Source organism: Hevea brasiliensis, chromosome 8 (genome assembly GCF_030052815.1).
Source record: "Hevea brasiliensis isolate MT/VB/25A 57/8 chromosome 8, ASM3005281v1, whole genome shotgun sequence".
NCBI lineage: Eukaryota > Viridiplantae > Streptophyta > Magnoliopsida > Malpighiales > Euphorbiaceae > Hevea > Hevea brasiliensis.
The window spans coordinates 4,326,559-4,612,848 of NC_079500.1; the positions used below are offsets into that span (position 1 = coordinate 4,326,559).

The 286,290-nt window shown below is 34.1% G+C and overlaps 28 protein-coding genes, 1 long non-coding RNA gene, 2 other non-coding genes and 1 pseudogene across 67 annotated transcripts in view; 12 read left to right on the forward strand and 20 right to left on the reverse strand.

Annotated features, from left to right (window-relative positions):
* Positions 1-566: 566 nt before the first annotated feature.
* On the reverse strand, positions 567-1,943 carry LOC131181981 (F-box protein CPR1-like). The gene has a single exon (XM_058150594.1). The coding sequence runs from the start codon at positions 1,941-1,943 to the stop codon at positions 567-569; it is 1,377 nt and encodes a 458-aa protein (XP_058006577.1).
* A 1,465-nt stretch (positions 1,944-3,408) lies between these two features.
* On the reverse strand, positions 3,409-6,514 carry LOC131182466 (F-box protein CPR1-like). The gene is made up of 2 exons (XM_058152017.1): positions 5,378-6,514; positions 3,409-3,432 (listed from the first exon to the last, which is right to left on the reverse strand). The coding sequence occupies exons 1-2, from the start codon at positions 6,509-6,511 to the stop codon at positions 3,409-3,411; spliced, it is 1,158 nt and encodes a 385-aa protein (XP_058008000.1). The 5' UTR covers positions 6,512-6,514.
* A 16,971-nt stretch (positions 6,515-23,485) lies between these two features.
* LOC131182622 (small nucleolar RNA R71) lies at positions 23,486-23,592 on the forward strand. Its single transcript, XR_009150885.1, has one exon. It is a non-coding gene; the product is annotated as a small nucleolar RNA R71 (small nucleolar RNA).
* Positions 23,593-30,907: 7,315 nt separating this feature from the next.
* On the reverse strand, positions 30,908-32,254 carry LOC131181982 (F-box/kelch-repeat protein At3g23880-like). Its single transcript, XM_058150595.1, has one exon. The coding sequence runs from the start codon at positions 32,252-32,254 to the stop codon at positions 30,908-30,910; it is 1,347 nt and encodes a 448-aa protein (XP_058006578.1).
* Positions 32,255-33,719: 1,465 nt separating this feature from the next.
* Positions 33,720-35,046, reverse strand: LOC131181983 (uncharacterized). Its single transcript, XM_058150596.1, has 4 exons — positions 35,040-35,046; positions 34,244-34,597; positions 34,016-34,102; positions 33,720-33,967 (listed from the first exon to the last, which is right to left on the reverse strand). Exons 1-4 carry the CDS (start codon positions 35,044-35,046, stop codon positions 33,720-33,722), a joined length of 696 nt encoding a protein of 231 aa, XP_058006579.1.
* Positions 35,047-35,618: 572 nt separating this feature from the next.
* LOC131181984 (F-box protein CPR1-like) lies at positions 35,619-36,871 on the reverse strand (annotated as a pseudogene).
* Positions 36,872-38,091: 1,220 nt separating this feature from the next.
* LOC131181985 (F-box protein CPR1-like) lies at positions 38,092-39,303 on the reverse strand. The gene has a single exon (XM_058150597.1). It carries the CDS (start codon positions 39,301-39,303, stop codon positions 38,092-38,094), a length of 1,212 nt encoding a protein of 403 aa, XP_058006580.1.
* A 17,110-nt stretch (positions 39,304-56,413) lies between these two features.
* On the reverse strand, positions 56,414-57,728 carry LOC131181986 (F-box protein At4g22390-like). Its single transcript, XM_058150598.1, has 3 exons — positions 57,206-57,728; positions 56,629-56,742; positions 56,414-56,580 (listed from the first exon to the last, which is right to left on the reverse strand). The coding sequence occupies exons 1-3, from the start codon at positions 57,726-57,728 to the stop codon at positions 56,414-56,416; spliced, it is 804 nt and encodes a 267-aa protein (XP_058006581.1).
* Positions 57,729-58,369: 641 nt separating this feature from the next.
* LOC131181987 (F-box protein CPR1-like) lies at positions 58,370-59,746 on the reverse strand. The gene has a single exon (XM_058150599.1). The coding sequence runs from the start codon at positions 59,744-59,746 to the stop codon at positions 58,370-58,372; it is 1,377 nt and encodes a 458-aa protein (XP_058006582.1).
* A 1,465-nt stretch (positions 59,747-61,211) lies between these two features.
* LOC110673657 (F-box protein CPR1-like) lies at positions 61,212-62,423 on the reverse strand. Its single transcript, XM_021836791.2, has one exon. It carries the CDS (start codon positions 62,418-62,420, stop codon positions 61,212-61,214), a length of 1,209 nt encoding a protein of 402 aa, XP_021692483.2. The 5' UTR covers positions 62,421-62,423.
* Positions 62,424-70,531: 8,108 nt separating this feature from the next.
* On the forward strand, positions 70,532-74,235 carry LOC110639848 (receptor-like protein EIX2). The gene has a single exon (XM_058150962.1). The coding sequence runs from the start codon at positions 70,691-70,693 to the stop codon at positions 73,838-73,840; it is 3,150 nt and encodes a 1,049-aa protein (XP_058006945.1). The 5' UTR covers positions 70,532-70,690; the 3' UTR covers positions 73,841-74,235.
* A 1,634-nt stretch (positions 74,236-75,869) lies between these two features.
* Positions 75,870-78,831, forward strand: LOC110654574 (LRR receptor-like serine/threonine-protein kinase GSO1). 3 transcript variants are annotated; one of them, XM_058150963.1, is made up of 2 exons: positions 75,870-77,966; positions 78,590-78,831. In XM_058150963.1, exons 1-2 carry the CDS (start codon positions 77,513-77,515, stop codon positions 78,724-78,726), a joined length of 591 nt encoding a protein of 196 aa, XP_058006946.1. In that variant the 5' UTR covers positions 75,870-77,512; the 3' UTR covers positions 78,727-78,831. The 3 variants fall into 2 exon arrangements, 1 of the variants encoding a protein (XP_058006946.1); XR_009150477.1 differs by lacking the exon at positions 78,590-78,831 and having other exon boundaries at positions 75,870-77,024; positions 77,112-77,284.
* Positions 78,832-82,235: 3,404 nt separating this feature from the next.
* Positions 82,236-85,114, forward strand: LOC110654593 (uncharacterized). Of its 2 annotated transcripts, XM_058150964.1 has the most exons (5): positions 82,238-82,702; positions 83,493-83,570; positions 83,986-84,085; positions 84,533-84,675; positions 84,834-85,114. In XM_058150964.1, the coding sequence occupies exons 1-5, from the start codon at positions 82,403-82,405 to the stop codon at positions 85,041-85,043; spliced, it is 831 nt and encodes a 276-aa protein (XP_058006947.1). In that variant the 5' UTR covers positions 82,238-82,402; the 3' UTR covers positions 85,044-85,114. The 2 variants fall into 2 exon arrangements, with proteins under 2 accessions (XP_021666322.2, XP_058006947.1); XM_021810630.2 differs by lacking the exon at positions 83,493-83,570 and having other exon boundaries at positions 82,236-82,702.
* Positions 85,115-85,247: 133 nt separating this feature from the next.
* Positions 85,248-85,319, reverse strand: TRNAG-UCC (transfer RNA glycine (anticodon UCC)). The gene has a single exon. It is a non-coding gene; the product is annotated as a tRNA-Gly (tRNA).
* Positions 85,320-89,929: 4,610 nt separating this feature from the next.
* On the forward strand, positions 89,930-104,730 carry LOC110654609 (structural maintenance of chromosomes protein 5). 2 transcript variants are annotated; one of them, XM_021810641.2, is made up of 30 exons: positions 89,930-90,174; positions 91,143-91,320; positions 91,406-91,559; positions 91,804-91,877; positions 92,596-92,745; positions 92,841-92,945; positions 93,020-93,165; positions 93,766-93,877; positions 93,988-94,143; positions 94,516-94,637; positions 94,721-94,865; positions 94,947-95,012; positions 96,976-97,104; positions 97,190-97,288; positions 97,399-97,564; positions 97,652-97,797; positions 97,975-98,038; positions 98,146-98,270; positions 98,414-98,491; positions 99,029-99,101; positions 100,220-100,323; positions 101,356-101,472; positions 101,574-101,651; positions 102,338-102,437; positions 102,712-102,766; positions 103,265-103,313; positions 103,398-103,485; positions 103,570-103,642; positions 104,191-104,294; positions 104,388-104,730. In XM_021810641.2, exons 1-30 carry the CDS (start codon positions 90,113-90,115, stop codon positions 104,441-104,443), a joined length of 3,174 nt encoding a protein of 1,057 aa, XP_021666333.2. In that variant the 5' UTR covers positions 89,930-90,112; the 3' UTR covers positions 104,444-104,730. The 2 variants fall into 2 exon arrangements, with proteins under 2 accessions (XP_021666333.2, XP_021666339.2); XM_021810647.2 differs by having other exon boundaries at positions 89,931-90,174; positions 91,229-91,320.
* A 1,149-nt stretch (positions 104,731-105,879) lies between these two features.
* LOC110654622 (50S ribosomal protein L1, chloroplastic) lies at positions 105,880-110,596 on the reverse strand. Its single transcript, XM_021810650.2, has 7 exons — positions 110,124-110,596; positions 109,596-109,775; positions 109,438-109,492; positions 108,479-108,606; positions 108,143-108,226; positions 106,592-106,717; positions 105,880-106,461 (listed from the first exon to the last, which is right to left on the reverse strand). The coding sequence occupies exons 1-7, from the start codon at positions 110,469-110,471 to the stop codon at positions 106,324-106,326; spliced, it is 1,059 nt and encodes a 352-aa protein (XP_021666342.2). The 5' UTR covers positions 110,472-110,596; the 3' UTR covers positions 105,880-106,323.
* Positions 110,597-122,204: 11,608 nt separating this feature from the next.
* LOC110654739 (protein RETICULATA-RELATED 4, chloroplastic) lies at positions 122,205-125,896 on the forward strand. Of its 2 annotated transcripts, none has more exons than XM_058150971.1 (9): positions 122,205-122,682; positions 122,776-122,955; positions 124,012-124,080; positions 124,187-124,318; positions 124,406-124,459; positions 124,542-124,586; positions 125,200-125,339; positions 125,513-125,638; positions 125,725-125,896. In XM_058150971.1, exons 1-9 carry the CDS (start codon positions 122,350-122,352, stop codon positions 125,771-125,773), a joined length of 1,128 nt encoding a protein of 375 aa, XP_058006954.1. In that variant the 5' UTR covers positions 122,205-122,349; the 3' UTR covers positions 125,774-125,896. The 2 variants fall into 2 exon arrangements, with proteins under 2 accessions (XP_058006954.1, XP_058006953.1); XM_058150970.1 differs by having other exon boundaries at positions 122,212-122,682; positions 122,776-122,991.
* A 170-nt stretch (positions 125,897-126,066) lies between these two features.
* Positions 126,067-131,633, reverse strand: LOC110654711 (putative disease resistance protein At3g14460). 3 transcript variants are annotated; one of them, XM_058150966.1, is made up of 9 exons: positions 129,236-131,633; positions 129,115-129,143; positions 127,636-127,667; positions 127,358-127,458; positions 127,022-127,204; positions 126,835-126,927; positions 126,583-126,722; positions 126,271-126,424; positions 126,067-126,235 (listed from the first exon to the last, which is right to left on the reverse strand). In XM_058150966.1, the coding sequence occupies exons 1-3, from the start codon at positions 131,621-131,623 to the stop codon at positions 127,652-127,654; spliced, it is 2,433 nt and encodes an 810-aa protein (XP_058006949.1). In that variant the 5' UTR covers positions 131,624-131,633; the 3' UTR covers positions 126,067-126,235; positions 126,271-126,424; positions 126,583-126,722; positions 126,835-126,927; positions 127,022-127,204; positions 127,358-127,458; positions 127,636-127,651. The 3 variants fall into 3 exon arrangements, with proteins under 3 accessions (XP_058006949.1, XP_058006950.1, XP_058006951.1); XM_058150967.1 differs by lacking the exon at positions 127,022-127,204; XM_058150968.1 differs by lacking the exons at positions 127,022-127,204; positions 127,358-127,458.
* A 331-nt stretch (positions 131,634-131,964) lies between these two features.
* LOC110654663 (putative disease resistance RPP13-like protein 1) lies at positions 131,965-133,758 on the reverse strand. The gene has a single exon (XM_058150969.1). The coding sequence runs from the start codon at positions 133,739-133,741 to the stop codon at positions 131,975-131,977; it is 1,767 nt and encodes a 588-aa protein (XP_058006952.1). The 5' UTR covers positions 133,742-133,758; the 3' UTR covers positions 131,965-131,974.
* A 925-nt stretch (positions 133,759-134,683) lies between these two features.
* Positions 134,684-140,740, reverse strand: LOC110654645 (putative disease resistance RPP13-like protein 1). 7 transcript variants are annotated; one of them, XR_009150484.1, is made up of 4 exons: positions 136,392-140,740; positions 136,136-136,307; positions 135,951-136,025; positions 134,684-135,316 (listed from the first exon to the last, which is right to left on the reverse strand). XR_009150484.1 is itself a non-coding variant. In XM_058150972.1 (3 exons), the coding sequence occupies exons 1-2, from the start codon at positions 140,533-140,535 to the stop codon at positions 136,183-136,185; spliced, it is 4,269 nt and encodes a 1,422-aa protein (XP_058006955.1). In that variant the 5' UTR covers positions 140,536-140,740; the 3' UTR covers positions 134,684-136,025; positions 136,136-136,182. The 7 variants fall into 7 exon arrangements, 1 of the variants encoding a protein (XP_058006955.1); XR_009150483.1 differs by having other exon boundaries at positions 134,684-135,368; XR_009150479.1 differs by having other exon boundaries at positions 134,684-135,865.
* Positions 140,741-143,643: 2,903 nt separating this feature from the next.
* Positions 143,644-146,826, reverse strand: LOC110655032 (putative disease resistance protein At3g14460). The gene is made up of 5 exons (XM_058150600.1): positions 146,256-146,826; positions 145,714-146,129; positions 145,321-145,614; positions 144,610-145,204; positions 143,644-143,789 (listed from the first exon to the last, which is right to left on the reverse strand). Exons 1-5 carry the CDS (start codon positions 146,824-146,826, stop codon positions 143,644-143,646), a joined length of 2,022 nt encoding a protein of 673 aa, XP_058006583.1.
* A 3,583-nt stretch (positions 146,827-150,409) lies between these two features.
* On the reverse strand, positions 150,410-156,170 carry LOC110654626 (putative disease resistance RPP13-like protein 1). 7 transcript variants are annotated; one of them, XR_009150490.1, is made up of 4 exons: positions 151,923-156,170; positions 151,667-151,838; positions 151,482-151,556; positions 150,410-150,849 (listed from the first exon to the last, which is right to left on the reverse strand). XR_009150490.1 is itself a non-coding variant. In XM_058150974.1 (3 exons), the coding sequence occupies exons 1-2, from the start codon at positions 156,064-156,066 to the stop codon at positions 151,714-151,716; spliced, it is 4,269 nt and encodes a 1,422-aa protein (XP_058006957.1). In that variant the 5' UTR covers positions 156,067-156,169; the 3' UTR covers positions 150,410-151,556; positions 151,667-151,713. The 7 variants fall into 7 exon arrangements, 1 of the variants encoding a protein (XP_058006957.1); XR_009150485.1 differs by having other exon boundaries at positions 150,410-150,901; XR_009150486.1 differs by having other exon boundaries at positions 150,410-151,396.
* A 15,727-nt stretch (positions 156,171-171,897) lies between these two features.
* On the reverse strand, positions 171,898-174,311 carry LOC131181988 (putative disease resistance RPP13-like protein 1). The gene is made up of 3 exons (XM_058150601.1): positions 173,702-174,311; positions 172,961-173,244; positions 171,898-172,554 (listed from the first exon to the last, which is right to left on the reverse strand). The coding sequence occupies exons 1-3, from the start codon at positions 174,309-174,311 to the stop codon at positions 171,898-171,900; spliced, it is 1,551 nt and encodes a 516-aa protein (XP_058006584.1).
* Positions 174,312-185,313: 11,002 nt separating this feature from the next.
* LOC131182213 (uncharacterized) lies at positions 185,314-185,804 on the reverse strand. Its single transcript, XR_009150492.1, has 2 exons — positions 185,630-185,804; positions 185,314-185,506 (listed from the first exon to the last, which is right to left on the reverse strand). It is a non-coding gene; the product is annotated as an uncharacterized LOC131182213 (long non-coding RNA).
* Positions 185,500-189,013, forward strand: LOC110654653 (uncharacterized). 2 transcript variants are annotated; one of them, XM_021810715.2, is made up of 5 exons: positions 185,500-185,707; positions 185,798-186,103; positions 186,446-187,357; positions 187,806-188,039; positions 188,188-189,013. In XM_021810715.2, the coding sequence occupies exons 1-5, from the start codon at positions 185,675-185,677 to the stop codon at positions 188,362-188,364; spliced, it is 1,662 nt and encodes a 553-aa protein (XP_021666407.2). In that variant the 5' UTR covers positions 185,500-185,674; the 3' UTR covers positions 188,365-189,013. The 2 variants fall into 2 exon arrangements, with proteins under 2 accessions (XP_021666407.2, XP_021666409.2); XM_021810717.2 differs by having other exon boundaries at positions 185,500-185,692.
* Positions 189,014-192,076: 3,063 nt separating this feature from the next.
* On the reverse strand, positions 192,077-193,786 carry LOC110654753 (N-terminal acetyltransferase A complex catalytic subunit NAA10). The gene is made up of 2 exons (XM_021810859.2): positions 193,296-193,786; positions 192,077-192,606 (listed from the first exon to the last, which is right to left on the reverse strand). The coding sequence occupies exons 1-2, from the start codon at positions 193,593-193,595 to the stop codon at positions 192,295-192,297; spliced, it is 612 nt and encodes a 203-aa protein (XP_021666551.2). The 5' UTR covers positions 193,596-193,786; the 3' UTR covers positions 192,077-192,294.
* A 754-nt stretch (positions 193,787-194,540) lies between these two features.
* Positions 194,541-199,603, reverse strand: LOC110654688 (F-box/WD-40 repeat-containing protein At3g52030). The gene is made up of 9 exons (XM_021810771.2): positions 199,336-199,603; positions 199,031-199,237; positions 198,671-198,725; positions 198,031-198,129; positions 197,836-197,939; positions 197,584-197,673; positions 197,047-197,186; positions 196,637-196,721; positions 194,541-195,116 (listed from the first exon to the last, which is right to left on the reverse strand). Exons 1-9 carry the CDS (start codon positions 199,491-199,493, stop codon positions 194,753-194,755), a joined length of 1,302 nt encoding a protein of 433 aa, XP_021666463.2. The 5' UTR covers positions 199,494-199,603; the 3' UTR covers positions 194,541-194,752.
* A 1,090-nt stretch (positions 199,604-200,693) lies between these two features.
* LOC110654697 (putative disease resistance RPP13-like protein 1) lies at positions 200,694-206,224 on the forward strand. Of its 2 annotated transcripts, none has more exons than XM_021810788.2 (4): positions 200,694-204,831; positions 205,038-205,142; positions 205,243-205,558; positions 205,706-206,224. In XM_021810788.2, the coding sequence occupies exon 1, from the start codon at positions 200,806-200,808 to the stop codon at positions 204,754-204,756; it is 3,951 nt and encodes a 1,316-aa protein (XP_021666480.2). In that variant the 5' UTR covers positions 200,694-200,805; the 3' UTR covers positions 204,757-204,831; positions 205,038-205,142; positions 205,243-205,558; positions 205,706-206,224. The 2 variants fall into 2 exon arrangements, with proteins under 2 accessions (XP_021666480.2, XP_021666475.2); XM_021810783.2 differs by having other exon boundaries at positions 200,695-204,831; positions 204,979-205,142.
* A 5,461-nt stretch (positions 206,225-211,685) lies between these two features.
* Positions 211,686-217,071, forward strand: LOC110668008 (putative disease resistance RPP13-like protein 1). 5 transcript variants are annotated; one of them, XM_058150978.1, is made up of 3 exons: positions 211,686-215,817; positions 216,340-216,493; positions 216,586-217,071. In XM_058150978.1, exon 1 carries the CDS (start codon positions 211,807-211,809, stop codon positions 215,740-215,742), a length of 3,936 nt encoding a protein of 1,311 aa, XP_058006961.1. In that variant the 5' UTR covers positions 211,686-211,806; the 3' UTR covers positions 215,743-215,817; positions 216,340-216,493; positions 216,586-217,071. The 5 variants fall into 5 exon arrangements, with proteins under 5 accessions (XP_058006961.1, XP_058006960.1, XP_058006959.1 ...); XM_058150977.1 differs by having other exon boundaries at positions 216,646-217,071; XM_058150976.1 differs by lacking the exon at positions 216,340-216,493 and having other exon boundaries at positions 216,646-217,071.
* Positions 217,072-231,663: 14,592 nt separating this feature from the next.
* Positions 231,664-277,525, forward strand: LOC131182215 (putative disease resistance RPP13-like protein 1). 7 transcript variants are annotated; one of them, XM_058150991.1, is made up of 8 exons: positions 231,664-236,154; positions 236,250-236,312; positions 238,393-238,581; positions 239,588-239,891; positions 240,016-240,095; positions 240,265-240,400; positions 240,809-240,840; positions 241,199-241,334. In XM_058150991.1, the coding sequence occupies exon 1, from the start codon at positions 231,775-231,777 to the stop codon at positions 236,077-236,079; it is 4,305 nt and encodes a 1,434-aa protein (XP_058006974.1). In that variant the 5' UTR covers positions 231,664-231,774; the 3' UTR covers positions 236,080-236,154; positions 236,250-236,312; positions 238,393-238,581; positions 239,588-239,891; positions 240,016-240,095; positions 240,265-240,400; positions 240,809-240,840; positions 241,199-241,334. The 7 variants fall into 7 exon arrangements, with proteins under 7 accessions (XP_058006974.1, XP_058006975.1, XP_058006973.1 ...); XM_058150992.1 differs by lacking the exons at positions 240,809-240,840; positions 241,199-241,334 and adding an exon at positions 277,148-277,525; XM_058150990.1 differs by lacking the exon at positions 240,809-240,840.
* On the forward strand, positions 268,010-275,037 carry LOC110670626 (putative disease resistance RPP13-like protein 1). The gene is made up of 3 exons (XM_058150995.1): positions 268,010-272,514; positions 272,610-272,672; positions 274,736-275,037. The coding sequence occupies exon 1, from the start codon at positions 268,134-268,136 to the stop codon at positions 272,436-272,438; it is 4,305 nt and encodes a 1,434-aa protein (XP_058006978.1). The 5' UTR covers positions 268,010-268,133; the 3' UTR covers positions 272,439-272,514; positions 272,610-272,672; positions 274,736-275,037.
* Positions 277,526-283,973: 6,448 nt separating the features above from the next.
* LOC110667981 (putative disease resistance protein At3g14460) overlaps positions 283,974-286,290 on the forward strand; it is a 2,690-nt gene continuing 373 nt past the window's right edge. Inside the window, exons 1-3 of one of the 6 annotated variants that reach the window (XM_058150998.1) lie at positions 283,975-285,407; positions 285,927-286,030; positions 286,178-286,290. The exon at positions 286,178-286,290 is cut by the window's right edge and continues 373 nt beyond it. In XM_058150998.1, coding sequence (XP_058006981.1) covers positions 284,148-285,332 — 1,185 coding nt within the window. In that variant the 5' untranslated portion in view covers positions 283,975-284,147 and the 3' untranslated portion in view covers positions 285,333-285,407; positions 285,927-286,030; positions 286,178-286,290. The other 5 variants (XM_058150999.1, XM_058151000.1, XM_058151003.1 and 2 more) reach the window with 5 other exon arrangements.

Here is a 286,290-nt window from a genome sequence, read left to right on the forward strand (position 1 = left end):
ATAAGAGGTTCTTTGAGAAGTCACAAGCCCATCCTGTTTAACTAATTGGACATTTGAGTCTTATCATTTTAATTTGATTCTATTTTCAAATTTCTTTTGCTGATTTTAAAAATATAATGGAATTTAGTTCTTTACCCTTATGAAAAGAAATTGAATAAGAAAAATAAAGAGAAAAGAAATGAGAGTAAATCTAATCTCTCCCATAAAATATTAAAATACGATAGAAACAATTTTTTTTGAAAAAAAAATTATTATACTCTCATTTATGTTTAAAGATATTTAATAAATATAATATAAGTAATACATTTATTCTCCTATTTTTCTTTTTTCTACTCTATTTAGAATAAAAGAAAATTTAAAAGTTGATATTAAAATCTAATGCTAGAACTAAATTTGCAATCACAAAAACTCGATAAATGCTCCATTAAGCTTATGTACGATAGAGCCACAACCACTACTAGTTCTGGTCCACACTAGCACATGAAGACCATTGATTTGAACATCCAGTTGCTGGAATTTGATACAATGTGTGCAGGAGAATCATGCTCCCCAAGACACCATTTGCTTCATTCTGTAGAAATTGACTCTCCCTGTGCTTCTTCCTTTGATTCTTCATTTGCTTTATCAATTACTATCCGCGAATTAGAACTAGGTGCAACCTCCTCTAAGATTTCATTTGCTTCGTTCAGTATCATAGGATTGTTGGCATTCTTCTTCCCTTCACTAATCTTCTGCAAGTCCTTGTCTACGCCATCAGGAGAAGAAGAAGGCTCCTTTGAAACTCCATTTGTGCCATCATCCTCCGAAGCTTCCTCCTCTGCAAATTCATTTGCTTCATCGAGTAAAACAAGACTCTCCACTAAAGTGTCCAAATAAAAGGAGCCTGTATTGCCCAAAATTTCTGAAGCCGAGATTTCTTCTGTCTTTGGATCATAGAAAACTAGCTCTCCATCCACTTTTGCCAGTAGAACCTTACCATTTTGCCTAAATGCAACTAACCTTCGTATCCATTCCAAATGTGAAATATTGAAAAGTTTGGTCCAAGATCCTGGAACACCATATTTTTTCATCATCCAAACTGAAAAACACCTTTCCGTAGTAAATTTCATAAAAGGAACCAGCAAAAGTGATCCATCAAACACAGCAATATCCATAAAGATATATTTCTTAACCAGACAATCTGGTACCTCCATTTCTCGAAACACCTCTTCTCCCAAAGCAAAGGACACAATCACTTCGCTTAGACCATCCTCCTTAGTGGCAACCCAATGACAAGCTCCATTCAGAAAAGCAGACGTTGAGCCCTCGTGCATGACATATTTCAGATTATTATCAACCTTTCTCCAACCCCTACTTCTCAAACTGTAAATCTCAACCAAAGGCGGAAACTCATTATAGTTAAGAGTACTATCTTTCAAATACACTACTCTCACCAACTTATAATCATCAGTAGTGGAATCAAAACCAAACCCAAGTGAGTGAATAAAGGGTGCTTTTGAGGTATAGTTAACTTTAGGAAAATGAATTTTAACAATCTTTCTAACACTAGGGTTCCACAAAGCAGCTCTGTAAGTATTAATGCCACCAACATTATCAGATAGACAAAAGACCCCATTACAAGAACCCACTATATTAACAAAACGGTTAACGCCTTTAAATGGGCAGTCAAGTTCCTCGACAGGGTTTTCGGGGAAACCCTCATCTGGGTATAGAAAATAACGCTCATTATCTGACTCTGTGTCTAGTTCTGCGGTAGTGCTGTACCTAAAGATAAGTAGGCCACTGTTTCTTGGAGCGGTTTTCTCGAGATGGTGGGCTATGAAAGAAGGGTTGGTGATTAAAGAGTACCAAGATTTGGAAACGCACCTGCATTTGAGGAGTGATTTCACAGGCAATCTTGACAAAATTTCAGTAAGCAACTTTTGAGAAAGACGATCGGACATTTTTTCTTTTTTCTCAAGATGTGACATTTTGCTTCTTGTTCTTCTTGTTGCGTCTGCTTTGTTTTATGGAGCTATGGATCTCCTGGCTTTGAAACAATTGCAGAGCCTTAAGGCAGGCGCATTTAGTTTAACGAATGGAAATAAGGAAAATGAAATTTGGCGGGAACAGTTACCGTTGAGCTGGCAATGGGGTTAGGTACTTTTTGTATGATAAAAAAATGGAAGATCTTTCTTTGTATATTTTTAATACTTTTTGTATGATAAAAAAATATAAGATTATTATTTTGTAATTGTATTTTAGTGAAAGTAATTATTAAAATTAATTATATTTTTAATTTATCAGTTAAATTAAAATAATTAATTTTTTGATAAAATTACTTTAAAACACTTTTAAATGTTTAAGTATTTGATTAAAAGATATTTATATTTTTTATTTGATTAAACAATAGTTTAAAATAAATAGATAACTTATAAATAAGATATCATTACTTATGACTTCTAACTCATTTTAAGTACTTTTTTTTAATTTATAAATTAAATCAAATGTTAATTTACACATAATTTTCTATTTATAAATAGCTTTGACCAACGTATAAGTTAAACTAAACATTCTCTTATTTTTAATTAATTAAAATATTTACAAAAAGTATCAATTTTTTCATTGGTTAATAGATTTTAATTCCAATAAAATTATTATTTAATTTTTTTATTTTAATGAAAATGTTTAGTAAGTTCTTATATTTTAAAAAATACATTAGTTAATCTTATTATTTAGTTCTATTAAAACTTTAGCTCTTCCCTTTTTTTTTATATTTAAAATTTTCAGATTTTCTCTTCTTTTTTCTCTTATCTCTGCTTTATTTTTCTCCCTCCATGCTTATTTCTCTCTGCAACCACACTTTTTTTTTCTCTCATTTTATCTTTATTTTTCATCTTTTGATAAATGCTACAAGCTTTCTGCTTTCTACATAAAAAGATTAATAAGTTGTCTTAGATCTCCAAGGAATAAAGGCAATAATACAGAAAAATTATTTTTCAATAGAAAAAGCATAAAAAAAATGTCCAAAGAATTGAATGAAAATATTTAAATAATTAAAAAAAACACATGTGAATTTAGTCTCCACACAGCTTTTCATTTTCATTTATAAATATATTTTTCATAATATTCTGCTTTTTAAAAGATATAGTCTAACTAATTAATTTTACTAAAATAGAGAGATTATATAGTAATTTAATTGGTATTAAAATTCATTAACTAATAGAAAATTTAAGAAAAGTTTTCCAAAGAGAACGCATTTATTCATATATGCAAGTATCTATGCATGCAATTATTAGGACCTAAATATGTACGATACTGCTACTTCTGGTCGAAACTAGCATAAGAAGACCATTTGCTTCATTGTGTAGAAATGGACTCTCCCTGTGCTTCTTCCTTTGATTCTCCATTTGCTTCATCAATTACAATCTATGAATTAGAACTAGAAGCAACCTCCTCCAAGATTTCACTTGTGCCATTATCCTCAGAAGCTTCCACTTCTGTAAATTCATCTGTTTCATTGAGTAAAACAAGACTCTCCACAAAAGTATCCAAATAAAAGGAGTGTGCATTGCCCCGAATTTTTGTATCAAAGATTTCTTCTGTCTTTGGATCATAGCAAACTAGGTGTCCAAATAATTTTGCCAATAGAACCTTACCACTTTGCCTAAATGCAACTAACTTTCTTATCCATTTGAAAAAAAATACTGGAGCTCAGATAAGAGGTTGCTGGAAAGTCGCAAGCCCATCCAGTTTAACCAATTGGACATTTCAGTGTCATCCTTTTAATTTGATTATATTTTCAAATTTCTTTTATTGATTTTAAAAATATAATGGAATTTAGTTCTTTTCCCTTATGAAAAGAATTTGAATAAGAAAAATAAAATGGGAGAAAAATAATTGATACAACTTGCTTGTCTTTTGGATCACTACTAACCCAAAGGCAACGCTATGATTATATTTGTCCTTAAAGACGCAGTAAGCTACGTTACCTTGGAATTGATTTCCAATGCCAAAATGAGCCATCAATAGCCAAACAAAAGTAACAAGTTCTCCACCTTCGATCATGGGAAGTTGCAGTGCAATGATTTGCAGCATACGACATCATCTCCACCCACACACTGCTCAGTATCTTCCATTTCTGTTCTTTCAATTTTTTCAGCTCTTTGGCTAACATACATGCAGTGAACAACACAGATTTGCTTCCATCTACCTTCACTTCTGTTGCCTTAAACTCTGTATTCACTTCAGGAATCATTTGACATGCTTTCTTTAGTTTATATGATCTTATGCCTTTCTTTCTAAAAAATCTTTCAGCATCAGCACAGGTATCTCTAAACCTTACCTTACAAATTCCTGCCACAGTAGCCATCATTGTCGACTGCATAATTAAAAGATACAGCATGTAATCTGACAAAATTTTACTGAATTCTTTTTCATTACTCTTATTTTCTCTCCTTTTTATCATTGATCAAGAGCTCAGTTGCAATGTGCCACATCAGGATGCTCTCGTCATAAGGGACAGCAAGAACATAAGATATTAACTCGTCACTCCTTTGTTTATCCAAACCATCATTTTGAAGAACCCAGTCACCTCTAGCCGAACATATTTTCCTGACAGTTTCTGCATCATTTATCAACCGAGATCTCTTTTGCAGCTCACCGAAAATATATTCCCAGAGCTCCATTGTCAGTGGCTCGCTGGAAACATATGTCATCTCATCCAGAAAATCCTTGAGGCCCACAAGATCAATGAGTCGATCCTTGAAAGCATTCAGGCACTGGATGGCTTTATCAATGCACGAAAACCGAGTGACCTTTGTAGGTCTAGTCTTTATGCACTGACAGAAATTGTTGGTGATGCCACATTGATGAAAACTTTTATCAATTCCCAAATAGGAATGATTGAGATTATATATTTTTGAGGATTTAACTCAAAGAAAGCGAATCCATTTCTCAATAGAAAATGCATAAAAATAATGTTTAGAGAATTGAATGAAAATACTTGAATTGTTAAAAAAAATTAAATTTAGTATTCATATAGCAAAATTTTCATTTTCATTCCGAAATATGTTTTCATAATATTGTATTTTTAAAAGGATATAGCCCAATAAATTAATTTTATTCAAATAGAGAGATTATATAGTAATTTGACTAGTATTAAAATTCACTAACTAATAAAAAATTTGACAAAAATTTTACAGACTGATACATTTATTCATATATGCAAGTATCCATACATGCAATTATCAGGACTAGAATATGTACGATACTGCTACTTCTGGTCGAAACTAGCACAAGAGACCATTTGCTTCATTGCTTCATCAATTACTAGCTGTGAATTAGAACTAGAAGCAACATCCTCCAAGATTTCATTTGTGCTATTATCCTCAGAAGCTTCCACTTCAGTAAATTCATTTGTTTCATCGAGTAAAACAAGACTCTCCACAAAAGTATCCAAATAAAAGGAGTGTGCATCGCCCCAAATTTTTGTATCAAAGATTTCTTCTGTCTTTGGATCATAGAAAACTAGGTTTCCAAATGATTTTGCCAATAGAACCTTACCACTTTGCCTAAATGCAACTAACTTTCGTATCCATTTCAAATGTGAAATATCGAAAAGTTTGGTCCAAGATCCTGGAATGCCATATTCTTTCATCATCCAAACTGTAAAATAGCCTTCTCCTGTCAATTTAATAGAAGCAACCAGCAAAAGTGATCCATCAAAAACTGCAACATCCATAAAGTGATATTTCATAACCAAACAATCTGGTACCTCCATTTCCCCAAACACCTCTTCTCCCAAAGAAAACGACACAATCACATCCCGTACACCTGGCCCATTGCCTCGCTTGGTGGCAACCCAATGACAAGCTCCATTCAGAAAAGCAGACGATGAGCGCGCAGTGATGAAATATTTCAGATCTTTTTTAACCTTTCTCCAACCCCTACTTCTCAAACTGTATATCTCAACAAAAGGCCGAATCTCATCAAAGATAAAATGCGAATACACTATTCTCACAAGCTTATAATCATCAGTAGTGGAATCAAAGCCAAACCCAAGTGAGGGTATATAGGGTCCATATGAGGTAAACGTAAAATTAGGACAAGGAATGTTAACAATCTTTCTAACACTAGGGTTCCATAAAAAAGCTTTCTCAGCGTATTTGCCATAAACATCATCAGATAGACAAAAAACCCCATTGCAAGAACCCACTATATTAACAAAACGCTTTATGCCTTTAAATGGGCAATCAAGTTCTTCAACAGGGTTTGCAGGGAAAGACTCATCTGGGTACAGCAAATAACGCACATTTTCTTTAAATGGCCAAACAAGTTCTCTGGTGCTGTAACTAAAGAAAAGTAGGCCACTGTTCCTTGCAGCGGTTTTCTTGAGATGTTGGGCTATGAAAGAAGGGTCGGCGATCAAAGAGTACCAGGTCTTGGAAACGCATCTGCATTTGAGGAGTGATTTAACTGGCAATCTTGACAAAACTTCCGCGAGCAATTCTTGAGGAAGATGATCAGACATTTTTCTTTTTGTTCTTCTTGATGCGTCTGCTCTGTTTTATTGAGCTATGGATCTACTGGCTTTGAAAAAAATACTGGGCCTCAGATAAGAGGTTGCTGAGAAGTAGCAAGCTCATTCAGTTTATCGAATTGGCGGGAACAGTTTATTGAGCTAGAGCGTCGAGCTGGCAATGTAGTTAGGCACCAGCTGTCTGTTTCTTTGTATATAAACAATAGACGATCCTGGAATAGAGGCAGTTACTCTTTCGTTCTACACAAAATTTTTCGTCTTCAAATCCAAATCTATTTTCAAATTTCTTTTGCTGATTTTAAAATATTATAGAATTTAGCATCCAGCAAGTCATCAACAACATAAAGAACTTCTTTCAGCTCTATGAGCCAGTCCTTGACCTCATTACTCAAGGCAGACTTCTCCTCTGCATCAAGAAGAACAGCATGGATTGAGGAGACTCCTTTCTTGACTTTCTCGAGTTCATTCTTGACACCCCACAACAGCCAAATCTCTTGGAGAAAGATAGAATCCAGTTTGTTAATGATGTCTCCAGCTCATCATTTTATACACACACACACATATATATATATATATATATCAAGTGATATAAATTTATGTCAAAGTATACGTACTTCTTCTATTACGTATATAATAAATAAAATACATTAATCTTATTTTATGATGTAAATGATTTTTTTTTTAACTCAAAAGTTTTTGTAATTAAATTTATTATTTACAAATATCATATTATTTTTTAATAAAAATAAAAATAATAATATTTTTATTCAATCTTGAAAGAATTTCTGTAATCACATCTTGAGGAAGATGATCTGACATTTTTCTATTTGTTCCTCTTGCTGCGTCTGATATGTTTTCTGGGTGACGTGACACAAAACAAAGCTACGGATAATAATGGGCTCGATCCAGTTTGAGGCCTGTCTTTAAAAGCTCTGTTCAGATGAATTTTATTATTATTAACTATTTATCAATGAAAATTATTCATTTATTATAATATTATCAAAATATATTTAAATTATATTATAATATAATTTAATTTTAAAATTAAATACACAAGTATTTTATATACAAATATTTTATTAAAATTAATAAAAAAATAATTTTTAAATTTATTAAAATTAATGTAAATAATTTATTTAAATTATCAGAGAAAAATAAAATTTTTAAAGTGAATATAATAACAAATACTAATAAAAATTTATAGTGTAATTATAAAATTAAATGAGTTCATACTAACTAATACACTATTTTCAATTGAAATTGCCATCTCCTTTCCACGCTTCCAAATTCTCTAGGTTTTTCAAATGATCCAAAGCTATCTTCCGGGAGCTGGTTTTCATCAATATCGGTGAAGACATTGTTAGAGTTTGATGGGGAATTAGCAACAGAAAGCTTCCATGACATTGAGATCCCATTGGAGCTTCTTGAACATGGTGGATTTGAGACCCCATTGTCGACCTGATTGAAAATGATTCTTATGGTTTGTGCACATCTTGCTGCACTACTTGCAGTTTTTGTCAAATGAATAATTAAAAAAATCAATGTGGAAAAGCATATTTCTATTGTTCCACAGGAGCTAGTTAGTGCATATTAGGTAAAACGCATTTACTTTTTTTCTTAAAATTATTACAAAATTTAACTCTGTTTGGTGATCACTTATAATGTATCGTTTAGTATTTTAATTTAATCAAAACATTACCGACATGTTGAGAATGTGTTTTATGAAATGTTACTCTTATAATTTTTAGAGGTTTAGAGACTATTTTGACTATGGTAGAAAAGATAATACCGCTATTTTTACATTTAACAGCTAATCAAACAGTTATTTTTATTGAATATTTCTGTTTTAAATTATTATATAAATAATTAACCACTAACCATTAATATCTAACAACTTATAGCTATTAAAATAATTAAAAATTACTAAAATAGTTAATATTGGTGAATTCAAAAGATAATGAAACCCAAAATATGCTTAACATAATATGCAAAAAAAGTATCTGGTTGTGCATAAAAAATGCGAATAATTATTTAAAGTTGAATTCAATAACTTGTATAATTCAACTTAAAATTGATTTATTTAAATTAATTAAAATAATGTTATTTTAATTTAAAATTATTTTTTTAAAATTAATGTTTTAATTTAAAAACAAACTCAAAATCACATATTGATTCAAATATTATTTAATTTTTTATTGTGATGATACTTTTTTTTAAAAATTAATTCCTTGCCTTCAAAATTAACAAAATTTGTAGAATATTAGAATAATTAACTCAATAAACAATTATCAATTAAAAAGTAAATTTAGAATAATAAAATAATGATTTTAATATATTGAAATATTATGTACTAAAATATATACAGTGACTATGGAGGGACGGAATGTGAGGCTTCTTTCTCTTTTCAATTGTCATTCAATAACTATGAGACAATGGCAATGGTAAGGGCCAAGATTTATCATTTTAATTAAGTTTAATGGAAGAAAAAATAATAATTTTTTTAGCAATGTTAATTTAATTTCAAAAATTTATTTTATTGATAATTAACTATTAAAATTAATTCACATTATGTTTTTAACGGTTTATCTCTCCAATTTTAACAATTGATTTCTCTAATTTCAAATTGTAGTTATAATTATTATTGCAGTCCATGAAAATTTATTGTGGATATGAACTTGCAAAACAGAAAATAAATGGGTCATAAGTTCACCAGGTATAGACCCGGTAAGGATCATCCGACGCTTAAGTTAGAGTTAATATGAGTGAATAGTATATTGGATTGATTAAGGAGAAAGAACATACTTCTATTAATTAATCGAATTGATTGAATGGCCTGGGTCACATTGAATATTTTCTTATGTAGTTTAATTATAAATTTAAATTGATTTAAAGTTTAATTCACTGATTCATCAATTCGATTAATAGATTTAATTTGTATTTAATAATTATTAAAAAAAAATCAAAAAATTTCAATTTCTTTTACCACTATACCTTTTAAGTATCATAAATTTGTTCCTAATCTATTAATCTAGAATTAGCAAGGCAATTTTTAAATGAGAAAATTATAAAAAAGCGTCATGTGATTTTACCTTATTTTCGCTTCAAGGTCTATGGTTCACTTTGTGATAAAGAGGCACTTTATGGTTTCGCACTATTATCAAAATGTAACTTTTCGTCTCTCTTCCGTTAGTTGCTATTGATGTAGACATTATTAACCGACATGGACATCTTTTAGTGGTTGATATAGATTAAAATAATATTATTTTAATTTTTAAAATTTTAATATCATTTTTTTAATATTTTCATGTTAAAAAAAAAAATACGTGATCTTATTTAGCCTAGCCAAAGAGGAAATTGAGAAAAGTTTATTCTCCTCAAATAACATTCTCATCCAAATTATGAGTGAATAATCTCAATTGTGTGAAATTGATCAAGGGTTAGAGATTGAATTAGTTGTTCAAACAACTTTTAATCTTTTTCTTTTCTTTTCTTAATTTTTATTCATTTATAAATAAAATAAATTTATTAAATAATATTATTTTAATCCACGTCAACCCTTAAAAGCCGTTTACGTCAATCATTATTATCCACGTCAATAGCAACTAATGGAAGAGAGACGGAAAGTTACGTTTTGATATCGGTGCAAAACTATAGAGTACCACTTTGTCATAAAGTGAACCACAAATCTTAATGTAAAAATGAGTGAAACCACACGGTATTTTTTGATAATTTCTCCTAATATAGAAATTAAATATAAAAGAAACGTGTTTAGACTTATATAAGAAACACCATTTGTTAAAACAAAAAGAAAAGAGTCATCCTATGATATTTTTGGAAAACCCCTCTAGTGGTTTGGAATGGATTTCACAATGGCTGACTGATCCACAATCAAAAATAATTAATAAACCATTGAAATAAAATTCTGAGATCAAAAAAAGGGTTATTGTTAATGGGTTAAAGCTTCTATCCTCCCATTAACACGCCACTCTTATCATTACCAAACCTTATAAGGACACGTTCGCCACTTTATCATCAGGAAACTGAACAAACGCACTTTATCCTGATTATTTATTGGGTGTTACTCAATTTGAAGGAATTTTTATCTGTTACAATTGTTATATAAATTAATTATATTTATTTATTGTAATGAAATTCATACGAGACTTATTATTGTTAATGATTATAGTGAAATTGTTATATATATATTTATTTTATTGCATAATTTTTAATTTCAAGAGAGTGTTGATTAAATTATTCATCTTTTTTTTTTCGATATAAGATATTTAATCCTAAAACTCTCCTTTAAATGCAACGACATAATTATTATCTGATAATTAATTGATATTTAACTCAATACGAGTTACTTTATGTATCAAAATAATTAGTCAAGTCAATATTACGACTCTTTCACTTATATTTACTCTTTAAATTTGCTATTTTCTCAATATGTAATATCTAATTCTAATAGATACAATTGTTATACATACAATAAATACACTTTAATCGTTAATCAATGATGATAATATAACTCTTGGACCATTGGACAAAAAACGTTTGTGTTTTAAAATTTTCCAAAGCCACATGGATTTTAACTAGAAGTTCATCAATTATTTTTTTAAATAAATAAATAACAGAATTTATAATATAATTCATATATTAAATTTCAAATATCATAATAAAACTATTTTATAATGATGCCATTAACAATTTTAACTATTGACTCAATTTCAAATTCATGATATTAATTTTTCGTGAAAAAATTTTAATGATATTATTATATTTTTATGTTGATTGAAGTTTATATTCACACTACAACCATTATTAAGAGTTAAAAATTATTTAATACATTTAATCAACTTTAAATCCCTCAATTTGGTTCATGAATATATATTTGGTTCGATAAATTTACAGAGAAAGAAAAGTGGGGTTGGCAGGATTCAAGTCTCCCAGTGAGTGTGAATGTTCAACAGATAATAATTGATTCCAATTTTCCTTTCACATACATCTTTAAAATGATACTTCTATCCATTTCCAGTATTCTAACAAGTAATTTTTGTTTGAAAAAAATCCAAATTCTCTGCAATTAATCTATAGAGATGTTTCCATTTCTTTGGATTGTTCTTCTTCTCAACTGTTTGATAAGAGGAGAATTCTTTTTTTGTGCACAAGCTCAGCTTGTGGACTGCCATACTTCTGACAGAGAAGCTCTTCTTGATTTTATAAATGGTCTTGAAAATTCTGAGAAACAACTCTCTTCATGGAAAGGAAGCAACTGCTGTCAATGGTTTGGAATAGCTTGTGACAATATCACTGGTGCTGTAACCAAAGTTGATCTCCACAGCACGTCAGGTTTGTTGAACTTGAGCGGAGAGATTAGATCTTCACTCACAAAACTCAAGTCCTTGACATATCTGCACTTGAGTTCTAACTCATTCACTGGCGCAATTCCTGATTTCTTACCCTTCCTGGAGAACTTGTAATATCTAAACCTATCATATGCTGGGTTTAGTGGTGCAATTCCTCCAAATCTTGGAAACCTCTCTAGCTTGAAGTTTCTTGATGTCTCTTCTCCCAGTTTAAATGTTGATAATCTTGAATGGATGAGTGGTCTTCTGTCATTAAAATATTTGGCCATGGATGGTGTAGATCTTTCAAAGAAGGGTTGGTGATCAAAGAGTACCAGGTCTTGGAAACGCATCTGCATTTGAGGAGTGATTTAACTGGCAATCTTGACAAAATTTCGGCGAGCAATTCTTGAGGAAGATGATCAGACATTTTTCTTTTTGTTCTTCTTGCTGCGTCTGCTCTGTTTTATTGAGCTATGGATCTACTGGCTTTGAAAAATATACTGGGCCTCAGATAAGAGGTTGCTGAGAAGTAGCAAGCTCATTCGGTTTATCGAATTGGCGGGATCAGTTTATTGAGCTAGAGCGTCGAGCTGGCAATGTAGTTAGGCACCAGCTGTCTGTTTCTTTGTATATAAACAATAGAAGATTCTGGAATAGCGAAACAAATTGTTTGAAGGTAATTTTTATTTAAAAAATAAATCGAATTCAAACTCAATTATTAGGCTCATTTAATAAATAAGTTAAATTTGAATTTAGTAATATTTGACTGAAATCAGCTTATTGATAGAGTTTTAAACAGATTTGTTTGTAAAAATATTTATGTTAATTATTATATTTTATTATATTATAAATATTTATATATTTCTGAGAATTTAATCCAAAATAATTTAGAGTGGAGAAAGTGAATTCATATAGTCGATTCTAAATTTTTGTGATAAAAGCTTAATTGAGTTGAGTTGAGTATTATATTATAAATATTTATTATTTTATTTAAAAATTTTCTAAAAGTATGTATTGTTTAAAATTAATATATAAAATGTGGGTGAAGTTGGAGTTCGAATACCTATTAAGCCTTAAAAAGTCAATAATTTGACTTGAATAGTGTAGTGAATAGTAACCCGAAATACAAAAACTTCGAGAACGTCGAAATTAGTACATTAAAGCTAGTTAAAAATGAAGTGAAATTTATTTTTGGATTTATGCTAAGTTATGGTACTGAAACACTGTGAAACTGTGTGTTTCAGCTGAAAAAGACTTGGAAATTTGAAGAGACTGAGTCAAGGCTTCAAGGCGACTCAAGTCAGGTTTGTGCACAATAATAATTGTTTAAATATTTTAATCTCAAAAACTTGACTTCTTTGATTAATTATGTACTGTGTTGCCATTTTATAATCGTAAATGTGACTTTGGAAATTGATTAGATTTCTCATAAATTGTTTGAATAAATTGATTTGAATTGATTTTATGTTTACACTTAGTATGACAGTATCACATTATTCCTCCTCCATTTATGGGGTTGAGATCGTTTATTTTCCTCCCTCTCTGGCTTGCCAGTTGAGGTTGTAGATCGGATGAGTACTCATTAGCTAGCTAGCCACCTCCCTCATTGATTTCGATTAATGGGGTTGAGATTGCTTTGTCGTGGTGTACAACGCAGCATTGATCAGAAATTTTGTGTCATGGCTTAAGTTGTGTATGACTTTGGCAACACTGTGTTTATGAAATTGTTTGACTAAACTGTGTTTAATAGATTATTTGACAAAATGGTGTTGTTATGAGCTTTGAGATTTGCGAAATATGACTAAGAAATATTTAAATTGTGTTTTGGCAATTAATGATTTATTTATTGCATTTTAAATTTTTATTGTGCACCACTGAGTATTTTTATACTCAGCGATAGCTTATTTTGCTGTCGCAAATAAGAGCAAGGAGAAAGCAGCAGAGTGAGCTGCTGTTAAATCGAGGACTACTCTGACCATTTTGTACGGGTATTATTTTATACCCTTGTAGATAATCTTGATGTAAATATAAAAATGTTGTATGTATCAATGTAGTTGAGCAGTTGTAAATAAATTGTAATAATATTATTTTAGATTTTCTTCTATAAATTTAATATTTGTACATATAAATTTCCTGCTTTATGCTTTGTGAATGGAAATATTAAATATTTTGAGATGAGAAATCTTGAATTGTATTGTGAAATTATTTTGAAGTGTGTTGAACTAAGTTGATTGAGTTATTAAAGGTTGGGAGTTGTGAAATATTTTTGGAAGTGTTTTTTTTAGGTAATTGAAGAATTGTTTTCTCCAGTTTTCAAACGGAACTCTGTCAAAATTTTTATAAAACTTGCGGCAAAATTTAAAATGGACACAATTTTTACTAATATTTAAGCTTTGAATAAATGGTTTTTAATTCTCACTAAAATGCTCACCACTTCCAAAATGTAAGAAAATCGTTTTAAAATCCCTTGTAGGGTACTTAATGGGTTATCGGTAGGCGAAGTTCGGTAGTTCATTAAGTATTCTACGGGATCATGTTATGCCTTACGGAGGGGTAAGGTGTGACATCTTGCAAATACGCTACTTTCACCAACTTATAATCATCAGTAGTGGAATCAAAGCCAAACCCAACTGAGTGTATATAGGGTCCATGTGAGATAAACGTAACATTAGAACCAGGAATGGCAACAACCGTTTCAAGCACTCATGTTATAACAAGCATGAAAATCTAAGGCACACACACAAATTGCATAATCACACAGTATTGAAAAGAGAAGAAGAATAACATAGGATTTAATGTGGTTCAACCGTAAGGTCTAAGTTCACGGGCAAGACAAGAGAAAAAAAGTTTCACTAGATACAATCAATTAGAACTCTCAAACCCTAACCCAGTGTGTTTCTCGAATATCTCACAACTCTACCACAAAGGATAGAATATTATAATATTTATACTGGTCCATACCCTATCAGCCCATGCTCTCTACTACCACCACAGATCTCACTTTTTATCCCAATCGGGTCGCAGCGCGAAAACTTTTGAGTCGGATCACAATTCGGGTCCATGAAAAAATATATCCAAAATTCAAAGCCACAAATATAACAATTCTTCCCCTTGGCTTGAATTTCCTCTATCATCAACAAAATAACCACAAACACTCTATCTTGTCATATGCACTTGCAAGGGCATTACTGAGCACTATAAACACCAACCAAGTCTAGGCAATGCCTAAACTTGCTGACTAGGACTCCCTTGGTCATCATATCTACTGGATTATCATGTGTAGAGACTTTTTGCACAACTACAGTCCCCTAAGATACAATGTCCCAAATGAAGTGATATCTGACATCAATGTGCTTAGTTCGCTCATGGTACATCTGATTCTTTGTGAGATGTATTGTACTCTGACTATCACAAAACACTGTTGCCTTGTTCTGTATCAACCCAAGATCACCCACAAAACCTTGTAACTATAAAACTTCCTTTGCTGCCTCTGCTAAGGCCATATATTCAACCTCTGTGGTAGACAAAGCAACTGTAGCTCGCAATATTGCCTTCCAACTGATAGCACTTCCAGAAAGAGTAAACAAATAACCTGTCAAAGATCTCCTCTTGTCTAAGTCCCCTGCAAAATCTGAATCCACATAGCCAACAACTGAATCACTCATTTTGGCCCTGTCAAATGTCAGACTAACATTTGTAGTACCCTTCAAATACCTCAAAATCCATTTTACTACCTGTCAATACTCTTTCCTAGGACACGCCATGTATCTACTCACAGCACTAACTGCATGTGAAATGTCAGGTTGGGTGCATACCATAGCATACATGATGCTACCAATAGCACTCGAATAGGGAACACTGGACATGTGCTCCATCTACTCATCTGTTTTTGGTGACATGTTTACAGATAACTTGAAATGGGCAGCAAACGGAACAGTCACAGGCTTAGCATTAGTTATGTTGAAACGCTTAAGCACTTTCTCAATATAGGCCTGTTTAGACAAGAAAAGCTTCCCAACACTTCTATCCCTAGTAATTTCCATTCCTAATATCTTCTTTGCAGCACCCAAATCCTTCATCTCAAACTCATCACTCAACTGCTTTTTTAGAATATTAATTTGTGACATGCTTTTAGCAGCAATAAGCATGTCATCCACATACAATAGCAAATAAACAAAGGAGTTATCTGAAAGCTTCTTATGATACACACAACTATCATATGAACTACAATTAAAGCCATTACGAATCATGAATGTATCAAATCTTTTGTACCTGTGACGCCCCTTACCCGTCTATCGTATAGCCGAGCAAGAAGTGCCACATTTGGTGCCGGAGCACCCTATCTTGTTTTATCATATCTATTGTAAACTTTTGATATCATTTAAAACATGTATTCTATGTGTAGAAATTTTTTTTTTTAATATCTTATTTTAGTGGAGACCCGAACAGATCCTCCTCTGTTTTATTAGCATCTGGCGGGTTCCACTATCACCTGTTAACATATTCATAGTCATCTCACATATTTCCATATCATATTCTCTTTTATCATATCATTCACAACTATTTATGAGATCTCAAAATGAAGTGTCATCTATTGCATTCATATGGAAATTCATAGATAATAAATTATAAGTTTTCATTCAATCTCAAAGTTTAATTACAAGTCCAAAATGAAATACATCATAAACTAGTAATTATATCATGACTAAACATAATGAACCAAAAAACTAGTCTATACATGGGCCCTACCAAAATACAAAAGACTAGTGAGGTGACTCTGACGCGATGGTAGATGCAGTGAAGCTCTGTCCAGAACACTCTTGTGGCGATTCTTTGCTATGATGGCTGCTGATCTCCAGTACCAACGCGATGGAAAACCAACGCGCTACGCATAACGCTTAGTGGTGCATAATTTATAATAACAATAATTATACAATTGAATTAATATTTACAAATCATAAATTCTGGGTCTTTTACATTTTTTTATTACACTTTGGAAACAATTAAAATTATTGGGATCTTTCCTGTTTACTTATTGTATATTCAGTATTAATTAATTATTATCAATGCCCAAGAAACCTATAACAAATTATAAAAGCTGGATACACGGGAGTATACGGGTTAGACAGCCATATATCTACCCTGTATACATCTGTCAGACACAAGGCCAGCTGTCGAGCACGAGACCCGCTGTCAAGCTTGTAAAGCCAGAAATAAAGTAGGCATGATGGCCAGTAAGTAGGCATATAGCCTGTAGAACAATCATACTGCCTAGGAGACTATTTCAGACCATATAAAGATTTCTTAAGCAAGCAAACACGGTTTTCCATACCTGGAATGACTAATCCCTTAGGCTGACTCTTATAAATTTGCTCCTCCAACTCACCATGCAAAAATGTTGTTTTCACATCTAGTTGCTCAAGCTCTAGATCATGAAGAGCAACCATAGTAAGTAAGACTCTGATAGAATTGTGATTCACAACTGGAGAAAACACTTCATTAAAGTCAATCCCCTCCCTCTGAGTAAAGCCTTTTGCTATCAACTGTGCCTTATATCGAGGTGCTTTAACCCCTGGAGTGCCTTCCTTTTTCTTGAGCACCCATTTGCAACCTACCACCTTTTGTCCCTTAGGCAATGTTACAAGCTCCCAAGTCTGATTCTTGTGAAGAGATTCAATTTCTTCACTCATAGCACTGACTCGCTGATCTGCATCTGAACAAGAAATAGCTTCTCTATAATTATTGGGTTTATGCACATCAACGATTTCAGTAACTGACAAGGCAAATGCAACTAGATCTGCATATGCATATCTCTACAATGGTCTAATCTGTCTTCTTTCTCTACCAGTCGCAATGCTATATGGTTCCTGTTGCTCTTGCTCAAGTGCATCCTCTTGTTGATCAGGATCTTGCACCTCATTCTCCAAATCACTGGATTGAACTATTGAAGTATCAATATCAATCTCTACTTGTTCTCTGACACCGTGATCTGATTCTGCTATTGACTTCTACCTCTGACTATCCAATGAAGCAAACTCATTAAATGTCACATCCCTACTGACAATTAATCCTGGAGACTTTGGATCATTGCACCACAACCTGTAGCCTTTCACTCTAGATGCATACCCTATAAATATGCATTTTCTTGCCCTCGGCTCAAGCTTACCATCTCTCACATGAGCATAAGCAGGGCAACCAAATACTCTCAACTAAGAGTAATCAGCAGGTGAACCGGACTAGATCTTAAAAGGAGTTTTGCACTCAATAGTTGTAGATGGAGATCTATTAACCAAGAAACAGGCTATATTAATTGCTTCGGCCCAGAAATCCTTTCCCAATCTTGAATGAGAGAGTATGCTTCGTGCTTTGTCATAAAGCGTCCTGTTCATGCATTCTACAATACCATTCTGTTGTGGTGTCCTTGTACAACTGCGATGTCTCACTATAACTTCATTACTACAGAATGCATCGAACTCACGATTGCAAAATTTCAACCCGTTATTAGTTCTAAGATGCTTGACCTTATTTTTTGTCTGCTTCTCAATCATCGTCTTCCACTTTATAAAGGTTGAAAATGCCTCATCTTTTGTTTTCAGAAAATACACCCACACCATTCGAGAGTAATCATCAATCAAAGTCATGAAGTACCTGGCACCACTCTTGGAAGGGATTCTGTTAGGAACCCATAGATCTGAGTAGATATAATCCGCCATTCCTCTGGTCTTGTGCACTTCCTTTTTATCAAACTTCACCCTAGTTTGTTTGCTAAACACACAGTGTTCACAAAAGTCCATAGATTCTATTTTTTGCTCGTCCAACAAATCCCGCTTGCTTAACGCAGATAATCCTCTTTCACTCATATGACCAAGACACATGCCACAATTAAGTCTGATTCTGATTATTACTTCCGGATGCTTGATGGTTGTCGAATCTACCAGAAATTTAATTAACTGAAATTACTAGTTGTGAAATATTTTCTGCAATACATGGTAAGTCCAGGTCGAACCCTAGAGACTGAATTATTAAATTTCGTGCACTTGAAAAAGAAACAAAGGTTGGGAGGGGAGGTAATTCGCAATCAAAAGAAGAAATCAAAAACCAAAAATTAATATCTAAAATTAAATAAGAAACTCTCAAATTAAACAAACTTCAGTCCAAGATAATTCTCATTCTAATGCATTGATTCGATCATAGACAAAAGAAATACAATTATATCTTATTGAATACTTAATGTAGATTTACCAAATAGCGAGGTAAATCACTGACTTCCCTATGCTCATTAATTCGAGCCTAGCACTCTTGTTGACTCTAATTATTAACTGAATTGGTATTAAGCAATCCTCATCAAATTAATAACTGCTTTAACAATAGGAAGTAGTTAAGCTGAACAATAATTTATAAAGCATAAATCATTTAATTCACCCTATTGTTTCCTTAGGTTATTATCGAAAACTTGGATCATAATCAATAAAACCTAATTGCTACTCATGTTCAATCTTACACAACAATTACGGATTATGAAGATGAACTAGCAATTGATCAATCAAATAATTAACTAATAGGCCTTTTTAGCAAATCATTCAACAGATAAAAAATAATTAAATCAGAAAACAATAAATATTCAAAAAGAGATAAATTAAATTAAGAACCTGATCTCATAAATTACACATAAGAACTTAAATCCCTTGAACTGAATTAAAAACTTAGCCACTCATGTTCATGGCTTATAGAAAAATAAAGAAGAAATCTAAAAAAATGGAGAATGAAGGTCTGAATTAGAATGCTCTTAGCCACTGCCCAAAGAAGTATTTATAATAAAAAACCTAATCCCAAAGATAGGAACCAAACTAGGAAAAGTTTTGAAATTCAAAAGATAGATTTTCAGCCTGCATTCATGTCTCTAAAATCAAGGCCGATTTTTAACAACTTCCTTTCCGAATCTGCCTCTGCCCTCTTCAGGAAAGTTGTAGCCCTATTTCTTAGCTTTCCAACGGGTACTCATTTGCCCAAATCCGAGGTCTACAGCCCAAGTTATGACCCAAAAACTGGGACTAGTTTAGACAGACAGTCCAGCCCATAGTGACGACTTCATTGCCATTTTCAACAATTAAAATGGCCTCGTCTCCCGTCTAGCCCTTCATAGAAGTTGTAGAGGTGGCTCTTAAGGTTCAATTGAGCTTGGGCTTGCTTCATTTGGATGTCTGAAACTCTAGATATAAAATAAATACTAAAACTAATCGTGACACATCAAGTCTGGGCTTTTGCAATAGATCCATAGCTCATTTTGTCAACCTTGGAGACTGATTTGGGCTTTGGTCCTTCTTTATCATTTGAAGTGCTCTATCTTAGCTTTTCAATGGATTAAACAGCACTCAAATTGGAGACCCACAACTTTAGAAACACCTGAAAAATACAGCAAATGTCAAATGCTAAAAATTTCTCCATTTAACACAATTATTCCACAACTATCTAAAAATATGCCTAAATGATAAATCTATTTTAACCAACTAAATTAAACATAAAAACACACTAAAGACACTAAATGTGTTGGAAGTAAAATTAATACATTATGCACTTATCAAATTCCCTCACACTTATTCCATGTTTGTCCTCAAGCATGACTTAAACTCTCAATCAACTCCACTTAGAAGTTTCTTAACTTCACCCTATCACAACATTCTCTAACAAAAGATTAAAAATTTGAAAGAAGAAGCAAGTAACGTAATAACCATCACAACAAATTCCATCAACACCATACCAATATATCAACAATTTTCCAACACAAAATAAAAGGCTTGAAATCAATTAAGCTCACACAATTAAAGTTCCATAAAATTTTAAGTCAATACACACCAAAACACAAGGCTAATTTATCAAGGCACAATAATTATAGCTCTTTGCAAATCTTCGGGGAGATAGAAATGCCCCTTTTTTTTTATTTGAAATTAGTACTTCTCTCTTGTCACAGTTATCACTTCTTTTTTTTTTTCTTTTTATTTCAACTGTCACCTTTAGAAAAGTACCTTGCTCATATCCTAGCTAGCTTTTGGCCTGAGAATCGACATGGGGTTCATGAAGACCCCTGGTTAGTTTGCTTAACTAAAATAGCGGAGCTATTTTCAAGTTCAACCTTTTATTTCCCCCAATTTATGCATCTACATATTATAAAGTGCCCTGATAAATTAAACAAAGTTCTAAAATATGCATGACACTAGTTTAAAGCACACATAACTAATCATTTCATCATTAAATCAAGCTTAAATGATTTATGCAAGAAAAAATTGCTCTATGGTATGGAGAAAAGAGAAAATCCATCATTAAAGTTACTATTACCTTGCCTAAAATCTCAAAAATTCAATCTAAAATAGAAAAGTCATTTCAAGGATAAAGCACTTCTTTCCGAGAGTTAATATAGAATCATGAATCAAGCTTTTTTTTTTTCAAAAATTAAAAAAAATTATAGCAACACACTTTCTCCTCCCCCTTACTTAAAACTTACATTGTCAAATGCAAAAGAAAGAAAAGAAAAAATGCTAAAAACTAAAATAAAATAAGGGAAAGAAAACAAATCTGATTGTGGCTAACAAGCCACCCATGGGTTACCTCCCAAGAAGCGCTTTTGTTTATCGTCGTTAGCTCGACATGGCAAAGCTCCTTAATCCACTAAATGCTCCTCAAACCCCTCATAAAATGGCTTGAGTTCGTGACCGTTGACCTTAAACACTTTGTTAGTTCCTAAACTTTGAATTTCAACTGCACCATAAGGAAACACATTAGTAACAACAAAGGGTCCAATCCAACGAGAATGCAACTTACCAAGCATCAGCTTTAATATGGAATTATACAATAAAACTTTTTGCCCAATCATAAACTGCTTCCTTATTTTGTCATGGAATGCCTTTGTCTTTTCTTTACAGATCGTAGAATTTTCATAAGCCTTAAGGCAAATTTCCTCTAATTCATGCAAATGTGATTTTCTTTCTAACTCATCCTCCATGCTTAACTCAAAATTATCCTGCACAAATGTATCAACAACATCAATAGAAAAGACAGAAAAGACAGAATAATCACTAGCAGGATACTTCAAGGAATCAAAGATATTAAATGTGACAGTTTCTCCATCAAACTCCATAGTTAAGCTACCCTCATCCACATCAATTTTTGTCTTGGCAATTTTTAGGAAAGGTCTTCCAAACAAAATCAAAGTTGAATTTGATGAGAGAGCACTATCATTCTCTATATGCAAAATGTAAAAATCTGCAGGAAAAATCAATCCTCCAACCTGCACCAACACATCCTCAACTACTCCCAATGGGTAAGCATTAGAACGATCAGCTAACTGAATAATGACACTGGTTTCTTTCAAAGGACCCAAATTTAAAGTTTGAAAAACTGAATTTGACATAACTTTAATAGATGCTCCTAAATCTGTCATTGCACTTTCAATTCTAGAATCACCTATTTTGCAGGGAATAAAAAACGAACTGGATCCTTACACTTAGGGGGTAATTTTTGCTTAATTAATGCCGATACATTTTCCCCCACACTGATCTTCTCATTATTCCTCAACTTGCGCTTTGTAGTGCATAACTCCTTGAGGAATTTAGCATACCTAGGAACTTGTTTGATCGCATCTAGTAAATGCATATTGACCTCTACCTTCCTGAAAGTCTCTAAAATTTCTTTCTCTTGTTCTTCTTTCTTCGTTTTGGCCAACCTACAGGGGAATGGAGGAAGAACAGAATTATTAAACTTATTCAGTTTAGGTTCAGTATTTACCTCAACTTCAGGAACTTCAGACTCTTTTTCTCCTTACTTCTTCTTTTTTGTTGACTCATGTGGAGTCTGATTATCAACTTCTTTCCCACTCCGCAACAGTATCGCACTCGCATTTTCTCTGGGGTTCATGACTATTTGTGATGGAAGCTTTCCAGAACCTTGACCTTCCAGCTTACTCACAGATGAGGCCAACTGACCAATCTGCCTTTCTATGTTTTGAATGCTATTTCTGATCTCCTGTTGAAACTATTGTGTATTATTAGCCAAAACCTTAACAATTTCATCAAGTGACATACCTTAATTTGAGGGAGGCAAAGGTGGAGGTGGCTGATTCACTTGTGGTCTTTGCTGCTGGTATCGGCTTTGCATCGGTTGATTCCCATAACTCAGATTGGGATGATCTAGCCATCCTGGATTATAAGTATTAGAAAAGGGATCATATCTGCGTTGTGGCTGTCCATAATTTCCTACTGCATTAACATGTTACATTGACTCATCCTCTTGTAATACAGGACACATGTCAGTAGCATGACCCGAACCCGAACAAATCCCACATACCTTAACAGTTTGCATTTTCCCTACAGCCAACTGCCTCACCAAAAAAGTTAAATCAAAAATTTGTTTCTCAAGGTTAGATGTACTTACCTCCTTAACCTTCATAGGTGTGTGATCCATTCTCATTCCAAACTATTGAGAATTTGCTGCCATGTTAGCAATCAGCCTCCTTGCCTCTTCTGGTGTCTTGTCAACCAAAGCTCCTTCACTAGCAGCATCTATCATACTACAGTCCATTGGTAGAAGTCCCTCATAGAAATACTGAATCAAAAGCTGCTCACTTATTTGATGATGGGGACAGCTTGCACACAGCTTCTTAAATCTCTTCCAATACTCATACAAGCTCTCTCCATTGTACTGCCGGATGCCACAAATTTCTTTTCTTATATTGGCAGCATGGGAAATAGGAAAATACTTCTCTAGAAATATCTGTTTCATCCCATTCCATGAGTTGACAGATTCAAAAGGAAGGTAATACAACCAATCCTTAGCTGTGCCCTCCAGTGAGAAAGGGAAAGCTCGAAGCTTGATTTGATCCTCTGAAACTCCTTGAGGTTTCATGCTGGAACATACAACGTGAAATTCTTTTAGATGCTTATGTGGATCCTCACCTGCAAGACCATGAAACTTAGGCAACAAATGGATTAGTCCAGATTTCAACCCAAAAGCAACATTTAAAGCAGGGTATTGGATACACAAAGGCTGTTGGTTTAGATTAGGAGCAGCTAACTCTTTTAAAGTTCTAGCAGCCATGGTCTCGTTTTTGGAACTTGACTCTGAATCCGAATCGGAACTTAGCTCCTTTGGAGATTGGACTCCTTCAGATGTACTTGAAATCTGCCTAGCTTGCTTAGCCAATTTTCTCAACCGTTTAGCTATTTTTTCTACTTCTGGATCAAAGAGCAACTCACCAGATTGAGAAGTTCTGGTCATAAACAAAAAGAAATCAAAGTAAAAATAGAAAAATGCCTCAAAACCTTAGGAAACAATGAAATTTAGCCTCATTGATTGGTCTTGATCAGAATGTCGTTTCCTTCAAAATAGGTATGGGCCGTCCTCCAAATTCAACCAAAATTCTTAATGAATAGTAACATCGTAATTTTTTCCAAAAATCTAAAAATAACAACACTTCACAAACAAAATTAATAACAAAATACCATAATACTAAAAACATGAAATCCAATGAATTTCAGTCCCTGGCAACGGCGCCAAAATTCTTGATGGTTGTCGAATCCACCAGAAATTAATTAACTGAAATTACCAGTTGTGAAATATTTTTTGCAATACGTGGTAAGTCCAGGTCGAACTCTAGAGAATGAATTATTAAATTTCATGCACTTGAAAAAGAAACAAAGGTTGGGGGGGGGGGGTAATTCGCAATCAAAAGAAGAAATCAAAACCTAAAAATTAAGATCTAAAATTAAATAAGAAACTCTCAAATTAAACAAACTTCAGTCCAAGGTAATTTTCATTCCAATGCATTGATTCAATCATAGATAAAAGAAATACAATTATATCTCATTGAATACTTAACGTAGATTTACCAAACAGCGAGGTAAACCCCTGACTTCCCTATACTCATCAATTCGAGACCAGCACTCTTGTTGACTCTAATTATTAACTGAATTGGTATTAAGCAATCCTCATTAAATTAATAATTGCTTTAAAAATAGGAAGCAGTTAAGCTGAACAACAATTTATAAAGCATAAATAATTTAATTTACCATATTGTTTCCTTAGGTTATTATTGAAAACTTGGATCATAATCAATAAAACCTAATTGCTACTCATGTTTAATCTTACACAACAATTACGGATTATGAAGATGAACTAGCAATTGATCAATCAAACAATTAACTAATAGGCTTTTTTAGCAAATCATTCAACAGATCAAAAACAATTAAATCAGAAACCAATAGATATTCAAAAAGACATAAATTAAATTAAGAACCTGGTCTCACAAATCACACATAAGAACTTGAATCCTTTGAACTGAATTAAAAACTTAGCCACTCATGTTCATGGCTTATAGAAAAATAAAGAAATCTAAAAAAATGGAGAACAAAGGTCTGAATTGGGATGCTCTTAGCCGCTTTCCTAAGACGTATTTATAATAAAAAAACCTAATCCCAAAGACAGGAACTAAACTAGGAAAAGTTTTGAAATTCAAAAGACAGATTTTCAGCCTGCATTCATGTCTCTGAAATCAAGGCCGATTTTCAGTGACTTCCTTTCCGAATCTGCCTCTGCCTTCTTCAGGAAAGTTGTAGCCCTATTTCTTATCTTTCCGACGGGTACTCATTTGCCCAAATCTGAGGTCTACATCCCAAGTTATGGCCCAAAAACCAGGACTGGTTCAGACAGACAGTCCAGCCCATAATGACGACTTCATTGCGATTTTTGACAATTAAAATGGCCTCATCTCGCATCCAGCCCTTCATAGAAGTTGTAGAAGTGGCTCTTAAGGTTCAATTGGGCTTAGGCTTGCTTCATTTTGGACATCTGAAACTCTATATACAAAATAAATACTGAAACTGGTCGTGACACATCAAGTCTGGGCCTTTGCAATAGATCCATAGCTCATTTTGTCAACCTTGGAGACTGATTTGGGCTTTGGTCCCTCTTTATCATTTGAAGTGCTCTATCTTAGCTTTTCAATGGATTAAACAACACTCAAATTGGAGACCCACAACTTTAGAAACACCTGAAAAATACAGCAAAGGTCAAATGCTGAAAATTTCTCCATTTAACACAATTATTCCACAATTATCTAAAAATATGCCTAAATGATAAATCTATTTTAACCAACTAAATTAAACATAAAAACATACTAAAACACTAAATGTGATTGGAGTAAAATTAATACATTATGCACTTATCAATGCTACTGCAGCTTCCCCTGAAACTGTACTGCTCTGAAGAAACTATAATCCTGAAACCAAACTACTCTTCATGAGTACCATAGAGCCCTTGCATACTTTGAGAACTCCATTCTCTGCATGGTATCTAAATCCATGAGAGTCAAGTGTCCCAAGAGAAATTAGGTTCCTCTTTAGTCCTGGAACATGCCAACACTCTATAGTTTTGACAACGCTATCAAACATCCTCAATCTGATGTTACCAATTCCTTCAACAGATAATGCATGATCATTGCCCAGAAACACCTTACCACTCATCTGTTTGTAAGTGACAAACTGGTTTTTATGGGGACACATGTTATAAGTAGCACTAGCATCAAGAATCCAGCAATTTTATCCATGATCTGAACTCACGGATAAAATTTCTCCAGCACTGTCATCACCATCAAAATCAATAAAACTATCAACCATATTCGTAGAACTTTATGGTTACTTTCTCTTTTTATTTTTCAACTTGGGACAGTCTCTCCTGTAGTGACCTTGCTCCTCGCACTCAAAATAGTTAGCCTTTTTCATTTTCGACTTAGATCTAGCCTTAGATTTCTTCCTACTAGAAAAACCCTCCCTTGAATGTGTTCTTCCCCTGCTCACCAAACCTTCCCCCTTAAATATTTCTCTATTATCTAGAAATTTCTTTTTCAACTCTTTCAATTTTAGAGAATTACTAACATCATCTAGTGAAATACTGTCTTTCCCATACAACAGAGTATCAACAAAAGTTTCATAGGAGGTTGGCAAAGAATATAACACAATAAGGGCTTGATCCTTACTATCAATCTCAATATTAATATTTTTCAGGTCTATAATGATTGAATTAAATTCATCCAGATATTCTTTAATGGGCGTACCTTCGCTCATTCTCATATTGTAAAGCCTTTTCTTCAGATACAGGCGATTGGTCAGTGATTTGGCAGAGTATAACTCCTTTAATTTCTTCCATGCAGCAGATGCTGAGCTTTCACCAGCAATCTCGCATAGGACATTATCAGTTATGCTCATAAAAATCACACTCAAGGCTCTCTCCTTTAGATCAGCCTTCTATGCCTCTTTTATACCTTTTGGAAAGTGATCCTCGATTGCCTTCCATAGACCTTGTAGGATCAAGGAAGATTTAATTTTAAACTTCCACAGACTGAAACTCGATCTACTATCAAACTTCTCCATCTCATACTTTGTTGAAGACGATGCCATCTATAAACCCTAGGTTTTGAGCACAAAGCTCTGATACCAATTTGTTATAATAAGCACGCAAATCGAAGGCACACACACAAATCGCACAATCACACAGTATTGAAAAGAAAAGAAGAATAACACAAGATTTAACGTGATTCAATCGTAAGGTCTACGTCCATGGGCAAGATAAGAGAAAAAAAGTTCTACTATGATGAAAAGAGTAAGATACAATCAATTAGAACTCTCAAACCCTAACCCCAGTGTGTTTCTCGAATATCTCATAACTCTACCACAAAGGGTAGAATATTACAATATTTATACTGGTCCACACCGCGGGGGCATTGCCCCCACACCCCTAACCCGAGCTCGAAGCCCACCACTGATCTCACTTTTAATCCTAATCGGGTCGCAGCTCGAAAACTTTCGGGTTTGGTCACAATTCGAGTCCATGAAAAAATATATCCAAAATTCAAAGCCCAAAATTTCTGTATCAAAGATTTCTTTTGTCTTTGGATCATAGAAAACTAGCTCTCCACCTCCTTATGCCAATAGAATCGTATCATTTAGCCTATATGCTACTAACTTTTGTATCCCTTCCAAATGTGAAATCTTGCAAATACGCTACTTTCACCAACTTATAATCATCAGTAGTGGAATCAAAGCCAAACCCAAGTGAGCGTATATAGGGTCCATGTGCGATAAATGTAACATTAGGACCAGGAATGGCAACAACATTTCTAACACTAGCGTTCCATAAAGCAGCCCTATCAGTGTATTTGCCATCAACATCATAGATAGACAAAAGACCCCATCACAAGCACTCACTATATTAACAAAACGCTTTAAGCCTTTAAACGCTTTAACCCAATGGACATTTTTCGTTCTATTCTTCTTGCTGTGTCTGCTCTGTTTCATTGAGCCATGGATCTACTGGCTTTGAAAAAATACTGGGCCTCAGATAAGAGGTTGCTGGGAAGTCGCAAGCCCATCCAGTTTAACAAATTGGACATTTGAGTTTCATCTTTCTAATTTGATTCTATTTTCAAATTTCTTTTGCTGATTTTAAAATTATAATGGAATTTAGTTCATTACCCTTATAAAAAGAAATTGAATTTAAAAAAAAAATAAAGAGAGAAGAAATGAAAGTAAATCTAATCTCTATGATAAATTATTAAAATATGATAGAAATACGATTTTTTCTAAAAAAAATAAAAATATAATTATACTCTCTTTTCTATGTTTAAAGACATTTAAATAAATATAATATAAGTTAACACATTTATTATCCAATTTCTCTCTATTTTACTCTATTTGGAAGAAAATATTTTAGGTAAATTAAGAGGATTTGAGAAATGAAAATTTTCTTTTATTCTGTTTTATTTCTCCTCTTTTCTCTTTTCTTTTTATTTTAATATCTAAATAAAAGATAAATATTAGAGAAATTAGATTTCTTTTCTTTTACCTTCCATTCATATTTCTCAATTCAAACAAAGGGTTAGAGTTAAAATTTCACATATTAAGAAACAAGCATAAAATAGAAAAAAAAAATCTAATTTCAAGGATTAAAATCTCAGTATCTAGTCTAAAACACCATGCAGATGTACATTCTAACATTTGAAAATAGAGTATGTTTCATAACATTCAAAAATCAAATGGGAAGACCTAATCATTTGAAAATATGCATATGACATGTTGTATTTGGGACTAGCTGATGAAGATTCAAGACACAGAGCAATGTTTTAAGAGTCGATATTAAAATGTAATGCTAGAACTAAATTTGCAATAACAAAGGCTAGTTAATGCTCCACTGAGCTTATGCACGGTACTACTACTTCTGGTCCATACTAGCACAAGAAGACCATTCGAATATTCAGTTGCCGGAATTTGTACAATGTTTGCAGCAGAATCGTGCTCCCCAAGACACCATTTGCTTTATTCTGTAGAAATGGACTCTCCCTGTGCTTCTTCCTTCGATTCTTCATTTGCTTCATCAATTACTATTTGTGAATTAGAAGTAGATGCAACCTCCTCGAACATTTTATTTGCTTTATTCAGGATAAAAGGACTGTTGGCATTCTTGTTCCCTTTACTGTTGTTCTGCAAGTCCTTGTCCACACCATTAGGAGAAGAAGAATCCTCCTTTGAAACTCCATTTGTGCCATCATCCTCAGAAGGTTCCTCCTCTGCAAATGCATTTGCTTCATCAAGTAAAACAAGACTCTCCACTAAAGCGTCCAAATAAAAGGAGCGTGCATTGCCCAAAATTTCCGTAGCCGAGATTTCTTTTGTAGAACTTTACCATTTTACCTAAATGCAACTAACCTTCGTATCCATTCCAAATGTGAAATGTTGAAAAGTTTGGTCCAAGGAATAAAGACTACAATGTAGGAAAATTATTTCTAAAAAGTTAGAAAATTGAATGAAAATACTTGAACAATTGAAAAAAGAAAAGTGTATTTAAATTTAGTCTTTATACAGTAAAATTTTTATTTTCATACTGGAATATATTTTTCATAATATTATGTTTTTTAAAAGATGGAGACCAACTAAATAGTAGTTTGATTGGTATTAAAATATATTGATTAAAAATTTGATGAAAAAGCTAAATAGTTTAGTGAAATCAAAATATAAAATCTGAATAGTATATTTTTAAAATAGAAAGATTAAATAATTAATTTTATTAAAATAAAAAATTAAATAGTAAATTTTGTCATAAGATAATGATTATGTATTTATCAGAAAAGATCACACATTTATTTTTTAAAATAAAATATTGAATTGAAAATTAGTTTGTCAAAAAAATAATATTATTATTTAGTAAGGTTGCCTTCAGAAACGTTGTTGTTTATGGTTTTTTATATTGTTTTTGAGAGAAAAACATAAAATCTGTTGAGTTAAATTATTATTGTTTTCTCTTTTAAGTATTCTCTCGTAACTGCATTTCATTTTGTGGTGACTTTTTTTAAGTGAGACCCCTTTCTATAGAGTAATTATATGCTATTATCCTAATTTCACGTAGGATATTCTACCTAAAAAAGTAAATCAATAATATAATAATAAATTAGCAGTGGTAGGTCCCATTAAAAAAGTATTTTCTGATGTATTAAAAACAATTTTTTCTTAAAAAAAAATTATAACTATTTTTTTCATCAAGTTGTAATGTTTTAATTAGTTTGTCATTCCATGTGTTAATCCTACATGGAATAACTGAGCTATAATATAATTTTTCCTTTCTATCTCTTATGTACGTATTTATGTGCAGACAGCTAGGAATTTTCTAAGAACTCAGATGTACATCCTGAGAGGAAAATAACATTCAAAAATCGTCAAATGTGAAGATCTAATCATGTGAAAATATGCAAATGATATGTTGTATTAGGGACTAGCTGATCAAGATTCAATACACACAGCTATGTTTAAAAGTTGATATTAAAATGTAATGCTAGAACTAAATTTGCAATAACAAAGACTCGATAAATGCTCCACTAAGCTTAGGTACGATATTGCTACTTCTGGTCCAAACCCGCACAAGAATACCATTGATTAGAACATTCAGTTGCTGGACTTTGTACAATGTGCGCAGCAGAATCATGCTCCCCAAGACATCATTTGCTTCATTCTGTAGAAATGGACTCTCCCTGTGCTTCTTCCTTTGATTCTTCATTTGCTTCATCAATTACTATCTGTGAATTAGAACTAGATGCAGCCTCCTCCAATATTTCATTTGCTTCGTTCAGTATAGTAGGACTGTCCGCAATCTTTTTCCCTTTACTGTTCTTCTGCAAGTCCTTGTCTATGCCACCATGAGAAGCAGAATGCTCATTTGAAACTCCATTTGCTTCATCGAGTAAAACAAGACTCTCCACTAAAGTGTCCAAATAAAAGGAGCGTGCATTGCCCAAAATTTCAGTGGCCGAGATTTCTTCTGTCTTTGGATCATAGAAAACTAGCCCTCCAGCTATGTTTGCCAATAGAACCTCACCACTTTGCCTAAATGCAACTAACCTTCGTATCCCTGCCAAATGTGAAATATTGAAAAGATTGGTCCAAGATCCTGGAACACCATATTCTTTCATCTTCCAAACTGAAAAGCAGCCTTCCTCTGTCAATTTCGTAATAGCAACCAGCAAAAGTGATCCATCAGAAACTGCAACATCAATAAAGTAATATTGCTTAACCAAACAATCTGGTACCTCCATTTCCCCAAACACCTCTTCTCCCAAAGAAAACGACACAATCGCATCGCATGCACCAGGCCCATTAGGTGGCTTAGTGGCAACCCAATGACAAGTTCCATTCAGAAAAGCAGACGTTGAGAAATCAGCGATAACATATTTCAGATCATTATTATCAACCTTTCTCCAACCCCTACTTCTCAAACTGTAAATCTCAACCAAAGGCGGAATCTTATCAAATTTAAAATTACTATCTGGCAAATACACTATTCTCACAAGCTTATAATCATCAGTAGCGGAATCAAAGCCAAACCCAAGTAAGTGTTTATAGAATCCATGTGAGGTAAACGTAATATTAGGACAAGGAATGTTAACAATCTTTCTAACACTAGGGTTCCATAAAGCAGCTCCATTAGTGTATTTGCCATAAACACCATAAGATAGACAAAAGACCCCATTACAAGAACCCACTATATCAACAAAACGCTTTAAGTCTTTAAATGGGTAATCAAGTTCTTCAATAGGGTTTGCAGGGAAAGACTCATCTGGGTATAGCAAATAACGCACATTTTCTTTAAATGGCCAAACAAGTCCTCTGGTGCTGTAACTAAAGAAAAGTATTCCACTGTTTCTTGCAGCGGTTTTCTTGAGATGGTGGGCTATGAAAGAAGGGTTGGTGATTAAAGAGTACCAAGTCTTGGAAACGCACCTGCATATGAGGATTGATTTCACTGGCAATCTTGACAAAATTTCTTCCAGCAATTCTCGAGTCAGATGATCAGACATTTTTCTTTTTGTTCTTCTTGCTGCGTCTGCTCCGTTTTATTGAGCTATGGATCTATTGGCTCTGAAAAAATACTAGGCCTGCTCAGAAGTGGCTTGCCCCGTTATCGAGCTAGAGTGTTGAGCTGGCAATGTATAGTTAGGCAGCAGTTATATGTTTCTTTGTATATAAACAATAGAAGATTCTGGAATAGAGGCCGTTACTCTTTCTTTCTACACATAATTTTTCTTCTTCTAGTAATTTCAAAATAAAAATTATTAAAATATAAAGATTCTCTTAATTATTAAACAAATTTTAAAGGCTTACGATAAAATAATTAAACAAATAAAACCCTCATTTTATTATTTTATATATTTGTTTTTGTTAATTTAATATTTAAGAAATTTTTAAATAAAATGAGGTTTTTTTTTAAGATAGAATAAATTATTATTTAGTTCTGTATTTTAATAAAATTAATTATTTAGTTTTTATATTTTAAAAAATATATTATTTAGTTTTTATATTTTACTTCCGTTAAAATATTTAGTTTCTCTATTAATTTTTCCGTTAGTTAATACTGATTAAATTACTATTTAATCTCTTTATTTTAATAAAATTAATTAATTAGTCTTTATATCTTAGAAAAACATATTAATTGATCTCTATAATTTGACTCTATAAATTATTTACTCTTATAATTATTTTTTATATGTAAATTACCCTAATTCTTTTCTTTCTCATTCTCTTCATAAAAATAGTATAAGCAATCTACATAAAAAAAATTAATTTTCTTAAATTTCTAAATAATCAAGGGAAATTATTTCCCAGCAGAGAAGCACACAAAAAAGATGTCCAAAAAATTAAAAATTAAAAAATATTAAATTCAAATTTAATTTTCACATAATAAAATTTCATTTTTTTTTCAGGAATATATTTTTTGAAATACTATATTTTTCAAAATATATAGACAAATTAATTAGTTTCACTAAAATAGAGAAACTGAATAGTGATTTTTTAAAATACATAATCAATTAAATAATTTTCTTCAAATAAAAGAACTAAATAATAATTTGAATATCAAAAAATTTAATAAAACGACTAAATAATTTAATAAAAAAAGTATAATATATCAACTAAATAAGTGTACGCATTAACTTTATACTAAAGCACAAACTTAGGTGCTAAATATTTTCCTTACCATAATGAAACTTTAACATCGCATCAAAAGGAATTAATTTACAAATAACAGAGACTTGTTAAAATGCTCCATTAAGCTTACATAGGCTGCTGCTGCTATTCTGGTCCATGCTAGCACAAGAAGACCATTGATTTTGAATAATGTTTGCAGTAGAACGATGCTCCTATGCTTCTTCCTTTGATTCCACATTTGATTCATTAATTAACATGTGTGAACTAGAAATAGATGCATCCTCCTCCAAGATTTCATTTGCTTTACTGTTCTTCTTCAAGTCCGACTTGTCTACACCCTCAGAAGAAAGAATAATGATCCTTTGAAACTCCATTCGCGTCATCACCCTCAGAAGCTTCCTCTTCTGTAAATTCATTTGCTTCACTGAGTAAAACAAGACTATCCACAAAAGCATCAAAGCGTACATCGCCCAAAATTTCTGCATCAAAGATTTCTTCTGTCTTTGGAACATAGAAAACTAGCTTTCGACCTCCTTTTGCCAATAGAACCTTACCATTTAGCCTACAAGCTACTAACTTTCGTATTCCTTACAAATGTGAAATATAGAAAAGTTTGGTCCAAGATCCTGCAACACTATATTCTTTCATCATCCAAACTGAAAAATCCTCTTCTTCTCCAATCAATTTCATAAAATGAACCAGCAGAAGTGATCCATCAAACACTGCAACATCCATAAAGAGATATTTGTTAACCAAACAAATCTGGTACCTCCATTTCCCCAAACACCTCTTCTCCCAAAGCAAACGACACAATCACATCGCCTGCAACAGCCCCTTTTGTCGCTTAGGGGCAACCCAATTACAAGCTCCTTTCAGAAAAGCAGACGTTGAGCACTCGGGGATGGCATGTCTCAGATCATTATGAACCATTCTCCAACACCTACTTCTCAAACTGTAAATCTCAACCAAAGGCGGAATCTCATAAAAGTTAAAATCACTATCTTGCAAATACACTACACTCACCAACTTAAAATCATCAGTAGTGGAATCAAAACCAAACCCAAGTGAGTGTATATAGGGTCCATGTGAGGTAAACGTAACATTAGGACCAGGAATGGCAATAAACTTTCTAACACTAGGGTTCCATAAAGCAGCCCTACCAGTGTATTTGCCATAAACATCATCGGATAGACAAAAGACCCCATTACAAGTACTCACTATATTAGCAAAACGCTTTAAGCCTTTAAACGCTTTAATCCGATGGACATTTTTCGTTCTATCCTTTTAAAAATATAATGGAATTTAGTTCTTTACTCTTACGAAAAGAAATTGAATAAGAAAAATAAATAGAAAAGAAATGAAAGTAAATCTAATCTCTCCCATAAATTATTAAAATATGATAGAATTTTTTGAAAAAAAAAATTATACTCTCTTTTATGTTTAAAGATATTTAATAAATATAATATAAGTAATACATTTATTCTCCTATTTCTCTTTTTTTTACTCTATTTAGAAGAAAATACTTTAGGTCAATTAAGAGGATTTGAGAAATGAAAATTTTCTTTTATTCTGTTTATTTCTCCTCTTTTCTCTTCTATTTTTATTTTAATATCTAAATAAAAGATCAATATCGGAGGAATTAAATTTCTTTTCTTTTACCTTCCATTCATATTCATCAATTCAAACAAAGGTTAGAGTTCAAATTACATATATTAAGAAACAAGCATAAAATAGAAAAAAAAATAATAAAACATCTAATTTCATTTATTAAAATCTCAGTATCTAGTCCAAAACACCATGCAAATGTACATTCTAACATTCAAAAATCAGATGGGAAGACCTAATCATATGAAAATATGCATTGTAATGGAGTCTAGCTGATCAAGATTCAAGACTCAGAGCTTTTTTTTTAAAGTTGATATTAAAATCTAATGGTAGAACTAAATTTGCAATCACAAAAACTCGATAGAGGCTCCATTAAGCTTATGTACGATAGAGCTACAACCACTACTAGTTCTGGTCCACACTAGCACATGAAGACCATTGATTTGAACATCCAGTTGCTGGAATTTGATAAAATGTGTGCAGGAGAATCATGCTCCCCAAGACACCATTTGCTTCATTCTGTAGAAATTGACTCTCCCTGTGCTTCTTCCTTTGATTCTTCATTTGCTTTATCAATCGTTGAATTAGAACTAGGTGCAACCTCCTCGAAGATTTCATTTGCTTCGTTCAGTATCATAGGACTGTTGGCATTCTTCTTCCCTTCACTGACTTCTGCAAGTCCTTGTCTACGCCATCAGGAGAAGAAGAAGGCTCCTTTGAAACTCCATTTGTGCCATCATCCTCAGAAGCTTCCTCCTCTGCAAATTCATTTGCTTCATCGAGTAAAACAAGACTCTCCACTAAAGTGTCCAAATAAAAGGAGCGTGTATTGCCCAAAATTTCTGTAGCCGAGATTTCTTCTGTCTTTGGATCATAGAAAACTAGCTCTCCATCCACTTTTGCCAATAGAACCTTACCATTTTGCCTAAATGCAACTAACCTTCGTATCCATTCCGAATGTGAAATATTGAAAAGTTTGGTCCAAGATCCTGGAACACCATATTTTTTCATCATCCAAACTGAAAAACACCTTTCCGTAGTAAATTTCATAAAAGGAACCAGCAAAAGTGATCCATCAAACACAGCAATATCCATAAAGATATATTTCTTAACCAGACAATCTGGTACCTCCATTTCTCCAAACACCTCTTCTCCCAAAGCAAAGGACACAATCACTTCGCTTAGACCATCCTCCTTAGTGGCAACCCAATGACAAGCTCCATTCAGAAAAGCAGACGTTGAGCCCTCGCGCATGGCATATTTCAGATTATTATCAACCTTTCTCCAACCCCTACTTCTCAAACTGTAAATCTCAACCAAAGGCGGAAACTCATTATAGTTAAGAGTACTATCTTTCAAATACACTACTCTCACCAACTTATAATCATCAGTAGTGGAATCAAAACCAAACCCAAGTGAGTGAATAAAGGGTCCTTTTGATGTATAGTTAACTTTAGGAAAATGAATTTTAACAATCTTTCTAACACTAGGGTTCCACAAAGCAGCTCTGTAAGTATTAATGCCACCAACATTATCAGATAGACAAAAGACCCCATTACAAGAACCACTATATTAACAAAACCCTTAACGCCTTTAAATGGGCAATCAAGTTCCTCGACAGGGTTTTCAGGGAAACCCTCATCTGGGTATAGAAAATAACGCTCATTATCTGACTCTGTGTCTAGTTCTGCGGTAGTGCTGTACCTAAAGATAAGTAGGCCACTGTTTCTTGGAGCGGTTTTCTCGAGATGGTGGGCTATGAAAGAAGGGTTGGTGATCAAAGAGTACCAAGATTTGGAAACGCACCTGCATTTGAGGAGTGATTTCACAGGCAATCTTGACAAAATTTCAGTAAGCAACTTTTGAGAAAGACGATCCGACATTTTTTCTTTTTTCTCAAGATGTGACATTTTGCTTCTTGTTGCGTCTGCTCTGTTTTACGGAGCTATGGATCTCCTGGCTTTGAAAAAATTACTGAGCCTTAAGGCAGGCGCATTTAGTTTAACGAATGGAAATAAGAAAAATGAAATTTGGCGGGAACAGTTACCGTTGAGCTGGCAATGGGGTTAGGTACTAGTTGTACGATAAAGAATAGAAGATCTTTCTTTGTATACTTTTAATAATTACAGTACTGACGCTGTTAAAATTAATTATTAAAATTAATTATATTTTTAACTTATGAATTAAATTAAAATAATTAATTTTTTAATAAAATTACATAAAAATAACTTCTAAATATTTAAGTATATGATTAAAAAGTATTTATATTTTTATTTGATTAAATAATAATTTTAAAATAAATAGATAACTTATAAATAAGGTATCGTCACTTATGACTTTTAACTTATTTTAATTACTTTTTTTAATTTATAAATCAAATCAAATATTAATTTGCACGTAACTTTCTATTTATAAGTAGCTTTGATCAACGTATAAATTAAACTAAATATTCTCTTATTTTTAGTCAATTAAACTATTTACGAAAAGTATCAATTTTTTCATTGGTTAATGAATTTTAATTTCAATAAAATTATTATTTAATTTCTTTATTTTGATGAAAATATTTAAGAAGTTCTTGTATTTTAAAAACTTTAGCTCTTCCCCTTTTTTTTATATTCAAATTTTTCAGATTTTCTCTTCTTTTTTTTCTCTCATTTTATTTTTATTTTTCATCTTTTGATAAATGCTACAAGCTTTCTGCTTTCTATGTAAAAAGATTAATAAGTTGTCTTAGATCTCCAAGGAATAAAGGCAATAATACGGAAAAATTATTTCTCAATAGAAAAAACATAAAAAAATGTCTAAAGAATTGAATGAAAATAATAAAATAATTAAATAATAAAAAAAATATGTAAATTTAGTCTCCACACAGCTTTTCATCTTCATTTATAAATATGTTTTTCATAATATTGTGCTTTTTAAAAGACATAGCCTAACTAATTAGTTTTATTAAAATAGAGAAATTATATAGTAATTTAATTGACATTAGAATTTATTAACTAATAGAAACTTTAACAAAAATTATCCAGAGAGACGCATTTATTCATATATGCAAGTATCTATGCATGCAATTATTAGGACCTAAATACGTCCGATAGTGCTACTTCTAGTCGAAACTAGAACTAGAAGCAACCTCCTCCAAGATTTCACTTGTGCCATTATCCTCAGAAGCTTCCACTTCTGTAAATTCATCTGTTTCATTGAGTAAAACAAGACTCTCCACAAAAGTATCCAAATAAAAGGAGTGTGCATTGCCCCAAATTTTTGTATCAAAGATTTCTTCTGTCTTTGGATCATAGAAAACTAGCTGTCCAAATAATTTTGCCAATAGAACCTGACCACTTTGCCTAAATGCAACTAACTTTCTTATCCATTTCAAATGTGATTTAAAATCAGGAATATCGAAAAGTTTGGTCCAAGATCCTGGAACACCATATTCTTTCATCATCCAAACTGTAAAACAGCCTTCCCCAGTCAGTTTAAAAGATGCAACCAGCAGAAGTGATCCATCAAAAACTGCAACATCCACAAATTGGTATTTCTTAACCAAACAATCTGGTACCTCCATTTCTCCAAACGCCTCTTCTCCCAAGGAAAACGACACAATCGCATCGCATACACCAGGCCCATAAAATCGCTTATTGGCAACCCAATGACAAGCTCCATTCAGAAAAGCAGACGTTGAGCGCGCAGTGATGACATATTTCAGATTATTATCAACCTTTCTCCAACCCCTACTTCTCAAACTGTAAATCTCAACAAAAGGCCGAATCTCACCAAAGTTAAAATGCGAGTACACTATTCTCACAAGCTTATAATCATCAGTAGTGGAATCAAAGCCAAACCCAAGTGAGGGTATATAGGGTCCATATGAGGTAAACGTAACATTAGGACAAGGAATGTTAACAATCTTTCTAACGCTAGGGTTCCATAAAGCAGCTCCATCAGTGTGTCTGCCATAAACACCATAAGATAGACAAAAGACCCCATTACAAGAACCCACTATATCAACAAAACGCTTTATGTCTTTAAATGGGCAATCAATTTCTTCAATAGGGTTTGCAGGGAAAGACTCATCTGGGTATAGCAAATAACGCACATTTTCTTTAAATGGCCAAATAAGTTCTCTGGTGCTGTAACTAAAGAAAAGTAGGCCACTATTTCTTGCAGCGGTTTTCTTGAGATGGTGGGCTATGAAAGAAGGGTTTGTGATTAAAGAGTACCAAGTCTTGGAAACGCACCTGCATATGAGGATTGATTTCACTGGCAATCTTGACAAAATTTCTTCCAGCAATTCTCGAGTCAGATGATCAGACATTTTTCTTTTTGTTCTTCTTGCTGCGTCTGTTCCGTTTTATTGAGCTATGGATCTATTGGCTCTGAAAAAAATACTAGGCTTGCTGAGAAGTGGCTTGCCCCATTCAATTTATGGAATTGGCGGGAACAGTAATCGAGCTAGAGTGTTGAGCTGGCAACGTAGTTAGGCAGCAGTTATATCTTTCTTTGTATATAAACAATAGAAGATTCTGGAATAGAGGCCGTTACTCTTTCTTTCTACACATAATTTTTCTTCTTCTAGTTATTTCAAAATATTCTTTCATAATTTTTCTACACAAAATATTAAATTGAATATTAATTTCAAAATAAAAATATTATTTAATATTATTATTAAAATATAAAGATTTTCTGATATGAGTCTCCAATTTCCAATCTGATTTTGTTACAGAATTGTAGTTACTGCACGTGTTCTTAATTATTAAACAAATTTTAAAGGCTTACGATTAAATAATTAAACAAATAAAACCCTTATACCAAATGAGTGTATGCATTAACTTTATACTAAAACTCGGTATTTAGTCTAGAACACCATGCAGATGTGACACGTATGTTACATAACATTCAAAAATCCAATGGGAAGACCTAATCATATTAAGATATGCACATGACATGCTGTATTTAGGCCTAGTTGATCAAGACTCAAGACACAGCTATGCTTCAAAATGCTAGAACTAAAGCACAAACTTAGGTGCTAAATATTTTCCTTACCATAATGAAACTTTAACATCCCGTCAAAAGGAATTAATTTACAAATAACAGAGACTTGTTAAAATGCTCCATTAAGCTTACATAGGCTGCTGCTGCTATTCTGGTCCATATATGCTAGCACAAGAAGACCATTGATTTTGAATAATGTTTGCAGTAGAATGATGCTCCCCAAGATACCGTTTGCTTCATTCTGCAGAAATGAACTCTCTCTATGCTTCTTCCTTTGATTCCCCATTTGATTCATTAATTAACATGTGTGAACTAGAAATTGATGCATCCTCCTCCAAGATTTCATTTGCTTTACTGTTCTTCTTCAAGTCCTACTTGTCTACACCCTCAGGAGAAGAATAATGATCCTTTAAAACTCCATTCGCGTCATCACCCTCAGAAGCTTCCTCTTCTGTCAATTCATTTGCTTCACTGAGTAAAACAAGACTATCCACAAAAGCATACAAAATAAAGGAGCGTACATCGCCCAAAATTTCTGCATCAAAGATTTCTTCTGTCTTTGGATCATAGAAAACTAGCTTTCCACCTCCTTTTGCCAATAGAACCTTACCATTTAGCCTACAAGCTACTAACTTTCGTATTCCTTACAAATGTGAAATATAGAAAAGTTTGGTCCAAGATCCTACAACACTATATTCTTTCATCATCCAAACTGAAATATCCTTTTCTTCTCAAATTATTATAACAAGCACGCAAATCTAAAGCACACACACAAATTACAAAATCACACAATATTGAAAAGAGAAGAAGAATAACACTGTGACGCCCCTTACCCGTCTATTGTATAGCCGAGCAAGAAGTGTCACATTCGGTGCCGGAGCACTCTATCTTGTCTTGTCATGTCTATTGTAAATTTTAATGTCATTTAAATCAGGTAATTTATGTGTAGAAATTTTTTTTTTATATATCTTATTTCTGTGGAGACCCGGACAGATCCTCCTCTGTTTTATTAGCATCTGGCGGGTTCCACTATCACCTGTTAACATATTCATAGTCATCTCACATATTTCCATATCATATTCTCTTTTATCATATCATTCACAACTATTTATGAGATCTCAAAATGAAGTGTCATCTATTGCATTCATATGGAAATTCATAGATAATAAATTATAAGTTTTCATTTCAAGTCCAAAATGAAATACATCATAAACTAGTAATTACATCATGACTAAACATAATGAACCAAAATACTAGTCTATACATGAGCCCTACCAAAATACAAAAGACCGGTGAGGTGACTTTGAACAATGGCAGATCTGATCAGAGCTCTGTCGATTGCACTCAGTGTCTTCTTTGCTTTGGGGTGATCTCCAGTACCTACGCGATGGAAAACCAACGCGCTAAGCATAACGCTTAGTGGTGCATAATTTATAATAACAATAATTTAACATTTGAAATAATATTTGCAACTCATAATTTCTGGGTCTTTTATATTTTTGTTACTCTTTGGAAATAATTAACATTATCAGGATCTTTTATGATTACTTATTGTATTTTAAGTCTTAATTAATTTTTATCAGTGTCCAAGAAACCTATAACAAATTATAAAAGCTGGATGCACGGGTGTATACTGGCTAGACAGCCATATGTCTATCCAATATACGTCTGTCAGGCATGAGGACAGCTGTCGGGCACGAGGCCAGCTGTCAGGCATGAGACCCGCTGTCAGGCTTGTAAAGCCAGAAATAAAGTAGGCACAATGGTAAGTAAGTCGGCATATAGCCTATAGAATAATCATACCAGACATATATTGTCAGTTCATGATTTTCTCGGTAGGCAGTACTGCTAGCTATAGTCCCTAATTGGTATACCAATTTATCCAAACTAAATAAATAAGTCTAGGTATATTATGGGCAATTAAACATTTTTAATTAATTTAGCACTATTCACTATTACTATTTTCTAGTACTGTTCATTGGTACCTTTAATTTCATATTAATAGGACATTAGTCCTAATTTACATATTCATATCATTTTTAATATTTAATTTTCCTTATGAGTATTTTAATTATCCTATATAGCATTCTTTCCATGAACCTTTCTTTAGGTTCATGTTGATGTGTTATCTTTATCTAGGAATTTGACTAGGTTAGGATGTCTATTTAGTCACACTTTCTTCATAACAATTGCTCCTCTATGTTTAAACTTGAATTTCAATTTTCGAATCATTGAATTTGGGGTTATAGAACTCAAGTTATGGTCAAAATACCAAAGAAATAGTATTTTGAGATAATTTTTGGGTTGGCAATTTTAGTGACTAAAATTGTGCTAACAATTTGATTTGGTTAAAGGCAAAACTAGGTCAAGTGGTCTTCATGAAAAGTGTAGCCCTATGTCTAAGCTTTCCATTGATGAAATTTTAGGTCATTTGAACCAGTATAGAGAGAGTTATGACCAAATGAACACATACTGTTCATTTGGTCATTTTCTGGGTTAGCAGTGTTTGGTCATCCGGGTTTGGGTAGAGAATTGGTCATGATTTTGACAGAATTTGGGCAGGGTTTCTTCTTGAAAAATGAAGGTTTGGATGTCCCAAAACACCTCCAATTGGCCTCATACCAATTGGGATCACACATTGTCAGTTAGGGTTCAACAAACACACTAGACTCATTGAGTCCTAACCTGCAGAAAATTTGACACTCCCAAAATTCAATCTCCTCCTTCTCCAAATTCCAAATAAGCATACATGTCACTTCTATTATCATCAATCTCAACACAATTAGGTCAAATTCAAAAATGTCACAAAATCCCCACTTTCAAGTGTACAACCCTAATTTCAAACATCAAATTCACATATATAACCATGAAATCAATTCCCACATATCATACCTTGTTAATTAACTTCCCTAACTAAACTAAAACCAACAAAATTCATCATTTTCATGGTTCCTCTAGGGCTGCCAAATTCAAGGGTTTCTGTCCCAAATTTTTCTTTTTAATTTCATGTAAATCTTCACTTGGTTTAGCATGATTTTCATGCTTAAAGAAGAGATTAAGAGTTTTGAGCACTAACCTTTTTGGGTGTCTTGCCAAACTTCAATTTTTTTTTTGCTTCTTTTTGGTATCTATAGCTTCCTTAGGGTGTAGGGAGTATTTTTTGTAAAGGGAGCTATGAGTTTTGGTGTGTGGAAGCTTGGAAAATCAAGCTTGAAAGCTTGACAAAAATGGTGGAGAGGGAGCACAAAGGTGGACTGCAAGAGAGAGGGAGAGTGGGGAAGAAGATGGAGAGAAAAGTTGGTGGGTTTTGTCTCTTGTGCTTTATATATTTATGTGTACTTAATTTGTTTTAAATTTTCATAAACCTTTTTCTTTTCTTTTCTTTTCTTTTCCTTTCTTTTCGTTTCCTTTCTTTTCTTTTCTTTTCTTCTCATTTCCCTAATTCAAATTCATAATTTTTAATTTGTGTTAATTATTTTATTCTCTAAATTTTTATTTTGACATTTAGGTCAAAATTCACCTTTGGGGGTGAAATGACCAAAATGCCTTTCATAATGCATATCGATTTATTTTTATTATTTTATTTTCTCAAAATTTTTCCTATAATTTCTTAACATTTATTTCATCAATTTATGCCTCCTCACTATAGTCTAAACATAGTTTCAGACATTTTGACTGTCCGAACAGACATTGGTTGTCGGAACAGTCAAATGTACAGACTACTTATGGTGAGGGTGTTGCAATTCTTCCCCTCTAATAAAAATTTCGTCCTCGAAATTTACCTGATGTGAAGAGCTAAGGGAACTGTTGCCTCATCGTCTCCTCGCTCTCCCATGTCGCTTCTTCCGTGTTGTGGTGTCTCCACAAGACTTTCACTAGTGGGATCCTCTTGTTTCTGAGTTCTTTTACTTCCCATGCCAAGATTCTGATTGGTTCTTTTTCATATGTCAAATCAGGTTGCACAATTATCTCCTTTGCTGAAATGACATGTGAAGGATCTGATATGTATCTCCTGAGTATCGACACATAGAATACACTGTGGATCTTATCCAACTCAGGTGGTAAAGCTAGCCTGTAGGCTACTGGACCCACACGCTCAATGACATCGTATAGACCAATAAACCTAGGGCTCAACTTACCCTTCTTACCAAATCTTAGCACTTTCTTCCAAGGTGATGCCTTAAGAAACACCTTATCGCCAACCTCATACTCTATATCCTTTGTCCTCGGGTCGGCATATGACTTTTGTGTAACGCCCTCACCGTAGGTAGTCCGTACATTTTACTGTTTCGACGACTAATGTCTGTTCGGACAGTCAGGATGTCTGGAACTACACTTAAACTATAGTGAGGAGGCATAAATTAATGAAATAAATATTAAAAAAATATAGGAAAAATTTTGAGAAATAAAATAAAATTTAGAGAATTTATTTATTTGGTACAAAAATAATAAAAATAACCCGATATGCACCATGAAAGGCATTTTGGTCATTTCACCCCTAGATGTGAATTTTGACTTAAATGTCAAATTAAAATTTGGAAATAGAATAATTAACATAAATTAATTTTATGAATTTGAAATTGAAAAATGAGAAGAGAAAGAAGAAGAAAAGAAAAGAAATGAAAAGAAAAGAAAAGAAAAGAAAGGAAAGAAAAGAAAAGAAAGGAAATAGATTTATGAAATTTAAAAATAATAAAGTACACATAAATATATATATAAATACCCACAAGAGACAAAACCCACCAACCCTCTTCTTCTTCCTCTTCTCTCTCCCTCCTTGCCGTCTCCCTTAGTGTCTCCCTCCCTCCATTTTTGTTCTTCTTAAAGCTTGATTTTCCAAGCTTTCTCCTCCCCAAAACCCATAGACCCCTTCACAAAAAATTTAGCCCACACCATAAGGAAGCTTTAGATACCCATTAGAAGAAGAAAGATTAAAGTTTGAAGTGGGTCACAAGAGGTTAGTGCACTAATCCCTCTTCTTCTCTTTATTAATCATGAAAAGCATGTTTAGCTAAGCATAAATACCATTAAAACAAAAAGAAAATCTAGAGGAAAGAACCCTTGAATTTTTGGCAGCTATGGAACTTGAAGTTTATTGCTTTTAGGTGATGAAAAATGGTTCCATGAGAATGTGTAATTAGTTGAAATGTTTGGGTGTTTGATTGTGTAAATTTGAAACTTTGAAAATTAGGGTTTGTGTAAATGTTGAGGACTTTGTGTAAAATGTTGAAATTGACCTATTGGGATGAGATTGTTGCTTATAGAAGTGTATTGTATGCAAATTGAAGTAAGGAAGTTGGAGGAGATTGAGTTTTGGAAGTGTTAATTTTCTGCAGGTTGTGTTGTTGAGGGCAGTGTCCATTTTAGGCCATAAATAAAATTGTGTGACCCCAATTGGTATGAGGCCAATTGGAGGTGAAACTAGACCCAAAATAGCCCATTTTCCATGAAGAAACCATGCCCAAATTCTGTCCAAAACTTGAGCTAAATACTGCCCAAATTCGGATTTCCCTGCACCCAACCCAGAAAATGACCAAATGAACAGTACCCTGTTCATTTGGTCATAACTCTCTCTATACTGGTCCAAATGACCTAAAATTTTACCCATGGAAAGTTTAGACATAGGGCTACACTTTTCATGAAGACCACTTAACCCAGTTTTGCCTTTAACAAATTCAAATTGTTAGCACAAGTTGGGTCACTGAAACTACCAACCCAGAAAATGACCAAATGAACAGTACGTGTTCATTTGGTCATAACTCTCTCTATACTGGTCCAAATGACCTAAAATTTTACCCATGGAAAGTTTAGACATAGGGCTACACTTTTCATGAAGACCACTTAACCCAGTTTTGCCTTTAACAAATTCAAATTGTTAGCACAAGTTGGGTCACTGAAACTGCCAACCCAGAAAATGACCAAATGAACAGTACGTGTTCATTTGGTCATAACTCTCTATACTGGTCCAAATGACCTAAAATTTTACCCATGGAAAGTTTAGACATAGGGCTACACTTTTCATGAAGACCACTTAACCCAGTTTTGCCTTTAACCAATTCAAATCGTTAACACAAGTTGGGTCACTGAAACTGCCAACCCAGAAAATGTCCCAAAATACTGTTCCTTTGGTATGCTTGACCAGTTTTGGCAAAAATGCCGTAACTTGGTCTCCAAATCTGCAAATTGAGTGAAACTAGTGCCAAAAGTTTTATAAGACATAGCACAACAATTTTTATGTTTTGACCAAGCTCTAGAAACCACTGCATCCTAGGGAAAATATTAGCTAAAGTTAGGAATTGAAATCTAGAAAATGTTAAGTTGAACCCAGAATGCCATTTGATACCTGTGTGTTCATTTGGCCATAACTCCCATTAGGAAATTCCATTTGAGATTTGCCAATATGATCTAGAAACATGATCCTTAGGGATACAATATTGATTTAGACACCTTTGCCAAATTCTAAGTGTAAAGACCCTAAAAAGAGGGTCAAACATACTGCCATGAAGTTGATTTTTGCCCTTATAGGACTGAGAGTCCAGGTTAATACATTGACCATAACTCACTATACCAAGCTTGAAAAATTATGAAATTGTACCTGGGAGTCCCTAAGACATAGAGGAACATATCTTGTGAAGGAACCTAAGTCTAAAAATGACAATAAAATGATCAAATGACTGGTCAAAGTTTATTGACTAGAAATTGTAAATTCTGGACAGCTTAGAGGCAAAGGGACCAGTTATGGTATTTTGACCATAACTTGAGTTCTATAACTCCAAATTCAGTGATTCAAAAACTGAAATTCAAGTTTAAACATAGAGGAACAATTGTTATGAAGGAAGTGTGACTAAATAGACATCCTAACCTAGTCAAATTCCTAGATAAAGATAACACATCAACATGAACCTAAAGAAAGGTTCATGGGAAAAATGCTATATATAATAATTAAAATACTCATAAGGATAATTAAATATTAAAAATGATATGAATATGTAAATTGGGACTAATGTCCCATTAATATGAAATTAATGGTACCAATGAACAGTACTAGAAAATAGTAACGAACAGTGAATAGTGCTAAAATAATTAAAAATGTTTAATTGCCCATAGTATACCTAGACTTATTTATTTAGTTTGGATAAATTGGTATACCAATTAGGGACCACAGATAGCAGTACTGCTTATAGAGCAAATCATGAACTGACAATATATGTCTGATATGATTGTTCTACAGGCTATATGCCTACTTACTGGCCATTGTGCCTACTTTATTTCTGGCTTTACAAGCCTGACAGCGGGTCCGTGCCCGACAGCTGGCCTCGTGCCTGACAGATGTATACAGGGTAGACATATGGCTGTCTAACCCGTATACTCCCGTGTATCCAGCTTTTATAATTTGTTATAGGTTTCTTGGGCATTGATAATAATTAATTAATACTGAATATACAATAAGTAAACAGGAAAGACCCCAATAATTTTAATTGATTCCAAAGTGTAAAAAAATGTAAAAGACCCAGAATTTATGATTTGTAAATATTATTTCAATTGTTTAATTATTATTATTATTATAAATTATGCACCACTAAGCGTTATGCTTAGCGCGTTGGTTTTCCATCGCGTAGGTACTGAAGATCAGCAGCTGCCACAGTAGTATTCGGACAGAGTTCCAACCAGATCTGCCACCGATAAGAGTCACCTCATCAGTCTTTTGTATTTTGGTAGGGCCCATGTGTAGACTAGTATTTTGGTTCATTATGTCTAGTCATGATGTAATTACTAGTTTATGATGTATTTCATTTTGGACTTGTAATTAAACTTTGAGATTGAAATGAAAACTTGTAATTTATTGTCTATGAATTTCTATATGAATGCAATAGATAATAATTCATTTTTAGATCTCATAAATAATTGTAAATGATATGATACATGATAATATGATATGGAAATGTGTGAAATGAATATGGACATATTAACAGGTGATTAGTGGAACCCGCCAGATGCTAATAAAATAAGGGAGGCTCTGTCCGGGTCTCCACAGAAATAAGATATAAAAAAAAAAATTCTACACATAGAATACATGTTTTAGATGACATCAAAAGTTTACAATAGATATGATAAAACAAGATAGGGTGCTCCGGCACCGAATGTGGCACTTCTTGCTCGGCTATACGGTAGACGGGTAAGGGGCGTCACATTTAGTGGTATCAGAGCAGAGGTTTAGGCGGTCCTAGACCTAGATAGATAGAAAGAAATAGTTGCATCACATGCATGGGCCTTTAGATAGAGTCGAGGTGACACTAATGCAGATCTATTCTTTGTCTGTTTTATAGGATCGATGACATCTGATCCTTCAGAGCACGGACCTCCAAGACCGATAGAGGAGGAAGTAGAGAGTCACGCACCTGCACCTGCGTTTAATCAGGGGCGCAGTAGCAATAGAGCAGAACCATCATTGGGTACTTTAGTAAGGACACAACAGGCCTTCCTAGAGCAAATGACTCAATTGCTCCGTCAGGTCACTGGAGCTATGCCACCACCTCCCCAGCTAGTATATAGGACCCCAGTAGAGAGAGTTAGAAATGATGAGCAGTTTAGGAGAGACAGGCAGTGCAAGAGAGGGTCTGGACCTAGCCAGTCCAGCTTAGCTGCTACAGAGAGCAAGAGACCCAGGGGGTCTCACGGTTAGATTCCGAGTAGAGAACAGAGGCAGAGGTTCCGATTTGCCCTGAGGAGAGGAGGTCAGATGAGTGTATCAATTGACAATTCTGTGGGTCCTATAGCATGGAGATCAATCCCGATGTCAGTTTGTACACATTGTAGGAAGAACCACAGAGAAAAGTGTAGATTACTAACGGGTGGATGTTTCAGATGTGGGTCCATAGAGCATTTTTTTTGAGAGATTGCCCATGGAGGAGTGCTCCCACAGCTCCACCACAGACTCAGAAGTCCGCCTCGACAAGACTGAGAGGGTAGAAGACCGATGAGACCAGAGGTAGCTGGTACATCACAAAGAGCTTCTAAGACTATAGAACACCCCGAGGCTGAAGTAGCATCCCGCGTGTACGCTATGGCTCGAGAAGAGCCAAATCCGGTAGATGTTATCAGAGGTACATTTCCTAATTATAATACCTTTAAGTATGTATTGATAGACCCTAACTATGTTCACCCCTATATATGCATTGTACCTCCTGTTAAAAGAGGATACCGATAGATGGGTCAGAAGATGACATACTTGTCACCAACCTTTTAGGTCACCAGGTGATTGCAGATTATCAACCGAAAAGGATCGTGTTAAAGATAATAGATGGAAATGAGAAGGAGGCTGTATATGAGATGAAAGAAGATGAGTACAGAACTAGTTGAAAAAAAAAAAAAGAGAGTTAGTTTATTGGGATATACCATAGTAACTATGCAATGCTCTTGATGTTTGTGCTGTAAGCTGCAGATTACAGTACCGACATGGGACTATTGTGTAGAGCTACGTATTTTCAATAGTAAATCGAGATAAGGATAATATTGTAGAATAAAGATTAATAAGACAGACTAAAAAAAAAAAAAAAGTAAAGTATTATAACACAAAATGGTGAAAAGACAAGGAAATAGCGGTCGCTCGATTAATTATACTGTGTAAATTTCGAGGACGAAATTTTATTTAGAGGGGAAGAATTGTAACGCCCTCACCGTAGGTAGTCCGTACATTTTACTGTTCCGACGACTAATGTCTGTTCGGACAGTCAGGATGTCTGGAACTACACTTAAACTATAGTGAGGAGGCATAAATTAATGAAATAAATATTAAAAAATATAGGAAAAATTTTGAGAAATAAAATAAAATTTAGAGAATTTATTTATTTGGTACAAAAATAATAAAAATAACCCGATATGCACCATGAAAGGCATTTTGGTCATTTCACCCCTAGATGTGAATTTTGACTTAAATGTCAAATTAAAATTTGGAAATAGAATAATTAACATAAATTAATTTTATGAATTTGAAATTGAAAAATGAGAAGAGAAAGAAGAAGAAAAGAAAAGAAAAGAAAAGGAAAGAAAAGAAAAGAAAGGAAAGAAAAGAAAAGAAAGGAAATAGATTTATGAAATTTAAAAACAATAAAGTACACATAAATATATATATAAATACCCACAAGAGACAAAACCCACCAACCCTCTTCTTCTTCCTCTTCTCTCTCCCTCCTTGCCGTCTCCCTTAGTGTCTCCCTCCCTCCATTTTTGTTCTTCTTAAAGCTTGATTTTCCAAGCTTTCTCCTCCCCAAAACCCATAGACCCCTTCACAAAAAATTTAGCCCACACCATAAGGAAGCTTTAGATACCCATTAGAAGAAGAAAGATTAAAGTTTGAAGTGGGTCACAAGAGGTTAGTGCACTAATCCCTCTTCTTCTCTTTATTAATCATGAAAAGCATGTTTAGCTAAGCATAAATACCATTAAAACAAAAAGAAAATCTAGAGGAAAGAACCCTTGAATTTTTGGCAGCCATGGAACTTGAAGTTTATTGCTTTTAGGTGATGAAAAATGGTTCCATGAGAATGTGTAATTAGTTGAAATGTTTGGGTGTTTGATTGTGTAAATTTGAAACTTTGAAAACTAGGGTTTGTGTAAATGTTGAGGACTTTGTGTAAAATGTTGAAATTGACCTATTGGGATGAGATTGTTGTTTATAGAAGTGTATTGCATGCAAATTGAAGTAAGGAAGTTGGAGGAGATTGAGTTTTGGAAGTGTTAATTTTCTGCAGGTTGTGTTGTTGAGGGCAGTGTCCATTTTAGGCCATAAATAAAATTGTGTGACCCCAATTGGTATGAGGCCAATTGGAGGTGAAACTAGACCCAAAATAGCCCATTTTCCATGAAGAAACCATGCCCAAATTCTGTCCAAAACTTGAGCTAAATACTGCCCAAATTCGGATTTCCCTGCACCCAACCCAGAAAATGACCAAATGAATAGTACCCTGTTCATTTGGTCATAACTCTCTATACTGGTCCAAATGACCTAAAATTTTACCCATGGAAAGTTTAGACATAGGGCTACACTTTTCATGAAGACCACTTAACCCAGTTTTGCCTTTAACAAATTCAAATTGTTAGCACAAGTTGGGTCACTGAAACTGCCAACCCAGAAAATGACCAAATGAACAGTACGTGTTCATTTGGTCATAACTCTCTCTATACTGGTCCAAATGACCTAAAATTTTACCCATGGAAAGTTTAGACATAGGGCTACACTTTTCATGAAGACCACTTAACCCAGTTTTGCCTTTAACAAATTCAAATTGTTAGCACAAGTTGGGTCACTGAAACTGCCAACCCAGAAAATGACCAAATGAACAGTACGTGTTCATTTGGTCATAACTCTCTCTATACTGGTCCAAATGACCTAAAATTTTACCCATGGAAAGTTTAGACATAGGGCTACACTTTTCATGAAGACCACTTAACCCAGTTTTGCCTTTAACCAATTCAAATCGTTAACACAAGTTGGGTCACTGAAACTGCCAACCCAGAAAATGTCCCAAAATACTGTTCCTTTGGTATGCTTGACCAGTTTTGGCAAAAATGCACTAGTGCTCCCAGTGACACACTAGGCGTATGAAGCCCTTGTCTAGTAGCTCCTGTAACTGAACTTTCAACTCTCTCAGTTCAGTAATTTAGTGTTTAACGGCTTATTTCTTTGAAATGTACATATCACTTTATAGTGGAAAAATAGGTCCCACACACCCCTTTCATGTAATTTAGTGTTTAACGGCTTGTTAGGGTTAAATTCTTACTATAAGATAATTTATCTCATGGACCTTTTTTTGGTTTCAGTTTTTGTGTCTTACTTTTACCTATCCATACGATCAGTTTGTAGCCACTGTTTAGCCACACTTCCTTCATGGAAGTTGTTCCTTTATGTCGTATCTTTATTTTCCCTTTTGAATCATGTCAATTTGAATTTTAGAACTCAAGTTATGGTCAAATAACCATAACTGACTCATTTCTAGATTCAGGTTCCATAACTGGGCAGCTTTTGAACTTAGAGTTTACCTAATTAATGGAATATGTTACAGTCACTTTTAGCCATAGTGATCTTCATAGAAATTGTTGTCCTATGTCTTATGATCATTGAGAAATTTGTATCACAATTTTTCAAGTTTTATGAAATTATTTATGGCCAATTAATTGGGCTGGACTCCTATACCCTATGCCAACAGACCTTCAGTTCAGGTCAGTAACTGCGAGTGACTTTTTGAGGTTCTTAAATTCATAATTTGAGAAAGGTTTCTGAAACAAAGTTGTAACCCTATTTCTTAGGTTTCTGTAAAAGTATGTCTCATCTCAATTGGATTTTTCTAGTGGGAGACATGACTAAAAGACTGTTCTAGGGTCAAATGAAGTTTGGTCATATTCCAGGTTTGATGTATTGACTTGTTCTAACAATTTGACCTAGTTCTCTTGATTTTTGGGTTTTGGTCAAAATTTCAATTTTGTAGTCCTATGTCTTGTGGACATTTTGCCTCTAGTTTCATTTCATTTGGGTTCTTGTAGACCAAGTTATGGCCATTTTGCCAAAACTGGTTGGGTAAGTTTGTGTCTAGCAGTTTAAGGCAACACAGTGCGGACAATTTGTGACCCAATTTGGGTGGGCCAGCAATTTGGTTTGGTTTTTGACATTTCTGGGTTCAGTGGTCTTCATGAAAATTGTAGCCCTATATCTAAGCTTTCCAATGGTATTAAATTCAGGTCATTTGGACTTATTTTGAGTGAATTATAGCCAAAAGACTAATTGCTGTTCATATGGTCAAATTCTGGATTCACATTTTAGGCAATCCGGATTTGATCACTTTCTAGGTCACTTTCTAGGTAGAATTTTGGCATGACCTCTGCATAAAAATTAGTCTATTATAGGTCATATTTCACCTCTAATTAGCCTCATACCAATTAGGGTCACACAATTTCATTTATAGCCTAAAATGTATACTGCCCTCAACAAACACAACCTGTACAAAATAGGACTCCCAATAATTCATTTCTCCTCCAACTTCCTTACTTCAATTTGACATTCAAGGCACTTCTAAATATCATCAACACATCTCAACAATCCCAATTGCATGGTACAATACAAAAATACCAAAGTTAGGTCAAACCCTAACTCACAATTTCAATCTCATAAAATGTCAATGTAAATCAACTTCTAATACTTAGAAATGCATCAACCAACATCATTAAATCACTTTATATACATCATAGTCATAAAAAACCCTCACTTACCATGGGTACCGAAATTTACTCCCTTCATAACTCACTAATTTCTTTTAGTTTCTTATAAATTTCACTTCATTTTAACCTTAACTCAAGGATTAATAAAGGGAGAAAAGAAGATTAGGCACTAACCTCTTGGATGACTTATTAAACTTCAACTTTTCTTCTTCTTATTACTATCAATGGCTTCCTTATGGAGTGGGCTAAATTTTTAATGAAGGGGACCATGGGTTTTGGTGACGAGAAAGCTTGGGAAATCAAGCTTTAAGAAAACAAAAATAGAGGGAGAGAGCTCCCATGGTGGCCGGCTCAAAGAGAGAGAGAGAGAAGAGGGAGGAAGAAGATGGAGGCTTGGGGTTGGTAGGATTTTGTCTTTTATCTCATATATATATATATATATATATATATATATATATATATATATATATATATATATTTGTACTTTAAATTTTAAATTGTCATAAGCTCTTTTTTTTCTTTTCTTTTCTTTTCTTTTCTTCTTCTTTTCTTTTCTTCTTATTTTCTCTTCTTCTTCTTTCTAATTAAATTCATAAATTTTAATTTGTGTTAATTATTTTATTCTCTCAATTTTTATTATTTTTGCACTAATTAATTAAATTCTCTAAATTTTATTTTATTTTCTCTAAATTTTCTTTAACATCTTTAATTTTATTTTTTTACCTAAATAAACCTTAAATTTGGTCCCAAATTTATTTCCTATTTTTATTAAATTTTCTTAACATTTATTCCATCAATTTATGCCTCCTCACTATAGTTTAAGTGTAGTTCCAAATATTTTGACTGTCCAAACAGATATTAGTCGTCGGAACAGTAAAATGTACGGACTACCTATGGTGAGGGCGTTACAGCTTCAACCCCTAGAGTGCCTTCCTTTTTCTTGAACACCCATTTGCAACCTACCACTTTTTATCCCTTAGGCAATATTACAAGCTCCCAAGTCTGATTCTTGTGAAGAGATTCAATTCTTCACTCATAGCACCGACCCACTGATCTGCATCTGAACAAGAAATAGCTTCTCTATAATTGCTGGGTTCATGCACATCAACTGTCTCAGCAACTGACAAGGCAAACGCAACTAGATCTGCATATGCACACCTCTACGGTGGTCTAATCTGTCTTCTCTCTCTACCAGTTGCAATGCTATATGGTTCATGTTGCTGTTGCTCAGGTGCATCCTCTTGTTGATCAGGATCTTGCACCTCATCCTCTGAATCACTGGACTGAACTGTTGAAGTATCAATATCAAGCTCCACCTGTTCTCTGACACCGTGATCTGATTCTACTATTGACTTCTCCCTCTGACTATCCAATGAAGTAGACTAATTAAATGTCACATCCCTGCTGATAATTAATCCTAGAGACTTTGGATCATTGCAACAAAACCTGTAGCCATTCACTCTAGATGCATACCCTAGAAATATGCATTTTCTTGCCCTCGGCTCAAGCTTACCATCTCTCACATGAGCATAAGAAGGGCAACAAAATACTCTTAGCTGAGAGTAATCAGCGGGTGAACCGGACCAAATCTTAAAAGGAGTTTTGCACTCAATAGCTGTAGATGGAGATCTATTAACCATGAAACAGGCTGTATTAATTGCTTCAGCCCAGAAATCTTTTCCCAATCCTGAATTTGAGAGCATGCTTCGTGCTTTGTCAGAAAGCATTCTGTTCATGCGTTCTACAATACCATTCTATTGTGGTGTCCTTGTACAATTGCGATGTCTCACTATACCTTCATTGCTGCAGAATGCTTCGAACTCACGATTGCAAAATTCCAACCCGTTATCAGTTCTAAGATGCTTGACCTTCTTTTCTGTCTGCTTCTCAATCATCGTCTTCCACTTTACAAAGGTTGAAAATGTCTCATCTTTTGTTTTTAGAAAATACACCCACACCATCCGAGAATAATCATCAATCAACGTCATGAAGTACCTGGCACTGCTCTTAGAAGGGATTTTGTTAGGACACCATAGATCTGAGTGGATATAATCCATCGTTCCTTTGGTCTTGCGCACTACGTTTTTATCGAACTTCACCCTGGTCAATTTGCCAAACACGCAGTATTCACAAAACTCCATACATTCTGTTTTCTGCCCATCCAACAAATCCCGCTTGCTTAACACAAATAATCCTCTTTCGCTCATATGACCAAGAGGCATATACCACAATTGAGTCTGATTCTGATTATTGCATCCAGATGCTACTGCAGCTTCCCCTGAAACTGTACTGCCCTAAAAAAAATATAATCCTGAAACCAAATTGCTCTTCATGAGTACCATAGTGCCCTTGCACACTTTGAGAACTCCATTCTCTGCATGGTATCTGAATCCATGAGAGCCAAGTGTCCTAAGAGAAATCAGGTTCCTCTTTAGTCCTGGAACATGCCAATACTTTATAGTTTTGACAACACCATCAAACATCCTCAATCCGATGTTACCAATTCCTTCAACAGATAATACACGATCATTGCCCAAAAACACCTTGCCACTCATCTGTTTGTAAGTGACAAACCAGTTTCTGTGTGGACACATGTTATAAGTAACACCAGTATCAAGAATCCAGGAATTTTGTCAATGATCTGAACTCACGAATAAAATTTCTCCAGCACTATCATCACCATCAGAATCAATAAAACTATCAACCACATTCGTAAAACTTTCTGGTCGCTTTCCCTTTTTATTTTTCAACTTGGGACAGTCTCTCCTGTAGTGACCTTTCTCTCTACACTTAAAACAGTTGGCCTTTTTCATTCTTAACTTAGATCTGGCCTTAGATTTCTTCCTGCCAGAAGAACCCTCCCTTGAATGTGTTCTTCCCCTGCTCAGTAAACCTTCCCCCTCAAATCTTTCACTATTATCTAAAAATTTCTTTTTCAACTCCTTCGATTTTAGAGAATTACTAACATCATCTAGTGAAATACTATCTTTCCCATACAACAGAGTATCAACAAAAGTTTCATAGGAGGGTGGCAAAGAACATAACATAATAAGGGCCTGATCCTCACTATCAATTTCAATATTAATATTTTTCAGATCCATAATGATTGAATTGAATTCATCCAGATGCTCTTTAATGGGCGTACCATCGCTCATTCTCAGATTGTAAAGTCTTTTCTTCAGATACAGGCGGTTGGTCAGCGATTTGGCAGAGTATAACTCCTATAATTTCTTCCATGCCGTAGATGCTGAGCTTTCACTGGCAATCTCGCGTAGGATGTTATCAGTTACGCTCATGAAAATCGCACTCAAGGCTCTCTCCTTTAGATCAGCCTTCTCCGCCTCTTTCATACATTTTGGAAAGTTATCCTCGATTGCCTTCCATAGACCTTGTAGGTTCAAGGAAGATTTAATTTTAATCTTCCACAGACTGAAACTTGATCCACCATCAAACTTCTCTATCTCATACTTCGTTGAAGACAACACCATCTGTAAACCCCAAGGTTTTGCGCACAAAGCTCGATACCGTTTGTTATAACAAGCACGCAACTCTAAAGCACACACATAAATTACATACACACAAGATTGAAAAGAGAAGGAGAATAACATAGGATTTAACGTGGTTCAACCATAAGGTCTACGTCCACGGGCAAGAAAAGAGAAAAAAAGTTTCACTATGATGAAAAGAGCAAGATACAATCAATCAGAACTCTCAAACTCTAACCCCAGTGTATTTCTCGAATATCTCACAACTCCACCACAAAGGGTAGAATATTACAATATTTATACTGGTTCATACCCTATCTGCCCGTGCCCTCTGCTACCACCACATATCTCACTTTTTATCCCAATCAGATCGTAGCGCGAAACTTTTGAGCCGGGTCACAATTCGGATCCATGAAAAAATATATCCAAAATTCAAGCCACAAAAATAACACCAATCAATTTCATAAAAAGAACCGGCATAAGTGATCCATCAAACACTGCAACATCCATAAAGAGATATTTGTTAACCAAACAAATCTGGTACCTCCATTTCCCCAAACACCTCTTCTCCCAAAGCAAACGACACGATCACATCGCCTCCAACAGCCCCCTTTTGTCGCTTAGGGGCAACCCAATTACAAGCTCCGTTCAGAAAAGCAGACGTTGAGCACTCGAGGATGGCATATCTCATATCATTATGAACCATTCTCCAACACCTACTTCTCAAACTGTAAATCTCAACCAAAGGCGGAATCTCATAAAAGTTAAAATCACTATCTTGCAAATACACTACACTCACCAACTTAAAATCATCAGTAGTGGAATCAAAACCAAACCCAAGTGAGTGTATATAGGGTCCATGTGAGGCAAACGTAACATTAGGACCAGGAATGGCAATAATCTTTCTAACACTAGGGTTCCATAAAGCAGCCCTATCAGTGTATTTGCCATAAACATCATCGGATAGATAAAAGACCCCATTATAAGTACTCACTATATTAGCAAAACGCTTTAAGCCTTTAAACGCTTTAATCCGATGGACATTTTTCATTCTATCCTTTTGCTGCGTCTGCTCTGTTCCATTGAGCCATGGATCTACTGGCTTTGAAAAAATACTGGGCCTCTGATAAGAGGTTGCTGGGAAGTCGCAAGCCCATCCTGTTTAACTAATTGGACATTTGAGTCTTATCATTTTAATTTGATTCTATTTTCAAATTTCTTTTGCTGATTTTAAAAATATAATGGAATTTAGTTATTTACCCTTATGAAAAGAAATTGAATAAGAAAAATAAAGAGAAAAGAAATGAGAGTAAATCTAATCTCTCCCATAAAATATTAAAATACGATAGAAACAATTTTTTTTGAAATAAAAAATTATTATACTCTCATTTATGTTTAAAGATATTTAATAAATATAATATAAGTAATACATTTATTCTCCTATTTTTCTTTTTTCTACTCTATTTAGAATAAAAGAAAATTTAAAAGTTGATATTAAAATCTAATGCTAGAACTAAATTTGCAATCACAAAAACTCGATAAATGCTCCATTAAGCTTATGTACGATAGAGCCACAACCACTACTAGTTCTGGTCCACACTAGCACATGAAGACCATTGATTTGAACATCCAGTTGCTGGAATTTGATACAATGTGTGCAGGAGAATCATGCTCCTCAAGACACCATTTGCTTCATTCTGTAGAAATTGACTCTCCCTGTGCTTCTTCCTTTGATTCTTCATTTGCTTTATCAATTACTATCCGCGAATTAGAACTAGGTGCAACCTCCTCTAAGATTTCATTTGCTTCGTTCAGTATCATAGGATTGTTGGCATTCTTCTTCCCTTCACTAATCTTCTGCAAGTCCTTGTCTACGCCATCAGGAGAAGAAGAAGGCTCCTTTGAAACTCCATTTGTGCCATCATCCTCCGAAGCTTCCTCCTCTGCAAATTCATTTGCTTCATCGAGTAAAACAAGACTCTCCACTAAAGTGTCCAAATAAAAGGAGCCTGTATTGCCCAAAATTTCTGTAGCCGAGATTTCTTCTGTCTTTGGATCATAGAAAACTAGCTCTCCATCCACTTTTGCCAGTAGAACCTTACCATTTTGCCTAAATGCAACTAACCTTCGTATCCATTCCAAATGTGAAATATTGAAAAGTTTGGTCCAAGATCCTGGAACACCATATTTTTTCATCATCCAAACTGAAAAACACCTTTCCGTAGTAAATTTCATAAAAGGAACCAGCAAAAGTGATCCATCAAACACAGCAATATCCATAAAGATATATTTCTTAACCAGACAATCTGGTACCTCCATTTCTCGAAACACCTCTTCTCCCAAAGCAAAGGACACAATCACTTCGCTTAGACCATCCTCCTTAGTGGCAACCCAATGACAAGCTCCATTCAGAAAAGCAGACGTTGAGCCCTCGTGCATGACATATTTCAGATTATTATCAACCTTTCTCCAACCCCTACTTCTCAAACTGTAAATCTCAACCAAAGGCGGAAACTCATTATAGTTAAGAGTACTATCTTTCAAATACACTACTCTCACCAACTTATAATCATCAGTAGTGGAATCAAAACCAAACCCAAGTGAGTGAATAAAGGGTGCTTTTGAGGTATAGTTAACTTTAGGAAAATGAATTTTAACAATCTTTCTAACACTAGGGTTCCACAAAGCAGCTCTGTAAGTATTAATGCCACCAACATTATCAGATAGACAAAAGACCCCATTACAAGAACCCACTATATTAACAAAACGGTTAACGCCTTTAAATGGGCAGTCAAGTTCCTCGACAGGGTTTTCGGGGAAACCCTCATCTGGGTATAGAAAATAACGCTCATTATCTGACTCTGTGTCTAGTTCTGCGGTAGTGCTGTACCTAAAGATAAGTAGGCCACTGTTTCTTGGAGCGGTTTTCTCGAGATGGTGGGCTATGAAAGAAGGGTTGGTGATTAAAGAGTACCAAGATTTGGAAACGCACCTGCATTTGAGGAGTGATTTCACAGGCAATCTTGACAAAATTTCAGTAAGCAACTTTTGAGAAAGACGATCGGACATTTTTTCTTTTTTCTCAAGATGTGACATTTTGCTTCTTGTTCTTCTTGTTGCGTCTGCTTTGTTTTATGGAGCTATGGATCTCCTGGCTTTGAAACAATTGCAGAGCCTTAAGGCAGGCGCATTTAGTTTAACGAATGGAAATAAGGAAAATGAAATTTGGCGGGAACAGTTACCGTTGAGCTGGCAATGGGGTTAGGTACTTTTTGTATGATAAAAAAATGGAAGATCTTTCTTTGTATATTTTTAATACTTTTTGTATGATAAAAAAATATAAGATTATTATTTTGTAATTGTATTTTAGTGAAAGTAATTATTAAAATTAATTATATTTTTAATTTATCAGTTAAATTAAAATAATTAATTTTTTGATAAAATTACTTTAAAACACTTTTAAATGTTTAAGTATTTGATTAAAAGATATTTATATTTTTTATTTGATTAAACAATAGTTTAAAATAAATAGATAACTTATAAATAAGATATCATTACTTATGACTTCTAACTCATTTTAAGTACTTTTTTTTAATTTATAAATTAAATCAAATGTTAATTTACACATAATTTTCTATTTATAAATAGCTTTGACCAACGTATAAGTTAAACTAAACATTCTCTTATTTTTAATTAATTAAAATATTTACAAAAAGTATCAATTTTTTCATTGGTTAATAGATTTTAATTCCAATAAAATTATTATTTAATTTTTTTATTTTAATGAAAATGTTTAGTAAGTTCTTATATTTTAAAAAATACATTAGTTAATCTTATTATTTAGTTCTATTAAAACTTTAGCTCTTCCCTTTTTTTTTATATTTAAAATTTTCAGATTTTCTCTTCTTTTTTCTCTTATCTCTGCTTTATTTTTCTCCCTCCATGCTTATTTCTCTCTGCAACCACACTTTTTTTTTCTCTCATTTTATCTTTATTTTTCATCTTTTGATAAATGCTACAAGCTTTCTGCTTTCTACATAAAAAGATTAATAAGTTGTCTTAGATCTCCAAGGAATAAAGGCAATAATACAGAAAAATTATTTTTCAATAGAAAAAACATAAAAAAAATGTCCAAAGAATTGAATGAAAATATTTAAATAATTAAAAAAAACACATGTGAATTTAGTCTCCACACAGCTTTTCATTTTCATTTATAAATATATTTTTCATAATATTCTGCTTTTTAAAAGATATAGTCTAACTAATTAATTTTACTAAAATAGAGAGATTATATAGTAATTTAATTGGTATTAAAATTCATTAACTAATAGAAAATTTAAGAAAAATTTTCCAAAGAGAACGCATTTATTCATATATGCAAGTATCTATGCATGCAATTATTAGGACCTAAATATGTACGATACTGCTACTTCTGGTCGAAACTAGCATAAGAAGACCATTTGCTTCATTGTGTAGAAATGGACTCTCCCTGTGCTTCTTCCCTTGATTCTCCATTTGCTTCATCAATTACAATCTATGAATTAGAACTAGAAGCAACCTCCTCCAAGATTTCACTTGTGCCATTATCCTCAGAAGCTTCCACTTCTGTAAATTCATCTGTTTCATTGAGTAAAACAAGACTCTCCACAAAAGTATCCAAATAAAAGGAGTGTGCATTGCCCCGAATTTTTGTATCAAAGATTTCTTCTGTCTTTGGATCATAGCAAACTAGGTGTCCAAATAATTTTGCCAATAGAACCTTACCACTTTGCCTAAATGCAACTAACTTTCTTATCCATTTCAAATGTGATTTAAAATCAGGAATATCGAAAAGTTTGGTCCAAGATCCTGGAACACCATATTCTTTCATCATCCAAACTGTAAAACAGCCTTCCCCAGTCAGTTTAAAAGATGCAACCAGCAGAAGCGATCCATCAAAAACTGCAATATCCACAAACTGGTATTTCTTAACCAAACAATCTGGTACCTCCATTTCTCCAAACGCCTCTTCTCCCAAGGAAAACGACACAATCGCATCGCATACACCAGGCCCATAAAATAGCTTATTGGCAACCCAATGACAAGCTCCGTTCAGAAAAGCAGACGTTGAGCGCGCAGTGATGACATATTTCAGATTATTATCAACCTTTCTCCAACCCCTACTTCTCAAACTGTAAATCTCAACAAAAGGCCGAATCTCACCAAAGTTAAAATGCGAGTACACTATTCTCACAAGCTTATAATCATCAGTAGTGGAATCAAAGCCAAACCCAAGTGAGGGTATATAGGGTCCATATGAGGTAAACGTAAAATTTGGACAAGGAATGTTAACAATCTTTCTAACACTAGGGTTCCATAAAGCAGCTTTGTCAGTGTATTTGCCATAAACATCATCAGATAGACAAAAGACCCCATTATAAGAACCCACTATATTAACTATACGCTTTATGCCTTTAAATGGGCAATCAAGTTCTTCAACAGGGTTTGCAGGGAAAGACTCATCTGGGTATAGCAAATAACGCACATTTTCTTTAAATGGCCAAACAAGTTCTCTGGTGCTGTACCTAAAGAAAAGTAGGCCACTGTTTCTTGCAGCGGTTTTCTTGAGGTGGTCGTCTATGAAAGAAGGGTTGGTGATTAAAGAGTACCAAGTCTTGGAAACGCATCTGCATATGAGGATTGATTTCACCGGCAATCTTGACAAAATTTCTGCGAGCAATTCTTGAGGAAGATGATCAGACATTTTTCTTTTTGTTCTTCTTGCTGCGTTTGCTCTGTTTTATTGAGCTATGGATCTACTGGCTTTGAAAAATATACTGGGCCTCAGATAAGAGGTTGCTGAGAAGTAGCAAGCTCATTCAGTTTATCGAATTGGCAATCTAGTTGGGTACCAGCTGTCTGTTTCTTTATATATAAACAACAGAAGATTCTGGAATAGAGGCAGTTACTCTTTCTTTTTTTGGTCTTCAAATACATATTCTTTCCATTAGCATCCATATTCGACTAAATAAAAATTAGCTTATTTAAAAAAAAAATCAAATTTAAACTTGATTTTTAAGCTCATTTAATAAATAAATTGAGCTTGAACTTAATAATATTTGATTCATTAAAACTTACGAGCAGCTCATTTAACAAATTTATTTGTAAAAATATTTATATTAATTATTATATTTTATTATATTATAAATGTTTATTATTTTATATAAAAATATTTTAAAAATATGTATTATTCAAAATTATGATATTATTATGTATAAAATATATTTATTAAATATAATTATTTATAATTTAAATTTATTTTTTAATGAAAATTAAGGTTTAATTAGTATGAACTTTATAATTATAAACTTAAAATTCATTCTTAAATGAGTCTAACTACTTGAGATTTTTTATTTGACTCAACTACTTGAGTTTTTATTGAGCCGTGGATCTACTGGCTTTGAAAAAAAATACTGGAGCTCAGATAAGAGGTTGCTGGAAAGTCGCAAGCCCATCCAGTTTAACCAATTGGACATTTCAGTGTCATCCTTTTAATTTGATTATATTTTCAAATTTCTTTTATTGATTTTAAAAATATAATGGAATTTAGTTCTTTTCCCTTATGAAAAGAATTTGAATAAGAAAAATAAAATGGGAGAAAAATAATTGATACAACTTGCTTGTCTTTTGGATCACTACTAACCCAAAGGCAACGCTATGATTATATTTGTCCTTAAAGACGCAGTAAGCTACGTTACCTTGGAATTGATTTCCAATGCCAAAATGAGCCATCAATAGCCAAACAAAAGTAACAAGTTCTCCACCTTCGATCATGGGAAGTTGCAGTGCAATGATTTGCAGCATACGACATCATCTCCACCCACACACTGCTCAGTATCTTCCATTTCTGTTCTTTCAATTTTTTCAGCTCTTTGGCTAACATACATGCAGTGAACAAAACAGATTTGCTTCCATCTCCCTTCACTTCTGTTGCCTTAAACTCTGTATTCACTTCAGGAATCATTTGACATGCTTTCTTTAGTTTGTATGATCTTATGCCTTTCTTTCTAAAAAATCTTTCAGCATCAGCACAGGTATCTTTAAACCTTACCTTACAAATTCCTGCCACAGTAGCCATCATTGTCGACTGCATAATTAAAAGATACAGCATGTAATCTGACAAAATTTTACTGAATTCTTTTTCATTACTCTTATTTTCTCTCCTTTTTATCATTGATCAAGAGCTCAGTTGCAATGTGCCACATCAGGATGCTCTCGTCATAAGGGACAGCAAGAACACAAGATATTAACTCGTCACTCCTTTGTTTATCCAAACCATCATTTTGAAGAACCCAGTCACCTCTAGCCGAACATATTTTCCTGACAGTTTCTGCATCATTTATCAACCGAGATCTCTTTTGCAGCTCACCGAAAATATATTCCCAGAGCTACATTGTCAGTGGCTCGCTGGAAACATATGTCATCTCATCCAGAAAATCCTTGAGGCCCACAAGATCAATGAGTCGATCCTTGAAAGCATTCAGGCACTGGATGGCTTTATCAATGCACGAAAACCGAGTGACCTTTGTAGGTCTAGTCTTTATGCACTGACAGAAATTGTTGGTGATGCCACATTGATGAAAACTTTTATCAATTCCCAAATAGGAATGATTGAGATTATATATTTTTGAGGATTTAACTCAAAGAAAGCGAATCCATTTCTCAATAGAAAATGCATAAAAATAATGTTTAGAGAATTGAATGAAAATACTTGAATTGTTAAAAAAAATTAAATTTAGTATTCATATAGCAAAATTTTCATTTTCATTCCGAAATATGTTTTCATAATATTGTATTTTTAAAAGGATATAGCCCAATAAATTAATTTTATTCAAATAGAGAGATTATATAGTAATTTGACTAGTATTAAAATTCACTAACTAATAAAAAATTTGACAAAAATTTTACAGACTGATACATTTATTCATATATGCAAGTATCCATACATGCAATTATCAGGACTAGAATATGTACGATACTGCTACTTCTGGTCGAAACTAGCACAAGAGACCATTTGCTTCATTGCTTCATCAATTACTAGCTGTGAATTAGAACTAGAAGCAACATCCTCCAAGATTTCATTTGTGCTATTATCCTCAGAAGCTTCCACTTCAGTAAATTCATTTGTTTCATCGAGTAAAACAAGACTCTCCACAAAAGTATCCAAATAAAAGGACTGTGCATTGCCCCAAATTTTTGTATCAAAGATTTCTTCTGTCTTTGGATCATAGAAAACTAGGTCTCCAAATGATTTTGCCAATAGAACCTTACCACTTTGCCTAAATGCAACTAACTTTCGTATCCATTTCAAATGTGAAATATTGAAAAGTTTGGTCCAAGATCCTGGAATGCCATATTCTTTCATCATCCAAACTGTAAAACAGCCTTCTCCTGTCAATTTAAAAGAAGCAACCAGCAAAAGTGATCCATCAAAAACTGCAACATCCATAAAGTGATATTTCATAACCAAACAATCTGGTACCTCCATTTCCCCAAACACCTCTTCTCCCAAAGAAAACGACACAATCACATCCCGTACACCTGGCCCATTGCCTCGCTTGGTGGCAACCCAATGACAAGCTCCATTCAGAAAAGCAGACGATGAGCGCGCAGTGATGAAATATTTCAGATCTTTTTTAACCTTTCTCCAACCCCTACTTCTCAAACTGTATATCTCAACAAAAGGCCGAATCTCATCAAAGATAAAATGCGAATACACTATTCTCACAAGCTTATAATCATCAGTAGTGGAATCAAAGCCAAACCCAAGTGAGGGTATATAGGGTCCATATGAGGTAAACGTAAAATTAGGACAAGGAATGTTAACAATCTTTCTAACACTAGGGTTCCATAAAAAAGCTTTCTCAGCGTATTTGCCATAAACATCATCAGATAGACAAAAAACCCCATTGCAAGAACCCACTATATTAACAAAACGCTTTATGCCTTTAAATGGGCAATCAAGTTCTTCAACAGGGTTTGCAGGGAAAGACTCATCTGGGTACAGCAAATAACGCACATTTTCTTTAAATGGCCAAACAAGTTCTCTGGGGCTGTAACTAAAGAAAAGTAGGCCACTGTTCCTTGCAGCGGTTTTCTTGAGATGTTGGGCTATGAAAGAAGGGTCGGCGATCAAAGAGTACCAGGTCTTGGAAACGCATCTGCATTTGAGGAGTGATTTAACTGGCAATCTTGACAAAACTTCCGCGAGCAATTCTTGGGGAAGATGATCAGACATTTTTCTTTTTGTTCTTCTTGCTGCGTCTTCTCTGTTTTATTGAGCTATGGATCTACTGGCTTTGAAAAAAATACTGGGCCTCAGATAAGAGGTTGCTGAGAAGTAGCAAGCTCATTCAGTTTATCGAATTGGCGGGAACAGTTTATTGAGCTAGAGCGTCGAGCTGGCAATGTAGTTAGGCACCAGCTGTCTGTTTCTTTGTATATAAACAATAGACGATCCTGGAATAGAGGCAGTTACTCTTTCGTTCTACACAAAATTTTTCGTCTTCAAATCCAAATCTATTTTCAAATTTCTTTTGCTGATTTTAAAAATATTATAGAATTTAGCATCCAGCGAGCCATCAGCAACATAAAGAACTTCTTTCAGCTCTATGAGCCAGTCCTTGACCTCATTACTCAAGGCAGACTTCTCCTCTGCATCAAGAAGAACAGCATGGATTGAGGAGACTCCTTTCTTGACTTTCTCGAGTTCATTCTTGACACCCCACAACAGCCAAATCTCTTGGAGAAAGATAGAATCCAGTTTGTTAATGATGTCTCCAGCAAAATTGAAGAGAACCATTTCAGTCATTTTTGGAAAAAAGGGTAGACGGATGTGTTTTGTGACTGCAAAAAGAGGCAAATGTTGTCGTGAAGAGATACAGCAAGAAATGGCAAAATATTTATGAGACTTGTGCATTACATCTGAACTCTATGCCTTGCGTCGACAAGTCATCAAATGTTAAGGCTCACCATTTTATATACACACACACACATAATAAAAATAAAAATAATAATATTTTTATTCAATCTTGAAAGAATTTCTGTAATCACATCTTGAGGAAGATGATCTGACATTTTTCTATTTGTTCCTCTTGCTGCGTCTGCTATGTTTTCTGGGTGACGTGACACAAAACAAAGCTACGGATAATAATGGGCTCGATCCAGTTTGAGGCCTGTCTTTAAAAGCTCTGTTCAGATGAATTTTATTATTATTAACTATTTATCAATGAAAATTATTCATTTATTATAATATTATCAAAATATATTTAAATTATATTATAATATAATTTAATTTTAAAATTAAATACACAAGTATTTTATATACAAATATTTTATTAAAATTAATAAAAAAATAATTTTTAAATTTATTAAAATTAATGTAAATAATTTATTTAAATTATCAGAGAAAAATAAAATTTTTAAAGTGAATATAATAACAAATACTAATAAAAATTTATAGTGTAATTATAAAATTAAATGAGTTCATACTAACTAATACACTATTTTCAATTGAAATTGCCATCTCCTTTCCACGCTTCCAAATTCTCTAGGTTTTTCAAATGATCCAAAGCTATCTTCCGGGAGCTGGTTTTCATCAATATCGGTGAAGACATTGTTAGAGTTTGATGGGGAATTAGCAACAGAAAGCTTCCATGACATTGAGATCCCATTGGAGCTTCTTGAAAATGGTGGATTTGAGACCCCATTGTCGACCTGATTGAAAATGATTCTTATGGTTTGTGCACATCCTGCTGCACTACTTGCAGTTTTTGTCAAATGAATAATTAAAAAAATCAATGTGGAAAAGCATATTTCCATTGTTCCACAGGAGCTACTTAGTGCATATTTTAGGTAAGACGCATTTAACTTTTTTCTTAAAATTATTACAAAATTTAACTATGTTTGGTGATCACTTATAATGTACCGTTTAATATTTTAATTTAGTCAAAATATTATCAATATATTGAGAAAATATTTTATGAAATATTACGCTTATAACTTTTAAAGGTTTAGAGACTATTTTGACTGTAGAAAAAAAGACTATTTTGACTATTTTGACTACTTTTAGAGGTAAGGGCCAAGATTTATCATTTTAATTCAGTTTAATGGAAAAAAAATTAATTTTTTTAGCAATGTTAATTTAATTTCAAAAATTTATTGTATTGATAATTAACTATTAAAATTAATTTACATTATGTTTTTAACGGTTTATCTCTCCAATTTTAACAATTGATTTCTCTAATTTCAAATTGTAGTTATAATTATTATTGCAGTCCATGAAAATTTATTGTGGATATGAATTTGCAAAACAGAAAATAAATGGGTCATAAGTTCATCGGGTATGGACCCAGTAAGACCATCCGACTCTTAAGTTAGAGCTGATATGAGTGAATAGTATATTGGATTAATTAAGGAGAAAGAACATACCCCTATAGATGATATGATCTCTTTACATAGGATATAAACAATAGTTGATTATAGTAAGTCAACTATATAATTATATGGATATTATTAGTTAGTATAATTATAGGATTACATTTCTATTTATAGTGTATAATTATAAACATTGCTATATTTGACAATCCTATCAATATTGTTTATCTTTAATCAAGATTCTTTTATTTTATCCAGTGGGTCTTATAGTAATTGAACTAATTGAAGGAATCTCATTATTGAATTATTAAATATCATTAGGCTCATGAGCTATCTAAAAACTCGGGTTATTGAATTAATTATTTTTATTTTGAGGAGTTATATCAATTATGAAAAAATAAGATTATTAAATTCGATATGATAATTGATCCGAGAAAAGAATATGATAATTGATCCGACAAAATAAATTTTTGTGATAAAGCGGTACTTTATCATTTCGCACTATTATGAAAATGTAACTTTCCGTCTCTCTTCCGTTAGTTGCTATTTATGTAGACATTATTGACCGACATGGACGTCTTTTAGGGGTTGATGTAGATTAAAATAATATTATTTAATTTTCAAAATTTTAATATCATTTTTTTTTATATTTTCACGTTAAAAAAAATAATAAGTGATCTTATTTAGCCTAGCCAAAGAAGAAATTGAGAAAAGTTTATTCTCCTCAAATAACATTCTCATCTAAATTATGAGTGAATAATCTCAATTGTGTGAAATTGATCAAGGGTTAGAGATTGGATTAGTTGTTCAAACAACTTTTAATCTTTTTCTTTTCATTTTTTAATTTTTATTCATTTATAAATAAAATAAATTTATTAAATAATATTATTTTAATCCACGTCAACCCTTAAAAGTCGTTTACGTCAATCATTATTGTCCACATCAATAGCAACTAATGGAAAAGAGACGAAAAGTTAAGTTTTGATAATAGTGCAAAACTATAGGATATCACTTTGTTATAAAGCGAACAACAGATCTTAAAGTAAAAATGAGTGAAACCACATTATATTTTTTGATAATTTCTCATAATATAGAAATTAAATATAAAAGATACATGTTTAGACTTATATAAGAAACAACATTTGTTAAAACAAAAAGAAAAAAAGTCATCCTATGATATTTTTGGAAAACCCCTCTAGTGGTTTGGAATGGATTTCATAGTGGCAGACTGATCCACAATCAAAAATAATTAATAAACCATTGAAATAAAATTTTGAGATAAAAAAAAGGGTTATTGTTAATGGGTTAAAGCTTCTATCCTCCCATTAACACGCCACTCTTATCATTACCAAACCTTAGAAGGACACGTTCGCCACTTTATCATCAGGAAACTGAACAAACGCACTTTAACCTGATTATTTATTGGGTGTTACTCAATTTGAAGGAATTTTTATTTGTTACAATTGTTATATAGTACACTAAGGGCCTGTTTGGTTTAACTGTTGGATACAACTGATAGCTGTTAGCTGATAGCTGTTACTGTTAGCTGATAGCTGATAACTGATAGCTGATAGCTATTTTATGTTAAGTGTTTGGTAAAATTATATTTAGCTGTTGCTGTTGATATGTAAAATGACTAATAAGGGTATATATCATATAATTTATTTAATTTTTAAATAAATATAAAATTATAAATTTATTACATTATATTATTTATTTTATTATTAAATTAAATATATAATTATTAAATTAATATATTATATTATTTAAATAAATATATAATTATTAATCTATTATATTATATCATTTATTTTATTATTGAAATAAGAAAATAATTATTTTTTAAGATGATTAAATAATTTTAAAAATATAGATAAAATAATAAAATAATTATTATTATTAATAGAAAAATTTATAATTAATTTTAAGTTTTTAGATATAAATAAATATTTTATATTTTATGTTATTAATAAAAAATATTTTAACAAAGTTAAAATATGTTAATTAAAATATTAAAATTACAAATAAAAAATAAAAACATTAATAATATTAATTTTCAAGTTAAATAAAAAAAGAATAATATGGTCAAAATAAAAAATAAAACCAAATTAGCTATCAGCTGATGAGAAACAGCTCTAAAAATAGAGCTGATACAAACTGCAGCTGATGGTATCATATCAGTTGCCCATCAGCTATCAGCTCTATTTTTTTAATCTTATCAAACACTATAATTTATCTGTTTGAGTGTCCATCAGCTATCAGCTGCACCCAACAGGTAAACCAAACACTCCCTAAAACCATTATAACAACACTACAACCATTATTAAGAGTTAAAAATTATTTAATACATTTAATCAACTTTAAATCCCTCCATTTGGTTCATGAATATATATTTGGTTCGATAAATTTACAGAGAAAGAAAAGTGCGGTTGGCAGGATTCAAGTCTCCCAGTGAGTGGGAATGTTCAACAGATAATAATTGATTCCAATTTTCCTTTCACATACATCTTTAAAATGATACTTCGATCCATTTCCAGTATTCTAACAAGTAATTTTTGTTTGAAAAAAATCCAAATTCTCTGCAATTAATCTATAGAGATGTTTCCATTTCTTTGGATTGTTCTTCTTCTCAACTTTTTGATAAGAGGAGAATTCCTTTTTTGTGCACAAGCTCAGCTTGTGGACTGCCATACTTCTGACAGAGAAGCTCTTCTTGATTTTATAAAGGGTCTTGAAAATTCTGAGAAACAACTCTCTTCATGGAAAGGAAGCAACTGCTGTCAATGGTTTGGAATAGCTTGTGACAATATCACTGGAGCTGTAACCAAAGTTGATCTCCACAGCACGTCAGGTTTGTTGAACTTGAGCGGAGAGATTAGATCTTCACTCACAAAACTCAAGTCCTTGACATATCTGGACTTGAGTTCTAACTCATTCACTGGCACAATTCCTGATTTCTTACCCTTCCTGGAGAACTTGCAATATCTAAACCTATCATATGCTGGGTTTAGTGGTGCAATTCCTCCAAATCTTGGAAACCTCTCTAGCTTGAAGTTTCTTGATGTCTCTTCTCCTAGTTTAAATGTTGATAATCTTGAATGGATGAGTGGTCTTCTCTCATTAAAATATTTGGCCATGGATGGTGTAGATCTTTCAAAGGCAGGAGTAGGATGGGTTGATGCATTAAACAAGCTTCCATTCTTGACTGAGTTGCATTTATCTTCATGTCATTTATCCAGTCTCAACTATTCTCTTCCTTTGGTCAATTTTAGTTCACTTGCTGTCCTAAACCTTAGTAACAACTACATCAAATCCAAGTTTCCAAATTGGCTGGTGAATATCAGTAGCCTTGTTTCAGTTGATATCAGCTATAACAGGCTACGTGGAAGGATTCCACTCGGTTTTAGTGAACTGCCAAATTTGCAATCATTGGATCTTGGTTATAATCAAGATCTCTCTGCAAGTTGCTTCCAACTGTTGAGAAGAAGGTGGGGAAAAATACAAGTTCTTGATCTATCTATGACCAAATTACATGGAAGAATTCCTGCTGCCCTTGGAAATATAACTTCTCTTATTTATCTTGATTTATCAAAAAATGATGTTCGGAGTAGTATTCCAAGCTCCATTGGTAGGCTTTCTAACTTACAATTTATTGATTTGTCCTGTAATAATCTGACAGGAGGTTTACCAGAATTTCTTGAAGAAGAAACAGCAAACTGCCCTTCCAAAAGTCCTTTGCCTAATTTGAAGAACTTCAAATCCAGTTACAGCAATTTAACTGGTAAGTTGCCAAATTGGATAGGCAATCTTAAAAATCTAGTTGTCCTCGATTTGAGTTATAACTTGCTTCAAGGTCCCATCCCCCGTTCTTTCGAAAATTTGCGGCAGTTGTCTGAACTCAGACTTGGATCAAATAAGCTAAATGGTAGTCTCCCAAAAGGCTTGGGAAAGCTCTCTGCATTGACTCATCTTGATGTTTCCATTAATCAACTGGCCGGTGTTATCACAGAAGCACATTTTTCAGGCCTAAGTAAATTGAAGCAATTGATTCTTTTGAGAAACTCCTTCATCTTGAAAGTCAATTCCAGTTGGATCCCTCCATTTCAGCTCTGTACCTTGGTTATGGGTTCATGCAATCTAGGTCCATCCTTCCCTGCTTGGATCAGATCTCAAAAAGAGATTGTCATTCTAGATTTCTCAAATGCTAGTATTTCAGGTTCCATTCCAAACTGGTTTTGGGACATGTCAAGCACTCTAAGTTATTTGAATGTTTCTTTGAATCACTTGAAGGGTCATTTACCAAATCCATTAAATATATCTCCCTCTGCAACCAGTGTTGATTTGAGCTCCAACCTCTTTCAAGGGTCCATTCCTCTTCCTCTTCCTCTTCCAAATGTCTCAATCCAAGTGCTTGATCTTTCCAATAATCAATTCTCTGGTTCTATCCCAAACAAGATTGGTAAAATCCTTTCACATTTGCAATTCCTCTCTCTTTCCAATAACCAGCTGGCTGGTCATGTCCCAGCCTCTATTGGAGAGATATCGACTCTTCAAATCCTTGATCTTTCAAGGAATGGTTTGATAGGAAGCATTCCTTTGAATATCGGGAATTGTTCTAACCTCACTGTTCTAGACCTTCAAAATAATAATTTGTCTGGTGAGATTTCAAAATCCTTGGGTTGGCTTCATTGGCTTCAAATACTTCACCTCAGCAATAACAGATTCTCAGGAGAAATCCCATCATCTCTCCAGGAATTGAAGGAATTAGAAACTCTAGACCTTGGAAACAACAGTTTGACAGGAAATATTCCGTCATGGATAGGAGGAGCTTTTCCACGTCTCAGAATACTTAGCCTGAGGTCAAATTCCTTTTCAGGAGAAATTCCCTCTAGACATTCGAATTTGAGTTCTCTACAAGTTCTGGATCTAGCAGGAAACAAGTTGAATGGCAGAATTCCTTCTAGCTTTGGTGATTTTAAAGCCATGGCTCAACAACATGTAAACCATTATTTGACATATGGAGACCCTGACAGACGCTACTACCAAGAAAACATAGTTGTGAGCATAAATGGGCAAACTCAAAAATATTCCAAGACTCTTTCACTCCTGACTACCATAGATCTTTCTGGAAATAATCTACATGGTGAGCTTCCTGAAGAACTAACAAACCTGGTTGGTCTTCTAGTTTTGAACCTGTCAAGAAACAACATCAGTGGCCAGATTCCACACAGCATTTCAGAAATGCATCAGTTGTTATCTCTTGATCTGTCAGGCAATAATCTTTCAGGTCCAATTCCTTCAAGCCTCTCTTCATTGACTTTTCTGGAATATTTGAACTTGTCCAACAACAACTTATGTGGTGCAATCCCATATACAAATCAGATGTCAACTTTTAATGAATCCTCCTTTGATGGGAACCCATGTCTATGTGGAAATCCCCTTGTTGTGAAGTGCTCGCTTAACAATAATAATTCTGACAATGGAGGGACCAGTAACCATTCAGACTATAATGGGTTGATTGATAACTGGTTTTACTTGAGCATTGGGTTGGGATATGCAGCAGGTTTACTGCTTCCATATTTGTTATTTGCAGTGAGAAGATCTTGGGGTGGTGTATACTTTGCTGTTGTGGATAGGATCGTAAACAGATTGTCAAATGCACCTGCTCTTGTGGATAGGATTGTACACAGATTGTCAAGTGCATCAAGCAGAATAGCAACAAGAACAAGAACTCAGTGCAGTTGCTGAGTTCTCTTTCCTCTTCCAGGTTCTTGTAAAAAATTTTGCCACTGCTGTCAGTTTAAAGTTGTTTGAAGTTAAAAATTCACTTGTTTTCACATAAATGGCTTGTAAAGATATATAAAATGAGACATGGGTTAACTTCTGCATTCCCATCAATCTTTCAGAGTACAGTCTTGACATAAAAAAAGGGTCTCAAAGATTCTGAGAATTAACCTGCTTCCTTCATGGCAAGGAAGCAGGCACCTACAGAGGAGAAAAGTTCAATTTAATATGCATAAGGTTATGAGATGATTGTAGTTCTTGAGTTTGTTCTTTCCAGGTTGATTTCTGAGTAGAAACTGTTTCAAATTGTTGCTCTAACATTACCTCCGATATAAAACTGTTTCAAATTGTTGCTCAAACTGTTTCAAATTGTTTCTCAAACTGTTTCAGCCATTGGCCTTATTATCCAGAATAACAAGACATCAGCCCAAACTAGGAGTCGTTTGGTAAAACTACTTGCCGTTCGTATGAAATGATCGGACAGTTATTGAAATACAGCGATATCATTAGCCTGCCGTCTATCAGTGATTGCTCCTTCCTAGAGAGGGTATGCAAACAATCGGTTCAGTTGAAACGGAACTGATAAAACTGAAAATCAAAAATAAAAATTTTAACAGCCAAACTAAATGGATCACTACAGGATAATTGAACTGAACTAAATTGATAAAATATTTATTTAATTTGATTTTAAACTGATCAAATGAAATTTTGTAAGATTTCATATTTTTAATAATTAAATCTCAATAATAAAACATAAAAAAAATTAGAAATTAGAACTAAAAAAATCTTAGAATTTATATATATATATATAATTCGATTCAGTTTGATTTTTTTATTTATTATGAAAATAATAGAAACAAAATGATTAATCAAAATTATTAAAATTTATAAACTAAATTAAACTAATTAAATTTAAAATCAAATCGATTGAATCAAATTAATTCAATTCGATTCAATTTCTGATTCAAATCAAAATTTGCTCGCCCTAGCTCGACTTAAGTTTCCGTGGAAACTTTATTTTTTACCAAATAATTTTTTATTAAAATAAATTTTATTTTGTTAATAATTGTTTTTTAATGAATTAAAAAGATGTAATTTAATGGTAAAAAAATAAAGTAATTAGAAAATATTACATGGAACACTCCCTAAATTCTTCCTTTGTTGCACTAAACGGTACCGTTTCCTACTTATCATATTCCCAATTAGATCTTAGCTTCCCTAATTGTATATAGCCATAGCCCCCGATTTCAAAATCCCTAATTTAAGACTTAGCGAACGAATTGAACTGGATTGGAACTGACAATTCTGATTTAATATTCAGGAGATTGGAAACGAAATCGCTTGTTTCCGTGAGATATCTAGAGCAGGAGCGATTCTTCTTCTTGGATTCCCTGAACTCGTAGCCAAAAGCAAGAAAATCTCCAACAAAGAAAATGTTCTGCTTTTGCTTGTTCGATATGTCCACCGCGTCAATCATTGAGAGAAGTTTCAAATTGCTTTTATTTGATCAATATCCCCCTTTTATGCTTGATTGCTACTATATCAGTTACATCATAATTGCTTATCTACTACACCAACAGCCTATCAACAGGTCACTCACTGGCCCATTCATTACGCCATCTAACAACAGCGTTGGCCAAGCATGGCAGGACAATTTTCCATGTATATATGTGACATATTTAAATTAAGAAATCAAACGAAAAACTTAAACTTGAATATGGAGAAGTTTCATGATCCAAATGAGTTACCTGCATGGGATTGTGTTACACGGAATAATTATGGAATTCCAGAAAGAATGATTAATTATAAGCATTGGTAAACCACGGAGAGTTCATATTCAAAAGTGCTTTATTTAAACCGCGTCGAATCCACTTTAAGCCTCTGGACGCACCAGTGTTGTTAGTGGGGAAGTAAAGAAACGCACTTATATCACGTGCTTAGAACTGTTTCTAGTCAATTATAGATTTTAAAATTGTGAAATATGGTTCCAATTTTCCCTTTAAAAAGGATTAAACGTTAATCTGCAGTTTTATTAGAAAACTTTCATCTAAATCCTTTGCAGCACAGCAGGGCCTTGACCGTTTGATAATTTTTGGAGACCCTTTCATTTCTTTTGTTTATCTGTCTGTTAACTGGAGAATATGTGTGTTGGAGTTGCTCAGTTGGTGCAATGCAACGCAGCTGATAGAGAAGCTCTTCTTGACTTCAAAATGGGTCTTAATGATTCTTGGAACCAGCTCTCCTCATGGCAAGGAACCAATTGTTGTCAATGGTCGGGAATATCTTGTGATGATACTACTGGTGCTGTTCTTTCAGTTGATATCTCTCTAGATATCCCAAATTCTTCAGGTCTGCAGCCATTGGTTGGGGAGATCAGACCTTCATTGGCAGAACTCAAGTCCTTGAAACATTTGGACTTGAGTGGGAACAACTTCAATGGTAAAATTCCTCATTTCTTTTCCTTTTTGGAGAATTTGCTATATCTAAACCTGTCATTTGCTGGGTTTAGTGGCTCAATCCGTCCAAATCTTGGAAATCTCTCTAGCTTGCAGTTTCTTGATGTCTCTTCTTATAGTTTAAATGTTGATAATGTTGAATGGGTGAGTGGTCTTGTCTCACTAAAACATTTGGCTATGAATTATGTTGACCTTTCAAAGGTTGGAATAGGATGGGTTGTGGCATTAAACAAGCTTCCATTTTTAGCCGAGTTGCATTTAGCTGAGTGTGGCTTATCCAATTTCATCTATTCTCTTCCTTCTGTTAATTTGTCTTCACTTGCAGTCCTAGACCTTCCATCCAATTCCAAGTTACCAAATTGGCTTGTGAATATTAGCAGCCTTGTATCTATTGACATCAGCGACAGTAGCTTGCCTGGAAGGATTCCACTAGGTTTTAGTGAACTTCCAAATTTGAAGTCACTAGAAGTTCACTAAAACTTCATGATAATGAAAATCTCTCAGCAAGTTGCTATCAGTTATTTCTTGGAAGCCGGAAAAAGATAGAAGTTCTAGATCTTTCTGCCAGCAAGTTACATGGGAGACTTCCTGCTTCCCTTGGAAATATGACGTCTCTGTTTTATCTTGATTTATCTTGGAATGGTATCAAAGGTGAGATTCCAAGCTCCATCGGTAGCCTATGTAACATACAGGTAATTGATTTGTCATTTAATTGCCTGACAAGAGGTTTGCCAAACTCGCTGGGCCACCTCAAAAATCTTATTCATCTCTATTTGCAGAATAACTTGCTTCAAGGGTCCCTGCTTTCATTGGAAATTTACAGCATTTAGCTCATCTTGGACTCAGCTCAAATAAGCTAAATGGCACTTTTCCAGATAGCTTAGGACTGCTCTCTGAGTTGTGTCTCCTTGATGTTTCCTTCAATGAATTGACAGGTGTCATTTCAGAAGCACATTTTTTGAGGCTAAGTAAATTGAAGTTCTTGTGGTTGTCTAGAAACTCACTCATTTTCAATGTCAGTTACAATTGGATCCCTCCATTCCAAATCTCTACACTGGATATTGGATCATGCCATGTTGATCCTTCCTTTCCAATTTGGCTTAGATCTCAAAAAGAGATAAAATATTTATGTCTCTCAAACTGCAGTATTTCAGGCTCTATACCAAACTGGCTTTGGGTTATGTCTGGCAACCTGTCTATTTTAGATGTTTCTTCCAATCATTTAAAGGGCCATTTGCCAAATCCGTTGAATGCAAGTCCAAATGCAAACCTCTTCCTACTAGAGCTTTCCAATAACCAATTATCTGGTCCCATACCAAGCAATATTGATCAAATCATGCCTCTATACTTTCTCTCTCTTTCTGGTAACCAGCTGAATGGTCAAATCCCAGCCTTAATTGGAGAGATGAATAATCTTGAAGTATTGGATCTTTCAAGAAATAATTTGACAGGAAGCATTCGTTCAAGCATTGGGAATTGTCTTACCCTCTATGTTCTAGACCTTCAAAACAACAATTTGTTTGGTGGCATTCCAAGATCTATGGGTCAGTTACGTGAGCTTCGAACACTTCACCTGGTCAACAACAGATTATCATTGTTGGAAACTTTGGACCTCTCGAACAATAGGCTGACAGGTAATATACCACCTTGGATTGGAAAAGCTTTCTCATCTCTCAGAATGCTTAGCTTGAGGTCAAATAACTTCTCCGGATAACTTCGTTTAGCACTTTCAAATTTGAGTTCTTTGAAAATTTTGGACCTGGCAGAAAACCAATTGAATGGCTCCTTTTCTTTTGCCTTTCAAAATCTTGAAGCCATGACACATCTGCAAAATGTTAGCCAGCAAGTTTTGTTTTACACAGCGAACAATGGCTTTTACAAAGAAAACACATATGTCATAAAAAATGGCCTTGAATTGCAGTACACCAAAACTCTTTCCCTTTTGACCAGCATAGAACTTTCTGGAAATAATTTATATGGAGAGTTTCCCAAAGAAATAACAAAATTAGTTGGTTTGGAAGTTTTGAACTTGTCAAGAAACCATATCAGTGGCCAGATTCCTGAAAACATTTCAGAATTGCGTCAGTTGTTATCTCTTGATCTCTCAGGCAATAGGCTTTCAGGCCTAATTCCTCAGAGCATGTCTTCAATGACATTTTTGGGAAGTTTGAATCTGTCAAATAATAACTTCTCAGGCAGAATTCCATATAAGGGTCGATGACAACTTTTGATGCATCTTCGTTTGGTGGTAATTCAGGTCTCTGCGGGGATCCCCCCACTTTGAAATGTCTAGATGCTGATTCAAACAATTGGGGAAGCCGTGATGATTCAGATGGTGGAAGGAAAGATGAGGCACTTGCTGAGGTTTCTTTATCTACTTTCTTTTTTTTGTGAATTTTCATTTTCTTGTACAATCTGCAGACAAATCATTGATGTAATTTTGCTAGTCTTCCATGTAGAAGTTTTTCTAATTTTCAGAATAAACTTTCTGTTATGATAGTTGCAAGCTCTCTTTTAAATCTTCTTCTATGACGACAGTAGGAATAAAAGATTACATTGGCATTCTCTTTTAACATTAACATTTTCTTTTATCCTTCAAGCAAGCTACCATCTCTTGTGATCCAGTCACAACAAAGGGTGTTTGGGTTGTGAGAAAGAGAGTGAAAGTGAGAAGGAAACAAACAGAAAGGGATAGAAACAGAGAAGAGTGAAGATGGAGAGGAAATAGAACAGTAGAGGGAAGTTGCAATTCTGCTATTTGATGAATATCCCCTTTACACTTAATTTCTATTTCTATTAGCTACAGCATGATTGCTAATCTACTTCCCTAACAGCTCATTACATCCTCTCGAGTGTTGCAAGGTGCTCGCACTCTACCCAAATCTAGATTTAATTAATATTTTAAAAACTTGAATCAATCTTAAACTCGATTCAAAATTATTATCAATTATCTGAACTTATTCCAAACCTAGTTATTATTACCTATAAAAACTCGAAGCCATTTAATTTTATATATTTTAATTAATAATTTATGTAAAAAATTATTTTGAATAATAATTTTTATGTTAAAATTTAATAATTTCATAAAATATTAAAATTCTATTTTATATAAAATAAAATATATTGGATCTTTCAACAAATATTTTGGCAGGAAGCATTCCTTCAAGCATAAGGAATGGTCTTACCCTCCAAGTTCTAGACCTTCAAAACAACAATTTGTTCGGTGGCATTCCAAGATCTATGGGTCAGTTACGTGGGCTTCAAACACTTCACCTGGGCAAGAACAGATTAGCAGGAGAAATTCCATCATCTCTTCAGAGTTTGTCATTGTTGGAAACTTTGGACCTCGCAAACAATAGGCTGCCAGGTAATATACCACCTTGGATTGGCGAAGCTTTCTCATCTCTCAGAATACTTAGCCTGAGGTCAAATAACTTTTCTGGAGAACTTCCTTCAGAACTTTCAAATTTGAGTTATTTACAAATCTTGGACCTAGCAGAAAACCAATTGAATGGTTCCTTTCCTGCTGCCTTTGGCAATTTTAAAGCCATGACACATCTGCAAAATATTAACAAGCAGATTTTGTTTTATGGAAATTATAGTCCAGGCACTTACCATGATAACATATATGCCATAAAAAATGGCCTTGAACTGCAGTACACCAAGACTCTTTCCTTTTTAACCAGCATAGATCTTTCTGGAAATAATTTATATGGAGAGTTTCCTAGAGAAATAACAAAGTTAGTTGGTTTGGAGGTTTTGAACCTGTCAAGAAACCATATCAGAGGCCAGATTCCTGAAAACATTTGAGAATTGCGTCAGTTGTTGTCTCTTGATCTCTCAGGCAATCGGCTTTAAGGTCCAATTCCTCAGGGGATGACTTCTTTAATTATTTTGGGAAGTTTGAATCTGTCAAACAATAATTTGTCAGGCAGAATTCCTTATAAAGGTCAAATGACAACTTTTATTGCATCTTCATTTGCTGGGAATTCAGGTCTCTGTGGAGATCCCCTCGCTTTGAAATGTCCAGATGATGGTTCAAACAATAGGGGGAGCTATGATGATTCGGATGGTGGAAGGAAATATGAGGCAGATGATGGTAATGGCTTCATTGCTAAGTATTTTTACTTGAGCACTGGGCTGGGATTTGCAGTAGGTTTGCTGCTTCCTTATTTTATATTTGCAACCAAAAGATCTTGGGCGAGGTCTATTTTGCTTTTGTGGATGTGATTGTAGGAAGATTGTCAAGTGCAACTATAGGAAGAAGAATTCAGCACCGGAGCTGAAATTTTCTTTTCTTCTATAGTGAGCGATCAGCTTATTAATATTCTTCAGAAGTAATTTTGTAAACTTTCCACCTTTTGATGCTTTTTTTTCCTGAAATTTCACTGCTTTCAATTTTTTTTTCTCCGGTGAGACTGTGATTTGAATCCTCTCTTCTATATGTTCCACAGTTCCAGCTATGTGCATGGGAGAAAATTTTGTTCTTTGCTAGCAACATTAGTTAGTTTGATCTGTTCAAGCTGCAAAAATTCCTAAAGATATATGTTACTATTTGGATACTTGCATCTACGACTCATTTGTCAAAGGATTATTTTTATGCAATTATCATATGATCATTCTCTTCAATTTGGATGAAATGGAAGCATACAAAATGAGGAAGGATTGCTTGTTAAAAAAAATAGATTCAAGAAGCAGAATATGAATCAAGGACTACTAGAGCAAGAAACAAAATATCCAATTCTGCTCAGTGGGAAAACTTCTACTTTTTCATGATTCTTGTAGAATATATTTCAGTCTATCGCTGTGCAGGGGATGGGCGCTATGATAGGGAGAGACTTCCTTTAATCTTCACTATAAAAAAAATATTTTAATAAATAAAAAGACACATACAAGAGAGTATTTCTTGGTGCATGATGTTTGCGGATGATATTGTTCTGATAGATGAAACAGGAGAAGGAGTCAATAGAAAGCTAGAACTTTGGAGAAGTACTCTAGAGTCAAAGGGTTTTAAGTTAAGTAGAACGAAGACAGAAGGCCAAACTAGTGATAGGAGAGGAGTTAGTTTGAATGGAGTGGTACTGTCCCAAAATAATCACTTTAAATATCTAGACTCAGTCTTTCAAATAAATGGATAAATGGAGGATGTTAGTAATAGGATTAAAGCCAGATGGTTGAAGTAAAGACGTGCCAAGTGAATTTTATGTGATCGTAAGATCCCAATAAGTTGAAAGAAAAATTTTAACGTACAGCTATAAGACTAGGGCACTAAAAGAGTCATATACGTCTAAGATAAGAGTTGTAGAGATTAAAATGTTAATGTAGATGGGTGGCCATACTAGACTAAATAAAATCCGTAACGAGAGTATTAGAGAAAAGATGAGTGGTGCCAATTAAAGATAAGTTGAGAGAAGGTAGATTGAGGTGGTTTGGTCATTTAAAGAGTGACATATGAAGGTTCCAGTTAAACAAGTAGAGCACAGGTCAGAGGATAGAAAGAAAAAAAAGGAGTAAATCTAAATTAATTCATAATCTAGAAGTATTACACATTTTTGAGGATTTAACTCAAAATTATTTAAAGTGGAGAAAACAAATTTATATAGTCGATCCTAAATTTTTGAGATAAATGTTTAGTTGAGTTGAGTCGAGTTTTATCAAGCCAACAGTTTAGTAGTGGATTTTCTGTATTTTTTTGTCTTTTTCCCTAAATTTGCTGCTTTCTCTTAGATAAAGGGTAAAAAGAATGGAAAGAAAATTGAAGCTTATCAACACCCATAATAATTTGGCAATTTGATTTAGCTGATGTGTGAAAATTTTCAACTTTTTACCTTTCTCATGTAGAGGACTCTCGGGCTCTGTACTCCCATGATTTTCTATTTTGTTTGGTCCTTTTAAAGGAAACTCATAAAGGGACAAAACATTTTGGCCACTAGTAGAAAAAAAATTAAAAAATCCAATCTTGTTTTTAATGGTCTATCTCTGCTGAATCCCACTTCATTTCTTGCTCATGTTTCATCTGTGAGAAATCAAATCAAACTTGCTGAGTAGATTCAGCTTTCTGTTGTCTGCTATGGCTTTCTTTGCTTCTATCTCCGCTTCTACGCTCTCTGTACCAACCCCAATTCGCAGGCCGATAATGATTTCGCGCCGTTTGTTGTGTCCCTTAGCTACTCTAAGTTCATCATCTTCCCCTGAATCAGCATCTGCTTCAGCTTCAACTAGAACCATTGATTCCTCCAAGAACCCATCTACACCGTTTGTTGAATCCTCTAGACCCCATGATTCCAGCTTCAACTATGCACGTGCTAACCCAACAGGTAGCAGCCCATTTGTGCGGTTTGTTCTCTCTACTGAATCTAACATTGAGAGGGTACTAATTCCTTCCCTTTCTTGCTTACTGTTACTGAAATTTTATGGGTATTTAATTCTTTATATTTCTTTTATTCTTCTTTTAGTGGAATTGATCTTCCAAAAATTTTGTTTATCCTCTCATATTGTTGGAGGTGAAAAGTTTCTGTTTTGAGTTCTTCAAATACAGAGAGGCCAAAGAAGAAGTAGTAGCTTTATTGATAGGTTAAAAATATGTGATGGAGAAATTTTGCGAATTTTGAACCATTTTAGGCCTAAGGATATGAAAGACCAAAGTACTGGTCTGTTCAAGTTTGGCAGAGAGGCCTACCTTTTGGCCTCAAAGATCTTTATTATTACCATTCGAATCATTACAGTATATATTCTATATTGTTGAAGAAAAATTAACACAAATTTTTCTTGATTCTGCAATAAAATCTATATTTATGGGCAATATACAAGTGGAAAATATCTATGCTTATGGTAAAGAACAAATTATAATCTATATGAACTCTTCAAATTTTAATTTCAGAATAAAATTTACAATATTTGTACTCATTCGTTCTGCTACCAATACCATAAAAAAATCTCATAAAATATTCAATTCGGATTGCATTGCGGGCTTTTCAAGTCAAATCATAATTTGAGTGCATAAAATTATATCCACATACAAGCTACATCATAACATATATTTTTGCATTGATTCTACATATATCATCCCAATTTCTATTCTTTTTTTTTTCTTTCTTTTTAAGTTTTGTATGCATGGTCAAGTGTGATAACGGGGCACTTTTCATGTTCATTGTTGGCAGCTAATCTTTGATTTCCGTTTCTTGGCACTTCTGGCTATTGGAGGCTCATTGGCTGGTTCACTTTTGTGCTTCTTAAATGTACTTTCTTCTACCCAGCATCTATCAACAGCTTGTATGTAGTCATATAGAATTGGAATTTACATTAATTAATAATGATGGTAGAGGTTTATCCAAAGGAGTTTATTGGTTTTCTTCCATTTCTGAAGGTTGGAGGATAGGGTTTTGAAGTTCAATCTGATACCTCCATTAGAATTGGATTTTCCATAGTTATTTATATTGCTTTCTCTACCACAATGAGATGTTTTTTTGAAGCAGGTAGCTGCTGAAATTTGATACAAAGCTTGTGTTGTTTTGGTCTTTTGGGTGGGTTCTGCTTTGAAATATGAACATATATAGCTCTAGCTCAAGTGTAATAATTGCAGTTACATCAATATTAGTATGAAATTATGCACACACAGAGATTAATACTGCCACCGCTTCTGATCTTTTGTAGGGTTGTGTTTACATTTTTGATGCATATAAAGTCTATTGGACAAGCTGTGTTAAAGGAATTCACTCTGGACAGATGGTTCTGCGCTTAGTTGAAGCTATTGGTAAGCTTCTCCTAGAATTTGTTCAATACTTATTTGATATTGTCTAGAGGCATTTATATGAAGTATTCGTGTTAATTTCATAGAGCCCTGCATGGAGAAAATAATTCATAAAGACTCACAATACCTCTGCAAACAATTAGACCATAACTTCTCTTTGAAAAGTACTCCAGAAAACTTACTTCTCTTTTGATAACAAATTTTTATCTTACTAATAAGTTAATGACACCGTCATCATGGATTATATTTGTCATAAATATTATCTTAACAGAAACAAGAAAATTTGAGAATACACGCATATGAATGCTGAGGGCTCACAATCAATTCACATATTTAATATGTCAATCTTCTCTTATAAAGTCAAGTTATGCTGTTTCCTATTTGGAAGGCAAAATGTCAAGTTTCTATTGAAGATGAACATGTATGCTGACATATTTATGCTCAATGTAGATGTTTATCTTGCTGGGACTGTGATGCTAATCTTTGGCATGGGCTTATACGGATTATTTATCAGCAATGTGCCTCCTGATGTTCCTTCCCATGTCGACCGAGCTCTGAAAGGCTCTTCCTTATTTGGAATGTTTGCTTTGAAGGTAAATTTTATTCCATAAGAAACTTGCTCCTTAGCTTTCTTCACTTTACAGGATATTACCATCAGCATATACCATTCAAATCTTACATTTACATTCATAACTCATCAAAAGCTGTCTAAGTCTGGTAATGCAATTGAATGAATTTTTGGGGTTTGCAGGAGAGGCCGAAATGGATGAAGATCAGCTCACTTGATGAACTGAAGACAAAAGTAGGGCATGTTATTGTTATGATTCTTCTGGTGAAGATGTTTGAGAGGAGCAAGATGGTAACAATAGCTACAGGAATGGATTTACTAAGCTATTCTGTTTGCATTTTCTTGTCATCTGCTTCTTTATACATCCTTCATAATCTGCACAAGTCAGACTAGAGATGGATGTCAGATACATAAACTTGCATATAATGTAATTATTAATTTATGACTAGTATTAGTTTTGATCTTGGAAGAGTGTTCATAGCTATACTTGCAGTTTCATGGAAATTAACAGAATCATAGATACTTTTAGGAAAAAAAACATCTATTATGACAGTGTCCCGAGGAGTTATTTTAATGTACAGAAAATCAAAAGTAAGCTGCGTTTGCCGGGAGTCGAACCCGGGTCTATTGCTTGGAAGGCAATTATCCTAACCGTTGGACTACAAACGCTTGGTAGTTTAGTTCAAAAATGCATTATATATACTCGAATTGAAATACACCGGCTCTCTAAGGACATGTAGAAGAGGTAATTTTTATTATTGTAACTTTTAATTTTTCATTTATATTATTTGTATATTTAAAGAGATTAAATTAATTTTTTATCTCATTAATAGTGATGTCTTTTGGAGGAGATAAATGTTAACCTTAGAGACTATGTTAATAATTATCCTTTTTAAAGATTAAAACTTACAAAAGTGATATTTAATCTTTAATTTTTTAACTTTTTATCAAACACATTTTAAAATAATCAAAGAACTGAGATAAAAGTCTTAATTTCATTTATTGTTCTTCAATTATAGAGGTTGTTTTATTACCATCCCACAACCTCAATTTTAATTTAATACCATCTAAAGAGTATTTTAATCAAAAGCTGACTTGGATATGTTTAGGTAAATTTAACCAAAGGAACTTTAAACGCTATTAAATTGAAAGTTAAGTATTTCTGTTATACAATTTTAAGTTATAAGACAATAACAAAACAACCCTCAAAATTAAAAAATGACAAGTGAAATTAAGCCCAAAAAATCTCATAGACCTCTTCTATCGATTTCTAATCTCCCTCTTTGGGTATATGTTTTCAATTTCCATTTTTTATTCAAAACACGCACAATAAGCCAAGTGATAACGGATGGATTATATAGTAGGGGGTAACACACTCTCTTTCTCACAAAAATAAGTAATCTTACAATGGGATACTCAAAAGTTATACTTTCCCACTTGGAGGAAAACCAATCTATACAATGTGTACACATTCAAATAATCCAAAATGCTTCTCTGTTTTTAATTTTGATAATGCAATGCTATTAATCTGCCTGACGCTTCGTTAACCTTCCATTTTCCTATCTTAACTTTGATAATGCTACGCTATTTCATTCATCAACTGATATTATAAATTAAAGTTGAATAAAAATTGTAACGCTCCGGCTCTAACCATTAAAGGAATTGTCTGTTTTGGCCCACCTCATCCTGAGCCTCATGGTTTTGTCTCATAAATGGAATAAAGAACTTTCCAGGAGGTCACCATCCTAGAATTTCTCTAAAGCGAGCACGCTTAACCCCGAAATTCTTCCAACTTTTCAAACCATTCAACTAAAAAACGCCTCTAGTAATTAGTTTTCTCCATTTCAATGTATGTTTCGGTTCATTCTTGCCCCCCATTTGGTCAATGTCTCAAGCGAGGCCCCACCTCCAGCCGCATATTATTTCTCCTTGCTGCACGAGATGTTACATGAAGGAGCGGAAGCATGGTAATTGGTGCATTGGAGCATTGAATTTCAAAATTTTTCTTCTAAGGTTTCATGCATCATGCCACATCTCTTATGTGCCTAATTAATTTCAATGCTCAATTGCATATTAAAACACTTTTAATATATATTAAGATCTTCATTTGCCATTTAAGATTATGAATTAACAAATTAATTCAATTAAACCCTAGTTTAAAAAGAAGTTTGGGCACTAACCTCTTTGATGCACTATGGATGCAATTGGCACATTTAGGAAGCACCTAGGATTTCAAGTGTTATCCCTCTAGTTTGTCCACACTAAGACAGCCCTCAATTTTGCTTCTCAAGCCTTGCTAACCAATTATAATTTAGGGTTTTGCCTTTAGAAATGTTATATGTGTGTATAGGACACTAGAAACAATTTCTAGCAATTTTAATTCAAAGATAATGGAGTGATTCTCTTTGAATTGATAAGAAAGCAAGAAGAGGAGAGAGGGAGAGAGGTGCCGCCACCTTTGAGAGACAAAAGAGTTATTTGTTTCTTTTTTTCTTTTCTCTTTTATAATTAGGTCAAGTAATCACTTAAACCCTTTGTCACATGTCACCACTACACTGCATCTTATTTTTAATTGACTTAATCACGTTAAGCCAAGTGTCAAAACTAGACTTAATCTTGACTTTGATCACCTTACATAATAGGAAGACAAGTGGCAAACTTATATGATGCCATGTGTCACTATCTCATTGTGCCACATGTCACCATGTGAAATGACCAAATTACCCTCATGTTTTAATTTTGAGTTCTCAACCCAAAATCATTATTTATCCTCTTCTAATCAATTTTTATCAAATATAAATTAATTAATTAATCTCTATTAATTAATTTCTCATAATTAAATTCATATTTAAACACTTTAAATATAAATTTAACTTATACTATATATCCTATAACCTATATTTGGTTTCAAGCCATGCTAGGGACTTTGCAATCTTATTACAAACCAAACCTATTTAATTAATCAATAAAATCACATTTTACTTGGTGATTAACCTGTGTATGTGTGTGATTCACTAGGCTCGTCACCAATTGGCAATGAGATATGATATTAACTCTTAATATCATCAAAACTCTTTTCTTACCATAAATGATTTCTCTAAATCATATTAGGCATCTCATAGACCATGGTTGACACCTAGCATAAAGTGTCATGGCCACCCAATTAGTAATAAAGAATACATTAAATGAACCTATAATCATATGTTACCATGCACTAAAATCTCTCTGTTACAAAATTCCAATTCGAGCTGGAGTCATGGTTAATGTCAAACCCCATTTGCTATGAACCTTATGTTCTCTCTTAATTCTAGTTATTGATTAATTAGATTTTCCTGTCACAAACTCTTTTCTGACTAAATCTGTCTGTCCTGGCCAGGAATTTGAAACATCAAGAACAATTAAATGAACATAGGATTTTATCCCTATTTACTTACGGCAAAAGATTCCATCTTGATCAACACCTATCTCCATATATAACTAATAGGAGCCAACGCATGCCCATATACCCATACACAATATAAGTATGAAAGCAGTATCAAACTCAAACCACCTATATACAAGATAATTGTGTTATCTAAAGTCTAAAGATTATATGCACTGATATGATATATGACAATGCATTGACAAGAGTAAACTCCACGTGCTCATCATATGCGTCATTGGTTTGGCCTACTTATCATGTATAAGTGCCTATCATGTTTGTTATGTGGCATGAGACTCACCACTCCATCTTATTTATATCTGATATAAATACCTTGAGAACAAACATAATTACAATAATTCTGGATAAGTCATGTCCTATGTAAAATATCATCGATTGTGAATCAATTTATGATACTTTGTGCTAGAAATACTGTCACCCATATTCTTAACAACTTAAGAATATAATTTCTAATAAAATATCAAAGGATCTTTTCTATTACATATAAATATATTATGTAAATGAAAAAATAAAATTGCCTTTTATTAATAAAGTATGTACAAAATACACACTAAATGATATGCTATAGGGCATACTACTAATATTACAAACCCACCAGCTTCTGTCTGGTTCGTCCCCAAACCATATATCTACTAGAGGGGGTCCGGCTCTGACACTAACTTTCATTGTCTTTGAAGAAAAAAGAGGGTACCTATCAAAGCACTTGCAGGCATTATGTATTGCCGCCCTTGCAAGCCCTGGGCGGAAAGCCACGCTTCGCCACAGTTTACGCATGAGAGTTCTCAGGAATCGTAGGCGTTACGTATTGCCATCTCTACTTTGTTCTGATACCAACTTTGTCAAGACCCAACCTATGGGCCTGACCGGCACTAGGACTTGGGTCAGTATAAGGCTCCCGAAACCCGTAGTAAGCCTAATTAAACTCAAACCTATCGACAAGTCCCTTTACTATTAATTTTATGTTTTGTACTGTTAAACATAAAATTTTGTCCGGTTGATTTCTTGATTGGGCTTAATATGGATTTACTGATGGATTAGAGTTTAGTTGAGCGGGAGCCTTATGCTGACTCAAGTTCTAGTGCTGGTCATACCCATAGGTTGGGTCGTGACAAAAATTATATGAGTAAATGAAATTATAAATTAATTAATTAGCTATAATTCAAAATAATATTTTTATTTTTTTAAGGAAAATGATATTTTTATTTAAAAAAATTGTAATTATTGAATTAAATTATAATTAAATAAAAATAATCAAAATTAAAATTGCCCGTTTACTTTTTAATTAATTGTTTTTTATTTTAAATTGAAGTTAAAAAATAAAAAATTAACAATAATTAGATTTAAAATGTGTTAAAAATAAATATAAAACGATGACTCTATAAGCTCCATTCCTTTAAATAAGGTCTCGAGTTAAAGCCTGGTGAATGGAAAAAATCATTGGCAGCCTATATGAGCCTTACAGTATCTCAACTTCAGAAATAGTCAGATCAAGGAGTTCTCAAATGCCGAAGATCATAGACCAAAAAAAAAAAAAACCAAAAAGATAAGTTAAAAACAATACTCGAATTTAAAAAATAAAATAAAATAAATTTATTTTTTTATAATTTAAATTAAATTCAATTTGATTTATTATAAAATTCAGTTTGTTTAATTTTTTTTTCAGACTGAATCAAATCAATTAATCTTACTCATAATTTTTATAATAATCAATCATGTACATTTATTTGATATATAATCAATTTAAGGAAAAACAGAAAATTTAAAATAAAATCTCACAAAAAATTCTGCCCTCACTCCACTGCCGGCATTTGTCTTTTTTTTTTTACACGGTAAATATAACACCAGCACACTCACTTGCTCCCCCTCTTATTTTGGCGCCATTTTTTTTTTCTCTTATAGACTCTGTGTGTACTCTCTGCGTGAAACCCTAGCTGAGCTGTCGCGGGTCTAGGGTTTTACGCAGAGACATTGACTGGAATCTGAGAATTGCAAAATTCTGGTGAAGAAACAAGCGGAGACAATGAAACGATCTTCAACAGCTGACGACCCTCCATTAACTTCGAAACGTGCTAAAATTGTTCGGTTAGTACACAATCCAGTCTTTATTATTAAGTTCGTGATTCCTCGTAGGGAGAAAGAAGGAGCGATATTGAGAAAGATTGGATTTTTTTTTTGTCTCTGCGTTTAGAACCTCAGGAAGATAGAATTTGAGCTCAATTGAGCTCCATTGAAAATGGGTTTCAATTATATTTTACTTTCCTTTTGAATTTTGGAATTATGCGTAAACTTGCTATGTTTTTCAGTGCTGGAACTCTTGATGGTTGAAATTTGGTTTCAGATTTTGTGATTTTATGTGGTCTGATTGTAGAGGAAATGAAGGGGGGAAAAGGAATGGAATTGAGACGGATTTTGTGATTTTATGAGGTCCGCATTGAAATTCTTTTATTTTTCTGGGTTCTTCTTGAGGGGAAGTATTATAATTGTTTTGTTTAATCTTAGAGGGTAGGGTTGAACAAAGCATATGAGCTTTAGGCTTGAAAAAGGAGGACAAAAAGAATAAAATAATTGAATTTTTAGATTTTTCATTCAGAACATTGTTTGATTATTGGAATTTTAGCTGAATGAATTGATTGCCAGCTACTCACTTAATTGACATGAGCACTTTCAATGTTCTGCAAAGTAGAAAGCATAATTTTTTTTTTTTTCAATTATATACAATTTCACCAAATCAAGTAGAGGATTGATTCAGTGTAGGAGTTCAATCACATTTTTGGTACTTCTATATTTGTTTTTGCAAACACATGAAGGTGTCATTAATATATATATATATATATATATATATATATATATATATATATATATTGGACATTCAAGATGAAAAAATGGTCCACTAATGGCTATATTTTGCTTTGTTGAATTTGTTTTTACATTTTTTTCCAATTAAAAATGGCATAAATCAATTAAGTTTTTATTTCCTGCATTAGAGATGAATTACATGCAATTACAGTGAGGACTACTTTCTTTTTTTTTTTTTTTTTCATTTCTTTCAGAGGGAATGATGACTATCTGCCTGGGAACATAATTGAGATGGAGCTGTGCAACTTCATGACCTATGATTACTTGTTTTGCAAACCAGGACCACGCTTGAACCTTGTAATTGGACCAAATGGGTCGGGTAAGAGCTCCATTGTGTGCGCCATTGCGCTGGGTCTTGGTGGTGACCCTCAGGTTAGTTAAAGTCTAGCAGTATGTTGATCAGCAGAGTTTATTCTTCTTGTAGAATATATGAAGGTGGGAGACTTTATTTCTGCAGCTGCTTGGGAGGGCAACAAGTATTGGAGCATATGTGAAACGTGGAGAGGAGGCTGGGTACATTAAAATATCCTTGAGAGGAACCACTAAAGATGACCGGATCACCATCATGCGCAAAATTGATACACATAACAAGTCGGAATGGTTGTACAATGGTTAGATATTTGACACTTGCCATAGCATTTCATTTCATGGTGCTTTTGGCAATAATACTTTTTTATCGTGGTTTTATAAGATGTAGAGGACTCATTGGAGCTATCTGTTTACGCTCTTGTGCTTGCTTTATTAGCAAATAGAAGAGATGGTCTTAACAGAGTTAGAAAAATTATTTACCCACTTTACATCTTAAAAACAGAAGAGATGTTCATCTATTATTCACCATTGCTCCATTGTATTCAGGAAAAGTGGTACCTAAGAAAGATGTAGTTGAAGTAATTCAGAGGTTCAACATCCAAATCAACAATTTGACTCAAGTAAGTACTAGGACTTGCAGTTGGATGCTTTTGTGGCACTTCGTAGTTCTTTTACAGCTTTATGTATTACCTGTTGTTGAATTATTGGCACGATATTGCCTTGTATCCTTGTAACTTATGTGTTATTGCATACACATCGCAACTTATGTTCTTATAGAAGTTTCATATCGTTATTTGAAGCATTATATCCATTTTGGTTCGCATACAGAGTGTTGAAGCTGTTGGATGTTAAAAATGTGTTCTTTGGCTCGGCAATTTAATTTTCAATCCTGATTTGTTTTTATATAATTATTGTGAAATGTGTGCTGTTAGTGCACATTTGTGACCCTACCTATTATCAGTAGCTATTGAAAAGGAAAAAGGTAAAAAGAAAGAAAGAAATGGGCCCCTTTATACATGCCCAACCAACCATTTAGGAATCACAACATTGATGAAACATCTTGGGTCCAAGTCCTCCTACAAATTTGTATGATATCCTTCTGTTCCTTCAGCAGCCCCCCACACCCCTCCTCTTTGGCCCCCCGCGCCCTTCTTTCTCTTGCCCTCCCCTCCCCTCCCATGCTTTTTCTTTTTCTTTCCAAAGTCTTAGAATTGCTATGGTCTGCAACTTGTAGTTGGTTTATGTGTTTAGATCAGGATCTTAATCTTCAATATTGATATCTTATCTTTTCTATTCATGTCTTTTGTCATCCTCATCTTGTTTCCCTACGTATCACAGTTCTTGCCACAAGACAGAGTATGTGAGTTTGCAAAGTTGACTCCTGTTCAACTTCTAGAAGAGACTGAAAAGGCCGTCGGTGATCCTCAACTTCCTATTCAACACCGTGCTCTTGTTGAAAAAAGCCGTGAACTAAAGAGTATTGAAGTGGTGAGTTTCTAAAATTCATCTTCTGGAAAAATTGGTAATAATCTAGTTCAGTTCCATGCTAATTTTCTCAAACATGTCATGATATTTTGTGTTAGGCTGTTATGAGGAATGGAGAAACCCTGGATCAGGAGAAGGCCCTAAATGCTGAACTTGAAAAGGATGTAGAGCGTGTCCGCCAAAGAGAAGAACTTCTGGCAAAGGTATGCTTTTAGTTTAGTTGATTATTAGTTTTCTTTGTAATGCTTTTCTGATTCCTTTATGCGAGTATCTGCAGGTTGAATTCATGAAAAAGAAATTGCCATGGCTGAAGTATGACATGAAAAAGGCGGAATATATGGAAGCTAAAGAGCTGGAAAAGGATGCCAAAAAGAAGTTGGATGAAGCTGTCAAAACTTTGAAGGATCTCAAAGAACCCATTGAGTATGGCATTTACAACTCCTTTTATGCACATCTTTTTTGAAAAATATTCACTTTGAGAACTGAGAAGATACCAACATGGCATTACATATTGTTGACCTGTAGACAAAACCACATGTCGAACATGCTCAACATTGATGCCTTGTGTCATATTATTTTAGTAGATGGACTCACTTCAAAACTTTCTTTTCAGTTTTAAAAATTTGAATGTACTAAAATTTCTTTGTTTAGAAAATTTGTCATTTTCATAAATTTGAAATCTAGGTATTGCTGGGCATTCATTTTTTATTCTCTTATAAGTCCAGCAAAGTTTATTCTTTACATGGGCTTGAGATATATAGGTTTGATAAACATGTTTTGATAGCTGAACTTTTCTTCTCTAGGAGTAGTCTTTCTTTTCATTGCTGTCAAAGCTTGTTTTCCTTTATATGGTGAAAATCTAGATAAGTAGTTAACTTTTACAGAGAGTAGAACATGTTATTATAATGCCTTACTCTAAGAACGATGGAAAGGATATATGACTAGCTTGTTTTCTTGAGCTACTTAGGCAGGGAAATAACCATATTGTGTCACTTACCCATTAGTGAAATTAATTTACTGTAGAAAACAAAAGCAGGAGAAATGCCTGCTGGATTCTAAATGTAAAAAAGTCACCAATCTCGTGAAGGACAACTCTAAGCAACGTATGGAACTTCAGGAGAAGGAAAACCATTTGGTATGTTGAACATGTTGTGCCTTTAAGCTTGTGGTAACACTTCTATCTTGTGGCAGAAATAATTAAATGCTCTTATCACTTTTAATATTTATTATGTTTTATGTTTATAGGGGGTGCAATTAGAGGGGAAATACAGTGAAATGGAAGATTTGAAGAGGCAAGAAGAATTCCGTCAGCAGAGAATCCTTAAAGCTAAGGAGGAACTTGCTGCTGCTAAAATAGAACTTGAAAACCTGCCTAATTATGAACCTCCAAGGGATGTACTTGTAAGTTACACTTTCCAGCTTGAGTTGATATTTTCTTGTGGTGGTGTCGTGCTTGGTGTAGATGGATGAAGTTGATAACTTGGTACTGGCAAAGGCAAACAAGAATTTAGAATTTCACACTTTACCATGATATAAATGGAAATTAGTTCCCCTAAATTCATTTCAAATATTGTACACTAAAATATCTAAATACTTTTTGATTGAGCTCTAAGACAATGAACAATGTGGCCTGATAACAAAAATTTCCCTGGAAAAGCACTTTTCTTGTGTTCCAAAAATCTATTATCTCTTTTTTTCCCCTCTCCTTTTCTTTAATTTTTTGGGTTGGGGGGCTATTAAACATTTTTTTTAATGTTTGATTATATTTTCCAGGAAAGATTAGGTTCTAAGATTACAGAGCTACAAATTTCTGCAAATCAAAAGAGGATACAGAAGTCAGAGAAGGAGAAGCTTCTAAATCAAAAGAAAATGGCACTGAGGCAGTGCTTAGACCGGTAAGTGCAATTTAGGGATAAAATAATCTGTCCACATCCTTCAGAGATGTCTTTAAAATAATAGCTTCAGTTGCCTTTTGCAGGCTGAAGGATATGGAGAATACAAAATATAAGCTTTTACAGGCGTTAAGAAACTCTGGAGCTGAAAGAATAATTGATGCTTATCAGTGGTTGCAACAACATAAAAATGAGTTGAAGAAGGAGGTTTATGGTCCTGTGTTGCTTGAGGTACATATAAAAACTTCCGACTTCACATTTATGATGTTTCCTGCTTATTCTTTCATAATTTTGTTGGGTTTGTAAAATAAGGTTAATGTTCCGGATCGGGTGCATGCGGACTACTTAGAAGGTCACGTCCCATATTATATCTGGAAGGTATTTTTGAGGAATATATTTCTGAAGTTTTTTTCCAATTAATTATTCGGCATGTTAACATCAGAATTTCATGTTCTTGAAGTCTTTTGCATACTAATTTTGCATGAGTACTCAACTCAACTCAACTCAACTAAGTCTTTATTCCAAGAATTTGAGGTCGGCTATATAGATTCTCTTTTTCCATTCTAAACGAATTTGGGTTAAATCCTCGGAAATGTGCAATGCTTCTAGGTCATGTTGTACTACTCTCCTCCAAGTCAGTTTAGGTCTACCCCTTCTTTTCTTTCTATCCTCTAACCTAATGTGCTCAATTTGTCTAACTGGAGCCTCTGTATGTCTATGCTTCACATGACCAAACCACCTCAATCTCCCTTTTCTCAACTTATCCTCAATTGGCACTGCTCTTACCTTTTTTCTAATACTCTCGTTACGGACTTTATCTAGTTTAGTATGACCACTCATTCACCTTATCATTCTTATCTCCGCAACTCTTATTTTAGACACATACGACTCTTTCAGTGCCCAACACTCACTACATGGCTGGTCGTATGGCTGTACGGTGAAATTTTCCTTTCAACTTATTGGGAATTTTGCGATCACATAAAACTTTCGTAGCACTTCTCCACTTCAACCATCCGACTTTAATCCTATGACTAACATCCTCCTCACATCCCCCATCTACTTGAAGGATTGAGCCGAGATATTTAAAGTGATTATTTTGGGGCAGTACCACTCCATCCAAACTAACTCCATGCACTAGTTTTGCATGAATACTAAAGGAAAATTGTGATGGTATCTATAAATTGTGTTGGGAAAAGGGGATCTAATACTAATTCAAAAAATTTGGATGATAAGACAATGATTGTGAGAGCCAGGATTACCATTGAGAATTTGTGCAATAAGCTTGGACAATCGCAATAATGACATTTTTGTCAAGCATTTCCCTCATATCTGAGTTGCCTTTGTGGGGAAATGAATAATGACACAGTATAGGAAGCACTTAAGGATTAGTGCAAAGAAAAATAAATAACTGCTGGAGGAACTGAGGGAGTTTTGGGCATGAATATGCAAGTCTCTATTTATTTGAAAAGGTCTTTGAAAGGAAGAAACCTGATGTATTTTGTCAATCTGAATTCTGAAGGTTTGCTGGATTTAATAGATCAAAACCATAATGCAAGCATGTGAGCATGTGAGGTAGTTGGGCACTGGTACTTTTCCCTTGAATAGTTTTCAATGAAGTCATATATATTTTTTTTTTCTAGTCGATAGTTTTTAACAAAAAGAAATTTTTTAAAGGAAAGGAGATCACAAAATGGAGGGTAAGATTTCCTCTTATCCCAATCAAAAACCAAAGAAAATGCTGCTATAAATATCAAAAAGACTACAAGAATAGTACCTCCAGTCGTGTTGATTTACACTTAAAGATACTTCTCTAAGAGCCTTCAAGTTGAAGCCCCCTGGATTATATGCATCTTAAAGAAACTTGTAAAGTTGGCCTAATTATAGCTATATTTTTTTAGAACTAATTTGATTTGTTCATATTGGTTTAGTGATTTTGCATTTATTTGTTTTCAAGTGATGAATATAGTCAAATTAAGGTTGTTTCTGCTCTGCTTCTAATCATACGGTGGGCAGTTGAGTGGTAGACCATTCACACAAACTTGGTACTAGGTAACCCCTGGATCAATTGCTCTGCCAAAAAATGGAAAGTAATGTCAATATAGCATCTCTAAGTCTATTAGATTCAATTGATTTTCATTTGTAATTTTTTTTTTTTACAGACGTTATCTTCTTGGTTTGTGGCTATCATAAACATATTTAATGTGGTTATCTGCTACTCTACTTTCTGCAATTTTACAGTGGATTATGTTTCAATTAAATATTCATCATATATCTGTTAGTTGGTGGTAAACAATGCTATTCTTTTTATTACATTGGTGGTTTTATTGTGTTTGTTTGGCAGTCCTTCATAACCCAAGATCCTAGCGATCGAGACTTTTTAGTAAGGAACTTGAAGTCATTTGATATTCCAATTTTAAATTATGTGAGGGATGAATACCATCCTAAGGAGCCCTTTCAAGTTTCTGAGGAGGTACTGCAACCTTTGCCTGTAGTGCATAATTCATTGAACTAGTCATATTATCTTATAATGGTTTTCTGGTCGCTTTGTTGAGCAGATGCATGAGCTTGGCATCTATACCCGACTTGACCAAGTTTTTGATGCTTCTGATGCTGTCAAGGAGGTTTTGATCAGCCAATGTGGTCTGGAAAGATCAGTATGCTTCCTACACTTAATTTTTTTTATTATTTGTCAGTAGTTCAAATCCTTGCAAGCTTGGAAGTTATCTCTGAAGACATAATTCTTACATTTGTTTTTTTCCATCAGTATATTGGGTCAAAGGAAACAGATAAGAAGGCTGATGATGTGGCAAAGTTGAATATTTTAGATTTCTGGACTCCAGAAAATCACTATCGCTGGTCTTCCTCTAGATATGGTGGTCATTTATCTGCAATTGTTGAACCAGTCAATCACTCACGTCTTCTACTTTGTAGTATGTGCTGTGAAGTTTTCTCTATTTCTGATTATTGTTCAAATGCTTTGTGAATTATCTAAGCTGTCAGTTTTGATTTGACATTAGGTTCAGATGCTGGAGAAATTGAAAAGCAGAGGTGCAAGAAAGAGGAGCTAGAAGAATCTGTTACTGCTTTAGAGGAAAGTTTTAAGTTGCTACAGATGGAGCAAAGGCACTTAGAGAATGAAGAAGCTGATCTTCAAAAACAACGGGTATGCAGAAAAGAATGCAAGAGTTATGTTGTTATACAATATAATAAATCCTCAATGTGGCTTTACCTTGCTTGAATTTGTGCTTATCCATTAATATACTCTAGATGCATAACTAATTGTAGTCAGCTAGATAAATTTCCTCTGAAGAAAAATATTTCTTCGTGGTATAATCTGTAGGAGGAGCTTATCGGTGCTGCACAACATGAGAAGAGAAAAAGGCGTGAATTGGAGAACCGTGTCAGTAAGTACAATAAATGTGGCTTTTGGCTACAGAGAACTGTGTCAGTAGGTACAATATATATTTATATCTTTTTGCAATTGGAATAATTAATGATTCCTTTGGTTTAGATCAAAAGAAAAGGAAACTTGAATCAGTGGAGAAGGAGGATGACCTGGATACCAGCATGGCAAAGCTTATAGATGAAGCTGCAAAAATTAAGATTCAGCGGCTCAAATATGCAATTGCTATTAAGGTGGAGTTGTTTTGGGTCGCTGTATCAAGCAACAACCTTCTTGTCATATTTATGTCAGCATGAAGTTATGAAACAGAGGCGTTTAACCCAGTTATATCATCATTTTTATTAAATTATTTTTTTTCTTTACTTTTCTGTCACAGAATTTACTTATTGAGGCTGTTAGACACAAATGGAGTCTTGCTGAAAAACTCATGGCATCCATTGAATATGATGCAAAGGTATTTTTGGTTAATGCTGGGCTGTTATTGCTATTTGAACTTCACATAATGCTCCGGTGATCTGCACTGAGAGGTTATCAATATAGTTGAGAATCAATTTACTGTCAAGGATGCAACAGTTTCCTGCTCAAGGCTGTCTGTATATTTCTTAATATGAAAGTTAATGACAAACTTCTAATAGTACATAATGGAAAATATGAAATGTTGTTAATTAAGGGCATTAGAAATTCAAAGGCTAAAAAAGGCTAGCTGCAAACTTGTAATATGTAACATCAATATATGATATTATTAACTAAATAAGGGTATTAATGGGGTTCAAACAAATCAAAAGTCGAAAAGGCGATGATGAACTTATAGTATCTGGTGTAACTGTTTGCTATAGAAAAGTAAATGGGGAAACAAATTCAATTTTAACATTCATCATAAACAGTTACAAGATGCCTTGTTTTTATATAGTAGTAGATATTGCACACATGGCAGCACTTAAAAGTTACCAGGTTTTCCTTACGATGTTTTTCTCGTTGCATATCCTCTCAGATTAGAGAACAGGAAATCAACCTGAAGCAGCATGAAAAGTTTGCTCAACAAGCATCACTTCATGTTGAGTACTGTGAGTTACCTATTTTCTTTCTATAGTTTTTATATGTTCCACTTTTGGAAATTTTCACCTGTAAGTTCATGAAAATTATTTTTTAAATATGTACACATTCATGAATACACCACCCTGCTATATTACACGACTATTTGTTGCTAGATTTTTTTTTTTGACAAATTTATGAGAAGGGACTAACCTCTGCAGTATTTTGTTACAGCTAGATGTTTATATAAAGTTCTTATTTCCTTGTGTTATTGAGGTAGGGATGAGCATTATTCGGTTTAAATCGAAAAACCGAACCAAACCGCCTTAATTCGGTAATTTGGTTCAGTTTTTTATATAATTCGGTTCAATTCGGTTTTATATTTTAAAAATTTCGGTTATTTTGGTTCGGTTTGGTTTTGGAGAAAAAAAAATCAGTTTGAACCGAACCGAATAACATTTTTTATTTTTGAATTAATGTATTTTTATGGGGAATTTATGAATTATATGTAATTATATATATATAAATTGCTTCACTTCATTGATTAATGGTTATTATGTTTAAACTAAGGTTAAAATCAAACCAAATAACTTGAAAATCAAGTCTAAATTAAAAAATCAAGCAAATTCGGAACCGATCAGTTTGAACCGAACCAAACCGAAATAAAGCGGTTCGGTTTGATTCAGTTATTTATTTATTTCGGTTCGGTTCGCTTCTAAAATATAGTAATTCAGTTTTGGTAATTTAATTCGGTTTGGTTCGGTTTGAACCGAATGCTCACCTCTGTATTGAGGCATTCAGCCATTCACTCCTTCCTGTTTTCAAGTATTCTTTTAGTTTCAATTATGAATGTGGAATGCAATATTCATTTTAGTATTTATGTTTTAAGAACATTGGAAATTTGAGGACTTCTGTTTTAGGGGTCTCCGTATGATTTATTCATGTCAGCAAACCTATGAGGGGATGATGAAAATATTGAAATGGTAACAAATGACATATTGCCTCTGCCTGAACAAATGTTTTCAGTGCATATTCTGGGTGTATTAAAGGGTATTTGGTATTTGTTTCAGTATTGCCCTTGGACTATAGACATCTGATTGCAACTTAATATTGCTCATGTGTTACGTACTTCTACCGTGACTGTCATTAGGTAAGAAGGAGGTAGAGGATCGTCGAGAGCAACTTTCAGCTGCCAAGAGGCATGCAGAATCAATTGCTGTGATCACTCCAGAACTTGAAAAGGCATTTCTTGAGGTTTGTTAATGCTATGACTTGAATATCTGAAATATCGAATTTGTTTGAGTTCAGCAGAAGGAATATTACCCCTAAACACCCCCGCCCCGCCCCCCCCCACCCCACAAAAAAAAAAAAAAAAATCTAGAAATGTAAAGAAGTTTTCTACTGGTACAGCTCAAGAAAAAAGATTTGAATGTCTCTATATTTATAGAACTATTGTGTCAAATATATCCATAAAATCATCCAAGTCAATTAAATTTTGATTCAAGTTTGCTGGCAGGAGCTTGTTATGTTTTCTTGCGAGATGGTGGGGGGGTCTGCTTCCCTCACATCATAGTTAGTTTTCTTTGTTTTTCTGGGCAGATTTCTGCAAAGGTATGAAATTTTGGAGTTTCATATTATTAGGTTAATGAGGCAGTATCTAATGTTGGCAGACATGATTTCGTAGCATACGACCGTACCCTGATCAAGTATTTCATATTGAAGTGATTGATCTTGCACAATCAATTTTGAAGTGGCTAAACCTAGTAATTTATGGAAGCTACTAAAAGCTAGCAATATTCCGACTGGTTGATTTTCAGAACTTTCTTTTTGTTTGAACTAATTGTCTGGGATGGCTGGGTTGTCTGATTCTTTTAGATGAACCACTTGAGAATTGAAGATGTTATTGATGTTTACTGTTAAATCACTGTGGAAGACTAAAGACATTATTATACATGGAATTAGTTTTTCTCCCCTTTTTCCTGGTACTTATAAGCAGTTAACAATGCATTCTGCTTTTCTGAAAACCATATTATCAATTGTGTTAAAAAAACTTTTAAATGAGATAACTGTTTGACATCTGTTTTTAAAATATTGTTGATTTGTGCTGTCTTTTGTTATACTCAGAGAGTCTCATTCTTGGTTAAATACTAATTGTGTACATAGAAAATTTTCAGTGGAAATGTTAACTTGGTCTGTTGCTCGACACAAATTTTTCTTATCTGATGCTTTAAACCATTAGCTCTACCGGCATAAATAAGATACTGAATCTTTTATGCTTACATGCAGATGCCTACAACAATTGAGGAATTGGATGCTGCTATTCAAGACAACATTTCTCAAGCCAATTCCATTCTTTTCCTTAATCAAAATGTACTAAAAGAATATGAACACCGTCAGGAGAGGGTAAGATTTTCATTCTCCTTTTTTGCTCTGCTCCTTCTAGATATAGTTCTAACTATTGCTGCAAAGTTTAATCTACTTTGCATTGTTAAAATACATCGCAGATAGAATCCTTTGCCAAAAAACTGGGAGCAGATAAGGAGGAACTAAAAAGGTGTTTAGCTGAAATAGATTCCCTGAAGGTAACTGAAGTTTGGTTGCTTCCTTATGTGATTAGTGATTATAAAAAGTTGTCATTTTACCAGATTTATCTTATGTGAACACATAAATGCTCTGATATTGGCCTTTTTTTAGGAAATTAAGACTGGAAAATAATTTTAATCTGCAAATGATGATTTATGCTTCAAAAACAAATTTGAAAGCTTGTTTATTAAGTTTTAGCATAAAAGTTGTTTCTGTAATTTTGCAGTAAGTTTTAGGATTTTAATTTTTATTGTCAGGTGGTTATTCTACTTGTGTCAATCAAGGTTTATTGTAATGGATTGGATTTGCATATTTATGTATATATCATGTTTTTAGAGCTTCTGTTGTGGAACTTGGAGATCATATTTTGGCAAATAGTTTTACCAGAATCCCACAAAAGGGCTACAATTTATTGGTTGGGGAACTATTAGTTCTAAGAAACTTGAACCAATAGCATTCTCCCAAGCACTCCTTACCATTTTTTATAGAAGCTTTGCAATAGAATAAGTGGACAAACCATGGACCTCACAGTAATAAAGGGCTCAACTTGCATTGTGTCAGTTAAAATGAATTCAATATTTTTCTCTTGTGGGTTTTCCTACTGTTCATTGGTTCTCGCATGTACATGATTGTCTTGGATTAGCCTTCTTTCTCCATAAAAAGTGTCCTTTTGAATTATATACAGGAACGTTGGCTTCCAACATTGAGAAACCTTGTTACTCGGATAAATGAAACCTTCAGTCGCAACTTCCAGGAGATGGCTGTTGCAGGAGAAGTTTCTTTGGGTAACCACTATGGTGCTTTAATTGCCATTCATGATAGATGAGTTATTGTCAACTGTTACTTCCTCATTTATACGCAAAGTTGTTAATAAGAAGGTCATGTTCAGTAAAATGGTTAAGGTTGTTCCATGGTAATTTGGTGGTCATGATTCAAAACACAGAACACCCTCTTGCAATGCAAGGGGACATCTGATCCTCCTTAGCAATGCTTGATGACTTGTACACTGGGAAACCCCTTTATTGTGTAAACTAATTGAGTTTATTAATGTAATTTCAGATGAGCATGACAAGGACTTTGATCAGTTTGGAATACTTATAAAAGTAAAGTTCAGGTAAATGCACTCTTAAACCTGCTTTTTATTTCCGCAAAATAGCAAATCCATTTCAGTGTGGCTAAATTTAAACTATTGAAGCACAAGTGGAATCATTGAATATTATTTGGTATTCTTCAGATCAAAGAAGATATCTCCTTTCTGAATTGATTTTTATTGCCACTTATTTTGTGTTAAATTCCTTTTTTTTTTTTTGAAATTTGTCTTTGGTGTGATGGTTTTGTCTTGGTCATTGAAACTAACTTCTGAATATTTTGTGCTGCATCTGTAGTTCCATGCCATTCGCATTTGATTTCTTAGAAGATTGAGTTTTCTTCAGCATTTTGTTCATGGATCTTAGATGGGCAGTGAAAGTTTAATGAGTCATTTTAAGTTGGATTCTATAGCATTTAATTTTCTAAGTTACAAGATTCAAATTTATGCTTTCGAACTATGCTTTAAACCATAATATTTGGCTTTGGTTCATTTTCTCATTTGTTTCTTGTAAATGACCATCAGGCAAGCCGGACAACTTCAAGTACTTAGCGCTCATCATCAATCAGGAGGGGTATCACCTCAAGTCAGATTCTTGTCTTCATGATTGTAACCATAGCAGGAGTATCTGACAATGTTTTGAAATTTCCTTTTGTAGGAGCGTTCAGTTTCAACTATTCTTTATCTTGTTTCTCTTCAAGACCTTACTAACTGCCCATTTAGGGTAGTTGATGAGATTAATCAAGGTTGGATATTATCTGCTTGTGACATGTGCTTGAATGGTCTGCAGCAAAGAAATTATTGGACTGTTTTCTCTTCTATTTTTCCAGGAATGGACCCAATTAATGAAAGAAAGATGTTTCAGCAATTAGTGAGGGCTGCCAGTCAACCTAATACTCCACAGTAAGAACAAACATATTTAATACCCAATTCAAATTTTATATATCATTTGTGGCTATGTGCACTTATTATGATGGGAAGTTTAGTTTTTTTTTTTTTTTCACTAATATTAGTACCAATATGCAATCACTATTTAATTTAGAAGTTCTTTTACCACTGCTCTCTGATCATTTATGCATATTATATTAGTATACACTTCCAGCTGATAGGATGTATGTGTCTTGGCATGTATTGATTGGCAAGCTTTCTCGACCATTCATTCTGGCATTTTCTTCTTGTGTAAAGCATGGAAGGGCACTTGTTAGCTTTCTCCCAAGAAATGTGGAAAATAATTAGGGGATAAACGTTTAATAATGAGAGTGCAAAAAGGTTTGCCCCTTTGCAGGGACAACACTAAGATCCCAATCCAAGAGGCTATTTTCTAGCTGATTCATATAATGTCATCCCTGTATAGTACTTTTCAAACGTCATGCAACTGATGAACATCAGTTATGTTTCTCGCGTATGATCCTAAAAAATGCCAGTATTAATTTGCCTTTATTTACTTGTAGGTGCTTCCTGCTCACCCCAAAGTTACTACCAGATTTGGAATACAACGAGGCATGTAGCATTCTGAACATAATGAATGGGCCTTGGATTGAACAGCCTGCTAAAGGTTGGGTGCTCACTGTAAACTGGAATAGCTCCCCTTCATGCATGATCTTGTAAACCATTCTAACTGGGTAAGTTATATTTTTGTTTAATTCAGTGTGGAGCAGTGGTGAATGTTGGAGAGCTGTCGCAGGGCTGGTGGGAGAAAGTTGAAACTCTATTAACAATTGCCAGTGAAAATGCCGTGATGAGATCCTTAAATCCAAAGGATCCAGGGCGACTTCCAGTGCCTCCATGAGATGAAAAGCAAGCTGTGTTGCTCACATTAGCTGTTTTTGTAAAAAGCTTGTATTCTTTCTGTGTCTTCCTTGGGTAATTCTTTTTATTGTATATAGATGATTCCTAGAATGTAATCATATATTTTGTGGAGGCAACGCTTCCCTGGAAAGCAAGTGTAACTGAATTCCCGTCAATGAATTGAATTCCCTCCTTGCAGCATAGCCAGAACTCTCTTTATTTCTTGATATCTATATGAATATAGTAAAATTGGTCTCAAAATGAACTTGGCCAAAACGTGACAAGTAATGCTCTATTACTCCTTTTTTTCATGTTTGTCTATTTTGCTCTTATTTTCTCATAATTTTACATGGAAATATTGATAGATCTATAAGCTATTTAATAATAATAATATTTTATAATAATAGTTATAATTTAATGAATAATAGAAAAGTTAAAAGTCATAATAATAATAATTATAATAGTTATAATTTAATATTAGGAAATTAAGAGTTATATTATAAATTATATAAATCAAAGTCACCTCTTTATTATTCATTATAATTTTAGTATTATATACTTTATTTCTTATAATAAAAAATTATGACAGTATTTGCAATTTAATTAGTACTAAAAAAATCAAAACTCATAATTATAAATTATATAAATTAACATTACATATCAAAAATTAAATTAGTAACATCTTAATGTAAGAAAAGTTATAATGTCCAATCAAGATTTTATCAAATTTGTCAAATGATATTTTAATAACTAAGATATTAAAAAAAGATGAAAAATAATTTGCACAAATATCACTAATGTAATCTTTATCTTATAAAAATTTATTTATACATAGTTTATTGATATCTTTTTATTTATTTTTTATATCCATTTTCAAGTTTTTTTTTTATATATTTTTACAATTTTTTTACAAATTATTCTTAAAATATTTTAAATAAATTAAATATAAATATATTTAAAAAATTATATAACTATTTTTTATTCAACTAAATAATATATCAATAATAATTATAATCACACAGCAAGCAAAAACCTAATTATTTTAATGATTCAGAGCCCCTTCATCTCTTGATATTATTTGAAGCAAAGCCATTGCATTCTTGTCCACACAGCAAATTTCAATTCAACTCTTTTATATAAGCCTAACCACAGTTTAAATTCAAAAATTGAATCGAAATCAAACCATTTAATCTGAAACTAAAACCAAACCAATCTAAATCGGATGATTTTCTCTCCCCTCTCAAATTATATCAAACTAAAATCAGCCGATTCAATTCAGAATCAAATTAGCTTTGTTCTTTCAAAAAATAAAATGGAAAAATTTTCAACTGTAGAATCAGATCGAAATTAAATTGAATCAAAGACCAAATGGAAATTGAGATCCTGCATTTCAGTCCAAAGTCCCCATACTGTACTAACAATGAATCCTCTAAGAGAGGGACAAAGCTAAACACATCTGTTCACACATTTATAAAAAAAAAAAAAAAAAAAAAAAAAAAAAAAAAAGAAAAAGTTTCCACCCTGACCCAGCAATCAGGGAATCCAACTGCTGTGCCAGAAAACTCATTTTAATAAGTTTGAGCAGTACTAACAAGCACATGAAGAATTTGCCAATCCAATTCTGAATTCCTCAGTACATGTTTCTGTGTCCCTGTAGAGGATGATTTGCAGTGTGCATGTCAACTTCTATCCAGAACAAACAACTGTGGTCACCTCTAATCATCCTACCATTTTTACTGCAACGCTGGCGAGTTCTGGAGACGCTTTAAGACATCATTTACAGCTGTTAACTGTATTCAAACATTCAATGGAAGCTTGTAATCAAGCATTTCCCTTGTATTTAACCTTATTGAAGGCCCCATTGATGAGCATATATGTGCACTTTTCCAATACACTCCTTTTGCACCTGATGGCTTGTTTGATTCTACTGATCTCTGGGAGAATAATATAATAGATGAGAAATTAGTTCATGTGGCTGCTGCATATGATCTAGGCACCAGTAACAACGAGGAAAAAAAAAACAGAAAAAATACAAAAGGAAAGGAGGGGAGTTTTAGAGCATACTATTGCAGCAAGCAAGTTTACTAAGAGGTCTTCTTCTAAGAAGTCGGCCTTTCCAAAAGGTAAGTGAACAATTCCAGTTTTATCTGCCCTATATTCAACTTTTCCCTTCTTGAACTCTGCTATTGCCTGAAAAACATTAAAGCAAACCACGTCATTTCAGTGAAACCAGTGTTGTTAAAGGTGCTCCAAGGCGACCTCTAGCGCCCTGCCTGGTCGCGCCTAGCCTGGATTGCACGAGGCAAGCGCCCTAGAGAGAAAGGCGCAAGGTGAGAGGCAATGCCTTTTTCATGTAAGGTTTACTTCTTTTTTCTTTTTATTTGTTTTTTACAAAGCCAAAGATGAAAAGGTAATTTCTTCATGTAACTCTCCATCATTAGGGATGACAACAAATTAGGAATTAAATCTGCTCTGATAGCTTAATCCTTTCCTAAGACTTATGCAATCACACTAATTTAGGCTAGTTGTACAAGAACAAAACTATATTGTTTTTCTTCTTCTTTTTTTTTTTTTTTAAGTTACAGGTACAAGAAGAATTTATACACCAAGAGGACCTAACTAAACAAGGGAAAAAACAACTAATCAGGTATTACAACAAATTAGGAACTAAATAAAGGATTATACAGCTAAAAAGAATTACAACAAATTAGGATCTAAATCAAGGATTATACAGCTAAGTAATTATATAGCTAGTGAATTCCTAAGTCAACTCTTCCTCAAATAAGGAATAAAATAAATATGAAAGATTTTAGAGTCTTAACAATACATAATTGACATTCTCCACTTTTTACTATAATATAAGATCTGATTAAGTTAGAATATTACTTTCCACATGTAAATTTTCTCGTCCTATGTAAATCCTATCTATTGAAGAGTTCTCAGTGCCTTTTCCTCAAACACTTACTTTAAACCCTAATAAAGTGGAGTTAATTAATCTTTCTTTGAATTTCATTTGATTTCTATAACCTTATTAGTTTTTACCTTCTATTTATCTTAAATTACATATAGCGCACTGCAAATAATATTTTTTTTTCAATATGATACTTTACTTATTATACTAGTTAAAAGCATGATATTTTTATGTGTGTGTATGTATTTATATATATATATATATATATATATATATATAGGCCATGGCACCTCACTTCAAAAAGGCCTTCTCACCCCACCTTTTGCCTAAGGCCATATATGGTACCCTATCGCCTTAATGTCACCTCTAACCTTAATAAGGCTAGATTAAACCAATTAGCAACAAGCAACTAACTGAATCCAATTTTTATATTATTTTCAATATTTGGTAATCTTAGCCATTTGCAATTGCAAGCTAAAAATGGAAAAAAAAAAAAAAAAGATTGAAATCCATTATTATTGTTTCTCTCTGATTCCATTATGACTTAAATGACTTGATGTTGCAAATGCAAACTGACATGCTCGTGTGCATCTCAAAATACGTTAATGTGTGTACTGTTGCTGAATAAGAATTCGAGCTGAGAATCAAAACAATATATCCAATGCAAGGGAAAAACAAAGAGTAATAGCAGAAGCAAAATATACCTGTGGTATATTAGTCGAAACAGTACCGGCTTTTGGATTTGGCATGAGTCCCCGAGGTCCCAAAATCTTACCTAAGCTGGCAACCTAATACAAGTGGTAAAGACATGTTAATAGATCCCACCAGACCAAGGTAATCTCCAAAAAAGAAGAATTCTCATCCCATGAAAAGGCATAAACCACAGTTGATGAACATGTAAGCGCAGCCCTCGAAGTAACAAGTGATTAAATTTTCAAATCCAATGTTATCCACAAATTTTTAAAAAAATAAACAATTGTCTCTTACTGATCTTAGAATGTACTTGCACTTAGACTACAATCAGATAAGCAGAGCAACACCTTAGGCATCATGTCTGGGGAGGCAATTAATTTGTCAAAGTTCATGCATCCTCCTTTTATCTGTTCTATCAAATCCTCCCCACCAACCAAATCTGCTCCTGCATTTTTGGCTTCATCAAACTTTTCACCTGCCAATTTTTAATTCACATTACAATGAATGCATAGAACAAGGGATAAAAATATGTGGCACCATGTTGAAGGAATTTAACTGAGTTCTAACATTGCAGTAGAAATTTTAGTTGATAGCCATGAGGAAGAACTGTGGATTGAGGGGAAAAAAATAAAAGGCAAGGCATGCTGAAGATTCCCAAGAAAACAAAATCAACAAAAGCATAACCCTGATTCAAAAGAAAAAAAAAACGTTTTCCGCTGTTAGGATATACCCATTTTAGTAAATTGCCTGAAACTTGATGTATCATAATTCATAACTCCTTTTGAAAGATGACACATCATCAAACTTCCCTGAGAGATAATTGACTGCAATATTTGACTCAAAAGCTCTAATCAACTGAACTAAACATCAATCTTAAAATAGCCGAGTAAATATTTACACAATAGAGTAACAAATATGTGGTGCATTATAAGCAAACATGAAAGGTTCGTAAATTCTATCTCATGCATTGATAATTTGATATTCTCAATCTCAACCTTCCTTCCCAAATCACATCTGAACTCCCAAAAGCTTAAAATGAAAATATTAAATTGAAGAAGAAGAAGAAAGAAAGATATAATCAGCAATTTAACTACTTTGCCATCTTTCTTACACCCACAGCATCCTTAAGTTCTCATCAATGATTACTAACAACCTAAATGATCAAGCTTGCTTTGAGGTTAATGCATTTTTCTGAAACTTTAAGACATAAAGGAGGTCTACAACTTTACATTTGAATCCTTTATGTTTCAATATTAAAAATTTTTCCCAGTTGGTACAAAGTCAGCAAATTGAGTAGAAAAACTACCTTGTGTAAGCACAGCCACTTTAACAGTTTGCCCGGTTCCCTTGGGCAGATTTACCTATGCATAGAGAAATAAAATAAACAAGGATATTAAATGTCGCCATGACAAATAATTAGGCTGTGACTTTAGTTTCGCATAACCTATCCAAGAAAAAACTCACAGTTGCTCTCAGCTGTTGGTCATTATACTTGGGATCAATGTTAAGACGGAAATGAGCTTCAGCTGTTTCAACGAACTTTGAGTTTGCCATTTGCTTCAGCAATGCTACAGCAGTCTTTATGTCATATTCTTGCTTGTTTTCCCTCAAATTTTGAATTTCCAAGAATCTCTTGGACCTCATCTGGGATTTCCAGCAAAGGGTATGAAGTTATCAAATTGATAATTCAAAATAAAACCAATAAAACTTAGATTAGACCTCAATTGAAAAGGTTTTTGGACCAAAATTCTAAGAGATTGAATTCAAACTTAAAACGCAAATACACTGAACACATGAAACCCAACAATGACAACAACATAATCATGCATTCTGCATAGAATCCTGATTTGATAACACAATGATACACCTACCAGAACTCGCTAATCGAACCATATTACCCAAAAAAAAAAAAATCAAATCAAATAAAACCTCAACAAAAAATACCCTAAGAACCGAAATTTTACAAAAACAGGAATTGAACATCATTCTTACCCTGTCTCTCTTCAAGAGCAATGCAGCCTTCCCTTTCTTAGGCTTCGGTGGAGCAACTGTAGCCGTGGCTGCATCACCTCCTTCTGTCTCCTCCGATTCCTCAGCCACCTCTGACTCTGCAGCCAAAGCAGCGGCTACAACCACACTGCAAGTTCCAAACTTTGCCTCTTTTTGTGTATACAAATTGAGGCCCTTGTTTGATTTTCTCTCACCACCAGAACCCAAAGCCGGTGGATAGGAAAAAGTTTTGGACTTAAAGGAGAGGATAGAGGGAGTGAGGTCTTGTGGGTGTACAGTAGAAGCGGCATAAGTTAGCATCAAGGAAGGCGGTGTACCACAGGTTGCCATTGTTGTTGGTTTGGTTTAAGCTTTCTCTCCAGAAACCAAAGCTCTCTCTCTTTATCTATAGATGAATTGATATGGCGACAAGAGGCTGTTAGCGTCTGCAGTAGCTTCTGGATATTAGACCATTTCTGTGGTGTCCAACCGCATGTTTATTTATATGATGAATTACTATTTTTCTTGAAATTAAATTAAAATCAGTAGTAAAATTTTATTACTTCAAAATTGAATTGAAATACTTATATTTTATTTTTTATTATTAAACACTTTTATTTATTTATATTTTATTTATACACAAAAAAAATATTTAAAAAAAATAATATTGTAATTATATATTTAATAATTAGAATTAGCTTTTCATTTGCATTTATTTCAAGACAATGCTTTAAAGGAAAATTTTAATTATATAACATCAAAGATTACTAAGAGTATTATATGAAACTCACTCTCTGTATTATAAAAATAATTATTTTTTATGAGAAGGAAAGCACTATATTTATATGTATTAAAAATATTTTATAATATTTTTATAATAATTATTATTAATTTTATATAAAAATTATCAATATTATATAAAAAGTGTAATATTATATAAAAAATAGTATAATATAAAAAATATAATTTATTACATTATAATATAAAATTAGTAATGAATAAGTATATTTAATCATTTTTAATAAGAACAATATTAAATTAATGAGCTTTAACCCTTTTTTTTGAGATAAATGCTCGTTTATTATTGTTATTGAAATTACTATTTAAAAAATTATTTTTTTAATTATATTAATTAGAAAATATTAAAAATTAAATTTCATCAGTTTTAATCATAAGAATACTAAAATAATAAAATAATTTTTTTAAACTATTTTCTTTAATAACATTTAAAATAGTATTTTTATTTCAAAAAATAATTTTAATTTTCAAAATTCAATGTCAAACAGGCTATTATAAAATCACTGTAAATTTATAAAAAATTTTAAAAAAAATTAATAAATTTTAATTCAATTTAATAGTATTAAAGTTGTCTCCAAAATTATTATAAGGTCTTGAATTTAATTTTAATCAGAATTAATTATATAAAAAAAATTATAAAAAAATTATTAATTTTTTTTAAGTAAATAGAGGAATTTCAATTTTTTTTAGAACATTTGGAGGAGGAATTTGAAATCAATATAATCCATAGTTTCTCCAAACGAAGTGTTTTAAAGGTTAAATAAATAAATAAAATTTATTGTGGTCAAGTGAACCGCGTTTGTGTAAAAGTAACTTTCCTATAATCTCTCCCTCTCCGCTAAGTAAGGTTCAAACTTTAATTTTGATTTGACCAATTGAGATTTTTTTTTTTTAAATTTAAAGATTACAGTTTTTATATTGTGCTTACATTAAGGGTGTGCAAACAGTTGATTCGGTTTCGAACCGAATCGAATCAATAAAATTAAAAATTAAAAATTTTAAAAATCGAACCAAATCGATTAATAAAAAAAATCGAATTGAATCGAATCGATAAATATCAGTTCAGTTCGATTTTAAACCAATCAAATCAAAATTTATAAAATTTCATATTTTTAACATTAAATCTAAATAATAAAAACATAAAAACAAAAAAAAAATCAAAATTAAAAAATCTTAAAGTTCTGTTCGGTTTTCTTTGATTTCCCATATATATTAATAATTTCGGTTCGGTTCAGTTTTTTTTTTTTTTTTATAAAAATAACCGAACGGAACCGATTAACCGAAATTATCAAAATTATAAATCGAATCGAACCGATTGAATTTTAAAATCGAATCGATTTAACCGAGTTGAATTGATTTGATTCGATTTTTCAATTTAAACCAAAAACTGCTCCTCTACTTCACATAGAAAATATAATTTTTTATAATATCAATCAAAATTAATAATAAATAAAAATATTTAATAAACCTTAACAAGTAAAATTATGCCCTCATTAGAAAAACCGTAAAAATAAATATTTATTTATCATTAGTTATAACTTTTAAAATTTAAATTACATTATTTAGAAAAGTTAGTGTCAAATGCCAACTTTTTTTATACTAAAAATGGACAACACGTCTAATTAAAATTAGTAAGTGATGTAGAATAATTAAGTAGTTTATTTAAAATTCAAAAACTATATTACTTTATAAAATTCTAATTTCCTAAACTATATTTAAATATTAAATTAATTGATATATATATATATATATATACATATATATTACTATTACTTTCCATTATTACTATAAATAATTATTTTCCTTAATAAATTAACTTACTATATTTACATTTCACCAATAAAATTTTAATTTGGTGTCTACTTAATTTTTTATTTCTCTACAATTAAAAAAACTCACTGATTTTATTTTTGTTCATATTAAAATAAATCTTTCTATTTTTTTCTAATATGAATGAAAGTATTTTCAATTAATTTCTAATATATTTTCTTCTTTTTTTTTAGCACTTTATTTTTCTCTATTTTATTTTTCTGTTTTCTAGAAATGTCAAACACCACTTTTTTCATACCAAAAATAGGCAACACAATTTTTTTCTTAATAAAACATAGCCAGATTAAAAATGGTAAGTGATGTAGAATAGTAAATAATTTATTTAAAATTAAAAAATATATTAATTTGCAAAATCTTAATTTCCTAAAACTATTGCCATATTAAATTTTTTTAATAGTAACCTGAACGATGGCCGTGCTGGTTCGATCGCCTGATCTAATCACATCCCCTCTTTCGAGGTCCACGAAACATAGACGGAAGGCTGGTTCACAGCTCTCTGACCCTCGGCGCCGCTCATTTTCAGGAAAACAAAAAGAATTTAAACAAGAAAAGAATCAAAATCCTTACCGGAATGTGATCGGTGCTGGAAAAACTTGAGAAAACGCTGGGATTGCTAGAAAGGTTCTGAAAGTGACATAAGGAAATGACTAACGCTCCTCACCCCTATTTATAACCGTCTCAGCATTAAATGCTCGCTAAGTCCCAAGCGACGCATCGGTTAGCGAAACCGGCCGCTTCCTCTACACGTCGCAAGAAGGTTCCAGAAACATAATAAAAATCGAATAAATGAGATCGGTTAGCCGAGGTCTTCGGATCGAACAAACTTTCGAAACCATGGATCGGCTAATGGTGATACGTTTAGGGATCAGATCGGACATGCATATCAGAAATCGAAAAAATAACTAATGCAATAATAAAATAAAAACCTTCAAATAAAATTTTATTTCATTTCCAAAAGATCGGATTACATCATTTGGCTGATCTCAAGAGATCGGATTACATCATTGGGGGAATCTTTAAAGATCGGATTACATCATTTGGGCGATCTCTAAAGATCAGCACTACATCTTACCTAGTAATGGCCTATGTCAAAGCCTAGTCTTGTGGCTGAATCAAAAGATGTGTTTGATCAGAAAGCCAGTCACAAATGTTGGATAGATGTGCAGCTCAGATGGGTGACTATGACTCTCATGATATTGAGCGGAGTCATCGTTAATGTCATCGACCAGAACCGAGCTGCAGTCGGGATGCCCGATGTGGTGAGGGGCCAAATGAACTTCAAGTGGCGGTCACTGATATTAAGATTGAAATTAGTAGTCCTCTTGCCCGAGATCGGTCCACCCATTACATCGGTAGACCGGTTCGAGATCGGTACATTCGTCACTTTCGATCTTGATCGGTAAATTAGTCCGATTTTATCACTGTCATCAGATAACGTCCTTATGGTTCTCCGATCGCCGGGGTCATAAACTTTCAGGCGAAGGGCAAAGAAAACAGTCAGGAAAAGGTCAAAAGCAGTCATAATCAGAATTTTTATCGGAAAAGCTTGAATTGGAGAAAAGAGCATTGAAAAAAAAAAACTCAAGGAGAAAAGTGAAGTGTGAAGGGGATTTCCCTGTTGGTGCATATATATATAGGGGCTGGGCATTTATTGCGTACAGAAACCGAAGCGGATGCATCGGTAACTGAAGAATTAATTGCTTTGACCAAGGCAAGTCAGATAAAGAGGAAAAATCTAGAATGGGTGAGATCGAGAAATGAGAGGAGACCCGATACTAGAGAGATCGGAAAGGAGAGGGTCATAATAAGGAGATCAGAAGAAATAGAGATCGGAAAGCATGGAGAGATTGAATAACTTCTAATCAACTCTCTTCATAATCAGAGCTGAGTTAGTTAAAGCGTTGCAGGCGTGATCAAATCTTCACCACACGCCTCATTTGCAAAAACGCGTGCCTAGCTGACAGACGCCAAAACAGTTATGGCAGTCCTTTACATTTCGATCTCCACCGATGATCATAATTATAAGGATGGACCCGGAGCCCTTGGATCAAAAAGTAGACAACCAGTTCGGCGCTTTTTGTTCCCAGCCTTCGAATTCATCTTGTAAGGCAAGACCCTGAGCCGTTGGATTAAAAGAAAAAAGGACGGATATTATGAATAGAATCCCAACCCTCCATTTTGATTCTCTTTAATTCTCAGACATCGGATTATGTCCTTTTGAATCTAAACCCTCTGTCACCCCTGATGAGATCCTGACCCTCCATGATGAGCACCTGTTCCCTATAAATACCTACATGCAATACTGTAGAAGGGACGGACAAAAAAAAGGTGGTTGTGATTATAGTGGAAAGACTCTGAAATTTGATTCAGTCTTGCTACTTTGCCATTCTAAGCTTTTGAGAAACTTCAGAAACCAATTTTCTTAAGTATTTTCATCGAAGGAGTTCTGAACTCTGAAATTTGCATTTTCAGTGCCTGTTCATTGCTTTGTAAGGCCATTTTCTTTGTTCAGTTTCATTATCACTGCCCTAATATCAGTACATTATGCTCCAAAGTTTAACTTCATTATGACCTGGTTCTCACTACTTCGGATAAGTATCAGTCTTTTGGCCATCAGCTTTCACCTCTACAAGATTTGGGGACACCAGAGTTAGCTCATTGGTCTCTTCAACTTCTCACAGGTAAGTGTCTAGACTGTCCTTTTGTCGAATACTCGTACTTTATTTTCTCCGTTTTTTTTATTCTTAAAATTTCTTTTATATTCAGTCGCACTAAAATCCCAAGGTAGATTATCCAGGCCAATAGTTATTTCCCGGGCCTTCTTTTTCTATTCATTCGTAAACTTTATTTATCTCCTCTTAGTTTTCATTTCCTTCGAGAATAGTTGTTCAGGTCGTGGACAACTTGTAGACAATCTAAAAGATCTTGCTAGAAGTATCTTAACATGAGAGCTTCGGGCCTGAATGAATAAAAAAAATAGGTATAGCAAAAGGTCGAATAAATCAGAAATAAGAATAGGTCAAATAAACAAGTTATGAGATCGGGCCTCAGAACTAAACTAGGCAAAAATACAATAGATCGGAAATTAAGACGAGATCGAATCTCGAACTAGCGACAAAAGAGATCAGATATTGCTAATCGAAGAGTTCTAATAAAATGATCAGGCGGAAGATAGACAAAGAGTTTAGTCTTTCATCCACTATCTAGTTTTAAGGTCCCATAAGCTAGGAAAAGCTTTACCCGGACTTCCTGTGTCTTCGATATTCCACCCCCTAAAAAAGGAGGGGTCAAGAGAGACCCTTTACTTGAATTATTAGTCTCAAAGTCCTTATAAAACGCCATTCTAGTAAACATTAAGAGTTTGGGAAAGAGTTTTTACCCGAGCTCAGCTTAATTCTTAAACGCAATATATTAAAGAGATCGGAGGAGAGTTCTTATCGAGATCCTTCATTTAAAACTTTAAACATAATGCTTTAAGAGATCGGGGGAGAGTTCTTACCCGAATTTCAGTAAAATATATGGAGATCGGAGGAGAGTTCTTATCCGAGATCCTTCGCTTAAAACTTTAAACAGAATACTTTAAGAGATCGGGGGAGAGTTCTTATCTGATTCTTAGCCAAAACCTCAAAAATATATGGGGATCGGAGGAGAGTTCTTATCCGAAATCTCCCAATTAAATTTTTAACATAATACTTTAAGAGATCGGGGGAGAGTTCTTACCCGATTCTCAACCAAAAATCTTAAAAATATATGTGGAGGTCGAAGGAGAGTTATTGTCCGAAATCCTTCACTTAAACTTCAAACAGAATACTTTAAGAGAACGGGGAGAGTTCTTACCCGATTCTCAGCCAAAATCTTAATAAAGTATGTGGAGATCGGAGGAGAGTTCTTATCCGAAATCTCCCGCTCAAACTCTTAACAAAATACATCAAGAGATCGGGAGAAATTTCTTACCCGAATTCTCTTAACTAAAATCCAAATTAAAATATCACAACTTTAATATACAAAGTAACCCCTAAATAAAAATTCGCTACACGACACCTACTCACTAAGGGTCATCTCATTTACTCATGTTCTTGGGCAGCCCTGAATAGTAAAATATCAAATATTCCTTTTATCTATACGAAGGATTAACATCGTCACTCCAACCCCCTAATTATCAATTTTAATTTATGAAGAGCATAATGTTAAATCTGCTTACACTTGTTGAGAGACGAGGTGGGGTGCCTAACACCTTCTCCACCTGTATACGGACCCCGAACCTAGAATCTCTGTTTTGAAGTGATTTCTTTTTAATTTACCTTCACAAATGGTTTTCTTTAATTTTCCTCAAAATTAAAGTGGCGATTCTTCGCTTTTTTCACTTCAATGAGTGCTCGTTCAGGCGACCGCAAAAACCCTTGCAACAATACTAAAATAACAAAATAATTTTTTTTAAACTGTTTTCTTCAATAACATTTAAAATAGTGCTTTTATTTAAAAAAATAATTTCAACTTTCAAAACTCAATGTCAAATAGGCTGTTGTAAAGTCACTGTAAAATTATAAAAAATCTTTAAAAAAATTAATAAATTTTAATTCAGTTTAATAGTATTAAAGTTGTCTCTAAAATTATAAGGTCTTGAATTTAATTTTAATCAGAATTAATTATAAAAAAAAAATTATTAATTGTTTTAAAGTAAATAGAGGAATTTCAATTTTTTTAGATCAATTGGAGGAGGAATTTGAAATCAATATAAAGTGTTTTAAAAGTTAAATAAATAAATAAAATTTTATTGTGGTCAAGTGAACCGCGTTTGTATAAAAGCAACTTTCCTATAATCTCTCCCTCTACGCTAACTAAGTTTCAAACTTTAATTTTGATTTGACCAATTGAGATTTTTTTTTTTAATTTAAAGATTACAGTTTTTATATTGTGCTTCACATAGAAAATATAATTTTTTAAAATATCAATCAAAATTAATAATAAATAAAAATATTTAATAAACTTTAACAAGTAAAATTATGCCCTCATTAGAAAAACCGTAAAAATAAATATTTATTTATCATAACTTTTAAAATTTAAATTACAGTATTTAGAAAAGTTAGTGTCAAATGCCAACTTTTTTTTATACTAAAAATGGACAACACGTCTAATTAAAATTAGTAAGTGATGTAGAATAATTAAGTAGTTTATTTAAAATTCAAAAACTATATTACTTTATTAAATTCTAATTTCCTAAACTATATTTAAATATTAAATTAATTGATATATATATATATATACATATATATATTACTATTACTTTCCATTATTACTATAAATAATTCTTTTCCTTAATAAATTAACTTACTATATTTACATTTCACCAATAAAATTTTAATTTGGTGTCTACTTAATTATTTATTTATTTATTTATTTTATTTCTTTACAATTAAAAAAACTCACTGATTTTATTTTTGTTCATATTAAAATAAATCTTTCTATTTTTTTCTAATATGAATGATAGTATTTTCAATTAATTTCTAATTTATTTTCTTTTTTTTTAGCACTTTATTTTTCTCTATTTTATTTTTCTGTTTTCTAGAAATGTCAAATACCACTTTTTTCATACCAAAAATAGGCAACACATTTTTTTTTCTTAATAAAACATAGCCAAATTAAAAATGGTAAATAATTTATTTAAAATTAAAAAATATATTAATTTGCAAAATCTTAATTTCCTAAAACTATTTCCATATTAATTTTTTTTAATATTCTATTTTTCTATTTTCTAGAAATGTCAAACACCACCTTTTTTCATACCAAAAGTAGGCAACACATTTTTCTTAATAAAACATAGGCAAAATTAGAAATGGTAAATTATGTAGGATAATAAATAATTTATTTAAAATTAAATAATATATTTGGTAAAATTTGAAATAAAACACTAAATAAATTAATGTTTGTAATTTGGTAAAAAGAGATTTTTATTTTTTATTTTTTATATATTTAATTTTGATTAAATAATATATCTTTTTAAGGGTAATTTTTTTTATAAAAAAAATAAATCATAAATCAATTGTTAAGTGGCAGAGATCATCAGGGATGGGATCTACGGTCAACGGATTCCATTTCGTTTCCGTTGCCAGGTACGTGCAATCCACTTTTACATACCCATCATAAATCTTCCCTATCAACTCACGCGCTAATTTCTCTCACGCTCCTCTCCTTAGCTTGCAACTCCTTAAAGCTATGACTCATTCCTGGTGGGACCTATGACCTATCTCCCTTTGATACTTGGCCTTAACTCACTCATAAAAAATAAATAAATTTAAAAAAGGATGAGTCTATTTCCACCACTGAAATGACAAATGCTATAATTTTTTAAATATAATTTTAATTTTTTTACTTAATTGTCTTTATAAAATATTATTCATGAAAATTACTATAAATAATTTTATTAAATATAAAAATTTGTATCTTTCCTATTAAAAAAAATTAGTATCTTTCCATCTTTGTTATCAAATAATTATTTTTCTAATAAATTAAATATCATAATTTTCTTATTTCACAAATGATAAATATTAGGGTGTTGTACTCTTATAAGAACTTATGGGAAAATTTTATTTATGTGATCATATATGTAGAGTCAGAAAAATATTTTTCTATAATTTATAATGAGATTTTTACTATAAAAAATGAAATAAAAAAAAATTTGAATTCCACTTAGATTGGAAATTGCTTGTTACTTATCATGACAACTCATCTTTTACTAAGATACTAGCATTAAAAAAAAAAAGAAAGAGTTTTCTTGAGCTACAACTCTTAAGGCATTCTTAAAGTATAAGTGCAATGCCCAACATATAATAGGAGATATCATTCTCATCCCAAATCTCCTCACCAGACATCCAAGTATTCAACTCATTACTTCTATCCAAATTATTTCTTTCATCTTCATGGCTAGTTCTTCTAGACCCTCTAGTTCTGATACTCCTGCTTACCTAAGACCTGCTCCAGAAAATTTTCCACCAGGTTGTAATGCAGCCATGTCTTTATCCCAAATCACTAATTTTGCAAAAAACAACATGTTTCATTATCAGAATCTCCCCAGTCTCTTTAGAAATGTCAATGATACAGAAAGTAAGTTTCATCCTGAAACTCCTTTCCTCACAGTTTTTTGTCTCAATCCTTTTAAAGACTTACTTGATGAGGAGAAATGGTTCTTGTGGTGCGTGGTCACTCTTTATGACATTGCCATTGAAGTTCCTACTCTGGCTCTGAATGACTTTATCAATGATGGGAGAAATCAAAGGTGTTTACTATGGCATTTTCTAGAATGGTTTTCTCCACTATCATGGTGGAAAAGAGAACTTAGGAAAATTATTGGAAATCACAATCTATGGAGAAAATCTGCTCAACAGGCCAAAGAAACTTGCTCATTGTTCATTTTGCACAAACCCTTTTTGAAAAATCCTGAGGGATTGCTCTGGACCATGAATATGGCATATGAATGGCGAACTTATCCTCAAACCATCAAGCACAAAGAAGCCAATGAAAGCCTCAGAAAAGAATTAAATTATTTTCTTTGTGAAATTAATAATTACATGCCTAAAATTCAAATGGTGAATTCCATCTCAATTGGTCCAAACGCTAAGCTTGAAGAAGTTTATGAATATCCTCATCACATTTGGCAAGACTCACAAGATCCGATTGAAGCAGGCCCCATAGGAAAAGACAAGACCATTGCCAGCAAAACTGATGTTAAGGTAGGAGGACTATGGTACGTGAATCTTTATGGAGAAATTGACTCAGATGACCCAGGTTATGACAACTTTAATCTGAATCCTAGTTAGAATTCTTTCTTATTCTAAAATAGTATTATTGAGCTGGTTTAAGCATAGAATTTCATTCTTATGACCATTTGGGTTACTCTTTGTATTAGATTCCTTATCACTAAGTGCATTGTCTGGTTGTCTTCCTTAATGGCATTGGATGCCTTATCACATGATTATTTGTATTAAATATCGTCATATCAGTCACTTTTATATTTTGTCTATTTTCTTTCATTTCTCCTATATAAGGAGAGCCTTGTGTGTGTTATATTTAGAATGCAATAAGATACCAGCTCTCTTGTTAAGAAATTTTCATAACTTTCTAATCCTTTTCCTCCCCTGAAAATTTGAAACTATTATCTTATTCATGCATTTATCCATCAAGGTACAAGTATACTTTATATTTGTCTCTTTAAGAGGAGGATAATGTGTATCAAAAAATGCTAATTCATTGATTATTTATTAAGGTCCTTTTGATATGGTTATATATAACAATATAAAAGAACACTACCTTTAGATTTGTTATGGTCATAGTGGCTAGTGATTATTTCAGTATAAGTATTGTTATATCTGATCAGGTTAGAGGACTCCCAGCTATACATGGGTGCTTTTATATAATCGTTATTTATATAAAAAAAATAACAATTTTAATTTAGCATTTTATATTCTTTTATCATTTTTTCCTAACCTTAACGATTAACAAATACATTTGTAGTCCATTTTTTGGACATTGGATGCTCTGCAAATTTTGTTATAGAGTTTGCAATTAATCAAGATTATTACCTTAAAATAACAAATTAGCCATTCATTTTCAAAAAAAAAAAATTGTAAAATCATAATTTAAAATCTTTAGAGAAAAAATAGAAAAGAAATAAAGTTAAAAAAAGAATATATTAAAAATATATACTACACATTCACATTAATAAAAATTAAAAAAATTCATTTAATGTGAACGAAAAATAAAACTAGTGATTTTTTTTATAACTATAGAAAAATAAAAAAAATGAAAAAATTAAGCAGGTGTCACGTTTAAAATTTATTCATGTAGATAATTAGTTAATTTATTAAAAAATTATTTATAGTAATGATGAAAATATCTTATATTTTTTTGTTTGACAAGGACATACTAATTATAGTAATTATAAGGATTACATTATAAAAAAGTAATTTAGTCTAATAATTAAAATAATATTCAAAAGTTATGCTTAGCTGAAAAGGGTATCTGTCCGTTAAGCTCATCAAATCCCTCGTAAGGGCGGTCCCTCAGTACTGTTCCACCACGCTATGCTAGCGCATAGACTTACAACACAGGGTTTTGATCCCGGGACAGGGTTTCAATCCCGGGACCTCAAGGGCTTAAACTCAAAAGAATATAAATTCTTCATAAGGTCGGTTCCTCAGTACTGTCTATAGACTTACCCTATAAAAAAATTATTTATTCACTATTTTATTTACTAAAATAAACTTTTTTTTTTTAAAAATGGATAATAAATACACTTCTTACTTTAACTAATATTATATTTTTATACTTTTAGGATAAAAAATAAATATCTTAAATCATTTTAAACAATTTAAATATTTTAGTTGATCAATTAATATAGGAATAAAGCTACGAGTTGGCAAATTCAATTTGCTAGAGAGCGTAGAAGGAGCGTGGAAAAGGGTGCGAGTAGTGCTTCTTTTCAAGTCCTGATCCACCTACTTCTCCTCCACCAAACAACTAACCAACGAAGCTCCGTCTCAGTATCTTCACTGATCCCAAACTCTCTCTCTTTCTCTCTCTCTCTCTCTCTCTCTATCTCTCTGTAATGGCTGTCGCCACCTTCTGCAACCTCTCAACGCGCTCCCTCTCTTTTCACTCGCCAAATCACCACCACTACCATAAGAGCTTTCCTATCATCACTCGTCGCATCTCCACCTCTTCTTCTAAAGTCTTTACCACCTCTCTGACTTGGTCAACTTCTCGTAAACGATTCCACACCACTCTCGTCTCTTCCTCCGCTAACGGTGGCGGAACCGGAGGCTCGGGTGGTGGTGGTGGTGGTGGTGGTGGAGGAGGAGGAGGAGGAGATGGGAGAAATGATGACGACGGCGATGCTGGATACCGCAACCGGACCGAAGCCATTCTCGCATTGGCAGAGGTATATTCACATATATTATACATATGCATGTGCACTTTTGGTGTTTCTGTTTATAGTTTGTGGTAATTATAGATGTGAATTTGGTGGAGTTAGGTAGGGAGGTCGTTGGAGAGCTTGCCGAAGGACTTGGCTGGAGCGATTGAGGCGGGAAGAGTTCCGGGATCGATTGTGCATAGGTACTTTGAGCTTGAGAAGTCTCCGGTGTTCAGATGGTTGCTTCAATTTGGTGGATTTAAGGAACGGTTGCTTGCTGATGATCTGTTCTTAACTAAGGTTGGAATAGAGTGTGGTGTTGGGATCTTTACCAAGGTTTGTGCCTGGCTCTGTGTGCTTGTATATGTGTGCAATGCAATTGTGTGATTGATAGAGGATTAGTTTCTATCTGCTTAAGTTATTTGAGTGATTGTTATTTGATGGCTTGTTATGCTATATATAGGGGAGGTGGGGAATGGTTCTCTGAAGAAATAACTCACCCAAAACCTACCTCAAGGTGGAGAGTGCCCAAGGCGCACATTACCTCTATCCAAACCAATGTAATATTGGATATTAACACAAACACCCGCGAAACACTTATGGGAGGCTCCAAACATTGGTCGGGGAGTTTTTGATACCATCTTAAGAAAATGGGCCGAGCTTAACTTACCATAAAAGCTAGCTTAAAGGTGGAGGAGTGCCTAAGGCTTGCCCTATCCCAAACCAATGTGGGATTTTAACAGTTTCTAATGTTAAGACGTGAATTATTGCTAAATCTTGGGTCTTTTTATGAAGCTTGTTCCTTCCTACAGACATTTAGTATCCGCTTATTATGATTTGGAGTAACTGAACTTTTCAAGTTAGAACCATGGTGGTGGATTCTCATGTATGTTTGAAAAAAATAGCTTTTTTTTGTGAACATATATTTATAAAGCTTGCAATTTGTCTAAATGAATGGACATTTAGGATGTATTGATTGTTGTGATGAAACCATGATGCATTTGGTGATTTGGAGGCTAATAGCTTCAGCTTCATCATACAGGAATTACTGGATTGGTATGTATATTTAGAAGTTCTTCCTCTTTTTCTGTGTTTTCTTCTTTACTTTTCATGTGATTTTGTAATTTGCACCTGCACATTAGCAATGCTTGGACAGGCTATCAGCACAAAATATGTTTCAAAAATTTTGAATTCAGCACTTCATATTTCTAAATGGGCTTTGCAGCTCTATGGAATCATTGTTAGAATATGGAGAATCCCCCCACCTTCTTTCTCTTGTTCCTGTCCTTAGTACATTGTAGTCAGTAAAGCATATGTAAGCCATAGTTACCTTTCTGAATTTCTCTTGCTTTTCAGACAGCAGCTGAATTGGAAAAACGGAGAGAGAAATTTTCTAAGGAGCTGGATTTTGTTTTTGCTGATGTGGTATGGCTCTCATCAAGATATGTTATTGATAATCCGTTCTGTCAAGGTTAAATGAATGGGTGGTCACTACTTGCAAGTTTTCTTCTAAAATTTGTTTCTGTTTTAGGTGATGGCCATAATAGCAGACTTTATGCTTGTATGGCTTCCTGCTCCTACTGTTTCCCTTCGACCACCTATTGCAGTCAGTGCTAGCCCTCTTGCTAAGTTCTTCTACGGCTGTCCTGATAATGCATTTCAGGTTATTGATTGTTTTGATGTGCAAGTTCTGGTTATTGACATTTTCTAAAGTATATATTAATGTCAATTTCTAACTTCCTGCATACAGGTAGCTTTGGCCGGAACATCATATTCATTTTTACAGAGAATAGGTGCAATAATGGTATGTGCAACATCAACTGAACAAACTCAAATGGTCTTTTTATGGCAATTTTATGACCAATATTTTATTAATATTTTTTCAGCGTAATGGATCAAAGCTATTTGCAGTTGGAACCAGTGCATCTCTGGTAGGTTAAAATTTTACATGATCTCAACTGCCTGGGTTTTCACCCTTTGTAACTTTGAGTTGCTTCAATTTAGGATATTGATCACTTGATCTACTACTTACTAGACCTTAGTATGCATTTTGTCATCAAGAAAGAGTATTACACCTTTTGTTTACTCTCTGGAAACCCAGGTAGTTTTACTTTGATATAAATTTATAAGTTGGTTCTTTACCTTATAAATAATATCTGATCCAGTGTCCTGCTCCTCCCTCTTCAGTCTGTGCCTCTCCCTCTTTTTTCAGTTATTTGTTGTGTTGAATATCTGTTTGCAGTATTTTGCAACTTCCAATTGACATTTTTACTTGTAGTCTTCCTTTGTTTGAGTTCAAACAATGTAAATTTAAAGTCCAAATGTTTCTGGGAATGTTTGAAGTTTAGTTTATCCCAGTTATGTTAAATCCTGTGTAATGATTCTTAAAAGTGACAAAGTTTATAGTTAGCTATCAATGATAAAAAAAATATATTTGAATAAATATTCACTTCGATTATGTACAGAATGCACATTAAATTTTTTCACACATCATACTATCAATTTTGACTTGCTGGCATTTAACTGAAAGTAGCTGTTTTTCAGGTTGGTGTAGGTATAACAAACGTATTAATCAATGCAAGAAAGGTTTTCGATAAATCTTTTGCTGCAGAAGCAGAGGATGTGCCAATATTATCTACCAGTATTGCCTATGGTGTCTATATGGCAGTATCTAGCAACCTAAGGTAATATTTATCCAATTCCTTATTCTTGATGCTAAAGAAATGGGATTAGTATCTTTAATTATAATTTTTTTTATGTGCTTTGGGAAAACTTTTCTTTTGTATATTTATCATGGAAATCTGAATAGGTTTACACTTAGCAGAATTTAATGAAGGATGCTTTCCTTGTTTAATAGGTATCAAATACTTGCTGGAGTTATTGAACAAAGAATTCTAGAGCCATTGCTGCACCAACATAAAGTTATTCTGAGTGCAATTTGCTTTGCTGTTCGAACTGGCAACACTTTCTTAGGGTCATTGATGTAAGATATTAAACTGTCTCATATTTGTTACATTTCCTCGTATTATAAAATGCCATTTTTTTGTAAGTTCATGTTTAATGCAACAGGTGGGTCGATTATGCCCGTTGGGTTGGAATCCAAAAGAGTCGGGAGTGAAGAGGAGGTTAAATTTGGTTGCTTTGGAGTTATCAAAAAAATTGTATTTCCAATAAATGTACATGATTCATTGGTATTATATATAAGAGATGAATCCAATTGATTGGTTTTTGTTTTTGATCATTGATTTTGATTCTTGACGGTGAAAGATGGTTGTGAATTTGTGAGAATGGAGTTTTGTGAAATTTCAGTTAATTCATGTATGACAAAACTAAAAATTCGTGCTTTTTATTTAATGTTTCAAAAAAAAAAAAAACCTGAAAACAGGGCAGGACAAATGACAACTTGACAACTTAAGGAACAAAATAAAAGAGCATTTCCTCTTTAATATGTTCTCGTCTTGAAAAGATACATCACATGGGCAGAGATGAAACAGAGTATGACAGGAGAATCTACAAGAATTCTGCAACGTACAATTCACCAGGATTGTTGATACATAGTTTTTAATCAATTAAAGGAGACCTTGATGATATAGTTTTTAATCAATTAAAGGAGACCTTGATGAGACTTTATGATGCTGGTATAATGAGTTCCTCCTTTTTAAGTCTTTGTGAGTCCTCGAGCTTGTTGGCCCTTGAGATAGATGAATCAAAAGCTTCTTAACTGTGTACTGGACATCTGAAATTAATCTTCGCTGGTCCTTCCATTGGTCTATGCAAAACAAAGGAAGATGCCTGTTAATGATCATGAAATATACTTTGCTTTCTCCATTGAAAATTGGACTCCATTGTATGTGAGTTTCCATTTTCTGCTCCATAAGTTCATAGTCCGGGAATTAAAAAATAACTAAATTTAGCAGAATGAAATACCTGGGTCTTGTGCTGCCATTCTTTGGACTTGGACCCCGTTTTCCACTCTTTAGGCCATTGTTTCAGTAGAGCGTGCCTGTAGCTGCTTCCTAGAATAGGATCTAACGTGGTGCATATTTATGAGATTTGAGGCTTTGGACCTGGGGAAGAAAGAAAGTGTGTAGATCTCAAAAACATACAACCAAGCCAATGGCATAGGTAGGTAATGTGCAAGAATTCAAGAGACACATTCAGCAAGTCTTGAGAAGGTACCGTGCTGTCACCAACATTCCTCAATTCTTTATGATAAAAAATAGGATACAGTATATGGACAACCCGTGAATTTGAAGGACTAGATTATGCAAGCTGCAGAAATGAAGAATCATCAAACAGAAGAAATTACAAACTAGGTACTGAAAATTACAGAGGAAATGTCCTGTGTTATGTGAACAAGACTTACAAATTAGGCACTGAAAATTACAGAGGAAATGTCCTGTGTTATGTGAACAAGACATTCGTGAAAAGGGTAGAGAATTGCACATATGCATTTTCTTGATCTTCATACTGTTTAGCAAAGTTCTAACAGGTGTGAGGGCTTTTATCAACAATGAATGGATGCTGACTTATTGACATGCAGGAATCACTTGAATCACAAAAGGACAACATGATTTGGAAAAGGTCAAGGAAAATGCAGACATGCGAAATTGCACAACATCAGAATTGAAGTTCACAGCTTGCCGTTCGTTCTATTCTGCAAGCTAAAATGATGACTAGCCTCAGGTGAAGGAGAACTGACAAACAAGAAATGAAAATAACAATCTGTATTTGATTTCACCAAAATGCCCTGATAGTGTAGGTCATTGATTTTACTGCAAGCTAGCAGCTTCATCAAACAACCTGGAAATCATGTAAAAATGTGCAAATTAATATGAACATATATAGGTGATAAATTCATATGCAAAAGCTATGTAGTTCTGACTTGCATTGAGATATGATATTATTGTAATATAAATTGGATGTTGAGAAAGGCAAACAAAAACAAATAACAGTTAATATTTTTGGCACACTTTTTACCTCTAGATGTTAAGCTTTAATTTTTCTCATTCTTCCTCTTCAGTGGTGGAGCATACAGAGTTGCTCAAAATATAGGGGAATTAAACTCATGAGCCATACTATGAAGTTGTGGGAGAGAGTTGTGGAGCATCGACTACGTCATGATACTTCTATCTCTCTCAATCAATTTGGTTTCATGCCCGGTCGTTCAACTATGGAAGCGATCTTTCTCATTAGAAGCTTGATGGAGAAATATAGAGATGTGAAGAAAGATCTACACATGGTTTTTATTGATTTGGAGAAGGCTTATGATAGTGTTCCAAGAGAGGTCTTATGGAATGTGTTAGAACAAAAGAGGGTATCTATTAGGTACATACAAGTATTGAAAGATATGTATGAAGGAGCAACTACTATTGTGCGAGATTTTCCGATCTCAATTGGATTACACCAAGGATCAGCCATAAGCCTTTACCTTTTTACATTAGTTTTAGATGAACTGACGAAACATATACAAGAGAGTATTCCTTGGTGCATGATGTTTGCGGATGATATTGTTCTGATAGATGAGACACGAGAAGGAGTCAATAGAAAGCTATAACTTTGGAGAAGTACTCTAGAGTCAGAGGGTTTTAAGTTAAGTAGAACGAAGACAAAATACATGCATTGCAAGTTCAATGAAGGCCAAACTGGTGATAGGGAAGGAATTAGCTTGAATGGAGTAATACTGCCCCAAAGTAATCACTTTAAACATCTAGGCTCAGTCCTTCAAATAGATGGGGGATGTGAGGAGGATGTTAGTCATAGGATTAAAGCCAGATGGTTGAAGTGGAGACGTGCCACGGGAGTTTTATGTGATCGTAAGATTCCCAATAAATTGAAAGGAAAATTTTAGCTATGTTATATGGTAGTGAGTGTTGGGCACTGAAAGAGTCGTATGCATATAAGATAAGAGTTGCAGAGATGAGAATGTTAAGGTGGATGAGTGGCCATACTAGATTAGATAAAGTCTGTAATGAGAGTATTAGAGAAAAGGTAGGAGTGGTGCCAATTGAAGATAAGTTGAGAGAAGGGAGATTGAGGTGTTTTGGTCATGTGAAGCGTAGACATACGGAAGCTCCAGTTAGACAAGTAGAGCACATTAGGTTAGAGGATAGAAAGAAAAAAAGGGGTAGACCTAAATTGACTTGGAGGAGAGTAGTACAACATGACCTAGAAGCATTACACATTTCTGAGGATTTAACCCAAAATCGTTCAGAGTGGAGAAAACGAATCCATATAGCCGACCCCAAATTTTTTGGGATAAAGGCTTAGTTGAGTTGAGTTGAGTTGAGTTGAGTTGAGTTTCCTCTTCAGTGGTGTTGTACAGCATGACTTAGAAGCATTACATATTTATGAGGATTTAACCCAAAATCGTTCAGAGTGGAAAAAGCGAATCCATATAGCCGACCCCAAATTTTTGGGATAAAGGCTTAGTTGAGTTGAGTTGAGTTGAGTTGAGTTTTCCTCTTCAGTGGTGGTATCTGGAAGACCTGTAGCACAACAGACACACAGAAATCATTAAAAAAAGAAAGAAGGGAAAGAAGCATGTATCATAAAGATAGATAAAGATAGAAATGCTGACTAGAGGAATCTGGGCTAGTTCTGAGTCTTCTGACTTCTCTTTCCGTTTACCCTTCTGGCACCTTTGCTGAAGTAGAGGGCAGTGGTGGATATGCAATTGCAGAAGAGAGGGAGGCAGACCATTCTTTGGAAAGTAGGCAAGCTTAGGGCATCTCTCGATCCTCAGATATTCAAGTGATGTGAGGCTTTGGAAACCTTTGTTAGAAAGGTATATCAGGTCTTGGAATCCTTCAATGGTAAGGTTGGTAAGAGAAGCAGGCAACTTCATATCTATCTCATCCTGTGGAAAGGACACCATACGATGACATTTGCCTGTAATACTGAGTTTCTTGAGAGAGGTGAGTCTGTGCAAATGCCAATTAAGAGGCTTACAGATCTCAACCTTATGAATACAAACTGATGTCAGGTTGGTGGGGAAACCTTCTTCTGGAAAGGAGACAATGCTTGGGCAATATTTTAGAGTCAATTCTTCAAGACATGTGAGATTGTGCATGTTATGAGGAAGGGTCTTGAGTTTCTCACAGAATTCAACTCTAAGTTTTCTCAGATGGGCAATAGGCAACCCTCCCTGAGGGAAATAAACAAGACTTGGACAATTCTTTACAATCAATTCCTGAAGAGATGTGAGATTGTGCATGTTGTCAGGAAGGACCTCGAGTTTCTCGCAGTCATCAACAGTAAGGCTTTTCAGACGCAAGGTGGGCAAACCTCCCTGCGGGAAAGATACAAGACTTGGACAGTTGTATATCCAAATGTTGTGGAGACTGGTGAGCATGTGGAGGTTCTCGGGTAAAGATTTAAGATTAGGAAGATATCCAATTTTAATAGACTCAAGAGATGTGGTGCTGTTGAACCTTTCAGCTATTGACTCTAACTTTGCACTTATTTCTGAGTCAAATCCAAAAGAGGTGATAACCAGATCCTTGAGGGAAGGAGGTAACTTGCCTAAGAATGTAAGAGAGCCACAGTCATCAATTTTCAAATGCTGGAGATTTGACGAGTTAGGGTCACGGCCAATAATATCCTCATCCAGCAGCCTCTGCAATTTCTGGCAACGGCTTATCTGTAGCCATTTCAGAGTTGGAGGTAGCTGGTGTCTTCCAATGGAAATTAGAGAATCACAACTCTCAATTTTCAACTCTTCAAGACACAAACTGCTATAAATCACTGCATCTGGCAAAGAAATAAGTCTTGCACAGCCTTCAATCAATAGCTCTCTCAGAGACTTAATGCTGTGAAGCCATGGGGGTAGTTTCTGAAGGCTTTTGCACCTTCTAAATTCCAAAATTTCAATTTCACTATCAGCAATGCCCCTTTGCAACAACTCTTCATTTTCAATGATGCCCTCAAAAAGCACCCAACATGGACCACGTGGACAAGAGAGAAATGGATAAACCCGAACATCACGACCAATAGTCAACATTTCTAACTTTCTTAAGCCTTGCATGAACTCTTCTGGTGGAAATAAAAATAATTCTCCATAAACCTTCATGAGGTTTGCTGAGCTAAAGCCTCCACCCAATTCCAGCTTTCTACATTCTTCAATTTGTAAGTGAGAGATTAGTGGAAGGCTTTGAAATGAAACCACTAACTGCAAACATTGTTCAATCACTAGATTTTGCAATGAAGGCAAATGGCTGGGTAATTGTCCCAACAGTTTTGGACACCAAATAATGGAAAGCTCAAGTAGACGTGGGAATTCAACCCCATAACCATTCCAGTATTCCCATTGGCGCATGCTCTTTAAGTGCAGAGTCTCTAGAGCTGGAAAAGGATTCAAGTTACCCTCGCCATAAAACTCATGATCAACCACTTTTACATTTGGAAACCGTTCAATAACCAAGTTTCTGAGAGAGGAAAGAAGCCCAAGATGTGGCAAGGTTACGCAATTCTTGCAATCCTCCAACTTTAGGCGCACTAGATTATGAAATAAAGGATCATCGATCCACAATGGAAATTCAGTACCACCATAATGAACCATGGTGAGCTTTTTCAGATTTTCATGAGGTTGCATCCTGTCAAGTACATCTCTATCGCGACTTTCATCAGGTGTATTTTGAAATCCCCATCCCACCGCCAGAGAATCTATTCTCTCGTTGTCCATTAAGATGGGCTCCCTTACATCATCTGAAGCATTAGCCACATTCTGCAACATTGAAATGCAATGTGCCCCTCGAAGAAATTTTAAGTTCAACAAAGCTGTTATGCCAGCTTCACCACTTCTCCCAGCAACAAAATCAGACAATGTTCGAACACTTGTCAAGTCTTTAATTCCCAGTGGCATTCCTTCATATAATCTTACACCTTTGATATCAAGATGACGTAGGTTGATCAGATTTTGCATTTCTGAAGGCAATTTCTTGAGATTATAACATCCTTTCAGTAGCATAGTCTGTAAGTTGCACAGAGAGGTTGTTGCCTCAGGTAAAGTTATAATGTTTGTGTATGAAAGGTCAAGATATCTTAGATGCTTCAAATCACCTATTCAATCTGGTAGCTCAGTGATCTTGTAATGACGAAAAGATAGTACCCTTAGACATCTTAATTTTGACAACAAAACAGATGGAATGCAATTTGCAAAGTAATACAGATGCATAAGACGATGACTTCCACAGTTTTCCTCTATTGAAAAGGCCAAGAAGGTCCGTAAACATTTGATCCTAAGGAAGGGTACAAATCTTTCAATTTGACCATAATACATGCAAATGTAAGAGAAGTGGCGAGCTTTTTCTTTTTCAAATTATTGACCAACCATTGATGAATCCTCTAATCTGAAACATGTCTCTCCAGCAACAGACTGTGCCAAATCATTCACAAGGTCGTGCATTATGAATCCACCAGTGCTTGAAGATTGAAAAAATGATCTGGAAAACAGATCTTGAAAATACTCATCACCCACATCCTCCATATGCTGATCGTCTTGTTGCTCAATTAAACCTTCTGCCATCCATAGAAGTACTAATTGCTTCTTTCGAAATACATAATCCTTGGGAAATATTGCACAATAAGCAAAACACCTCTTTAAATGCGAAGGCAAATGATAGTAACTTAATCTTAATACGGGAAGAATGCTGTTGCCTCCACCTTGTAAATTCCAGATTTTGCTATTCAATACATTTTCCCATTCCTCCCTTGGTTTCGAGCGTAGAAGGCCAACCAAAGTCCTTGCCGCCAACGGCAAGCCACTATACTTGTTTATAACCTTTTCATGAATGACTTCTAAATTTGGATCTGCAATTCTCCTCCTGCCAAAAGCATGGTCAACAAAAATTGACCAACAATGTTCATCAGAAAAGCAGCTTAAATTTTGAAATTCAGTGTTCCCCATTGTTCGTGCAACAGCTTCATCACGTGTTGTCAAGATCACTTTGCTTCCTGGTGCTCCACACATCAATGGAGAACAAAGGGCATTCAAATCATCATAATTCTTGTTCCAAACATCATCTAAAACAATCAAAAACTTCTTTCCCGCTAATTTCTCATGCAGTTTGAGTTGAACTTGATTAAGCTCCTTTAGATCACAAGACTTCAAAGTGATTGACTCAAGAATGCTCTTTGTTATTCTCAAAATGTCAAATTCATCAGATACACAAACCCATGATTTTACCTGAAATTGTTGTTGTGATGCCTTGTCATTGTAGACAAGCCGAGTGAGTGTTGTCTTCCCCACACCGCCCATCCCAACAATGGGTATTACTCCAACTTTCACATCACTTGTTTCGTCCCTCAAAAGCAAATCAAGTAACTTCCTCTTATCTTCATCTCTGCCATAGACTTCAGGTTCATGATGCAAACATGTACTGGATGGTCGTATACATACCTTACTAGAGGACGTACCTCCAACATTTTTCTTTATCAAACCCAAGTCTTGCTGCTGTTTTGCTATCTCTTGAAATCTTGCAGTGATCTCCACCATCTTGGACATCAGTGTTGAATTAAAGAAGACAGTTCCTGGACTGATTGTAGCAGTAACAGAATGAATGAGTTTCCGAAGCTTACTTGCACTGGCTTGACGTTCTCCCTTCAACCGGCGTTGCAAGAATTCAGTGGCAAATTCATCCAAGATGTCTTCCACATCATAAGCCAGATTCTTGAGGTCGCTTAGCCAGCTCTCCACCAACCGGTCTTCCATCTGCTTCTCCTCTGCATCATCAAGAACAACTTGAATTGCAGTAAAAAATTTCTCCCAATTCCTAATTTCAGCAAGAACTTGCCGCTCATGAGCAAACTTCAGTAACTCAGGGCACTCAATCTTGTCTAACAGAGACTGAAAGAAAGAAGACGAAGCAGACTCTCCTATGAAAGACACAACCTGTCCAACAAAAGACATGATTACTTCCAAGAACAGAGAAACTACAAAAGATGGGAGGGTTTCAGGAGGATGGATTTGAAAGGAGGGAGTGCTGTTGGTTTGGAAGCTTAGGTGCAGTATCAGAGAGGAAATGGGTAAAGATACAATCATTGGACGCGAGAAGAGGCTACTAAGTGGGAGGGATTCTCGAGACATAAAGTTATCAGCTTTGTGTTTTGGTAATTTACATGCATACTTTTCCTTAAAAAAAAAAATCAATTCTCTCAAAAAAAAAAAAAAAAATCCAAAATTCCATGCTTACTTAATTAAAATTAAAATAGGTTATTTATTTTTAAATTTAATTAATGAATAATATAATAGTAAATGCTATAAAAAACAAAACAAGTCATAAAATCTCGTATTCACTATTTATTTTAATACTATTTAATAAATATCAAACTAATATGTTAAATTACTAAATTTAATTATTTACAAATTAGTTTTAATAAATGAAATTGTTTATTAAAACTGTGTTCTTTTAATATTTAATTAAATTATTTAAATTATTTTTAAATTTTAATTAAAATTACTTTATTATATAATTAAAAATTAATAAAACTGTCATCTCAATTATATTAGATGATAATTTTATTAATTTTTAATAGTGTAATTAATGTCAAATTATAATTGTATAAATATTAGAATGCAATTATATAAAAAAATAGAATGCAATTATAAAAAAAAATAAATTTTGAGATTTTTTTTTGTTATTTTTCCTGTTTGATATTGTCTTTAAATAATACTATATATATAATATTGTTAACGTTTAGTAGTTTTATTTTTTTATTAAGTTAATAAATTTTTTTACAATTAATTATTTTAAAAAATCTTTTTGAGTTGTAAAATTTTATAAAATTATTTTATTTTTTTATAAAGTGTACATTTTTTAAAATTAATAAAATTTAAAAAATTGTAATTATAAAGTTAGATGATACATCAAATGCTTACTGCAATTACTTTAATTAGGAGAGTGGAAAACCTTAATAAGGCCATCATCGGAGTGGAAATTAAGTGAATTAAATACGATAAAAAATACCCTCAAAATATTTTATTTATGATTATAATAATTAAAGTAATTCCAATAATAATATAGTTAAATGGCATAAAATCAATTAAGATTGAAATTATTTTGAATATATATATATACAGTTAATATGTTTCTACAGGAAAAGTATCAAATTGAAATGGGATAAAAGTACATGCAATGACTCGTTGGCTTTTGTTTCTGATCACTGATTTTGATTTTTGAAAGGTGGAAGATTTTTATGAATTTGTGATAATGGAGGTTTGAGGGCATTTCATGAATATGCCAATGATGACTTCCATCGTTTATTCCTTGATGAGATGTGAGTTTGTGCAGCTGGTTCAGGAAGGCTATGAACTTCTTCAGAATCAAAGCTGTCTCAGCTTTGTAGAGGACAACCCCATCAAAGGACATGAGGTTTAGCTGCTCACCCTTCTATTAAAAAGCGATCCCAATGTTTGAGGTTTTGTGTCCTGATGAGCAAAAATCATAACTTTCACAATTCTCTTATTGTGACGGGTATTGCTGTGCCAATCTTCTTCTTGTTTCTTCTTCTAGTGATCAGCTCTGCGAGACCAGTCAGTGGATAAAAGAGCGAGAAAAACAGCACGCCATTCATTGACACAGACATTTGTCTCAATATTCCCGTTCTCGTGGAGAGTTCAGACTTGTCTTCTTCACTTCATGCTTATCTTTAAAGAGGATCCCTGCAGCGGCAGAAGCAGACAATGCATATGATTCAGAGAAACGGATGTCAACCTGAACAATGAAAAAAGAGTAACAATTTATCAGGTTGGACCATTGGAGGGTTTGGGATCTCTTTACATAAGAAGTCCTATATTCCTAAGTGACGTTTAAGTAGCCAAATAAGAGACTCACCTACAAGAACTGAAAGTACCACACATGCATATCAAGTTTGCTTGCACTAAAATATTACATCTTCTAATAACGTGAAGGTGCAATAGGTGTATTTCTTCCTCTGTGAGACACAGTTTTTGGAGAATCAAGAATCCTCCCTCTTATCATTCTTTAACTTAAGATATCAATTTTCAATGACCTGTCAACAAGAAGGCTAAAAACCAAAAATAACATTAACCTGCTGCAAACTACATGATGGCTGCTCAAACTTCCTATCAATCGTTAATGTGGATTGGCTTCTTCATGATATGACTGCTACAGCAGAAATCATATGCGGCAATGTATCATAATAGCCAACTAAATAGAATGTCGCTTCTTACAGATGATATAACCAGCTCCTAAAATAGATTGCAACTTTGATCAGTGTCCTCTGCAGGACACAAACAGCTAACCAAAAACTAAATGTTACGAGTACTGACAAACCTGTTTCCTTGTGTATCCTTTATAGGAAGGCAGTCAGCTTACGTCTTGAAAACATAAGCAGCCTCATCACACTATCTGCAATCCAGAAAACCTTGTTTCCAGTTAATATAAATAGAGGTGATAAATACAGACAAAGAAGCTATGAACAAAATTTTATTATAAATTGAACTCGAGAAAGGATCTACCAGAACACTGTCTATCTGTATTATAAATTGTACAAGCTTTAATTCTCTTATTCTTCCTCTTCAGAGTCACTATCTGTTTCTTCCTCTCCAAGTTCAGTATCCATTTCTTCCTCATCACTTTCCATTTTATCCTCTTCATCACTATCCATTTCATCCTCTTCAGAATCATTTTCTTCATTTATAGCACAACAAACATGTTAATACAGACAGACCTACAAAAGTAAATTGCTTTGAATTATAATTTTAAATTGATTACCTGGTTTAAAGGCAGATCTCATATCTATCTCAACACAGGGAATGTGGGCTATCTTGGACCATTCTTCCCCCTTATTCTTTTGGCAACTTTGTTTTAGCAGAGGGCAATTATTTATATACAGTGCCAAAAGTGATGGAGGCAGATTCTTTGGGAAAGAGGCCAACTTCGGGCAATTCTGGACCGAAAGAAGTTCAAGTGAGGCAAGGTTTTGAAACGCCTTAATAGAGAGGTATTCAAGATTCGGAAAGTCTCCAATGGACAGGTCGGTAAGTGAGGTAGGCAGCATCATTCCCATTTCATCCTGTGGAAAGGATACCAGGTCTGAACATCCTCCTCGAATACAAAGTTCTCTGAGAGAAGCAAATCTGTGCAACCCCCACTCAAACAGTGGCTTGCAGATGTTGCTAAAAGAAATATCAAGTTTCACGAGGTTGGCCGGAAAACCTTCTTCTGGAAATGATACAATGCCTTGACAATTATGTAGTACCAATACTTGAAGAGATGTGAGGTTGTGTATGTTATCAGGAAGGGCCTCAAGTTTCTTACAAACTTCAATCTGAAGCCGTTTCAAAGAGGATGGAGGCAACCCTCTGCATGGGAAGGAAATAAGACTTGGACAGTGAACTATGCTTATCTTACGGAGATTGATGTGCATGTGAAGGTTGTCTGGTAAAGATTTAAGATTATAACAATATTTAATCTTCATATATTCGAGAGATGTGTTGCCAAATCTCTCAGCTATTGACTGCAACCTTGAGCAATGGCAAATGCGAAGCTCTTTTAGCCGGGGTAATAACTTCGTTCCAGATGATAATGACGTAAGAGAGTCACATTCGTAAATTTGCAAATACTCAAGATTGGATGTATTACCAGAGGAAAAAGAACCTTCTTCCTCATCCAACAAGCTTTGCAAATTCCGGCAATGTCTTATCTCCAGACATTTTAGAGTTGGAGGTAGCTGGCCTATTCCAAATGACACCAGAGAGTTGCAGAAAGAAATTTCCATGTCTTCAAGACAAGCATTGCTGTAATCTGGCAAAGATGTGAGAGCCATGCACCTTCTAATCCGAATGGATCTCAGCATTGGAGGAAAACTAGCTTCTGGAAAGGAAACAAGTGTTGTGCACCAGTCAATTGTTAGCAGTCTAAGGGACGCTAGGTTAAGAGACCAGTGCAGCAGGCTTTCACAAAATTCTAATTTCATAATTTCAAGCTGACTGCTAGCCTCAGAAGTGAACTGACGTGGGCAAGGAAAATGTCCCTTAATGGTCAAAGTTTTGGCCTTTTGTAATCCTAGCATGAACTCCTCTGTAAGTGATAAGAAATTTGAAATTCCCTGTAGTACCACATAAGTTGGAGACCCAAAGTTAACCATATTTGTAAAATCCACCGCTTTGCATTCTCTGATTTCCAGTTCACAGAGCATTGGAAGGCTCGGAAGCAAAACCACCAACTGGAAACAGTTCCTAATCACAAGCCTTTTAATTGAAGAAAGATGGCTGGGTAACTTCCCTGATAGACTAGGACAATCTTTAATCTCAAGCTCATGCAAGCATGGGAATTCAACCTCACATGGATTCCATTCTTCCAATTCATCCATGTCAATAAGGTGCAGAGTCTCGAGAGTTAGAAAATGATTTAAATTGTTCCCCCCACAAAATTCTTGACCAACCTGTTTTACACCAGACATCCCTTTGACAAAAAGGTTTTTGAGAGATGAAAGTAGGCCAAGTTGTGGCAAGGAAATGCAATTCTTGCAGTCCTCTAACCTTATGGACACCAGATTATGGAATAAAGGATCCCCTACCCAGGAGGAAAATTTGGTGCCACTATAGCTTTTCACAGTGAGTTCTTTTAGTTTTCTATGAGGTTGCAGCCCATCAAGAATATCTTTGTCAAGTCTCTCATTCCGCATAACATCGTCTTTCCATTCTAGTAGCAAAGCATCTAGGTCCTTTTTATCTATCAAGTTGGCCTGCCAAGCATGTCGAGCATCAATCACATTCTCCAATCCTGTAATGTGGAGTTTCCCTCGCAGAAATTTTAAGTTCGCCAAGGCTGATATATTAAGTCCACCACTTTTGCCGACTGGAAAATAAGACAGTGTCCGGAGATTTTTCAATTCTTTTACTTCCACTGGCATCCCGTCTACCAAGTTGACATTTGCAAAATCAAGATGGCGCAAGTTAATCAAATTTCCTATTCTTGAAGGCAATTTCTTTATATGTCGACATCCCTCCAACAACAGTGTTTGTAAGCTGTATAGTGAAGTTGCAGGCTCAGGTACAATTCTGATTTTTGTGTATGAAAGGTTTAGGTACCTTAAACGTTTCAAGTCACCAATTGAATCTGGTAACTCATAGAGGTTGTAACACTCAAATGATAGCACTCTTAAACACCTTAGCTTTGGCAACAAATCAGAAGGAACATTATTTGTCAAGCAGTTACCTTTGTAAAGTGGCAAAGGCAAGAAGGCTCGTAAACACTTCATCTTGTGAACAGGTTCAAATCTTTTGATGCCATCAAATTCGCCAGGAATGTAAGACAAGTGACGAGCTCTTTCTTTCTTGAATTGCTCACCAACCATTGACTTAATCTCCAATTTGATGCTGGTCTCTCCAGCAACCCACTGTGCTAGGTCATTCACAAGATCATGCATTACAAACATGGATTCCCCCTTAATTGATGCTTGAAGAAGTGATCTGGACAATAGATCCTGAAAGTACTCGGCACCTACATCTTCTGGTTGTCTTTCACCATCAAGCGGCTGAATCAAACCTTCTGCCATCCATAAAAGGATCAATTCCTTCTCCAAAAATTCATAATCCTTCGGAAGAATTGCACAATAGGCAAAACACCTCTTTAAATTTGAGGGAAGATGATGATAACTTAATCTTAACACAGGAAGAATACCACTGTTGTCATCTGGTGTATTCCATATATTGCTATTCAACATATCTTCCCACTCATTTTCATGTTTTGCCCGCAAAAGGCCACCCAAAGTTCTAGCTGCCAAAGGCAAGCCACCACACTTAGTTATGACTTTTTCACGAATGATTTCCCAATTTGCAGGTGCATTAGCTCTTCCATTCCCAAAGGCATGCTTTGTAAACAACAACCAACAATCATCATCTGAAATACTTTCCAGCCTGTGAAAATCAACTGTCCCCATCTTTTGTGCAACAATTGTACTTCTTGTTGTCACTAGTATTCTACATCCTGGTGCTCCATTCATAAAAGGGGGACGTAAAGCAATCCAATCTTCATAATTCTCACTCCAAACATCGTCTAAAACAATAAAAAACTTCTTCCCTGCTAGTTCTTTCTGTAATGCCAGTTGAACTTGATTAAGTTCCTTCATTTCACAGTGCTTCAAAGTGATAGACTCAAGAATGCTCTTTGTTATTCCCAAACTGTCAAAAACTTCAGACACATGAACCCATGCTTTGGGATGAAAATGCAACAAAGCTTCATCATTGTATACAAGCCGGGCTAGCGTTGTTTTACCCACCCCACCCATCCCAACAACGGGTACGACTCCAACCTTTGCACTGCTTGTTTCATCACTTAAGAGCAAATCAAGTATCTTCCTTTTATCTTCATCTCTGCCATACACTTGAGGTTCATCTTGCAAACATGAACTCTGAGGTCGTTGCCATACCTGTCTAGATGGCCCCACAACAATCTCTCTCAAATTCAGATCATCCTTCTGCGCTGTAATGTCTTTGAATCTGGTGGTTATCTCCTTTATCTTGGACAGCATCTCAAAATTAAACGTGACAGCTCTTGGACTAAAATTAGTACAACAAGTTGGAATGAGTTTTCGAACCCTACTTGTGGAGGCTTGAGGTTCTCCCTCTAGCTTGCGTTGCAAAGATTCCATAGCAAACTCGTCCAAGATGTCCTCCACATCGTAAGCCAAGTCTTGGAGCTCGCTCAGCCACATCTTCACCTGCTTGTTTGTCATTTGCTTCTCCTCTGCATCTTCTAGAACAGACTGAATTTTGCGCAACATTTTTTCCCACTTCTTAATCTCAGCATCTACTTTCCCTTGACGTAAGAAGCTCAGCATTTCAGGTAAGACCAACTTGGCCAACAACGCTTCCATCAAAGCCGATAGGGCTGCCTCTCCAATGAAAGACATGGTTTCCTCGCAGAAATAGCAGAATTGAAGTTGGGCTCAAGAGAAGTACAGGGGTTTTAAGCTCAGAGAGAGAGAGAGAGAGAAACAGGGGAAGGGAATCGCAGAGAAAAGAAAGTTGAAGCTCAGAGAGGAAAAGGAGAAGAGGAACAATTAAAGCTTATCTCCTTTTTCTTTAACAAACTAAAGCTGTCTCTCGCCAAAAAGAAAGTGGAAGTGCACATTTATATATATATATAATTTTAATAATTTTTTTTTGGAAAAATGTAATTTTAATAATTAAAATAATATAAAATATAAAAAATTAAAACAATAAAATCAACCACACAATCTTCTTGACGCATAATGTGCATAGTGATTAGCATACTTATGATGTTATTTATGATTTTAAAATAGGATATTTTTTAATATATATTTTGAAATGAATTATTTTTATTTATTTTTAATGCATCATTATCTTTTTATATGACCCCTTTTATTATTAATTTTAATTATTTACAATAATAATTTTTATAAATATATTTAAAAAGTAATAAGATAATAACAACAAACAACTTATTTTTCAAAAAAAAAAATTAAAGGGGAAGAAAAGCTTTTAAACATATCATATGGTTTCTTTTCAGAAAAATTTAAAATATATATATATATATTTTAATTGAATTATACTCTTATTAAAATTGAAATAAAAATACAAATTTGCACAAATACTTAAATTTTAATGTAAATAGAATTTATTTATTAAATAAAATAATTATAAAGAAAAAAGTCTTTAAAAAAAAGGAAAATAGGCAAAAATTAAACATTTCTTAGTTTTTAGTGCAAAACTAGATCTTAAAAATGATATGGAATTATTGATTAATAATAATATGAAATTATTATTATTATTATTATTATTATTATTATTATAATATTAAAACAAATATTTAAAAACATAATTACGAAAAATATATATATACTATAAATTAATATTTAATATTTATAAATAAAATAATTAAAAATTGTAAGAAATTATATGTGTAACGCGTTTCAAAAATTAATATATATATATATAAAAGCAGAAAATAATATATTGAATTTGCTAAAATATTTTTTATAATTTATATTATTTATAAAAATATTTATAAACTTGTATTTATAGCAGTAAATATATAAATTTATCACTAATAATATAGTTTAATAATAAAAATATATGTTGTTATTTATAGTATTTGTTATTAATAATATTTAGCAATAAAATATAATTTATATTATTCAGCACTAATAATATTTAGCGATAATTTACTCATTAATAATATATGTAATTACCTATTTATAATAATTTATCGTTCATAATTTTTAACGACTTATTTATCACTAAATTTTTATATAATTTTAATTTCTATAATTAATATAAATTAATTTTTGAATATTATTTTAATATTAATTTCATTTATACATAAAATCATATTATAATTTTAAATAAAGTAATTTGTAATTTTAATTTTATTTATTAAAAATTATTTATAATTATATTTTTTTATTATTTAAATTAATTTTAAAATTCATATAAATTTAAAATTCATAATGTAATATTATTTAGATAAGAATTTCCACCGCCTAAAATAACTAACCTGGTCTGTTGCTTATCCTAAGAGTGCTGCCTTGTGTCGTGCCTGTGCTGCCTTGTTTCTTACAATTTATTTGAACTAACATTAATTAAAAGTAAAATATATAATTTGATATCATGATAATGAATAATTAAATTTAATTAAAAATTATTAAATTACAATAATATCATATTATATATGAAAATTTAAAAAATTATATATATAAAGATTAAATCACACAAATAACAAGCAATGGAATTTATAGAAAACCAAGTCATTTTAAATAATTTACTAAAGAAATAAATTGATTTGGACCTTTCTTCCCATTTGGTTGCACTTAAGTACAACGTCGTTTACACACGTTAACCACATTTCAAGATTTCCTTGACAATAGTTGACATTAGTTGTCGCACTCATGCCACGACGTCGCTTTACAACGAACTTATTTATTTAAGCCTGTTGTTTGCTAAATAGCAGGAGCTGAACAAGCCCCTAACAATGACACAGAAAGGCTGTCTATTCAAAGGACAACAAAAGAAGAAAGCAATCCCTCCTAATGGCCATGGAAAAATCCCTATTACCCGAAAAGTTCTCTATCAATTTATACTTGTATCTGTTTTTTTATGATTATTTATTAATTTCAGGAAATATTTACACTTTTTTTTTCCTTATTGTTTTCAGGGAAGAGATTTGTGAAGCCATCAAAGAGATTAAAGGAGATAGATGTTGGCAGAGTAAGTTTAATTTCCTTCACTTTTTCGCATAATTTTTATTAACACTCACTTCTAGTTGGATTTTAACCTAAAATATGGCTGGATTTGAATGTTCTAATCATGCAAAAGCTCATAAAATCTAGACGTATTGAAACATATTATATTCTAATTTGCTAGCCATGAAAATGGAAAAATGGGGAGAGAGAGATTCAAGTAACCTAAGAGAATGTTGTTTAACCCAGCATAAGGTGATGCACATTCATGCAACGGCATGTATATTATCATCCATATTTGTTCTTGTATATGATGATTGTGTTTTGAATTCTGTTTCTAAGTTTTACTGATGGCCTTTTTCTGATGGGAACAGGTGTTAAGCAAATTCATTACCCAGTGTAATGAGGTGAAAGCAGCCACTATTGCTAACAAGGAAGGTGGTCAACTAAGTATTGTCAAGGCACCACAGTATTGTCAAGGCACCACCAGAACCTGCTGGTGCTGTAAAGAAATAGATTTAGGTGATGGTGCAGAAGCATGTAGAAATTTACACTATCTTCAAACATGTTCAGAACATGGTGTTTTGGTGAGTCTTGTTCTTTCTATTTGTGTTGATTCCCGCCCAGTTAGTCTATTTTAGGCTTTGAAGTTTTTACATTGTAGCAGATGGAATGTTCCACAGGCTTTGGCAGAATGAGATCTAAATAATTCTGTGACAAATTTTCCCTTTCCTTTTTGGGTTTGTAAAGCTCTTCTCACTTACAGTTGAAAGAAGAGATTTTATTGTAAATTGTGATGATGACTTTGGGAAGCTCCCTTCAGTTGTACCAAGGTTCTAGTATGATGCCTTCGAAAGGTCTCTTGCTAATTATGTTAATCGTCTCCTTCCTTGTAGTCACTAATGTTTCTTCCTTTTCATTGTCACTAGCCACCGATATAGCACGAACAAGTATATATGTAGCATCTATCAACTATCATAAAGGCAGATTGTGGATAATGTAGCATCTATTCTATTTAATAGAGATAGTATATCAATTGAATTAGAGGGTGTAGGCTCTATTTGCAACCATTCTTGTCCATTAGCTTTGTGGGATCTTTGTTTAAGCGCAGGGCAACAGAACACATACAAACGCAAAATAGAGGAACATCAAAACATGAATTAGTCTTTGTGGGAAATAGCATGAATTGCCCATTAACAACATAAACAGTTTCATCACACAACCTGAAATTACTCGAACAGAAATTTTATCCAAATTGACGTCACTTTCTCCTAGCACAACATGAAATTATTATTCCTCTTGAGGGTCACGGTCTGTTACTTCCTCTTCTAAGTAATAATCCTCCATTTTTTTTCCTAGTCATTATCCATCCTATCCTCTTGAGGTCACTTTCTTCATTTATAGCATAACAGACAAGTTAGATACACAAAGACTAATGACTCAGTATGGTAAACAGCTCAGTTATTTTAAAGTCGATTACCTGGTTTAAAGACGGGATAATTGCCCTTTACTTTTGTGGTGACTTTATTTAAGCAGAGTACAGTTTCTGGACCAAAAGATCTTCAGTGTCACCACCTGTCTGTTCCTCTTCACAATAGAGCTTCAAACTCTAGTTCTACATTTAAAACACAACAGGAATGTTATAAAGAAATATGAAGCATGCGTCATAAAATAAATAGGGTCTTAAATTCCATTGCATAGGAGTTATTTTCACGAAGAGTTTAAAATCCCAATTGACGTCTAATAAAAAGAAGCTTTCAGTTGTTATTCTTAAAATTGGTTTACCTGGGTCAAAGACAGGTCTTTCATCTATCCCAACACTAGGAATGTAGGCTATTTTCAGCCATTCTTGCCCTTTACCCGTTTGGCATCTTTGTTTAAGTAGAGGACAATCCTTGATAAAAAGTTTCAAAAGTGAGGGAGACAGACCATTGCTTGGAAAAGAGGCAAGCCTGGGCCAAGCTTGGAGAGACAGATATTCAAGTGAAGTGAGGTTTTGAAACCCCTTGATGGAGAGGTATTCCAGCTTTGGAAAGTCTCTAATGTGTAGCTTGGCAAGAGAGGTAGGCAGTATCATTCCCATCTCATCTTCTGGAAAGGACATCATACTGGGATATCCACCTTTAATATTGAGCTCTGTAAGAGAGGCGAATTTGTGCAAGCCCCATTCAAACAGTACCTTACAGATCACAGGACTGTAAATCCGAAATGTTTTTAGGTTGGTGGGGAAGCCTTGTTTTGGAAAGGATACGATGCCTGGACAATTAAATATCTCTAATTGTTGAAGTGATAGGAGATTGTGAATGTTCCCAGGAAGGGCCTCTAGTCTCTCACATCTGTGCATTTGGAGTTTTTTTAGACAGGCCGTGGCCAAACCTCCCTGCGGGAAGGAAACAAGATTTGTACAGAAACAAATACTAATCTCCTGAAGATTGATGAGCAAACCCATGTCGTTGGGTAAAGAATTCAGATAATAGCAATTTTTAATCTGAATACGTTCAAGAATGTGTTATTGCCGAACCTCCCAGCTATTGATTTCAACTCAAAGCAGTCAACAATCTCGAGGTGTTGAAGCCTGGCTGGTAAATTTCCACCCGGTGACAAGCTCCTCAACTCAGGGCAAGAATCTACCACCAGCCTTTTTAGAGTTGGAGGTAGCTGGCCTCTTACAAGGGACTTCAGAGAACGACAGCTTTCAATTTTCATCTCTTCAAGACATGTACTTTTGTAAATCATTGCATCGGGTAAAGAAGTGAGATCATAGCAATTGTCAATGCGAATCACTCTCGGCTTGGAAAGAGAATAATTAGCCAGTAGGAAGGTACCAACACATGATGCGAAAGAGGGACTTTAGTTTCTGAAGGACTTGACGCTATGGAGCCATTTTGCCAGTTTTGTAAGATTTATACAACCACGTAACTCCAAAAATTCAAGTTCACTGCCATTCAACCACTGTAGGAGCTCCCCATCTTCTCCAGCAGCCACCGCTGAAGTTCGTTGGGGACATTTATCAAACACCCATTGCGGAATATCCCAGATAGAAGAGCCAAAATGAAACCCCTGAACTGTCAAATCTTTGGTCCTCTTTAATTGCTCCATGCACTGATCTTTTAGGGATGTAAGGTTTTCGATCCCACTTAATCGCACAGAGCTTAGTGATATAAGGTCAACCAAATACCTACAATCCACCTTTTTGCACCTTTCAATTTTCAAAACAGAGACTCTCTTCGGGAGTGATACGATTAACTGTGGACACTCACGAATCACAAGCTTTTGCAAAGAAGAAACATGGCTGGGTAAATTTCCTGATATGAGAGAACAGTTTTCAATTACAAGTTCACTCAAGCAAGGGAATTCAACTCCACTTGGGTTCTACCTTTCCCAGTTCATAAAACAGAGTCTCTCAAGTACTGGAAAAGGATGTCAATTACCAACAGAGATATCCCCAAGAAACTCAAGATCAACCCTTTTCATACCAGCCAACCCATTAACAAGAAGGTGTTTCAGAGAACGTAGCTGCCCAAGTTGTGCCAAGGAGATGCAATTCTTACAATCCTCTAGCCTTAGGAAAACTAAATTCTGGAAAGAAAACTCTACTACCCAAGATGGGAATTTTGTCCCAGTGTAGCCTATTATAGATAACTTTTCCATTTTTTTGTGAGGCTGCAGCGACTCAAGAACATCTTCATCGAGTCTATTTATCTCATTTCTTGTATCATCACATTCCCATTCCAGCGACAAAGCATCTAGTTCCTTCTTATCTATTAACTCGGCCTCCCTCGCTTGCAGAGCATCAACCACATTTCCCAACTTGGAAATCCGGAGTGACCCTCGAAGAAATTTCAAGTCATTCAAGGCTACTATATCAGCTCCACTACTGTCTTTGCCCACAACAAAATTTGACAATGTTTGGAGATTTTTAAGCTCTTTTACTCCCACAGCCATCTCTTCTAAGTCTACATTTGCAATATCCAGATGACGAAGGTTGATCAAATTTCCCATTTCTGAGGGCAATGTCTTTAGCCGATGGCATCCTCTCAACAATAGTGTTTGCAAGTTGTTGAGTGAAGTTATCAAGTCTGGTAAAGTTTTGATTTTAGTGTGTGAAAGGTTAAGATATCTTAAATGTTTCAAGACCCCAATTGAATCTGGTACCTCACTGATGTTGTAATGACAGAAAGACAGCACTCTTAAAAATCGTAGCTTTTGGCAGCAATTCAAAGAGAATATTACTTATTAAGTAGCCATTTCTTCCGCAGTCATATGTGTCTTGTTTCGCCAAGGGCAAGAAGGTTCGTAAACACTTGATCTTGTGAAAGGGCTGGAACTTTTTGATGCAATCGAATTCGCCTCGAACATAAGAGGAATGGCGAGCTTCTTCTTCAACCCTTGATGATTCTTCTTCCAATCTGAAACACGTCTTTCCAGCAACCCATTGTGCAAGATCATTCATGAGATCATGCATTATAAATCTTGATTCACCATTGCTTGATGCTTGAAAAATTGATCTTGATAAGAGATCATAAAAATATTTACCACCCAACTCTTTCATCTGCTTCATATCATCCTGTGGCTGGATCAAACCTTCTGCCATGCAAAAAAGGATTAGTTCATTCTCTTGAAATTCATAATATCTAGGAAATATTGCACAATAGGCAAAAAACCTCTTTAAATGCGAAGGGAGATGATAGTAAATTAACCTTAGCACAGGAAGAATATCACATTGGGCACCTTGTGAACTCCATAGATTGCTGTTCAATATATATTCCCACTCTTCTTCTGGTTTTGAGCGTAAAAGGCCACCCTAAGTTCTTGCTGCCAAAGGTAAGCCACCGCACCTTTTTACAACATTTTCACGATGATTTCCGGGGTTGAATGTGCAGCATTGCTTCTGTTCTCAAAGGCATGTTTGGTGAACACCAACCAACAATCTTCATCTGAAATACAGTTAAGATTGTGGCACTCAAGGTTTCCTATCATCTGTGCAACAACTCTACTATGTGTGGTCACAATTACTCTGCTTCCTGGTGCTCCAAACGTGAATGGAGAATGTAGGTCGTGCCAATCCTTATACTTTTCACTCCAAACATCATCTAGAACAATCAAAAACTTTTTCCCTGCTAATTCCTTGTGCAATTTGAGTTGAACTTAGACTCCATCAGATCACAAGGCTGTAAAGTGATCGCTTCAAGAATGCTTTTTGTTATTCTCATAATATCGAATTCATCAGATACGCAAACCTACGCTTTTAGATCAAAATGTTTCGATGCATCATAGTTGTATACAAGCCTAGCAAGTGTTGGTTTACCCACCCCAGCCATCCCAATAATGGGTATTATGCTAACTTTTGCATCTTTTCTTCATCCTTCAAGAGCAAGTCAAGAATCTTGTTTCTATCTCCGTCTCTTCCATACACTCAGGCTCATATTGCAAACATGTATTCGGTGTTCGTTGACATACCTTATTAGAAGACTTCCTTCATACATTCTCTGTCAAATCCAGATCATTTTTCTAGTCTATGATCTCTTGAAATCTGGCAGTGATCTACTTCATCTTCGAGATCATCGTTGAGTTAAACATGTATGATCCTGGATTGATAGCATTCACAGCAGAATGCAAGAGTTTTCGAAGCTTGTTTGCACCAGCTTGTGGTTGTGGTTCTCCCTTCAACTTGCGTTGCAAAGATTCAGTAGCGAACTCATCCAATATGTCTTGTACATCGTAAGCCAAATCTTTGAGATCTTCCAGCCACATCTTCACCAACCGGTTTGACATCTGCTTCTCCTCTGCATCTTCAAGCACTGCCTGGATTCTTGTCAACAGTTTCTCCCACTTCCTAATGTCACTAAGGACCTGACCTTCACGAGCAAACTTGAGAAACACAGGGTATTCAATCTTTTCAAAGAGCACCTGAAACAAAGAAGATAGAGCAGCCTCTCCAATAATGGAACACATTGTGAACTTCCTCTTATAATCTGAGGCATATTTCGTAGAAGAGATGGAGGGTGAGGGGAGAAAGGAAGATGGTACTGGGAAAGAAGAAAAATGGAACACGGGAGAGATGCTGGGTTCATAAGTTGACGGTTCCTAATCCTAATCCCTATTGATCCTAATCTCTGTTGAGGCGTTTTAAAACTGTGAGCTCTTTGGTCTAGAGCGGACAATATCACTAGTGGGCCGGGCCGTTACATTTGTGGTATCAGAGCCGCTCGGCGTGCAACCTTGAACGATATAATTATTTATATTATATATATAATTATTTTTATACTTTAATAAAATTATTAAAATAAAAAAAAATAATTTTATCAATTAAGGAGATAAAGTTATTTTTCTTAAAATTTATTTAATTTTTTTTAATAAAAAAATTTATGTTAATTTGTTTTTTCAAATGTTTTAAATATTAAAAAATATAAAAATATTTTTTTAAAAAATATTTTCTATAAAATAAATAGAGCTTTATAAATATGATATAACACATACTATTAATTTAATATTATAATTAAATAATAAAAATATTTTTATAGAAACATTTTTTAAAAAAATATTATATATATATATAATTTATTTTACGTGAAATAAATGAAAACTTAAAATAAAAATTTTATGATACTATTTTAAATTTTGTATATGACCCCTTCTTCCATTATAATTAAGAATCCATTATATATATATATGAAAAATTTAAAAAGGTTATGATAATAATAAATATATTTGAATTTTGTTGCTAGCTGTCGTTTAAAATAATATAAAACAATGAAAAATGAATGTACTTTATATTATAAAAATTTGGACTGATATGGGTTATTTGATTATCTTATTAAGGATCAAAAAATATTTTTTAAAGAAATATTTTCTCCAAAAAAAACTTATTTTCTATTATTTAATTGTAATATCAAAAATAAAAGAATTTTATTTTTTACTATTTTAAATATACTAAAAATATTAATTTTATTTCATTTTATAATATTATAAAAACGATTAGCCTATAAAAATGTACATGCAATGCTTTTTGAGTCTCAAAGCTTGACTTTCGCTAGTTTATCATTAGATCAAGGCTTACGAATTGTGTCTATGTCATATTTTTATATTTTAACAAATTTATCAAAATTTAAAAAATAATTTTAATTCAAAATGACTTTTTTTTACTAATATTTTTGTTGTTAATTAATTTTTATAAACAACCCAAACTTAAAAAAAAAAAATTTTCCATAATACAATCAAAATTAAGTATTAAAAGAAATGAAACAATATTTAACTTAATAGTCCTGTATTTAGGATAAATAAATACCATAAATTTAGTATCATGTTAACCAAAGAGCTTTAAAAATAACTTTTAAACTAGTATTTAGTGTTTTAATTCTAATTAAAATATTATCTCTCTTATTTATACTATTTAATGTCGTAATATTTATACTAGTGTTTAAAAGTTGAAGAATTAGTTTATGAAATGTTATATCTATAATTTTTAGAGGTTGAGAGAGCATTTTAATCAGATTAATAAAATAATATTACTATTTTTACATTTAATAATTAATTTAACAGTTAATTTTACTAAACATTTGTGTTTTAAATCACTATATAAATATATTTTTTTGAATTTAAAATTTTTATTAAAAACAAGGAAAAATTTAACTGAACATATACAAACTAAACCCAGTCATCAGACCCCCTAAATACACCCAACCTAAGACTCATAGTGTTAACTGAAAAAACCTGGTGAACCTCATAATACAAAAAATTAGAAATAGAACTAGGAATCTCAAACCATGTTTGAGGTTTTGTGTCCTGATGAGCAAAAATCATAACTTTCACAATTCTCTTATTGTGACGGGTATTGCTGTGCCAATCTTCTTCTTGTTTCTTCTTCTAGTGATCAGCTCTGCGAGACCAGTCAGTGGATAAAAGAGAGAGAAAAACAGCACGCCATTCATTGACACAGACATTTGTCTCAAAGATAATATTCCCGTTCTCGTGGAGAGTTCAGACTTGTCTTCTTCACTTCATGCTTATCTTTAAAGAGGATCCCTGCAGCGGCAGAAGCAGACAATGCATATGATTCAGAGAATCGGATGTCAACCTGAACAATGAAAAAAGAGTAACAATTTATCAGGTTGGACCATTGGAGGGTTTGGGATCTCTTGACATAAGAAGTCCTTGATTCCTAAGTGACGTTTAAGTAGCCAAATAAGACACTCACCTACAAGAACTGAAAGTACCACACATGCATATCAAGTTTGCTTGCACTAAAATATTACATCTTCTAATAACGTGAAGGTGCAATAGGTGTATTTCTTCCTCTGTGAGACAGTTTTTGGAGAATCAAGAATCCTCCCTCTTATCATTCTTTAACTTAAGATATCAATTTTCAATGACCTGTCAACAAGAAGGCTAAAAACCAAAAATAACATTAACCTGCTGCAAACTACATGATGGCTGCTCAAACTTCCTATCAATCGTTAATGTGGATTGGCTTCTTCATGATATGACTGCTACAGCAGAAATCATATGCGGCAATGTATCATAATAGCCAACCAAATAGAATGTCGCTTCTTACAGATAATATAACCAGCTCCTAAAATAGATTGCAACTTTGATCAGTGTCCTCTGCAGGACACAAACAGCTAACCAAAAACTAAATGTTACGAGTACTGACAAACCTGTTTCCTTGTGTATCCTTTATAGGAAGGCAGTCAGCTTACGTCTTGAAAACATAAGCAGCCTCATCACACTATCTGCAATCCAGAAAACCTTGTTTCCAGTTAATATAAATAGAGGTGATAAATACAGACAAAGAAGCTATGAACAAAATTTTATTATAAATTGAACTTGAGAAAGGATCTACCAGAACACTGTCTATCTGTATTATAAATTGTACAAGCTTTAATTCTCTTATTCTTCCTCTTCAGAGTCACTATCTGTTTCTTCCTCTCCAAGTTCAGTATCCATTTCTTCCTCATCACTTTCCATTTCATCCTCTTCATCGCTATCCATTTCATCCTCTTCAGAATCATTTTCTTCATTTATAGCACAACAAACATGTTAATACAGACAGACCTACAAAAGTAAATTGCTTTGAATTATAATTTTAAATTGATTACCTGGTTTAAAGGCAGATCTCATATCTATCTCAACACAGGGAATGTGGGCTATCTTGGACCATTCTTCCCCCTTATTCTTTTGGTAACTTTGTTTTAGCAGAGGGCAATTATTTATATACAGTGCCAAAAGTGATGGAGGCAGATTCTTTGGGAAAGAGGCCAACTTCGGGCAATTCTGGACTGAAAGAAGTTCAAGTGAGGCAAGGTTTTGAAACGCCTTAATAGAGAGGTATTCAAGATTCGGAAAGTCTCCAATGGACAGGTCGGTAAGTGAGGTAGGCAGCATCATTCCCATTTCATCCTGTGGAAAGGATACCAGGTCTGACCATCCTCCTCGAATACAAAGTTCTCTGAGAGAAGCAAATCTGTGCAACCCCCACTCAAACAGTGGCTTGCAGATGTTGCTAAAAGAAATATCAAGTTTCACGAGGTTGGCCGGAAAACCTTCTTCTGGAAATGATACAATGCCTTGACAATTATGTAGTACCAATACTTGAAGAGATGTGAGGTTGTGTATGTTATCAGGAAGGGCCTCAAGTTTCTCACAAACTTCAATCTGAAGTCGTTTCAAACAGGATGGAGGCAACCCTCTGCATGGGAAGGAAATAAGACTTGGACAGCCAACTATCCTTATCTTACGGAGATTGATGAGCATGTGAAGGTTGTCTGGTAAAGATTTAAGATTATAACAATATTTAATCTTCATATATTCGAGAGATGTGTTGCCAAATCTCTCAGCTATTGACTGCAACCTTGAGCAATGGCAAATGCGAAGCTCTTTTAGCCGGGGTAATAACTTCGTTCCAGATGATAATGACGTAAGAGAGTCACATTCGTAAATTTGCAAATACTCAAGATTGGATGTATTACCAGAGGAAAAAGAACCTTCTTCCTCATCCAACAAGCTTTGCAAATTCCGGCAATGTCTTATCTCCAGACATTTTAGAGTTGGAGGTAGCTGGCCTATTCCAAATGACACCAGAGAGTTGCAGAAAGAAATTTCCATGTCTTCGAGACAAGCATTGCTGTAATCTGGCAAAGATGTGAGAGCCATGCACCATCTAATCCGAATGGATCTCAGCATTGGAGGAAAACTAGCTTCTGGAAAGGAAACAAGTGTTATGCACCAGTCAATTGTTAGCAGTCTAAGGGACGCTAGGTTAAGAGACCAGTGCAGCAGGCTTTCACAAAATTCTAATTTCATAATTTCAAGCTGACTGCTAGCCTCAGAAGTGAACTGACGTGGGCAAGGAAAATGTCCCTTAATGGTCAAAGTTTTGGCCTTTTGTAATCGTAGCATGAACTCCTCTGTAAGTGATACGAAATTTGAAATTCCGTGTAGTACCACATAAGTTGGAGACCCAAAGTTAACCATATATGTAAAATCCACCGCTTTGCATTCTCTGATTTCCAGTTCACAGAGCATTGGAAGGCTCGGAAGCAAAACCTCCAACTGGAAACAGTTCCTAATCACAAGCCTTTTAATTGAAGAAAGATGGCTGGGTAACTTCCCTGATAGACTAGGACAATCTTTAATCTCAAGCTCATGCAAGCATGGGAATTCAACCTCACATGGATTCCATTCTTCCAATTCATCCATCTCAATAAGGTGCAGAGTCTCGAGAGTTAGAAAATGATTTAAATTGTTCCCCCCACAAAATTCTTGACCAACCTGTTTTACACCAGACATCCCTTTGACAAAAAGGTTTTTGAGAGATGAAAGTAGGCCAAGTTGTGGCAAGGAAATGCAATTCTTGCAGTCCTCTAACCTTATGGACACCAGATTATGGAATAAAGGATCCCCTACCCAGGAGGAAAATTTGGTGCCACTATAGCTTTTCACAGTGAGTTCTTTTAGTTTTCTATGAGGTTGCAGCCCATCAAGAATATCTTTGTCAAGTCTATCATTCCGCATAACATCGTCTTTCCATTCTAGTAGCAAAGCATCTAGGTCCTTTTTATCTATCAAGTTGGCCTGCCAAGCATGTCGAGCATCAATCACATTCTCCAATCCTGTAATGTGGAGTTTCCCTCGCAGAAATTTTAAGTTCGCCAAGGCTGATATATTAAGTCCACCACTTTTGCCCACTGCAAAATAAGACAGTGTCCGGAGATTTTTCAATTCTTTTACTTCCACTGGCATCCCGTCTACCAAGTTGACATTTGCAAAATCAAGATGGCGCAAGTTAATCAAATTTCCTATTCTTGAAGGCAATTTCTTTATATGTCGACATCCCTCCAACAACAGTGTTTGTAAGTTGTATAGTGAAGTTGCAGGCTCAGGTACAATTCTGATTTTTGTGTATGAAAGGTTTAGGTACCTTAAACGTTTCAAGTCACCAATTGAATCTGGTAACTCATAGAGGTTGTAACACTCAAATGATAGCACTCTTAAACACCTTAGCTTTGGCAACAAATCAGAAGGAACATTATTTGTCAAGCAGTTACCTTTGTAAAGTGGCAAAGGCAAGAAGGTTCGTAAACACTTCATCTTGTGAACAGGTTCAAATCTTTTGATACCATCAAATTCGTCAGGAATATAGGAGAAGTGACGAGCTCTTTCTTTCTTGAATTGCTCACCAACCATTGATTTATTCTCCAATTTGATGCATGTCTCTCCAACAACCCACTGAGCTAGGTCATTCACAAGATCATGCATTACAAACATGGATTCACCATCAATTGATGCTTGCAAAAGTGATCTGGACAACAGATCCTGAAAATACTTGGCACCTACATCTTCTGGTTGTCTTTCACCATCGAGTGGCTGAATCAAACCTTCTGCCATCCATAAAAGGATCAATTCCATCTCCTGAAATTCATAATCCTTCGGAAAAATTGCACAATAGGCAAAACACCTCTTTAAATTTGAGGGGAGGTGATGGTAACTTAATCTTAACACAGGAAGAATACCACTCTCGTCATCTTGTAAATTCCATATTTTGCTATTCAACATATCTTCCCACTCATCTTCATGTTTTGCCCGCAAAAGGCCACCCAAAGTTCTTGCAGCCAAAGGCAAGCCACCACACTTATTTATGACTTTTTCACGAATGATTTCCTGATTTGCAAGCGCATTATCTCTTCTATTCTCAAAGGCATGCTTTGTAAACAACAACCAACAATCATCATCTGAAATACTTTCCAGCCTGTGAAAATCAACTGTCCCCATCCTTCGTGCAACAATTGTACTTCTTGTTGTCACTAGTATTCTACATCCTGGTGCTCCATCCATAAAAGGGGGACGTAGAGCATTCCAATCTTCATAATTCTCACTCCAAACATCGTCTAGAACAATAAAAAACTTCTTCCCTGCTAGTTCCTTATGTAATGCGAGTTGAACTTGATTAAGTTCCTTCATTTCACAGTGCTTCAAAGTGATCGACTCAAGAATGCTCTTTGTTATTCTCAAACTGTCAAAAACTTCAGACACATGAACCCATGCTTTGGGATGAAAATGCTGCAAAGCTTCATCATTGTATACAAGCCGGGCTAGTGTTGTTTTACCCACCCCACCCATCCCAACAATGGGTACAACTCCAACCTTTCCACTGCTTGTATCATCACTTGAGAGCAAATCAAGTATCTTCCTTTTATCTTCATCTCTGCCATACACTTGAGGTTCATCTTGCAAACATGAACTCTGAGGTCGTTGCCATACCTGTCTAGATGGCCCCACAACAATCTCTCTCAAATTCAGAACATCCTTCTGCTCTGTAATGTCTTTGAATCTGGTGGTTATCTCCTTTATCTTGGACAGCATCTCAAAATTAAACGTGACAGCTCTTGGACTAAAATTAGTACAACAAGTTGGAATGAGTTTTCGAACCTTACTTGTGGAGGCTTGAGGTTCTCCCTCTAGCTTGCGTTGCAAAGATTCCATAGCAAACTCGTCCAAGATGTCCTCCACATCGTAAGCCAAGTCTTGGAGCTCGCTCAGCCACATCTTCACCTGCTTGTTTGTCATTTGCTTCTCCTCTGCATCTTCTAGAACAGACTGAATTTTGAGCAACATTTTTTCCCACTTCTTAATCTCAGCATCTACTTTCCCTTGACGTAAGAAGCTCAGCATTTCAGGTAAGACCAACTTGGCCAACAACGCTTCCATCAAAGCCGATAGGGCTGCCTCTCCAATCAAAGACATGGTTTCCTTGCAGAAATAGCAGAATTGAAGTTGGGTTCAAGAGAAGTACAGGGGTTTTAAGCTCAGAGAGAGAGAGAGAGAGAAACAGGGGAAGGGAATCGCAGAGAAAAGAAAGTTGAAGCTAAGAGAGGAAAAGGAGAAGAGGAACAATTAAAGCGTATCTCCTTTTTCCTTAACAAACTAAAGCCGCCTCTCGCCAAAAAGAAAGTGGAAGTGCGCGCGCATATATATATATATATATATATATATATATATATATATATATATATATATATAATTTTAATAATTTTTTTTGAAAAAATGTAATTTTAATAATTAAAATAATATAAAATGTAAAATTATGTAAAAATATAAAAAATTAAAACAATAAAATCAACCACACAATCTTCTTGACGCATAATGTGCATAGTGATTAGCATACTTATGATGTTATTTATGATTTTAAAATAGTATATTTTTTAATATATATTTTGAAATGAATTATTTTTATTTATTTTTAATGCATCATTATCTTTTTATATGACCCCTTTTATTATTAATTTTAATTATTTACAATAATAATTTTTATAAATATATTTAAAAAGTAATAAGATAATAACAACAAACAACTTATTTTCCAAAAAAAAATAAAGGGGAAGAAAAGCTTTTATACATATCATATGGTATCTTTTCAGAAAAATTTAAAAAATATATATATTTTAATTGAATTATACTCTTATTAAAATTGAAATAAAATACAAATTTGCACAAATACTTAAATTTTAATGTAAATAGAATTTATTTATATAAATAAAATAATTATAAAGAAAAAAGTCTTTAAAAAAAAGAAAAATAGCCAAAAATTAAACATTTCTTAGTTTTTAGTGCAAAACTAGATCTTAAAAATGATATGGAATTATTTATTAATAATAATATGAAATTATTATTATTATTATTATTATTTTAATAATATTAAAACAAATATTTAAAAACATAATTACGAAAAATATATATATACTATAAATTAATATTTAATATTTATAAATAAAATAATTAAAAGTTGTAAGAAATTATATAATACATGTGTAACGCGCTTCAAAAATTAATATATATAAAAACAGAAAAGAATATATTGAAATTGCTAAAATATTTTTCATAATTTATACTATTTATAAGAATATTTATAAACTTGTATTTATAGCAGTAAATATATAAATTTATCACTAATAATATAGTTTAATAATAAAAATATATGTTGTTATTTATAGTATTTGTTATTAATAATATTTAGCCATAAAATATAATTTATATTATTCAGCACTAATAATATTTAGCGATAATTTACTCATTAATAATATATGTAATTAGCTATTTATAATAATTTATCGTCAATAATTTTTAACGACTTATTTACCACTAAATTTTTATATAATTTTAATTTCTATAATTAATATAAATTAATTTTTGAATATTATTTTAATATTAATTTCATTTATACATAAAATCATATTATAATTTCAAATAAAGTAATTTGTAATTTTAATTTTAATTATTAAAAATTATTTATAATTATATTTTTTTATTATTTAAATTAATTTTAAAATTTATATAAATTTAAAATTATAATGTAATATTATTTAGATAAGAATTTCCACCGCCTAAAATAACTAACCTGGTCTGTTGCTTGTCCTAAGAGTGCTGCCTTGTGCCGTGCCTTTGCTCATATCAAAAGAGGCAGGTCTCTTTGTATTCCAATAGAAAACTATACAAAAATTTATAATTAAAAAAAGTAAAAAAAAATTATTTACATAGAAATAGATTTGTAATATGTTAAAAAAAATTAATTGTGATATGTAAAATACAGGTTACATACTATACTTATTTCTATTCTTTCTAATTTTTATAAAAATTTTATTATATTAAATTATTTTATTATCAAAATTTATATAATTTTTTTAATTATTTTATTAAACTTTTTTCATAATATAAACTTTATATGAAGTAATAATTATGAATCATCAAAATCATAAATTTTATATTGTAAATATCTAACTAATTTATTATATATACTTGATATATTTATTTTATTTAACTGTATATTAGAAGAAGCTTATTAATTTATTAAACAAATTAATTAATGAGACATTGAAAAAAATTAATTATTATCTATAATATTTACAATATATATAAAAAAGTGGGAAAAAGAATAATGGATTGTCAAAAATATCCTTAATTTTTAAAATTACTTGTAATTATATTTTTTACTATTTAAATCAATATATTTTAAGTAAAATAAGAATTAAAAATTATTAATTATAAAATTTTTATTATATTCGAATGTGCTAAGAGGTTAATTTTCTTAGTATCTCTTTTCTCTTTATGTTGAAATCGAAGAGGCTGGTTCTGGTAAAAATTTGTATTCTCATACTATATTTATAGTACTTATTTATAATATTCTAATTTATCAAATTAATATTTTTAATAATTTTATTTTCTTATAATTTATTTGAACTAACATTAATTAAAAGTAAAATATATAATTTGATATCATGATAATGAATAATTAAATTTAATTAAAAATTATTAAATTACAATAATATCATATTATATATGAAAATTTAAAAAATTATATATATAAAGATTAAATCTGTAACACCCCGAAATTTTAATTTTTATGAGTATTTTGGTATTTTAATTTTATTTAAATTTTAGGAATTTTTTTGAGATTTTTCGGATTTTAAAAATTGGGTTCGATTTTCCGAAAATATAAACTTTGATGATTTTTAAAAATTAATTTAAAGACCACGTGGCAAAACTAAAAATATATTTGGAGTCTACGTATTTTTCTGAGTTTTATGGAATTTTTTCGGAATTTTTGGACCTCGTTTTCTGTCCCGAGGCAGAGTAAAAATTCAAAATTTTGTATCCTGAATCGAACCGGCCGAATCGAACCGGACCGGATCGGACCGGTCGAATCGGACCGGCCCTTTTCCTTCTTCCTTTTTCTTCTCCCGCGCGCGATGGCTCTCTCCCTTTTCTCTCTCGTTTCTCTCTCCTCCCCTCCCCTGCCGCCGGCCAGCCGCCTCCCCTGCGTCCTCCCCTCGCCGCCTCGGTATCCCAACCGGTAGCGGCCCTTGAGCCGAAAACGCCGCGCGCGTCCCCTGCGGCCAAGCCTGCCCGACTTCCTCGGCCAAATCCGGCGATCCGACCGATTGGGCCGGGTCTTGTGTCCAAAATCATCTACTCGGAGAGCTTTCCATAGACACAAACGCAGAAATCCATCAAGCGGATTGTCCGATTTTAGCTCGGGAAGATTTTAGCCCATTTCGACTTTTGGGCTAGATTTCTAAAACCGTGAATCCACGAGAAAACCGAGGCCACCAAAGACTCTCCATTCGTCGAGAGCTTCGCAACGACATAAATTTCGAATTTTTCCGACACCGTTTTTCGGTGGGTCCCACGGAACTTCGCAGTGTATTTTCGAGCATTAAATGAGCTTAGAAAATTCTGAAAAATTTATGTACTAACCCCCGTGTTATGGGCTTCGTGTAGGTATCCTCGATTCGCGGATATTCGACGATTGACACAGTACGCAAAATTAGGCGAACGGACTGTTCTGGAAAAGTCTCGGGTGGACCGAGGTTTTGGCTAGCCCCCCATTTGTCAGACGTCCCGAGTGTGTTCCCGAAGTCGGAATCGGAAAAGGTAAACCCGAACCTTGCTTTTTCGTAATTTTCTAGTGCTTAAATAGGATTAAAAATCCATAAAATATTCGTGGTAGCTTAGAAAATTACGATTCTTTTTGCAATAGCTTAGTAATATTGCTAAGGACCGCGGGGCAAAGTTTTATAATTTTTAGAGCTTGTTTGGACAGTTTTTGCAAAAATGGTCAATTATAGGGACTAAATTGAAATTTTGCGTATTGTGATGAATGACTGATTTGATGGGCCCAGGAGGGGCTGTGTGATATGATTGAACTGTTGATATATGGATTGTGAATATAGAAGTGCATTTTTAGCCCTTTTGCAGGTTGGGTAGGTCCTAGGTATAGGGGAGACTCTGCCGGATTTTCGGCACGATTTAGGACGTATTTGGTCTTTTCATGATTTGTATTGAGTCATTGTGTTAAATAATTGTAATATAATTGTCAGGTGAGCCGGGACAGCCTTCTTCCTCCGCCCAGCCGCCTCAGTGACAATCGTCAAGTCTGTGAGTAAAATATTAATTTTAATTATAATTTCGATATTATTATATGTTCAGCATGCCCATGCATCACTTATATGCATATATTTATGTAGTTAAACTCTAGGCACGATTTATGTTGCATTCGTAACTGTTGATGTGCCATGGATGTTGTTGTGGTAACTTGGAGCAGTGTGCGTGCGTTGGCGTGCGTGTGATGTGGTGTGGACTATGGATAGGACGGGGTAGTCACGGCTTGAGTAATTCGCTGGGACCCGTTCCTTCGAGGGGTAGTCACGGCTTGAGTAATTCGCTGGGACCCTCGATTTGGTTATTAAGTGGAAGTCCGAGCTTGAGTAATTCGGCACGGGTTGGATTTAAGAGAGTCAGATAGGGATCACCCCATATGTTATGATTGATTCTACAGGGTGTGTGAGTGCTCCAAATTACCTTTTTGATGTTATGATGTGAAAATGTTATTTATGTTGCATTTCACTCTACAGGGTGCATTAGTTCAGATAGTTATAGAGATTATAGTTAAGATTGATATTTTACTCTCTGAGTCGAACGCTCACTCCTGTTCAAAAATTTTTACAGGCCACAGGAGGATATTTTTTTGAGGTTAACCTGCTTTTCTCCATCGCAGGTCGTTTATCAGTATTTGTGTAATTCTATAAACTTCTAGAATTTCCGCATGTGTTAGAAATGTTATTTGATTTGGGTCTGTAAACTAAATTATTATTTTGGGACCTGTAAACTTAATATGCTATGCATGTTTGATGGATTGGATGAGGGAGCTGAGCTCCCATTTATTATTATGTTGATGAGTATGTGGAGGGTGAGCTGAGCTCCCCAGTTGAGTATTATTGTGTTTACAGGTCGGGTGAGTCAAAAACTCCCCCGTTGGAAAGTCCATTTTATGGCCAGACTCTGTCCGTTTGTTTTCTTGAAATTGGGCCCAAATGGGCCTTAGAGTTGGGTTAATGAACAGTTAGGCTTACTACGGGCCTCGGGGGCTTTAGGTCGCCTGTGTCCTAGTGCCGTCCGGCCCATAGGTTGGGTCGTGACAAATGTGGTATCAGAGCTTAGGCTCCAGATTCTTAGGGAATGTTGTCTAAAGTGTTGGGAAAAGTCTAATAGGAGTCACATGCGGAAATATAGGGTCCACATTCGTCTTGCATTGTCATCTTTGCTTCTAGTTTCTGCTCCATATGTATGTATAAATATAAGTCTATAGAGCTGTGTAATGTGCAGTTTTGAATTTTGTGGGCTAATGCTGCTGAATTTCAGGAAAATGCGTAGAAGGTGAGAGCCGCCATCGCACGAGCGGATGTGCCCGACAAGGTGTCAAGACAGATGAGGCGCCGCCAGGAGGCGGGGTAAGAGGCCTAGAGCTGCTCAAGTAGAAGAGCAGCTACCCACAGTTCAGGAACAGTCTTTCATGGCACAGGGTCCTATGGACCCCATGGCAGCTACTCTAGCTGGTCTGCAGAGAACCATCGACATTATGGCTCAATATATGGTCCACCCACCACAGCAGCAGCAGTCCACCGCACCAAGAGAGGAATCTTATAAACAGATCATAAATTTTAAGAAGTTGGTGCCTGGTACTTATGATGTGTCAGATGATGCATATCGGTTTTTGGATTCCTGCAGCATGTGCAGAATGCACTGATTGATCGATAGAAGATTGATAGAGTGTATGCAGCACGTCATGGGGCCTATGCCTAGACAATGGATGAATGACTACGTGTTACCCCGGATGGAGGGTTTGACATGGGCTCAGTTTGTGGAACTTTTTATCAATCGGTTTGTGCCAGAAAGCTTCAGAGATTAGAAACAGTGGGCTTTTGAGGCCCTAAGACAGAATGGCAGGTCTGTAGATGAATATGCTACAGAATTTCTGGAATTGAGCAGATATGCCCCTACAGCAGTAGCTACGGAAACTATGAAGGTGAAGAGGTTCCTAAAGGGGCTTGACAGGAGGTACGCGAACCTGGCCATGATGTCGGATCAGTCTTTTGATGTGGTGGTTGATCGAGCCAGACAGATTGAGATTAGCTATGCTGTGGATGACAGCGGAAGTGCAAAGAAAAACAGAGCAGAGGGTTCTTCAAGTGTTCCCCAAATGGGTACTCCGGATAGTGGTGGCCAGAGTAATTACAGAGGAAAGGGTAGGAGCAAGAGAAGTGGTTTTAGACACAGACCACGAGGATTCGCACTGTGGTACGGATCCAAAGAAGTCACGCCGGTACGCAGCCTGGTCCGTTCAGATCCTCCTTGGCACCGTGTGCACAGTGGAAGAGCACATTCGTGACCTTGTTTGATGGGGTCGAGTATGCTTGTGTGTGGCCAACCGGGTCACTTTGCTAGGGAATGCCCCGTTTTCAGCGAGCCACAGATGGGGTCACAAGGTTCTGTTGCGAATGTTCCTCGACAATTGTATCCGGGTGCTTCCAACATGGCAGGCAGTCAGTTCAGTGGCCAACAGGGCCGAGGACAAGGGGGACGTGGATTTGGAGGCGGTCGAGGTAGAAGTCGCACGTGGTTACGCCACTCGGGTAGGGGTCAAGCTCGGGTTTTCACCCCGACCCACCGGGATGCTCAAGCTTCAAATGCGGTTGTGGTGTATTCTTCCAGTGCATTCTTATGAGGCTCGTGTTTTGATAGATCCGGGTGCTACGCACTCATTTGTCTCCCCTGTGTTTGCCATGAGGTTGGGTAGAAACCCTACAACTTTAGAGTGCCCTTTGTCGGTAGCTACCCCACTTAGCGACAACATAGAGGTAGATATGGTTTTTCCGGGTAGCCCAGTGGTAGTGGATGGAAAGATCCTCCCAGCAGACTTGGTTCCTCTACCAGTAATGGATTTCGATGTAATCCTGGGGATGGATTGGTTGGCAACTCATTATGCCACCTTAGACTACAGGAACAAAAAGGTGTATTTCCACATACCTGGTGTGGAAGGGTTTAGCTTTGATGGTGACAGAAGCGTAGCTCCATATAACTTGGTGTCAGCAATTAGTGCCAGAAAAATGTTGAGGCGTGGATGCCAAGGGTATTTGGCATTGGTGAGAGATACATCTGTAGAAGGTGTCAGCATGGAAAATGTTCCTGTTGTCAGAGAATTCATGGATGTCTTCCCTGAGGAGCTTCCAGGGTTGCCACCAGAAAGGGGAATAGAGTTCTGCATTGATATTGTTCAGGTACAAACCCCATTTCAATGCCACCTTACAGGATGGCACTAGCAGAATTGAAAGAGCTGAAGGAGCAACTACAGGAGCTTTTGGACAAGGGTTTCATACGTCCGAGCACTTCACCCTGGGGTGCTCCTGTTCTATTCGTAAGAAAGAAGGATGGGTCATTGAGGTTGTGTATCGACTACAGACAGCTGAACAAGGTGACAGTGAAGAACAAGTATCCACTTCCTCGGATCGATGATTTGTTTGATCAGCTCCAAGGAGCTAGATTCTTTTCCAAGATAGACCTGCGATCAGGCTACCATCAGTTGAGAATCAGGAATGAGGACGTGTCCAAAACGGCTTTCAGGACAAGATATGGTCATTATGAGTTCTTGGTGATGTCTTTTGGACTCACTAATGCACCAGCAGCCTTCATGGACTTGATGAACAGGGTGTTTAAGCCATTTTTGGACCGTTTTGTCATCGTATTCATAAATGACATTTTGGTATACTCTCGAACCGAGGAAGAACACGTGTGGCACTTGAGGATGGTGTTGCAGACCTTGAGGGAGCACCAGCTATATGCCAAATTTTCAAAATGTGAATTTTGGCTAGAAAGCATCTCATTCTTGGGACATGTGGTTTGTAGTGACGGTATTCAAGTGGATCCCAAGAAAATTGAAGCTGTAACTGATTGGCTTAGGCCTACAACAGTCACTGAGGTGCGAAGTTTTCTGGGTTTAGCTGGCTACTACAGGCGTTTTGTGCAAGATTTCTCCAGGATAGCGGCTCCCCTAACTAAGTTGACCAGGAAGAATGTTCCATTCATTTGGACAGATGACTGTGAGGTGAGTTTCCAGAAGCTTAAGGAGTGTCTAACCACTGCCCCTGTGTTGACACTACCTGTGAGCGGTGAAGGATACACCGTGTATTGTGACGCCTCCAGAGTTGGCCTAGGGTGTGTTTTGATGCAGAATGGAAAGGTAGTGGCTTATGCTTCAAGGCAGCTGAAGAGGCATGAGCAGAACTACCCCACCCATGATTTGGAAATGGCGGTTGTAGTCTTTGCACTGAAAATCTGGAGACACTACCTGTATGGTGAAGTGTGCGAGATATACACCGACCACAAGAGTTTAAAGTATATCTTCCAACAGAGGGATTTGAACTTGAGACAGAGGAGATGGATGGAGCTTCTAAAAGACTATGATTGCACCATCCAGTACCACCCTGGAAAGGCCAATGTTGTGGCAGATGCCTTGAGCAGAAAATCTTCTGGCAGTTTGGCGCACATTTCAGTAGAGAAGAGACCATTGATTCAGGAGGTACATGAGTTGATGGATCAAGGTTTAATCCTAGATCTTTCAGATGAGGGGGTATTGTTGGCTCACTTTTCAGTGAGGCCAGACTTGAGGGACAGAGTTAGAGTTTCCCAGCACAGAGACCAACAACTGATGAAGATCATAGAAAGAGTACAGCAAGGTGAAGGTGGTGAGTTTGGATTTGCCAATGATGGCGCCCTAATGCAAGGTTCTAGGATATGTGTGCCCGATGTGGACAACCTCAGGAATGAAATCATGCGAGAGGCACACTACACACTGTACAGTGTCCACCCAGGTTCCACCAAGATGTACCATGATGTGAAAGATAGCTATTGGTGGAATGGCATGAAGAGAGACATAGCAGACTTTGTGTCCAAATGCTTGACTTGTCAGAAGGTGAAGTTTGAACACCAGAGACCGTCAGGGAAGCTGCAAGAGCTCCCTATCCCAGAATGGAAGTGGGAAATGATTACTATGGATTTTGTGACTGGGTTGCCTCGTACCACGCGAGGATATGATTCGATATGGGTAATTGTAGATCGCTTGACCAAATCACCACTTCTTACTCAGAAGACTACATACTCTGTGGCACAGTATGCCCGGCTCTACATTCGAGAAATAGTCAGATTGCATGGAGTTCCGGCTTCCATAATATCTGACAGAGGGCCCCAGTTCACTTTTCGGTTTTGGAGAAAGTTGCAGGAGGCACTTGGTACACAGTTGAACTTCAGTACTGCTTTCCACCCTCAGACAGACGGACAGTCCGAAAGGACAATCCAAACACTGGAAGACATGCTTCGCATGAGTGTATTGGATTTTGGAGGTCAATGGGATGAGCAGCTAGCTTTGGTGGAGTTTGCCTACAACAACAGTTACCATTCCAGCATAGGGATGACACCCTATGAGGCACTATATGGAAGAAAGTGTAGGTCTCCTCTGTGTTGGACAGAAATGGGGGAAGCAAAGGTGCATGATGTAGACCTAGTGCAGTACACTTCAGAGGTAGTTCCTTTAATCAGGGAACGACTGAGGACTTTCGATGAGATGTAAGAGTTATGCAGACCCCAGACGGAGGGATGTGGAGTTTGCAGTGGGCGACTATGTATTTCTGAAGGTTTCTCCAATGAAGGGAGTCATGAGATTTGGAAAGAAGGGCAAGTTGGCACCTCGATATATCGGACCTTTTGAGGTTACGGATAGAGTTGGAGCAGTTGCCTACCGGTTGGAGCTATCACCCAACCTTTCTCACGTTCATCCCGTGTTTCACATCTCCATGCTTAGGAAATACATTCTCGATCCTTCTCATGTACTGCAGCCGGATGTGATAGAGCTAAAAGAGAACTTGACATTTGAGGAGCAACCTGTAGCCATAGTGGACTACCAAGTAAGACAGCTAAGATCCAAACAGATCCCTATGGTTAAGGTTTTGTGGAGGAGTCAGTCAGTGGAAGAGTGCACCTGGGAGTCAGAACGGGACATGCGTAGCAAGTACCCCTATCTGTTCAATGTATAATCATGTGCTTTATTCTGCCTTGTGTAAAAATTCGAGGACGAATTTTCTGTAAGGGGGGAAGAATGTAACACCCCGAAATTTTAATTTTTATGAGTATTTTGGTATTTTAATTTTATTTAAATTTTAGGAATTTTTTTGAGATTTTTCGGATTTTAAAAATCGGGTTCGATTTTCCGAAAATATAAACTTTGATGATTTTTAAAAATTAATTTAAAGACCACGTGGCAAAACTAAAAATATATTTGGAGTCTATGTATTTTTCTGAGTTTTATGGAATTTTTTCGGAATTTTTGGACCTCGTTTTTGGTCCCGAGGCAGAGTAAAAATTCAAAATTTTGTATCCTGAATCGAACCGGCCGAATCGAACCGGACTGGATCGGACCGGTCGAATCGGACCGGCCCTTTTCCTTCTTCCTTTTTCTTCTCCCGCGCGCAATGGCTCTCTCCCTTCTCTCCCTTGTTTCTCTCTCCTCCTCGCCGCCACGGCCGCCTCCCTGCGTCCTCCCCTCGCCGGCGCCGCCTCCCGGTATCCCAGCCGGCTAACGCTGGCCGAAACGCCGCAACGTCCCCTGCGCGCGCCGCGCCGCTTCGACTTCCTCGGCCAAATCCGGCCGATCCGGCCACCGATTGGACCGGGTCTTGTGTCCAAAATCATCTACTCGGCGAGAGCTTTCCATAGACACCAAGAACGCCGAAATCCATCAAGCGGATTGTCCGATTTTAGCTCGGGAAGATTTTAGCCCATTTCGACTTTTGGGCTAGATTTCTCGAAAACCGTGAATCCCACGAGAAAACCGAGGCCACCAGCACGCTCCATTCGTCGAGAGCTTCGCAACGACATAAATTTCGAATTTTTCCGACACCGTTTTTCGGTGGGTCCCACGGAACTTCGCAGTGTATTTTCGAGCATTAAATGAGCTTAGAAAATTCTGAAAAATTTATGTACTAACCCCCGTGTTATGGGCTTCGTGTAGGTATCCTCGATTCGCGGAAATTCGGCGATTGACACAGTACGCAAAATTAGCCGAACGGACCCGTTACCGGAAAAGTCTCCGAATTGGACCGAGGTTTTGGCTAGCCCCCCATTGTCAGACGTCCCGAGTGTGTTCCCGAAGTCGGAATCGGAAAAGGTAAACCCGAACCTTGCTTTTTCGTAATTTTCTAGTGCTTAAATAGGATTAAAAATCCATAAAATATTCGTGGTAGCTTAGAAAATTACGATTCTTTTTGCAATAGCTTAGTAATATTGCTAAGGACCGCGGGGCAAAGTTTTATAATTTTTAGAGCTTGTTTGGACAGTTTTTGCAAAAATGGTCAATTATAGGGACTAAATTGAAATTTTGCGTATTGTGATGAATGACTGATTTGATGGGCCCAGGAGGGGCTGTGTGATATGATTGAACTGTTGATATATGGATTGTGAATATAGAAGTGCGTTTTTAGCCCTTTTGCAGGTTGGGTAGGTCCTAGGTATAGGGGAGACTCTGCCGGATTTTCGGCACGATTTAGGACGTATTTGGTCTTTTCATGATTTGTATTGAGTTATTGTGTTAAATAATTGTAATATAATTGTCAGGTGAGCCGGGACAGCCTTCTTCCTCCGCCCAGCCGCCTCAGTGACCATCGTCAAGTCTGTGAGTAAAATATTAATTTTAATTATAATTTCGATATTATTATATGTTCAGCATGCCCATGCATCACTTATATGCATATATTTATGTAGTTAAACTCTAGGCACGATTTATGTTGCATTCGTAACTGTTGATGTGCCATGGATGTTGTTGTGGTAACTTGGAGCAGTGTGCGTGCGTTGGCGTGCGTGTGATGTGGTGTGGACTATGGATAGGGCCAGGCGATCACAGCTTGAGTAATTCGCTGGGACCCGTTCCTTCGAGGGGTAGTCACGGCTTGAGTAATTCGCTGGGACCCTCGATTTGGTTATTAAGTGGAAGTCCGAGCTTGAGTAATTCGCTGGCACCAGGTTGGATTTAAGAGAGCTGTATAGGGAATCAGCTCCCATATGTTATGATTGATTTTACAGGGTGTGTGAGTGCTCCAAATTACCTTTTTGATGTTATGATGTGAAAATGTTGTTTATGTTGCATTTCACTCTACAGGGTGCATTAGTTCAGATAGTTATAGAGATTATAGTTAAGATTGATATTTTACTCTCTGAGTCGAACGCTCACTCCTGTTCAAAAATTTTTACAGGCCACAGGAGGATATTTTTTTGAGGTTAACCTGCTTTTCTCCATCGCAGGTCGTTTATCAGTATTTGTGTAATTCTATAAACTTCTAGAATTTCCGCATGTGTTAGAAATGTTATTTGATTTGGGTCTGTAAACTAAATTATTATTTTGGGACCTGTAAACTTAATATGCTATGCATGTTTGATGGATTGGATGAGGGAGCTGAGCTCCCATTTATTATTATGTTGATGAGTATGTGGAGGGTGAGCTGAGCTCCCCAGTTGAGTATTATTGTGTTTACAGGTCGGGTGAGTCAAAAACTCCCCGTTGGAAAGTCCATTTTATGGCCGGACTCTGTCCGTTTGTTTTCTTGAAATTGGGCCCAAATGGGCCTTAGAGTTGGGTTAATGAACAGTTAGGCTTACTACGGGCCTCGGGGGCTTTAGGCTGGCCCAGGTCCTAGTGCCGGTCCGGCCCATAGGTTGGGTCGTGACAAAATCACACAAATAACAAGCAATGGAATTTATAGAAAACCAAGTCATTTTAAATAATTTACTAAAGAAATAAATTGATTTGGACCTTTCTTCCCATTGGTTGCACTTAAGTACGACGTCGTTTACACACGTTAACCACATTTCAAGATTTCCTTGACAATAGTTGACATTAGTTGTCGCACTCATGCCACGACGTCGCTTTACAACGAACTTATTTATTTAAGCCTGTTGTTTGCTAAATAGCAGGAGCTGAACAAGCCACTAACAATGACACGTAAAGGTTTGTCTATTCAAAGGACAACAAAAGAAGAAAGCAATCCTCCTAATGGCCATGGAAAAACCCTATTACCCAAAAGTTCTCTATCAATTTATACTTGTATCTGTTTTTATGATTATTTATTAATTTCAGAAATATTTACACTTTTTTTTCCTTATTGTTTTCAGGGAAGAGATTTGTGAAGCCATCAAAGAGATTAAAGGAGATAGATGTTGGCAGAGTAAGTTTAATTTCCTTCACTTTTTCGCATAATTTTTATTAACACTCACTTCTAGTTGGATTTTAACCTAAAATATGGCTGGATTTGAATGTTCTAATCATGCAAAAGCTCATAAAATCTAGACGTATTGAAACATATTATATTCTAATTTGCTAGCCATGAAAATGGAAAAATGGGGAGAGAGAGATTCAAGTAACCTAAGAGAATGTTGTTTAACCCAGCATAAGGTGATGCACATTCATGCAACGGCATGTATATTATCATCCATATTTGTTCTTGTATATGATGATTGTGTTTTGAATTCTGTTTCTAAGTTTCTTGATGGCCTTTTTCTGATGGGAACAGGTGTTAAGCAAATTCATTACCCAGTGTAATGAGGTGAAAGCAGCCACTATTGCTAACAAGGAAGGTGGTCAACTAAGTATTGTCAAGGCACCACAGTATTGCCAAGGCACCACCAGAGCCTGCTGGTGCTGCAAAGAAATAGATTTAGGTGATGGTGCAGAAGCATGATGTAGAAATTTACACTATCTTCAAACATGTTCAGAACATGGTGTTTTGGTGAGTCTTGTTCTTTCTATTTGTGTTGATTCCCGCCCAGTTAGTCTATTTTAGGCTTTGAAGTTTTTACATTGTAGCAGATGGAATGTTCCCCAGGTTTTGGCAGAATGAGATCTAAATAATTCTGTCACAAATTTTCTCTTTCCTTTTTGGGTTTGTAAAGCTCTTCTCACTTACAGTTGAAAGAAGAGATTTTATTGTAAATTGTGATGATGACTTTGGGAAGCTCCCTTCAGCTGTACCAAGGTTCTAGTATGATGCCTTCGAAAGGTCTCTTGCTAATTATGTTAATCGTCTCCTTCCTTGTAGTCACTAATGTTTCTTCCTTTTCATTGTCACTAGCCACCGATACAGCACCAACGAGTATATATGTAGCATCTATCAACTATCATAAAGGCAGATTGTGGATAATGTAGCATCTATTCTATTTAATAGAGATAGTATATCAATTGAATTAGAGGGTGTAGGCTCTATTTGCAACCATTCTTGTCCATTAGCCTTGTGGGATCTTTGTTTAAGCGAAGGGCAACAGAACACATACAAATGAAAAATAGAGGAACATCAAAACATGAATTAGTAATTGCCCATTACAACAACATAAACAGTTTCATCACACAACCCGAAATTACTCGAACAGAAATTGTATCCAAATTGACGTCACTTTCTCCTAGCACAACATGAAATTATTATTCCTCGAGGGCCACGGTCTGTTACTTCCTCTTCTAGGTGATAACCCTCCATTTTTTTTCCTAGTCACTATCCATCCCATCCTCTTGAGGTCACTTTCTTCATTTTAGCATAACAGACAAGTTAGATACGCAAAGACTAATAACTCAGTAGAGTAAACGGCTTAGTTATTTTTAAGTCGATTACCTGGTTTAGAGACGGGATAATTGGCCTTTACTCTTGTGGTGACTTTATTTAAGCAGAGTACAGTTTCTGGACCACAAAATCTTCAGTGTCACTACTTGTCTGTTCCTCTTCACAATAGAGCTTCAAACTCTAGTTCTACATTTAAAACACAACAGGAATGTCATAAAGAAATATGAAGCATGCGTCATAAAATAAATAGGGTCTTAAATTCCATTGTATAGGAGTTATTTTCACGAGGAGTCTAAATCCCAATTCACGTCTAATAAAAAGAAGCTTTCAGTTGTTATTCTTAAAATTGATTTACCTGGGTCAAAGATAGGTCTTTCATCTATCCCAACACTAGGAATGTAGGCTATTTTCAGCCATTCTTGCCCTTTACCCTTTTGGCATCCTTGTTTTAGTATAGGATAATCCTTGATATGCAGTTTCAAAAGTGAGGGAGACAGACCATTGCTTGGAAAAGAAGCAAGCCTGGGCCAACCTTGGAGAGACAGATATTCAAGTGAAGTGAGGTTCTGAAACCCCTTGGTGGAGAGGTATTCCAGCTTTGGAAAGTCTCTAATGTATAGCTTGGCAAGAGAGGTAGGCAGCATCATTCCCATCTCATATTGGGATTTCCAACTTTAATACTGAGCTCTGTAAGAGAGGCGAATTTGTGCAAGCCCCATTCAAACAGTGCCTTACAGATCACAGGACTGTAAATCCGAAGTGTTGTTAGGTTGGTGGGGAAGCCTTGTTTTGGAAAGGATACGATGCCTGGACAATTAAATATCTCTAATTGTTGAAGAGACAAGAGGTTGTGAATGTTCCCAGGAAGGGCCTCTAGTCTCTCACAGCCGTGCATTTGGAGTTTTTTGGGACAGGCCGTGGGCAAACCTCCCTGTGGGAAGGAAACAAGATTTGTACAGAAACAAATACTAATCTCCTGAAGATTGATGAGCAGACCCATGTCGTCGGGTAAGGAATTCAGATAATAGCAATTTTTAATCTGAATACGTTCAAGAAATGTGTTATTGCCAAACCTCCTAGCTATTGATTTCTACTAAAAGCAGTCAACAATCTCGAGGTGTTGAAGCCTAGCTGGTAAATTTCCACCCGGCGACAAGCTCCTCAACTCAGGGCAAGAATCTACCACCAGCCTTTTTAGAGTTGGAGGTAGCTGGCCTCTTACAAGGGACTTCAGAGAACGACAGCTTTCAATTTTCAACTCTTCAAGACATGTACTTTTGTAAATCATTGCATCGGGTAAAGAAGTAAGATCATAGCAATTTTCAATGCGAATCACTCTCAGCTTGGAAAGAGAATAATTAGCTTGTAGGAAGGAAACAATACATGATGCGAAAGAGGGCCTCTGGTTTCTGAGGGACTTGATGCTATGAAGCCATTTTGCCAGTGTTTTAAGATTTATACAACCACGTAACTCCAAAAATTCAAGTTCACTGCCATTCAACCACTGTAGGAGCTTCCCATCTTCTCCAGCAGCTACCACTGAGGTTCGTTGAGGACATTTATTAAACACCCATTGCGGAATATCCCCCATAGAAGAGCCAAAATGAAACCCCTGAACCGTCAAATCTTTGGTCCTCTTTAATTGCTCCATGCACTGATCATTTGGGGATGTAAGGTTTTCGATCCCACTTAATCGCACCGAGCTTAGTGATCTAAGGTCAACCAGATATCTACAACCACCTTTTTGCACCTTTCAATTTTCAAAACAGAGACTATCTTTGGGAGTGATACGATTAACTGTGGACAGTCACGAATCACAAGCTTTTCCAAAGAACAAATATGGCTGGGTAAATTTCCTGATAGGAGAGAACAGTTTTCAACTACAAGTTCACGCAAGCTAGGGGATTCAACTCCACTTGGGTTCCACCTTTCCCACCCTCTCATGTTCATAAAACAGAGTCTCTCAAGTGCTGGAAAAGGATGTCAATTAACAACAGAGATATCCCAAAGAAACTCAAGATTAACCCTTTTCACACCAGCCAACCCATTAACAAGAAGGTGTTTCAGAGAACGTAGCTGCCCAAGTTGTGGCAAGGAGATGCAATTCTTACAATCCTCTAGCCTTAGGAAAACTAAATTCTGGAAAGAAACTCTACCACCCAAGATGGGAATTTTGTCCCAGTGTAGCCTATTATAGATAACTTTTCCAGTTTTCTGTGCGGCTGCAGCGACTCAAGAACATCTTCATCGAGTCTATTTATCTCATTTCTTGTATCATCACATTCCCATTCCAGCGATAAAGCATCTAGTTCCTTCTTATCTATTAACTCGGCCTCCCTCGCTTGCAGAGCATCAACCACATTTCCCAACTCGGAAATCCGGAGTGACCCTCGAAGAAATTTCAAGTCTTTCAGGGCTACTATATCAGCTCCAGTACTGTCTTTGCCCACAACAAAATTGACAATGTTTGGAGATTTTTAAGCTCTTTTACTCCCACAAACATCTCTTCTAATCCTTTGTCTGGATTGAGTGAAATGGAACGAGAGAAAAGAAACGAAATTTGATTCCATTAAATTTCTTTGTTTGGATATCAAATAAAAAGGAAAGGAAATGAGGAGAGAGAAGGAAAATTTTAACTCACAATATTTTTTTTATGAAAAATTAAGGGAAATAAAGAGAAATGATGATTAATATATATAAATATTTTTCTATAATATAAATATAAGAAAAAGAATGAGAGTATAATAGTATTTCTCTTAAAGGAAAAATTATATTTTCTCTTCATTTTAATAACATGTCCAAATAATATAAATAAAATAAATTTACTTTCTTTTCTTTTTTCCTCATTTTTTTTCTTTAATTTCTCCTCGTTCCCCTGCTAAGTTAAGGATCCAAACAAACAAAGGGTAAGTCTACATTTGCAATATCCAGATGACGAGGATTGATCAAATTTCCCATTTCTGAGGGCAACGTCTTTAGCCGTTGGCATCCTCTCAACAATAGTGTTTGCAAGTTTTTGAGTGAAGTTATCAACTCTGGTAAAGTTTTGATTTTAGTGTGTGAAAGGTTAAGATATCTTAAATGTTTCAAGAGCCCAACTGAATCTGGTACCTCACTGATGTTGCAATGACTGAAAGACAGCACTCTTAAATATCGTAGCTTTGGTAGCAGCTCAAAGAGAACATTACTTGTTAAGTAGCCATTTCTTCCATAGCCATATGTGTCTTGTTTCGCCAAGGGCAAGAAGGTTCGTAAACACGTGATCTTGTGAAAGGGTTGGAACTTTTTGATGCAATCGAATTCGCCTCGAACATAAGAGGAATGGCGAGCTTTTTCTTCAACCCTTGATGATTCTTCTTCCAATCTGAAACACGTTTTTCCAGCAACCCATTGTGCAAGATCATTCATGAGATCATGCATTATAAATCTTGATTCACCATTACTTGACGATTGAAAAACTGATCTTGAAAAGAGATCATAAAAATATTTACCACCCAACTCTTCCATCATTTCATATCATCCTGTGGCTGGATCAAACCTTCTGCCATCCAAAGAAGGATTAGTTCATTCTCTTGAAATTCATAATCTCTCGGAAATATTGCACAATAGCAAAACACCTCTTTAAATGCGAAGGGAGTTGATAGTAACTTCACCTTAACACAGGAAGAATATCACATTGGGCACCTTGTGAACTCCATAGATTGCTGTTCAATATATTTTCCCACTCTTCTTCGAGTTTTGAGCGTAAAAGGCTACCCAAAGTTGGGATTTTGACAAAAAAGGTGTAATAAAAAATAAAATTATACAAAAAAAGGTGAGTTTGAAAATAATTATCAAAAAGGCGTGAATTATGCTGAGTTGGACGAGTTGAGTGCGAGACGCTAACTATAATAGTGTTTTTAAGGTACGGACGCGTCTGCACAAAAATTTTAAAGGAGAGCTGAATGCTATTTAAAATAACGTCCAACTTTTCTTAAAATAATAAAAGATTAATTAAAAAAAAGTTTAAAGGTTGGACGCTACTTATAGTAGCATCCAACCTTTTTTTTTAATTTTTAATTATTTTATTTTATATTTTAAATAAAATATAAATATTATTTTAATAAATAAAATCAAAATATTTAATATTATATATTTTAAATTTTATTATAAATATTATTTTTTAATTTAAAATTAAATTAAAATTTAATAAAATAAAAAATTAAAATTAAAAAAATAAATAATTAAAAAAATTTAAGAAAAGTTCAACGCTTAGCGTCTAACTTTTCTTTAAATTTTTAATTATTTTATTTTATATTTTAAATATTATTTATTATTTCAAGAAAAGCTGGTCGCTATTTTGAATAGCGTCCAGCTTTCCTTTAAAATTTTTGATGCGGACACTATTTTGAATAGCGTCCAGACCTTAAAAACGCTATTATAGTTAGCGTCCCGCATTCACCTCATCCAACTCAGCATAATTTATCTTTTTTGGTAATTATTTTTAAACTCACATTTTTTTTGTATAATCTTATTTTTGGTTACACCTTTTTTGTCAAAATCCCCCCGAAGTTCTTGCTGCCAAACGTAAGCCACCGCACATTTTTACAACTTTTTCATGAATGATTTCCGGGGTTAAATGTGCAGCATTGCTTCTGTTCTCAAAGGCATGTTTGGTGAACGTCAACCAACGATCTTCAGCTGAAATACAGTTAAGATTGTGGCACTCAAGGTTTCCCATCATCTATGCAACAACTCTACTACGTGTGGTCACAATTACTCTACTTCCTGGTGCTCCAAACATGAATGGAGAAAGTAGGACTTGCCAATCATTATGCTTTTCACTCCAAACATTATCTAAACAATCAAAAACTTTTTCCCTGCTAATTCCTTGTGCAATTTGAGTTAACTTGATTAAGCTCCATTAGATCACAAGGCTGTAAAGTGATCGCTTCAAGAATGCTTTTTGTTATTCTCATAATATCGAATTCATCAGATGCACAAACCCATGCTTTTAGATTAAAATGTTTCGAAGCATCATCGTTGTATACAAGCCTAGCAAGTGTTGTTTTACCCACCCCAGCCATCCCAATAATGGTTATTATGCCAACTTTTGCATCGTTTTCTTCATCCTTCAAGAGCAAGTCAAGAATCTTGTTTCCATCTCCATCTCTTCCATACACTTCAGGCTCATATTGCAAACATGTACTAGGTGTTCGTTGACATACCTTTTTAGCAGACTTCCTTCCTACATTCTCTGTCAAATCCAAATCATTTTTCCAGTCTATGATCTCTTGAAATTTGGCAGTGTATCTCCTTCATCTTCGAGATCATCGTTGAGTTAAACATATATGATCCTGGATTGATAGCATTCACAGCAGAATGCAAGAATTTCCGAAGCTTGTTTGCACCAGCTTGTGGTTGCGGTTCTCCCTTCAAATTGCGTTGCAAAGATTCAATAGCGAACTCATCCAATATGTCTTCTACATCGTAAGCCAAATCTTTGAGATCGTCCAGCCACATCTTCACCAACCGGTTTGACATCTGCTTCTGTTGTGGCAGTGGGTGTAGAATAGGCTTTGAGGCGTGATGAATCACTATCTTTAAGGTATTAATTGCCCCTACTAGATTGCTGCAAGGTCATGGCAATATACCTCCAGGATACAACAAAGCCTGAAATCTGCAGACAGCAACTCCTGAAGATTTCCCTTAAGAACTCTTTATACGAACTGAATTTAGAGAAACTAGAAAAAAAGAAGAAGAAGTAGAAGTAGTATATATCTGGATTGAAAAACTCATCTATATTTATAAAGAATGAAAAGTCATGGCACCTTTACTAGATAGACACATCTGTCTATCTCCAATAGATACAACTGTTTATGTAATAGACATGTCTGTTTATTAAAAGATACCTATACAAATAGTTGTGACTATTTGTATAGACATATATGTTTATTAACAGACACCTATACAAACAGTTATGACTTTTTGTATAGAATAGACATGTCTGTTTATTAACAGACACCTATACAAACAGTTGTGACTGTTTGTATAGAATTGACATGTCTGTCTATTAACAGACACATCTACTTGTTAATAAACACATCTGTTCGTAATTTATTTACGAAAATTACAATATGATAATTATTTTATTTCACACATATACTTGTCAAGTGCCATAATAGAATAATATATATTGAATTTTATATATATATATATATATATATAATTCTATACATATTTCACTTTGCCATTCCTTCACTTTCTTATATTTTAACAATATAGGAATTCTTTTTCTCTATACTATCTAACATACAAGCTATTTATAACAATCCCCCACTTAGCTTGTATTGTTAGATCCCATTGTTTCATGTATAATGAAAAGTATCTTTCGATTTAAACTTTTCCTTAGTGTAAGTATTTCAAAGTTCTAAAGAAATCATGGTGGCCTTAGCTTAAACCTAGATTCTTATTAAATAGAACCGGGAATACTACACACAAGAATCAATTAGTTCGACTTAAAAAGTTCACTAAAATTTTAGCACGAATATGGCCTTGTGCTACCTCCTGTTTTCATGAACATTTACAAAAGTTATTCTCACTTTTTGTTGAAGCGGCACCACTTCCTATGTTCATATAGGTGAAGTTTCCTTTGTAATAATTTTAAACTTCATTAAGAGTATAAATATTCATCCTCATTCCATTAACTTAGTACACTAAGTACTTAATTACAACATTTACTAATGACTTGTTATTACCCTTTAAACTTTATTTAGTAATAATACTATAAAGTAGGGTTCCCATCAGTAGTAAATTTAATGGAATATTCTAAATCCTAATCAGCACATGTACTTATAATCATAACTCTCGAGAGCCCTTTTATTAAAAGATTTGCTAGATTATTATAGGATTTAACATAACATGGTAATAACACCATTAGAGACTAATTGTCTTACATTTTCATGTCTTAAGCTTATATGTATATACATTTAATTGTATATTTTACTATAAGCTTGAGCCATCATGATTTTGACTATCATAATATAAAGAAATAGATGGCACAGGTTGTGGCCACAACTTAATATCCAATAACAAGTTTCTCAGCCATTCTGCTTCTTTACCAACATTAGCCAAAGTTATAAGTTCGGATTTCACCGTAGAATGAGTTATACAAGTTTGTTTCTTTGATGCCTAAGAAACAGAATCTCCACTTAAAGTGGACACCCAACCAAAGGTTGACTTATTATCCTTAGTACTACTTATCCAATTGGCATTTGTATAACTCTAGGATCTCCACCATATTTGTTTCACTAGTCAACCATATAATCACATGTTTATAACATGAACTACATAAATAATTTACAGTCTAGATTTGTACCTTATTTGTAGAAATAAATTGCTCTATAACTTGTTTAAAATGAGAGCATCCAATAATAAAGAACCAAGCTAAACTTGCACATACACATAAATGCATACTCATTTGTCTTTTTGTCACTTCTTACAAATGACTTGTAAGGCTCTTATATTTACTACTCAAAATGTATCAACCTTTTGGCCAATAAATTCATCTCTTCATACATGTAACTATTAAAAAGAATTGCATCTTTTTATTTAGTTACATCTTTTGGTCAAGAGACACAACTTTTTGCATGAATACAACTCTTTATATGGTTTTAGCACATTCGGAAATTTATCACAGAATAATCTATAGTTTATAATTTTTTTTTTAATATCCAAACCTTGAAATTTCTTTCCAGTATTTCATACTAATATTACTAGTATAACTTGATAATTTAAATACTGCGAAAGCAATATCAGGTCTAGTGTAATACATAGCATATATTAAGCTATCAATAGCATTAGTATACTCAATTTGAGTAATTATTCTACCAAAATTTCCAGTCAATTTGCAATAAATATCATATGGAGTATTTGCTTCCCTCAATATAATGAAATTGACAAAGAGTAAAACCCCCACTATGTTACAGCTAGGTAGTTTAGGCAGATCCCTCAAGGATAATAACCAAAATATAAATCTAGACAGTAATTTTAAAATTCTCCCAAGAATAAATTAAAGAATAATAATATTGATTGTAGGTAAAAATGAAGAGAAGAGACAAAAAAAAAAAGAAGAAAAGTTAATAGATTTTTGTTCCAAACTGCTATTTATAAAGCATTTGCATCTCTTCAAACATATACAATAGTTCACTTTGTATCTATTAGAATAGTTATATCTATTCACTTACACCTTTTAGAATAGATATAACAGTTCATTTTGTATCTCTTATAACAATTACATTTATTCTCTTATACCTTTTACAACAGATACAATCGTTCACTTTGTATCTCTTAGAATAATTACATCTGTTCACTTATACCTTTTACAACAGATACAACTGTTCACTTTGTATCTCTTAGAATAATTACATCTGTTCACTTATACCTCTTAGAACATATACAACCGTTCACTTATACCTCTTAGAATAGATACAACCATTCACTTATACCTTTTAGAACAGATATAACTATCGTTAATAAATAATTCATTTTGATGCCTTTTAATGAACATACATAACTCTTTTGAAATGAGACAGATTTTCCTATCACTAATATTTTTAACAATATCCCCACCTAGTTAGTGATAGACACAATCAATATGAATTATGATTTATGCATATAAAATTGTTTTTTGACTTATGCACATAAATCTTATTATCTTCTTTAACACATTCACCATGAGCTTTAGCATCATAATATAACTTTATATTTCTTCTAATTATAAGCATGTCATCAACATAAAATAAATTATCACATAAAAAACTTTTTAATGTGTAAGTATTTCTGAATCTATTTAAAATAAAAGTCATATGTGGCATACAGTAATTTCTTCCTATAATCATTCAAACTAGAAGTATGATGTGCTATTATTCCTCCTAATTGCAATGATTTAGGAACTACCACTTTCAAATCCTTAAACTTTGAAACAAAGATATGCAACTCATGGACTTATCCATAACAGGCATATTATTAAGTATTTAGAATTCAAAATATTTCATAATGAGAAATTTATCCATACCTTTTTTTTTCTGTATTATATTCAAATTCTAACGAATTCCAGATTTCCTTTGAAGACTTGACAGAGGGAAACAAATCTTATAGCCTATCTGATGAGTTATTGAGAATATGACCTCTGCATGGCAATTCATCTTCTTTTCTTGATCTGCTTTCACCTTCTCAGTGAATATAAGTTGTTCCTTAAAATGATCAAGTTTCACGAACTCTTGATTCATCACGGAAACAGCCTTAGACTCTATTGCGATTAATACCTTAAAATTGTTGTGGCAGTGAGTGTAGAATAGGCTTTGAGGCGTGATGAATCACTATCTTTAAGGTATTAATTGCCCCTACTAGATTGCTGCAAGGTTATGGCAATATACCTCCAGGATACAACAAAGCCTGAAATCTGCAAACAGCAACTCCTGAAGATTTCCCTTAAGAACTCTTTATACGAACTGAATTTAGAGAAACTAGAAGAAAAGAAGAAGAAGTAGAAGTAGTATATATCTGGATTGAAAAACTCATCTATATTTATAAAGAATGAAAAGTCATGGCACCTTTACTAGATAGACACATTTGTCTATCTCAAATAAATACAACTGTTTATGTAATAGACATGTCTGTTTATTAAAAGATATCTATACAAATAGTTGTGACTATTTGTATAGATATATCTGCTTATTAACAGACACCTATACAAACAGTTATGACTTTTTGTACAGAATAGACATGTCTGTTTATTAACAGACACCTATACAAACAGTTGTGACTGTTTGTATAGAATTGACATGTCTGTCTATTAACAGACACATCTACTTGTTAATAAACACATCTGTTCGTAATTTATTTACAAAAATTACGATATGATAATTATTTTATTTCACACATATACTTGTCAAGTGCCATAATAGAATAATATATATTGAATTTTATATATATATATATATATATATATAATTCTATACATATTTCACTTTGTCATTCCTTCACTTTCTTATATTTTAATAATATAAAAATTCTTTCTCTCTATACTATCTAACATACAAGTTATTTATAATAGCTTCTCCTCTGCATCTTCAAGCACTGCCTGGATTCTTGTCAACATTTTCTCCCACTTCCTAATGTCACTAATTAAGGATCTGACCTTCACGAGCAAACTTGAGAAACACAGGGCATTCAATCTTTTCGAAGAGCACCTGAACCAAAGACGATAGAGCAGCATCTCCAATAATGGAACACATTGTGAACTTTATCTTATAGCCTGAGGTATATTTCGTAGAAGAGATATGGAGGGTGATGGGGGAAAGGAAGATGATACTTGGAAAGAAGAAAAATGGAGATGATAAACCTAGATGGGGCCTTTCAACTTCAAGGTATTTTTCTCTTCCACTTCTGTTTGGCGATCATTGCGATGAAGTTTTGGATTTTCTTTGAATGGGTTTCCCGGAAATTGGCGAGAGTAATATTATTTGTTATTGCTTGGGTTTGACATTTCCATAAGAAAAATAATTCTTTAAATATGTTAATTAAATATTTAATTTAAAATTAAATTTAATATAAAAAATTTTAAATTAATTTTTTTTTTTAAAAAAACAAAGATCAAACTTAGATTAAAGAATAGGATCAACATCCCTCAGCACTTTAAAAAGAATTATATTTTTTTATTATTTCACTGTAATATTAAATTAATAATATATATTTATTTTTTTAATAGTATATATTTATATTATATATGTATAATTATTTTTATATTTTAATAAAATTATTAAAATAAAAAAAAATAATTTTTTCTATAGAGTAGAAAAAATAATTTTTCTTAGAAATTATTTAATTTTCTCTTTAATAAAAAAATAATTTATGTTAATATATTTTTTTTAAGTGTTGCAAATATTAAAAAAATATAAAAAATATTTTTTAAAAAAATATTTCCTATAAAATAAACTGAGCTTTATGCATATGATATAACACATATAATTAATTTAATATTACAACTAAATAATAAAAAAATTTTATAGAAAATATTTTTGTAAAAAATATTTTTTTATATATAATTTATTTTACGTAAAATAAAAATTTTATAATACTATTTAAATTTTGTATATGACCCCTTCTTCCATTATAATTAAGAAACCATTATATATATATATATGAAAAATTTAAAAGGTTATTATAATAATAAATATATTTGAATTTTGTTGCCAACTCTCGTTTAAAATAATATAAAACAAAGAAAAATGAATGTACTTTATATTATAAAAGTTTGGACTGATATGGGTTATTTGATTATCTTATTAAGGATCAAATTGAATTAGGTCAATGTAATATTTTTCTATTTTTTAAAAAAAATTAATAAACCTACATTAATTTTGTAAAAAATTATTTTTTAAAGAAATATTTTCTCAAAAAAAAACTTATTTTCTATTATTTAATTGTAATATAAAAAATAAAAGAATTTTATTTTTTACTATTTTAAATATACTAAAAATATTAATTTTATTTCATTTTATAATATTATAAAAACGATTAGCCTATAAAAATGTACATACAATGCTTTTTGAGTCTCAAAGCTTGACTTTAGCTAGTTTATCATTAGATCAAGGCTTATGAATTTTGTCTATGTCATATTTTTATATTTTAACAATTTTATCAAAATTTAAAAAATAATTTTAATTAAAAATGACTTTTTTTTACTAATATTTTTGTTGTTAATTAATTTTTATAAACAACCCAAACTTTAAAAAAATATATATTTTCCATAATACAATCAAAATTAAGTATTAAAAGAAATGAAACAATATTTAACTTAATAGTCCTGTATTTAGGATAAATAAATACTATAAATTTAGTATCATGTTAACCAAAGAGCTTTAAAAATAACTTTTAAAATAACATTTAGTGTTTTAATTTTAATTAAAATATTATTTCTCTTATTTATACTATTTAATGGCGTAATATTTATATTAGTGTTTAAAAGTTGAAGAATTAATTTATGAAAAGTTATATCTACCACTTTTAGAAGTTGAGAGAGTATTTTGATCAGATCAATAAAATAATATTACTATTTTTAGATTTAATAATTAATTTAACAGTTATTTTTACTAAACATTTATACTTTAAATCACTATATAAATATATTTTTTTGAATTTAAAATTTTTATTAAAAACAAGGAAAATTTTAACTGAACATATCCAAACTAAACCCAATCATCAAACCCTCCAAATACACCTAGGGCTGAGCAGAATTCGGTTTAAATTGAAAAATCGAACCGAACCGAGTCAATTCAGTTTAATCGGTTTGGTTTTAAAATTAAATCGGTTCGGTTCGGTTTTACATTATAAAAATTTCGATTATTTCGGTTCGATTCGGTTTTGAAGAGAAAAAAATCGGTTAAATAGAACCGAACCGAATAGTAATTTATATAGTCAAATCAAACTAAATCGAATCAAATTGATTTTTGATTTGATTTATTTTTATGAAAAATTTATAAATTATATTTAATTATATATATATATTAATTGTTTAATTTCATTGATTAATGGTTATTAGGTTCAAACTAAAGTTAAAATTAAATCAAATAACTTGAAAATCAAGTCTAAATTAAAAAGCAATAAAAAATCAAACCGATCGGTTTAAATCAAACCAAACTGAAATAGAGCGGTTCGGTTCGATTTTTTACTCATTTCGGTTCAGTTCGATTTCTAAAATTCATGGTTCGATTTTTATAATTTAATTCGATTTGGTTCGGTTTGAACCGAATGCTCACCCCTAAATACACCCAACCTAAGACTCATAGTGTTAACTGGAAAAACCTGGTGAACCTCGGAATATCAAAAATTAGAAATAGAACTAGAAATCTCAAACCACGCAAGAGAACTAGCATAAAATAAAGCCGCCATCGTAAAAAAATTAAACAATTTTATTTAACTTTTTTCTTAATTCATTGAAAAAAAGTACCTACTGCTTAAAATAAAAGTAATTTATAATTGAAAATAATTATATAAATAATTAATTATTAATAATTAATATCTAATAATTAACTATTAATAAAACAGTAAATAACTATTTAAACGTCTATAACCAATGTTACCCTACCATCATGTTAGTAGGAGTCCAACATCATGAAAGGGCAATACCTCAAAAAAGGAAAAGGAACAAGGCATACCCAGTTGCCACTATAATCCTAACGTCCCATCCCTTTCTCATATTATATTTGTTGTAAACAACAACGGATAGTGAAGCCATGATGGTTCCATCCCTTTCTCATATAATATATTACAAGCAACATATTCTCATCGCTCATCAAAACATGACTAGCTTATCTCCTCATCAATCAATAGTCAATTCAACTACCATATTCTTCTTCACTATTCTATAGTTCTTCCTTGGAAATCAAAGGTTGAAATTTCTTCACCTCATAGTCAATTGCACTTCTAGACGTGTTTGAATCAAAGTTGCCAAAAAAAAAAAGATTTAAAATATATTTTAATTATTTTATTATATATATTATATTTAAAAGAAGCCTTAAATTTCTTTGGACATAAATATATTAATGGAGTCCATGTTTGCGGGTAATTCAAATTTCCAATAAGAACTTTTATCTTCTAATGCCCAATAAAAGGGTTCCTCAAAACCCAAGGATAAGCCAATAAAGGTCAAGAAAGGCGTGAACCGATAAAACAATGGCTAAAAAGTTTAGCTGTTTATGAATTTTGTTCTCTATTTTATTTTTTTTTAATTTTAATTTATTATTAAAAATTTTTAAATTTTATTTTTTTTCATAAAAAATTTCTTTAATCCACGATAATAAACTTTTAAATTAAAAAATTATTTTAAAATATAATATGATATTATAAATATAGTTTCAACACTAACGATAAATCTTTTTTTTTTTAAGTAAATCAATCATTGTGATATCATTAATATTTTTTTATAATAAATTTAGATAATGATTGAAATGATATATTTTTTTAAATATGAAAAAAAATTTAAATATGAAAAAAAATGTGATAAAAATAATTTTATTATTTTTTTAATCTAAAAATCTATTAAATCATGTCAAAGAGATTTTTATAAAATAAAATTTAAATTTTAAAATTTTTTAAATAATAAATTAAAGTTATGAAGCAAAAGGAAAATATAGGGTAAAATTTAGAAATAAATAATAAAAATTACCCCTAAAATAAATTGATAGAGAAAGAAAAATAAATTATATAATTATTATATTAAATATTTATACAAAAATTTATATAAAATTAATTAAAAATATAGGTATTCAATTTAACCGTACAACAAAAATGTACTCTCCTGTCTAATAATCTAAAAATTAAATGAATTTTATTGTGATTTTAAAGGGAATTTTATATATATATATATATATATATATATATATATTATTTAGGTATTTAATTAGTACATAGATTTGATCACGTTGTCCTTTTGAAAAGTCAATATCACTCATCTCATGATCTCATCCCATCAAACTCAAATCTCCACCGTGAATAATGATTACATCACTTATTCTATTGTGTACTTTACAAACACGGAGTTAAAACCCCAATCTTGTACGTGTTCTGTCCTTCACTTACAGGCGTTACCTGCAGTTTACTCCCAATCCCATTGGTGCGCTATTTACAAGTGATGCACTTGCGCGTTGTTCTTGTAAGTTCTGGAAAAAATTATAAAACAGAAGAAAAAAAACAAAATAAAGACGTTAGCCACCGCCGGCACTGCTATGAATAACACCACTTAACAAGAACAAACATACAAAATCCAACAACGGTTTTCATACCTCACCACCGCTTAAGCCGCCGCCGCCACCACCGCCAACGACGGAATGGGTGGTACAGAACCTGTAAGAGAAGCAAACGTACTATAATTTCTCTATCTTTGCTTTTTTTTTTTGGGCCTTCTTTTGTAATGTGTCAGCTGCTAACAGTTCCAAGAATTTGTTGTTCAGGAGCTGGAGGAGGAGAATGAAAGGAGAGAGGAAGAGGATAAAGGAGATGAAGAGGAAGAAGTAGAAGGGGAATATGAAGGAAATGAGGAGGGAGAGAGAGATGTGGAGAAAGGAGAGGTGGGTGTTAAAGAAAAGGTGATGGAGAGAAATAATGTTAATGATGAAGGCCAGAGAAATTTTCGTGTGTCAACGTTGCAAAGATTAAACCCATCAAACCCTTTGAGAATTGCATTCAATAATTCTACTAGAGTTGCTATTCCTCCTCCTTCCCAGACTTCTCTGCCTCGCTCTGCACCAGCCCCACAAGTAAGTTCTTTCTTTTTCTTGCTTCTGGGATCAAACAAAGATGGCTTCATCTTTTTTTTTTTTTTTAATTTTTTGAAAATGATTTGTCATTTTGTTTTTTCTTTGGTGTTGACAAATATTTTTATCAATTTTGTTAAAAGTTGGTAAATTCTGGTAAAACAATTTTTTAGTAAGTTTTAATATTTAAAGCCGTTAATTAGCATGTTTATACAAAAGTGAAAATTCATTGCTTTTACCTAATTTTTCACTAATTAATAGGAAAATTTATGTCTCTCTCTCTCTCTCTCTCTCTCTATACCAAGGAGATAATTTTTTTTTTCTTTTTTCATCTTTTGTGAGCAGCCATCAATAACAACACTCAATTCAAGAAGGTATACCAACAGAATATTTCTGTTTCTGTTTGTGCTGCACATGGTTCTGGCTTTTGGGCTAGTATGTTTTCTTGTATTCAAGGGAATTCAGGGACTTGTGGTAGCATCAGATACTGTTAAAAGAAAAGAGAAGAGGATATTGAAGTATTTCCTCCCTCAAGCTGAAGTTGCATCTTTATTGAGCATTACTCTTGCTTTGGTATGGCAAAAAGCAGTTAGGGTATGGCCTGGATTCATGATTCATTTCATATTATGGGGCTCTTTCTTTATGTCACTGTCAGCTGGAATTCTCTTAATTTGTTTCCAGACGGCTCCCACTGATGGTGTTGGAGTTTGTTTTGTTGCCTTTGCAATTGGTAATGGCTTATATGCTTGTTGGGTAAATCAAAGAATCAAGTTTAGTACTAAAATCTTGATTAAATCGCTTGAACCTGTTCCAAAATTTGGTGATTTGAATCAACCTACTTATTGGATGCTTGGAATTGGGTTCCTGTGGATGTCTCTGTGGATTTTAGCTGTCATTGGAGCTTTAAATTTCCACTTTGCACCCTTGACAATCATTGCATTGGTATTGAGCTTGGCTTGGACTACAGAGGTTATGAGGAATGTGGTTAATTTGACCGTTAGCAGGGTAATCTCTCTGTATTATCTCAGAGGGATGCAAGCAAATACTAAATTTTGCTTCCAAAGAGCTGTAACTCGGAATCTTGGAAGTGCTTGTCTGGGATCTCTATTTGTGCCAGCAATTGAAGCACTGAGAATCGTTGCTCGGGGTCTGAATTTGCTCGAGGGAGAGGATGAATTCATGTTTTCTTGTGCTCATTGCTGTCTTGGAGTCATGGAGTGCATCTTCAGATATGGCAATGGCTGGGCCTTCGCGCAGGTTATGTCTTGAGACTAACGAACTTAACTTTTACAGTACTTCTCCAAACGGTTTAGTACTGCTTGCTTATTACATAGAACGTCACTAAGTTTCCCAAGTAGAGCCAAAGAGATAATCTGAACATGACTTTCTAGTTGATAGTCCTTTTCAGCAAGTTGAAAAGTTTTCATGAATATCTTCCTTAGAAGATTTAAAATTGTTGCAACTTCTTTGTCAGGACATTTATTGCAGGCTTGAATTATTCTCTATTGTTCTTGGTAATTCTAAATGGTGCTGGATAAATCCAAAGCAATGGAAACATAATTGTGCTACTGCTTCCGATATGAAACTCACATTTCTTATAAATTTGCCAAATTTTTCTTAGCTTAGTCACAATTCATGGTCAGGCAAAGGGCTAACTTATTCTGAGAGGCATTATACTGAGTTATCCTTCTAACCATTATTGCAGATAGCTGCATATGGAAAAGGTTTTGTACAGGCATCACAAGACACTTGGGCTCTCTTTCAGAGGCAAGATATGGTAACCCTTGTTGACTCTGACATTACCAGCTCAATTTGTTTCCTTACTGGAGTTTGCAGTGCATCCATTTGCGTCATTGTTGTAGCTGCTTGGACTGCTGAAGTGCATAAGCCCTTCACAGCTTCCATCTCCCTTCTGGCATTCTTTATTGGATACCTCATGGTTGGTAGCCCTTATTTGAAAAAAAAAACTTTATTTGGTTAATTATCTTTGTTTAAATCATGTGGCCAATTGGGTATTTTATAATCTTTTATGAAGAATCTTTATCAGTTAGCTCTTTGATTAACTCAGATTCATTAATAATTTGCAGACTAGAATTGCTATGGCACTGCCACATGCTTGTGTGAGCTGCTACTACGTTTGCTATGCAGAAAATCCCGAGAACAGATTGTTTGATAAAACCATCAAAGATCGCCAGAACTTGTTGAAATCTGGCCGCGATGTGGTCGTTCCTACTCCTCGGGCCCCCCATCGACTTAGCTCATAAACTAAGGCGAGATTTTTCCAGGAAAATTACAGAAGCTATGCGAGGTCACAGATTGAACATACAGTAAAAAATGTAGCATTGCTATGGTCACTTTCAATGAGGGGTCCAAGGACTCTAAATTCAAGCCAATCAAGCTAGAGGTAAATTTATCCTTTAATGGTTAAGTTGGTGATGGAAGATGGAATTCGAATGTAAAAACTCAGCGATTATCGGATGATCTTGATTTGGGTAGGAATTTTATGGAGAACACAGTGGGATTCCAAACAAGAAAGCAAAGGTATTAGGTGCAGAGATAGGAAAATTTAGGTTCCATCTTTGAAAAAAATATTATTAAGAGAAACAGTCTTGGATTCTAAAAAGATTATACCGAATATATCTGAATAAATCCAGAAAAGCTCATTGGCTTCACCGTTATTTTATTAACTTTCATCATTGTTTAATTTAGTTTTGGTATCCCTTTTGCAATCTTTGCAGCTTGTAAGTATCTCCATGAGTAGTGTATCATAATTGATACTTTCTTACTTATCTTATTTAAGGAATTAAAATATGGGTTTGGCTTTACTAAAATAATAGGGTTAAGATAGGCTTGATGTTAGGTTTGCCTTGATTAAAACAAAATGTAAGGACAATTAAAGAGCTGGCCTTTTGATAGGTTTTGGTTGGATATGGAACGAGTAGCCAACAACAACTCAATATTATAACAAGCATTATTGGGGTTTACTTTTGTTTTAATTTTTATATGGAGAAAATCAGATAGTGCTAGCTAGTATTTTAGAGAGGAATATGAAGCATTAAATTATAGGGGATGAGTAATTCTTAAATTATGTGTTTATATTATATATGTATAAGTATTTTCATATTTTAATAGAGTAAATATTATATGCAGTTACTCAATTTTACGAGTATTTTTTATAAAAGTCACTGAACTTTAATTTCTTTTATGAAATTTATTGAATTTTAATTTGATTTTATAAAAGTTACTGTAATCAAAAATTAAAAATTTTCAAATTAATCTACTAACTTGTCAACTATTTTATAAGTAAAATTACCTTATTTTATTTTTTTTTTAAAAAGAAAATAAGATATATAAAACGTATCTAGTTACCCCTTTCACCATCAAACTTCTCATCTTTCTCTATTTCTTTTTCACGAACAACTGTTAATTAGATAATTTTATTTATAAAATAATTGATAGGTCAGCAGGTTAATTTCAAAACCTTTAATTTCTCGTTATAATGACTTTTATGAAATAAAATTAAAGTTTAATGAGTTTTATGAAAAAAATTAAAGTTCAATGACTTTTATGAAAATACTCATAAAGTTGAGTAATCACGTGTGATAATTACTCCATTCAAATAAGATTTTTAAAATACAAAAAAAATTTTTCTGAAAAAAGAAAGTTATTTTTCTTAAAAATTGCTTAGTTTTTTTTTAATTAGAAAATTATTTTTATTAATCTATTTTTTAAATGTCCCAAATTTTAAAAATTATAAAAGTTTATTTTTAAAAAAAATATTATTTTACAAAATAAATGAAGCCTAAATCAAGATTTGAAATGATATATAGGTAGAATGATCATGATTTTCCTAGCCCTTCCTTTCCATCTTTCCTTTCTTGGTACTCTTTATAATAGTCAAAATGAGTCCCAACTCTACTATATTGCCCCTGCCAAAAGAACCACTAAACAAAGGCTTAAGCACCAAATGAGGTTATAGTCATTGTTTGGAGTCTTCTAGAGCTAAAGAAAGAACAAACATTTTAGGTAGAACATCCATTTCAGTTTCTTGTGATCTTCAAGAATCATACATATGTTTATATATAAATTTTGAGCTAAATTCATTATCAATTTTACATCTATCATGTTTGAATTTGTATTTTAATATATTCATGAAAAAATAATATTTGAATTAATTTTATATATATTTGATTGACTCCAATCTAATATAAACATGAATTTACATGAGAACGAGTTTAACAATGATTATATTAAATATTTGTATTGAGATATGTATTAAATTAATTAAAATGTATATAAAGAACATATAGATTTAAATCTAAATTTTTAATCTAATAATTATTAAATTCATTCTTATAAGAATTAGAAACTTATATATCCATCCTTAATATCATCTCTATTCTGTTATTGACATATGATGTAATAAATAATAAATTTTAACAATTGTCCATGAATTTATATGGTTGTAATATTATAGTCCTTCAACTTTAAAATATAATATAAAACCCCTTCAACTTTCAAATTTTGCACAGTAAAACCTATCTGACTTCTAATTACTGATTTTACAGTTAAATGCTGACGTGAACAGATCCAGCGTTACGTTTAGTCAGCATTTTTCTTTCATTTCTTATGCAAAGTATAAAATTATTTTCTCTACACCTGAAAATTATTTTCTCTACGGAGAGTAGAAGATTCAATTTATACATGGCTTGAGAAAGAAAAGAGAAATGATGACTAGGCATTACACTGGAACTGTCCACGTCAATGTCTAACCGGAAAACCAGTGATTGGAGGTTAAAGAAATTTTACTGTATAAAATTTAAAAATTGAGGAGATTTTATATTACATTTTTAAGTTGAATGATTGTAATATTACATTTATAAAAGTTCAATGGTAGTTATTAAAATTTATCCGATGTAATAAATGCAACCAAGAAAAATGTATTCCAATGGCAAAAGCAATCTCTCTCTCTCTACAAGCCAAAAAGAGATGGAGGAATGCATTGAACATGACTGCCACTATCTAGCTAGGGCACTTCACAGAAGATACATCTGGCGGATTATAGAGTAGATTAAAGGGCAAGACTTCTTCCTATTTCCAAGTGGTTAAGCAGGTCAATCATCTCTTTTTACTATTATTTCTTAGAATCTTCCAGTCTACAATCCCTTAGCTGACCTCAACAACCCTACAAAAGCTAAGTCCTTTTAATGAACGTCTCTCCCAAGTAAAAGACCAGAAGGGTTAGGCATCTTGCCCCCCATGCCCCACACCGCCCCCCTCCCCCGCCTTTTTTGTTCCATAGCAGTGTAGAAAAGGAGATTTGATAGGGGATGGAATAATTTTGGCCAAAATCATTGTTTTGTATTAATTAGAATAGTTTAATTGATTTTTTTTAAAAAACTTTTAAAAGTATATAAAAATAATAAAATTTTAAATTTGAATTTTTTTTCTATTAATTATGAAATTCATCACTTAAATTATTGGAGGGAGAGAGTTACATTATATTATATATTATATTAACACATATTTATGTGGATTTTGGTTTTTTTTTTGTTAAATATTTTGGGCCATTTCTTTTTGAGTGTAAACATTGTGTTAATGTTAGGGTTCTAGCAAAATTTTTTTACTCTTCTTTTATTTCTTATCAAGTGAAAGTTGATAAAACATTAACAAATGCGAGATTGACAAACCAAATTGACCAATGGAGTTAAATGTCTCATGCTAAGAGAAAATTTAATAATTGGACATGTTCCTTTGGAAAAGGAAAATATCATCAAAGCTCTCCAAATTGCGACTTAAATAATGCACTTGATTGTCTTTCCTCAAAAGACTAGCTAATTTTTTCTTGATTGGAAGGAAACTTGAAGATGAGCAAGATTAATGGAGAGAAAACGATAAGCATAAGAATAAATCAAGTGTTGCATGGCCTAACAATTGACATTGAATAAAACTATCAATAAAATATCAAAGAAAACATTGGCACCAAAAATTTATACCAAGAAGAAGATGCAACAACCATTATACAACAATGTTCACCAAAATATATGGAAGGGATGCAAGAAATAGCCATGCAAATCAAGGTCCTTCAGTGCATTATTACCAGCAAAAACAAACTATAATTCTCACTACAATCTGAATCACATAACAAAAGATCATTGGCCTGTTCTCCAAACACTGGTCCTACTTTTTCACCATCACCCTGCTTTCGATTCTGATTTTGTACTAGTTTTTGCCTCTGATTTTGAGTCTGGTCTTGCTTCCACAGACTTGGTATCAGCTGCACAACATCCACCACCATGATGATGATGATGATGGTGATAGTGATGTCCATGATGATGAATCTGTTTCCCCTTAAGTTGCTTCCGCATGTCATATGCGTCCTCTCCATCTGCATAATACTTTGCCTCCACATCATGAATCTTATAACCCAATGTTTCTGTGTAGAGATTAAATGCTGCCCGGTTACTCTTCCTAACATGCAGTGAGACATACTCTGCACCAAACACCTGTTCCAAATAATACCATTGTGATGAGATAGAGATACACATTCACAACTCATTTACACACTAACCCTTTATCCAGTTTTGCACTTATAGTTGCTCTATTAAGACAATTTTCGAACAAAATTCCGACTATTTGCCACACAAACTACAACTACTTAACTGATCACATTGGCAATGTGGAAATACTCATTTCGCACTTTCAATTAAAAAAATGGTTCAGAACTTGTTCTTAGAAACAAAATAGTTCAGTAATATCAATCATATAAGAGCTTAATATCAGCATTTGTTCACACCAAAATATCTTCAAGAATAGTGAATTCATGGACCTAAAGTAGTCTGATACATATTTTGCATAATGATGCTCTTTCCTTTGGGGATAATCATGTAACACAATTCAACTACAAAAGTATAAAATGACATAAATCACATTCACAATCAATTCCCTTAATCAGAATTTAAGGGATATCCATTCAATCCCGAGTGGCATTCATTCAAATACAAAAACATGCGTAGCCATCAAACTACAGGCTTTTTCTTCTTCAAAAGTGGTACTAAAACTGCTTCTCAATTTCACTAATTTTATTAAAACGCTCAAAAAACAGAGAAATTTTATGCATTTCTTAAGCATTCAAAGGGTGAAAAATCAAATCCCTAATTCAATATCTTCACAAGAATTAAGCATAATACTTAACCTGTTCCATGGCGGTCTGTGCAGCGTTCATGAGCTTAGTGGCGAGGCCCAACTTGCGGTGGGTGCGGAGGACGGCGAGAGAGGTAATATGACCGTGACACTCGTTAGATTCTTCCTCCATCTTGGCTAAGACGTAGCCAACGATGCGGCCGTTGTAGTCCTCGGCGACGTAGAGGAGCTGGGGCCAGGAGAGGATGTGGTAGAAATAATACTTCATCTGGTAGTTTTCCGGTAGGCACAGCAGGTTACAGGCTTGCATCGCCAGTAGGTCATCTATTGTCGCCTTCCTTATGCAAACCATGGCTGGATTGCTGATTTTCTCTAGCTCTTTTCAGGGTTAGGGTTAGGCTTTTACGCTCTTTGGAGCACTCTGGTTTTTGCGAGAAAACGAGGGACGATTCAGTGTGGTGCGTGTGTAAGTAGTGGCTGTCAGACATAGGCTCTCGGTCCGGTTTACATCACAATTGATTAATTTCGAATTTAATTAAAATCATTTTAAATCGAATTAAAATAAAATTAAATCGATTTTAATTTGGTTTAAGTGATTTTTTTTTTCAAGTACGATGCCCTTGCTTCAATTCCAAATCTAAGGGATGCCCTTTTTTTATTTTAATTTATTAATATATAATATAAATTTATTTATTAAAAAATAAAATATAATTAAAAATATAAATTTTATATACTATTTTAATAATATATATATATATATATATAATTTATTAAAATTATAATATTTAAATATAAATATAAATTAATTTTTTTAATAAAAAATTATAAATTCAAAAACTTTTACTATCCCTATTCAAATCCCTAGTTTTTAAAATTTAAACTATTGATTTGATTCTGATTTGAGTCTGAAGTCAGACCGCAATCAAGCTTAGTGGCCTTTGGGTAGAGGCTGTTGGGCTTACCCACTTGGGCCCCAATTTTAAAAGCAGTGCTCTTTAAATTTTGTACCTTCACTTTTTTCTCCAATATATTTTGAAATTATTAAAATCGTGGAGATTTAATTTAATTCTTTTTATTATCTAAATTCACATTTTTAAATTTTAAATTATATTGTAAAATTATTAAAAATAAGTTATGCTAATAGAATTTTAATTTTTTTTTTCCAAACGTTTGAGGTTTGAGAAAAAAAAAATCAAAATTAAGATCAAATATTTGAATTGCAGGGGAAAGTTTCTAGCACTGGAAAATTTACATGAAAAGCCCATATTATCACGTCAAGCAAAGATGATTGTAAAAGTATCGGAAAATTACACACTATCTTACATCATTAATCTATTGAACAATTATTGTTTTTTTTTAGTAGGGAGATCGGAGAGTTGAACTCAAATTTAACTCTGTCAAGTGAGTGATATGCTTACAGTCACTAAATCAAATTATTGTTTATCAAAGATAATTATAAAAGAAGTGAAAAATTACACATCATTAGTCTATTAATCAAGTGCTATTCTCTCATTTCTTGAATTTCCACACTCTGATTTCCCTGCCATTGTGTGTAGTGACCACCTTCTTCATCCCAACAGCCAAGCATGTGATGGAAGGTCGAAAACTTCGAGGAATTTGGTCGACGCTGGCATCGCGGGAGAGCCTTTTCCCTATTCTTCTTTTGATCACTCCATGTGCATATCTAGAGGAGCTTGATGAGGCATCATGATCCATAACATAGCTTGAGAGAACCTCACCAGAGTCCTGATCCAGAATACGTAGCACACCATCTATTCCTCCAATTACCAAAGTCGATTTGTCATTGCTCAGGTGCTGCAAAGAATATACAACATTTGGACTCACTCGTGTCTCCCATAATCGTCTCATCATCCTGCAAGGAAACAAAGAAGAAGAAAAATATTAATCACAATCACTGGCAGGAACTTATACAAGGAACATGCTCGCCATAGTTTTCATTGAATTGCATGTAGCCGGCTTTCAGTTTTTGATTAATAACCCAATAATTCAAGCATTATATCAATTATTACAATACCAAGTTTTGATGATCAAGCCTACAGAAGAAAGCCTCTGTCATGTTGCATTACTCCTGCAGTCCTGCTACAAACTTCTTGTAATGCTAGAGAAGTCCTAAAACCCATATCACAGTTTTGCTGGGAGACTACTTAGTTCATGCATGGATGCAACAATGCACCAAAACCAATGTGCTAGCAGTACCATGAAGCCAACAAAAAATTTTTGAAAAAAATAAAAGTGAACTTGTCCTGCTGAACATACATATGAAGGGCAACAACAAAGACTGCCAACAAAAATTTAGTTTGGTTCAGAATGCTTGGTGTGCTAACCATCCAAAAAGCCCCATCTTAACTCTGGCAAAAACATCCCCTTAAAGTGGCCAAGATTGGTATCTAGGATATTAATGATTGGTATGTTACATAACAGCCTGCACACTTAGTGAAACAGAGGAATTGGGAGAGAGAGAGAGAGAGAGAGAGAGAGAGAAATAGATGAGAAAGAGATAGATTGGATGAGAAAAGAAGAGAATATTCAGAGATGACAGAAAAGTATTATTGTTTATTGATTCTTGGAATGAATCCCCTCTAGTACATTTCTCTTATTTACATAGCAAAGACTCCCTCTACAACAACTACTCTACTCTCCTCCTCATTCAACTACAGCTCCATTCTTACAGAGTACAGCCTACATTTTGCTGCTGCCACATCAGTTGCATTCTCACACACAAGCAGCAGAAGAGCTATTTTGGGTGATGCCTAATGCTACCACAACTAATATATGCCGAGGAATGAAACATAAAATTAATCATGCTAACGTAGCTAATTGATATAACATAATAAATATTTGGATCATGCCTGAAAGAAGATGAGCACCCACAATGAGCTCAAACTCATCCAGGCCCAAATAAGGCTTGGAGACTTAGAATGATTAAGCCCATTATGGGTAGTTTCAATTTGAGAAAAACACCACCAACATGGGTGCAGTTTTTATCACTTCCTTTACATGAAGAAGTGGGAGAGGAAGTATATGAGGCAGCCAGATAAGGAGATCAAAGTTGCAGTCTTGAAAATTGAAACAAAACGTGTTTTGGCTTGGCTACATTGCTGGGTGTTTGCATTGGCAGTAGGTGGTTCAACTTGGTACCATTTTTTGAAAGCTCTATCTCAAGTTATTTGTTTCTCAAGCTTTGTGGAGATTCACTGCAGGTCCAGATAACTCTTAGACCGTGAATGATGTCTATGGTTGGTTCATGTAATATGTGATCATTGCTTAGACTAGCAGTGCTAGGTTGAGTTCTATGGTTTATAAGCATGAAATCCTTTGATCATGGCTTTAAAAATTCAAACAATATCAAAGAATGAACTGTGAATTGTATACCTGAGGTCATAGCAAGATGTATATCCAGCTGTTGTTCCCGCAAATACTAGATGAGAACAGGGGTTGAAACACAAAGTCTTTATTCCTGTAACAGGAAGCTGAGTGAGAATTACGTCAAGTAACTTGCAATGCATGGTGCCTTATCAATTAAACAGAGAGTTTCACTGACATTTTTATTATGTCTCAAACTGGCTGATTAGATGTATTTGGAAAAGAATTAACATCCAAAAGCAAGAAGCCATAAGAATTCCACTGTTTTTCTCATAATATTTACATCCGTGTATCAAAGATAAGAAAGCAATTACTTACAAAAAGAAATGATCCAAGCATCTGCAAATATGGTATAAACAAATGACCATAGTACAATTATAATCAAAGTTATCCTTGATAGAGTGAGAAAAAAGTACAACCTGTAGAATCAGTGGGTCTCAGTGTAGTTTTCCACTGATCAGATGAATAACCAGATACTGTGATCCTCCCTAGAGAGGAACCGCTAAGAATTAACTGATCATCACCCAAAGATAAGCAAGTCACGGGCTCCGGATGCATCCTGCAATTAGGAGAAGAAAACAAAACCAAATGGAATCCTATATATATATATCTCCCCTGTATGAATGCAAGAAATCATGTTCAAACATAACAACAAAATACCAGTGGTCTACTGTTTTCCATCTTAACAGGGAGTTTTTTTGGTTTTAATGAACAATTTATTCACTTGCCAGTGTCTATCCAATTCATATGCACCTCCAGAAATTAATATGTGTTTCCAAGCATTAGAAAGATTTAATAGTCTGACTATAACATGACAAACCACTTTCCACTGTACTTTCATTCAAATAAGAGAACTTATTTACTATTGAAAAAAATCAATTCATTTATTTATTCATAATGCCATAAAGTAGTGGAAAGGAACAAAGAAAAAAAAAAGAATTTGTAACTGTACATACCTAATGATTTTAGAACATTTCCTACTGTACATGTCAAAAACACGAACTGTGCCATCCTCACATCCAACAACAGCTTCTGGATCAAGGTAACTTGAAGAAAAGAAATATATCAAATTAGTTTGAGTCAAGAGAAAACCGCACGACCTTGCACAAAATTGAAGTCACAAAATGATGTAATGATATAAATGAACTTCAAATCCACTAATATTCAATCAAACAAAATTTAGCATAATAAGAAAATTTGATGTTTACCGCATGCATAGACCCTTCATATATGTGCCTTGATGAGAGGGAAATGTACTCATCTGCCCATTGCGCCTCCATAAGCATAGCCGTGTGCCAATCAAACCAACAATCTACAAGAAGCAAAGGGTAAAGCAGTTACATCAAGTCAAGGACCATCAAAATGCGATGCTTTATAGTAATGACATACTTTCAGTAGTTTACCTTGCTCTCATCGAAATCAAAGTCAACTAAGGGGCATGAATCTGGGATTGAATATTCTTCGACACATTTGTAACTTTCTAATGACCAAAGACGCATAACCTACCATCATTGTCATGCAAATGTTAGCAGGATTGTATTATACAACACATATCATATAATTGATTTAGGAGAACATAAGAGACATGCCATGAAAATAATCACATAAAAAATGTCCTTGAATCATTTAGCCAGCAAGTATATAAGACAATTTTAATGACCTGAAATGCGATAAATGAAGCTTCAGGCGTTTGTGAACATTCTCATAAAAAAAAAGGTAACCTAATGCACGAAGCATCCCACACTTGTGGGGGCTGGAGAGAGTTAAAATCACTGTTAAACTAAGAGAGTTAAAATCACTGTTAAACTAAAATATTAGAAAAGTAGCTCAATACCACTCTTAAAAAGAAAAGATAAGTTCACCATGAAATCAAACAGGAAAGGCCAACAAAGATGTTAAAGCATGAAAAAAAAAAAGGAACAGTTGACTGGTTTTTGAGGTAGAAAATCTACTTCAGTGTAAAAACAAACAGCAAAGATGACTTGAAATCCAAACACACAGCATCAGACTTCAGACACCATATTAAGTCAAAAAGGAACATACCTTATCACCTACACCAGTAAGAATCAAGCCCATCTTCATTCGGCACTGGTCAGCCCTACCAGAAAGCAAGGTCAGAGAATAAAATACATAAGCTGCACACTCCTCCATGCACCAAATCCACCAAAGAAATCCAGATACATTAACAATTTTCAATTAAAAAGCCTAAGCTTTCATGATCCTTCCACAACAGTTACAATAGTTCTATCTACATCTAAAGAAACATCGGAAGATGATAAACTTATTAATGCAAATACATTCCCATTATCGTTGACATAAAATTTTCTCAGCTCACGGCTAGCTAACAAGCAAGCAAATGAGACAATGAAGGGGAAAAAAGAAGGGAACAATTCTAGTAATTACCTAACTGAATGGGCTGTCCATTGATCAATATGAATAGAAGGAGCTTCAAGTAAAGCTTGCCTATGATGCTCCATAGCTAGCTCCTCTAGATACCTACTCAGTGACTCCTCTAAACCGCTAGTACTACTTGAAAATCCAACAGAATTCTCCTTCAGCTGCTTCAAATAAAGCACTTGAAGTAACTTTGATCTTTTTATTATTGCATTCCTTTAAAGCAAAAACAGAATCAATTTTTCAGAAAACAAATCAAATTACCTAATTAATTCACAAATATCAGGGAACACAGAGAAGTAAAATAGAATTACCAGGATTTGCAAACGGCAGAACAACGAACGAGGTCAAAAAAGCCGAGAAATGAGAAGATGATGCAGAGGATATCATGGTCCAATAAATGAATTGCGGTTGGACCTCTCCAGCTCCTCTTCTTCGCCGGCAACCGGTTGCCGACCGGTGTCGGGCCCATTGTTGCCTCGTCACAAGGGCGTTTTCTTGCGCCACACTGACACACGTGCAAAGGTTATCTACTGGCAGAGGAGAGAGAAAGGGAGGGAGATAAACCTATGCTTCCGTCCTGCTCGGTAGGGTTGTACGTTGGGTTGGGCGGATTCACAATATCTCAAAATCAAACCGCTTAGGTCGATTTTGATAATATTTAAATTAAAATATAAAATTATATATATATATTTTTTTTGTTTTAAAATTAAAAAAGTTGAATTCAATTTTCATAATTTTTATTTTTTTAATATTTTTTAAATTATTATAATATGATTTTTATTAAATCTTTTTGTATATACAAATTATTATACATTATTTAAAAATTAGAATATACAATTTAATAAAAATAAAATAAAATAAAATAAAGTTATTCACATAATTTTTTAATTTATAAAACACAATCACGTAAATTCAGTTTAAGTTAAAATTTTTATAAAGTGAAATTCAAATTAAAATTTTAATTTATTATTATTTTTAAATTATAATTAATGTTTAAATATATAAAATTATTAATTTCAATTTGAATTTATTGGATTTGATCAGCTGAAATTCATTCTAATTTATCAAATTAATCGGCCCTAGTGCTCGGCCCTTCCCAGATCCAAATGGTGGCGTTTTTGTAATTAATGTTTTCTAGAAAAATTTTGTAATATAGATTTTTCGTTTGTCTTTTCCGGACCGGAATTTTAATTAATAATTTTTAAATATTTAATATTATTTTATTTACTTAAAATATAACATTTAAAATTTGTAAACATAATTATAAAATAAGTATTTTATATTATATCATTCATTAATTTATATCATATTATTGATCCCATTTGTTATCACTCTTAATTATAGAAATAAATTTTATTTCAAGTAAAATTTATGAATTCCTAAATTTGATATTATGAATTCATAAATTTGATGATATAAGTTAAAATGTAAAATTTATTTAAATTTTATATGATTTATAATTTTATAATTGAAATGTATTTATTAATTATATTTAATAAATAAAAAAATAAATAAATTAGTTAATAATATATTAATAAATATAAAATAAATTTATATTTGTCATAATATATAATAGAAAAAATTAAAAAAAAATAAGAACAGAGATAGTGAAAAGAAAAATATAAAAGAGAGTGGGAGACAGAGTGTGTAAATGATAGACTTTAAAATTTTGGAAATTTCACGTAAAAATAAGATTTTTATTGTTTTTGATAAGGGTTTTCTTCTCTTGTTTCTTCTTCAACTCATTGTTTCTGCAGCAAATTCTTTCTCTGATCTCTGCCATGGAAATTGCCACTAATGTTGGAGGTGCTATTCTCTCTCCTGTCTTTAAGACGTTGATTGATAAGTTGGCTTCCCAGGACTTGCTCAAGTATGCGAGCGAAGGAAAAGTCCTGACTGAACTCAAAAAATGGAAGGAGATATTGGAGGAAATTTATGTGGTGCTTGATCATGCAGAGGAGCAGCAAATGACGAATCAACTAGTGAAGATATGGGCAGAAAAGCTCAGGGACTTGGCTTACGACGTGGAGGACATTCTTGATGAGTTTGACTTCGAGGCTCAAAGGCGCAAGTTGGAAGCTGGTGCAAGAAAGGTACGAAAACTCATTCCTGCTTCTTATGCTGGGTTGAAGTTCAATGCTAAGATGATTTCCAAGATAAAGGAAATTACTACCCGATTAGAAGAGATCAGGTCGCAGAAAAATCGCCTGGATCTGAGAGTTATTGCGGGTGAGAGGAGCAGTAGAGTACGGGAAAGAAGACCAACAACCTCTGTGGTGAATAAAGAAGAGGTCTATGGGAGGGAGGAAGATAAGAAGGCGATACTTGAATTTTTGAATGCTAAATCAAGTGAGGCAGGTGTCTCCGTTATTTCCATAATTGGTATGGGAGGCCTTGGCAAGACAACTCTAGCTCAGCTTGTCTTTAATGAAGCCAAGATGAACTTTGATTTAGCGGCTTGGGTCTTAGTTGGTGATGATTTTGACGTTTTCAGAATTACCCGAACAATTTTCCTGTGGTTTGGTGGACATTATGATGGCGAAGATTTGAATTTTCTTCAAGAAAATTTGAAGGAAAGGCTGCTTGAGAAGAAATTTTTTATTGTCCTAGATGACGTTTGGAATGAGAAGTATGGGGATTGGACTCTCTTTCATGGTCCTTTTCAACATGGGGCAAAAGGAAGTAGAATAGTTTTCACAACTCGTAGTGAACGTGTTTCGCGAATGATGGGTTGTGTTCATTCTTATACTCTTAAGCAGTTGTCATATGATGGTTGTCTGTCTATCTTAGCCCAACATGCTTTGGGAGCAACAAATTTTGACGAGCACTTGGATCTGAAGGCAATAGGTGAAAAAATTGCCAGAAGATGTCAAGGGTTGCCTTTGGCAGCGCAAGCTATTGGAGGGGTTCTACGAGGTGAAAGAAATCATAATGTGTGGGAGAAAGTGTTGAGGAGTGACATTTGGAAAGAAGAAACTGACATTTTTCCTGCATTGCGGTTGAGTTACCATCACCTTCCTTCTCATTTGAAACGGTGCTTTGCTTACTGTGCTATTTTTCCAAAAGATTATCAATTTGATGAGAATGAGCTGGTTCTAAAATGGATGGCAGAGGGATTTCTTCAGCAACAGCAGGAATTGAAGCAAATGGAAGCCTTGGGTCATGAATATTTCCAGGATTTATTGTTAAGATCCTTTTTTCAACCGTCTACTAGCAATAAATCACTGTATGTAATGCATGATCTAATTAATGATCTAGCTCATTCTGTTAGTGGAGAAGTGTGCTTTAATTTGGATGATAAGTCCAAGAGCATAAATTCATATTCAAAGGTTCGCCATTCTGCATTCATTAGCTATCCCTATGATATCTCCCAAAGGTTTGAAGTTTTCAAAGAAATGAATAGTTTGCGAACGTTTTTAGCACTACCAAAATATTGGGGAAACTATTTAGCTAGTAACGTGGTGCATGAGTTGGTGCCTACATTGAAACGTTTAAGGGTGCTATCACTGTCTAGTTATCAATTTGAAGAGCTCCCAAGTTCAATCGGTGACTTGAAACATTTACGGTATCTTGACTTGTATCGCTCTGGTATCCATAGATTGCCTAACTCGTTGAGTAACCTTTGGAACTTACAGACATTGAAGTTACGCTGGTGTTATAACCTCACTGAGTTGCATGCAGGCATTGGCAATTTAAGCAACTTGATGCACATTGATCTCATTGGTACAGATAGGTTGGTAAAGATGCCACGGGAGATGGCCAATTTGACAAATCTCCAAACGTTGTCTAAGTTTATAGTGGGAAAAGGCTATGGACTTGGAATAAAAGAGTTGATGAAATTTCCTAATCTAGGAGGGCAGCTTCAAATTGAGGGGCTACAAAATGTGGTGAACATTCAAGATGCAGAGCTTGCTGATCTAAAGAAGAAGGAAGGTCTTGATGAATTGGCATTGGCATGGACTAATAATTTTCAAAATTCACGAAGTGATGAGGATGAATTACTGTTACTCAGCTTTCTACAACCTCATCAAAAGCTGAGAAAACTTTCGGTCAAATTTTATGGTGGTAAGAAATTCCCGTCATGGATAGGAGATCCCTCATTCACAAACATGGTGGATGTAGAGCTCTGCAGTTGCCCCAATATAATCTCACTACCACCCCTGGGGTTACTATCCAAACTCAGAAACCTGAGAATAGAAGGCATTGGTGGAGTGGCTGAAGTGAGTGTTGAGTTTTATGGGCACAATTCCTCTTCTTTACAGCCTTTTCCATCTCTGGAGACTCTTGAAATTCAGAATATGTTGGAGTTGAAGCACTGGGCTTGTTCTGATGGTCGCAATGAAGAGGCTGCTGGAAATTTTCCGAAACTTCATGAACTGACAATAATTAATTGTCCTAAGTTGGATGGGAAACTGCCTCGCTGTCTTCCTTCACTCAAGAAACTAAATATTGAAAAATGCCAAGAGATGATTCTCAGAAGCGTGCCTGATCTAACCTCCCTCACAACCTTAAAAATTAAGAGTATTTCTGGGCTTGCAAAGTTAGATGAAGTGGTTACACAGGCCTTGGTGGCACTTGAAGATCTGGTGATTTGTGGTTGCAGTCAACTGATGTACTTATGGCAAGATTCGACTAATTTAGATAAGCTTGCTTGTCTACACAATTTAGAGATTAGCCGCTGTTGGAAGCTCATGTCATTGGTAGCGAAAGAGGAAGGCCTTTTGCCTTGTAATCTTGAAGTTTTGAGCGTAGAGGGTTGTTGTGAATTAGAGAATCTGCCAAATAGGCTGCACAGCCTCGCATCTCTGAGAATTTTGAGCATCACTTATTGTCCAAAACTTGTGCACTTTCCCGCTACGGGTTTACCTTGCAGTCTTAAAGGTCTCCATATTCAATCTTGTGATTCTCTAGAGTCAATGCCAGAGAGCATTATGCAAGTCAGTAATACTAGCAATGAGAGAACTCATCTCGAGGATTTGCGTGTCATAGGATGTTCATCTCTTACATCCCTTCCAGTTGATGAATTTCCTCATTCGGTTAAGCGCATTCAATTTTGCTGTTGGACAACACAATTATTGGAGTCGCTTGATGATAGGTTCTCGCACCTTACTAAATTAGTAATACGCAACTCTCCCAAGTTAGAGTCTTTCCCAGAAAGTGGATTGGCCATCCCCAATCTTAGCCGTTTCACCATAGAAGATTGTGCGAATTTGAAGTCACTACCTAATCAGATGCAAAATCTGAAATCTCTTGTATCTCTAGCGATAAGAAATTGTGGAGGTTTGGTGTCGTTTCCAGAAGGGGGTTTACCGCCAAACCTAATTTATCTTTCCATTTTTTATTGCGAGAATCTGACACAGCCTATGTCAGAGTGGAGACTCCAAAGACTCGCCTCTCTTCAAAATTTGGAAATCAGAGGCACAAGTCCAAGTACAGAAATGGTTTCCTTTCCAGATGAGGAGTGCCAACTCCTTCCCTCTTCCCTAACCTCTCTTGCAGTCGGTGGATTTGAGAATCTGAAATCCATATCAAGGGGTCTTCAAAACCTCACCTCACTTGATCAGTTACGGATAAACTATTGCCCTAAACTTCGATCCTTGCCAAAAGAGGGCCTTCCTTCCACCCTTGCAGAATTGCATATCATAGAGTGCCCGCTTCTGCAGAAACGGTGCACAAAAAAGAAAGGAAAATATTGGCCCGACATTGCTAATATTCCCTATCTTCACATCTAAATAAAAATCCAGATAGAATCCTGCACTCGGGAAACAATGATGGTAGGATGAAGGACAAGGCACAACACAGATGAGGTATTTCTCTTTACGCTCTCCGACTTCCAGCTTGTATTGTATCTGATATGTATAAATTTTTTTGGCCAAAAAAGCAAATTAATTATCACTTTCATTCAGTTGTATGGTGTTTCTAACATAATAAAATACATTTTCTCTTTTTTATAGAGAAGAACCTGTAATTCGTTACAAAGATCCAAAGTCATAGCTGTGGTTTTTGGTTGCAGCAAGGGAAATTTGGTTTGGGCTCAGAGTTGATGTCATTGACGCTTGCTAGCAGCTGTTAAGAACCAATCGGTCTTTAACCATTATCGATTTGCTTATCTTTATAGGTAAGCTTCTGATTAAGCTAAATAAAAAAATTGTTCTGGGCTCTGAGAGATGTCTTTGTAACCCCATATTGACTAATATTTTACATATTATATTGTATAGGATTCAAGTGTTCACTCAACATCATGAATTGTGAAATGGTTCCATCACTTCCTTTAACAGAGGAACCTGCCTGACTCTTCCTGGTGGACTGGTCATCAGAGCTGAAAAGAATGGAAAAGGATTTCAGGATGGTCTGAGCTTGAAAAATGCAGAAAATGAGGCCAGCTTCCAGCTGCTGGGAGACCTGTCATGAGAACTTAAAAAAGTTGGATTTTTGCCAATTATTTTTCAATTCTTGGGGCCAGTCACAAATGAGGTTGCCAATTAGTATGATGATAGGTAAAGCAAAAGAAGCGGCATCTACCCAGATATTAAGGTATGCGCCCATTCATCTTTTGATGGTCTGCTTTAGTTTTGAATTAATGAATTCAAAAAAAAAAAAGAATGTTGATTCATGGAAATGCAGCAACAGTTTTTTCTACTATCAGGTTTTCAGAAACTGGTGTATCTTTTCTGTTTGCAGGCAATTTTCAGCGTACATTTTGAGCCTAGTTCCATTGTTGTGAGACATGAAATACCTCTTTTACTGCCTGTCAATTCCTCAAGGCAAACGGGGAAATCCCATCAAGGTTGTGAAGTTACATGAACAAGTTATTCTAGCTGAAAACTTGGAGCCACAAAATTCCTTCTCAGTGCGCTTAATGATCCAAAGCCATAGTCATCTTAAATATAAAAGCTGGCAAAGAACCTTAAAAGACATCTGTGTTTGACAATCCTTTTCCTGCTAGGTTGTGTCGTGACATTTCAAGGCTTGTATTCATATGATGTTGCTCTATTTGCCTTACTTTGAAAGTTTGAAAGCTCAGGGTTTAGTGTTCAAAGTGTATGCCCTTTGTGGGGCTTGCTTGGTGAAAGACCATGCAACCTGAGGAGTATATCTTGTATGTAATTCCAAATTTTATTGCAACTGAAATCACCCATCATGGAATTAAAGTTCTGCATTTGTGGTTGGAGGCCCTTGGTCTCTGCTACATGATTCAACGTTTCTTTCTTCTGTAATCTTGATGCTGAACCACGGTCATCTGGTTTTTTTCCTTAGTTTATGAGAATGTATGAATGTCCAATTATATGTACAATTTCAAAATCAATTAGCAAGGAGTTTTTGTGAACTGGGCATTAGCAAAATCAACATCTTCCACTAAATGAAAAAAATTCTTTTCTTGATTTCTTAAATCTTTTTTCCCAAAAGATGAATAAATATACAAATATAGTTACAGAATAAATTTTCTTTTCAAAAGAGACTGTAATGTAGATTTCCATTTGTCCTTTTTAGAGTGGATAGACAATGGATTTTGCTAATGGAAAAGGATAAGGGTCCATTTTGACTATTATACTATAATACATAATAAACTAGCATAATAACCATGCTAGGGTAATTTATAAATTTAATTTTTAATTTAATTTTTAATTATATTTTAAATAAAATAAATTATTACTATAAAATTAAGTTTAAATTAAAAATTCTTTCTTATTTAATTTAATTTGAATAAATTTTTACCTATCATAATAATAAATTTTTAATTAATTTATGTTATAATTAATTAAAATACCTATTTAATTCTTTTTATACATTTATTAAGAGTAATTTTCATGGTTATTTTGTTTAAAATGTAATTAAAGCACTTTATTTAAAAATAATTTAAATTTCATAAAATTTTTATATTTTTTCTCATAATTTATGTAAATTGATATTTATTTTTTATAAATTATAGAAAATACATTAATTTTAATGAGAAAATAATATTATTTTAAAAATGTATAAATATAATATTTTTTGTTATTTATATAATAAAAATTTATCAAATGGCTAATGATGAATTGAATTATTTAATTTTAGTAATAATGAAAATATATATTATTATTATTAATTAAAAATAACATTCTATTATATTATTTTTAAAATTACTACATCTAAATATAAATTTTTTTATTAATCTCAATTTTTTTATAAAATAATTATTTGACAAAAATAGTTATCACTTTACATAAATTTGTAATATAAAATAAATACATTTCATAAAAGTTATAATTTTAAAATTTCATAATTTTCTATTATTAAAATAAATACTATAAATACATACTATTTTTCAAAAGGTAGATTTCATTATTATAATATTATAACTTTAATTGTTTTTAATCATCTTTAGCTAAATTTTCAATGTTATTATATTTGTAATTTATCTTTAAAATTCTACTTCTATATAAAAATATAGTTAAGAAATAATTTATGCACTAAGATATAGATATTTAATTAAAATTTAAAAATAATTTTGATGAAAATTAATTATAATAAAATATAGATAATCAAAATATTAATTATAATTATATTCGATATATAATTATAATGATATAAGATATTCAAAGTTTAAGAAATATTAAATAAGAAAATTTAAAAAGTTAATAATTAAATAAATGTTAATCAGATATATTTAAATAAATAAATTTTGAGAATGATAACTAATAACTTTAAAAGAAATAATAAAATATAAAAAAATAATTTGAGCACATTTGGATTAAATAAAAATACTTGGTAAAAGAAGAGTACTTAATGTATATTAAAAATCTCATATGATATTATATATTGACAAATAAATAAAAATCATTTAAATAAAAAATAATTTATAACTAAATATTATTAAATTAAAAAACGGTAACAAAAACTTTTAAATTCAATTTTTTAAAAGTAAAATGTTTCTTATTTATTTGGCCATTTCAATTAAATGGTCATAAGTTGGTCATAATGATGATGATGATAATAACAATAATAATAAGTATTAATTAATTTTAGGAAAGCAAAATAAAAAGAATATTAAATTATTAACATAAAAAATAATATATACTAATTATAAATAAGTCAAATCTATATATTTTATTTTTATAACTTTTTATATAGACTACACTTTTGTCCCTCAAAATTTTTAACAAAGATTTTATAATAAAAAAATATAACAATGCAATAAAAATATTTGTTAAAGATATGAAATAATTTAAAATTGAATTATATGATAGTTGATTATTAGATAATAAATTAATAATTAACTTTTTTTTAAACTAATGGCCATCAATGATATATTATTATTATTATTATTACTATAGAGGATAACATTTGGTAAATAATGTTTTTGTAAAAATGAATTTATAAAAAAATAATATAAATAATTTTTAAATATTATATTTAATTATAAAATATCTTAATTTTTAAAAATTAAAATTAAAAAAATAATAATTTAAATCATAAATATTAAAGTATTATTATAAATAATAATTATTATTATAAGAGCAATTAAAAAAATAATAATTAATATTTATAAAATAATATAAATAATTTATAAATATTACATTTAATTACTAAATGTTTTAATTTTTTTAAAAAAATAGTAATTTGAATATAAATACTAAGGTAATATTATAAATAATAATGATAATTAAAAGAGAAATAAAAAAAATTAAATAATAGTTAATATAAAGGAGAGTCTTTATAATTAATTACGAAATCATAAATTAATAGTCAATGTTCCTTAAATTAATGGTCATTAATTACCTTTTCTTATTATTATTATTAAAATTATTATTATTATTATAACTAAACGTAACATGTGATAAATAATATTTTATATAAATGAATTTATAAAAAAATAATATAAATAATTTTTAAATATTATATTTAATCATAAAAGGTCTTAATTTTTTAAAAATTATATTTTAAAGAAAATAATATTTTAACTAATAAATGTTAAAGTACTATTATAAATAATAATAATAATAATAATAATTAAAAGAAGAATTAAAAATTAAATAATAATTAGTATTTACAAAATAATATAAATAATTTATAAATATTGTATTTAATTACAAAATATCTTAATTTTTAAAAAATTAAATTTTAAAAAAATAATAATTTAAATCATAAATTTTAATGTAGTAATTTAAATAATAATGATAATTAAAAGAAGAATAAAAAAATTAAATAGTAATTAATATAAAAGATGATATTAATTTTTTAAGGAAAGTATTACATATCATTTTCCTGTAAATACATTTCTACTATATATATATATATATATATAAATAAGAGGATTATATTTAGAAAATTAAATTATATAATAATTCTATATTACAACTTTTAGGAAATATAGAAAAATAATCATCAATAAATTTAATTAAAAATGATCAATTTATATAAATATGATAGATTTAAAATCTTACCTCCTCTTGAAATTTTTTTATAAAAATATGGGCCACTTATTTATCAGAAAATGAAAATACAACATACATAAAATTAGTATATGTTTTTATTAAGTAAAATTAATAAATTAATTTAATTAATTCTTAATTTTTCCTTTTTTTAATTAAATTAAAGCTTTCAGGTATTTACAATAATAATAATAACAATAATAATAATAATAATAACTATTTATTATAATATTAAAGTGTAATAATTAAATAATTTGAAACTTATATATGCATAAATAAGAAATTAGTAACTTAATTATAATTTAAAAAAATTATATAATTAATTAATAAAAAATAAAACTTCGAGCGGGCAGGTATATATATATATATAATTTTTCTAAATAATAATAAAATAATATAATATGATTAATATTAATATTAATTATTTATTAATTATACTATAAAGAATATAAAAAAAATAATGAAAATTGAATGTTTACAAAAATTTCTTATTTTTCATTACTATGAAAATAAAATTTTATTTCACTTTTTCATAATTCATTTTATTTATATAATTTTTAATATATAATTAAAAATATATTTTTATTAAACACGTGTTAAAATGAAATAAATTAAGGTAAATTAAAATCTATTAAATATATAAAAAAGAGAGGATAAATTATTTTAACTCCATGTGATAATAGGATAAAATATTTAACTTTATGTGATAATTTTTATAATATAATTCTAAATTATTTTATTAATTTTAAGATATATAATTTTTAAATTTTTATAATTAAATGAAATAACAAAAAATTTAAGAATTCTTAAAAGAGAAATTTATAAATTTGTGAAATATATCAGTTATTTTTAATTAGTTAGCGATAAAAATTATTGTAATAATGATAATAGTAAAGATATTTAAAAGGAAAGTGTTACATGTCATTTCTCTGTAAATACATTATTATTATTATTATTATTATTATTATTATTATTATATATATATATATATATATATATATATATATATATATATATATATAAAAGAGGATTGTATTTAGAAAATTAAATTATATAATAATTATATATTATAACTTTCACGAAATATAGCAAAATAATCATCAATAAATTTAATTAAAAATTACCAATTGATATAAATATGATAGATTTAAAACCTTACCTCCTCTTGAAATTGTTTTATAAAAATATGGACCGATTCTTTATCAGAAAGTGAAAATGCAATACATATAAAATTAGTATATATTTTTATTAGATAAAATTAATAAATTAGTTTAATTAATTCTTAATTTTTTATTTCTCTAATTAAATTGAACTTTTTAGGTATTTATAATAATAATAATAACAACAACAATAGCAATAGCTATTTATTATAGTATTAAAGTGTAATAATTAAATAATTTATAACTTATATATGTATAATTAGGAAATTAATAATTTAATCATAATTTAAAAAAATTATATAATTAATTAATGAAAAATAAAACTTTAATTGGGGGTGGGTGTGCATATATATATATATATAATTTTTCTAAATAATAATAAAATAAGATTAATACTAATATTAGTTATTTATTAATTATACTATAAAGAATATAAAAAATTATGATAATAGTGATAATAGTAAAGGTATTTAAAAGAAAATTATAAATAAATAAAAAATGAAATTAAATATTTAATATAAAAAATAATAATTAATTACATTAATTATTATAATTATAAAATATAATAATTTTTATATAGTAAATGTCACGTGACAATACTAAAATTTAGAGTGTCACGTGACAATAATAAAAGAAAACTTTCTTACTTTTTATATATAGAGATATAAATATATAGTAATATAATTAATATATATGATAATATAATAAATTCAATTTAGTATTATCATTTAGTATAAATTTATTGGTTTTAAAATCTTATGTAATAAATCAGAAGATAACTTAATTATTTTAAATATTGTTATGTGATATAAATATGAAAATTTTAAAATTTTATAGAAAAAAAAAAATATCTGTTATATATATATTTTACATAATAGAGAAAAAAATATGTTTGTTTTATATATATATATATATATATATATATATATATATATATATAGATTTCAACACCCATTAAATGAAAATCTGACCTTTTGGCCTTAAGACGTTGAAAGCTTGCTATTTGCAAGTCTGCAGGAGAAATTCTTTGCTGGGAGAAATTATATAATAAAGTTATATACATATACAAGGGTCAACCAACCGCCGGTTTCAAAACGTAATCCATAACCTCCAGTTGAAAAAGATAAGATTTTATTTTATTAGAGTTTCCTCTCTTGACCGTTTCTTGAACTCATAGTTTCTGCAGGAAATTGATTCTCTGATATCTGCCATGGAAATTGTGACTACCACTGGAGGTGCTATTCTCACTTCTGTGTTTACGGCGTTATTTGATCAGTTGGCTTCCCAGGACTTGCTTAAGTATGCCCGCGAAGGAAAAGTCCTGAATGAACTCAACAAATGGAAGGACATTTTGGAGGAAATTTATGTGGTGCTTGACGATGCAGAGGAGCAGCAGATGACGAACCAACTAGTGAAGCTATGGGCAAACAAGCTCAGGGACTTGGCTTACGACGTGGAGGACATTCTTGATGAGTTTGACTTCGAGGCTCGAAGACGCAAGTTGGAAGCTGGTGCAAGTAAGGTACGAAAATTCATTCCTGCTTCTTGTGTTGGGTTGAAGTTCAATGCTAAGATGATTTCCAAGATAGCGAAAATTACTACCCGATTAGAAGAGATCAGGTCACAGAAAAATCGGCTGGATCTGAGAGTTATTGCTGGTGATAGGAGCAGTAGAGTACGGGAAAGAAGACCAACAACCTCTGTGGTGAATAAAGAAGAGGTCTTTGGGAGGGAGGAAGATAAGAAGGCGATACTTGAATGTTTGAATGATGAATCAAGTGATGCAGGAGTCTCCGTTATTTCCATAATTGGGATGGGAGGTCTTGGCAAGACAACTCTAGCTCAGCTTGTCTTTAATGAAGCCAAAATGAACTTTGATTTAGCGGCTTGGGTCTTAGTTGGTGATGATTTTGACGTTTTCAGAATTACCCAAACAATTTTCCATTGGTTTGGTGGACATTATGATGGCAAAGATTTGAATTTTCTTCAAGTAAAATTGAAGGAAATGCTGTTGGAGGAGAAATTTTTGATCGTCCTAGATGACGTTTGGAATGAGAAGTATGGAGATTGGAATCTCTTCCGTGGTCCTTTCGAGTATGGGGCAAAAGGAAGTAGAATTATTGTCACAACTCGTAATGAACGTGTTTCGCAGATGATGAGTTTTGTTCAATCTTATCCTCTTAAGCAGTTGTCATATGATGATTGTCTGTCTATCTTTGCCCAACATGCTTTGGGAGCAAAAAATTTTGATGAGCGCTTGGATCTGCAAGCAATCGGTGAAAAAATTGTCAAAAGATGTAAAGGGTTGCCTTTGGCAGCTCAAGCGATTGGAGGTGTTCTACGAGGTGAAGGAAATCATACTATGTGGGAGAAAGTGTTGGGTAGTGATATTTGGGAAGACAAAACTGACATTATTCCGGCATTGAGGTTGAGCTACCATCACCTTCCTTCGCATTTGAAAAGATGCTTTGCGTACTGTGCTATTTTTCCAAAAGATTATGAATTCGACGAGAATGAGCTGGTTGGACAATGGATGGCAGAGGGATTTCTGCAACAACAGAAGGGTCGTGAATGTTTCCATGATTTATTGTTAAGATCCTTTTTTCAACAGTCTGGTAGCAATAAATCACGGTACGTAATGCATGACTTAATTAATGACCTAGCTCAATCTGTTAGCGGAGAGGAATGTTTTAATTTGGATGATAAGTCGAAGGGCACAAAGTCCTATTCAAAAGTTCGCCATTCTGCATTCACTTGTTATTCACGTGATATCTTCCAAAGGTTTGAAATTTTCTACCAAATGAATAGTTTACGAACATTCTTAGCACTACCAAAACCTCTATGGCCGTATAACTATTTAGCTAATGATGTGGTGCATGATTTGGTACCTATATTGAAACGTTTAAGGGTGCTATCACTATCTGGTTATCAGTTTGAAGAGCTGCCGGGTTCAGTTGGTGACTTGAAACATTTACGATATCTTGACTTGTCTTACACTTCTATCAAAAGATTACCTGAATCACTGGGTAATCTTTGGAACTTACAGACATTGAAGTTACAAGAGTGTCACAAACTCAGTGAGTTGCCTGCAGGCATTGGAAATTTGATCAACTTGATGCACATTTATCTTAGTGGTACAAGTTGTTTGCAAGAGATGCCACGGGAGATGGCCAATTTGACAAATCTAAAAACATTGTCTAAGTTTATTGTGGGAGAAGGCAATGGACTTGGAATAAGAGATTTGATGAAATTTCCTAATCTAGAAGGGCAGCTTCAAATTGAGGGGCTACACAATGTGGTAAACATTCAAGATGCAAAGCTCGCAGATCTAAAGAAGAAGGAGGGTCTTGATGAATTGGCAATGGGATGGACTGAGAACTTGCATGATGTACGAAGTGATGAGGATCAACTACTGGTACTCAGCTTTCTACAACCTCATCAAAAGCTGGGAAAGCTTTCAGTTAAATTTTATGGTGGCAAGAAATTCCCATCATGGATAGGAGATCCCTCATTCACAAACATGGTAGATGTAGAGCTCTGCAATTGCCGAAATATAATGGCACTACCACCAATGGGGGGATTACCCAAGCTTAGAAAGCTGAGAATAGAAGGCATGGGTGGATTGAAAGAAGTGGGTGTTGAGTTTTATGGGGACAATTCTTCTTCTTTACAGCCTTTTTCATCTCTGGAGACTCTTGAAATTGAGAATATGTTGGAGTTGAAGCACTGGGCTTGTTCTAATGGTCGTAATGAAGAGGCTGCTGGAAATTTTCCAAAACTTAATGAACTGACAATAATTAATTGTCCTAAGTTACATGGAAAACTGCCTAGCTGTCTTCCTTCACTCAAGAAACTGAATGTTGAAGAATGCCGAGAGATGATTCTCAGAAGCGTGTCTGATCTAACATCCCTCACAACCTTAGAAATTAAGAGAATTTCTGGCCTTGCAAGTTTAGATGAAATGGTTACACAGGCCTTGGTGGCACTTGAAGATCTGGTGATTGATGATTGCGGTGAACTGATGTACTTATGGCATGGTTTGACTAATTTGGACAAGCTCTCTTGTCTGAGCAATTTGCGGATCAGAGACTGTAGAAAGCTCGTGTCATTGGTAACAAGAGAGGAAGGGCTTTTGCCTTATAATCTTGAAGTTTTGAGCTTAAGCAATTGTGTTGAATTAGAGAATCTGCCATATAGGCTGCACAGCCTCACATCTCTCAGAAATTTGAGCATCATTTTTTGTCCAAAACTTGTGTCATTTCCAGCTGCAGGTTTACCCTGTAGTCTTAAAAGTCTCCATATTCAATTTTGTGATTCTGTGGAGTCCGTGCCGGAGAGGATTATGCAAGTCAGTAATACTGGCAATGAGATAACTTATTTCGAGAATTTGAGTTTCAGGAGATGTCCGTCTCTTACATCCCTTCCAGTTGGTGAATTTCCTCATTCAGTTAAGAGTATTGAATTTTGCTATTGGACAACACAATTATTGGAGTCGCTTGATGATGGGTTCTCTCACCTCACTACATTAGTAATATTCGGCTCTCCCAAGTTAGAGTCTTTCCCAGAAAGTGGATTGGCCATCCCCAATCTTCGCTCTTTTTCCATTGCATATTGTGAGAATTTGAAGTCACTACCTAATCAGATGCAAAATCTGAAATCTCTTGTATCTCTAGAGATGGTGAATTGTGGAGGATTGGTGTCGTTTCCAAAAGAGGGTTTGCCCCCAAACCTAATCAATCTTGTAATTTGTGAATGCAAGAATCTGACACAGCCAGTGTCAGAGTGGAGACTTGAAAGACTCTCCTCACTTATAGATTTAACAATCATAGGTACAAGTCCTAGTACAGATATGGTTTCCTTTCCAGATGAAGAGGGAAAACTGCTTCCCTCTTCCCTCACCAGTCTTTCAGTCCAACGTCTTGAGAATCTGAAATCCATATCCAGGGGTCTTCACAACCTCACCTCACTTGAAAGATTATGGATATGGGATTGCCCTAAACTCCGATCCTTGCCAAAAGAGGGCCTTCTTGCCACACTTGGATTATTGTGTATCACAGGGTGCCCTCTTCTGCAGAAACGTTGCACAAAAAAGAAAGGAAAGTATTGGCCCTTTATTGCTAATATTCCCTATCTTGACGTCTCTTAAATAAAAATCCAGATAGGATTCTGCCTCAAGAAACAAAGACGGTATGATGAAGGACGAAGGCACTCCACAAATGAGGTATTTCTCCTTACACTATCTGACTTCCAGCCTATATTGTATTTGATATGGAGCAATTTTTTGGCCTAAAATTGAAACTAATAGTCACTTCTGTTCAGTTGTATGGTGTTTCAAACATAAGAAAATAAACTTTTTTTTTTTTTTTTAATTTTAGAGAAGTACCTGTAATTCATTAAATGGTCATATAGTCATAGTTATATTATGTTTATCTGGTGCTAAACTGCTAATTGACCATGCAAAAGTGAAAATTTCTCTATTGATGAAGAATCCTTCAATTGGACTGCAGATCAGTTATTATGCTACATCTTGCTAATGGCAGGACTGGATACACAGATGTTCATTCATGACAGCTTTTATTCTTCATCATTATGTTTCTTCTTGAAATCCTTTTATTGCATACGAAATTTTGGTTAACAGATGTTTAATCATGACAACTTTTGTTCTTCATCATTAAGTTTCTGTGTAGACTCCTTTTATTGTTTGCCTAACTTTGGTTCTAATGATAACAAATTTTTCGTTTAGGTCATATTTGGGAGGCCTGAAGAACTAATGAACTATGCATGTCACCTTTTGGTTTCAGCAAAAAGGGAATTTGGATTGAGCTTAGAGTTGATGTAAACAGTTAAGAACCAATCCATCTAGAGTTCAACCGTTATTGATTTGCTTATGTTTAGAGGTAAGCTTCTGATTAAGCTAGATTGGCCCCAGCCCTGGAAGATGTCATTTTAACCCCAAATTGAGTAATATTTTACATGGTATATTGTGTAGGATTCAAGTATTCTCTCAACAAATAGAATTATGAAATGGTTCCATCACTTCCTTTAACAGGGGAACCTGCCTGAATCATCCTGGTCTGGGTATCAGAGCTTAAAAGAATGGAAAGGATTTCAGGATAGTCTGAGCTTGAAAAATGCAGAAAATGAGGCCAGCTCCCAGCTGCTGGGACACCTCTCATGAGAACTTAAAGAACTTAGATTTTGCCCAATTATTTTTCAATTCATGGGGCCACTGACAAATGAGGTTTACATCCAGTCTGACAGAATTACTCTACTTTTTGCAAAATGTCCATGTTCATAATAGTTGAACTGTTGAGAAGATTTACTAATTATGCTCGACTGTACATAAGCTTAATATGCCTAATTTACTATATATGTGATATCTGAACTTCCTCAACTTATTGTGAGTGTATGGTTCAAAGAGAAACTATCATGCATCCATTACACGGGAAAATGAAAGTTTTCCCCCCTTACAATCCATCGTGCTGGTTCTTTATCATAGATGGCATCTATTTATGTCTTGTTTATGCGACTATAAGCGCATATGTTTCATCTGAAAATCTCATACCTTTCCAGCATTGCATCAATTCAAAAATCCTGATATATTTAATCTTCGACACTACTAGGCAGTTATGATACTGGTCATCTGAATTGGATTGTAGGCTTACATCGTGAAGTGTTGATAGAGCCTGCATTTATTGTTATGCATATTTTCCACCAACTTTATATATAGTTGTTGATAAACAACGTCGGAAACTTTTTATTGTTTGACAAAAATAACCTTAACTCATCCGTCCAATCAAGCTCACAATTTGCTATGTGCTGCTGGATATATTTTTTGTCTGTGGACTTTAGAGGTTCTAGTCGATATCCTTTTCTTTTTAATTAAACAATTTGTACGTGGAAAATTGAACATCTCGCCATGAGTTGCTATATTGCTGTGTATATAAATCAATAATTATATATTTATTTTAATAATAAATAATATAATATAATAAATTAATAAATTATTTCAATAATAAAATAAATTATATGATTTATATTTTTATTAATTATTTTATATATTAACAATAATTATTAAAAATATTTTTATTGAATACTTTATATAAATTAATTATTATTAATTATCAACCACCAATTATGACTAACAATAGTCGTTATCAAATAATTATCAGCTGCGTTTAACTCCTAACTAAACAGGCCTCAGTCTTCCTTTTAATCACAATGAAGCCTAACTTGATAAAGCCTCAATGTCAAAGGAGCCACCCTCATTACAGCTTCTTGAAGACAGTCTCACTGAAATCCCAACAAACTCCCGCAGACTCTCAAATCTGGATTGTTTGTTGGGTGTTATTATTGTTGTGGGATTTATTCAATCGTTGAAGATTTGTGTTTGTGATTTCTGTTTTATTATTTTGAGTTAAAGAACTTTGGTTTTGGGGAAGGGAGCTAAGAAAGATGGGAACGGGAAGGTGACGACAAGCTAAAAACGGCAACATTTGAGGGCAGCGATGACAAATTGACGATTTTGAATCGAATCAAAATGTTTTGGTTTGATTTAGTTTATCTTTTTTATTCAATTCAATTTTATTAATATTTTTTATGAATTTAGTACTTTAATTTTTTTTAATTTAATTTGAAATCGAAATAACCATTGGCACACTCATAATATCGCAATTATTAAAAATATTAGGGTACTTCTATCATTTTTATAAATAGACTTAATCAAATGTATTGATTTATCAAAACTAAAACCATAAATTCCTATTTAAAAATAACTCAAATCACAAACCATTTTTTTATAAAATTTTTCTTAATTATAATTTAAAATTAAGGATTTATTTGATTTAATTATTGTATATAATTGATAATTAGATAACTAATTGTAATTGATATATTATAAATATTATCAACTGCATTTAATCATTAAATCAAATATCCGATAAAACTCACTTCTCTTTAATTAATGAACTAAATTAAATTTTTATCTAAACTTCTAAATAAATCTTTTTGGATATTTAACTTTTAAATAAATCTTATCATCAAAATATGGCATAAATTCAAGTTGAGTCTAGACTTCAAAGGGTTCTTCATGAAAGTGAAGTTATCCCAACATACTTAATATTTTTTTTTAATTAAAAAAATAATAATTTTAATGTAAAATTACAATATCAATTATTCATATTAAATATATATTTTTAATATAAAAAATTGTGTTAGGTTGAGCTAAGCCCAACTTGCTTAATTTTATCTTAATTTTTTTATATAATTAGGTGATGTTTGATTAATTTTTAATTATCTCTACAAATGAGCATCGGTTGATTTAATTTAGTTAAAAATTTGAAACACTGAAATTAATAGTAAATAAAATTGAATATAACTAAATAAAAAAAATGAAATTAAATTAAATCAAACTGATTAGATTCAATCTGTTGGTTAATTTGGCATATTTCAAATGTAATTTCAGTTACATTTTTATTTTTAATAATAATATGAGACTAAATAATAATTAATTTTAAAAATAAATAATTCATTTCAATTTAATATTTTTTAAAAAAAATTAAACTGTCACGACCCAACCTATAGGCCGGACCGGCACTAGAACCTGGGCCAGCCTAAAGCCCCCGAGGCCCGTAGTAAGCCTAACTGTTCATTAATCCCAACTCTAAGGCCCATTTGGGCCCAAATTTAAGAAACCAAACGGACAGAGTCCGGCCATAAAATGGACTTTTCAACGGGGAGTTTTCGACTCACCCGACCTGTAAACACAATAAATACTCAATTGGAGAGCTCAGCTCACCCTCCACATACTCATCAGCATAAAAATAAATGGGAGCTCAGTTCCCTCATCCAATCCATCAAACATGCATAGAATATTAAGTTTACAGGTCCAAAATAATAATTTGGTTGCAGACCCAAATCAAATAAACATTTCTAACACATGCGGAAATTCTAAGATTTAACAAGTTTATACAAACATTAATAATCGACCTGCGAGGGAGAAAGCAGGTTAACCTCAAAAATATCCTCCTGTGGCCTGGAAAAATTTTTGAACAGGAGTGAGCGTTCGACTCAAAGAGTAAAATATCAATTTTAATCATAATCTCTATAACTAACTAAAACTAATGCAACCTGTGGAATGAAATGCAACATCAACAATATTTTCACATCATAACAGCAAAAAGGTAATTTGGAGCACTCACGCACCCTGTAACATCAATCATAATATATGGGAGCTGATCCCCTATACGACTCTTTTAAATCCAACTCGTGCCAAGAACTCAGCTCGGACTTCCACTTAATAACCAAATCGGGGTCCCAGCGAAGAACTCAAGCCGTGTCTACCCCGAAGGACCGAGTCCCAGCGAAGATATCAAGCCGTGTCTACCCGTCCTATCCATAGTCCACACCACATCACACACACGCCAACGCACGCACACTGCTCCAAATTACCACAACAACATCCATGGCACGCTAACAGTTATGAATGCAACATAGATCGTGCCTAGAGTTTATCTACATAGATATATGCATATAAGTGATGCATGGGCATGCTTGAACATATAATAATATCGAAATTACAATTAAAATTAATATTTTACTCACAGACTTGACGGTGGTCACTGAGGCGGCTGGGCGGAGGAAGAAGGTCATTCCGCTCACCTGACAATTTTATTACAATCATTTAATAAATTTGACTCAATACAAACAAGGAAAAAGACCAATACGTCCTAAGTCGTGCCGAAAATCCGGCAGAGTCTCCTCTATACCTAGGACCTACCCAACCTGCAAAATGGCTCAAAACACACTTCTATATTTACAATCCATATATCCACAGCTCAATCACATCACACAGCCCCTCCTGGGCCCATCAAATCAATCATCCATCACAATATGTAAAATTTCAATTTGGTTCTTATAATTAACCATTTTTTCAAAAACTGCCCAAATAAGCTCTAAAAATTCTAAAACTTTGCCCCGCGGTCCTTAGCAATATTACTAAGCTATTGCAAAAAGAATCATAATTTTCTAAGCTACCACGAATATTTTATGGATTTTTAATCCTATTTAAGCACTAGAAAATTACGAAAAAGCAAGGTTCGGGTTTACCTTCGCCGATTCCGACTTCGGGAACGTGCTCGGGATGTCTGACAATGGGGGGCTAGCCAAAACCTCGATCCAATTCGGAGACTTTTCCAGAATCTGTCCTGTTCGCCGAAAATTCACTGCATCTTATTAACCGCCGAATTCCGCGAATTGAGGATACCTACACGAAGCCCATAACACGGGGGTTAGCACATAAATTTTTCAGAATTTTCTAAGCTCATTAAATGCTCGGAAAAACACTGCGAAGTTCCGTGGGACCCACCGAAAAACGGTGTCGGAAAAATTCGAAATTTATGTCGCCGCGAAGCTCTCGACGAGTGGAGCGTTCTGGTACTCTCGGTTTTCTTGTGGGATTTACGGTTTTCGAGAAATCTAGCCCAAAAGTCGAAATGGGCTAAAAACTTCCCGAGCAAAAATCGGACAAACCGCTCGATGGATTTCGGTGTTCTTGGTGTCTATGGAAAGCTCTCGTCGAGTAGATGATTTTAGACACAAGACCCGGTCCAATTGGTGGCCGGATCGGCCGGATTTTGGCCGGGGAAGTCGAAGCAAGGCGAGGAGGGAGTCGCGCATTTTCCGTGCTTAGCGGCCACCTGGCCGGGAGGCTGGGAGGCGCGCCTACCGTGGGTGGCAGGAGGTGGTCGGCAGGGGCAGGAGGAGAGAGAAAAGAGAGAGAGAAGGAAGAGAGGTCGACGCGCGCGGGGAAGGAAAGAAGAAAAAGGAAAAGGCCGGTCCGATCCGGTCCGGTTCGATTCGGCCGGTCCGATTCAAGATACAAAATTTTGAATTTTTACTCTGCCTCGGGACCGAAAACGAGGTCCAAAAATTCTGAAAAAATTCTAGAAAACTCAGAAAAATACGTAGACTCCAAATATATTTTTAGTTTTGCCACGTGGTCTTTAAATTAATTTTTTTTTAAATCATCAAAGTTTATATTTTCGGAAAATCGAACCCGATTTTTAAAATCCGAAAAATCTCAAAAAAATTCCTAAAATTTAAATAAAATTAAAATACCAAAAATGCTCATAAAATAATAAAATTTAAAATTTTTGGGGTGTTACATTCTTCCCCCCTTACAGAAAATTCGTCTTCGAATTTTTACACAAGGCAGAATAAAGCACATGATTATACATTGAACAGATAAGGGTACTTGCTACGCATGTCCCGTTCTGACTCCCAGGTGCACTCTTCCACTGACTGACTCCTCCACAAAACCTTAACCATAGGGATCTGTTTTGATCTCAACTGTCTCACTTGGTAGTCCACTATGGCTACAGGTTGCTCCTCAAACGTCAAGTTCTCTTTTAGCTCTATTACATCCGGTTGCAGTACATGAGAAGGATCGGGAATGTATTTCATGAGCATAGAGATGTGAAACACGGGATGAACGTGAGAAAGGTTGGGTGGTAGCTCCAACCGGTAGGTAACTGCTCCAACTCTATCAGTAATCTCAAAAGGTCCGATATACCGAGGTGCCAACTTGCCCTTCTTTCCAAATCTCATGACTCCCTTCATTGGAGAAACCTTCAGGAATACATAGTCGCCCACTGCAAACTCCACATCCCTCCGTCTGGGGTCTGCATAACTCTTCTGCCTACTGAAAGCTGTTTTCAGTCGTTCCCTGATTAAGGGAACCATCTCTGAAGTGTACTGCACCAGGTCTACATCATGCACCTTCGCTTCCCCCATTTCTGTCCAACACAGAGGAGACCTACACTTTCTTCCATATAGTGCCTCATAGGGTGCCACCCCTATGCTGGAATGGTAACTGTTATTGTAGGCAAACTCCACCAAAGCTAGCTGCTCATCCCATTGACCTCCAAAATCCAAGACACTCATGCGAAGCATGTCTTCCAGTGTTTGGATTGTCCTTTCGGACTGTCCGTCTGTCTGAGGGTGGAAAGCTGTACTGAAGTTCAACTGTGTGCCAAGTGCCTCCTGCAACTTTCTCCAAAACCGAGAAGTGAACTGGGGCCCTCTGTCAGATATTATGGAAGCCGGAACTCCATGCAATCTGACTATTTCTCGAATGTAGAGTCGGGCGTACTGTGCCACAGAATATGTAGTTTTCACAGGCAAGAAGTGAGCTGATTTGGTTAGGCGGTCTACAATTACCCATATCGAATCATATCCTCGCGTGGTACGAGGCAACCCAGTCACAAAATCCATGGTAATCATTTCCCACTTTCATTCTGGGATAAGGAGCTCTTGCAGCTTCCCTGACGGTCTCTGGTGTTCAAACTTCACCTTCTGACAAGTCAAGCACTTGGACACAAAGTCTGCTATGTCTTTCTTCATGCCATTCCACCAATAGCTATCTTTCACATCATGGTACATCTTGGTGGAACCTGGGTGGACACTGTACAGTGTGTAGTGTGCCTCTCGCATGATTTCATTCCTGAGGTTGTCCACATCGAGCACACATATCCTAGAACCTTGCACTAGGGCGCCATCGTTGGCAAATCCAAACTCACCACCTTCACCTTGCTGTACTCTTTCTATGATCTTCATCAATTGTTGGTCTCTGTGTTGGGAAACTCTAACTCTGTCCCGCAAGTCTGGCCTCACTGAAAAATGAGCTAACAATACCCTCTCATCGAAAAGATCTAGGATTAAATCTTGATCCATCAACTCATGTACTTCCTGAATCAACGGCCTTTTCTCTGCTGAAATGTGCGCCAAACTGCCAGAAGATTTTCTGCTCAAAGCATCTGCTACAACATTGGCCTTCCCAGGGTGATACTGGATGGTGCAATCATAGTCTTTCAGAAGCTCCATCCATCTCCTCTGTCTCAAGTTTAAATCCCTCTGTTGGAAGATGTACTTCAAACTCTTATGGTCGGTGTATATCTCGCACACTTCACCATACAGGTGGTGTCTCCAGATTTTTAGTGCAAAGACTACAGCCGCCATTTCCAAATCATGGGTGGGTAGTTCTGCTCATGCCTCTTCAGCTGTCTTGAAGCATAAGCCACTACTTTTCCATTCTGCATCAAAACACACCCTAGGCCAACTCTGGAGGCGTCACAGTACACGGTGTATCCTTCACCACTCATAGGTAGTGTCAACACAGGGGCAGTGGTTAGACACTCCTTGAGCTTCTGGAAACTCTCCTCACAGTCATCTGTCTAAATGAATGGAACATTCTTTCTAGTCAACTTAGTTAGGGGAGCCGCTATCCTGGAGAAATCTTGCACAAAATGCCTATAGTAGCCTAGACCTAAAACTTCGCACCTCGGTGGATCGTTGTAGGCCTAAGCCAATCGGGCCATCTGACTTCAATTTTCTTGGGATCCACTTGAATACCTTCACTAGAAACCACGTGTCCCAAGAATGAGATGCTTTCTAGCCAAAATTCACATTTTGAAAATTTGGCATATAGCTGGTGCTCCCTCAAGGTCTGCAACACCATCCTCAAGTGCCACACGTGTTCCTCCTCGGTCCGAGAGTATACCAAAATGTCATCTATGAATACGATGACAAAACGGTCCAAAAATGGCTTGAACACCCTGTTCATCAAGTCCATGAAGGCTGCTGGTGCATTAGTGAGTCCAAAAGACATCACCAAGAACTCATAATAACCATATCTTGTCCTGAATGCCGTTTTGGACACGTCCTCATTTCTGATTCTCAACTGATGGTAGCCTGATCGCAGGTTTATCTTGGAAAAGAATCTAGCCCCTTGGAGCTGATCAAACAGGTCATCGATCCGAGGAAGTGGATACTTATTCTTCACAGTCACCTTGTTCAGCTGTCTGTAGTCAATACACAACCTCAATGACCCATCCTTCTTTCTCACAAATAGAACAGGAGCACCCCAGAGTGAAGTGCTCGGACGTATAAAACCCTTGTCCAAAAGCTCTTAGTTGCTCCTTTAGCTCTTTCAATTCTGCTGGTGCCATCCTGTAAGGTGGCATTGATATGGGGTTTGTACCCGGCACAACATCAATGCAAAACTCTATTTCCCTTCCCGTGGCAACCCCGAAGCTCCTCCGAAAGACATCCATAAATTCTCTGACAACAGGAACATTTTCCATGCTGACACCTTCTACAGATGTATCTCTCACCAATGCCAAATACCCTTGACATCCACGCCTCAACATTTTTCTAGCATTAATTACTGACACCAAATTATATGGAGCCACACTCCTGTCACCATCAAAGCTAAACTCTTCCACACCAGGTATGTGGAAATACACCTTTTTGTTCCTGCAGTCTAAAGTGGCATAGTGAGTTGACAACCAATCTATCCCCAAGATTACATCGAAATCCATTACTGGTAGAGGAACCAAGTCTGCTGGGAGGATCTTTCCATCCACTACCACTGGGCTACCCGGAAAAACCATATCTACATCTATGTTGTCACTAAGTGGGGTAGCTACCGACAAAGGGCATTCTAAAGTTGTAGGGTTTCTACCCAATCTCATGGCAAACACAGGGGAGACAAATGAGTGCGTAGCACCCGGATCTATCAAAACACGAGCCTCATAGGAACAGACCAGAAGAATACCTGCCACAACTGCATTTGAAGCCTGAGCATCCTGGTGGGTCAGGGTGAAAACCCGAGCTTGACCCCTACCCTGAGTGGCGTAACTCGATATTGACTTCTACCTCCGACCGCCTCCAAATCCACGCCCCTTGTCCTCGGCCCTCACATCGAATCGATCGCCGCCATGCCGAAGCACTCGGATACAATCGACGAGGAACATTCGCAATGTAACCTCGTGACCCCATCCGTGGCTCGCCAACACGGGCATTCCCTAGCAAAGTGACTCAGTTGGCCACACTGAAGCATACTCTGAACCCATCATACAAGGTCTGAATATCCTCTTCCACACTTTGCACAAGGTGCCAAGGAGGATCTGAACTGCACTAACCAGAATCGCTGAACTATTATCACTACCGGATCCGCACTCGGTCCGAATCTCGGATTTGTGTCTGAAACCACTTCTCTTATTCCTGCTTCTTCCTCTGTAATTAGTTTGGCCACCACTGTCTGTAGTAGCCATGTGGGGAACACCTGAAGAACCCTCTGCTCTGTTTTTCTTTGCCCTTCCGCTGTTATCCACAGCATAGCTAATCTCTATATGTATGGCTCGATCAACTACCACGTCAAAAGACTGATCAGACATCATGGCCAGGTTTGCATACCTCCTGTCAAGCCCCTTTAGGAATCTCTTCACCTTCATAGTTTCTGTAGCTACTGCTGTAGGGGCATATCTGCTCAATTCCAGAAATTCTGTAGCATATTCATCTACAGACCTGCCATTCTGTCTTAAGGCTTCAAAGGCCCACTGTTTTTGATCTCTGAAGCTTTCTGGCACAAACCGATTGATAAACAGTTCCACAAACTGAGCCCACGACAAACCCTCCATCCGAGGTAACACGTAGTCATTCATCCATTGCCTAGGCATAGGCCCCATGACATGCTGCATACACTCTATCGCCTTCTATCACCAATCGCACTGCTCTCGCCGTCGCAGGAATCCAAAAATCGATATGCATCGTCTGACACATCATAAGTACCGGGCACCAACTTCTTGAAATTTATGATCTGTTTGTAAGGTTCTCCTCTTGGTGCGGTGGACTACTGCTGCTGTGGAGGGTGGACCATATATTGTAACATCATATCGATGGTTCTCTGCAACCCAGCTAGAGTAGCTGCCATTGGGTCCATGGAACCCTGTGCCATAAAGGACTGATCCTGTACTGGGGGTGGCTGCTCCTCTACTTGAGCAGCTCTAGGCCTCCTACCCCACCTCCAGAGGGCAGGCGCCTCATCCTGTGCTGACACCTCGTCAGGCACATCTGGTTCTGGTGCAGTGGCAGCTCTCCTGCTTCTACGCATTTTCCTGAAATTCAGCAGCATTAGCCCACAAAATTCAAAACTGCACATTACACAGCTCTATAGACTCATATTTATACACAATTTATGGAGCAGAAACTAGAAGCAAAGATGACAATGCAAGACGAATATGGACCCTAATTTTCCGCATGTGACTCCTAGTAGACTCTTCTCAACACTTTAGACAAACATTCCCTAAGAATCTGGAGCCTAAGCTCTGATACCACATTTGTCACGACCCAACTTATGGGCCGGACCAGCACTAGGACCTGGGCCAGCCTAAAGCCCCCGAGACCCGTAGTAAGCCTAACTGTTCATTAATCCCAACTCTAAGGCCCATTTGGGCCCAAATTTAAAAAACCAAACGGACAGAGTCCGGCCATAAAATAGACTTTCCAACGGGGAGTTTTCGACTCACCCGACCTGTAAACACAATAAATACTCAATTGGGGAGCTCAGCTCACCCTCCACATACTCATCAGCATAAAAATAAATGGGAGCTCAGCTCCCTCATCCAATCCATCAAACATGCATAGAATATTAAGTTTACAGGTCCAAAATAATAATTTGGTTGCAGACCCAAATCAAATAAACATTTCTAACACATGCGAAAATTCTAAGATTTAACAAGTTTATACAAACATTAATAATCGACCTGCGAGGGAGAAAGCAGGTTAACCTCAAAAATATCCTCCTGTGGCCTGGAAAAATTTTTGAACAGGAGTGAGCGTTCGACTCAGAGAGTAAAATATCAATTTTAACCATAATCTCTATAACTAACTAAAACTAATGCAACCTGTGGAATGAAATGCAACATCAACAATATTTTCACATCATAACAGCAAAAAGGTAATTTGGAGCACTCACGCACCCTGTAACATCAATCATAATATATGGGAGCTGATCCCCTATACAGCTCTCTTAAATCCAACCTGGTGCCAGCGAAGAACTCAGCTCGGACTTCCACTTAATAACCAAATCGGGGTCCCAGCGAAGAACTCAAGCCGTGTCTACCCCGAAGGACCGGGTCCCAGCGAAGATCTCAAGCCGCGTCTACCCGTCCTATCCATAGTCCACACCACATCACACACACGCCAACGCACGCACACTGCTCCAAATTACCACAACAACATCCATGGCACGCTAACAGTTATGAATGCAACATAGATCGTGCCTAGAGTTTATCTACATAGATATATGCATATAAGTGATGCATGGGCATGCTTGAACATATAATAATATCGAAATTACAATTAAAATTAATATTTTACTCACAGACTTGACGGTGGTCACTGAGACGGCTGGGCGGAGGAAAAAGGCTGTCCCGGCTCACCTGACAATTTTATTACAATCATTTAATAAATTTGACTCAATACAAACAAGGAAAAAGACCAATACGTCCTAAGTCGTGCCGAAAATCCGGCAGAGTCTCCCCTATACCTAGGACCTACCCAACCTGCAAAATGGCTCAAAACACACTTCTATATTTACAATCCATATATCCACAGCTCAATCACATCACACAGCCCCTCCTGGGCCTATCAAATCAATCATCCATCACAATATGTAAAATTTCAATTTGGTTCTTATAATTGACCATTTTTGCAAAAACTGCCCAAATAAGCTCTAAAAATTCTAAAACTTTGCCCCGCGGTCCTTATATTACTAAGCTATTGCAAAAAGAATCATAATTTTCTAAGCTACCACGAATATTTTATGGATTTTTAATCCTATTTAAGCACTAGAAAATTAAGAAAAAGCAAGGTTCGGGTTTACCTTCGCCGATTCCGACTTCGGGAACGCGCTCGGGATGTCTGACAATGGGGGGCTAGCCAAAACCTCGATCCAATTCGGAGACTTTTCCGGTAACGGGTCTGTCTGGCCGGAAATTCACAGACCCGGACAACTGTCGAATTTTCGCGAATTGAGGATACCTACACGAAGCCCATAACACGGGGGTTAGCACATAAATTTTTCAGAATTTTCTAAGCTCATTAAATGCTTGGAAAAACACTACGAAGTTCCGTGGGACCCACCGAAAAACGGTGTCTGAAAAATTCGAAAGTTATGTCGCCGCGAAGCTCTCGACGAGTGGAGCGTTCTGGTACTCTCGGTTTTCTCGTGGGATTCACGGTTTTCGAGAAATCTAGCCCAAAAGTCGAAATGGGCTAAAAAGTTCCCGAACAAAAATCGGACAAACCGCTCGATGGATTTCGGTGTTCTTGGTGTCTATGAAAAGCTCTCGTCGAGTAGATGATTTTAGACACAAGACTCGGTCCAATTGGTGGCCGGATCGGCCGGATTTTGGCCGGGGAAGTCGAAACGCCGCGCGCGCGAGGGAGGGAGTTCGCGCACGTTTTCGCCGCTTAGCGGCGCTACCGGCCGGGAGGCCGAGGCGGCGCTACTGGGTGGTGGGAGGTATCGGCGGCAGGGGCAGGAGGAGAGAGAAAAGAGAGAGAGAAGGAAGAGAGGTCGACGCGCGCGGGGAAGGAAAGAAGAAAAAGGAAAAGGCCGGTCCGATTCGACCGGTCCGATCCGGTCCGGTTCGATTCGGCCGGTCCGATTCAAGATACAAAATTTTGAATTTTTACTCTGCCTCGGGACCGAAAACGAGGTCCAAAAATTCCGAAAAAATTCCAGAAAACTCAGAAAAATACGTAGACTCCAAATATATTTTTAGTTTTGCCACGTGGTCTTTAAATTAATTTTTAAAAATCATCAAAGTTTATATTTTCGAAAAATCGAACCCGATTTTTAAAATCCGAAAAATCTCAAAAAAATTCCTAAAATTTAAATAAAATTAAAATACCAAAAATACTCATAAAATAATAAAATTTAAAATTTTTGAGGTGTTACATAAATTGAATTTAATTCATTAAAATTAGAAAATAAAATCAAACTTATTAAAAAATAAAATTGATTTATTTAATTTTTTAATTAAAATCAAAATTTATTCACCCTTAATCCCACATCGGTGTATTTAAATAAATTCAAATTTATAAAATAGTAAATTTAATAATTATTAAATTAAATATTTAAATGTCATTTGATAATAATTAATAAATTAAATATTTCTTAAATAATTAATAATTTTAAGAAATTATTAAATTTATTTAATAATAATTAATTAAAATATGTATATAAAATATATAAATTTAAATATAAATATTTAATTTAATGATTTATAAATATTTAAGGCTTCTGTCTGTCTTCTTCTTTTTATGCCCATGAAGAAGAATCCGATTCTAACTTCGCTTCGGCTCGACGTAGCATTTTTAAACAAACTTAAGTACGTAACTATGATAATGATATGGCTTGATGTGGTGGCGTCTACAGATTCTTCTAAGGTTTTTGTTTGGACTGTAGTTAAAAAGTTATTTAAAAAAAAAGGTTTTTGTGAGAAAAAAATTATTTTAAATATTTAATATAATTAAAATTTTATTTATTTTTAAGTAATTATTATTAAAATATATTATATTTAATTTTTAAAATTTCTAATTAATATATTTAAAAAATTAATTTTTTAAAACTCCATTACCGTATGTGTATTAAGTTAATTTATTCAGTTTAATAAAAATATTATTGAGAGAATAAAAATAATTTAAAATATTAAGGAAAACAATATTATTTAATTTATATATTTTAATAAAATGAATTATTTTATTTTTATATTTTAAAAAATATATTATTTAATACTTATATTTTATTTTTATTAAACTATTTAATTCATTTATATAATTTTTTTAGTCAATTAATCTTAATATTAATCAAATTACTGTTTAATCTTTTAATTTTAGTGACTAATTAGTCGATTTTCTTGGAGGAGAGTAGTACAACATAACCTAGAAGCATTAAATATTTCTAAGAATTTAACCCAAAATCGTTTAGAGTGGAGAAAGCGAATCCATATAGCCGACCCCAAATTTTTGAAATAAAGGCTTAATTGAGTTGAGTTGAGTTGACTAATTAGTCGATTTTATATATTTTAAATATATAATATCTTGAAAAACATTTTTAGATGAAAAATAGAATTTTTATTGTATAGATATTAAATCTAAATTTATATTTTTTAAATTGTCTAAATATAATTTTATTCAAATTTTTAAGTATTATTTTTGTGTTTTTTTATTGAAAATTAATTTTTTTATATTATTGCTTTAATTATTTGAAAATTTAGATCAAATAATACTCTATCAAGTATTGTTTATAAACACAAAAATAACACCAAAAAATTAAATGAAAATATTTAAATAAATTTAAAAAATATAAATTCAGATTTAGTTTGATAGTCTTTATATAATAAAATTTTTATTTTTTTATCTAGAATTATATTTTTTAAAATATAAAATTAATTAATTTTATTAAAATAAAAAATTAAATAATAATATTTTTAAAAATATAAAAATTATTTAATTATTTTTATTAAAATTAAATTAAATAATAATTTAATTAATATTAAAATTTATTAAATAAAAAATATGAAAAAAAAATTAAATAATTATCAAACTAAAAAAATTTTTTGAATAAATAATTATCTTCATTAAAAGTGATCAATAATAACAATAATAATCACTTCGACGTTATCCTTTTATTTCAATTATTTTTTAATAAAAAATTATTTTTAATTTATAATTAATATAAAAATAAATTTTAAATTATAAAAAAATTAAAAAAATAATTTATTTAATTAAAAAGTAATTTATTTGAAATGATCTAACTTTACGTCTACTCAAAGCAGGCTTTTTAAACAACTTAAGTACGTAACGTAACTATGATCTGGTGGGCCTAAAGATAGTTCTGAGGTTTTGTTTGGTTAGCCCTACTTCACATTGAATTTCAAAATTTGGAATTACCTTTTTGAATAAAAATATTATTTTAAATATTATTAAAAAATAATTTAAAAAAATTATTTTATTATTTTTATAATTAAAATTAATTAAATTTAATTTTTAATTATTTTTTAAATAATATATTATTATTTTAAATATTTAATAAAGTAATTAAATTTTATTTAATTATTTTAAAGTAATATATCATATTTAATTTTTAATTTTATTTTAAAGACAAAATTGAAGTAAAAGCTCCGCTACGAGCTTTAGCGGTCTTTCGCGTCACAGCGTTTCCTCAATCGTTCCATTCTTCCATTTCCCGAAAAGGAAAGCAACGTCGAAGCGACCCAAGCCTTTTCTTTTTTTTCACCCTATCTGGAAGCAAGGGAGCTGCTTGTTAATGGCAGATATGATCGTTTCCGCTGCAATCGATTGCGTGATCAACAAATTGACCTCTTCGGACATCCTAGAGTCCGCCGGTGGAGCCCAGGTCCAAGTGGAACTCGAGAAAATGGAGAAAACGCTTTCCAAAGTAAAGGCGGTGCTGGCAGATGCTGAAGATAAGCAGATTAGTAACCGTCTCGTTAAGATTTGGCTGAGAGAGCTTCGAGACTTGGCTTACGATGCGGAAGACATCCTCGACGAGTTTTCTTTCGAGGTTTTGCGACGGAAACAACAAGTTGAGCAGCGACGAGGAGAAGGGAGCTCGAGTAAGGTGTGGAGTGTTATGCTTAGATTTTTGGATCATTTGAATACTCATCGTGTCCTTTTTAATATGAAAATGAAGTCTGAGATTGAGACTATTAACGCTAAATTTCAAGAACTTATTGAGAAAAAGAATAGTTTAGAGCTGAGAGAGAATGGTGCCGATGATGGGAGTCGTAAATCGTTGAAAAGATTACCCACTAGTTCTTTGGTAGATGAACGTGTAGTGTGTGGTAGGGCACAGGAGAAAGAGAAGATTATTCAGTTGCTGCTGAGCGGACAAGGTTGTGGTGATAGGGTTTGTGTGATTCCTATAGTTGGCATGGGCGGAGTGGGCAAAACCACTCTTTCGCAGATTGTCTACAATGACAGCAGAGTAGTGGATTGGTTTGATTTAAAAGTTTGGTGTTGTGTTTCTGAGGACTTTGATGTTGTTAGGGTGACAAAAACGATTCTTGAGGCCATAACTATGAAGGATTTCAATATAAAGGATTTAAATTTGCTTCAAGTGGCATTGAGTGAACAATTGAGGGGGAAGAGGTATTTGATTGTTTTAGACGATGTTTGGAGTGAGAAGTATGAGGATTGGATTGTGCTTCGTCAGCCTTTCCAAGTGGGATCTCCATGCAGTAAAATTATTGTCACTACACGTAATCATGGTGTTGCAGCAATTATGGGTACCGTTGAAGGTCACTTTTTGAAGGAGCTATCAGTTGACAATTGTCTGTCTTTGTTTGCAATGCATGCATTAGGAAGAAGAAACTTTGATGGTCACTTGAATCTAAAGGAGATTGGTGAGAAGATAGTTCGGAAATGTGGAGGACTGCCGTTGGCTGTAAAAACACTTGGGAGTTTGTTGCACATGAATACTGATCAGGATGAATGGGAAAGTGTATTGAATAGCAAGATTTGGCATTTGCCAGAAGACAAGAGTGGCATTCTTCCAGCCTTGAGATTGAGTTACTATTATCTTCCTTCTTATTTGAAGCCATTATTTGCTTTTTGCTCAATATTTCCAAAGAACTACGAGTTGTATCAGGATGAATTGGTATTGTTATGGATGGCTGAGGGTTTTCTGCCAGAACTAGAAGGAAAGAAGCCGATGGAAGAGCTAGACTCTTATTTTAATCAACTATTATCAAGGTCACTTTTTCAAAGATCAAGCATTGAGAAACCGCGGTTTGTGATGCATGATCTTATCAATGATCTGGCTCAAACAGTTGCTGGAGAAATATGCATGAATTTAAATGATAAATTTGAAGATAACAAGCTCCATCAAATTGTTGAAAAGGCTCGCCACTTTTCGTTCATTCGTCGTCCATATGAAGTGTGGAACAGATTTGAGGTCTTAGGTACAATGAACCATTTAAGAACTTTCGTTGCCTTACCAATTCGTACATTGCCTTGGGCATGTTGCTACTTAAGCAAGAAAGTCTTACATGACGTGCTGCCAAAATTAAGATGCTTAAGAGTTCTATCATTCAGTGGTTATCAAATTAGCGAGCTGCCAGATTCAATCTCTAGTTTGAAGCATTTACGGTATCTCAATATGTCTTGCACCAAAATTAAATGGTTACCCAAATCCTTAAGCACTCTCTTATACTTAGAAACACTGTTATTATATGGCTGCACAGAGCTTACTAAGTTGCCGCAAGGCATTGGGAATTTGATTAACCTTTGTCATCTAGATATTACCAATACTCACAATTTGCATGAGATGCCTTTGCAGATAGGTAATTTGACTAGTCTTCAGACATTGTCTAAGTTTATCTTGGGAGAAGGTTGTGGGTACAGGATTAGTGAACTAAAAGATTTGAAGCATCTTCAGGGGAAACTTTCCATTATGGGATTGGATAATGTGGCAGATGGTCGACATGCATTTGATGCTAATATAAGAAAAAAGCACAATCTTGTTGAGTTAGGGTTGGAATGGAGCTGCAACTTTCATGATCTTCGAAAAAAGGAATGTGAAATGCGAGTTCTTAATTTGCTAAAACCTTGCACGAGTCTTAGAGCTCTCAGCATTTCATTCTATGGAGGTGCAAAATTCCCATTGTGGATAGGGGATCCCTCATTTGCTAAATTATCGCAACTAAAACTCTCTTGTTGTAGACATTGTACTTCCTTACCTTCTCTTGGTAAACTACCTTTACTTAGGAGTCTCTGTATAGAAGGTATGGATGCAGTAAAGACTGTTGATTTTGACTTTTATGGAGAAGGTTCTCCTTTGGCTGTGCCTTTTCCATCTTTAGAGACACTGAAATTTGAAGATATGTTGGTATGGGAATTGTGGTTGTCTTCTAATGGAGACAATGAAGAACCCGACAATATATTTCCTCGTCTCTCAGAACTTACATTATTGAATTGTCCCAAGTTAACTGGGAAATTACCTAAACGCCTTTGTTCACTTGCAAAGCTCACAATATGCAACTGCCCAATATTGGAAAATTCACTTATAAGCCTTCCATCCCTTCATGAGCTGAAGTTAGAAGAGTGCAGTCAGGTGGTACTAAAACACATGGTTGACAACACTTCCTTGACAACACTGACGATCAGGAGCATGGCAGATATTTCTTGTTTGCAGGACATTTTTGTGCAGTCACTGGTAGCACTTAAAGTTCTGGTTATTTCTAATTGCACAAAGCTAACATTTCTGTGGAATCAGATAACTGGATTAGAAAAAGTGTTCGGTCTTGAACGCATTATAATTAAGGACTGTCCTCAACTTGTGTCATTAACAGAGAATGCCAATGATATGTTGTATAGTTGTGCAAATATGGAATTATCAGTCTGCAATAAGGAGGAGCAACTGCCATGTAGGATGCATGGCCTCCAGTCTCTCAAGGATCTGCATGTTGAATCTTGCCCAAAACTTGCTTCTTTTCCAGAAGCAGGAGTCTTGTCCTCACTAAGATGTCTTGTGTTAAAGAATTGTGAAGCTCTGATGTCCCTGCCTGATGGTATGATGAGGTTCAGTTGCAGAACTAATATGTGTCTTCTTGAAGAATTGGAGATTGAAGAGTGTCCTTCGCTTGAGTGCTTTCCAGAAGGCGAGTTACCCATGACGCTGAAAGTGTTGAAAATCCGATGCTGTACAAAACTCCAGTCTCTGCCTGAGGGATTAATAAGCAGGAATAACATGTCTCATCTGGAACACTTGGAGATCATTAGTTGTCCATCTTTAACATCCTCCCCTTCAGGAAAATTACCTTTTCAACTTAAAACACTTAAGATCTCAGACTGCTCACAACTGGAGCCACTTCCAAAAAGGATGCTGCACGACAATACATCAATTGAATACAATAATATTTGGAGCTGTACCATTCTGAAAAGCTTGCCTGAGTGCCTTAACAGCCTCTCCTGTCTCACTGAATTATCTATAAATTATTGCTCTGGTCTAAGGTCGTTTCCTGAAGTGGGCCTGTCCCTCCCCGACCTCAAAACATTGAATATCTATGATTGCTTCAATCTGAAAACTCTTCCTGGTGAGATGAGAAGCCTAATGTCTCTTCAAGAGCTAGCAGTATGCAACTGTCCAAGTCTTGTGTCCTTTCCGCAAGGGGATTTGCTTCCAAATCTAACGTCCCTTGAAATTTGGGATTGTGGAAATATTGAACTGTCAATGTCAGAGTGGAACTTCCAAAGTCTAACCCATCTTAGAGATTTAAGCATTGCTGGTGGATGCTTTAAAAATACAGCTTCCTTTCCTAATGAGAAGTTTCTGCTTCCTCCATCTCTAATGTCTATTTATATTGGAGGGCTCCCAAATTTGGAATCCCTATCCATGCAGCTGCAAAGTCTCACATCTATAGAAGAGCTAGAGATTGTTGATTGTCCTAAGCTTCAGTCTTTACCAAGTGAAGGCATGCCTCCCACACTTGGAAGATTCAGCATTAGGGACTGTCCACTTCTAAAACAACAGTGCTTCCCAAAGAAAGGCATATGCTGGCGCCTGATAGTACACATCCCATGCATGGAGATGGATGGCGAAGACATATGATTGAACTGATTTTAGCAAATCATTTTATGCTTTTTTTGGGATAAGTGCAAGTTGAGATTCTATCTTTTAATTCAGGTATACGCAATCTTGATGCAGAACTATTCTCATTAATTGAATATTTTTTCTTCTAATATTTTTCTCATTCGTTGAAATTTCCTGGTGTAATATAGGATTGAAGAAAACAAGAAATGGGAAAAATCTGAAGTATTGCAGCCATTAGTGCAACAACTAATGTGAGTATGTTCTGTCAGTTGTTATTCTCATTTTGTGGGAAAGGAAAAAGATACCAATACCATGGTAGTTAGTAAGCTTGCTATGGATAGTTTTGAAAGAGCATTTTCTTTATGCTGTGTATATACTTTAGATTCATTTTAACTGGTTCAGTGGAAGTATTTTTCTTTTGAACTAGTGTATCCTTTGTATTCTGTTTATGGAATAATCTATATGGAAGCCCTTGAACTTCATGAAGAAAAACCGATTGATCTCTCTGCTTTTATATCAACCTATTGAGTCCCTTAACTTCTATTGATCAAGTCCATTTTGGACATGTCAACAATGCACGTCAAAATACATGCAATGTTTCAAAAGCATGATTAAAAAAAAAAAAAATTGATAGGATTGGGATAGTACTCGTCATATCCTTACCTTATTATTGCTAGACTCCATTAAATATTAAAGAACAACAACAAATAAGCTTTAATCCCAAACTAATTGGGATTAGCTATGTCGATTTTTTTGTCGCTATTCAGCTCTATTAAAAGGGGAGAAAAAAAAAAACTACAGAAGTAGAAATGTGTTAAGAATAAAAGAAAAAATAAAAAAAAAATTCAAATTGAAGAGAATGAATCTGAAGTAATCAAAATCCAGATTTCCAAAAAAAAAAAAAAAGTGATATACTTAATCGTTACTATATTCCCTATCTTCCACTTCATGTTTTTGTTATCTATAAAGAAAATAAAAGAAAAATCAGTGCTATTAAAAAAAGTCATTCTTCAAAAAAAGAAAAAAAATATATGGACAAATAATTATAGAAAGTCAGTGGTGTCATCAATGAAATTAAAAAAAAAATAAAAAAATAAAAAAAAAAACCTTCACCATAAAATATCATCCTTTGCCTATATCTCAATGCCTCTTCAAAAGTAACAACAATAACAAATAAGTCTTAATCCAAACTAGTTAGGGTCGACCATATGAATTCTTTTTCGCCATTCAACTTTATTTGAGACCAATTTTGTGTCGATATTAAAAATTGTAAATCTTTTGATACTATTCCACACCATTTTAGTGTCACCCTCTTCCTTCTCACTTTTTCCACTACTAGCCTATCACATTTCCGTATTAGGGCATTCCATGCTCAACGTTGAACGTGACCAAACCATCTTAATCAACTCTCCCTCAAAAGTAAGAAGGCAAAAAGTTTTAGAGTTGACTATATGGATTGAAATTGCTGTTGTGGCTGCAATAATGGTCATGATCATGTGTAATGGAAATGGGGTTGTCACAGGTAACAATGCGAAAATTGTTTAAACGAAATTTGCAAAATGAAGTAAATTAATAAATATTAACAGAATAATTAAATTTAAGAAATTCAACTGACTAGTGAGCATAAATCCACTATACATAAACTATTTTTGTTACATTTTAACTTACTGATGCATTTTTTAATTTATAGATTTATACATTTTGAATATGAATCAAGCTAAACTTCCAACTTATGGTTAAATTTCGATTATATATGATTATATGTAATTTATTGAAAGAAATCCTCTAAATATCTGAAAATTTTTTGAAAGAATTATAGATCTAGCAAATTAATGAGTGAAGTTTGTAGATCTATCATAACTACAGCATATATTACATCTTTCATCAATAAATTTGCAAATGCAAATAAGCAAAAAAGAAAACATTTTTTTTTTAAGAAAAAAAAGTTAGCTTGTCTTTCAAAGTAAAATGTGAAGACAGTAGTTTTTTTTTTTTTTCTCTTTTACTGATAGTCTTATTGTAAGTAAAATGAAGAGTTAACTTGAAGTATTGAGACATAAGGAGGCTGAAAGTAGGTTTTTTGGATTGGAGAGTTGACTGGAAGCTTGCGATAGCCGCTACTGCTGCTGTTGCCGCCTATTGCTTGCAATTTATATGGTAACAGCAGCCATAAAGGCTTACTATTTGTTATCCAAAAAAAAAAAAATCCATTGCATTGGCAGTAGTGGTAACCCCAAAATTCGATATTTAACAGCCATTAGTTAGCTGTTGTTTAAATCCATTGTTGACTGTCTTACTGAACAATGAAGTAACATGCATCTTACCTTACAGTTAGCAAGGGAAAGCACACCAGATGAAGATGTTGGCCTCCCGCAACCGCAATTACTACCACAATAGGATTCCATATCCTCTTTCTTTCTGGTTACTTTCTTATGTCTTCTTCTTCTTCTGTTGTTGAGGCCTGAGGACAAAAGGAGGAGAAGAAAGGAGGGCGGCGGGCACAAGCAGATAGAAATCCAGGTGTATAAGGCAATCAAACCCTCTGGCATATGATTTGATTCAGTTTTAGGTGTTTGGTTCATTGGTTTAAAAGAGAATGATTACTTTTTTATTGATAATGTGTTGGTTTGAAATGGATTGAAGAGAGAATGTTCTTTTATCAGGATTTCTACAAAAGTCACAGAACCCATATTATCCAGCTGGGTTGACCTTCAGTCAACTTGAGCTTATCAAGAAGACTATTTACCCTTTGGCTAGAGAGAGAAATAATGCCACATCAGCAAATTGTTCTAGCTAATTTTTTATGATGCATTAGTTAGTGTACATGTCAAGCACACGTGCTGACATGTTTGAACAGGATTGAAAGTAAAAGTCAAGTGACTTAATAGGTCAACATAAAAGTATGAAGGTTAGAGAGTGTTTGATTTAATTACTTATTTTAAATTTTGATTTAAAATGTATTTTAAACTTATATGTCAATTTAAAAATAAGTATTTAATTGTTTGGTAAAACTAATTAAAATTAACTTTTAAATAGTTTAAATATTTTGTTAAAAAGTGCTTAAAAATAACTTAGTCTGTTAAAATGACCAGAAATGATATGTAATTGAGTGTTGCGGTTGTTAAAATGGGGATAGTGCTGATATTTTTAAAAATTATTAGGATAATTAAGTCTTTTACTTGGTCAAATAGTAGTTTTAAAATAAATAGATTAGTTATAAGTAAATGATATCTTACTTATGACTTGTGACTTATTTTAAGTAATTTGTAACTCATAAGTCAAATTAAACATTAATCTACTTACAATTTTTACTTATAAGTAAATTTACTTGACTTATAAGCTAAACCAAGCACGCTACTTAGGGGCTTTCATATGGTTTATTTCTTTCTTTAGCACATGATTTTCACACAAGTAGGGTGCTTCATCTTCAATGCTGTCAACAGTATTCTTGATTTAAGTTTGTCTTGTGTTTATATATCAATTCTTGTTGTTACTCTCTTTTTCATTTTTCCCCTTCTTCTGATAGGATTTATGGAGAGAATGGGGAGCACCTAGCACCAGGGTGGAAAGTGGACAGGGCTTTCAAACAACATTATTAAATTCGTATTTGTCAAAGTTACAGCTTGACAGTGTCACTGATAGTCACCAAAATATAGAGGAGCCAAGAATCTTGTACCACACTGTGCTGTGGTCCCAGCAGAGAGAAAGTTTCCATGTCTTGCTTTGTAGGAGTGCATTTTGGGTTGTGTGAGAAACGACAATATTGGTCCTACAGAACAGTCTCCATGTGCAGATGGATGTCATTCACAATGAATATTCTTTAACCACAGGTGGAGCCATATTTAAGACTACTATATTATTGCAAGTGTAATTAACCTTCTTAATTCTTATTGCTCAAGTCTCTTTCTGAAAAGCCATGAATTGACATATTGTCTGATATCTGAGTACTGACAGGCAAATACATAGAATGGACGATTCTCAAAAGCTCTGGCTCATATATTTCAAGTTTTTTTGAAGAAAAAATGTTATCTACGGTAATTACTTTTTCTGCATTCTAGTGGATCTGATGGTGATGGGGAGCAGCAAACTGCCTCCATTTATGTCATTAATCTGTGTTAGGTCAGAAAAGTCACTATACCTATTTTTATGCGATCAAATTTGTCCTGATGAGTTTTGGTTTGTGGCATAAATGTTGTGATTCAGGTATGGAAGCTCATGGAGACGTCTAGCATGCTGAGTAAATGAACGTGTCTGCTATGGTTCCAAACCTATAAGATGGTGATTCAGAATATGGATAGTGATGAAGGAGAATAGTGGATGAAGCTGGCTTCAATTTTTGGTATTGGAGTGATCTTGTTAAATCTGCTACTAGTGTGCTTATGGACAGTAAAGCCTAGCATGGACTGGCATCATAAATGAAGGTCCAAACCTCCTGGACCTTCTTTGTTAAACTACATATCTTGCTAGGTCAGCCAGGTGTTCCAACAGATCCAAAGAACTAACCAGAACACACGACACACAATTTATCACATGAGAATGTAGTTCTAACTCACCTATATCTATCGGAAGAAGTATTCACCCATCCCAATCAAAGAGAGCTCTGTTAAGTTTCAAGTGGCATCCTGATCTGGCATTGTAGTGTAATTCTGCTAAAATAACATCTTAGAGTTAACTCATGCATTGTAGTGGGCTTGCCAAACCATTTCTGACTCCCATTCTGACCATGAGATTTTTCTTGTGCTTCCAGGATCTATTGGAGAACAACTTGGAGTAATGTCGGTTAGTGATCAATTTCTGACCCGTGACTCTTAAAAACTTGGGACTGAGTGAAATTGTGGTTTCTTTCTCTTGTAAATGTCTGATATTAATAGTTCTTCACCAATTAGAATGGAACGAGTATAATGACGAGAAAACGAGCAGGACTGGGTCAAGGAAGTAAACCTGGTATTGGTCAAGTCTTGATTAGGGACACCTAGGGTTGAAACATTGGCTAAACATCAACAAATGCAAATTTGTTTGATTTGTACATGGTTGATATTGGTATTATTGCATTTAATTGTTTTCACTACTGTTTCCCGAAAACTACTTTTCTTCTGATAATTTTTCTTTACTAGCTAAATAATCTTATACTTTTCAGGATTCCATTTGTGTGTGTGGTGGGCAAGATGGAGCAGGGCAAGACATGACAATTCATTGTACTTTCTAGTTTCATTTTTCTTGTTTTGGTGCACCAAACGTTGCCTTGGTTGAGTTCGGGCTTCTATGAAAATAATTTTATTAATTAATAAATTAAATATTTATATTAAAATATGTGAAATTAATTAAAGTATTTATATAAAATATGCGAATATAGATATAAATATTTATTTGCTGATTGATAAATTTATATTTATGTAAGTTCGAACTTATAGTGATCATCCACTATCCACAAAGTTCAATCCAATTAATAATTTTGTTGAACTCTTTATCATACCTTTTCGACAATATGTAAAAGGTAATGCATCTGAGTTTAAAAAATTATAGGGCTTTCAATTGTTATGTAGATCAATTATTTATATTTAATGAGAATTTACTTATTTATAAGAAAAAAATTATTATTTAGTTTTTATATTTTAATAAAATTAAATATTCAATATCTCTATTTTAAAAAATATATTATTTAAGTCTTTAATTTTAGTTTATGAATTATTTAGTTTACTGTTAACTTTTCTAATTAGTTAAGTTAATCAAAGAAAAGATAATAGTTATATTCAGGGACTTAATAGTTGATAAATATAAAATTACGGAATTAAATAATTTTATTATTTAATTTACAGGGATTGAATAATTAAATTAGAAAAAAATTACATAAACAGTATTAAAATATAAAGAGACTAATTAATATATTTTTTAAAATAAAATGATCAAATAATTAATTTTATTAAAATATAAAAATTAAATAATAATGTATTATTATTTTTATGTATATCAAATATATTTTATAATTTTTTCTGTTATACATGAATTAAAAATTTCTGACTAATTTTTGTTTCTATATCCTTATTCAAATCTTTAAAAACATTTTCAAGGAATCAAATTGCTTATGCTACTTAGTTGGACTTTTGTGTGTATTCCCATTCTTTGGTGCATGATTTACTTCATAAATTGAATCAAATTTTAGTTTAACACTCCACCAATGACTACATATAGCACAAGAAGATGAAAATGTAACGATTATTTGTAAGATTTTGTCCAGTAATTAATATTACATATGAGCTAAAATCAATTCCTTTAATGTGGCCCAATATTAATTGATATTTATTTTAATTAATATAAATCCTAATTGTATAAGGATGATTCTAATTAAAGTGTCACGACCCAACCTATGGGCCAGACCGGCACTACAACTTGGGCCAGCCTAAAGCCCCCGAGGTCCGTAGTAAGCCTAACTATTCTTCAACCCATAACCAAGCCCACAATTTAGGCTCAATATGCATATAAAATAATTTAAATTAAACTGTTATAATTTTATTTCAGGCCAACTTAGCCCAGAAATTATCAGAAACTAAAATTTGGGGAGACCAGCTCAACCTTGTTACATCATTTACAAACTATTTAAAACTCATAAAAATTTTTCATTTATTAACAAAAACTTAAATTCATGCAGTTCCTGACAGAATTAATGCTACTACAAGTACATGTGGAGTCCTAAATTACAAATTTAGAGAATAATAATACAATCAAGTAATCTTTTCATAACCTGAGAGGAAAGGGACAGGTTATTTTGAAAAAAATATCTCCTCCTGTAGCCTGGAAAAATATTGAACAAGAGTGAGCGTTCGACTCAGAGAGTAAAATATCAATTTTAACCATAATCTCTATAACTATCTAAAACTAATGCATCCTGTAGAGTGAAATACAACATCAGTAATAATTTCACATCATAGCATCAAAAGGTAATTTGGAGCACTCACACACTCAGTAATATCAATCATAATATATGGGAGCTGATCCACTATACAGCTCTTTTAAATCCAACCTGTGCCAGCGAAGAACTCAGCTCGGACTTCCACTTAATAACCAAATCGGGGTCCCAACGAAGAACTCAAGCCGTGTCTACCCCGAAGAACCTGGTCCCAGCGAAGATCTCAAGCCGTGTCTACCCGTCCTATCCATAGTCCACACGCATGCCAACGCACGCACACTGCTCCAAATTACCACAACAACATCCATGGCACTTTAACAGTTATGAATGCACCATAAAACGTGCCTAGAGTTTAACTACATAGATACATACATATAAGTGATGCATGGGCATGCTTGAACATATAATAATATCGAAATTACAATTAAAATTAATATTTTACTCACAGTACACCGATGACTATTGTGGCTGCTGGATGCAAAAAAATAGCTGACCTCGATCACCTAATAATTAAATTATAAATTTATTAGTACTAAGTTAAGATAAAACTCTAAAGAGGCAATAGACAGCCTAATTCATGCCGGAAATCCGGCAGAGTTTCCCCTATACCTGGGACCTACCCAACCTGCAAAAAGGCTCAAATAACACTTCTAAATTCTCAATTTCCACAACCACATCTCATCAATATCACATGGCCCCTCCTGGGCCCTCCAAATCAGACAATGCTCAAAATCTTAAAAATTACGTTTTAGTCCCTATAATTAACATTTTTCAAAAATCCACTCAAATAAGCTCTAAAAATTTTAAAATTTTGCCCCGCGGTTCTTAATAATATTATAAGGCTATTGCAAAATGAATTGTAATTTTCTAATCACCCATGAATATTTTATTCAAGAATTTTACTCGATTCCATAAGTTTCCAACATCTAACATATTCTTAATTCAACCTAATTAAATATTCACATATTTAAACCTCCATCCTCAAGCTTCAACCAATTATATAAAACTTAATTATCTTAATTTCAAATAATCTTATATGCCCATATGCTAAAAATCTAACTAAAATCCATCTATATTTTTCAAAAATATTCTACAATCACTCAAAAATTCAACAAACACCATAGAATATCTCCAAATAATTTTACTTTCATCATATATTTTTCTTAGAATTTTTCTCCAATTTTTCCTGTTTAAGAAACACTGTATTTATGCTCCACAGACAGAGAAATAATAGAAATTGTCTTACCCGAAGTTTATCTGTCTCAAAAATTCCAAAAATTTATGAGGAAGCCTCTGGAAGTTGAATTATCTCCATAGCCCACCGGAGCCACCGCCAGAACCACCGCGCACGGTGGCCGGCCGTCGGTCACCGGCGACATTTGCCGGATCTGATCATACCACCATGTTCCTCTCCTCTTCCTCAGTGCATAGGTGGTCTCGGATCGTCGATCTAACGGTCGGATCATCGTAGATCTGACGAAAAAGCTTGAAAAACCCGAAACTTCTCTCCTCCATATCTCACTCATCTGACCTCCATTTGCTGCAAATTGGTATCAAAAGAAAGCTCTCGGAACAAGCTTTCCAACGCCACCTGAATCGCCTCGATCGGACGTTGGATGAAGCCGGAATCGCGCCGGAAAGCCGCTGCCCACTGTGCGTGCATTTTCTCTCTCTTCTCCCTCTCTTGCCGCCGTTTCTGGTGGTTCTGGCCGTCGCCGGAGGGTCGCCGGCCGGGTGGGGAGCCGCTTGGGAAGTCACCGACCGGTCACCGGAGAAAGAAAGAAGAAGAAGAGAGGGGAGGAGAGGAGAGAAGAGAAAATTGGGGGGGGGGGGTTCCTCCTCCCATTTTTGAACCTTTTTTTTATTATTAAAAAGGCTGACTGTGACAGTGGAAACCCACTGTCACACTCCAAAACCCCATCATTCATTTTTTTTTTTTTTTTTCTGGATGTTACATTCTTCCCCCCTTAAGAAAAATTCGTCCTCGAATTTTTGAATAAGCAAAGAAATAAGGAAAAGAAGATTATTAGAACAAGTTCAATCATTACTCCTTCAACTATGCAGAGATTGGTAAAACATTTATTCTTCAAACTCTTCGTATATTATATATGACATTCTACCACTCTCTGATTCTACTATAGTATCCTATTTGTCATCATCTCTATCTAGAGATGCTCTTATCTCTTGGCTATTCATTGACCATGCTTCTAACATCTCAGGTATTCATTATAACTCCATTACTCTCGACTTGATATCTGATAACTTTAATTAACTTTGGCGCTTACCTCACTTTTATTACGCCCTAAAGTGTCTCTTGGTGATTTTAGTCCTCATCCCTTTGTTTCAATAATCTCTGTTTTCCCCAATGACATAACTTATGTTCCTTATTCCATGGTATCTTATGAGTAGCTTTCCTGTAGCACCTAATCTAGGCATCTTGTTCAAGATCCTCACTCTTCTTATGACCTCAGTGGTCAATACCTATAAATCTTCTCACTCCCATGATATTTCAAATTTTTAATCTCTTTTGTGTCATTACTAAGGTACTTAGACCAACATCTGTCCATCTTATGTAACTAGTCAGTTAGAGTCTCCTCCAAGGGCCAAGTGTATCATTTATCAACATTGGAAAGTAAACTGGGTCTCTCCTTCTAGGTAACAAAAGTGTTTATATTCCCTGACAACTCAATCCATGCGACTTTATCGATTCTCACTCCTCCTCTGGAATGAGAATATCTAGACTTTTTCCTATAGCTTCTTAGTATGTGGCCTACTTCTGACACATTAGCACTCAGATCGAGGCTCTACTACTCCTTTAATCTATCATCTCATAATAATTTGTTTTAAACATCTCTTAGTGTGTTCCTAGCATACCTATTCCTCCTTATCCTCATCATTATAACTAGCTCTACCGAGCTTTCTTCCTATCCTTTGGATCTTATCCACTTCCTTTTCCTATTTCTGCTGTTATTGATATCTTTTCAACCTGCTGCACTTATTCCTAAATCTTAATCCTATTTCACCCTTACACCTTTTCCTTCAAGAATGTCCATCCCATCACCAACTTTAACTTTCATTTTATTTCTTAGTCTTATCTTGATTACTAGTTCTATTACTCCGGGAATTCTAACCTTACGATTTACTCCTACCAGCACATTCTTCACCTTTTGTAACACTTATAATTAACCATAGAAAATTCTTTTTGTATCCCCTTTTTCCAACTTAACTATCAGAACATTATCATTCCCTACCCGCCTTAGTAGGAAATTGCTTATCCTGGATGGATATGAGCCCCAGAAACTATAAGTTCTATCTGAACTAACACGGCTGTGGGAAATGTGTGCCATACCTTAATTCTAAACAAAATACTTCACATGTTCATTCTCCTTAATATAATCACATATACTGCCCATAGCTTTCCAAACTTCAGTCTCCACTTTTCCCATTAGCAACAATTCTATTCATCAGAACTCATTAGCAATTAGCACTTCCTCCAGCTCATAATTTAAAATAGTCACTAGCCTTAGTAGCTAACTCAATTTGACTCCTTTTATTACTCTGATCGTCCTTTCATACTTAACACTAGGTATGCACTTACTGTCATTCTCATATCAGGAAATTGTGTATGAATTGGTGCCTACCAAACTCTCAAATAACTAGGTCTCCTTGATTCAGTCTCTGTTCCTTATATAACCCTCTAGAACCAAAAGTACAAGCTAAACTTGAAAAGAAAGAAAAATATCCTCTTATATTTAATTACGCCCGATTGTCCATATAATGACGTTTAACCTATGTTTCTTGGCCTTTCTCTCCAAATTTCATCATCTCCTAGCACAATTGTGCTCTACCCATAATGCATCATCTGCATGAACCCTTTACCGTACCATTGTCCTTCCTGATATAATATTTTATAATTTATTAACTTTACTTATACTCGACCTATGATTCATATCTATCATCGTTTATATTGTGCCCTTAACTTTTGTTGATTCCTGAAAGATTTCTCTTACTAATAGATTCTTCCAACACTAATTCCACCCTTATCTATGGTCATTAATTTGATGCTTGAACTTTCTAGTGATTTATAACCACCCAGACTTGTCACTTCTCGTTCTACCGCTACTGTTGTTCTGTCGTTATTGCTTCACTGCAAAGTGATTCTGTTGATCACACTAAAGACGTTTGCCTGACATTCATAACGAATCTCTAACTACCTTCTCACTATCTCAAAAGTCTAACCTAAAGCCTATGTTCCATTATCTATAATTCTTTCCACTCATCATACCTATTCGATCCCTTAGATTAACTTTTATTCAACTTACTACTTACTAACTTCTTTTTCTCTGCCTAATTAGATAGTCCGCAATATCATCGCACACCTTCTACTTTTTGCTCATTATTATTGTATTCCTCGCCTAATCTTCTTGATACTGTTAACAAGTTAAAAGAATCTTGCCCCATTACTATCCACTTCACTTTAGAAATAGGGAATAAATAAAGTATGATCCAATCATGTAACTCCAAGCTCTATATTTTAGCCCCTGTCACAATCTCAACTACATCATGCTATGAGTATCACATTCCTAGATTCCATACCTCCATCACTATTCTCACAAATATGGTCCCATTTCGGGTTCTCCATCCTTGTCATTTACCTTGCCAAGAATAACACTTAGCCTACCCTATATCTTAACTTTGTTCCTTTTATTATGCGCCCTTCAGGTTGTCCTTTCATTTATTTCCTTTGTCTTACCCAAAATAGAACTTAACTATTCTATCCCTGGTTCCATTCTTCTTCCTAACATGACAGCTGTACCTGCTAACTATATCTTTCAGAGTCTCTACCACGTTATCACATATCTGTGCTATTCAGATTTGGTCCTTTGACCACTCTAGCTAGTACTTCTACTGGCATTTAGATTATATTGCATCTGGCACCAATTGTCCAAGCCTTCATTCTGCACTTTCTCTATCCATTGGCCTTCTACAATTTATCTTCGCTAATTTATTACTCTTAACACTATTATAATTAGATTATACTATTGTTTTGAACAATATGAAGTTAGAAAGGAACTCAGGAAATTGCAGTCATACCTTTATCGTATGATTTCTATTCTTATCCTTTAGCTTACATAATACCCTTACTACCTCAAGAACTGATTCTGCAGTAATTTTATTTATTATTATTATTATTATTATTATTATTATTATTATTATTATTATTATTATTATTATTATTATTATTATTATTATTTTTCATGTTTACTCAATTAGCCAAAACTTAAGATTTCGGGCACCCAAACCCGTCATCCAATTCAAAGGATTTACATCCATCGTGATCTGATTATATATAATTCCTATAATGAAACTTGTATCCTCTGCAAGATACCCGAGCCAACTACTCTCTACCACACCCTACAGTCCCATCTGGGGCACTATTTTGTTGGTCACCATTATTAGTAATAACTTTTGATTCCTTCTGAAAAGATAGGACTATACCCTAACTTGCTGCAACAAAGGTACTACATTTACCACCTTGCCCAAACATGTCAAATTAATGACTCTCCTATCATATCATAGCTCTGTGAATCATCAATTCATAGTTTCGACCTTCCCTAGGTAGTAGGGTTGTACTTTATTCCATACTGATACACACAAGGTATACTATTCTCACTAAGCTATAAGCAAAACGTCTGCCGTACTACAAAAATGATCCAAAATTTCATACTGAAGACTAGATGATCTCACTCTATAAGTGTCACCTTTACTTTGCAACTAATCCGAAACCTCTGGTCTGATGGCAACTCTTGATGTAACTCTAGCTCGTGCTGGGGTAACTGAGTCACTGACTCTAGTTATCACCCAACTGTGACCTTTCAATATTCTAACTCTAGACTCTTAACCAGGAGTTCCCAACTCCTCTGCAAATATAGAACTCTGTTCTGGCATAACTGTACCAAAATAGAAGCCATCTCAAACACCCTCATTATGGAGCACCACGGGGATGCACGCAGCTCTACACAATAATCTCATGTCAGCACTGTAATCTGCAGCTTACAGAGCAGACATCGAGAACATTGTATAGTTACTACGATACGTCCTGACCGACTAGGTCTCCTAATTTCTTATCTCTCTTGAATCTTCTATTATCATAAACTTATTCTGACTGGGTCATCCACTGATGACTGCCAGCAGTGGTATTCTCATCCTTGTCTAGGGCAACTGTACTTTCAAGACTCACTTTTATGTACTCGTGCCTTGCACGAAATGGGCACACCATTTAAACCCATACAGACAGAAACATAGCATTTCTTGGAGTACGTATCCTCATGATAAACCTCCACATGTCTGCTAACTCTATTTCACATTTCTATGTACTCCACGAAAATTAAGACACTAACTGAGGCACTTTTATATTTCCCGAGGTATAACGCAGAATCTAAAAACAAAGAATTACAGAAAAGACAAAATAGGATCCTATACTCCGCATGTAACATCCTAACAAGACTCCTTTTACACTCCCACGTATATTCTTTCCCATGAATCTAGAGCCTAAGCTCTGATACCAACTTTGTCACGACCCAACCTATGGGCCAGACCGGCACTAGGACCTGGGCCAGCCTAAAGCCCCCGAGGCCCGTAGTAAGCCTAACTATTCCTCAACCCATAACCAAGCCCACAATTTAGGCCCAATATGCATATAAAATAATTTAAATTAAACTGTTATAATTTTATTTCGGGTCAACTTAGCCCATAAATTATCAGAAACTAAAATTTGGGGAGCCCAGCTCAACCCTGTTACATCATTTACAAACTATTTAAAACTCATAAAAATTTTTCATTTATTAACAAAAACTTAAATTCATGCAGTCCCTGACAGAATTAATGCTACTACAAGTACATGTGGAGTCCTAAATTACAAATTTAGAGAATAATAATACAATCAAGTAAATCGGGGTAATTTGGAGCACTCACACACCCAGTAATATCAATCATAATATATGGGAGCTGATCCCCTATACAGCTCTCTTAAATCCAACCTGTGCCAGCGAAGAACTCAGCTCGGACTTCCACTTAATAACCAAATCGGGGTCCCAGCGAAGAACTCAAGCCGTGTCTACCCCAAGGACCGTGTCCCAAAGAAAGATCTCAAGCCGTGTCTACCCATCCTATCCATAGTCCACACCACATCACACGCACGCCAACGCACGCACACTGCTCCAAATTACCACAACAACATCCATGGCACTTTAACAGTTATGAATGCAACATAAAATGTGCCTAGAGTTTAACTACATAGATACATACATATAAGTGATGCATGGGCATGCTTGAACATATAATAATATCGAAATTACAATTAAAATTAATATTTTACTCACAGTACACCGATGACTATTGTGGCTGCTGGATGCAGAAAAATAGCTGACATCGATCACCTAATAATTAAATTATAAATTTATTAGTACTAAGTTAAGATAAAACTCTAAAGAGGCAATAGACAGCCTAATTTATGCCGAAAATCCGGCAGAATTTCCCCTATACCTGGGACCTACCCAACCTGCAAAAAGGCTCAAATAACACTTCTAAATTCTCAATTTCCACAACCACATCTCATCAATATCACATGGCCCCTCCTGGGCCCTCCAAATCAGACAATACTCAAAATCTTAAAAATTATGTTTTAGTCCCTATAATTGACATTTTTCAAAAATCCACTCAAACAAGCTCTAAAAATTCTAAAATTTTGCCCCGCGGTCCTTAATAATATTATAAGGCTATTGCAAAATGAATTGTAATTTTCTAATCACCCATTAATATTTTATTCAAGAATTTTACTCGATTCCATAAGTTTCCAACATCTAACATATTCTTAATTCAACCTAATTAAATATTCACATATTTAAACCTCCATCCTCAGGCTTCAACCAATTATATAAAACTTAATTATCTTAATTTCAAATAATCTTATATGCCCATATGCTAAAAATCTAACTAAAATCCATCTATATTTTTCAAAAATATTCTACAATCACTCAAAAATTCAACAAACACCATAGAATATCTCCAAATAATTTTACTTTCATCATATATTTTTTTTAGAATTTTTTTCCAATTTTTCCAGTTTAAGAAACATCAGATTTATGCTCCATGCATGCACAAATAATAGAAATTGTCTTACCCGGTTTATCTCGTGCCTCAAAAATTTCAAAATTTATGAGGAAGCCTCGAAGTTGAATTATCTCCATAGCCCATCGAGCCATCGCGGAACCACTGCATCGTGGTCGGCCACGGCCGCCAACGACATTTGCCGGATCTGATCATACCACCATGTTCCTCTCCTCTTCCTCAGTCCATAGGTGGTCTCGGATCATCGATCCAACGGTCGGATCGTCGTAGATCTGACGAAAAAGCTTGAAAAACCCGAAACTTCTCTCCTCCATATCTCACTCATCCGACCTCCATTTGCTGCAAAATTGGTATCAAAAGAAAGCTCTCGGAACAAGCTTTCCAACGCCATCTGAATCGCCTCGATCGGACATTGGATGAAGCCGGAATCGCGTCGGAAAGCCGCCATCAGTGCGTGTTTTCTCTCTTCTCCTCTCTTGCCGCGTTTCGTGGTTCCGCCGTCACGAGGGTCGCTGGCTGGGTGGGGAGCCGCTTGAGAAGTCGCCGGCCGGTCACCGGAGAAAGAAAGAAGAAGAAGAGAGGGGAGGAGAGGAGAGGAGAGAAGAGAAAAGGGGGTTCCTCCCGCTTTTGAACTTTTTTTATTATTAAAGTGGTATCAGAATAAAGGAAACCCACTGTCACACGCTAAAACCCCGTCATTCATTTTTTTTTTTTTGGATGTTGCATAAAGTAAATCACAATTCTAATTGTATAAAGATACTTGATGGACGTATCAGATTAAGTTTTGGATATATATATATATATATATATATAATGTCACGACCCAACTTATGGGCCGGACCGGCACTAAGACTTGGGCCAGCCTAAAGCCCCCGAGGCCCGTAGTAAGCCTGTCACGACCCAACCTATGGGCCGGACCGGCACTAGGACCTGGGCCAGCCTAAAGCCCCCGAGGCCCGTAGTAAGCCTTAACTGTTCATTTACCCAATTCTAAGGCCCATTGGGCCCAAATTCAAGAAACCAAACGGACAGAGTCCGGCCATAAAATAGACTTTCCAACGGGGAGTTTTTGACTCACCCGACCTGTAAACACAATAAATACTCAATTGGGGAGCTCAGCTCACCCTCCACATACTCATCAACATAAAATAAATGGGAGCTCAGCTCCCTCATCCAATCCATCAACATGCATAACATATTTAAGTTTACAGGTCCAACATGATAAAAATATTACAGACCAAATTCAAATAAATACTGCTAACACATGCGGAAATTCTAGGAGTAATTAAAATTACACAAACATGGATAAACAACTGCGAAGGATAAAAGCGAGTTAACCTGCAATAAAATATCCTCCCGTGGCTGTAAAAATTTTTGAATGTAAGTGAGCGTTCGACTCGGAGAGTAAAATATCAATCTTAACTATAATCTCTATAACTATCTGAAACTAATGCAACCTGTAGAGTGAAATGCAACATTAACTTCATATTCACATCATAGCATCAAAAAGGTAATTTGGAGCACTCACGCACCATGTAGCATCAATCATAATATATTGGGAGCTGATCCTGCATGCCTCTCTTAAATCCAACACTGCGTGCCAAGAACTCAAGCCGGACTTTCGCTAATAAACCAAATCGAGGGTCCCAAATAAGAACTCAAGCCGTGACTACCCCTCAAGGAACGTCCCAAATAAGAACTCAAGCCGTGACTACCCCGTCCTATCCATAGTCCACACCACATCACACGCACGCCAACGCACGCACACTGCTCCAAATTACCACAACAACACTCATGGCACATTAACAGTTATGAATGCAACATAAATCGTGCCTAGAGTTTAACTACATAAATATATTCATATAAGTGATGCATGGGCATGCTGAACATATAATAATATCGAAATTATAATTAAAATTAATATTTTACTCACAGACTTGACGACAAATTACCGTGGGCGGCCGGAGGAAGAAGGTCGTCTGCCACCGACAAGTACATTACATCTAATTAATACAATCTGACTCAATACAAACAAAGAAAAAGACCAATTACGTCCTAAGTCGTGCCGAAAATCCGGCAGAGTCTCCCCTATACCTAGGACCTACCCAACCTGCAAAAGGGCTAAAAACGCACTTCTATATTCACAAACCAGATATCAGTTCAATCATATCACACAGCCTCCCGCCCATCAAATCAATTATCCATCACAATACGCAAAATTTCAATTTAGTCCTTATTATTGATCATTTTTGCAAAAACTGCCCAAACAAGCTCTAAAAATTATAAAACTTTGCCCCGCGACCCTTAGCAATATTACTAAGCTATTGCAAAAAGAATCGTAATTTTCTAAGCTACCACGAATATTTTACGGATTTTTAATCCTATTTAAGCACTAGAAAATTACGAAAAACAAGGTTGGGTTTACTTTGCCGATTCCGACCTCGGGACGCGCTCGACGCCCGACAATGGGGGTAGGCAAAATCTCGCCCAATTCGAGACTTTTCCAGAACGGTCCGTTCGCCGAATTTCGCAGACCCGGTCAACTGTCGAATTTCCGCGAATTGAGAATACCTACACGAAGCCCATAACACGGGGGTTAGTACATAAATTTTTTAGAATTTTCTAAGCTCATTTAATGCTCGGAAAAACACTGCGAAGTTCCGTGGGACCCACCGAAAAACGTTGTCGGAAAATTTTGAAATTAATATCCCGCGAAGCTCTCGTAGAGTGTAGCGTTCTGGTAGCCACGGTTTTCTCGTGGGATTCACGGTTTACTAAAAATCAAACCCAAAAGTAGAAAAGGGCGAAAAACTTCCCCAGCAAAAATCGGACAATCCGCTCGATGGATTTCGCGTTCTTGGTGTCTATGGAAAGCTCTCGACTAGTAGATGATTTTAGACACAAGTCCAGGTCCAATCGGTGGCCGTATCGGCCTGATTTGGCCGAGAAACTAGGAGCGACGCAGCAGGGAGGGGAGGAGAGAGAAAAGAAAGAGAAAAGAGAGAGACGCGGGAGAAGAAAAAGGAAAGGAGCCGGTTCGATTCGACCGTCCGATCCGGTCCGGTTCGATTCGCCGGTTCGATTCGAATACAAAATTTTGAATTTTATCACGCCTCGGGACCAAAACGAGGTCCAAAATTCAAAAATTCCGAAAATTCAGAAAAATACGTAGACTCCAAATATATTTTTAGTTTTGCCACGTGGTCTTTAAATTAATTTTTAAAAATTTTCAAAGTTTATATTTTCGAAAATCGAACCCGATTTTTAAAATCCAAAAATCTCAAAATTCCTAAAATTTAAATAAAATTTAAATATCAAAAATACTCATAATTAATAAAATATTGGGGTGTTACATTCTTCCCTTACGTAAAAATTCGCCCTCGAATTTTTTTACACAAGGCGTAATAAAGTACATGATTATACATTGAACAAGTAAGGGTACTTGCTACGCATGTCCCGCTCCGACTCTGTGTGCACTCTTCCACTGACTGACTCCTCCACAAAACCTTGACCATAGGGATCTGTTTGGATCTCAGCTGTCTCACTTGGTAGTCCACTATGGCTACAGGCTGCTCCTCAAATGTCAAGTTCTCTTTTAGCTCTATCACATCCCATCAAAGACATGAGAAGGATCGGAATGTATTTCTGAGCATGGAGATGTGAAACACGGATGAACGTGAGAAAGGTTGGGTGGTAGCTCCAACCGTAGGCAATCGCTCCAACTCTATCAAGAACCTCAAAAGGTCCGATATACCGAGGTGCCAACTTGCCCTTCTTTCCAAATCTCATGACTCCTTCATTGGAGATACCTTCAGAATACATAGTCGCCATCGCAAACTCCACATCCCTCCGTCTGGGTCCGCATAACTCTTCTCGCCATCAAAGTCGCTTTCGTTCCCTGATTAAAGGAACTACCTCTGAGGTGTACTGCACTAGGTCTACATCATGCACTTTCGCTTCCCCCATTTCTGTCCAACACAGAGGAGACCTACACTTTCTTCCATATAATGCCTCATAGGGTGCCATCCCTATGCTGGAGTGATAACTGTTGTTCTAGGCAAACTCCACAAAAGCTAGCTGCTTATCCCATTGACCTCCAAAATCCAAGACACACATGCGCAGCATGTCTTCCAGTGTTTGGATTGTCCTTTCGATCGCCTGCCTGCGAGGGTGGAAAGCCGCATCAAGTTCAATGGTGCCAAGTGCCTCCTGCAACTTTCTCCAAAACCGAGAAGTGAATCAGGCCCTCTATCGATATTATGGAAGCCGAATTCCATGCAATCGACTATTTCTCGAATGTAGAGCCGGCATACTGCGTGCCACGTAGTATGTAGTCTTTACAGTAAGAAGTGAGCCGATTTGGTCAAGCGTCCACAATTACCCATATCGAATCATATCCTCGCGTGGTACGAGGCAACCTACCACAAAATCCATAGTGATCATTTCCCACTTCCATTCTCGGGATAGGGAGCTCTTGCAGCCTTCCCGACGGTCTCTCGTGTTCAAACTTCACCTTCCGACAAGTCAAGCACTTGGACACAAAGTCCGCTATGTCTCTCTTCATGCCATTCCACCAATAGCTATCTTTCACATCATGGTACATCTTGGTGGAACTCAGGTGGATACTGTCATGCGATGTGTAGTGTGCCTCTTGCATGATTTCATTCTGAGATTGTCCACATCGGCACACATATTCTAGAACCTTGCACTAGGGCGCCATCATTGGCAAATCCAAACTCACCACCTTCACCTTGTCAGATTTCTTTTTCTACGATCTTCATCAATTGTTGGTCTCTCGTGGCCGGGAAACTCTAACTCGTCCCTCAAGTCCGCCTCACCAAAAGTGAGCCAACAATACCCCTCATCCGAAAGATCTAGGATTAAACCTTGATCCATCAACTCATGTATCTCCCGAATCGGTGGTCTCTTTCACTGAAATGTGCGCCAAACTACTGTAAGATTTTCTCGCTCAAAGCATCTGCTACAACATTGGCCTTCCTAGGGTGGTACCGATGGTGCAATCATAGTCTTTCGTAAGCTCCATCCATCTCCTCTGCCTCAAATTTAAATCCTCTCTGGAAGATGTACTTCAAACTCTTGTGGTCGGTGTATATCTCGCACACTTCACCATACAGGTAGTGTCTCCAGATTTTTAGTGCAAATACTACAGCCGCCATTTCCAAATCATGGGTGGGGTAGTTCTGCTCATGCCTCTTCACCGCCTTGAAGCATAAGCCACTACCTTTCCATTCTGCATCAAAACACACCCTAGGCCAACTCTGGAGGCGTCACAATACACGGTGTATCCTTCACCACTCACAGGTAGTGTCAACACAGGGGCAGTGGTTAGACACTCCTTGAGCTTCTGGAAACTCTCCTCACAGTCATCTGTCCAAATGAATGGAACATTCTTCCTAGTCAATTTAGTTAGGGGAGCCGCTATCCTGGAGAAATCTTGCACAAAACGCCTGTAGTAGCCAGCTAAACCCAGAAAACTTCGCACCTCAGTGACTGTTGTAGGCCTAAGCCAATCAGTTACAGCTTCAATTTTCTTGGGATCCACTTGAATGCCGTCACTAGAAACCACATGTCCCAAGAATGAGATGCTTTCTAGCCAAAATTCACATTTTGAAAATTTGGCATATAGCTGGTGCTCCCTCAAAGTCTGCAACACTTTTCTCAAGTGCCACACGTGTTCTTCCTCGGTCCGAGAGTATACCAGAATGTCATCAATGAATACGATGACAAAACGGTCCAAAAATGGCTTGAACACCCTGTTCATCAAGTCCATGAAGGCTGCTGGTGCATTAGTGAGTCCAAAAGACATCACCAAGAACTCATAATGACCATACCTTGTCCTGAAAGCCGTTTTGGACACGTCCTCATCCCTGATTCTCAACTGATGGTAGCCTGATCGCAGGTCTATCTTGGAAAAGAATCTAGCCCCTTGGAGCTGATCAAATAGATCATCGATCCGAGGAAGTGGATACTTGTTCTTCACAGTCACTTTGTTCAGCTGTCTATAGTCAATACACAACCTCAACGACCCATCCTTCTTTCTCACGAATAGAACAGGAGCACCCCAGGGTGAAGTGCTCGGACGTATGAAACCCTTGTCCAAAAGCTCCTGTAGTTGCTCCTTCAGCTCTTTCAGTTCTGCTGGTGCCATCCTGTAAGGTGGCATTGAAATGGGGTTTGTACCCGGCACAACATCGATGCAAAACTCTATTTCCCTTCCTGGTGGCAACCCTGGAAGCTCCTCTGGGAAGACATCCATATATTCTCTGACAACAGGAACATTTTCCATGCTGACACCTTCTACAGATGTATCTCTCACCAATGCCAAATACCCTTGGCATCCACGCCTCAACATTTTCCTAGCACTAATTGCCGACACCAAGTTATATGGAGCCACGCTCCTGTCACCATCAAAGCTAAACTCTTCCACACCAGGTATGTGGAAGTACACCTTTTTGTTCCTGCAGTCTAAGGTGGCGTAATGAGTTGCCAACCAATCCATCCCCAAAATTACATCAAAATCCATTACTGGTAAAGGAACCAAGTCTGCTAGGAGGATCTTTCCATCCACTACTACTGGGCTACCCGGAAAAACCATATCTACCTCTATGTTGTCACTAAGTGGGGTAGCTACAGACAAAGGGCATTCTAAAGTGGCGTGGTTTCTACCCAATCTCATGGCAAATACAGGGAGACAAATGAGTGCGTAGCACCGGATCTATTAAAACACGAGCCTCATAAGAATGTACTGTAAGAATACCGCCACAATCGCGTTTGAGGCTCGAGCATCTGGTGGGTCGGGGTGAAACCCGAGCTTGACTCCCTACCCCGAGTGGCGTAACCACGCATCGACTCCTACCTCCGATCCGCCTCCATATCCACGCCCCTTGTCCTCGCCTGGCACCGAATCGATCGCCTGCCATGTGGGAAGCACCCGGATACAGCTGGCGAGGAACGTTGGCAACAGAACCCTGTGACCCCATCTGTGGCTCACTGAAAACGGGGCATTCCCTAGCAAAGTGACCTGGTTGGCCACACCTGAAGCACACTCCTGATCCCATCAAACAAGGTCCTGAATGCCCTCTTCCACATTGTGCACAAGGTGCCAAAGAGGATCTGATCCGCACCGAACTACCTGCACTGAACTCGACCACCGCCGATCCGCACTGGTCCAATCCTCGAGGTTTATGCCTAAATCCACTTTTCTTATTTCTACTCTTTCCTCTGTAATTACTCTGGCCACCACTGTCCTGAGTACCCATGGGAGGGACACCTGAGGAACCTTCTGCTTTGTTCTTCTTTGCTCTTCCGCTGTCATCCGCAGCGTAACTGATCTCTATCTGTCTGGCTCGATCCACCACCACATCAAAAGACTGATCAGACATCATGGCGTGTTCGCATACCTCTGTCCGCCCAATCTTTAAGAACCTCTTCACTTTCATAGTTTCGTAGCAACACCGTAGGGGCATATCTGCTCAATTCCGAAACTCAGAGCATATTCATCTGAGGCATCGCCATTACGTCTTAAGGCCTCAAAAGCCCACTGTTTCGATCTCGTAGCTTTCTGGCACAAATCGATTGATGAAAAGTTCTACAAACTGAGCCCATGACAAACCCTCCATCCGGGGTAACACGTAGTCATTCATCCATTGCCTAGGCATAGGCCCCATGACATGCTGTACACACTCTATCAGTCTTCTATCAGTCAATCAGAGTTACATTCTACCTGTCTGCAGGAATCCAAAAACCGATATGCGTCATCTGACACATCAAAAATACCAGGCACCAACTTCTTGAAGTTTACAATCTGTTTGTAAGGTTCTTCTCTTGGTGCGGTGAACTGCTGCTGCTGTGGGGGGCGGACCATATATTGAGCCATCATGTCGATGGTTCTCTGTAACCCAGCTAGGGTAGCTGCCATTGGGTCCATGGAACCCTGTGCCATAAAGGATCGATCTCAGATCGGGTGGTGCTCCTCTACTTGAGCGACTCTAGGCCTCCTACCCGCCTCCTTGGGGCGGTGCCTCATCTGTCTTGACACCTCGTCGGGCACATTTGGTTACGTGCGATGGCGGCTCTCCACCTTCTACGCATTTTCCTGAAATTCAGCAGCATTAGCCCACAAAATTCAAAACTGCACATTACATAGCTCTATAGACTCATATTTACACACAATATATGAAGCAGAAACTAGAAGCAAAGACGACAATGCAAGACGAATGTGGACCCTAATTTTCCGCATGTGACTCCTAGTAGACTTTTCCCAACACTTAGACAAATTTTCCCTAAGAATCTGGAGCCTAAGCTCTGATACCACATTTGTCACGACCCAACCTATGGGCCGGACCGGCACTAGGACCTGGGCCAGCCTAAAGCCCCCGAGGCCCGTAGTAAGCCTTAACTGTTCATTTACCCAATTCTAAGGCCCATTGGGCCCAAATTCAAGAAACCAAACGGACAGAGTCCGGCCATAAAATGGACTTTCCAACGGGAGTTTTTGACTCACCCGACCAGTAAACACAATAAATACTCAATTAGGAGCTCGGCTCACCCTCCACATACTCATCAACATAAAATAAATGGGAGCTCGGCTCCTCATCCAATCCATCAACATGCATAACATATTTAAGTTTACAGTCCAACATGATAAAAATATTACGGACCAAATTCAAATAAATCTGCTAACACATGCGGAAATTCTAGGAGTAATTAAAATTACACAAACATGGATAAACAACTGCGAAGGATAAAAGCGAGTTAACCTGAATAAAATATCCTCCCGTGGCTGTAAAAATTTTTGAACAGAGTGAGCGTTCGACTCGGAGAGTAAAATATCAATCTTAACTATAATCTCTATAACTATCTCAAACTAATGCAACTGTAGAGTGAAATGCAACATTAACTTCATATTCACATCATAGCATCAAAAGGTAATTTGGAGCACTCACGCACTCGTAGCATCAATCATAATATATTGGGAGCCGATCCTGCATGCCTCTCTTAAATCCAACACAGTGCCGGTGAAGAACTCAAGCGGACTTTCGCTTAATAAACCAAATCGAGGGTCCCAAATAAGAACTCAAGCCGTGACTACCCCTCGAAGGAACGGGTCCCAGTGAAGAACTCAAGCGTGACTACCGCCCTATCCATAGTCCACACCACATCACACGCACGCCAACGCACGCACACCGCTCCAAATTACCACAACAACACTCATGGCACATTAACGATTATGAATGCAACATAAATCGTGCCTAGAGTTTAACTACATAAATATATTCATATAAGTGATGCATGGGCATCTTGAACATATAATAATATCGAAATTATAATTAAAATTAATATTTTACTCACAGACTTGACGACAAATTATCGTGGCGGTGGGCGGAGGAAGAAGGTCATCGGCTCACGACAATTACATTACATCTAATTAATACAATCGACTCAATACAAACAAAGAAAAGACCAATTACGCCCTAAGTCGTGCCGAAAATCCCGTGAGTCTCCCTATACCTAGGACCTACCCAACTGCAAAAGGGCTAAAAACGCACTTCTATATTCACAATCCATATATCAACAGTTCAATCATATCACACAGCCCCTCCCGGGCCCATCAAATCAATTATCCATCACAATACGCAAAATTTCAATTTAGTCCTTATTATTGATCATTTTTGCAAAAAGCGCCCAAACAAGCTCTAAAAATTATAAAACTTTGCCCGACCCTTAGCAATATTACTAAGCTATTGCAAAAGAATCGTAATTTTCTAAGCTACCACGAATATTTTACGGATTTTTAATCCTATTTAAGCACTAGAAAATTACGAAAAAACAAGGTTCGGGTTTACCTTTGCCGATTCCGACCTCGGGACGCGCTGGGCGTCGACAATGGGGGTAGGCAAAATCTACCCAATTCGGAGACTTTTCCGTGCAGTGCATGCGCCGAATTTCGCAGACCCGTCAATCGTCGAATTTCGCGAATTGAGAATACCTACGAAGCCCATAACACGGGGTTAGTACATAAATTTTTAGAATTTTCTAAGCTCATTTAATGCTCGGAAAAACACTGCGAAGTTCGTGGGACCCACCAAAAACGTTGTCGGAAAATTTTGAAATTAATATCCCGAAGCTCTCGCCGAGTGGAGCGTGCTGGTAGCCTCGGTTTTCGTGGGATTCACGGTTTTCGAAAATCTAGCCCAAAAGTCGAAATGGCGAAAATCTTCCCGAGCAAAAATCGGACAATCCGCTCGATGGATTTGGCGTTCTTGGTGTCTATGGAAAGCTCTCGCCGAGTAGATGATTTTAGACACAAGACCGGTCCAATCGGTGGCGGATCGGCGGTTGGCGGAGAAACTAGAGCGACAGCGCGAGGAGGAGGAGAGAGAAAAGAAAGAGAAAGAGAGAGACGCGGAGAAGAAAAAGGAAAGGGAGCCGGTTCGATTCGACCGGTCCGATCCGGTCCGGTTCGATTCGGCCGGTTCGATTCGAAATACAAAATTTTGAATTTTTACTCTGCCTCGGGACCGAAAACGAGGTCCAAAAATTCCGAAAAAATTCCAGAAAATTCAGAAAAATACGTAGACTCCAAATATATTTTTAGTTTTGCCACGTGGTCTTTAAATTAATTTTTAAAAATTTTCAAAGTTTATATTTTCGGAAAATCGAACCCGATTTTTAAAATCCGAAAAATCTCAAAAAAATTCCTAAAATTTAAATAAAATTTAAATATCAAAAATACTCATAATTAATAAAATTTTGGGGTGTTACAAAGCCTAACTATTCCTTAACCCAACTCTAAGGCCCATTTGGGCCCAATTTCAAGAAATCAACCAGACAGAGTCCGGTCATAAAATGGACATTTCAACGGGGAGTTTTTGACTCACCCGACCTGTAAACACAATAAATCATCAATTGGGGAGCTCAGCTCACCCTCCACATACTCATAACAACGTAAAATAAATGGGAGCTCTGCTCCCTCATCCAGTCCATCAAATATGCATATAATAATAATTTTACAGGTCCAACGTGATAATTATATTACAGACCCAAGTCAAATAAATATTTCTAACACATGCGAAAATTCTAGAAGTTTATAGAATTACACAAACATGAATAGACGACCTGCGAGAGAAAAAAGCAGGTTAACCTCAAAAATATCCTCCTGTAGCCTGGAAAAATATTGAATAAGAGTGAGCGTTCGACTCAGAGAGTAAAATATCAATTTTAACCATAATCTCTATAACTATCTAAAGCTAATGCATCCTGTAGAGTGAAATGCAACATCAACAATAAATTCACATCATAACAGCAAAAAGGTAATTTGGAGCACTTACACACCCAGTAATATCAATCATAATATATGGGAGCTGATCCCCTATACAGCTCTCTTAAATCCAACTTTGTGCAATGAAGAACTTAGCTCGGACTTCCACTTAATAAGCAAATCGGGGTCCCAGCGAAGAACTCAAGCCGTATCTACCCCGATTGCGTCTTTAGGTGCTATTTGATTCGGCTAATAGTTGATAGCGATTCAAATAGTTAAATCCATATATTTAATTAACCTTTTAAAAAAGTAACTGATGGTCAATAGAATGTATTAGCTATATTTTCTACCAACTAGGGGTGGCCATGGCTTCTGAACCGCCGGTTTAGGTTCAATAAAATCATAAACATGAACCAAACCGTTATAGGACGGTTTGGAAGACGATTCCTGAGCCGCGAGTTCTGGTTCGAGCCTCGGTTTAAAATGATTTAAATGACTGTTCGAAAAATGACAGTTCATGACTGTTTGGAAGAGGTTTAGGGGCGGTTGAAGAGTGACTTAAATGAAAAAATTAGAGGAAAATTTTATTGATTTAAAATTTAAGTTATATTTGTAAAAATATTTTAATTTTTCTTAGAACTCTTTCAATCAAAATAAAATAAGAAAAAAAAGAATAAAAATAACTTATTTTTAAGAGAAATTTAATAAGCAAATACTTGAACTTATTAAAAAATTAGAGATGAAATTAATTTTAAAAAAAAAAGAAAAATGTGCATAAACTTAATTTTGCCTATGTATCCCTTTAGGATTTAAAGAAATCAAAATTTTTAGTTATAAGTTGAGAGAAGGGAGATTAAGATGGTTTGGTCATGTGAAGCGTAGACATAGGAAAGCTCTAGTTAGACAAGTATAGCACATTGGGTTATAGGATAGAAGAAAAAAAATAGGTAGACCTAAACTGACTTGAAGGAGAATAGTACAACATGACCTATAAGCATTACACATTTCCAATGATTTAACCCAAAATCGTTTAGAGTGGAGAAAGAAAATCCATATAGCCAACCCAAATAAATTTTTGGGATAAAAACTTAGTTGAGTTAAGTTGAGTTGAATTGAGTATTACTTGCCATTTTTTTAAAAATTATATGATAATTGATAATTAAAAAAATATAAAAGAAAAAAAAATCAAAATAGAGGGTATTGAAAATTTTATTGAAAATATAAAATAATAGCAGAGTAATTGAGATAGTATTAAAAATTTCAGTGAGCATATAAAATAATAAAGTAGGGGAATTGTGAAAATACTGAGAATTAAAAGGAGTATAGAAAATAATTATTTAGAAAATTTGAGAGAAATTGAAAGAGTATTAAGAATTAAAGAGAGTGTAAAGAATAGTTATGTAGAGAATTAATGATTGATATATATATATATATATATGTGAATTATGAGTGAAATGAGGTATTTATTGATTTTTTTTATATTTAAATTATCGATTTTGTTCGGTTTGAATTCACTGATTCATCGTTTCCAAAAAATATGAACATAAATCATATCGTACAAAGACAATTTCGATTTAATTCAAAATCAATTTTAATTTTAATCAATATCAATCAAATTTTGATCAAATCAATTTCGATTCAGCTTCTATTCAAAATCAAATAGTGGCCACCCAACTACCAACTTTATATATAGCTGTTGATAAACAACGTCGCAAACTTTTTATTGATTGACGACAAAAATAACCTCAGCTCATCCGTCCAATCAAGCTCACATTGTGCTGTGTGCTGGATATATTTTTTGTCTGTGGACTTTAGAGGTCATAGTCGAAATCCCTTTTTCTTTTTAATTAAACAATTTGCATGTAGAAAATTGCACATCTCGCCGTGAGTTGCTATATTGCTGTGTATATAAATCAATAATTATATATTTATTTTAATAATAAAAAATATAATATAATAAATTAATAAATTATTTTAATAATAAAATAAATTATATAATTTATATTTTTATTGATCATTTTATATATTAACAATAATTATTAATGATCACTATCAGATAATTATCGGCTGTATTTAACTATTAACTAAACAGACCTCAGTTTTCCTTTTCAAATCACGATAATGCCTAACTTGATAAAGCCTCAATGTCAAAGGAGCCACCCTCATTACAGCTTCATGAAGACACAGTTTCACTGAAATCCCAACAAACTATCGCAGACTCTCAAGTCTCAGCCCTCCCCTTTTGATATATTGGGTTTATTGCTGGCATTAATTCTTCCCTTTCATTCCGTAACTGCAATGGTTGTTATTATTTTGATGGGTACTCAGATTTTGCTATTGATTTTTTGTTCTTGATCTGGATTGTTTGTTGGGTGTTGTTATTGTTGTGGGATTTATTCAATTGTTGAAGATTTGTGTTTGTGATTTCTGTTTTATTATTTTGAGTTAAAGAACTTTGGTTTTGGGGAAGGGAACTAGGAAAGATGGGAACGGGAAGGTGATGACAAGTTAAAAACGGCTACATTTGAGGGCAGTGATGACAAATTGACGATTTTGAATCGAATCAAAATGTTTTGGTTTGATTTAGTTTATCTTTTTTACTCAATTCAATTTTATTAATTTTTTTTCTATGAATTTGGTACTTTAATTTTTTTTTTATTTTTTAATTCGATTTGAAATCGAATTAACCATTGGCATACTCATAATATCGCAATTATTAAAAATATTAGGGTACTTCTACCATTTTTATAAATAGACCTAATCAAAGGTATTGATTTATCAAAACTCAAACCATAAATTCCTATTTAAAAATAACTCAAATCACAAACCATTTTTTTATATAATTTTTCTTAATTATAATTTAAAATTAAGGATTTATTTGATTTAATTATTGTATATAATTGATAATTAGATAATTAATTGTAATTGATATATTATAAATATTTGATTGTGACTATTGTTGTTATATGTAAAATTACTAATAAGTATATCATATTATTTATTTTATTATTAAAATAGACATAAAATATTAATTTATTGTACAAGATATATAACAATTAAAAATATAATTTTAAAAATATAAATTTTTTTAGTTACAATACATATTTTTATCATATAAGAAACACTATAACTATTTTAATTACTATTTATAATATTTTTTTATGTTTTTATAATTTTAAATAATTTATTAATTTAAAAAATGAATTTAAAGATACAAAAATTTTATAATTAATAAGTTTTCAAAGAATGATATAATCTAAATAAAAAAATAAAATATACTTACCACTAACCGATGAAAAAAAATTTTAAAATACGAGTTCATATAAACTACAATATTTATAATAAATTTATCAAATAAGTTAATTTAACTATTTAAATATTTTATTAATTATTAACTGCATTTAATCATTAAACCAAATATCCAATAAAACTCAATTCCCTTTAATTAATGAACTAAATTAAATTTTTATCTAAACTTCTAAATAAATCTTTTTGGATATTTAACTTTTAAATAAATCTTATCATCAAAATATGGCATAAATTCAAGTCGAGTCTAGACTTTAAAGGGCTCTTCATGAAAGTGAAGTTATCCCAACATACTTAATATAATTTTTTTTAAAATTAAAAAAAAAATAATTTTAATGTAAAATTACAATATGCAATTATTCATATTAAATATATATTTTTAATATAAAAAATTGTGTTAGGTTGAGCTAAGCCCAACTTGCTTAATTTTATCTTAATTATTTTATATAATTAGGTGATGTTTGATTAATTTTTAATTATCTCTACAAATGAGCATCGGTTGATTTAATTTAGTTAAAAATTTGAAACACTGAAATTAATAGTAAATAAAATTGAATATAACTAAATAAAAAAAAGGAAATTAAATTAAATCAAACTGATTAGATTTGGTTAATTTGACGTATTTCAAATCTAATTTCAGTTACATTTTTATTTTTAATAATAACATGAAACTAAATGATAATTAATTTTAAAAATAAATAATTCATTTCAATTTAATATATTTTAAAAAAAATTAAACTGAATTTTAATTCATTAAAATTAGAAAATAAAATCAAACTTATTAAAAAATAAAATCGATTTATTTAATTTTTTAATTAAAATCAAAATTTATTCACCCTTAATCCCATATCGGTGGATTTAAAATAAATTTAAATTTATAAAATAATAAATTTAATAATTATTAAAGTAAATATTTTTAACTTTAAGTACCTAAAGAAGAATCCGATTCTAACTTCTGACTCGTACGACATTTTTAAACAAACTTAAGTACGTAACTATGATAATGATATTGCTTGATGTGGTGGCGTCTAAAGATTCTTCTAAGGTTTTTGTTTGGAGTGTAGTTAAAAAGTTATTTAAAAAAAGGTTTTTGTGAGAAAAAAATTATTTTAAATATTTAATATAATTAAAATTTTATTTATTTATTTTTAAGTAATTTTTATTAAAATATATTATTTAATACTTATCTTTTATTTTTATTAAACTATTTAATTCATTTATATAATTTTTTTAGTCAATTAATCTTAATATTAATCAAATCACTGTTTAATCTTTTAATTTTAGTGACTAATTAGTCAATTTTATATATTTTAAATTAATTAATTTATCTTTATATTTTAAAATATATAATATCTTAAAAAATATTTTTAGATGAAAAATAGAATTTTTATTATATAGATATTAAATCTGAATTTATATTTTTAAATTGTCTAAATATAATTTTATTTAAATTTTTAAGTATTATTTTTGTGTTTTTTTTATTAAAAATTAATTTTTTTATATTATTGCTTTAATTATTTGAAGATTTAGATCAAATAATACTCTATCAAGTATGGTTTACAAACACAAAAATAACACCAAGAAATTAAATAAAAATATTTAAATAAATTTAAAAAATATAAATTCAGATTTAGTTTGATAGTCTTTATATAATAAAATTTTTATTTTTTTATCTAGAATTATATTTTTTAAAATATAAAATTAATTAATTTTATTAAAATAAAAAATTAAATAATAATATTTTTAAAAATATAAAAATTATTTAATTATTTTTATTAAAATTAAATTAAATAATAATTTAACTGATATTAAAATTTATTAAATAAAAAATATGAAAAAAATTAAATAATTATCAAACTAAAAAAATTTTTTGAATAAATAATTATCTTCATTAAAAGTGATCAATAATAACAATAATAATCACTTCGACGTTATCCTTTTATTTCAATTATTTTTTAATAAAAAATTATTTTTAATTTATAATTAATATAAAAATAAATTTTAAATTATAAAAAAATTAAAAAAATAACTTATTTAATTAAAAAGTAATTTATTTGAAATGATCTAACTTTACGTCTACTCAAAGCAGGCTTTTTAAACAACTTAAGTACGTAACGTAACTATGATCTGGTGGGCCTAAAGATAGTTCTGAGGTTTTGTTTGGTTAGCCCTACTTCACATTGAATATCATATTTAATTATTTTAAATATTTAATAAAGTAATTAAATTTTATTTAATTATTTTAAAGTAATATATCATATTTAATTTTTAATTTTATTTTAAAGACAAAATTGAAGTAAAAGCTCCGCTACGAGCTTTAGCGGCCTTTCGCATCACAGCGTTTCCTTAATCGTTCCATTCTTCCATTTCCCGAAAAGGAAAGCAACGTCGAAGCGACCCAAGCCTTTTCTTTTTTTTCACCCTATCTGGAAGCAAGGGAGCTGCCTGTTAATGGCAGATATGATCGTTTCCGCTGCAATCGATTGCGTGATCAACAAATTGACCTCTTCGGACATCCTAGAGTCCGCCGGTGGAGCCCAGGTCCAAGTGGAACTCGAGAAAATGGAGAAAACGCTTTCCAAAGTAAAGGCGGTGCTGGCAGATGCTGAAGATAAGCAGATTAGTAACCGTCTCGTTAAGATTTGGCTGAGAGAGCTTCGAGACTTGGCTTACGATGCGGAAGACATCCTCGACGAGTTTTCTTTCGAGGTTTTGCGACGGAAACAACAAGTTGAGCAGCGACGAGGAGAAGGGAGCTCGAGTAAGGTGTGGAGTGTTATGCTTAGATTTTTGGATCATTTGAATCCTCATCGTGTCCTTTTTAATATGAAAATGAAGTCTGAGATTGAGACTATTAACGCTAAATTTCAAGAACTTATTGAGAAAAAGAATAGTTTAGAGCTGAGAGAGAATGGTGCCGATGATAGGGGTCGTAAATCGTTCAAAAGATTGCCCACTAGTTCTTTGGTAGATGAACGTGTAGTGTGTGGTAGGGCACAGGAGAAAGAGAAGATTATTCAGTTGCTGCTGAGCGGACAAGGTTGTGATGATAGGGTTTGTGTGATTCCTGTAGTTGGCATGGGCGGAGTGGGCAAAACCACTCTTTCGCAGATTGTCTACAATGACAGCAGAGTCGTGGATTGGTTTGATTTAAAAGTTTGGTGTTGTGTTTCTGAGGACTTTGATGTTGTCAGGGTGACAAAAACGATTCTTGACGCCATAACTATGAAGGATTTCAATATAAAGGATTTAAATTTGCTTCAAGTGGCATTGAGGGAACAATTGAGGGGGAAGAGGTATTTGATTGTTTTAGACGATGTTTGGAGTGAGAAGTATGAGGATTGGATTGTGCTTCGTCAGCCTTTCCTAGTGGGATCTCCAGGCAGTAAAATTATTGTCACTACACGTAATCATGGTGTTGCAGCAATTATGGGTACCGTTGAAGGTCACTTTTTGAAGGAGCTATCAGTTGACAATTGTCTGTCTTTGTTTGCAATGCATGCATTAGGAAGAAGAAACTTTGATGGTCACTTGAATCTAAAGGAGATTGGTGAGAAGATAGTTCGGAAATGTGGAGGACTGCCTTTGGCTGTAAAAACACTTGGGAGTTTGTTGCACATGAATACTGATCAGGATGAATGGGAAAGTGTATTGAATAGCAAGATTTGGCATTTGCCAGAAGACAAGAGTGGCATTCTTCCAGCCTTGAGATTGAGTTACTATTATCTTCCTTCTTATTTGAAGCCATTATTTGCCTTTTGCTCAATATTTCCAAAGAACTACGAGTTCTATCAGGATGAATTGGTATTGTTATGGATGGCTGAGGGTTTTCTGCCAGAACTAGAAGGAAAGAAGCAGATGGAAGACCTAGACTCTTATTTTAATGAACTATTATCAAGGTCACTTTTTCAAAGATCAAGCATTGAGAAATCGCAGTTTGTGATGCATGATCTTATCAATGATCTGGCTCAAACAGTTGCTGGAGAAATATGCGTGAATTTAAATGATAAGTTCGAAGCTAACAAGCTCCATCAAATTGTTGAAAATGCTCGCCACTTTTCGTTCATTCGTCGTCCATATGAAGTGTGGAACAGACTTGAGGTCTTAGGTAAAATGAACCATTTAAGAACTTTCGTTGCCTTACCAATTCATACATTGCCTTGGGCATGTTGCTACTTAAGCAAGAAAGTCTTACATGACGTGCTGCCAAAATTAAGATGCTTAAGAGTTCTATCATTGAGTGGTTATCAAATTAGCGAGCTGCCAGATTCAATCTCTAGTTTGAAGCATTTACGGTATCTCAATATGTCTTGCACCAAAATTAAATGGTTACCCGAATCTTTAAGCACTCTCTTGTACTTAGAAACACTGTTATTATATGGCTGCACAGAGCTTACTAAGTTGCCGCAAGGTATTGGGAATTTGATTAACCTTTGTCATCTAGATATTACCGATACTCACAATTTGCATGAGATGCCATTGGAGATAGGTAATTTGACTAATCTTCAGACATTGTCTAAGTTTATCGTGGGAGAAGGTTGTGGCTACAGGATTAGTGAACTAAAAGATTTGAAGCATCTTCAGGGGAAACTTTCCATTATGGGATTGGATAATGTGGCAGATGGTCGACATGCATTTGATGCTAATATAAGAAAAAAGCACAATCTCGTTGAGTTAGGGTTGGAATGGAGCCGCAACTTTCATGATCTTCGGAACAAGGAATGTGAAATGCAAGTTCTTAATTTGCTAAAACCTTGCACAAGTCTTAGAGAGCTCAGCATTTCATTCTACGGAGGTGCAAAATTCCCATTGTGGATAGGGGATCCCTCATTTGCTAAATTATCGCAACTAAAACTCTCTTGTTGTAGACATTGCACTTCATTACCTTCTTTTGGTAAACTACCTTTACTTAGGAATCTGTGTATAGAAGGTATGGATGCAGTAAAGACTGTTGATTTTGACTTTTATGGAGAAGGTTCTCGTTTGGCTGTGCCTTTTCCATCTTTAGAGACACTGAAATTTGAAGATATGTTGGTATGGGAATTGTGGTTGTCTTCTAATGGAGACAATGAAGAACCCGACAATATATTTCCTCGTCTCTCAGAACTTGCATTATTGAATTGTCCCAAGTTAACTAGGAAATTACCTAAACGCCTTTGTTCACTTGCAAAGCTCACAATATGCAACTGCCCAATATTGGAAAATTCACTTATAAGCCTTCCATCCCTTCATGAGCTGAAGTTAGAAGAGTGCAGTCAGGTCGTACTAAAACACATGGTTGACAACACTTCCTTGACAACACTGACGGTCAGGAGCGTGGCAGATATTTCTTGTTTGCAGGACATTTTTGTGCAGTCACTGGTAGCACTTAAAGTTCTGGTGATTTCTAATTGCACAAGACTAACATTTCTGTGGAATCAGATAACTGGATTAGAACAAGTGTTCGGTCTTGAACGCATTATAATTAAGGACTGTCCTCAACTTGTGTCATTAACAGAGAATGCCAATGATATGTTGTATAGTTGTGCACGTATGGAATTATCAGTCTGCAATAAGGAGGAGCAACTGCCATATGGGATGCATGGCCTCCAGTCTCTCAAGGTTCTGTATGTTGAATCTTGCCCAAAACTTGCATCTTTTCCAGAAGCAGGAGTCTTGTCCTCGCTAAGATGTCTTGTGATCAAGAATTGTGAAGCTCTGATGTCCCTGCCTGATGGTATGATGAGGTTTAGTTGCGGAACTAATATGTGTCTTCTTGAAGAATTGGAGATTGAAGAGTGTCCTTCGCTTGAGTGCTTTCCAGAAGGCGAGTTACCCATGACGCTAAAGGTGTTGAAAATCCGATGCTGTACAAAACTCCAGTCTCTGCCTGAGGGATTAGTAAGCAGGAATAACATGTCTCATCTGGAACACTTGGAGATCATTAGTTGTCCATCTTTAACATCCTCCCCATCAGGAAAATTACCTTTTCAACTTAAAACACTTAAGATCTCAGACTGCTCACAACTGGAGCCACTTCCAAAAAGGATGCTGCACGACAATACATCAATTGAATACAATACTATTTGGAGCTGTACCATTCTGAAAAGCTTGCCTGAGTGCCTTAACAGCCTCTCCTGTCTCACTGAATTATATATAAATAATTGCTCTGGTCTAAGGTCGTTTCCTGAAGTGGGCCTGTCCCTCCCCAACCTCAGAACATTGAATATCTATGATTGCTTCAATCTGAAAACTCTTCCTGGTGAGATGAGAAACCTAATGTCTCTTCAAGAGCTAGCAGTATGCAACTGTCCAGGTCTTGTGTCCTTTCCGCAAGGGGATTTGCTTCCAAATCTAATGTCCCTTGAAATTTGGGATTGTGGAAATATTGAGCTGTCAATGTCAGAGTGGAACTTCCAAAGTCTAACCCATCTTAGAGATTTAAGCATTGCTGGTGGATGCTTTAAAAATACAGTTTCCTTTCCTAATGAGAAGTGTCTGCTTCCTCCATCTTTAATGTCTATTTATATTGGAGGGCTCCCAAATTTGGAATCCCTATCCATGCAGCTGCAAAGTCTCACATCTATAGAAGAGCTAGAGATTGTTGATTGTCCTAAGCTTCAGTCTTTACCAAGTGAAGGCTTGCCTCCCACACTTGGAAGATTCAGCATTAGGGACTGTCCACTTCTAAAACAACAGTGCTTCCCAAAGAAAGGCATGTGCTGGCCCCTGATAGTACACATCCCATGCATGGAGATGGATGGCGAAGACATATGATATGAACTGATTTTAGCAAATCATTTTATGCTTTTTTTGGGATAAGTGCAAGTTGAGATTCTATCTTTTAATTCAGGTATACGCAATCTTGATGCAGAACTATTCTCATTAACTGAATATTTTTCCTTCTAATATTTTTCTCATTTGTTGAAATTTCCTGGTGTAACATAGGATTGAAGAAATCAAGAAATGGGAAAAATCTGAAGTATTGCAGCCATTAGTGCAACAACTAATGTGAGTATGTTCTGTCAGTTGTTATTCTCATTTTGTGGAAAAGGAAAAAGATACCAATGCCATGGTACTTAGTAAGCTTGCTATGGATAGGTTTGAAAGAGCATTTTCTTTACGCTGTGTATATACTTTAGATTCATTTTAACTGGTTCAGTGGAAGTATTTTTCTTTTGAACTAGTGTACCCTTTGTATTCTGTTTATGGAATAATCTATACGGAAGCCCTTGAACTTCATGAAGAAAAACCGATTGATCTCTCTGCTTTTATATTAACCTATTGAGTCCCTTAACTTCTATTGATCAAGTCCATTTTGGACTTGTCAACAATGCACATCAAAATACATGCAATGTTTCAAAAGCTTGATTCAACAAAAAAAAAAAATATTGATAGGATAGGGATACTACTCGTCCTATCCTTACCTTATTATTGCTAGACTCCATTAAATATTAAAGAACAACAACAATTAAGCTTTAATCCCAAACTAATTGGGATTAGCTATGTGAATTCTTTTTTCGCTATTCAGCTCTATTAAAAGGGGAGGAAAGAAAAAACTACAGAAGTAGAAATGTGTTATAAACAAAAGAAAAAATAAAAATAAATTCAAATTGAAGAGAATGAATCTAAAGCAATTAAAATCCAGATTTCCAAAAAAAAAAAAAGTGATATACTTAATCGTTACCATATTCCCTATCCTCCACTTCATGTTTTTGTTATCTGTAGAGAAAATAAAAGAAAAATCAGTGCTATTAAAACAAGTCATTATTCAAAAAAAGAAAAAAAATTATAGACAAATAATTAAAGAAAGTCAGTGGTGTCATCAATGAAATTAAAAAAAAAAAAAAAAACCTTCGCCATAAAATATCATCCTTTACCTATATCTCAATGCCTCTTCAAAAGTAACAACAATAACAAATAAGTCTTAATCCAAACTAGTTAGGGTCGACTATATAGATTCTTTTTTGCCATTTAGCTTTGTTTAAGACCAATTTTGTATCAATATTAAAAATTGTAAATCTTTTGATACTATTCCACGTCATTTTAGTGTCACCCTCTTTCTTCTCACTTTTTCCACTACTGAATTATCACATTTCCATATTAGGGCGTTTCATGCTCTACGTTGAACGTGATCAAACCATCTTAATCAACTCTCCCTCAAAAGTAAGAAGGCAAAAAGTTTTAGAGTTGACTACATTGATTGAAATTGCTGTTGTGGCTGCAATAATGGTCAGGATCATGTGTAATGGAAATGGGGATGTCGCAGGTAACAATGCGAAAATTGTTTAAAAGAAATTTGCAAAATGAAGTAAACTAATAAATATTAACAGAATAATTAAAATTAAAAAATTCAACTGACTAGTGAGCATAAATCCATCATACATAAACTATTTTTGTTACATTTTAACTTACTGATGCATTTTATAATTTGTAGATTTATACATTTTGAATATGAATCAAGCTAAACTTCTAACTTATGGTTAAATTTCAATTATATATGATTATATGTAATTTATTGAAAGAAATCCTCTAAATATCTGAAAATTTTTTGAAAGAATTGTAGATCTAGCAAATTAATGAGTGAAGTTTGTAGATCTATCATAACTACAGCATATATTACATGTTTCATCAATAAATTTGCAAATGCAAATAAGCAAAAAAGGAAACAATTTAAAAAAAAAAAAAAAAAAAATTTAGCTTCTCTTTCAAAGTAGTTTTTTTTTTTTTTTTCCCCTCTTTTACTGATAGTTTGATTGTAAGTAAAATGAAGAGTTAATTTGAAGTATTGAGACATAAGGAGGCTGAAAGTAGGTTTTTTTGGATTGGAGAGTTGACTGGAAGGTAGGAATAATCGCTACTGCTGATGCTGCCGCCTATTGCTTGCAATTGATATGGTAACAGCAGCCATAAAGGCTTACAATTTGTTATCCAAAAAAAAAAAAATTCCATTTCATATTGGCAGTAGTGGTAACCCCAAAATTCGATATTTAACAGCCATTAGTTAGCTGTTGTTTAAATCCATTGTTGACTGTCTTACTGAACAATGAAGTAACATGCATCTTACCTTACAGTTAGCAAGGGAAAGCACACCAGATGAGAATGTTGGCCTCCCGCAACCGCAATTACTACCACAATAGGATTCCATATCCTCTTTCTTTCTGGTTACTTTCTTATGTCTTCTTCTTCTTCTGTTGTTGAGGCCTGAGGACAAAAGGAGGAGAAGAAAGGAGGGTGGCGGGCACAAGCAGATAGAAATCCAGGTGTATAAGGCAATCAAACCCTCTGGCATATGATTTGATTCAGTTTTAGGTGTTTGGTTCATTGGTTTAAAAGAGAATGATTACTTTTTTATTGATAATGTGTTGGTTTGAAATGGATTGAAGAGAGAATGTTCTTTTATCAGGATTTCTCAAACAGTCACAGAACCCATATTATCCAGCTGGGTTGACCTCTAGTCAACTTGAGCTTATCAAGAAGACCATTTACCCTTTGGCTAGAGAGAGAAATAATGCCACATCAGCAAATTGTTCCAGCTAATTTTTTATGATGCATTTGTTAGTGTACATGTCAAGCACGCATGCTGACATGTTTGAACAGGATTGAAAGTAAAAGTCAAGGGACTTAATTGGTAAACATAAAAGTATGAAGGCTTTGAGAGTGTTTGGTTTAATTACTTATTTAAATTTTGATTTAAAATGTATTTTTAAACTTATATGTCAATTTAAAAATAAGTAGTTAGTTGGTTGGTAAAACTAATTAAAATTAACTTTTAAATAGTTTAAATATTTTGTTAAAAAGTGCTTAAAAATAACTTAATCTGTTAAAATGACCAGAAATGATATGTAATTGAGTGTTGCGGTTGTTAAAATGAGGATAGTGCTGATATTTTTAAAAATTATTAGGATAATTAAGTCTTTTACTTGGTCAAATAGTAGTTTTAAAATAAGTAGATTAGTTATAAGTAAATAGTATCTTACTTATGACTTGTGACTTATTTTAAGTAATTTGTAACTCAAAAGTCAAATTAAACATTAATCTACTTACAATTTTTTACTTATAAGTAAATTTAATTGACTTATAAGCTAAACCAAGCACACTACTTAGGGGCTTTCATATGGTTTATTTCTTTCTTTAGCACATGATTTTCACACAAGTAGGGTGCTTCATCTTCAATGCCGTCAACAGTATTCTTGATTTTAGTTTGTCTTGTGTTTATATATCAATTCTTGTTGTTACTCTCTTTTTCATTTTTCCCCTTCTTCTGATAGGATTTATGGAGAGAATGGGGTGCAGCTAGCACCAGGGTGGAAAGTGGACAGGGCTTTCAAACAACATTATTAAATTCGTATTTGTCAAAGTTACAGCTTGACAGTGTCACTGATAGTCACCAAAATATAGAGGAGCCATGAATCTTGTACCACACTGTGCTGTGGTCCCACTAGAGAGAAAGTTTCCATGTCTTGCTTTGTAGGAGTGCATTTTGGGTTGTGTGAGAAACGACAATATTGGTCCTACAGAACAGTCTCCATGTGCAGATGGATGTCATTCACAATGAATATGCTTTAACCACAGGTGGAGCCATATTTAAGACTACTATATTATTGCAAGTGTAATTAACCTTCTTAATTCTCATTGCTCAAGTCTCTATCTGAAAAGCCATGAATTGACATATTGTCTGATAACTGACAGGCAAATACATGGAATGGACGATTCTCAAAAGCTCTGGCTCATATATTTCAAGTTTTTTTGAAGAAAATATGTTATCTACGGTAATTACTTTTTCTGCATTCTAGTGGATCTGATGGTGATGGGGAGCAGCAAACTGCCTCCATTTATGTCATTAATCTGTGTTAGGTCAGAAAAGTCACTCTACCTATTTTTATGCGATCAAATTTGTCCTGATGAGTTTTGGTTTGTGGCATAAATTTTCTGATTCAGGTATGGAAGCTCATGAAGACGTCTAGCATGCTGAGTAAATGAACGTGTCTGCTATGGTTCCAAACCTATAAGATGGTGATTCAGAATATGGATAGTGATGAAGGAGAATAGTGGATGAAGTTGGCTTCAATTTTTGGTATTGGAGTGATCTTTGTTAAATCTGCTACTAGTGTGCTTATGGACAGTAAAGCCTAGGATGGACTGGCATCATAAATGAAGGTCCAAACCTCCTGGACCTTCTTTGTTTAACTACATATCTGACTAGGTCAGCCAGGTGTTCCAACAGATCCAAAGAACTAACCAGAACACACGACACACAATCTATCACATGAGAATGTAGTTCTAACTCACCTATATCTATCGGAAGAAGTATTCACCCATCCCAATCAAAGAGAGCTCTGTTAAGTTTCATGTGGCATCTTGATCTGGCATTGTAGTGTAATTCTGCTAAAATAACATCTTAGAGTTAACTCATGCATTGTAGTGGGCTTGCCAAACCATTTCTGACTCCCATTCTGACCATGAGAGTTTTCTTGTGCTTCCAGGATCTATTGGAGAACAACTTGGAGTAATGTCGGTTAGTGCCGTTAGTGGAAATCAAGCCCACAATCAATTTCTGACCCGTGACTCTTAAAAACTTGGGACTGAGTGAAATTGTGGTTTCTTTCTCTTGTAAATGTCTGATATTAATAGTTCTTCACCAATTAGAATGGAACGAGTATAATGACGAGAAAACGAGCAGGACTGGGTCAAGGAAGTAAACCTGGTATTGGTCAAGTCTTGATTAAAGACTCCTAGGGTTGAAACAGTGGCTAAACATCAACAAATGCTAATTTGTTTGATTTGTACATGGTTGATATTGGTATTATTGCATTTAATTGGTTTCACTACTGTTTTCCGAAAACTACTTTTCTTCTGATAATTTTTCTTTCCTAGCTAAATAATCTTATACTTTTCAGGATTCCATTTGTGTGTGTGGTGGGCAAGATGGAGCAGGGCAAGACATGACGATTCATTGTACTTTCTAGTTTCATTTTTCTTGTCTTGGTGCACCAAACGTTGCCTTGGTTGAGTTCCGGCTTATATAAAAATAATTTTATTAATTAATAAATTAAATATTTATATTAAAATATACAAAAATAAATGTAAATATTTATTTACTGATTAATAAATTTATTTTTATATAAGTTCGAGCTCATAGTGAGTATGCACTGTTTACAAAGTCCAATGCATTTGAGTTCAAAAAATTATTTAGGGTTTTCAATTGTCATGTAGATTGATTATTTATATTTAATGAGAATTTACTTATTTATAAGAAAAAAAATTATTATTTAGTTCTTATATTTTAATAAAATTAAATATTTAATATATTTATTTAAAAAAATATATTATTTAATTTTCCTTTCTTAGCTAAATAATCTTATACTTTTCAGGATTCCATTTGTGTGTACGGTAGGCAAGATGGAGCAAGGCAAGACATGACAATTCATTGTACTTTCTAGTTTCATTTTTCTTGTTTTGGTGCACCAAACGTTGCCTTGGTTGAGTTCGGGTTTATATAAAAATAATTTTATTAATTAATAAATTAAATATTTATATTAAAATATGTGAAATTAATTAAAGTGTTTATATAAAATATACGAATATAGATGTAAATATTTATTTACTGATTGATAAATTTATTTTTATATAAGCTCGAGCTTAGAGCAAGAATGCACTATCCACAAAGTCCAATCCAATTAATAATTTTCTTGAAATTTAACATTCCAAATTTTTAAGTTTATTATTTTGTGAGTAATATTAATATTTTATTTTATTTAAATTTTGAAAAATTATTTGAGATTTTTCGGGTTTTAGAAATGGGGTTCGATTTTCTGAAAATATAAAACTTTGATGATTTTTAAAAATTAATTTAAAGACCACGTGATAAAAATAAAAATATATTTGGAGTCTACGAATTTTTCTGAGTTTTATAGAATTTTTTTGAAATTTTTGGGCCTCGTTTTCGATTCCAAGGCATAGTAAAAATTTAAAATTTTGTATCCTGAATCGAACCGGTGGAATCAGACCGGCCTTTTCTTTTATTCTTCTTCCCTTCCCCGCGCGTCCCGACCTCCTGTTTTCTCTCTCTCCCGTTTTCTCTCTCCTCCCTCCTTCCCACGCTGCGCTGCCGCCACCCAGCCCTTCTCACCTTACTGGCGAGCCGCCTCAGCCTTCCCCCACCGCCAGTCGGCCTTCCTGGCTGCCGAAAACGACGCGCAAAGAGGCACAATGCGCAGCGCGCCGTTTCGGCTTTCCCACCGATTCGGTCACCAATTGGGCTGGGTCTTGTGTCAAACACCATCTACACCTCGAGAGCTTTCCATAGACACTAAGAACACTAAAATCTATAGAGCGGTTTGTTCAATTTTTGCCTGGGAAGTTTTAGCTCATTTCAACTTTTGGGCTAGATTTCTCGCAAACCGTGAACCTCACGAGAAAACCGAAAGTACCAAAGCACTCCACTCGTCGAGAGTTTCGCGGCAATATAAATTTCAAAATTTTTCGACACCGTTTTTTGGTGGGTCCCGTGAAATTTCGTAGTGTTTTTCCGAGCATTAAATGAGTTTAGAAAATTTCGTAAAAATTATATACTAACCCCCGTGTTGTGGACTTCGTGGAGGTACCTTCAATTCGCGGAAATTCTATGGTTGCCCAGATCTGTGAAATTCCGGCCAGACAGATCGGCTATCGAAAAAGTCTTGGAATTGGATCGAGATTTTTGTTACCCCACCGTTGTCAGATGTCCCGAGCGCATCCCCGGAGTCGAAATCGGTATAGGTAAACCCGAACTTTGCTTTTTATTAATTTTCTAGTGCTTGAATTAGATTAAAAATCCATAAAATATTCGTGATAGCTCAGAAAATTATGATTCTTTTTGCATTAGCTTAGTAATGTTGCTAAGGACTGTAGAGCAAAGTTTTAGAATTTTTAGAACTCATTTGGATAGTTTTTTTTGCAAGAGGGTTAAATTATGAGGACTAAACTGTAATTTTACATGATGTGATTGATGACTGTTTGGATGGGCCCAGGAGGGGCTGTGTGATGTGATTGAGATGTGGATATATGGTTTGTGGATATAGAAGTGTGTTTTAAGCCTTTTTGTAGATTGGGTAGGTCCTAGGTATAGGGGAGACTCTGCCGGATTTTCGGCACGACTTATGACATATTTGGTCTTTTCTTAGTTTGTATTGAGTCAATTGTATTAAATAATTGTAATAAAATTGTCAGGTGAGCCGGGACAGCTTTCCTCTTCCACCCAGCCGCCACAGTGACTTTGGTTGAGTCTGTGAGTAAAATATTAATTTTAATTGTAATTTCGATATTATTATATGTTCAAGCATGCCCATGTATCACTTATATGTATATATCTATGTAGTTAAACTCTAGGCACGTTTTATGTTGCATTCATAATTGTTAAAGTGTCATGGATATTGTTGTGGTAATTTGGAGCAGTGTGCGTGAGTTGACATGCGTGTGGTGTGGTGTTGGCTATGGACAGGATGGGTAAACACGGCTTGAGATCTTCGCTGGGACCCAGTCCTTCGGGGTAGACACGGCTTGAGTTCTTCGCTGGGACCCCAATTTGGTTTATTAAGCGAAAGTCCGGCTTGAGTTCTTCGTTGGCACAGGTTGGATTAAGAGGGCTGTATAGGGGATCAACTCCCATATATGTATTGTTTGATATTATCGGGTGTGTGAGTGCTCCAAATTGCCTTTTTGATGTGATTTGTATGAAAATTATGACGATGCTATATTTCACTTCACAGGGTGCATTAGCTTTAGATAGCTATAGAGATTATGGTTAAAATTGATATTTTACTCTCTGAGTTGAACGCTCACTCCTGTTCATTATTTTTCCAGACTACAGGAGGATATTTGTTGTGGTTAACCTGCTTTTCTTCTTTGCAGATCGTTTATTAATATTTGTATAATTCTATTAACTCCTAGAATTTTCGCATGTGTTAAAAATATTTATTTGATTTGGGTCTGTAATATAACTACCATGTTGGACCTGTAAACTTATTATATGCATGTATGTTGGACTGGATGAGGGAGCTGAGCTCCCATTTATTTTTTATGACATTTGAGTATGTGGAGGGTGAGCTGAGCTCCCCAATTGATTATATATTGTGTTTACAGGTCGGGTAAGTCAAAAACTCCCCGTTGAAAGGTCTATTTTATGGCCGGACTCTGTTCGGTTGAATTCTTGAAATTGAGCCCAAATGGGCCTTAGAGTTGGGTCGAGGAATAGTTAGGCTTACTATGGGCCTCGAGGGCTTTAGGCTGACCCAAGTCCTAGTACCGGTCCAACCCATAGGTTGGGTCGTGACAAACTCTTTATCATACCTTTTCGACAATATGTAAAAGGTAATGCATCTGAGTTCAAAAAATTATTTAGGGCTTTCAATTGTCGTGTAGATCGATTATTTATATTTAATGAGAATTTACTTATTTATAAGAAAAAAAAATTATTATTTAGTCCTTATATTTTAATAAAATTAAATATTTAATATCTTTATTTTAAAAAATATATTATTTAATTCTCTAATTTTAGTTTATGAATTATTTAGTTTCCTGTTAACTTTTCTAATTAGTCAAGTTAGTCAAAGAAAAGATAATAGTTGTATTCAGGGACTAAATAGTTGGTAAATATAAAATTACGAAACTAAATAATTTTTTATTTAAATTATAGAGATATAATAATTAAATTGGAAAAAAAAATACATAAACAGTATTAACATATAAAGGGACTAATTAATATATTTTTTAAAATAAAATGATCAAATAATTAATTTTATTAAAATAAAAAAATTAAATAATAATTTATTATTATTTTTATGTATATCAAATATATTTTATAATATTTTCAGTTATACATGAATTAAAAATTTCTGGCTAATTTTTGTTTCTATATCCTTATTCAAATCTTTAAAAACATTTTCAAGGAATCAAATTGCTTATGCTACTTAGTTGGACTTTTGTGTGTATTCACATTCTTTGGTACATTATTTACTTCATAAATTGAATCAAATTTTAGTTTAACACTCCACCAATGACTGCATATAGCACAAGAAGATCAAAATGTAAGGATTATTCTCCTTTACACAGATGAGTTTTGAATATAAGTAATTATCTATATTTATATTTTTTAAAAAATTATAATATATTTATTTTATTATTTTTAATTAATGAATTTTTTTTTTAATTTTAGTGTTGACTCAATACTTCGAAAATCGATTTTTTCTTATCTCAAATCCGATTTAAAATGAACTCAAAACATAAAATATATAGTGTGACTTATCAATTAAATATATAAATTATATATATTTATATTTTAAATTTATAATAAATCAGATTTAGATAAAAAGAAGATGAAAGTGTAACGATTATTCTCTTTTGCACATATTAGTTTTGAATATAAGATTTTAATTATCTATATTTATGTTTTTAAAAAAATTATAATATTTTTATTTTATTATTTTTAATTAATGAATTTTTTTTTTTAAATTTAGTGTTGACTCAACACTTCGAAAATCGATTTTTTCTTATCTTAAATCCGATTTAATATGAACTCAAAATATAAAATATATTGTGAGACTTATCAATTAAATATATAAATTTTATATAAATTTTATATAAATTTTATATATTTATATTTATAAAATAGATAATAAACTTTAAAAAATTAAAAGTAAAATAAATTTTAAATATATTTTATAATATCTTTAGTAGAAAAGATATGAATAATTTTTTAATTTTAAATTGGACATTTATTTTCTATTATTCATAATTTAACATATTTTCATATTTTCTTTACTTTTAATAAATAAAAATTAAAGTTTTTTAAAAAAAATTCAAAGATAAACAAACCTTTAATTTTCTTTCCATTTATCTGGCTATTAGTCAATGAATTTCTTTTTTCAAAAAAATTAAAAAATAAAAAAGGACCATAAGCATGATATTTTTCATTATGATGAAGAAACTTGATCATCAAACCTCATTATACTAAGGATCCTAAGGATGTGAGCTGGTTTCATCATTGAAGAGTTGATTAAACTTAACGTTCAAAGAATTTTTCTTGATGAATTTTATAAAAAAAAATATTTGCTTATATTGAATTTTTGAGTCTTTTTTATTTAATATATCTCGCTCATTTTATCTTTTTTCGATTGAAAATTCTATACTTAAATATTCATAATAGTTACAGAATTTAAATTCTAATCAAAATTAATTATAAAAAATAAAAAAATTATTACATTAAGATAATATTTGTTTTTATTTTTAATTATCATAAATTTTTAGTGGTCAGGATAATAATTTTATAAGTAGTAATAAAAAATAAATTTTAATTTTAAATTAATTGAGGTCACACAAGTATGACTGAGGTCCTAGAAAGAAAATTGGGAATTTGGAAAATTTTATATAGAAATTTCAATTACATTAAATCCCTAATTATACATAAAATAGTTGCTTCCACTCCATTTGCATGGAGCAATCATCCAGAGGGTGCAAAAACTGTTGGCCAAAGTCAGTGGGCATAAAGGACAAAGCATACTCACCAGCATAAAAGCTGATGATGAGCAGTTATATTGTGTTCTCAGCCCTCAATTTGAAGCTTCTTGTCAAAATCCTTCATTTTCCCCTATTAAATACTATTTGACTTTCAAAGAAATAAAAAATAATATTTTTTCTATCCATTTTTATTGATTTTTCCCTTATTTAACTTACTTATCATATTAAATTTAAAAAATAAGGATTATTAACTATTTTTTTTTTAATTTTACCTTTTATTAATATTATAATAAATATTTATAGAATTTTTTTAGATAATTTAATCAATTATTAATATATTTTTATAAAAATGAGATTATCTGATATATTTTTTTAATTATCACGTAAAATTTATATATAATAGATAAAAATAGATAGAGCGAGTAATATAAATATAAAGAGAAGGACTTCCTACATAAACAAGAAAAAAAAAAAAAATTTGCTCTAGTTGAGCTCTACATAATTAGTGAGCAATTATTTGTGCTTAATTTTCAATTAAATATTATTTACATACAGCAAATAAAGTGTGCTTTATTATCAATAACTTTTAATACAATAATATTAAAATTACTTTTAAATCTATAAAGTCTCATACTCGATTTCTAATTTAATAAAAAATTAGAAAATTTCTCTTTTTTAACTAACTTGATTACCAAAAAAATTTAACAGAAGAGGTTAAATAATTTATAAATTAAAAATAAAAAATTAAATTATATAAAATAAAATAATTAATTTTATTAAAATATTTAGATTAAATAATAATTTTTCCAATATTAAATGAAAGATCCTCTTTCCTCATAACTTCCCTTTCTTATCTTGCTTGCAAAGGAAAGTAACCAAGTGGACATGGCTGTCCCAAAACGTGTGGCTTTAGCCTTCTAGTGACCCTTGCATCGTGTGGCTTTAACCTTAGAAATTAAGAGAATTTCTGGGCTTGCAAGTTTAGATGAAATGGTTACACAGGCCTTGGTGGCACTCGAAGATCTGGTGATTGATGATTGCGGTGAACTGATGTACTTATGGCATGGTTTGACTAATTTGGACAAGCTCTCTTGTCTGAGCAATTTGCGGATCAGAGACTGTAGAAAGCTTGTGTCATTGGTAACAAGAGAGGAAGGGCTTTTGCCTTGTAATCTTGAAGTTTTGAGCTTAAGTAATTGTGTTGAATTAGAGAATCTGCCATATAGGCTGCACAGCCTCACATCTCTCAGAAATTTGAGCATCATTTTTTGTCCAAAACTTGGGTCATTTCCAGCTGTAGGTTTACCCTGTAGTGTTAGAAGTCTCCATATTCAATTTTGTGATTCTGTGGAGTCCGTGCCGGAGAGCATTATGCAAGTCAGTAATACTGGCAATGAGAAAACTTATTTCGAGAATTTGAGTTTCAGGAGATGTCCGTCTCTTACATCCCTTCCAGTTGGTGAATTTCCTCATTCAGTTAAGAGTATTGAATTTTGCTATTGGACAACACAATTATTGGAGTCGCTTGATGATGGGTTCTCTCACCTCACTACATTAGTAATATTCGGCTCTCCCAAGTTAGAGTCTTTCCCAGAAAGTGGATTGGCCATCCCCAATCTTCGCTCTTTTTCCATTGCATACTGTGAGAATTTGAAGTCACTACCTAATCAGATGCAAAATCTGAAATCTCTTGTATCTCTAGAGGTGGTGAATTGTGGAGGATTGGTGTCGTTTCCAAAAGAGGGTTTGCCCTCAAACGTAATCAATCTTGTAATTTGTGAATGCAAGAATCTGACACAGCCAGTGTCAGAGTGGAGACTTGAAAGACTCTCCTCACTTATAGATTTAACAATCATAGGTACAAGTCCTAGTACAGATATGGTTTCCTTTCCAGATGAAGAGGGAAAACTGCTTCCCTCTTCCCTAACCAGTCTTTCAGTCCAACGTCTTGAGAATCTGAAATCCATATCCAGGGGTCTTCACAACCTCACCTCACTTGAAAGATTATGGATATGGGATTGCCCTAAACTCCGATCCTTGCCAAAAGAGGGCCTTCTTGCCACACTTGGATTATTGTGTATCACAGGGTGCCCTCTTCTGCAGAAACGTTGCACAAAAAAGAAAGGAAAGTATTGGCCCTTTATTGCTAATATTCCCTATCTTGACGTCTCTTAAATAAAAATCCAGATAGGATTCTGCCTCAAGAAACAAAGACGGTATGATGAAGGACGAAGGCACTCCACAAATGAGGTATTTCTCTTTACACTATCTGACTTCCAGCCTATATTGTATTTGATATGGAGCAATTTTTTGGCCTAAAATTGAAACTAATAGTCACTTCTGTTCAGTTGTATGGTATTTCAAACATAAGAAATAAACTTTTTTTTTTTTTTAATTTTAGAGAAGTACCTGTAATTCATTAAATGGTCATATAGTCATAGTTATATTATGTTTATTTGGTGCTAAACTGCTAATTGACCATGCAAAAGTGAAAATTTCTCTATTGAAGAAGAATCCTTCAATTGGACTGCAGATCAGTTATTATGCTACATCTTGCTAATGGCAGGACTGGATACACAGATGTTCATTCATGACAGCTTTTATTCTTCATCATTATGTTTCTTCTTGAAATCCTTTTATTGCATACGAAATTTTGGTTAACAGATGTTTAATCATGACAACTTTTGTTCTTCATCATTAAGTTTCTGTGTAGACTCCTTTTATTGTTTGCCTAACTTTGGTTCTAATGAGAACAAATTTTTCGTTTAGGTTATGGCCATATTTGGGAGGCCTGAAGAACTAATGAACTGTGCATGTCACCTTTTGGTTTCAGCAAAAGGGAATTTGGATTGAGCTTAGAGTTGATGTAAACAGTTAAGAACCAATCCATCTAGAGTTCAACCGTTATTGATTTGCTTATGTTTAGAAGTAAGCTAGTGATTAAGCTAGATTGGCCCCAGCCCTGGGAGATGTCATTGTAACCCCAAATTGAGTAATATTTTACATGGTATATTGTGTAGGATTCAAGTATTCTCTCAACAAATAGAATTATGAAATGGTTCCATCACTTCCTTTAACAGGGGAACCTGCCTGAATCATCCTGGTCTGGGTATCAGAGCTTAAAAGAATGGAA

Excerpts from the sequence above, each read along its gene's own strand:
- LOC131181981 (XM_058150594.1), bottom strand. The coding sequence starts at position 1,943 with ATGTCCGATCGTCTTTCTCAAAAGTTGCTTACTGAAATTTTGTCAAGA.
- LOC131182466 (XM_058152017.1), bottom strand. The coding sequence starts at position 6,511 with ATGTCTGATCATCTTCCTCAAGAATTGCTCGCGGAAGTTTTGTCAAGA. Across the intron at positions 3,433-5,377 it reads ATGAATTTACTGAAGTGGAA|GTTGCTTCTAGTTCTAATTC; the intron begins GCTTCTGAGGAT and ends ATCTTGGAGGAG.
- LOC131181982 (XM_058150595.1), bottom strand. The coding sequence starts at position 32,254 with ATGTCTGATCATCTGACTCGAGAATTGCTGGAAGAAATTTTGTCAAGA.
- LOC131181983 (XM_058150596.1), bottom strand. Across the intron at positions 34,103-34,243 it reads TGCTTTTCTGAAAGGAGCTT|TGTTTGATGGATCACTTCTG; the intron begins GTAATTGGGTTG and ends TGGATGTTGCAG. Across the intron at positions 33,968-34,015 it reads TTGGATGATGAAAGAATATA|GAATACGAAAGTTAGTAGCT; the intron begins GTGTTGCAGGAT and ends CACATTTGTAAG.
- LOC131181985 (XM_058150597.1), bottom strand. The coding sequence starts at position 39,303 with ATGTCTGATCATCTGACTCGAGAATTGCTGGAAGAAATTTTGTCAAGA.
- LOC131181986 (XM_058150598.1), bottom strand. The coding sequence starts at position 57,728 with ATGAAAAATGTCCATCGGATTAAAGCGTTTAAAGGCTTAAAGCGTTTT. Across the intron at positions 56,743-57,205 it reads GGAGGTACCAGATTTGTTTG|AGTTGCGTGCTTGTTATAAC; the intron begins GTTAACAAATAT and ends TGTGTGCTTTAG. Across the intron at positions 56,581-56,628 it reads GAAGTTTGATGGTGGATCAA|GTCTATGGAAGGCAATCGAG; the intron begins GTTTCAGTCTGT and ends TGAACCTACAAG.
- LOC131181987 (XM_058150599.1), bottom strand. The coding sequence starts at position 59,746 with ATGTCCGATCGTCTTTCTCAAAAGTTGCTTACTGAAATTTTGTCAAGA.
- LOC110673657 (XM_021836791.2), bottom strand. The coding sequence starts at position 62,420 with ATGTCTGATCATCTTCCTCAAGAATTGCTCGCAGAAATTTTGTCAAGA.
- LOC110639848 (XM_058150962.1), top strand. The coding sequence starts at position 70,691 with ATGTTTCCATTTCTTTGGATTGTTCTTCTTCTCAACTTTTTGATAAGA.
- LOC110654574 (XM_058150963.1), top strand. The coding sequence starts at position 77,513 with ATGTCTGGCAACCTGTCTATTTTAGATGTTTCTTCCAATCATTTAAAG. Across the intron at positions 77,967-78,589 it reads CTCGAACAATAGGCTGACAG|GTCTCTGCGGGGATCCCCCC; the intron begins GTAATATACCAC and ends GTGGTAATTCAG.
- LOC110654593 (XM_058150964.1), top strand. The coding sequence starts at position 82,403 with ATGGCTTTCTTTGCTTCTATCTCCGCTTCTACGCTCTCTGTACCAACC. Across the intron at positions 82,703-83,492 it reads CTGAATCTAACATTGAGAGG|CTAATCTTTGATTTCCGTTT; the intron begins GTACTAATTCCT and ends CATTGTTGGCAG. Across the intron at positions 84,676-84,833 it reads TTGGAATGTTTGCTTTGAAG|GAGAGGCCGAAATGGATGAA; the intron begins GTAAATTTTATT and ends TGGGGTTTGCAG.
- LOC110654609 (XM_021810641.2), top strand. The coding sequence starts at position 90,113 with ATGAAACGATCTTCAACAGCTGACGACCCTCCATTAACTTCGAAACGT. Across the intron at positions 91,878-92,595 it reads AAATCAACAATTTGACTCAA|TTCTTGCCACAAGACAGAGT; the intron begins GTAAGTACTAGG and ends TACGTATCACAG. Across the intron at positions 97,105-97,189 it reads CCTTTCAAGTTTCTGAGGAG|ATGCATGAGCTTGGCATCTA; the intron begins GTACTGCAACCT and ends TTTGTTGAGCAG.
- LOC110654622 (XM_021810650.2), bottom strand. The coding sequence starts at position 110,471 with ATGGCAACCTGTGGTACACCGCCTTCCTTGATGCTAACTTATGCCGCT. Across the intron at positions 109,776-110,123 it reads TGCTCTTGAAGAGAGACAGG|ATGAGGTCCAAGAGATTCTT; the intron begins GTAAGAATGATG and ends TGGAAATCCCAG. Across the intron at positions 106,462-106,591 it reads TAAACTTGCTTGCTGCAATA|AGATCAGTAGAATCAAACAA; the intron begins GTATGCTCTAAA and ends TTATTCTCCCAG.
- LOC110654739 (XM_058150970.1), top strand. The coding sequence starts at position 122,350 with ATGGCTGTCGCCACCTTCTGCAACCTCTCAACGCGCTCCCTCTCTTTT. Across the intron at positions 124,081-124,186 it reads ATTTTGTTTTTGCTGATGTG|GTGATGGCCATAATAGCAGA; the intron begins GTATGGCTCTCA and ends TTTCTGTTTTAG. Across the intron at positions 125,340-125,512 it reads GCAGTATCTAGCAACCTAAG|GTATCAAATACTTGCTGGAG; the intron begins GTAATATTTATC and ends CTTGTTTAATAG.
- LOC110654711 (XM_058150968.1), bottom strand. The coding sequence starts at position 131,623 with ATGCTACTGAAAGGATGTTATAATCTCAAGAAATTGCCTTCAGAAATG. Across the intron at positions 129,144-129,235 it reads AACTAGCCCAGATTCCTCTA|GTCTTCCAGATACCACCACT; the intron begins GTCAGCATTTCT and ends GTTGTGCTACAG.
- LOC110654663 (XM_058150969.1), bottom strand. The coding sequence starts at position 133,741 with ATGTCTCGAGAATCCCTCCCACTTAGTAGCCTCTTCTCGCGTCCAATG.
- LOC110654645 (XM_058150972.1), bottom strand. The coding sequence starts at position 140,535 with ATGTCTTTCATTGGAGAGGCAGCCCTATCGGCTTTGATGGAAGCGTTG. Across the intron at positions 136,308-136,391 it reads GAGATCTGCCTTTAAACCAG|AAAATGATTCTGAAGAGGAT; the intron begins GTAATCAATTTA and ends CTATAAATGAAG.
- LOC110655032 (XM_058150600.1), bottom strand. The coding sequence starts at position 146,826 with ATGGGAAATTTGATCAACCTTCGTCATCTGGATATTGCAAATGTAGAC. Across the intron at positions 146,130-146,255 it reads TCTTGGGGATATCTCTGTTG|GAAATTTACCCAGCCATGTT; the intron begins GTAATTGACATC and ends CTCTCATATCAG. Across the intron at positions 145,205-145,320 it reads GCAATAACACATTCTTGAAC|GGAGGTTTGGCCACGGCCTG; the intron begins GTATTCAGATTA and ends TCCTTCCCGCAG.
- LOC110654626 (XM_058150974.1), bottom strand. The coding sequence starts at position 156,066 with ATGTCTTTGATTGGAGAGGCAGCCCTATCGGCTTTGATGGAAGCGTTG. Across the intron at positions 151,839-151,922 it reads GAGATCTGCCTTTAAACCAG|AAAATGATTCTGAAGAGGAT; the intron begins GTAATCAATTTA and ends CTATAAATGAAG.
- LOC131181988 (XM_058150601.1), bottom strand. The coding sequence starts at position 174,311 with ATGGAAGAGTTGGGTGGTAAATATTTTTATGATCTCTTTTCAAGATCA. Across the intron at positions 173,245-173,701 it reads TGTAGACTTACCCTTTGTTT|ACAGTACTGGAGCTGATATA; the intron begins GTTTGGATCCTT and ends TTGTGGGCAAAG. Across the intron at positions 172,555-172,960 it reads CAAAATTCCCATCTTGGGTG|GTGCAAAAAGGTGGTTGTAG; the intron begins GTAGAGTTTCTT and ends GAAAATTGAAAG.
- LOC110654653 (XM_021810715.2), top strand. The coding sequence starts at position 185,675 with ATGGGTGGTACAGAACCTGTAAGAGAAGCAAAC. Across the intron at positions 185,708-185,797 it reads AACCTGTAAGAGAAGCAAAC|GAGCTGGAGGAGGAGAATGA; the intron begins GTACTATAATTT and ends TTTGTTGTTCAG. Across the intron at positions 188,040-188,187 it reads TCTTTATTGGATACCTCATG|ACTAGAATTGCTATGGCACT; the intron begins GTTGGTAGCCCT and ends AATAATTTGCAG.
- LOC110654753 (XM_021810859.2), bottom strand. The coding sequence starts at position 193,595 with ATGGTTTGCATAAGGAAGGCGACAATAGATGACCTACTGGCGATGCAA. Across the intron at positions 192,607-193,295 it reads CACAGACCGCCATGGAACAG|GTGTTTGGTGCAGAGTATGT; the intron begins GTTAAGTATTAT and ends TATTTGGAACAG.
- LOC110654688 (XM_021810771.2), bottom strand. The coding sequence starts at position 199,493 with ATGGGCCCGACACCGGTCGGCAACCGGTTGCCGGCGAAGAAGAGGAGC. Across the intron at positions 198,130-198,670 it reads TTACTGGTGTAGGTGATAAG|GTTATGCGTCTTTGGTCATT; the intron begins GTATGTTCCTTT and ends CAATGATGGTAG. Across the intron at positions 197,940-198,030 it reads TTGATTTCGATGAGAGCAAG|ATTGTTGGTTTGATTGGCAC; the intron begins GTAAACTACTGA and ends TGCTTCTTGTAG.
- LOC110654697 (XM_021810788.2), top strand. The coding sequence starts at position 200,806 with ATGGAAATTGCCACTAATGTTGGAGGTGCTATTCTCTCTCCTGTCTTT.
- LOC110668008 (XM_058150978.1), top strand. The coding sequence starts at position 211,807 with ATGGAAATTGTGACTACCACTGGAGGTGCTATTCTCACTTCTGTGTTT.
- LOC131182215 (XM_058150992.1), top strand. The coding sequence starts at position 231,775 with ATGGCAGATATGATCGTTTCCGCTGCAATCGATTGCGTGATCAACAAA.
- LOC110670626 (XM_058150995.1), top strand. The coding sequence starts at position 268,134 with ATGGCAGATATGATCGTTTCCGCTGCAATCGATTGCGTGATCAACAAA.